Consider the following 288,358-nt stretch of genomic DNA (forward strand, 5'->3'; position numbering starts at 1 on the left):
TTTGTGAGCAGAGGGCTCTTCTGCTTTTGTGCAATGCTTGATGAAATGGTGCAATGGTTATCACAAAATGATAAAAAGCACTAGCCATTGTAGAGCCACAGACTCACTTAATAAATGGAACTGTGAATAATTAGAGCTTTATAAATGGTTTCTCAAAAAAAACAATTGTCAGAAGAATAAATGCAGGGAATTGCAGCAGAATATTCAAGCGCGCATTTTTAATTTCTTTAGAAGTTATGATTAATAGAGTCAGTCCACAGAATCCTTTATATCTGTTCCTGACCTGCAGAAAGCACAAGGCACCAGCATTGTCTGAAGCCATTTGAATTATGAGAACTGAACCTTACTTTTTAAACTGCTTTCAGTCTGAACTTGTGTTTGTATTTAACCACTGACTGCAGTGTCAGGGAAACAGGATATAAAGTTTGCTTCTAGAGTGATACAATGAATTTAGCAGAATTAGGTAGAAATTTGATTTGGTACTTCAGTATTTATCACAACCTTGCACCTCCCAGTGGTTTTCTCCACTTTTCTCCCCTTGTTTTGGAAGTCTGAGCAGTTCCCATTGATAGAAATTTGAGTTTCAAATGCTTTTTTTTTTCTTTTCATAATGTTTTGCTGTTGATAGATAAAAATGAAAGAACCATTTCCTAAAATATTTTTTTCATTTCTCTTACTGAAAGGCTGAAGGGATTTGATTTAAGCTCAAAAAATTAAAAAGGGACATTAGACTAAAATCTTCCCTTTTCAACCATGAGGTGTAGTTTAGAGAAGGGTAATGTACAGTATAAACTTATACAAGCTGAGAAGGAGCTTATTTATTTCTCTTCACTAAAATCAAGAAGATACTTTGTTTATAGTCATACACTTGATTCAGAGACTCAACTTCCTTCCTGATTAAATCACTGGGATTTGGCAAGTATTGGCAATTTCTTATCCAGCAGGTCTGTAATATTCAGAGCTGTACCAAAGTAATTAAAAATATAAATGTGTCTGAGGCTTAAGTGCTGCTGTGCATACCTGAGTGCACGCACACTCACAAAGTGAAAAACGGGTCATGAAAAACATCCTTTACACAAAACTTTTGGTTATCTTGTACCAGTGTCAGTTTAGTACATCTTGTTATTTCTATAACTTCAATGAGAATGTGGAGCATTCTACTATCAGAACATATTTATCACTTACTCTGTTCCTCATCACTCAAAAGAAGAACAATCTTAATAACTGGTAGCCTGTTATTCTAAAATATTGTAAGGTGGGTACTTGATTGATTTCACTCTATAGTTTGCTGATCTTTCTAAAATAAATGTGCACATTGGGAAATGTGCTGGCTGTTTAATGCATTTGGAAATGATTATGAATTGCAGCTTATTTTCCTAAACAAAACAAGATTGTGTAATTCAAATTTGAGGGGTCTTACACCCAGTAGTTTCCAGTTAAGGGGTTTACAGAAATCTTTTCTCAGTTTTGGTTTCCAAACATTTCCTCTGTTTATCCTTCCCTCAGAGCTTATGTGAGTTATGAATTCTGAAAAGAAAAAACGTTATCAGAAACGGGTAAAAAGCATAATTCCCTCTTCCAACTGGATAACTTCTGCTCTTCCCCATCTTCCTCCAGGATCAATTCTCTCATGCACCTGATTTTCTGGTCTGATTTTGGCTGACTTATTCCTTGTGTTCTTGGTTCATGTGAGCAAACAAACCCCCAAATATTGCCCAGCTCTAGCAAAAATGCTGGTCCTGGTTGCCTCAGAGGTCAGCTTTTCTCCTTAGTCAACAGACAGCCCACAAGGCTAAGCAGGTGAGTTCTGTGTCTGTATTAACAGGGACAGGAAAGGCCTGTGAAAGTCCAGGGACTCCATTGAGAACACCGAGCTCTGTCCTCTTCTACATCCACCAAAAGCAGAACAGTCCCTGTCTTTGGCACTGCCCTGCTGGCCACAGCACTTGCTCCTTTCCCCTAGGATTTCACACAATTTCCTGAAGTCCACATCTTGGTTAGCGTGTCTCCTGCAGTATTTAGTCAGGACATCAGTGTTTTTAGCACAGTAGCATCAAAACCAGGAGGAATTTCTGGCTACCACAATGCACAATTCCTCCCCTGAACTGGAGAATCCCTAAGAAACCAGCAGCAGGGAACAGAAGTCAGCAGCTCCTGGCTCAGGGAGAGAAGCACAGTGGAGAAACTGCACCCTCCTCACCCTGCAGTGCCCTGCCCTAACCCGGGGAGCTGAGTCACTGCTTTCACTTGTTCCTGCTTTTTATTCTATTGCCTTCCTTTGTAATGCTGCTTCAATTCCTCTCTCTTAGATGAGTTTTGACACAGTTTGGAAAGCCCTGCTTTCCCAGCTGTTTGGAACAGTGGGAGCAGAACTTTCTGCCCTGGGGCTGGCTCTGTTCATCTGTCACAGATCCCTGAGACTCTGAAACTGAAAATTTCCTTTTGAACAGACTCTGTATGGGGAAAGCCCACATCAAGAACAAGACAGAAATCTGGAGAAAAAAAAATAGCCTAATATTTGCTGTTTATGTGAAAGATCAATATTTGTTAAAGGCACAAGCTCACAAATGTCTGGTGAATGCCAAAAACTTCTTATATTTAGGCCATTTCTACTTTTCTTGTCCCTTCCCACAACCATAGATTTTCTAAACCCTTGTCTCTTCTTACTTATATCTGTGAATAAAATGAAATTTCTTTCAGTTCCAAGGTCTCCAGGCATTCTCAGGGCTGTGTTTAGACAGATGCATTATACAGAAATGGAATGAATACAGATGCATGAAATACTTCCTGTAGTACAGGATCCCCTTATGCCAAACCAATACTCCTCTAAAACTCTGAAATACCCAGTTAAATAGCCTAATTCTATCTAGTTTCTGTCTCAGCCTCAGGTCAAAACAGAAATGTCACTGGACTGGCTTTTCGCAAGATATTTGACACTCCAGCTTCTTGGATTCACGAAGCTTGATCCTGGGTATCCAAAGTAAACGTCAATTCACTCTACCTTTAAGTTAAAGAAAACAGTTCTGAAAATTTTTTGTAAAACTTGTTTTGGTTTGTTTTTCCATTATTCAAGAAATCTATCTTCCCCTCTCCTCTAGAAAAGATTAATTTAAAGAGAAATATTTCTCTTTTTTTTGGTATATTTCTCCACATTTTTATCATACATGCAAAGCTGAAAAAATTGTATGAAAGAATCCTCTAGTAAAGAATATCTAATATTTTTCTGGTTGACTAAAATATATTAATCTGTGAGCTGTTTATTAGTGTTTAGTGTATATTTAATGTGTGCCCAATAGGCTCTTTTTTTTTTCAGTGTCCTGCTTTTTGGAGCAGATGGCACTGTCTTCATTACCTCTGTAAAACAAACTTTCTTATAACACATTTATATAAATCATCCTGTAATGCATATTTTAAGTTTTTTCTTACATAGCTTTAATACAAATCAGACAGGGATAAGATAGCAGCAGAATAATTTTCTTTAAAAAAAACCTTAGCATTTCTGTACTTCATAGTTTTTTGGTTTGGAGAAAATTAGAGCAACTGATTCTTTTCTTGATATATGTGAAGCAAACATTGATTTTGCAGGGAGCTCTCTTAAGGTAGCAGTACTGTGTTGCCCCATCTCTTGAAAATGCTGAAGGTGTTCTGGTGAATTCTACTCTATCAAGGGGAAAATTAAATGCATTTACCCCCTTTGAGGCTTAAGAAATACAAAGTATTATTTAGTTCAGTGTTCTCAGTTGCTTATATATTTAAGGACAGTACCTAAAACAAGTGCATTTTGAAAAAAAGAAATCTATGACTTTATCAAGAGCTGGATAAAACTCCTCTGGAGTCAACAAAATTCTTCTATATGGGACAGCGAGGTCAGACCTTCACAGAACCATTTAAATTTCTTGTGTGCCTGGAAAATCTCGGAGGGGCCTTGTTAGGACTCAGTTAGGCTTAATGGGGGATGACTAACTCTCTTGTTTTGCAGCCAGATGTTTGCAAAGTATTACAAAATGTTGTGTTGTAGTAGGTTGTGGAAGTTTCTGTGGAGCCCATGGTGCATCCCAGGACATTGGTGCTTCCCATAATATGCACAGATATAATTGATGCTCTTTCTTCTCTTGATCTTGTACTTCTGGCGTTGCAAGGGAGAGACTGAGAGTGTCTTTACTTCTGACCTTGCAGAATATGGCCATGACAAAAAGAGGGAAATGGCAGGGTCAGAGCCCTGGGGAGTGCTCTGTGGAAGAGTTGCTGAGGCGCTGTTTTCTCAGCAAAGTGAGAGAAGGCAATGGAGCAGCAAGGGCTAGAAGCAAGACAAAAGTGCTGGAGACCGTAGGATTGAAATCCTTTATTGCCTGACAGCATCTGTCCAGACCTAATACTCAGGACAGAAAGTACTTTCAAGGACAATTCCCTTAGAAAAGGTTTGTAGGAGAAGGGAACACAGGTGACCCCACCCCTGATCAGTAACAGCTGTGTTAATTACCCAATACAGCCTGGCCCCTGATGAGTCACAGCTGTATCCAATAAAGATGAGTGTGATAAAAGGGAGTGGGTGAGGTGGGGAGGGGAATCATGAAGGAGGAGGAACCTTGAGGAGCACGAATGTGAGGACCATGAAGAAGAAGGATCCTGGGCAGAGAGAGTCCCTGCAGTGAGGTCAGTGTGGGTGTGCAGTCAGAGCCTGTTGCTGGAACCTGCAGTCACAGTCTGGCTGGGTAAAGCCTGCACTCAGAGTCTGCACACTGATCCCTGCAGTCAGAGTTCAGCAGGAAATCAGCAGCAGTCAGAGGCTGCAAGGGAAACCTCCAGGAGGAGCTTGCTGCAGGCAGAGTCAGTGAAGGGTTGGAGTCAGGATGGCTGAGGTGTAAAGAGGAATAAACCAGGACCATTTTCATGCTGAGATAAACAAGTCTGTGTCTGGGGTCATTTCTACCCTCTAACAAGAGGGCTGCTGCAACATGATATCACTATGGATAACTTCTACTGAGCTCAGCTCTGACATGAATTGGTGTAACTTTTCTTTCTTCATACAAGCAGGTGGTTGTTTGGGTTGGTTTTTTTTCCCCTACTTTTTAAGAGCAAAATGCTGCTTTGGAGGATTCAGTTAATGCTGGCAGTAAGAGCTCACCATATGGCAGTTCCATCGCAGTTTACATTCCCTCCTACAGCACTCTCAGAAGAGGTATTTTAAAAATTCAGTATTATGCTGTTATTCATCCCAAGCAGCATTTTATTGTATTTTCATGATAGTTTAAACGAAGATATGTGCTGCCTTATAATTAATGAAAAATCAAATTAATTTTTTAGCAGCACATCAGTAAGAATCTTTCCACAGACTGCCAAGTACTCTCAAGCAATTCCTCATTTCAGTACTAGTTAATGGTACTGGTTTTGCCATACTAAACCAAATTAGCAATAAGCAGCAGAGAATTGAAATTTTTATAAAGAAGTAAACCTTTACCATCTGGTTCCTCAGCTTGGGAGGAAATGAGCATACAGGACTCCTGAAAATTCCTTATCTACAGAGCACAGGAAAGCAGGGACTTTTCACATTCTAGAGGCATGAAAGACAGTTCAGAGGTTTCATAATGAAAAAATCTTTCAAATAATTACAGGTTCTGTGTATGCTAAATTATTCCAAAATGTTTTATACATAAATAAATATCTTGTGGATGCACTGCTTATGACAAATCTCCTTGATGGAAATATTGATATCTTGAGGCCTAAATGTCCACTGTTGTGCTGCAGCCGTGTCATTCACAGGGAGGTCTAATGTAACCAAACCCAGACCTCTTAAAGAATCCACCACACAGTTAACATAAGGCAGCAGACAGAACAACCTTTACGCTGTAGAGAAATTTGCTCTTCATATGTCATATGCAAGAAATTTGTTTCATTAATTTAACACAATAGTTTTCAAAAAACATGAGCTTATAGTAATTTACTGACCAAAAGGCTTGGCGCCTATAGCTTAAAAGGGTAAATCTATGATTTATTTTATCTCACTTGGTTTTCATTGATTCTAAAGTACATGGTTCTTTTGTGGGGTTTTTTTTCTTGAACATCACTATTGGATATGATACACAAGCAAAAGCTGTCTAAATTAAAGCTGAATGTGTTCTGAGATACGTATGGCTTCATGCAATCCTCTGAAATCAGGAATATACACTTAGAAACTCTGTGCTAAGCTTTAAATTAAATATAAATGCTTTAGAGGAACTGGGAATAGCTGCTTTATGTAAAAATGAGAAAGTCCATGCTGTAGTTTGTGTGGTTACAGAGCATACCAGGACATGTCAAGTGTGTCTGTAAATCAAAGGAAAAAAATCAGTAAAGCACATATATGGACAGAACTTAAATTGTAGGGAGTAATCATATTTAGAAAGTTGTTTTCTCTCATTTTTGTGTTCTCTATACTTTGTTGTTAGCAAAAAACCCTCCAAAACTCTCTCTTTGTTCAAATATTTTTACTGAAAACTATTTCTGTAAAGTCTTGACCAGTGCTAATGGATGAGTTACGTAAATTGGCTAGGGAGGAAAGGGGGGATTGGGAATTTATTTGCTTTAAATGTGTTCAGGATTGAGACCTAGACTGGTGATGCTACGATCTTGATTTATATCAAGATGCATATATCTTTGCACATGTATCAGTGACCAGAACCAAAACACAACTTTAGAGTAAACTGCACTTTACAAAGCATTACACTCTTTAGAGAAAGGCCAAAGCATGACCTGCTGCTATTCCATGTTTTTCAATTAGAATTCTGCCTACAGGGTTAATTAATCATTGCCCACTGATTTCCTAATTTTAGAATGATGGGGGGAGAGGGAGGCAGAATTGGATGTTAAACAGAACTGCGGGTATTTTTTTTGACAGCTGAGTACTTTCATCTTGAAGCCTTTTCAAATGATCTTTCAGTTCTTCTGCCTCTGATCCTGAATTTAAATCTGAGTATTAGAGTATTAATACATAACATTTGTGATAGTTATGTTCAAACTTTTGCATCAAATGAATTTCCCTTTAATATGGTTCATTTATATATCTACCCTTCAGGCTATAAGTCAGTGAAGCACTTCTCAAAGTATTTTTCAGATTAATGTTGAAATCAATTAGCAATTAATAATGAGATCTCATTTCCAAGACTTCAAACAGCAGAAAAGAAAGAAAACACAGAATAGAGGAAAGATTCAGAATATTATAAACACAGAAACCTCTTTATTTCCACAGTGACATGGCAGTAGTTAGAGTACAGTCATCTAATAATTAAGGACTGCTAGATTAAAAGAAACAAATGAAACTGGAAAAAATCCACACAATATAAAAGTAGTAGTCAAATAATTATGTAGCATCTTAGTGTAACTTCATCCCACAGGAGTCCAAAATTCAGTAATGTAATAGGTGCTTAAACAAGAAAAAAATCAAACAACAGAATAATAAATAAACCAATGCACTGATTCATGTTATGCTTGTAAGCAGTAATTAAATTTGTATGAACAGCTTACTTGGGTATCATTATGTAATAAATAATGAATTTATTTTCTTGGAATAACACAATATTTCTAGATACAACAGAATCCCCCTGCCTTGTGTTCAGGGAAAATAAAATCCTTAAGGAGCCTCAGATCCAAACCATCCCAATCCACCATTTTTAATTGGTTCAATCTGAAACCAGTTAGGAATGATAGACATAACTGAATAATTAAAGGTTTGCCTGGAAGTGTAAGGGTAGAATTAATAAAAACAAAGTTCATTCCTTTGTTTTAGAAGTGACTTGGGTGGGAATGGTGTAAAATAAGTAATATATAAAGGAGTGGGTTGAGTTGTATTTGAAATAACCAACAAATTTCAGTACAGCCTTCAGAGAATTACAACAACATTTTAGATTAGCAGAAGTTGTCTTAACATTGAAAACAACACTGGGTTTTAAATTCTCCCTCTAAAGCACAGGGTTTATGCATCATCAAGAGGATAACCAACCAATCAAACAACCAAACACCCCCCCCAACTAAAATTAAAATTAATATTCTAAATCTGGAAATAAGGCTCAAAGTATGCCTCAAAAATGTAAAATTTTTCAGTCAACCTTTATTTTGTAAACTAAAATCAACAAAGATGTAGTTAGATATCCTTTAAATATAAGGATTCTAGAGGAAAAAACCTCCAAAATAGAATTTTATTCTTTTTAAATAGAACAGAGTAATGTAAGCTTGTTTGAGGGGTATGACATTCATTAATCACTAAAATACTTCTGGGAAGGGAAGTTTTACTGACCAATTTAACAGAAGGAAAATAAAATCCTGTAGGGTCAGAGTGCACTAATCCTTTCTTCAAGCACAATTTCCAAACCCACAAGAACAATTCTTTTCAGTAGGTACCAAAACTTGGAGTCCTAATGTCCTTGTATGGTCTGTGCTTACTACTCATGGTCTGTGCTATGTGAGCCATAAATGCATCCCTTTTATCTCCATGCTGGTGTTGCTCCTTAGCACATCCTGCAAGTAAACAGAACTGCCAGTATGCTCCAAATGGAATTTAAGCCTAAATCTTTATTGGCATTTTTCTGTCCTGCATTTAATCAGCATAAATCCTAGAGAAGCTTTAGAGTGGAGATGTTTAAATTGAAGACAGGCATTTTCCTATGAAATGGTGTGTGTTAATGCTGCTGCCCTCTTGATTAGGCACAATTTCAGAAAGATGAAAAAACTTCCCAAAATATCTGATAAGAGTATTTCAGTAGCACTGTTGCCAAAAACCGACACTAAGGCTATCAAGTGTGAAATGAAAATTGGAAAGTCATTGGACATTGATTTGAATTAACTCATAATGACCTGGTTTATGTTTTTGGCCTCTGGAAAGATGATTAGAACATAAAAACAACTTTCTGTGAAGGGCATAGGAATATTAATGAACTAGTCATCCAAATATGAGCAGGAAATTTCTGTTAAGGTCCTCACAAAACAATCACCTTGCTAAATAGTTGAAGTAGATATTGGAATGGGATGGAAAGACCAGAAGAGTCTAAAAGGGAAATGCTTGAATTTTAGAAGCAGGAATTTCAGAAGCAGTGGCATATCAAAAGCTTTTCCAGCTTTCAGAAGTGTAACTTAATCATAAAATAAGAGAGAAAGCAGTATATAGTATTGTGGTTTATATGATGTTGGTGCCTCTGCAAACTGACTGAAGGTCAGACTGTAGGAGAGAGGCAATGAAATTCGGTGTTATTCCATTTTAAGACTCTTGGGTGCCCCATATAAACAGTTGTGTTGTCAATGGAGCTGTAATAGCTGGTATGGACTGAAAATCTGTTATGTCCTTGTGGTTGAGAAAAGGTGATTCCTTGGATACACTTCACTACTGGAATTAAAACCTGAAGATTATGTTCTCCTGGAGATATACTCAAGAATTAAAGAGGAATTTGGTGGTTTTTTATGGGCTGCACCATTGCAGTTCTTCAGTTTCACTGTCTTTGCATTTGCTAGTGGAAAAATAACCACCCTGAATGTAACGATAACCTAATTCCAAGGGGAAAGTGTCTAAACTGGATTTCTTTTCTCCATAGTATTCTAGCTTTGGGATGATAATGCTCTCAAGAAAGGAAGAAACAATAGAGAATTCAAATGTTGAAATAAACATATAATTCTGATTATTTAAGGGATGTCAAGCTTAGTTCCTTAAAAGCACCATCAGTTGTATTCATAGTTTCTTATTGGAGGGATGTTACCCTATTCATTCTTCAAAAGAGTCCATGAAATCAGATTTTATAGAGACCATATGCAGGCATTCTAGAATTCCATAGCTATGAATGCTTCTGGGTTCTGGGTTTACGATGGATTTTAATGTCATTTTTATGGGATTTTTAAATAAAACCTATGTATTTCAAGAAAAAAAATTAAAATGTTAAAATTAATTTAAAATATCTATAATATTGTGAAGAAAAGATTTTATTGTATGTGAGCTGCACTGTATTTTAAAGGAAAAAACAGCTTTGAATAAGCAAGGCAATCTTTACAACATTTTTCTATTTAGATATTTGGCATTGAATGTGGTGTCACTAGGAGGGTTTTTATTTGAGAGAACAAATGTTTGAAACTGATAGCTAAAATCTCTCTAATTGACCTCTGGTAATTATTATATTGATTGGACATGTTAGTCATTCTGCTTTTGTTTTATTCATGACTTTTATGGTGAAAACAAGTGTTCAGTGCAAATTTCCCTTAACTGACAGCCCTCAGTGTTGAAGGCTTTATATCTTATTAAAAGAATATCTTTTCAGTACTTGGAATGGATAAAACCCCTTAGTTTGCAACACCAGCTGGAGATTGAATTCTTGTGCTCTATAACCCTACAGACCTTCTGAAACATTTCCTCTAGGTCACAATTCCCAGCCAGCCCACCAGTGAGAGAGCTGGAAAAACAGGGCTGCTGCTGAAGCTTCATTCTGTAGTGAGCTGTTAGATCAGCCCCTCCTGTGAGTGTGGTGTCTTCAATGGACTAAAAAATGTTTTAGGATTTAGTTGTTAGGAAATGTACCTGGTTTAAAATGAGAAGAACTTCTGATAATGGGGAAGTTCTTACGTGCAACTTAATGTGGTGTGTGCCTTTAGCTCCTGGGGGTAGAATGGAGGGGAACAGGTGATTTGTGAAAGAAAGGGTGACTATGCAAACATTCAAAATCTGGATTTAGAATGTTTCTATCTTGTGCTTTTCTTCTCTGGGTTCAGAATCTCTAGCAGAAGCTGACAAACTCATTTTCCAGGCGGTAAATGTGGCTTAGTTGTACGTAAGGTCAGTTAGCCTAAGTCAAACTGCTGATGTGCATTAAAGGAACTAATCAGCAGGATTTGGCATTGTTGTGGTGATCTTGTGTTCTCCACTGCAAGTCTCCCCTGTGGATGCTGTCAGATTGATGAGCAAGTAAATCATGAGCCAAGTAAGTTCTAATTTTTCTACCTAAATACTTCATAAAGCATCCATAAATGCTAAGATATTTAAAACTACTTTGGGAATATCTGTTCTAACAAACAAACATCTTTTGAAGTGGAACTTCAGGCTTTAAAATTTGTTTCTTTTGTGCAAGCTTCCTGGAAAAGAACATTCCTCTCCAAATAATCAGAAAAATATAAATGAAATATACATTATGAATATTAGAAAATATGTGGAAATATACACATACAAAATATTGTATGTGTGTGTCATGGGTTGGCACTGGCCAGATGTTAGTGCACCCATGAATATATGTTTTTTCTCTAACAACTCCTGTGGGATGTGATCAGGAACAGAGCAGAGCAGGCTTAAATCTTGAAAACAAAAAAAACCTACCAAAACTTTATTAATTACATAAGAACAGGGACAGAAATACTCTTAAACACACACAGAGACAGAAATAAAAACTTCTTAGAACATTTCTTCTCCCAGTTTCTACTTCCCCACCCATCACTTTTCACAGACCAACCTTTGGGTTTTAGATCAAACAATCACCACTCAAAAAAACCTAATCTTTAATTCAGCAAGGGAGAGAGGAGTCTCTCTGGCACCACAGACTGTTCTCCAGAACACACAGGTCCACTCCTTATGTGTTCCCATGTCACCCGTGGCACCGCCTGGAGAAGTCTGCTAAGGTGACACTCTCTTTTTCCTATGTCCAGCGCTCTCACCGCTGTCCACAGGCTGAAAACTGCATACAGGGCTTTTTAAGGATGCTGCATGCCGAGCTCTCCCCTTTTTACCCAGGGGCCGGGGTTCCAGGAGCAGGTCTGCCCTGAGGGCAGAGGGCGCCACCTCACCCTCCCCCTCTCTTCTCTGCTCGCTCTACTCTTCAAGTGCCAGTCACTGTAGCAAAAGCAGGGGCAGCTGTATCCACCCAAAAATGCAGTTTATGTTCAAAAGAGACTCAAGTTCAGTCCATGGCTGACATTATGCAAGAGAAGTCCAGCTCAGAAGGCTACTCCTCTCATTTTTCTATCGGGTTCTTTCCAATCATGCTTTATCATCTCGGTCCCAGGCCGCTTCCCTCTCTCCGAAACCACCAGTCATGAGAATCAATGTCTAAGAAACGTTTCTTTCTGTCAAGCAAGGGTTAACAGTTTCTTCTCGGCAGGGTGCAGGCTCAGGCACTCCCAGGCTCAGCAACCCCCACGTGGCTGGGCACCTTCTCCCGGAGTTTGGGGGGGAGGAGGGGGTGAGCACACACAGCAGGCACTTCCACAGTTTTCCACCCCTCCATCCTGGACGGGGTAGCTCAGTTCCAGTCTTGTCCTCTCTCTTCTCCCCCCCGGGGGCTCCGGCTTACCTGAGCCGACCACGTGTTTCCCCCTCCCCCACCCAGCCTCGTGGCCAGGCAGGGGAAGGAGGCTGGAGACGTCTCTGCTGAAACCGGGATCTGAAAAGAGGCTGAACCCCCTAGACTCCTGCTTTTAACTCTTTGTGTCCTCAGAGGCGTGTCCAAACCTCCGAGTGACCAATCCAGGTGCCAGCAGAAAAGCTGATCACTGATTGGACTGCCCACATCTCCCTGGAAAAAAATTCACCTCCCTTGCAACCACGACAGTGTGTGTGTGTGCCAGCACATGGAGGATACTGTAATGTGATGGGGCATGTATTTCTCAGTGTGCCATTGTAAAATTAATTTTTCCAGAAGGGCCATTGGAAAAAACTATTGTCAACCCCCCAAAATCTTATTACAGACTGCACAGATATTTCCATATATAAACATTACTGCAGAGTCTATCTAATCTGAGGCTCAGTGTGCAGTATTTTATTAAATTTCTTTTAGTGGGTAAGATCTTTAAAATGAAATCTTATTTCAAGAGCAGCCAAGGGTGCAATTGTTTTTGATAAATAGGAGACCAGACTCTTTCTAGCACAATTTCTATACATGTTGTGGCTGAAGTTAGCAGGTGAGTTGCAAAGGTGGGCTGGACAGGTGTGAGGTCCTTCAGAGCTCTGAGGCAGGCAGAAGGGCTGCCAGGGTTGCAGGCATTTTGTCTGGTTGATGTCTCTTTATTAATAATGCCCAAAAGCTTAGGGAGATTCTGATTTATCAAAGGGAAAATTTGCAACAGCCTAGAAATCTCTGCTGTATAACTCCCCTCTTCTCTTTTTGGTGATCCTTTTCTCTCTTTAAACACAGTATAATAATAGCAAGCTGCTCTCTCTTTTTAGTTAGTTTTAATTTGGGGTGTTCCTGTAACACTGCAAGATTGTAAGCTCTAAGAAACAAAGGCGACTGTAGGTACATCTTTGGGGGTTTATTTAATCTGATTTTCCACAGTATTAATTCCTTAGTAAAGGCATTTCACCCTAACAGTGTACCTCGATGAGAAGTTTTTCAGCAAGGCATAATCTGAAAAGCAGTTTTCTCTATTAGGACAGTGACAAGAAGGGAGAAGGCAGTTTTGTACTTTGGTTTGAGACCAGTAGAACTTACAATTCCTAGAGGGTTGTTGTTCAACGTGATGGACCTTTAAAGAAATTAATGGAATTCTCCTGTATTTACTCATATGGTATTTACTTAGGAAATTTCCTTTGATATTTATTTAGGCATTTTCCTTTCCTATTTATTTTAAAAATGTATGGGCAATGTTTTGTCTAGTGGAACAGAATTGCATGTAAATCACAAGCATAATGTTAAAAATGGCAACGGACAAAAAACCTGAACAACCTTTTCCCCTGCTGGGCTGGTCAAGGTTTTTTACTCTATAAAACTGAAATAAATACTGAAGATCTGCTATGAAATGAGGTCTAGGACCTAAGAGTGCTTGCAGTAAAATCTAAATTCAGTACAATCTAAATTATGGTCACAAGACCTTCTTTTACTCCAGATCTTCTCGCAGTGAAATATCTTGTGCACCGTAGCTGAATTTCTCTTGGGAACTTAATCAAGCAAAAACTCCCCAAAAGACCATTGGTTCAAACTGAAATGGTCCCTACTGTGCAGAAGCTGCTGCTGATTCAATTTTAAGACAAACTGACTGTTACATTTAAATATCTGAGGCATATCTGGAGGAAGCAAAATACAGGATTTCAGCCAGAAAGAACAGCTGGCTGCAGCATCAGGTGCATGACGGTTCAGAGTTCTTGGCCCTGCGTAGGAAGGGCAGAGGCAGGACTCCAGTGTGAAATAACAAAGGTGGAGCTTTGAGGATGTGGCTTTGGAGAGTGGTTTATGACTGAGAAGACTCCTAACCTAGTCAGAGGACTCTTCCACTGTAGGTCATGGCAAAAAAAAAAAAAAAAAAGGGATTTTCTCATTTCACATGGAATTGATGCTGTTTGTACTCCTTCATGGACACCAGAAGTATACAGCTCCCACACAGAGATTGTTCTCTGCAAGAGAATTTTCTATTTAATATAAAATACAGCAATTCCAATGGAATATTTGGAAAACTCTTTTTGTTAGATGGTACTGTTCACTGCCTTTATCCTGATGCAGGGAAAAAGAGGAGCTGTTTAATGTGAAGATACTATTTGAGCTGGCATAGTTGGGAAAAGAAAGATGTAAAATCATCCATCCTTATCTATTGATAAATTCCTGTCTTTGAAAGTTGATTTCTTTTCAGAAGTCGTAGTAATATTACAGCAACTCCAATCTGAATAGTGTTTTGCTGCAAAGTGAAAAATTTAAGGGAAATCATGTTTGCAAAAATGGAAATCATTATTTACCAAAAGAATCATGTCTGCAAAAATGGAAAACATTATTTACCAAAAGAATTTTCATTACTGAACCTTCCAAATATAGCCCAGAATTGTTAACTCACTGCTGGATGTTTTATTCCTCTGTAATCTTTAAAAAAATATGTATTGTCTGAGTTATGGTAATTTTTTATGTGATAGATGATATTGAGGTAACATTCTTTTATTTTTTGTTTGGTTATTTTTTCAGGGAATAGACTTTACATATTTCTACTTTTCCTCTTTTAAAATTATTCAGTTGTCCAGTCAAGAAACTTAGAGGGATTTTGCAACTGCTACAAGTGACTCATGGCAAATATTTGTGGTGGGAGCATAGCACTGAAAATAACACATTTAGTATTGTATTCCAAAAGGGAGTGGGAAGGCAGTGAAGGGAAGGGAACTTTGCCTGAATGGAACTTTCCCTGAGGGGCAAAGTGCAATGATAAATGGAAGAATTACTGTCTCAGAAAGGATATAAGGAAAATTACAAACAGCCCACAGAGAAAGATGTATCCCATAGAGAGCTAGATCTTAAAGGTGAGGGGCTATCAGATTTAAGCAATAATTGTCAAGAGAAAAACACAATTATATTTTAGGAGGGAAATTAAAACTGACGAAATTATATTTTAGTCATAAGATAAAACGGTGAGTCCATGTTTGGACAATAAGGGTGAGATTGGAGCTGATCAAGATATTGTGCCTGAACTAAAGGAATACATAACTCAGTTTCCAGCAAGGGTGATAACATGGCTGAAATGAAAATAAGCATATCTGGAAAAAACGGAAATTAATTGTCATAATAAAGATGAAGGGGAGATAGACAATTTCCCTTCCAGAATACTGAAACTGCAATGAAACTGCTCTTAGAAAAAAAAAATAAATCTATCAAACTGGATATAGTATTAGATAACAGGTAGCTAACAAAGATACTGAGGTAGGAAGTTATTGGTCTGGTTTATTGAAACCTCTAATACTATAACAAATACTCCAAGAAAGAAAACTTAAAGACTGAGGTAAAGGATGAAAAGAGAATTACTGGAAGCTGATGATACAAGACTGCATGGATTATAGATTGGACAGAAAATTTAAAAGTATGAATCTCATGCCAAAATACTTGACCTGCATTTTTCAGCTGAGATTGAATCTACTGTCTAATATCATCAGCATACAAATCTGTAGAAAGGAATTCATGACCTAAATAATGTATTATTTCATGTATACCTTCTCTCTCTCTGTCTTTTAAACTATCTTAGGCTAAAAAAGAAATAGGGGCTTAATATAGTTACATTTATGACTTGTTCTTATGGCTTGCAACTGTAGAACATAACTTAGTTCTATATTTTACCATTGTAATTCTTTAGTTATTAAAATTATTTTAATTTTTCCAGCCCATACTCATATCTTTTTCTTTAGCACAGAGGGAGTTGTAGTTCTCAGAGCTGTGCTTGTGTGGAACTATCTGCAATTATTAATTGCTGCATTAATTACATTTTTTTTTTGGATCCTCATGTCAGTTTAATAAGTAACAAAAATAAAAATAGTTTGCTGGTGACTTGTAGAACAACTGTAGTACAAAACATGCAAAAGCTGTTTTACTTTTTTTGTCAAAAAAGGTGGTTCCTCTCCAAAGGGAACCATTAACACACTTGTGGAACAGGGTCAAGAGCAAGTCAGGCTTTTCAAACTGAACACAGCTGACTGCTGTACTTACTGTAGTAAGTATTTTTTAATTTTTCCCCTTATATTATGATTAAATCTCACTTTTTTTGTAGGAAGCTTTACCTTCCTTCAGAAAGGGGAAACAGAGGGAATCTATTTTCTTGAATATATATCTTCGTTTTTACACTTGATCTTACAAATGTTGATTTTAACCAGTTTTGCTTTACAGCTTTTCTATTTTAAACAGACCTGTGGAATTTGTTTCTCTCCGAAATTTAGATTTTACTGGTTAGAACTAATCAAAAGGGGTTTCAGCTGTCTGATAGTACACAATTCTCTGCCTAGAGATTTTGTGGCACTCAAGTGCCCTGCCTTGCTGGTGTCTTGGCATGTTGTACTTGGCATCCATGGTATGAAACTCATGGAGAGTGCTGTGTCTCCAGCACGTGACTGCTCCACTCGGGCTCTGGCGTGGCTCTCATTCCAGAGCTGGTCATTCAACCTTTCCATTTGCTTTGAGCTGCTGCTTGTTTGTCTGACAGGCTTTAAGCATGAGCCGCTGCAGTGAAACATTTTTAGTTGACCTTAAACCACATCACTCCTCATACTCTGTTTTTCTAAGTATGTGGTATTTTATTTGTAATTGGGCTCAGTGGTAGCAGTGCTCAAAGAGAGCCCAACTCTGCAATCCACAAGACTCCTGCAAACGTTCTGCTGCGCAGGGCAAAGCTCTGCTCGTGCTGGGGCCACCACCACCGTGGCAATTAATGGCCCCGTGGTGTTGCCTCAGAACTGTCAGTTTGCTGAAAGCTCACAGGGGCCCAGGACTGAGATTTGGCACAGTTAAATATTTAATTCTGCTGAATAGTTTATGCCTGCTGCAGAGCAATGTTTGTCAAGCAGACTCACTGCTGGACGCTTCCAGTATATTCCTGGCGTTTGTATTCATTTAAGCTCTCTGCACAATTTTTATTACATTGTCACCTGCTGTTTTTCAAATGACAATTTATTAGTAAGAAATTCATGTCCTGCTAAGCACCATCTCTCTCTCTCTCTTCCTCCTCCTTCACACTTGCACAACTTCTCATTTTTTTTAATGTATCTTTTGATGTAATTTACAAGTTACATGTACATGTTGGGGAGAGCCAAACTGAAGTGGCTACAAAGCAGCAGCTGTGGCTGCAGCTGTTTCTTTCCTTGTTTACTGTTGATTTTTAATCTAGTGAAGTTTAAGTCAAAAAAAAAAAAGACAAATTAAATTAAATTTCCATTAATGAGTGCTGTGTACTCACTTTCTAGTTACGAGAGGTATGTAAATATTGAAGCACATATTTTAAATTACTACCATGCAGTACTTTTTAATTAATGACTCTGCAGCTATTTATATTTGAAACATCAGGCTCATGGTTGTTTGATAGAAGAGCACTAGCTTCAAGAGAAAGATCAATACATAAACAAGATTACCCTAACCAGTACACCAGCCTGCTGATGAAACCACAGTGGCAGCTGGTAGCTGTGTTGATTAGCAGTGCTCACAAACCGTGACTGCAGAATGAAGGATGAAGAAACCATTGCAGGGCAGATGACCAAACAAAAAAAACAGGTTGTGTTTTTTCTTTCCCTCTGGAAGAAACCCAGATGAACATTGAATTGATATCTCTTCAATAGAACGGGGGGAAAATGGGAAACAGGAGTTTCTTTTGTTTTACACCATGTGTGTAGAGAGGCACAGATGACCAGCTACAAAAGGTGCTCATAGGATCTCTGTGTAAAGTCATCTCTCAAGTCACTTTTTAACTCAGTCCTTTATGCAGGATTACTATTTCCAGTGTCTGAACAGTGAGAGGTTATCAAGGAAACTTCTAAGTAAAATACAGACAACTTACAAATGGTCAAGTTGGAGGTGGCATTATCCATTTAGAAAAATTCTAGGAAAAGTTTTGTTTTGTGTTTTCCTAATTCCACTGGCCACCCAAACATTAGTCTTGTGCTGCTCTCAAGTACAATTCCACAATTCTTAGACTCATATGAAAGGTTGCAACATTCCTTGTGCCAGCCTAGTTTTTTAGTGCAAACTGTACCTAAATAAATATATAATTTTTCTATAAACATGAGAAGCAGGAAAAATCATTAAATCTATAAATGTACACACGTAGTATTGCTATTCTTCCTGAATAGGATACCATGAAAACTGAACAAATCCTGAAACCGCAGCTGCCTGTTCAACCACCATGAAAACTTGTGTCAAGTGAAGAGACTTTGCTCTCATGGTCACGAGCTATTAGCCTAGCAGAGAGTCTAGGGCACCTGCCTAATCTGTGACACCTCTGGTTTTCCAAACAATATTCTGAACAGATAAAGATTTACATTCATGCTATAAAGAAGAAGATGGCCCAAGTGTTCTCGTGGTATTTATTTTGCTTGCTGCCTGTATTCCAGTTAATACAAAAAAGGAGCTATGCTGACAAGAGGAATGGGTTGTAGATTCCTGGGATCCAACACACATCTTTGTCCATGCCATGGAGAGCATGAGGCTGTGCATAGGCTGAAGCTTTTGGTTTGTGGCTTTTACAAATTAAAATCCATTCCATTTTCTAGTGCTGCTTAGACACAGCTCTCTAAGCTGCATTCAGTCTATAATACAAGGTTCTAAAGAGTCTGAGTAAATGTGCATTGAAGTAGGAGAATTTGAGTTTGGTTTATTACAAAATATTAGTGAAAACCAGCTCATTTAAGGATTTGCATATCATTAGCCTAGCATCTTCCTCTAGGCAACAGCCTGATTTTGCCAGGGATTAATAGCACAGGAAGCCTTTGCTGGTTTATGCATGTTCCAAGCATCACAGGTTAGATGAAATACTGGTCATATGAGGAATTACAAATCAGTACCCAAACATCTTCCATTTAAAAAGCCTAAGTTACCTTCAATCTTAATTAATACACTATTCTTTTAAGAGTTAGAATCTGAAAAGGGAAATTACATGTCCAACAATGTACTGTGCATCCCAAGAGGAATTGCACAAAAATTTAGGTTGTCGGTAAAGCCAATGTGATGAATTGTTTAGGTGCCTCTGTTCCATCTCTCTGCAGCTGTGTGGGTTAGATGGGAATTTCTGTCTTCTGATTCAGCTGCTGATTCCTGCAGCTTAAAGTGTGAATTTAGCTACAGTTTCTCTCATGTGGATCAGCATGAATCATCAGCATGAGTAAATTAATACTTTCAGCAGAAATACCCCAATTATCTACTGTGTGAGCTAAATATTTAATAATATCACCTGTCAGTAAAGGAATGCTATATCCTCACTGTGAATTAGCTGAGAAAAATTAATATATAGGATGTTGATTTACTGAGTAAATTCACAGATAGAACTTTGTTTTATAGCATCATATCGGAGCACAAAGGAAAAACAATTACTTCTTAAGAAAGTGAAATTAAACTGGTAAATCTACAGACTATGTATTGCAGACACCGGGTATATGGATTTGCTGGAATAAATATCAATATGTTTATCCCCTTCTCTGTACCAAAGTTATCAGTAACATCTTAATGTCCCTTGAAAGAAACAGAGAGAACAGGAAACTGATAATTCTTTTCCTAGATAAAGTAGATAAGAATTTTCCTAGGTTATATTTAGTGAGATTTAGTGATCTGATTCATTTGTCCTGTGCTTACACCAATCACAGTGAAAATGTCATGTGTTTCAGAACTGAAAATCAGTCTGAAAGCCTTAAGCCTTAGACCCTGGGAATAGTTTGTTTCAGAAGTATTATTTGTGCTCTATGTGTAAGAAACAATCCTTAGAACCATAAGGTGGGAATGGTTATATGAAAGGCTATGTCTTAAATGTAACAGGACAAAGTTTAAAATTACTTTATTTGACTTAATTGATCACTATTAAGATGTCAATAGAATTTTTGTTACCTTGTCATGGAGAGATAAAATGTGCCTATTAATACATGAAAAATCACTTTGATCTGGTCTGGTAATAAATGTTATAGTTTTACTGTTTTCTTGGTGCAGCTCAGCTATAAAAGCTTTCAGTCTACCTTGAGCTATTAAAAAAATAGTCTCAGGTTGGCAATAAACCCTGAGACTTCCTGCAGCTTTGGAACAAAGTGTTCCATCTCCACACAGAGTGGAGATTTGATCACATCAAAAAAAAAAAACACAAAAAACCTGGGGTTTGCCACTTCTCCAGGTATTGCAACAGAATGGACACAGGCAGTAAGACCACGGAGAAAGGGAATCCTGGGTGCCTTTCAGGGAAGAAATATTTTTGGTTTGTTTATTGTGGTGGGATATCTGCCACAGTGTCCCATAGCTGCTGTGCTCCCTTGATCTGCAGCTCAAGGTCAGCCCGAGATCCGAACTCTGCACAAAGTGGCTCTCTTGGTTCCACACTGCGCTTGCAGCAGCCCCAGCTTCCTCTGGCGTGCTGAATTCATCAGACTGCTGCAGCAGAGGGTGCCCATAACATAGCTGAATTAATTGGAAAATTTGGATGATTAGTTCTGTTTACAGCACAGCAGAACTGTGCAGAAAAAAAGCAGAGTCTTGCCCTTGGTGTGACACTGAGTTCCCAGTAAAGATTGATGATTTTGTAGAAAGGCTGAAAGTCTCAGCAAAAGGGGTAGCCTGTATAGACCATCTTTTAAAGGAATATCTCTTCTGCAGTCCAAAGTACATATCTGGATCCTTTCACACACAAGAATTATTAGCTTGTTCCTGGAGTGTAGCTATTTTTTTGGAATGTGACTGCACATACATTAAATATGACACCTGCCAGTTTCAGGTCACTGCTGGATTTTCACAGCCCTCAGAGATTTGGAGTTATGGCACAGATACTGAAGTGAGAGCTGTGTATTATTTCATCATGAGACTCTTCTGATTCAGTGTGATGACAGGAACATTAAATTAAATTCTCCTCTCACTTTCAGTTTTCTGAGCTGTTTGAGAAACCTCAGTTATTGTTCAGAAAATTGGGGCTCAGCAGACAAGGAGTGAGTACAACAGAGGAACATGCCACTGGGTCATTCAAAAAGAAGGTTGTGATGGAGGATTTTACTATTATAAAGTACTTGCCTCAGAGATTTTTCTCAGCTCTCAAAGTTGCAGAAAAAGGGATTTATGTTTGAGTTCATCCAAGGTAAAAAAGGACAGTTTTATACTCTTTATTTGCAAATAGTCTCATTTTCCAGCCTGAAATTTGGTCAATAATTCCATTAATTTTTTATTGTGCCCACTTTATACTTTTACTCATACCTTCTGTTTGAAGTGCTATGTGGAAAGACTGTTATTTATTTGGAAAACTGCATGGAATAGAAGTGTGGTATTCCAAAATCAAAGGTTATTTTTAAACTAATAAATACATGTATTTTCAAATGGTTGGTTTCACAATAGCTGGCACAGTTACACACAGAATTTCCAAGAAGCAAGTTGTGCTGGTGTCACAAACTGTAGCTGTATGAGGAAACTGAAAATTTCCAAAACACAAAAACTCTTCTGTAAACTTATGCTCTATAGCAAAAACATTTTACCGCCATCATGAGAATATGACTTGTGGAAAAATCTGCTAACACGTATCTGGAAGAAAAATTTACTCTTTAAGACTGAAGAAAAAAAAATATTGTTAAAGGATTTTGAAAGCTTAAGTGCAGCAATACATCTTCTAATTTGCCTGCATAGTCTTATTTAGCGAGGGAAGTGAGAAAAAAATAGATCAATATAAACAGAAGGTTGAGAATTCTCACTTATTTCATGCAGAAAGTTTGTAGAATCATTCCCAAAAACATGGTGGGCATAATGCTGTCTGTCTTTTGTGATCAAAAAATGTAGGCACTTCAGTGAGAGATTTGCTGGCTCACAGCACTGGGCTGAATCTGCAACCATACAGTTTCAATTTAGAAAGCAGATATTTTAATCTTTGTATATGAATGGTTCAAGTTTTTTTCAGAACCAAGACAAAATGTGTCATTTTCCCAAATAACATGAAGGATCAACAATTAAAACAATCATAGAGCTTATGAGAGGAAAAAAGGGTTGTCTCACAGGGCGTTTTGGGGACTGGGAGGGTCATACCAGCAGAGATTCTGGCATTTCCTTTGATATGTATGTTTTGTTTGCATTTAAATACATTTAAAACAACCTATTTCTCTTATATACAACTACTTTTTTCAGTTTGGGCACTGGGAGGTGAATTACAGGCTGGAATTTAGCAGGTTTTCTTTCCTAAGCTATCTTTTTTGAATCATAAATTGCCTTTTTGTATCACAGCAGTTTTATGTACTTCAAATAGTTTGTTTTCTGTGCATGGCTGTTTGCACGTGTTTTGTAAGTCAAAAAATTCAAATTATTTGTATTTTTTAAAATTTTCTGGGTTTGAATTCATGTGCAAGCCCTAATCTTCTGTGTTGTTCTGTGTTCTTTGGAGAGACTTGGATGTATGCTCTCCACTAACTCCATGGGAAAAGTTCAGCTTGAAAAGTGAGAGCTGGCCACACATCAAGCTTTGCCCTTCAGACAGGCAGTGTGAACACAGCCTTTTGCAGCCTCCTGAAAAGGCTGTTTTCACAATCACAGGAAGGAATAAAACCAGCACATTGGAGAATTTTTGTTATATTTTACTTTTCCAACTTCCACGTTAGCCAAAAGAAATTCTCCCCTGTGAATTTGATGGATTTTTTTGTTTCCTTCTGGACTGATTTTCTCTTGTTAACCATGTGTGAATACTGTTCTCTGACTCTTGACTTGAAAGGTGCTACATTTCTTATTCAAGCTGTGGTACTATTTTCAGAGAATAAATGGAATAAATGCTGTGCCTGCTTACGTACTTGTTTGAACTCATTTAAGACTATCCCAGGCTGATACATTTTCAGAAACAATTGCAGTCTATTTGGAAAGCAGTTGCTGTTTTGGTACAGGGGCAAATTGGTTGTGTTTTTATTCTAGCCACCAATCTGCTTTGTTTTACAGAAGCCTAGAATGACTTGGCTTGGAAAGGACCCTAAAGCTCACCCAGTTCCAACCCCCTGCCATGGGCAGGGACACCTTCTGCTACCCCAGGTGCTTCCAAGCCTGCCCAACCTGGCCTGGAACACTGCCAGGATGGGGCAGCCACAGCTTCTCTGGGCAACAAGTTTAGTGACTATTTCTCAAGAGTCTGATTTACTTCTCTTCTTGAAGAGGTTTTTTGCATGTTTAGTGTGTTCTGTCAGCAGTTCAGATTGATGCAATCTCTCTCTGTACTGTAAGGTGTTAATATTTTTAAGGTTTTGCAGCTTTTAAAGCAAAGTAGGAACGAGTCTCCTCTGAAATGGCACAGACTGCAGTATAACTAGGCAAACTCATACAGTAAACTTCTGCTGCCTGAAAATAAACCAAGCTGTAAAACATGATGAGGAGCCAGTTGAGTGCAGTATTTCAGTACTTGTGTGCTGCAGATGAACTTGGTGACTTAAAGTTCTTCTCAGGCTTGCAGCTCCTTAGTTCTATACAACTTTCCCAATAGCCCAAGACAATACGGGTAGTTTGCACAAACTAATCCTTATAAATACTGCTCTAAAATGCTTCTCTGTGCCCCCCCAAATGGGACAGTTATTTGACTGGCACTTAGACATGTGCACCAGAATCTGGCCCTAGATTAGCTCAGCTGATGCTGTTGATGCTATTGACACCAGGTTTGTAGGTTTGATCCCTGTTATGAGCCATTCACTTAAGGGTTGGACTTGATGGTCCTTGGGCACTCTTCCAACTCAGAGCATTCTGTGGTTCTCTTCTGTACCAGCTGTGTGTTTTTCTGGGTTTCAGCTGGAACAGCAGCTCCTGAAATCCCTCCTAGTGCTAGGGAAAACCATGACACAGAGTGCTCTATTTGCAGGGCCAGAATTTAATTTTCAGGGTCTCTCAGCAATATTGTTCAGTCTCACTGTACACTGTACATGGTCCTTTGAGAAACAAGCTGTAAATGCTTCACTGCAGATTCTCATCCTCTAGTGTGAAAGCTGGTCTTTCAGGGTTTTGATTATGTTACTTCTATGTCCTTCACTGAAGTTGAGTGATTGCTAGAATTGATTTTTATGAAATCTTGTGGTTTTCTCTAGAGCCAGATCCCTGAATTTTCCTGCCTGACCTCTTTGTAGGTTGTTATCTGGAACATATAATAGCAGTCAATGTTTTTTTCCATAGTTTTTACAAGTGAGTACTTTATCCAGCTTCATTCAGCTTCCCATTTGTTTCAGTTTACAGAAAATCAATTTTTATCCTTGCTCAACTTTAAATTAGGACTAATCTTAACTTGTAAGAGCAACTACTTATAGGTAAACTCAGGTTTCTGGATTTATTCACCATATTTTGCCTGCATCCTTGTTTGCTCTACAGAGACCCTTGTAGTGTTGGTAAACACTATATTTTCTTTTCTCAGTATGTTTTGATGCCAAGTCCAATGCCAGAGCTGAGTTCTGAGGATGGACAATGAAATATCGATGTCTCTTCAACCTTTTTTACATTTTATTTGTGTCTCTTTACTTTAAAGTCTGAACCAAAGTTAGAGTCAAAACAAAAATATGCTGCCTTGGTGTCTGACTTCCTTTAATAGTCTGGGAAGTTCTGTGCTACATTTGCACTTAGTCTGTTTTTAGTGCAGGAAATGCAGCCAGGATTCAGGGTCAATAACATTATTTAAAATCAGAGACCTTAGAAAACGCTAAAGAAATAAAGTGAAATATAATTACTGAGCATCTAATGAGTTGTGCAATTCTGTATACACTGTACCAAACCAACCAATTGAATTAGTATCCCTCTACCTGTGGAACACATTCTGCAGGTGCTTGCAAATCATCCCATGCATTAGCACCTAAAATTAGCAAAACCAGAAAGATTCCAAGAGGTGGAGGTATCAACCCACAAGTAAAATGCATAATTTAATGTAGTACAAATATATACCAGTAATTATCCTGATATTAATATTTTAATCATTTTTTGATAAAATTATTTGGGTTTGTCCTAATAATTATTTTTAATTAACCATCTGGTGCTTGGCCTGTGATCTCTCCTGATGGTATTCTGTTTCTGTTTTTAGTTTTTCTGCTTATAGTAACTGGGTCTGGGTGTGTGTGAAAGAGTTAGTCCAGGAGAATTGCTTTTTGTGGCACAAATAAATCACAAGTTGACAGGGATGGCTCTATTGCTTCTCCACAGAATATGATGTTGATGTAAAAGAAAAGATTCTTGAATTTTAATAATTTTTAGAAATTTTGTAACTTATTTTAAGAGGTCAGCACTAACTCGTAGAGTTGGAATTAGTCTGTGGAGACCATGGAGATCTAGATTTCTTATCCCTTTCATACAGATTATTGCCTCATTAGAACCTTTGTAGTTCAGTGCTCTCAAGAAATAGATGTAGATTAAAAAAATCAATGTACATACCTTAATGAATTGTTCAACTGTGTTTTAAAATTTATTTCAGTTTCTGTTTTTAAAAACATCTGTGTGATCTGAAACAAGAATATGTGGAGATAAATGAAATCAGTACATGAAAGACTTTTATGACAAAGCTTTCAAAGTCCACTTGGCTGAAGTAGGACAGAACTCCCTCTTGGGAGAGACTGAGTTATTTCACAAGGTCCATGCTGACTGCAGCTCTGCTTCTTTATGAGCCAGCCCTCGTCAATCATATTTATTGTTAGCAATCCAAGCTGTGTGTATAGTAAATTAACCTCTTTTCAATCCTCTTTGGCTGATCTTTTAGGACACTATCTCAATGTATAAACTGGGTATTAAGTAATACATTTTTTAACTCCCAGGCTGAATCCTTACAAGATGCTGATGTCTTAAATCTTACTTCTAACACCATGCAGGAAAATATGTGATTTTTGAAAAGTAGCAGAAAACAATTGTTCCAATTTCTCCTTCCATATCACAGGAAGAGACAGTGATCATCTCTCTGGAGAGCACTCTCTGATTGCATTGGCTGCTGAGCACACCAGATGTCCTTTTGGATACTCAGTGGCAATAAAAATTAGTTATTCACCTGCTTGAGAGAGAAGTAAAAATTGTGCTCTCAAGTAGTGAGCTTCAAAATATTTTGAAAATATTTTTGCATATCACAGACCTCTTACTGTTTTCTCCAAGTCCAAGACCCCCTGGGGTGGGTATTCCTCCAGATCCCTACCACCCCTCCTATCAGTGGAATAAGATTTATGATCAAGATAAATTATTACAATAACACTTGAAACCAAGTCAGTTCTCTCTCTCATTGAAAGCTTTCCCATTCAACGAGTGTGCAGCAACACCATTCTGTGTGCCAGCAACAGCTTTAGTGGAGTTTACCTGCCTAGAATGAGACAAAACTCTAAGTGATTCAAAAATGTATCTAAACCTTATTCACACCTTGAAAAGGCAGAGCTGTTGATAGGTCTGAGCCATCCATATCTTCAAATGGTTCTTGAAGCTGCCTTTTTACTTTGGCTCTGTGGCTAAAAATGGGCCAGTAACTTTAATAGGGGATTACTTTTAGCTCCCTCTTTCTTGCTGTGTGATTCAGATTTTTCCTCTCTGGCCAATGCAAGTAACAGAGAATCTCTAACAAAAAGATTGAAAAGAAAGAGAAACCTTTCTTTTTATTCTAGTAAGTTTGCCAAAAATCATCTTCTACCCTACAAAAAGCAGCTGAGATTACCTGGGGGAGCTTTACCTTTCCTTGACACAGCACAGCTCTTGGGAGCTGCTGAAGGAAATGGCACTCCTTGCAAACTGCAAACCTTTTTCTCATTATCACAGGCAGTGAGACCTGGCTTCCAGAAATGAGCTGTGACAGGAGGTAACCTTACCAATGAAGTACTGCAACTTTTCCTCATCTGTGAATTTCTCAGAGTGTCCTTCTATGTATTTCATCATCAAGGCCAGACCGGTAGGAGGATGAATAAGTGGAAATAGTGTGGAACAGCACCCATAGGTCTAAACTAAAATTTAAATTAATTTTAATTAAGTCTGGATAGCATATCAATATCATATTTTTTAGCTATAGAAGGATGGGCTAGTGAAATGGAAACACCTCTTTCCTTTCAGATGCAAAATACCCCAAGACACATTATGAAACCAGCCAATGGGAGATCCAAACAAATGGAGTCTGGTGGTCTTTAACAGCACAGATCTTTACCTGGGGAGGTTCATCTGGTTTGAGAGCTGATGTTGAGCTAGCAGGCTTCCTAATTTAGTACGCCTGTTCTCTGTGAGAGTTAACACTGACTTTTAAAGAAAATTCCATTATTAATTATAAGTCCTTTAGAAGCCCAAACCCCAATATCTAAGGCATACTTTCTTCCTATTTTTGTTTTGAAAATATAATTATAGATGATATTGATCAATCCCAGTCTCTCAGTAAATGATATTTAATTTCTTTTGTGTCTTTTGCAAAAGCATCAATAGAGCATTCAGCTCTGAGAAATGTACCCCTTCAGATGGAGACTGTTCTGCAGTTTTGAGCTATATGAGGTATTTTAGACAGCTTGATTTTTAATAAGCACATTTTGCTCAGATGTGGATGAGTGAAAGGGCTGTAAAGAAAGACACTTTAGAATGCATGGGAGAATCATATTTTCATTAATTTGATAAGTTCTTTGAAGGGGGGAAAGATATTCTGTGACTTTTGTATTTTAATTGAAATAACGAGAGACCAATGTCTGTCCTCCCCCTTGAGCCTTCTGTCAGCTCCCAGGTTTCATGAGACCAGTGTAGTTAACCCTTTCCCAAGGAGTCAATGACAGCATCTTGAGGGTGTCTGTATGCAATCCCCTGAGTTCCTGACAGCTGGGGGCAGTAACTCAAAATTTGCTTGAACTGCAGAGCTTGCATCTCGCATAGGAGCTTTTCTGTAAGTGTGCCTGAAGTGTTTGAAAAGAGTTCAAAGTAGTGAGGCATAAATGCTCACAAAATGCCTCTGCCTCAGCAGTACTCAAACATTCAGGATTACTGCCCAGAAAGGCTCTGCCTGGCCCCACACAGATGGGCTGTGCAGCAGCACTGCCACTGCCAGACACAGGTGAACACTAGGAAAAATGCCTGATACAGGGCATGGAATTAAAGTCTGAAGGCCTAGGTGTATTCATAGAAGGAAAACATGCATCAAAGAATGCCACCTTACAAGGACACTGTCTCTGGCTGAGAATGATTGAGCTAAAGTTTGTCCAAGGCAGGAAATGTATCATACCGTATCAAAAATGTCATCTATTGAACATCAAATCCCAGGTGAATACTGTTGAAAACAGTGCACTGCATACATTACTGAATTAGGACAGATCTTGTTTTTCACCTTCCTACTTTTCATCACAAATGAAGAAAATTACAAGACAAGTTTTTATATGGCATTATCATGCCCAAGGCAGGCAGTGATCTCACTGTCATGGGTCACCACCCAATGCAATAGGAACACCATTCTTCACCAGTGCAATCCAACTTGTGTGCTGCAGTGAGTTCATGCTCACTTTCTCTGCTATATATACACTTTATGTGCATAAATCAGAGAGTTTCATCATCTCCATGGTGGGGAGCTTCATGTCACCACTTTTTCTAAAAGCTGGTAAGTTGTAGAGATGCAGTTTTTATCTCTGCTTATGTCAGTGAAGAGTATTTCATCTGACAAATCAGCTTCAAACAGAGTGAGACCTCTGTTATTTCCTAGTGCAGTGTTCCATGCATACAATCACTTTAACATGTTTTTCTGTTTGATTCATTAGCTATTAAATATACCTGAATAAATGCACTAATTTTTTCCAAAGCTTGAATCACATCAAAAATCTGCAGTTTTCCATAAACAGTTAGGTGAATTTGCAAGAAGTCCTTACAATAAAGCTTTGCACAGCACTGGTGGCTGATAGCTGCAGCACAGAGGAGTAATTTTAGTCAAAAGTTGTGATCAGTGCTTTCTGTTTCATAGGTTCTAACAAAAACAAGATTATATGATCAAACAGAGGAGGGAACTGTGTGTCTAATTCAAGTATAGGAGATTTTATGTCCTTATTTATGGAAAGCCACTGTAAAGCAGACAAAAGCAAATTCAAAAGGGATCAAGCAAATCCTAGAAATAGAGGTTGTTTTGCAGTATGAGTGTGTGATTTTAAAGTTGAATGTAAACTTCCAAGTCTTTTATTAGTTGCATATGCAATCCTAAAGCAATAAAAAATTGTTCCCAAGTCCAGACCTAAATGTAATTTTGATGTATAAATCTCACTCCTGGGGAAATTGTATGTTTTAATTGTTGTTACGCTTGCTTTGGATGAACAGTGGGCAATTGATGCAGAGTTTTATCTTCATATGACACCAATTAAAAGGAAATGGTTTTGATGACCTAACCAGAATTACTCCCCTGAGTCAATACATACATTTGTTTATGCTGATTGGGGGGGGGGGGGGGGGAAGTATTTTAATATAATAAACAGAATTTCTGTTGTTCGTTCTCTTCATTACTAGAAGATACAATGGTGAGAGAGACAATTACTTGTAATGTAATTACTTGCAGACTCTGCTTTTGCAGCGTCCTTAACGCTAGAACATCTGATAACACACGATTTAGTGGATATGAAGTGAAGTCAGCTGAGTGGTACTTGGGTAAAAACAGCCTCTTGAAAAGCCATAGTACACTCTAAAAGCAGTAGAGTCAAGGGACACCTAACCACAAGCAAAGCTGTAACAAGTGGTGGTAAATTTTAGGCTGCCAAAAAAAGGCTTTCATCATCTACAGGACTTCCTACAGGAGTTCAAGCACAAGAAAAGACCATAAAATGCACAGGAGCAGAGACTTGCCTGTACTATGACATCAGACTCTTTCCAAGAGTCACCCAACATTCCACACTCAAGCCCTTGACTAAAACAAGACAGTTGTCACCCCACAGGACCAGTGTCTTTCACAGGCACTGTCACATCAAAGCCACTGTTGAAGCAGCCAAAATAAATCTGCTGTGTGTAGTTGAAATCCTTCACAAGAAGTGATCTGGAGATGCCCCTCTCTGGGAAAATTGTCTTTCAGGAAGTTTTTAGTGTGTGAATTCATGTGCTTACAGTATTTTCATGATTCTCATTATGGTTTAATTTTACTCTCCAGAAAAACAAAGAGAGATCAGTGTGAACTTCTGGCTTTTTCTTCAGTTACTGGGATTTTGCTTGATCTTCATGTGAAATGATAGCTCTGATATTCGATGCCATTGATGCCATTGATGTAAGATTTTAAATCACTTGGATTCAAATGTGCCTACTTTTATTTTCTGTGTGATTCTAGGCAAGCTTTTTGACTCTGTATCTCAACTATGAGTCATAGTGCTGGCTGACTCACCTCTGAGGAGTTTTCAAGCAGAATCAGATCCTCAGCTGGTTGTCTTTAAAGCAGTTTCACTGGAGTAAGAACAGTCTTTATCACATGAGGATATGGTTCTGCTATAGTTATTAATCCTGTGCTGGGACAGTGAATAAGATGCCTTGCTTTGAAGTGGCAGTAAGATATCAACCAGCAACATAGAAATCTAAAACTTTTCTAAGCATGATCATGATCCTAACGCATCTAAAATGATACTAAGTGCATTCACCTTTCCTTTTCCTTTTTTATTCTTTGCATCTGGGAATGTGCTGATGAGATACTATCCATTAAAGTGGCTCTGTACTATTTGACAGTAGAGTTCCACTTTTTTTAAAAGCTTTCCTAAATGGAAGAGCTGGCATTTTTCTGATAGCTCTGGTGAATTGGAGCTGTTGTCTGCTCTCTCTCATCCCCTCAGTGTTCTAGTTATACAAGAGCTAATTTGTGTGGAAATGCGAGAACTGATAGTCTAGCCAGCTCATTAGGTGCAATTAAAAGAAAACCATCCCTCAGGGTCAATGAAAATCACTACCAGAGAAATAATTGTTCCTGTTAGAGAGCTGTCTTCCCTTAAGCACAATAATATTGTATTGGTGTGTATTTTTCATGCACCTCTTATGGCTCTACATGAAATAACACTCACTTTCTTGAAAGGGTGGTTTAAAGTTGGCTCTCTGTCTTTTCTTTTAGGTAGAACTTAGCTGCCACAGATTAGCAAACTACATTTAGAAAGCTGATTTTCCAGTGTCACTCATGTAGTTTGGTAACTCGAGGTTTCTGTGAAACTTTTCTTTTTAATGAAAATTTCTCCTAAAGAAAATAGAACATTAAAGAGTACAGTACAATAGTTTGGTGATGTTAATGACTGTGCATACTTACTGAAAGATAAAATTTTGCAGTATAGATTGTATTACAAAACATCCCAATGTAATGATTGTTGAGATCATTCATCTGAAATGATTCCTCAAAACAAAATTATGGAAACTACACTGAGATCAATTATATTGAGACTTTATTGTCTTCCAGCACAGGAGCATTTTGGAGCAGTGAATATTTCTGGATCAATCTGCTGCATCCATCCTTGAAACTCTGATGTGTGCTACAAGTAGCTCCTTATTTCTCCATTTTCTCAGATATTTCAAAACACAACACTCATGCATTTTCATCATTACATTCAATATTGATTTGTTTCTCTATGAGGTGCTACCAAGTGTTGATATTCTATCAGTTTCTATTGAATGGGCTGCAGCCTTTTCTTCAGGGAGACCCTTTAGAATTTAGCAGATCTCAGTATTAGTAAAACATTTCTAATGTTTGTCTTAAATGTCTCGTTTGTTCTCTTTCACACTGCTGCATCAAAATAGCCTTCTTAGACCTCTGTAAGGGATGTCCAAAGATCTTTGGAACTTTTTCTTTTGTCTTCTTTTTTTTAAATCACAAAAGATGATACTATTCTTTTATGATTAAAGATAATAACAAAGCATGATTCTAATTTCAAATTCCCCCCTCTTTCATGTCGTAATGCAGTATTTCACAGAAAAAAAATGATAGGTAACTTTGAAGAACTGAAAATAAGTCTGTGATACATTAACTACTTCAGTATAATTACTATCTGAAAGCTACAGGCAAACCTAATTAATCAGTTTCTTCTTTGCAATAAAAGAATGACACTTTCCAGAACATCAGGATGACTTAATTTGGTGTATAATAAAGAAAAACATTTTAAAATGACAGATTTAATTTTTTTCCTATTGATCAAAGTTGCAATTACCAGAGCAATTAACTTTTTGATCTCCATTAGGGTGCAAGTGAAATCTAAAAAAGTTTAAAATGACAGGGAGTTATTTTTTTGCAATAAAATGGATCAGCAGTAGTTGTCAGAAAGTTTAGCAGTGAATCATTTTCTGATACACAGGCAGAAATCATTCTGTCCTTCCAAAATGTATGGGTGCCAAGTACAGGAAATAGTATCTCGAAACATTATGTTACCATTTTTTGTTTTTCTATTAAAACTCAACCAATTGTTCTTCAGGTTCTTAACTTTTTATTCAGGTAAACCAGTTAACAAAATTTTACACAGCTGCTGTATGGTGTGACCTTGGTTTGCATAGCTCAGTATCACTGTGCAAAAGCAAAATTCTGTGATTAATATTTCATAAGGCCAAATGTGTATTACACACAGGTGCTACATAAGTTTACAAAAAAGTAGCTTTAAAGGAACAATGTAATGACAAATAGAATGCTTTGCTTTGTGTGTTGTTTAAGGTAAAGCAATTTGAATTTAATATTCTACTTTTGCTTGTGAGCATGAGGCTCATGAGGTTCCACTGGCTCTGGTTATCATGGAAACATTGAAAGTAAAAAATGAGGAAAAAAAACCCATCTAAAATAAACATGAATTAACCAAGAATGTCCATTACCATCATTATCTTAAGTAGCTCTAAATCAGTGATTTTCAGAATGCCTCATCCTGCTACTTTAGACTGTAATTATGGATTAAGAGTAACAGTGTTACCCACCTTTCCTCATGCCATGATGCCCAGAGGACTGTCCATTATTGCTAACCTATGTTTTAAAACAATAAACATTAAGCTAAGGGGTGGGGGAAGAAAGAAAACTAACTACACAAATTCTTTTTGAAGACCCACGGGAAAAAAATGACCTAAGCATGATAAAAATCATATGGATCTTATATGACCTTATGACTGACACAACCTTATTACCTCCCAGCACCCAAGGGGATTTTCTGGTGAGAATTCCTGAAAAATAAGGATGTCTGTCTGATTATCTTATACTATCTTATAACTTACTTGGAAATATAATGGTGGCAATTTTTCTGATACCTTGATCAATTTTTTATACCTTATCTACATCTCAGATGAAACTCATGCTGAAACTGACAAAATTTAACACTTCTTGATGAGGTTATTTAGAAGTTTGAGATAGAAAATAAAGAAAATAATTATTCTAATTCAAGTATAGAATGTATCTAGAAAGGCAAAATAGTTTTTGAGACTGAATGTGGTATTTTATGCTGTGTCAGTGAACTGATTTGGTTTTTGAAATGTTTCTTTAAATTCAGGTTTTTTATTTGTAACCAAATTTGGTTCATGTCATAGATACAAACCCAATATTTTGGCACAAGAATAATTTGGTAGGGAGATAAATGAGAGGGAAATTTGAAATCCATTTAAATTATTTTCTTTCTCTAAAAATTATTACAGTACTAAAGTGTAACTGGAAGCTTTATAGATTCGAGAACTCAGGCTACATCCCATTAAGAGTCCTTGTAGTCTTAAATAAATAAGAATGAGAAAGAAGAGAAAAAGATGGGTAAACAGCAGCAGTTGAAGCAATTAAACTACAATAATTCATTAAATTAGTGGCAAAATGGGAGAATCAGATCTCAAAATTGCTAATGAGCTATTCATTAAACCAAACTGTAGTTTGGTTTTTATTTTTAAGTAAAACTTGGACCTGAGCTATTTGTTGCACTCAATCCTATGCCTGTGTTCATTTTCGGGATTATTTTGGTTGAGCTGCCTCAGCTTTATCCCTAAGTATTTTCTGAAATAAATGCTATTCTTCACAAATAGAGATACTGAAAGAAATGAAAAGACACATTTTTTGAGCTGCTGGGGCTGGTAGACAATGGAATGGGAGGGGAGAAGTATATAATGCACAAGGTCTTTGAGTTGAAATGACTCCCCAGTTGCTTAAATCTTTCTAGAAACAGTCCCATGTATGAAAGAGATCAGTTATAACCTAAATGCTAAGGAATGGTTTTTATACACAAAAAAATATTTTTTCTTTAGTGACTAGGATACTAAAGAGTAAAAATCCTTAGTATTTACAGGTTAGCTCCTTTGTCTTCTATGTAACTGTTTCTGTACTGCTAAGCTCTGCATATTTTAGTGAGGTTATAATGAGAAACAAACAGTACCATAATAGTATTAAGAACATTTTGTATTTCTATGATATTCTGTATATTTTCTTTCTATGGTATTTTGTATTTGGGCTCAAACTGCAACAAAGCATTATCAGAACTACCATTATTTAAATGTTTTCAAATCTTCAGCCCCCAAGAGATGAATGAACCAGTTTCAGGAAAATGCTGAAACAAAGCAAGGAAAACTGATACAGAAAGTAGTGCTGGAGGCTCAGCATATATCTTTGACAAAGGGTGTTTTGATTTGGTACAGTGTGCTACCTCTACTTAGAGAAATTTATTGCTCTCAGGTAATGAGAGCTCCTTGGGGGCACAAGTTTAGTAATTGAGCCATAAAAGATTAAAGCATGAAAAACCTCAAACCCTGTTACATTTTGTTTTCTTTGTGACTTCCAGGTGACTGCCTCTGTAGTAACTGCGTTCTCCTTCCCTAATCTGAAATAGTTTCTCAAAGATAAATCATACTAATCATCACATAACCATTCCCTGCATCCACTTCAAAAACAGCAAAGATGCTTTGATCACATCCATGCTCGATTAAGGTTTTTGCATAACAATGAATGATATGAAATCTTTGGGGATGTGGAGAGACTGGAGTCACAGGTGAAGCAGAGAGCTGAGGCTTTTGGGCCTGTTGCCAAAAAAAGCCTGGTATTTGCCTATCTGGGGAATCATCTTGTATTGGATATATGCAGTCAGAGGGTAAATGGTGGTCTATAAATGGAATTTTCCAGTTTCAGCATAATAAAGGTAAAAGACTGAGTGGCTTGAGGGAGGAGCTGTTGGTGCATAATCCGTTTTCAACTATGTGGTTATCATCAAGATACTGAAATGTTTGTCCTACAGATGCTCATTAAGTGCTTTAGAAGAATTCATTTTGGACCAAAATTTTCAAAAATGTGGATACTTGAGAAGAAACTCTTTTAAAAGGGAAAGAAGTTGTTTGTTTTATTGTTGTATTCTCATCTGATAGTATCAGACATGTCTTGTTGAAACAGAGTCTGAGTGGAAACAAATATTTGGTAAGTTCTAGGTTTTTTTCCTGACATTGATCTAAAAAAATTTTTGTAATTTTTATTCTAACTGGCTATTTCTTCACTTTATGAAGTAGAGGATCACTTTACTTTTGAATCTGTTCATGGGGGGTGAATCTGCTTCTGGTGCTTATCCCAGAAGAAAAAAATTCTGAAGTTGTTCTCTTCTATTCATTATGGATAACAAATTAAGAAAAAATTACATATTCATTATAATTACAATGAATATTTTTGTACCAGGGTTTCCCTGTGTAGGACATAATCCTCCTTTGTTTGTTTCCTGCCCTTCATTCGTTGTCTTATTATCCAAACAGTTCAACTGAAAGTGGAGAAGTGTCCCAGAAATTCCAAGCTCTGTTGAAGAGAACTTGCTGTGCTTTAATATAAGTAATAACAAGCAGTTCTTGACCTGTTTGTACATAGCCCAAGCTGGGGCAACAAAGTGGTAGCAAGAACCACAAATTATTAAGCTTTTTCCTGTTCCTTTTTCTTTTCTTTTTATTAATGCTTTGATCTCCACACAGGGAGATACTGCTGTTCTGTTACTGCTGTATTGAAGGCAAATTACTTGAAGAAGTGAAACTCTCTAGTTTGAGTCAGTGTTTTCCTTTTTTCTGTTTTTAGTCATTGCCAACAAAGATAGTGGTGGTAGCAGGTGGTTATGGCAATGGAAACCACTACGACTTCTATTGTTCCTTTGTCCCTAAACCAGGATCAATGACTGCTGCTACTATCAAGAAATCCATAGAAATATTTGCTCTGGAAGAGGTTAACAGTGAGAAAATATTAAGGTGAACTTTAAGCAGTGAAGAAGCAACCGAAAACCCTAAAACTAGCTGTAGTAGAGCTGGAGACATTTTATGACTTAGTCTGTTTCTGCAACTTATTTCCATAAAATTTTATCTAATAACACTCTTTACTTCTCTTCCCTCACCCCTATTTGAGTTCTGTTATAGAACACAGATGCATGCTCTAGTAAATAGACAAAATTGATGCACAGATATATTTCCTTTCTTATGTAACCTGGCTCTCATGTCATACTTCTTATCACTAAGCTGTTTTTTTTACTCCACCCAATTTTTGTTCCACATCACTGTGTTTACTTCTAGTCATATATAAACTGGACAGAATTTAAAACACAATAAATTATTTTGTGTTTATCACAAGTATTTCAACCAATACACAATCAAATGAAATTTTCAAGGTTAGGAGCAGAGAGCAAAAAGTCCTTTATGCTACTCACTGGACTAGGAGTAGGAAGTGCCCTTGAGAATTTACAGTATGATTTCATGGAAGATTAGGAAAAAGCTCTCACTTAGGGTAGCCATGGTATCTGAATATATCTTCTATAAATTGAATGCAGATATAACAGTCTCTATCCTATTACTATCATTTTCCTTAATAGAGTATTTAATTTAGTTATCCAAATAATACAGTACAAAATTAGGAAGCTTAAATTATCTTCACTGAGTCAAAAAGAAACCAAAATGCAGAGTGTCTGTCTTAACCTACACAAAGTAGTTGTGATCTCCGTTAATAAATCTGTGATGTCATCCTGAGTACCACAATAAGGATTTACTCACTGCATTGTCTATCCTCTTGAAACAGAATATAATAATTCATTTTCTTGGCTTTGAAGTAAACAGTTTTCCATTACAACAAAAGAGGAACTTTCCATTGATCATGAATTATGATCATTGGAGGGGGCTCTAAAAGATTATTCTTATCTGCTAATTGTGGACAGTGAGATGGCTACTGCTGTTTTCATGCAGCATTTATACAGGTTTACTTCAGTCTGGGAAGAATTCAGGGTTATACCAGCTAAACAATTTTGAAAAAATTCAGCTACTCATTTGTCCTAGTTTCAAATTATTTACTTCAAATAGTTATTTAGTAACTGATAATCACTTTAGAAAATGAAGTTTTCACACAATGTTTTTTCCCACCAAATAAACTCAAAGGCATATCAATTTGTACTCATTATGCTACACTTCTCTGCTACTGTCAGTTATACCAGCATTATGGTATTTAAAAAGTTGTTCAAAAGAGGTACCCTAATAGATTGTCATTCAAACTTTGATTAAAACTCTACAGAAGATATTTTTTCATGAGCTTACCAAAGCATAACAAACTTTTAATGCAAACTTTCCTCAGGTCTGTCACTGTCAGCTGCTCCCAGTCCCACATGATCTGAAAGGTGTTTATATGGAACCAAAAAACTCCTCAAAATCAGCAGTTACAGGGCCTCCTCTGGGGGTTGTTTCAGAAAAAGCCAGTGAAGAAAGAGATCTGGTCAGCTGCTGGGATGAGCCCTTAGGAAGTGGCCTCCTTCAATCTGAGTATGGAAATGGAAGGGTAAAAAAACCCTGACCAATTAATGAAGCGATTGCTATTAAAAAAAAATTCTGGGGAGGTGACTTAGTGAATAATTCTGCAACAGCTGTAATTTCATCCTTCCTAGAGATAGTCTAATTATACAGGAGAATAATAACAATTAAAGGATTATCAATAGTTCCTATGAAATGAATTGGACAAAAATGAGGAGTACTGTGCAAACAGGTGGGTTCTCCCCCTCCGTCATCTTCACAGACAGAGGAACTTCTATTCCTTAAAACTGCAAATCTAGCATCTTTTACTACTGTTTTCATTGCTGTTTCAAAACATGATATGAATATAGACAGTTTAATCTCTTCCCTCTTGTAGATTGTATTTATCACAAAATTAGATGGTCTTGTCTTTATAGCACATGCCAAGTAATTTTATAACATTAACTCATCTGTCTCCCAGTGAATTATATGAGTGGCTCAAGCATTCTCTTCAAAGAGATTACATTCTCAGAGTAAAAGCAGTAATATTCAAACATGCTGAGAAGGAATATGAAAGAGATCATTTGTATTTATTGTTATTTGTGTGAAATTAAAATGAGCAAACACAGCAAAAGCAGCCAGCTCAATGAGAGTGTCAAGTAATTAGGAAATACTTGGTGAATGAATAAAGATACAAACAAATTTATTTCCATTATACTCTGATCAAAGTGTTCTGATGGTGAGCTCTGCACATATAGAAGAGGATAAATACATTAAAAAAGTGTTTTATCCTCAGTCTTTTCCAAGTGACGTTGTTAGTATTTTATTAGTAAATAGCCCTTACATTTTAGTACCAATCTGGGTCCCATTGTAGCATTCTTTTACCTTTATTTCCACAGTAATATTTCTACAAATGTATCAGCATTAAGACACATTTCATTACCATGAAGCTACATAGATTTTTCAGATTTGGGATAATGTGTGTGCTGATTGAGTTTAGTGGCTTTTTAACAATTTGGTTCTGTGATATGTCTTCCATCTAATAGAAAGAAAATGATTGTTATGCTCCAGCTCAAAATGCTGAAGGCTGATAATGGTTGCATTATCATTTAGGGATTCATTAGATACCTCTCAAGATACCTACCAGTTTTTAAGAAGCAGAATGTTAAGACTGTGGAATCAAACTCGCAATTTGATTTGAAGAAAAGAAAGTGTTGGCAACTCCCTTGCTACTGCAGATATCATTACTAGTCTTCTCTGCATTTCTTTGTACGTATTTAAAAAACACAGGAAAAATACCCTCAAATCAAACAGGAGGATTACACTGGGTGTAAACCCAGGTTGGTAACATAATTTTCAGTAAACTGCTGGCCAGACTGAAAATAATTACATTATGCCACTGGTTTCCATCAGGAAAACAGAGTGAGCACACATTGAGTAAGATTTTATAAAGAAAATAAATTAATAAAGCTCTTAGGACTCTGTTACTTTGCATGTACAAAACCAACCTGAATTTTTCTTTGCTTTGTTTATTCATATGTTCATACATTATTTAATGCTGGGACTAACAAGAATTGATGAATCTTGTCATGCTTTTCAGAGTCTGAGTTATGGGAAGTGACACGACTGAGAGTTGCACTTGTTTTATGTGGCCTACAGGCTTTATGAAGAATGCCATAATATATTTTACTCACATTTCTATAATACGACTGTAAACAAATACTAGTTACGAATGTGGTCACTGTGAGGAGAATTTGTATGGAGTATGTGCATGAAGCATTATTGATTCCTGCTGGAGCTGAAAGGGAGTAGCAAGTATGGTAAATAAATTAGGAATCCATTATACCAGTGCATTACTGCCAGAAACACTTGCTTGAATTTTTTTGGTTTTTTGAACATCTGGTTATTACCATCAAGATATTTCTCTTATTGCTTATACAGCGTTTTCCGCTCCTTCTCCCTTGGGAGCAGCTGCAGAGTCCTCAGGGCAGGGCTTCAACTTCTGACCAGGAACAAAGCAGAGAACAGAGGTCCATGACTCTGAGCAAATTTTCTAGGTCTGGGGACGTGATGGTACCAGAAGGATAAATAGGAATGAATTTCTTCCATCTTTCCAGAGTCTTCTTTCTGTCCTGTTCATTAAAGCAGGCAAAACCAAGGTACAAAAAGGAGGCATCTCTGACCCTGTCAATAAAGCTGTCCACACTACTCTGTCCTTCAAAGGGCTCCTCAGGTCCTGAGAACCGACTTCCTTTCTACTTTTTTGCTCTGTTTTCTTAAAAATTTTCTCTCAGTCTCAGTCTTATATTTGTTCTGTGCTGTAAGGATACAAAATAATAAAAAGGTTTAAGTTGGGAGCTTAAGACTTGCTTTCTCAATTTTTTAGGGATTATTGCTTTTCTAAGTGTAATTCAAAACTCTTGTTCCCAGGTGGTCTTGAAAAGTCTGTGAAGATTCTTTTCTTTCCTTGATGAAATGCTTTTTTTTCTAACCTGCCTCAAACCATGAGGTATAGCTCTTGACTCAGCTCTAGTGAATTTTGCTTAGCACCACTGTCAGCAGTGGTCAAGAAAGCTGCTTTGGCATTTCCTACTGGGACCTTCATCCTGTCTCCTGCTTCATACACTTACCAGCTTAGAGCTACCCCCTCACACACTAACCTTCATCCTTTTTCAACTTTTCACTAAATATTTTTCTTAGTTTTTTGCTCCTCCACATACTGCTCTTCCTTCAAGGGCTCTCTGTTTCATGCTACTCCTTTACCCAATGGATTAGTTGAATTTCTCACCTGATTCTTCAGCCCTTTTTGCCCAGTGAATCAGGTGGCATACTCTTTATGTCTGTTATGTACCAGCTATCACCCAAATGCTTTTGTGAATAACTCAGTGTTTCCTGCCCAAACACAGTGGTACCACCTCAGTTCCTCCTGCTCAGGCCATTCTCTTGCTGCGAACTCTTCTGGACTCTGCTGGGGAAACCCAAACCCTTCAGCTCTTCTCACTGCTGTACCTCAGTGCCTTACCCAAACTCTGCTTCTGGAGGTAAAGCACAGCTTCCCACCAAAATCTTCTCAACAATCTGAAAATATTCCTATTTGTGAATATGGAAATTGTTCAAGACCAAGTAAGCCGTGAGTGTTATCTTTTCTGCAGACTAGACAAGAGGATGTAGGGTAAAACTGAGGAGTGAGCAAGGCAGTTTTCTCCTTCATGTCATCTCCAATATTTTGGGAATCATCCTGCGTAGGCAGGAAAAATAATCAAGCCCAGGGGCACTGTTAAGGATGGAGGCAGCAATAAGTGCTAAAGGGATTTTAAACATGTAGTTGAGGAACTGGATGAAATTAATTCTACTGAATCGTATTTAACTACCTCTGGAATAATCCCCCACCAGTCTGGCCTGGCCTGAATCAGGATGTGCTTGAACACCATGAACAACCAGAGCACGTTGTGAGAAATCCACCTCCATAGTGGAGCTGAACTGACTGCAGCTATGACCATGATGAGTGTTATTAGAGCCCTAAGGAATGCATGAAAGCCAACCATGGGAGCACTTGTGTCATGAACCCGAGCTGCTCATCGGGCAGGGCCCTGTGCTCAGGGTGTCACCTGAGGTGTGTGTGCCTGTGCTGTGGCACGGGCAGGGCCCTGTGCTAAGGGTGTCACCTGCGGTGTGTGTGCCTGTGCTCAGGGTGTCACTTGCAGTGTGTGTGCCTGTGCTCAGGGTGTCACCTGCGGTGTGTGTGCCTGTGCTCAGGGTGTCACCTGCGGTGTGTGTGCCTGTGCTCAGGGTGTCACCTGCGGTGTGTGTGCCTGTGCTCAGGGTGTCACCCGAGGTGTGTGTGCCTGTGCTCAGGGTGTCACCTGCGGTGTGTGTGCCTGTGCTCAGGGTGTCACCCGAGGTGTGTGTGCCTGTGCTCAGGGTGTCACCTGCGGTGTGTGTGCCTGTGCTCAGGGTGTCACTTGCAGTGTGTGTGCCTGTGCTCAGGGTGTCACCTGCGGTGTGTGTGCCTGTGCTCAGGGTGTCACCTGTGGTGTGTGTGCCTGTGCTCAGGGTGTCACCTGCGGTGTGTGTGCCTGTGCTGTGGCACGGGCAGGGCCCTGTGCTAAGGGTGTCACTTGCGGTGTGTGTGCCTGTGCTCAGGGTGTCACCTGAGGTGTGTGTGCCTGTGCTAAGGGTGTCACCTGAGGTGTGTGTGCCTGTGCTCAGGGTGTCACCCGAGGTGTGTGTGCCTGTGCTAAGGGTGTCACCCGAGGTGTGTGTGCCTGTGCTAAGGGTGTCACCTGAGGTGTGTGTGCCTGTGCTCAGGGTGTCACCTGCGGTGTGTGTGCCTGTGCTCAGGGTGTCACCTGCGGTGTGTGTGCCTGTGCTCAGGGTGTCACCCGAGGTGTGTGTGCCTGTGCTCAGGGTGTCACCTGCGGTGTGTGTGCCTGTGCTGTGGCACGGGCAGGGCTGTCAGACCGGGGTGCTGGCATCTCATCAGGTGGTGAGCGGATTATGGCTCAGACACTCAGGTGAGAGCAGTGACATCAGGAGAAGTCACACTGAGCCGCATCGAGTGACTGCAACTGGAGTCTTTCTTCCTTATCCTGTATAAAACCTCTTTTCCTTCGGTTTCAAAACAGTTTTATGCCGATATTTGAAACCTTGATTCTTCGAAAAGTAACTCCTAATCCCTTGAGAAAGAGGCCTCTGCCTTGGTTTTTTTGTTTGGGTTTTTTTTGTGGTTTTTTTGTTTGTTTGTTTTTTAATTTTTTTTTATATTATTATTATTTTAAATTTTTTTTTCTCCCTGCGATTTGAGGCCCTACGGGCAAGGCAGCGCCGCTGTGACCGGGGGTGGGGGCTATGGAGCCGCAGCCGCTCCTGGCTCCCTCAGGGACGGGATCTGCCCCATCCCTCGTCTCTAAAGAAAGCCGAGCGGAGCCGGGGATGCTCTCCCGCCCGTGCTAACTGCAGTCATTAATTGCAGTAATTAATTGCAGGTGAGAGTCGCGGGGTGTTTGAGGCAGGAGGGGCCGGGGCGCTCCCCTCAGTCCCACAGCCGGCTCCAGACAGGAGCTCTGTGGGAGCTGCTGCGCTTAACTCCCAATGAAAAGGTTTGGTTTGCGTTCTAACTCCCGATATAAAGGTTTGCACTGTGTTCCTTGTGTGGGCTTGGCTATTTTGGTGGTTTGTTGGGGTTGGTTTTTCTTAGTTTAAGTTAAGAACGAGGGTGGCTCGAAGTCCAGCAGTCTCCGTTCTAGGTGAATGCAGTCCTGTGGAAGGAGCAGGGCCAAAGAGTGATTTACCAATATCACCATCAACTTTTCACCAAGCAGGTGGAAAAATGAATAATTTACTGGCGTGTTTGAGTGTGTCTTTGTTTGTTGTCTTTGCCCCGTGCTGCTCATCGCTCTACTCGTGCTGCTGGAGGAGCTGCTGGAACAGCCACAGCCGATGGGAAAAGCCCATGGAGACCACAGAACCGGGTGTGCTGTGCCCCTTTTCCGGGCAGGTTTGCATGGAAATAAGGCTTTCTGAAATACTGCAGATGCTGGGTGCAACTTACACTGCCCTTTTTTCACTGTGACAGACCTTGCTAACTGTGTTCAGTGGCTCAGCTGATGAGGATAGCAACTCATCAAAATCTTGAATAATTTGGAGTTGTAGCGTCTGCTGCATTGTGATAGGAGAGAAAGCAAAACGGTGAGTGGTTGGGAATAAGTTATTAATGAAGTGATTACAGAAAGAATGTTTTTGTTCTGCTTTGTACCTCATGAAAGCTGTTAGCTTCACTGAGGCAGGAGGAGGAGGAAAGAGATGTTTTCATTAGTAGCTGCCAGCATCCCGAAGTGCTCCTTGAGTATTGCAAAGCAGAACAGTATGAATTGCAGCAGAGATAAGGGATGGTAGAAGCCCCATAAGTCTGCTCTGTGCTTCTCTAGATACCATCACAATGTGTTATGAATAAATTAGGGTAGCAGCATCTGTTTGCCATGTATGTAAACTCCTTGAAGATAAGAAAAATGCTTCTGTTTTGAGTATAAGAATACCTTTTTGTCTGAGTGTCGATATAATAAAGAAAAAAGAGAAAAATAAACAATAATCCACATGAATATCTGAACAGTTTACCAGCTTTAAATAGCCTTTGGGGATAATTTCTAGTAAATAAAGTAACTTTTGTGTTCATGAACACAGTGCTACAACAGTCTGACTTCAGCCTGAGTTAATGGGAAAGGATAGAATGAATGAAAATGTCAGTTATACCACCAGATGCAATTTAAGGGGCAGTTTTATTCCCTACCTAGTCCTGGGAGACTAGATGTGAATACTGAATGTGTTTAGCAGAACTGTGCATTGCATGCAGTTAATCATTTGGATAGAGTGAAGCATTTATAATTTTCCAAGAGTGGAAGTAAAACCATTATTAGAATATTGATGAGCCAGTGTTTTAAGGTTCAGGATTTTCCTTCCTGTCCCTTTCATGGACTTCGAAGGCAGTCCATGAAACTCCCATTCCCTCCTGTCTGGCCTGTGAAAGTCACTGCTGCTTAAACTTTCTCTTGTTCTCTGTAGTTACTGAAGATCAAGTGATTACACAATGACAGATTATCTTAGCAGAGTTCTCATGAATTGTGCTGGACAAAGTTGTTGAAGGGTAAGTATTGCCTAGTGGTTGTGCCTTTGTCTTTACCTATTTTTCCCCTGCTATAAAACACACAAATTGATAAACGTGGACTTAATCACCTGCGACCAACCCTGAGCTCTGAGTATATGGTCTGATCCTTTCTTTTGCTTTCCCTTGATGGAGTCTTACTTAGTTAGGATCTAGTGCTTTGCAGAATTAGGCACCAATGTTGGCCAGACTGACTAAAATGTGGATTTATAGAGTAGGAAGAAAAAAAAAGAACATGTTTTCTTAGCAGCTATCATCTGGCTACGTTTTTTGTCTTTTTTAGATTTGGCATTCTTTTTGTGACAACCTTTTCAAGGCTTTTCAGAGAAAGGGCACATGAGCATTGGAAAGAGTTATTTGTTCACCAGCAGTATGAGCAGTAACATTACTCAAGAGAAATAGGTATGCTACAGCTGGAGAGCAGAATTTTATATGTATTTTAAGGCATTGCCATGATAATTAATATGACCAATTTCAATTTTAGCCTTTCTTCTCCTTTTGTGCTGTGCTGCTTTGCCATTAATAGGCATGATTGTGGCCAGTAAGTTTGTTTCAGAAGAGAGTTCAAACTTCAGTCTGAGATTAACACATTGGATAGGAGTAAAATCTTTCTGGGTTGTAACTTAATGAATAAATTCAATTTTTAAATTTGGTAAAATTGCTCTGTAGTGAACAGTACCTATTTTGTTCTTTAATGACTTAGTAGAATGGTTTAAGAGGACTCACTGTCAAGCAGTCTCTCCTAGAAATGTGGCCTGTTTTTCTTGCAGTTTGGTGTTCCCCTACCTGAGTAATGAGAGTTCAACTCCCATGCAATGAATAACATCATGAGCCACTGTGAACTTGGGGGAAAAAATAGCACATTTATATCTCTTAGTTAATATTGGGGGTTTTTTTAATAAATACATGGTGGTTGTGTCATGTTTAGAGAGCTGTTTGTAGCAGCTGATAGAGATTCCATGATTGAACAGCTGATGTCTATAAACAGAATATGTGTAGGTAGGGTAGCAGGAGGGCTGGTGGGAGGAGTAGGACTTCTTATTTTCAGTCTTTATTGCTGATCGTAGTCATGTAGTGACTCTGGAGCACGGGGGTGTGCAGAAAAGGTAGATGAGAGTTCCATGATATTTCTGAAAGCAGTAAGGGGGAAAAAACCTCCAAAAACCACTGGGATAGTTACCATGCAAGAGGTAACAAGAAGGTGAGAAAGGCATGTTTGCTGGTCACTTTTTATGTTTGTTTTTAAAAATTTTATAGTGGCAGATGAGGGCTTGCAAATTTGAGGATTAGGTGTTAACTAAAGGTAAATGGAGAATGTAGGTGTGCTGTGAAATAAGGAAATTGAAAGTGATGCTGCTGGAGCCGAGCCAGTGCAGCAACTCGCTGTCAGCAAAAGGAGAGAGTCCCTACTCCTTCTTCCCCTCACACATCCACTGGCTACGTGATCCCCTCCCTTTGTCTGAGCAAGGTCGTTGATTATCTCTACTGAGCATCAGGGAGTTGAGTGAGAAGGACAGCAGGGTGCCTGTGATTGCTGGAAAGAGGAGGAAGCAGGATGTAGGAGGATGTCTACCTTTGGAGGCAGAGAGTTTTTAGACTGTGATAAGCATCTGAGCCGTGAAATGCAGCATCCCCTCGAGGAAGTATGTATTGCACTGTTAGGAGGAGGAAAAGGCAGGTTGTTCCCCAAGGGAAGGGAAACCAGGCACAGTAAAACAGGCAAGGGAAGTGACAGTCCCACATTATGAGGGGAAGACAGACGGAATAATAACTTACCTCAATTCCTGCCACTAGCAAGCAGGTTCAGAGGACATTGGAAAAGAAAGTAGTGGATGAAATATCCTGTGTGAGCTGTCTGCAGGGAGAATTTGACAAACGAGATCACTGGTCCTTTTAGAACATGAGAAACAACAAGGGTGTAGATAAAGTTTCAACTTCAGTGCTGATGGCTCAAATCTGGTTGCAGTTACTGTCTTGTTCCCCCTCAGCTTCTCAGATTAATGGCTACATATGTGCCAGATGTTTTGTTTTTCCACCCTAAATGTATCTGGAAGTACAAAATGTAGTCTTCTGTCAGAGACAAGGTATACAGAATGGGCCAAATGAAGAGTTTTGGCATTTCACCTTTTAGTGTGGATTTGGAATGTAGCTGCCAGCTCAGAGTTGGCTTATTACTAACCTGATAAAACACTTTATGGAGCCAGGTTTCCAGCCTGGCATGGGACCGTGTGGGTTGGAAGAGAAAGATCATCTAGTGGTCACTGCCCTGCCAGGAGGATCTTTTACCCTACGTGGGCAGGTATGACCCCACCACTCACCAGGGCATTGTGATTAGTTTGCTAAAACTGCAAGTGGAACAACCTTGAAATATGCCTGTTGTAAAGTGAACCTGTCGAGTTCACCTGCAACTCTGAGTCAGTAGGGTTTTAAATTTACTTTTTTTTTGATAATTTTGCCTTCGATTTTCTGATTCTAGAGACAATATTGAGCTGCAATCTCAATACAAATACATTATTACAAATGCCTGCACTTGGGTGCTTTGCTGTCTGCCAATGGAATGATTGATCTGTGTCATAGCATTCAGTAGCACTATACTTGTGCTCCCTAAGTTTTGAAGTCTTTTCCCTAACAGCTTGAATTAATCAAAATGTTGCTCTCTTATCTAATCTAATGACTTGTTCATGGTAGCTTAAATGCTCCCTATGTAATCAAACTACTCAGTAGAGATATAATTAAGTATAATTTTAAACATTAACCACAATGTCTGATTTACACTGTCTACCTTTTGCTGGAAGAGATTAAAACTATTTTTATTCCAAGGAATTCCACTGTCTTGCAGCTTCTTTAAGCAACTTAAATCAGTTTTAGACTTACTTCTACGTATATAGAAGTTTGCCAAAGATCAGAAAATAGATGGCAAACATTGCTTCTCTTGGTTTTCTCTACTACTTTGTTTGTAATCCAGTTTTTCCTACTAAAATATGTGACCCAAGTTCAGGAAGACATTCGGAAGCAAAATTGAAGACTACCAATGCCCTATAATTCAGAAATAGCTCTGAGGAGAGGTGGACAAATATAAGTCAGGATTTTCCAAAGGAAATAATTGAGTTGTTCTTTTCAGTGAGATGACCTAGCCAAAATTGATATTTGTTTATATTTTCATTTCAAAACTAGGCCTGAAGATAATATCCTTGTATGTCTAGAGCAAGAGTCTGCCTTAGCTGTGAAGCAGCAGCACAGACTCTGTGGATTTCATATCCTATTTTCAACCTGTCTGTATGTGCTGCACTGCTTTACTGCACCTTAGTCATCTACACTGGGTTTAAACTTCCAAATTAGCTACAAGGAAGCTGGAAAGCCTGGATGATGGTGGGGGGAAAAATAAAACATGGATTATATCATTACCAAAAGAACATGCTGAGTGAAAGGATGATGTACATCTTGTAGTAATGTACACCTCTACTTCCCATGCAAGTTTTCTTGTTTGTTTTCTGAAAGTAGCTTGAATTTGCAACTAAAGTAATGCAGGAATAAATGAATATCAAAATTCATACCGTTTTTAGAAATGTTTCCATTCTTTTAGGAACTTAATGTATAGGTCTCCTTTTTTCCTCTTGTTGAGAGAAAAATTGAGGGGATAGGACTGAGGGATGAGAGTAGCTTTCTGTGTTTTGTGGGTTTTATAATGAACTGAGGAAAAACACTTCTGTGACTTGCAGTTTATGGTGCAAGATGAAAGAGAGGCAGTTTGGTGTTCTGCATGTTTTGACTTTTAAAACGGACAGAGATGTATTCAGGGACAAAGTCATCTCTTAACTTTCATGTTTTATGTCATTCTCTTGTTTTGTGTGATGTGCATGAACCTTTATTCAAAACCTTTGTACGCTTTTAATTGTTTATACAAAATTTTTATAGTACTTTTTTTTACTGAGTGCTATTTATATTTTAAAAATTATAGAGATATTAAATTTATTTCATTCTGTAACTTGTTTCCTCAAGGTTCATCTTTTACAAGGCTACATAGAATTTGGAAATTGTGGAGTGTTAACATTACAGGAAGCAGTTCAAGCTATGCCTTTTACCATAAGCTATGTTTGTAACTGTTAGCACTTCAGTTTCTCTATAAAATTATTATGTATTTTTTGAAATCAGAAAGTATGGATTCATCTGGTGCTGATTATCATATTACCACATATTATTATGCCTGGAAATTTTCTTTTCCTTTTCCATTACATGTTTGTGGAGAAGCCAGTTAGTTCTGCTTCATTTCAGCAAACTGGGCTGATGCCCAGACAATTATTAGTAGCTTTATTGTCATTATTTATGCTGAACAGCAAAATTGATGATTATCAGGGTGAACTGTGCAACCTGAGAGGGAAATTCTTGGTGAAACATGTTTATGTTTCTTTTGCTTTGTAGTTATGCCATGTTCACGACATTTTGCTTTGTAGTTATGCCATGTTCATGACTGCGTTTTCTCAGGCCCTGTTGTTTTTATTGGGTATTTCCAACAATTAAAAAACAGCCTCGTATTTTGCAACTCCAGCCTTGGCTGTAAGGCATCAGGATGACCACGTGAGGGAAATCTGTTCTGATAAGTACCTGAGGAAAACACTTATGCACTCAAACTGTGATTCAGCTGTGTTTCCCTGAGGTAAATCTCCACAACGAGGAGTAAAACCCATCTTAGTGGGTAGCTGTGCTACAGTTACTTTGTGATTGCTGGTTTTTTAAGAAACAGTTGTATTTCAGCACCACCTATAGGTATTTAAAGGAAATCTATTTAGATCCATGACAGGATTCACAAATGGATTCTGTATTTATCACAAGTGAGACTATTTGTGGCAATTGCATAGCTACTGTTAGAAACATTTTTCATCTTTAATCTTGGTTCAAAAATGTAGTAACATGGTATGTAATATGTATATATGAAATATGGTATAACATTAAAATTGTTGTACTGAAGAAATATTTATTATGAAACCACATGATCAGAGAACATGACAGGAAGCCTCATGAGATGCAGTTTTCACAGATAGGGCAAGTTTTGGAGGTTTTGCTTCTTACTCTAAGTAAAGGACTAGGAGAAAAATAGAAGAGTTTTAATGTTGTCAGATTGTCCCTGGATTTGCAGGTGGGTTTTCCATACTTTAGGAAGTGGTTTTACTGATTAAAACCACAGAATCTCTCTTCACCCTTAAGCTTACTCAATCATGGCTGAGATTTATAAGTACCTGGTACATTTTTTGATCCAGTGTCTCCTTTATGTGGAGTGATTCATGGTTTTGAACTGGCCAAGAGTGGCAAAATTATTGGTCTTTTGAAAGAGAGAAGATACAAGAACTCGGGTTTCCTGGTTTTCCCAGAGAAAATATCTTAGAAGTCACAAATGCACGAGATCTCTGAATGCAAAGTGTCCTATTATGCCAGTGCCCACTGAATTTCATTTGAATATTTTGTGCAGTACCTTTAATTTACATATAGAATAAACAAGGAGCTTTTGTTAGGATGGGGGGGGGGGGGGTGTTGGGGTTGGGTTTTTTGGTGTTTTTTTGGTTTGGGGGTTTTTTGGGGGGTTTTTTTGTTGGTTTTTTTTTGTTGTTGTTGTTGTTGTTTTTTGGTTTTTTTGTGGGTTTTTTTTGGTTTTGGGAGTGGGTTTTTTTTTAACTGTAAACCAGAATGTCTCAGGTAAGCCATACAAAATATATGCCCAAATATAAAATATGTTGCTAGGCCTAAGGTGAAAACTGTTCAACAAGAACGAATGTTGTATAGTCTTGGAAGGGACAATATCTGATTGGAGGAAAAAGTTACAACGTTTTACTTTGCTTCAGTGACTCCTTAGAAATCATTCTGTGCTGCAGTTTTAATATTGCTACAAAAATTCAATAACAGAGTATATACCATCTGAGCTTTCTCTTCACAGTTGTTGACCTTGCACTGGATTTACTCAAGAGGGAGAAATGTGTTAAGGGCTCTTCTGGGACTGCCTGGGCTAGGAATACTGGTGGATTTACATTCATCCAGTAATCATTGCTGCACTGCCAGAGTTTAAACACACCCTGAATATGTGAGAGATAGAATGGATGGCAAAAATAGCTCAGCAATGGCTGCTGCACAGCATTTGAAGTCCTGTACTCCAGCCCATTGAAGGCAGTTCCCTGTCTCTCCTGTTATTTATGTTTACATGGAGTAAGTACTGCCACATGGGGCCAGATGGAAGAAACTGTCAATCCCTTTGTGGACAGGAGGCTGAAAAGGGTGGTGTTTTTCCCATTATTTTGTCAACGGTGTGAGAAAATAAGTGAAGGGCAAGTAGTTCTGCCTAAATGGAGAGTATTTGCTGGTTGAGCTGTAATTTTCTCTTTTGTTTGACAGAGGGTGTTTGTTGTGTCTGTACATTTTTCGTGCATAACTGGCTAATAACAGTTGCAGGTGCAATTCAGTTTATAGAGTGAAGGCCTGTGCCTTTGGATTTACTGATAAATGCAGCAGGGATGGCCTCTGAGTTTACTTTGGGCTTTCCAGCTTGTATTCCTGAAGATGGAATTTTTGTTGACCAAATTTTCCTACCAATCTGCACAATGAATATAGACTGAGCCACCTCCTTGTCATCTCCAGCCTCTTCTGTCAGTTCATTTTTGGTTTGATCACACACTAATAATCAAGGAATTTCTTTTTATTTTTGACCCACTCTGGACAGATGTTAGTAGTAGCACTAGTCACCTTAATATTAAGAAAAACAAGGAAACAAACAAAAACAAAATCCCCCCAAAATCAAACACAACTCTTACAACAATAAGCTCCATCCAGCCTTTTTTTGTTTGTTTTGTTTTAAACTGAAAAAGCTAAAGGTGAAATTATGTTCACCTCATGGAAATTACTTTTTACACAGAAAAAGTCATGAGGCTGCCAAGCTCTGGTAATATATTTCTCCTTTCACTCAGAAAGATCCAGTGCAACAAGCTGTGTGATTTAAATGAGTAAGGGATTTAAACAAATACCTCAAGACAGTGAGGTAATTCAGGTGAGAGGGACACTGTTTATACTAAGTCAACCAGTCAAAAAGAAGAAGTTTGATATGAAGGTGATGGGAATAAAGAAGGATGAACAGAATTCTGGGTGATCACAATTGGACATGTATTGCATGTCATATGCTACTCTGTAAGCTGGATATTATCCCATTCAAGGACACTACTCAGCACACAAACAAAAAAGCAGCTGTTGGATCACTGATACATTTTCATTTTGGTCTTTGGTAGTAGGGCAAATTGGATTTTATTGAAATTGAAACAACTTTATGGGAAAGGCACTGCAGGTTGTTTTGCAGTGCCAGCTATTACAAACAGGACTCATTTATTCACAGGGAAATAGAGCAGCAGACCTCATACCCAGCTCTTTGAGGAAATGAACCTTCCTGATAGTCTGCTTTTCATGCAGCACATTTCACTATCCAAAATATAAGCAGAAATCATATCAGGTTTTTGAATTGGCACATATAAATACCTTCATGAACCTTGACAAAGTCTACTTGCTTTGCTACTTTTATTTGTGCTGTTTATTGGTTTGAAATAATTTGTTTTCCTGTGGAGCAGATTTGAGCATAAACAAAACTGCTTCTAAAATGAGAGGAGGCTTGGGTAGCTGTGAAACAGCAGCATTTCCCTTATGAGCAGGTGAAACTATTCATAACTCTACAAAAAAGCAAAGCCCGACTGCAGTGACTTCTTTCTGTGCAATATAGTTCCAAGTTTGGTGGAAAGGTTTCTAAAGTCAGGCACTTCCTTCATCTGTCTTTTTATTTTATGTGTGATGGGTATACCCTTGTTCTAAAAGTCTGTCAGACTTTATAGAAAAGCAGCTTTGCAGGAGTCAAGAGAGAAAATGGAATGAGCCTGTGTTCTGCAAATGAACTCCACAAAGAGAGAAGGTTGCAAAGGAATTTAAAAGATAGGAGGGGTATTAGGTCTCCTTTATGCCAAGTGCATGGATTGGTTTCTTCTGTCCAATGTCTGAATGTTTTAATCCTCCTTTGACTGCATCAGGTAAAGAAAAGTATAAAACTAAGTAAATTGTCAGATTCTGTCAGTGCAAGGGTTGGTAGAGGACAGACAGGTTTCTCTTGGAATAACTTTCAATTACTGTCCAGTTACATTAGTGAATGTTTTTAAGTGAGCAACAGGTTGGTTTTTTTGTTGTTTTTTTTGTTTGTTTGCTTGCTTGTTTGTTTGTTTTTGATACTGCAATCATTGCTGATTTTTAATAATTCCTATTGCTTCTGCCTAAGAAAGTCAATAGGTCACTTCTTCATTTATAAATTGCGATGCTATATTATAATTGATTTATTTTTTCTACATTATGTGCTTTGAAGATGCTTCATATGTAATTGAGGTTACAAAATCTGTAAAAAATTTTGGAATTGTTTTTCTTGATAAAACAATTTTTTGCCGTGAAGTCTAAAGTGTTCCCTCAAGCCTTCAGGAAAGAACACATAATAAATATATTAATATTTTAATTAAGGTTTCAAATAGTGTTAGTCAAGTAATCCCAAGGTTTCTTTGTGTGAAAATAAGGTAGAAGGAAACAGTAGTTGTTGTATAATATTGTTGTGATGTTCTAAGAGGCAGCTATCAAGAAAATAAGATGACCAGACACAATTATTTTATATTGCAATGATGAAAGAATGTAATGAAATTAAGTTACAAGGTCTGCATTGTACTTTCATTAAAGGCAACCATTTCCTTAAATACGGTGCCCAGTTTTTTTTACTGTCAATCAGATAGGGTACAAGAGGAAAATCAATAGGATTAAAGAAGAAAAGATTCCCCTAAAAAAGGATCAGAAAGATAAGTTCATTCAGTTTAGACAGAGATTACAAAGAGCAGAGTAAAAGCATATTGAATGAGTGTGATTTAGAGAGAATCACTAGAGGATTTTCCTTTGCTGTTTCATGTCAGAGAAGCCTGTAAATACACCCTCAGAGATAAAAGGATGACAAACAAATTTTGTTTCCAAGTAAAACAAGGTTATAAAAGTTACTAAGGTCATTAAGAGAAAACACTTTTTTTTTTTTTTTTTTTCCAAAAAGGCAGAGAAGTGTATGGACCACAATGCACTCTGTATGTGGTTAAGGCATTACCTGTCAGACTGCAGGCAGAGGTGCTGCTGACAGGGCAGCAATTTTGGTTCTCCTGATCAATGTGTGTATCAGAAAGGGAAGGTCTGCACAGCTGGCTTCAAACTGAGCAGAAGCAATAGCTGGATCAGTTTTAGAAACATTCTAAACATTGTCTTGTCCAGCAGGAGAAACTCAGATCATGGGAGTTGTAGAGACTGTGTTAAGAGTAAGGACACAAAAACTTAGCAGGCAAATGTCAAATGCTGTGGCAGGAACTGCCAGCTTGAGCTGAAGTGAAGGAAATCGATGCTGTGAGCCAGCATTCAGCTGTCCCAGGTTTTTGTGTCCCCATTCCATAGTCGCACTAACTCCGCTGCGATCCTGACAACAGTTGACTGTCCATGTCAGACACCTGCCCAAAGGGGACAGGAGTTGGCTGCACTGCATTTTCTGTGGCAATTCCCATTCTTTTCCATCTTAGAATGACTTTTTTTTCTTTTTCTCACTCTAGCCTTAGGCCAAGCGGGCAAGAGATGAAAGGACAGTGTTGTTGCAATGTGATTATTAACTCTTTAGACATGCATTCATTCAGCTTCCATTTCAGTTTAGGGGTCTTGATAATTTTTTGCTATTAGAAATCTCATCATCTTTGTTATATGGTGTGAATCTGTTGTTTTTAATTGATGCCAGTCTATCACCAAAAGATGATCAAGAGATCTTTGTCCTGCTGACTTCATCTGCTTTGAGGATTTCTGTTTTTATCTCTATAGTCATACCTGGATTTTATAGTCATACCAAGCAGAGAGGGAGACAAAAGAGCACCTGATTTTCAGTAGCTTTGTTGCAACTCCCAGTGACTTCTGAAGCCTGTTCATCATCTAATGGTAGAAATCTAAATATTAAAAAGCCCCAAATATGGAAAATATCTCATATGGAAAATATCTCACATGGTTTTAGTAATATCACATAATGCTGAAGAAAGAGGAAGCCTCAGGTACTTGATACGCTTTCTCTCCTGTTGCAGCTTTATGTAAAATAAGTATGGCCCATGCCAGAGAGCAATGATAGTCTGTTGCTGTAGACAAATCATCCTTTGAAATAATGAACTACCTAACTGGAAAAAACCCTTGGGACTTTGGATAAGTTATAATTTTCTGGAGCTGAAGTACGAGTCCACAAGAAGGAAAGGAGGAAAAAATCTTCTGTGTTGTATAAGCAATAACAGCTTGCATATTTTTATCTAATTTCTGAGATGAGCTTTGTATTTAATGATTTTTCATTTTTTTAAGTGGTTTCAGAATTTTATTCTGCTGTGGCAGATGAGAGCCCAGACTTCCCATGTTGCCACTAACGTTATTTTTATAAGGCACCCAATAAAAAGGGTAAAATGAAAGGAGACTAGCAAGAAAAGTACTTGCCTGAGACCATTTTCTCTTTTAAGTAACTAGCCCTATATGATACTGGGACTTCTGACTTATGTCTTCAGGTTCTGGCTTTCTACATAGATTTGATTGTAGCTTTCCACTGGTATATCCCAAAGGAAAATTAAGTTTATTTGGGTTGACATTTTGTGATTGAAAGCTGTTTCATGATAAATCATCACTATTTATACAGCTTACCATTTGAAGGATGTCTTAGTTCCCAAATCCATATACAACAGTTTAGGTGGTTGTTAATCTGTATATAGACGATTTAATAGCCTTGCAGAGAGAATTTTGAGCAAGATTCTATTTTTTATAAAGAAAACCACTGATAAGATTACAGTGCAGAGCAGCTATACAAAGCCTTCATGTTGATGCATAAAGAAGTTCCTCTTTCATATTTCTTCTTCTAAATTCTTTTAAAGGCTTTATTTCTTTTTGCAGTAAGCCCTTTAACTTTACTTTCATTAAGACATACTGCAGTAGCTGAAATCAAAGTAGGAATGTTTATAGAATATGACACCTTATCATATAACAGTTTTATTGTTACAAAACTTCAGATTTGTACTGGCAAATCTGTAGTCACCATGGAGTTTTAATCTTTATAGATACTTTTTTGTGTTTCTATGAAATCTGCACCAAAATGAAAGGTGCAAAAGACATTAATACATTTCTGTCTTCCTTTTGCTGAACTGCTTAATAACTCTATATACTGCATTCCAGTCCAGGTGAAATATCTGACAGTAAGTTAGTCTGTTTGATTGTGTGGGATATCAGCTGCATTTTGCCAGTTAACCATGGGGAAAAATTCACTCCATCACAGAGTAGCCATTCAGGGGCATTATTTAGGACCATATTAAATGGAATTAGTCCAAAATCCCTAGTTCAAGCTGTGCTGCTGGTTGAGCAGCTAGCCTTTGAGGTATTTTTACTTCAGCACGTAGAGAAAATGCAGCAAAATGGCCTGGTTATGGTGTTTTGGAGTTAGCACACTTGTCTGGCTCTGTGATGTATATTTGGTAGATTGATTTGGAAAATTATTAGGCTTTAGACAGTGGTCCTCACATCACCTCTGGCAAAGTTAATGAGTTACTGGACATTGTCTGGGGAGGAAATGAGTGAATAATACGGGAAATGAAATTATTTTAATTCTAAATCAAAATTTTGTTTTCTTTGTGCTCCTCCAATAGCTTGGGAATAAATTGATGATAGTTGAATTTATAATAAGGCAGCTCTTTTTGGGGATCAAGAGCAGCATATTCTTTTTAAGAATAAGGTGCATGTGGTGAGGATAATCAGGTTTCAGGTGTACTTGTGAAAGTGTATTGGGCTATCTTTGTTATCTCAAGTATTTAAATCAAAAGATTTTGCTCAACAGTAGAGAATTCTAAGAAGAAGTCATCTCCTTTAATGTGCAGACTTCAGTGCTCTTCCCCTGTCCCACTTGCAGTTGCTTCCTGGGCTTAGGACTGTCCTTCATTCCTTCCAGGCTGGAAGTGGTGGGTGAGGCACAAAATGTGTTCTCAGGGCACTGAGCAACTCAGCTGGACCTTCTCATCTCAGGGGTTAGAATTATTATTTTTGTTTTCAAAATCTAATTTTTCCTTTCCATGCTTAGGTCACTTTGTACCATTGCCAAATCATGAGAGGTATTTGAATGAAGTATGACCTTCCTGCTAACTTGTCTGAGCAAAAATGGAAAAAGTAACTCAAATACCTTTTAAAGGAATAACTTCCAAGAGTTTTTAGTTGAAAATAAAAGCTTCATTTTCTTCTCTGGAGTTAAAGTCCTAGTTCCAATGACAGTGTAGGTAAATACTGAAGTTACCAGCATGGGTCACATTTTAGTATGAAAATTACATTGCAGACACATAAACTGAAACTTTAGAGGTTAAAATATTTCAACAGGGAAATTTTCAGCTGAACCCTTTAAAATAAAAAAAGACAAAAAGCAAACTATCCAAATAGTTCAAATAGTTCATTGCACCAATGTGAGGTGGAAGATAATTTCTTGATTTCTGACAGGCTTTGCATTTCCTGAAGGACTACCTTAATTCCAGTTCCAAATGTTCCAGGTTAATTTACAGACTTGGATTTTTTTCTCTCTAAGATGTAAATTCTGTATTTGCTTAGATTTTGAGAGCTTTAATTTTTGTGATTTTGGCAGTCTAATAGAAAACTACTGGCTCAACAGTCAGAATTATCATGGTCTAATGCAAAATGCTCCCACTGTCCTCAAAAAATCCCAGCTACAGTTGCCCAAGTGTTTTCTCATCCCTTTGGCTTACTGTTAACTTTTAAGCTATAGTTAAACAATAGTGCAACTCTGCCCTCTCACAGAGAGTGTTGGTGTTAGTTGCTGATGAGCTTCAGTCAAACCAGTTCAATGTACTGCATGATCTATGCTGAAATTAAAGCTGTAACAGGGATTGACTTCCCACTGGCACCAGGTCAAGCATGTGGCATATTTAAGTGTAGTATGCATTTTATTAGAAACAGTGGGGAAGATTGACTAAGCAGACTTTTAAATTCTCTGTCTCTAGTGGTTGCAAAGAAGAGGACAGAAGGGTTTGCTCTTCCTAGTCAAGCACTACAGTCAGTAGAAAGGGAAAGTGTCAAGACCATAGAAGGAAATGTCCCTTTTATGACAGTGAACAAGACTGGTGTCAGATGATATGAGGAAACATCCCTGGCAGAACTTTGTGTTTTGTAGTAAGCGATATTTAGTTATAATAGCTGTTCCTGCAGCTTTCCATAACAGACATACTATTTGTTTCTGCAGATATCTTTATGATTGTACAGATACTGTTTTTGTATTGTGCTTTGTGTTTGCCTTTGGACAAAAAAATTCTGCTGTAAATGTCGTCAAGTGATCTTTTGGATTGGAAAGGTATTGAAGAGACAATGGAGAAAGGAAGAAACATAAAAACATGAAAAATCTAAAAGAGGAATTAGCAGCCCTTGCTTGTTGTGGCTTTATTTATTTTTAATAGATAAATACAATGACAATTTGAAGTTAAGTGATCTCTCCAGCACTGAGAACAGTTTAAAAATATGTTATTCTCCAGAAAGCCTGTGACACTTTTGCAACCCAAACCAGAAGTACTCCTTTTCCTCAAACTCTCTAGTGCCTAGTTATGAGCAGATGTTGCTGTGGGTAGAGTAGGAAGGGTCCCAGTGAGGAGCTCGTGCAGGATGAGACCTAGGTTATAAACCTTGGATGCCTTCCAAGACTGAGGAAGAGGAACGTTGGAGCCTTGGGCAGGAAGTATTCGGTTCTACTCCTGGTTTAATGCCTTGGCATGAGTAAAGCTTGAAAAATGATATTTCTGTTATGGAGCTCCTCATGGCTGTGGTGCTTCAGGAGCCATAAATTGTCTAAGACACCACACTCTCTGTTGGTGAGCTTGAACACTATTTCAGCAGGGTTTGTCAGTGTCTGCCCTTTCCTCAGATCATGGCAAGCAGGGGTGTTTCTCCAATAACTCTTTGAGGGCCATTGGGGCTTTTTATTTATAATGACATGCCTAACTATTAAAACATACACAGTTTTAACATCAGAGAGAAGTAAGTTGGTTTTCAGCCAACAAAGCTGCTGCAACTCTGATTAGAGGAGTTTGCTCTCATTCATGGTGACAAGCAAGAACCGAGAGACTTTGCTTCATAAATGTAATATCTACTGAAGTTTCCAGCTTTTTTCCTTCATTATGTGAAAGATACAGTAAAGAGCTAAAGAAATTACTTTTTAGCATGGCTGTGTGTAAAGAATGGGTTCTTGACAAACAGCCAGCAATGTGAGCACGTTGTTCAAAACATGCTTTGTTAGAAAAGCAGGTTGGGGAAAGTGGTCCTGCTTCTCTGTTTCTGAAATAGAATGTGTGTTTTATAACCTTGGGGAGCTTGTGGAAATGAGTAACATACTGGTCCAATAAAAAATAAAATTTCCTGAAGCTCTGCTGCAGCTCTCCAGAACTTTATCATTGTGAGCCTCCTTCTTCCTTGGTTTGAGAGCTCTGGGGCTCAAAGTGACTTCACTCTTTGGCCATCAAATCAGTGTTTCTAATCAAGGATGCTGAAAGCAGTACAAGGGCTCACCCTCTGCACAGCAACAGAGTTGAGTTTCCTTAAGCTTTAGGCTTGCTTTAGGCTTAGCTCCATTTAAATCACATTCTGTCTACGAATAAAATTGCTTAATGATGACTTCAATTTGCATATTTCATGCTGATTGAGAGCCAGTAGTACAATTCTTACTTTCAAATCCTGTTCATGTGAAACAGGTCTGTTCTGTACTTGCATGGCAGCAGATATTGCTCGAAGGGTTAACTTCTTAATTCCCCAGAGGCTATAATTTCTACTTGCCCTCTTATCAATGGTTATTTTCTTATTTTCTCTCTGATTTATTTAATCTTATAAAACTTTATATTGTATTAACAGATAGGATAACTTGTTCTATAGCTTGTTAAATAACTGCTTTGCAGAAGTTAATCTTAATTAGGTCTGGTATTCAAAATTCCTAAATTAATACATAGCTTCTGAAATCTCTTGCATTATCCCTGGAAGCATGAAGTGCTTAAACAGCTCATTTTGAAAATAAGAAACATTAAGAAATGAAAATGGATTCTAATTAAATGATGCACTTAATTTGCTGCTTCTTAAAATAGACTACTGCAGAACTGTATTTTTCAGCTACAGTATTTCTTTTTGCTAAGATTGTCTGCAGAGATTTGTCTTTTCTGGAAGTTTACTCTGTGTATAACCTGATTTACCTCCAGACAAAGAGCTTTTATGGCTATAACTCAGACTTAGAAACTTCAACAAGCAAACAAAAAGCTAGTCAAAAATTACAGTGGCTGGGCAGGAAGAGGTTGAGCACTTAGCAACTAGGAAAACTTATTCCTTGAACCCCTCTTCTTATGTTTCTGTAGTGAGTTGGCAGTAGCACAAATTCAAGCCACTATTGATCTGCTTTTGTAGCAAATAGCTAAAAGATAAAATCTTTTAGCTCTTTCTTATCCTAAGAAAATAAGTTATGCCATACATGTGCACACACATTTTGGGGCAGGTTTTCTGCTTTTAATCCAGGAGCCGTGGATGAGCAGAGCACCTCATAGAAAATTAAAAAGATTCCTTCATTTAGTTATTTATTTCTTCATGTCCTTTAGATCCAAAACTATGGGTAAGAATAATTAGATAAAGGTCGCTCTACCAAGACTTTGCTCTCTTTAATTGACACAATAAAGCTTTTGTTAGCTACCAGATGTGCAGGCGAATTGAGAGGTGACCTGTGGATTGATCCTGCAGACAAGAAGGGGTTGTATCTCCATTAGCTGCACCATTCATTTAGAATTTTCTTTCTGTTGTCTTGGACTTAAATCACCGTTTTGGAACAGCAATTTGACTAAAAATATGCTGGAAAAAAACCCCTCTTTTATTCTGTACAGTAGGATTCACTACTGTTAGACTAATAAATGATTTTCTTCTTTTGAAGAGATTTTAGTGATTGAACAGACCTAGTGGATGTTCTGTATGTGGGGGCTTTGTGTGTTTGTGTGTGCTTTAAAGAGCTATAAATTATAATTTGGCATAGTTTTGTAATTAGTCATGACATGCTATATGTTCTCTTGTGTCAGATTCCAAAGATGAAGTCTTTATAATCAGAGGCATTTGTTCAGATAGGAAACTGTTCTGGGTAGAAAGCATTAACTGTATTGCAATGATTTTAATAACAAATAATAGCAACAACAATAATGTAGAGACAAATTTACAACTGAGAGATAAATTTTTATATCATTTTCTGGTGATATTGACCAAAGGAGTAACCATTAGATTTCCAAAGAGATACAGAAGTTCCCCATGGAAGCTTTTTAAAGCAGTCCATACATTTTTGAGTGCTCCAGAACTCCAAGCAGAGCAATTCTGAGTTCTTTACTACTGAGGTCTGCTAAGATACCCAGTTGTCAGGTTCTGGATTTTGTGTCAAGGCCTTAAAGCTTATCCTAACAGCAATAAGTAAAGCATAGTTTCTTATCAGGTTGTGTTATTTGTGTCATTCCAGAAAAAAAAAAAAAAAAAGAAAGAAAAAAAAAGAAAAAAAAAGAAAAAGAAAAAAAAGAAAAGAAAAAATGTTCTAAATCCTGGCTAGAGCTTTTGCTTACTTTAGGCTTTGAGATTAATAGGAACTCCTTGTCTAAAGAGAAGTTGAATGTCATGGTTTCTGTATGGTCCAGCTTACTGAAACCCCCCTGTAATTTAATTAATGTGTAATTCCAAGCAGGTATAGAATATGCAAATGAGAAAATGGAAATTAATGAGCACGTGCTACAAAACTGTAATGCAGTGACACAGCTGAACCCTTGGGGATGCTTCCTCCCCCTCTGGTGGTTAAACTGCTTTTCTGAGCCGTTGACTTCCAAAATCTGCCAGAGCCAAACACTTGCAGATGTGCCAGAGGACGTTGGAGTATCTCCAACTGTGAGGTGGTAAGTATTCAACTTTCCACTTTAAATAAAGTCTGCTTATTTTGGAGGAGAAGATACGTTCTCACAAGTAGCCACTGTAAAACCAGAGAATTGGTGTGGTTCTTTACTATACAAAAATATCCTCAGTGGAAGATTGACTTTTTCCCCACAGTAATTGCTTGGTACAATACAGAGAATATTTGCTGTATCACCTGTAAGTGGCAAAAACAGTCAGCAGTTGGTGTTCTGGAGTTTTTATTTCTTGAGGGGTGTTTTTGTGGGTTTGGTTTGTTTGTTTGAATCATCATATTTTAGAAAATCCAAGCAATGTGAACAAAAAATCTTCATATATCATACAGTGAGTAAACAAATCCCAAATCCTCTTTTCCCCAGGAGCATACTGTACTGTTTAACCTCAGATGTGCAGATTGCACTGGGGCTGATAAAGCCACACTGAGCAGGCTATCTGCTTCCAAGGCTGCTTTGAAATTAAAAGTAAATGGGTTCTTTGCAGACACGTTGCAGGTACTGGCATAAAGCATAAAGGTCCATCTGTGAGCTGGGGGGAGAGCTCCAGGCTCGGTGTGCTCTGCACAGCCCTGCTGGTTATTGCAGAGCTGGAGGCACTTGGACTTCACAGGCACAAGGAGTAGTTGGCAACAACAAAGGAAGAAATGCCATCTTCCCTCTTTAATAGTAGTAAAAACTGCACCTAAGGCACTAAAGGTCCTGAAAAATCAGTAGCAAGTAATCAAGTGGAATATTGTTACGTTTAATCCTTGTCACAAAAGAGCAGTAACAAATCACCAAGAAACTCTTTTCATGTTTGATGTTTTAAGCACCTGAGCTGTGATATGCCTTATGGCCATGCCAGGTCTTGACAATAGATTACTTACTTGATTAATCAGCACTCCTTAATTTCATAAGCAGAAAGAACTGATAGCTCATTATTCACACAGATATTTGGGTTAAAAAATTTCTGCTGCGTCTTTTTGAGAAAAGCACTGATAGTTGAGAAGGATAAAATGAGTATTCTCTCTAAAAATCAAAGGACCTTCTTTCAATAATGTGAATCATCTATGTTCAGCAAAAAGCATTTTAGTTTCAGAAAAAGTGCTCTTTACTGAGGGAAGACCTATTTTCGCATGTTTTTTTTCCCCCAGAAATATTTACAAAACCTCCACAGGGATTCATCTTTAAATAAATGTCTCGTGTTTTGAGCAATTAAAACTTCTTTCTGTTCTTTTATTTTCCTTCTGCTTTCCAGCTGGCCTGTCCACCTGCTTACAGTTTGTGTCCAAAAAGCAAAGTTTAGAAACCCGTAAGATCTTTCTGTTTTAAATGGAACAAAACAGTTTTAATGCCTGTGTTCTTCATTTATTTCCAAAGTGTTGATATAATATGAAAAAAGCAAACTAAACCATACAAACCCAAGCAAAACAGCCCAAATTTGTATCCTGATCGATAGCACTAATTTAACCAATGGTCACTGTGTAAGAAAGAAAACTGTATAGGAGAGATGTCTATGTTGAAAATGGTTAATTATAATAGTGTATGTTCTTGTGAATAATTAATTTTATTTTCTCACGAGCAACTGATAACTAAAAAACATTCAACTTTGCTTTCTTGTTATGCTTGACCCCATCTTCTGTTCCATGCATTACAGTAATAGAAATGAAGAAACATCCTGAAATTTAAAAATACTTTTGCCTGTACAAATATCACTTTATATTCAGTGGAACAAGTCCTGAAAAACTTCACTTTCTTCTTGCATTTTGGTGTATGAACAATTTCAACCCTAGTCTGTGTCTGTAATCTGTTCAAACCTCTCTTGCTTACAAAGCTTCCATACTTCTATTTTTGTCAATTCAGTAATAAGGAAACAAAATTATGAGAGAAGTTTGCCATTTGTCGCACTTTTGAAATGATTTACTCTCAAAACTTGGCATCTTCTCTCCTGACCAAGTAGGAAATACTCTGCATGCTATTAAAGCTGCTTGTAAGATAAAACTGGAAAGAACAACTGAATGAACAGAGCCTTCTTACAGGAAGCTGGTAATCCCAGTCTGTCTTTCTGCATTTATAGCTCTTCTCCTAGTTTTCATTCCTGGCTGGAATCTGTGCCAGTGTATTCCAGAACTGCAGGGTGGGAGGGGAAGGGTGGACCTAGCTATTGTAGCTGTCCCTCAAAATATTTTAAATTGGAAATATTTAAATCAATCTATTAGCTACATGCTTTCTTTTGCATCTAGCATCAAAGTAAGGTGTCGCTTCTATTTATTATTGTTGTTGTGGTGGTGTTGTTATTATTATTACAAAGCATTTAAAGGAAAAATTAATTTGGTCAAATCATATGCAAAGATCTTGATAGGATGAGAAGCTCCCATGAACATATCTTGTATCTGTATCTTGTGTCTGTATAGCAGCTATTTCTCCAACAAGCAACAAGTTTTAAAATAGAATTGGAGGAATGAAATGTCTTGGGGGAGTATTTAAACATCTTTAATTAAATGTGGTCCAGTGCAGAACTCAGATCATAAAAAAATCTGTGTTCAGCTTGTATTTAGCTATTGAGAAGAAACTGTTTCTGTGTTTGATTTACTGCAAGTAGCTTGTATTAAAAGCTTCTTTGAAGCATAAGTGCCAGCAATTGTAACTTGTTTTTGTGAGGGTTATTCTATCAAAGAAATTTATATGTGTCTGTTAGAAGAGTTATCCATGCATTAGAGCAGGGTGTGTGTATCACAGTGTCTTAGCTCTGGGCAAACTTCGTTACCCCGTGGTGTAACTAAGAAAAAAACATCACCCCAGCTATCTCCCAGGCTGGAAAGAAATCAAATAAGCTGACAGGCTTCTGCCAGAATCTGGTGGAGATTTGTATTGTGCTAGAAAGAGATTGCAGAGGATCAAAGAAAAGTATAGAGTAATTCTTAATCTTCTGTTACCAACAGCACACAGCCTTTATGAAAAATCCTCCTGTTTTCTTATTAAATTAGGCTAATTCAGGAAAGGGGATGAGAATATTGCAGTGAGAGATTCTTGCCAGTTAAAAATTTGCCATTCAGCAAACTAGGGTTTTAATAATGGTTTGGATTTTTCTACAAGAGACACACAGTTTTCCATATGTTGTAAATACAGCTTTTGTAAGTATTCTGAACAGTCCTGTTACACTCTGCCTTACCAAGGATGTACTTAGCACCCAGGAAACACCTTTAAATACTGGGCTTCCTTCTGATGAGCAAAACAGGATCATTGCATTGCTCTCAGTCCTCCACAGACTTCTCAGATTCCTTTCTGACTTGTCCTCTGGTAGCACTCTGAGTAAACCTTGCATGTGAGCCATCATTAACTCATTTCTGTTAAAGAACTGCTGTGGGTACAGTTTAAATTGCTTTGTTCATCCAGTTGCTGAGCAGACCAGCGTGTCTGAACATGAGAGGAGAATGCAGCATCAGGAAATTTCTCTGCAGTAACCTGTGGTGTTCTTCTCCTTTTAAAAGCACTGCCTTATTCCAGAGTTATCACTTTTAGGCACACATTTGAGAGACTTTGGCTGGTCTGCATTCCAGATGTTTACTCTTGGTTTTGAAATAACTGAGCCGAAATGGAATACTCTTGTCGGAGGCATTATGTTCCATTTTCAGTCTCCTGGGAGAGGTGACCTTGCCAAGGATCTGTTTTGGTTTGTTGTTGTTTTGTGTGTTTGCCATGAAACAGTTGCACAGAAGAGATGATTTGAATTCAGCATCCTCCTTGCTGTAATTTTGGTTCTGAAGAAAGGAGCAAGTGATTTTGCCACTGACTAATTTGATGGATATCAGTCATCTAAGGTGGCTCTTGCCTAATGAGTTGGAAAGGGCTTTCCCACCTGGAGCAGTCTGATGGGACCTGTGACACACAACTTCTATCATGTCATGAGTTTCAATTTTACAGTGTTCAAAGTATTCCATGTTTGGCACAGTCTTCTCTTGATTGATTAGTTTTGAAACAGACTGGTGCTAGACTTTAAACAAGATTTTTTTCATTCGCTTCTAATCCAGTACTTCTCCCTATTTTGAAGCGCAATCTGGTGTTTAGACTTCTTCCACATGTCTAATCTCATTATTTATTACGTATTTTCTGTTACCAGAAAAGTAATACTAAATACTAAAAGAATAAAAATCTTTTTCTCGCTGCTAGGCAACGTAAGCTTTGTTGAAGATGGATTAGTGCCCTGTCATCTGTGAAACACAAATTGCTTCCAGTTTCTTGGAGGGCAGGAACTTGGAAAAGGGCAGACAATTGTTGAGGGAGTTGTAAGGGCTGTGTAAATAACTATCCCCTGTTCCCTGGTGAGCATGTGCACTGCAGGAAGTGTCCCAGCAGCAGCTGCTGGGTTTAGCTGTCTAATGACTTCTTCAGAGCACACTTGAAATGTTTGTTTTGCTTAGAGATGCTGTCTTAGATACCGGACAGCAACTGATAAGAGCCAAAGTTTAGGTGGTGTTTCCTAAATGACTTTTGCTGCCTCTGTGATTCCTAGAGAAGCCTTTTCCTCTCCAAATGTCCTCCTGGAAGACTGTGAGTCAGTGAGCTGGGGAGGAAGCAGCCAGCCCCAGGAAGTGCAGGTCTTTATCAGAGTAGTCCTTGGTAGTGCTTTATTTTGGTTCCTAGCAGATTGGAAAACAGGTTTCCTGCTCATGTGCCTGGCTTGCCTTCCTGTGTCTGGTGTAGATGTGAGGAGCCAGGAGGTGATGGAGCAGAAATGACACATGGGGCAGGGATGCTGGGAAGCACTCCTGGCACAAGGGTACCCACGGTGGGGCTGGGGGCAGCAGAAGGCAGCAGGTCTGACCCTGGGGCAGCTGGGGCTGGGTCCAGCTCTGTCTGCCAGGAAATGCCTCTCTCAGGCTGCTCGGGCTCCCCAGAACAGGCAGCACATGGTGCTGTCCTCAGTTGCCACCCTTAAAATCCTTTCCTGGAAGTGAACTGTGGGATTCCCGCTGCTGCTCCTTATGGCACGGCTCGTGCATCTCCTGTACCTGATTTATTCACCAGCCACTCCACAGAGGAAGGCTCAGCCTGGGAGAAACTGGCATATTGAAAAATCCAAAACGACACAGAAAGTGGCCTGGGTGCAGTCTGGAGGAGCAACTGTGACTAGTGCTTCCCAGTCACATTCTCTGAAAAGAAAGTAACTTTCACTTCTATTCATCCTATGCAAAGGTAAAGAAAATACAGGTGTGCTCACAGCTTTCTGAGAAATCAGTAGAAAGTCCAATGAATGAGAATTTCCATACTCCACTTAATTTCAATTTGTTTCACTTAAACCAAGAGTTAGAAACAGCTAAATAATACTGTCAGAGTATGCTTCTAATTGATGATTTTGGTGCTGCTAGAATACGTTTCAAGGTGGATTGGAAAAATCCATGTAGTTTCTGACAATGTAAGCTACTTATATGCATGGCTAAATTAGTCAATTTTCAACATTCTGAACGTGTAGAGTTGTGTTTCTTGCACTACTTAGCCTTGTCTCATTTTGTTAAAGCAAGGTGTCGTTATTTTAGATATTACAATAGTCAATCATCTAAATTTACATCTTACATGAACCTACCAGAAATTATTTTGTAATGATTAAGAAATATTATATCAATTTCATATGTATATATGTATTCATAAGTATTATTCTGGTGTGATGTGTGTATATATCTGTGTGTATATATGTAATGGCAGTAATACATATACTGTGCATACATAAAAAAATATTCAGAAATAAATCTCGTATCAGAGCAGTGGAAATACAAAAAAAGGCACACTTTTAAATTAAAAAGGAATGAGGTTTTAAAGTTTAATGGAATATTTTCCCCTGAAAGCAGAAATTACCCTCAGGCTTGAATACTTCTAAATATTTAACTTATGATAAAACTCACAGTGACTACAGCCTGAGCAGGAATGCAAACCAATAATAATAATAATGAAGGAATAAAAACTACGCTACAAGTGTAATTGCTGGCTGTTTCCACACAAAACACCAAAGCTCTCAGTGCTGCAACAGTGACCTCCAGTGACTGAGGCAGCTAGTCCTGGGCTCAGTCTGCTTTTGGAATGAGCACTAAAGGGCATGGATGGAAAGGGACGTTTGTTTACTAAGACAAACAACACTGGGCTCATTAAGAGGATAATTAGAAATGCCACAGGAGAATGAACACCATGACAAATAGGTAATCAAGAAAAATTATGTATTGAATTTAACAATACAATTTTGAAGGTGACAAAATGCTTACTGTCCGTGCAACAGTCCTTTTTCTGTTTTGACTGAAAGTATTGTGAGTTTTTAAATTAAATTCACACTTCAGAAAGCTGCTGGCTTTAAAAATTAGTGGTATGTGATTCTGACCTGACCCCCTACTTCTTTAGTTATCCAATTTTTTTTTAATTGGATATGAGTCTTAAAATCTCCATATTATTCCAAATGCCACATGCTATGTCCTTTACTTTGATTCCTGTAATTATACTACAGAAGTAGCTTATCTCTGGACTTTTAAAAAAGGTAGTAATGGTAACTAATTTCTTAGGATTTCAACCTTAAAGCATGCTCCAAGCTGCCCATGTTTTACTCTATGAAATTTATGAGTTAAAAAGTATGAGTTATGTAAGGTCATAAGCAAAAAGAAATGCACAAAAAAATGAATTAAAATATTTACAAGGAAAACAACTGCCCAGATGGAAACAAGAAATGTGAAAGTTTGTCACATCTGTCCTTTGGCAAGAGGCAGTAGTTTGATTGTGATACAGGAAAAGAAAAATGAAATCTTTAGCACCAGCTTCTCCCTGCTGGTGCTAAACAATAGTCAGATTATTAAATATGCCAGGTATTTAACCCCTGGTATCAACACAGGGAATGTTTTATTTTGGTGAAATGCTAATAGTGGGTTTCTATAGGATAGAAGATGACAAAGTCTTCTGCCTAATAAAACATGAGAGCCTTTTGGGTTTTTTGTTTGTTTGTTTGTTTTGTTTTGTTTTTTAAGTCCTGGACTTGATAGTGTGAAAATTTTAAAAGCTCAGCTTCTTTCAGGAAAAATAACTACAGCACCAGCTGACTGCAGAACCTCTGTACTTCTACTGGGCAAAGCAGAAGTTTAATTTCAAGAGAACTGATTGCTCACCAACTGGGCTTGGAAATCAGAAAGGCAGATGCTGAATGTATTCCTTGCTGCTGCTCAAACAGGCTGGGTAGTTCAGCTTGGGAAGATTTTCAGCTGGTAAGAAATGGATCTGATAATCACTTTGCTCTCATCCTTAATTCAGTTCCTCCCCTCTTCTCCCCCTGAAGAAAAAAACACCAAAAAAAGTCTCTTACCCAACCTACCTTTGATAGCCCTATTAAAGGTTTGATTTCAAAGCACAAAACTCCAAGCCAAAATCCCAGAAAACCAAATTTGGGTGTTAACTGTTGAAGATTCCCCCTTTTAAAGATGTTCTTACATTTCCATTCGTAATATTATACCTTAATGTGTTACTTAGTTATTACTACTTTGGAGTGAGGACAGAAACAAAGCCAACAAATTTTTGGAATTGCCTCATTGTACTATCTCAATGTTCTGCTTTCAGAAAAAATAGCTTCTGTGTTGATTTCAGTTTCAATCTTTAGAAAACCCTTGAGATAGCCATGGTTTTAAATAAGATCAGAAAGTTACAGGAAAGAAACAGTAAGAGGGACAGAGGAGCAGATCAGAGAGACAGCTTTTCAAATGACAGCTGCTGGATTCTGAGCTTGCTTTCACTAAGGAAGATCTTTCGTTTTCACTTCCATTCACATGTTTTTAGTTGTGATTGAAATATTAAATAGCACAGAGACCACAATAAAAATAATGGAACAAGTACAAACCAGTAACAGAGCCATTTGTAAAAATCATACTAAAAGGAAATTAAGCTATGTTCCTCTTTTAGAACCTAGTTAGGGTTTTGTGTGTCATGGACATGTAGGTGACCTTAGCTGGAAAAGGCATACGTCTCAATGGCCTCACAAGTGCTGCTGATAGTGGAATGTGAATGTTCCCTCTGTCAGTGTTTGCTGTGGTGCTCGCTGTACAGGGAGGGAAAACAGCGACCGTCAGCGCTTCCAGAAACCCTCCAAGGGCCCCAGCCCTGCCCTGGAAGGTGATGAGTGTGTGTGCTGAGGGAAGGGCCCAAGGAGCCAGTGCACACCGGTGACAGTGACTGCCACATCTTAGCTCTGCCTCTCCGCTCACTGGGCTGAGCCGGCTCTGCTGCTGGTGGTTTTCCTGGCAGCTTGATCCCGCGTTCCTTACTCCTTACGGGGATTCAGAAATACCCATGCTCTCCCGTCTTGTTCAGGCACCAGAGCAAGCATTAGGTTGTGATTCAGTTTGTTGAAGGCAGGAGGCAGACAGCTCTCAGCTCTGAGGAGATTTTTGAACACCTAAGCAGTGGAAAAACTAAGTGGCATCGCTAGAGGGCAACAAGGCATCACAGGCTCCGTGTTGGTAAAGCTCGAGCAGTGTCGCATCCTCACTGAGAGGCACGCGTGAGGAACAGCTTGTGTAAGCCTCTGTGTTTTCCTAACTCTGTGACATAGTGAATCTTGCTTCAGAAACGACAGGGCTCAGAATATTCATTATATTATATATGCACAAACGGAACTTATATTATAATTTTGTGTTGCTTTGTCTCTGGTTCAGTAAAATAATTGCAAGATTGGGTATTTGTGCATCATTTTCTATGCATTTTCTGTGCATAATATCTGAATGGCATATACTTAGGGCTATGGTGAACTATAACATTCTCCTAAAAATCTATGTACTAAAAACGTACAGGTTAGGGAAATCTGAATTTGTAGTTCACTGTCTTTTCCTCCATCTCTTTCAGCATGAGCACCAACACAGACATTGCAGAGGACTGATAAATAAATCCTCCTTTAATTCCCTTAAGGGTCTAAGCTAGCTCAGGCCTTCTCAGGCCTTGGAGGAATATATCAAGAGACAGGAAAAAGGATTCAAAAGAGGCTCTCACCCTTAGCTGCAGTAAGATGTTTATTTCCAGGTGGTGTCCAGGGGAAAGAGGACGTCCCCAGGGGAACAGGGTCTTTTCTCAGGACTTCTGAGGGTGGGGCAAGCTGGCACACAGCCAATGGGGTCAGAAAGGGAAGGAAGGGTCAGACTACATGACACGAGCTCTAGGGCCCCTGAGGGGGGAGAAACCCTTCCCACAGGGGAATGTAACAGAGGACAGTGACCCTGCCCCAGTCTTCTGAAGCTTTTAGGGGTAGTTATTAGCACCTAACCTTCCATTTCCTGGTGTCCTACTGGTCCTAACAGTGTTGTCAGTGTTGGCAGCTTGCCACACTGTGGTAGAAATGTAGGCTGTGCAGCAGTGACATGGTGGAGAGAAGGGCGGAGTACCTGCCTGAGGCCACTGCTGTGTCTCAAGGAGGAGTTAGATGTTTTTAACCCATGTGTTGAAAGCATTTGGCACATGCAAAGACTTTTACCATTAGCATTGTTATCCTTGCCTACCTTCTGCAGGCCAGTAGTCAAAAGAGAGAGCTCCAGGCTAGGAGGTTTCCTGGGATTGCACACTGTCACCTGTTTTGACTCTTGGAAAAAGTGGAGCTGTCACCAGAAGCAGTTTCATGGTGAGAGCTCCCAGCTGCCAACATGGAGTAAAGGGATTTCTTCTGTGGTCAGAGGGTAGCTGGCAGTGTGCCTTTTCAAGCACTGTCTGTTTGTTCATCAGGCTTGTAATGATGCTGACCTCTTACATAGAGGTTGCTTCTTTTTTTTTTTTTTTTTTCTTTTTTTTTTTTTTTTTTTTCCAATTCCCTGATCTCCCAATATATTAGGAATAATTCTCTGCACTGTCAGCAGACTAAATTCTAATCACCTCAGCTTTGGACTCCTCAGAGCCAAGTAGTTTTAATTTACTCTAGCTGTACTATTGTATGTATTTGCTAATTGATACCTCCCCAGGTAGGGACATTTTCCATTGTGGACAGACAAGAGTTATCAGCAGGCTTCAGGGTGGGCCAGAGATTAGGGTGATTGTCTAGGCCAGGTCATAACTGAATGGAACTCTCTGATCACACTAAAGGTTCAAATCAGGGTTTTTTTCATCTTCAAAGTCTGATTCCAGTTTTGACTGAAGCCTTCTATGTTGTAGTTATAATGCAAACTAAATTAGGAGGACAACTAAATTAATTAATTAATGAAAGTTCTTTTTTGAGTGTGTTCATTAAAAAAAAAATCATAAAAACAGCAACAAAAAATCCACTTGAAATTATGGCCAGGCCCAGTCCCTAAATTTGCATGGACTTGTATTTTCAGATCATTCAGCATCCAGTACAACTAAAACCAAAGCAACTTATTTGTAAATTGCTTGTAGAGTAGAGCAGGTTTGACACTATCTGCACAGACTCTTGTTCATCCATATAGGTGCATTATCAGAGTGCAGAATTATGTACATTTTTGACATCTATTGAGTTTTGTTTCTATTGTAAATGTACAGACATTTCTTTAAGTCATGATGTGCATTTGCTTTTTCTTTCTTGTGACCCTCAAATGGGTTTATGGATAGCACTGACAGATACTAATTCTTAACACAGCGTTTCCATTTGCTGGAGTGTGACACAAATGACAGACGGACCTACCCCTTCTCACTGACCTCTGCAGCTGGTTTGCCTCTGGCTTTATCTGAGCTGGTAATTAGTAACTGCACAGTAGAACCTCTTTCCCAGCATTTGAACTGTCCCTTTGCTTTGGGAGTGCTTCTCGTCCATTTCAGGACAGTTAATCCATTTGGTTGTTGACCCAGTTAACAGTAAGTAGACTCAGCTGACTGCTGACTTTGTTCTGAAAGGTATTACAGACATTTTTACAGTCAGGAACAACAGCCAGGAGGCCTAAGGAGCCACCAGGAGCCCTTCTGTTTGTGTCACAGATAGTTAATCCATTAACTGACCAGTCTGTTTCAGGATGGTGATGAACATAACCTTCAGTGGAAGTGATTCAGCTACGTGTTTGTCTTTGCCTAGAAATAATTACAATGAGTTACAGCTACTGACTGTGTAAGTTATTGTACTTCAGCTGTTATTTCTGTCTCTCTTAGTGTTTAATTCTTTACCTGGGAAATGCCCATCCCATGTGTCCAAGACTGAGAATCTGGACATGTGTCTCTACACGCACGAGTTACAAGGTCTCTGAGGGTCGCCATCCCTACCATGCTGCTCTTAACGACCCTGAGCCCGAGTTTTAGCACGGACTGGTGTGATGTTTAAATAGATGGCATGTTGTAGCTGCAGGCAGAACAGCCTCGGTGAGCAGCTCCACACAGCCGGGTGAGCAGCGCGGCTTCGTTTGAAACCCAAAACACAGCAGTCCATCACACCACATCTCTTAAATTTGCAAGGAGCGGGGCATCCTCACGAGCCGTATCAGAGCCTGCCACGCACAATGAACAAATTATCCTACGGCCTGTCAGTCCTTAAAGGTGCATTTCATTTTAGCTCGAGCTGTTCGGAAAACAGTTGCTGCAAACTGCAGGCAGAGGAGAACCTCACACAGGAAGCATTCCCGCCGCCGCGGATCTCCCACGCTACCCAGAGCGAGCCCTGTGCTCTGCACAACGCCCGAGCAGCGGCGGCTCAGTAACCCCGGGCACGATCCGCTCCAGCAAGATCAGATTGCAGCCCTGCCTTTGGAGCTTTACACCACACCCCTTCAACGTGAGTTAATAGGGGAGGATCATATCCAGCTCTGATTCAGGAATTCCCTCTTTCTTCCAGAACTGTTGCTAGGAGCTTGGTGAGTACTTTGCATCAGACTTTCGGTTTTAACCGAGTAACTCTTTTTCCTTTAGCTGCCGAAAGCAGTATCGACTGGTGGCTTTTCTTTAGATGCAGTAGCCAGATGTTTAGATTCAAAGTCCAGCAAAGAGTGCCGCAAAAAGGGAGACCTCTTTTCCTCTGCAAATTTGAAACAGAAGGACAAAGAATATACTTGTACGATTAATACAACTAATATTTGGCTGCCATAATCTCAGTCTGAGGTACTATAAGCTCCAAGATAGTTCTTGAAAAGGAAGAAAGGAAGACGTCCTAAAGGTGACTGAGTTAATTCTGATCAATAGCTCGAGTTTGAAGAAAAGCTCTTGCTTTTTGAAGCAATTTCTCCACTGCAGTAGATCCAGGAGAGGCTTGATTTGAGCAGAGTGGTCTGCCAGGCTGTTTCAAATCAGTCTGAGGCAACTAACATCTGAAGTAATTCATATTTTGAGAAGTACGGGAAGATTTTAGGAGGATCAAATTAAGCTGATAAGATATAAGCCAATTTCACTCACAGTATATTTTAAATTTACAAGAAACCCTTAATGAGGGTAGTGAACGAGGCATCCAACCCTATCAGTGTAACAAATGCACACTGCCCCTCAAAAGACCAGAATATTTTTGGTAACTTTTGTAATATTTTACTTAGAATAATTGATGTAAACTTCAGTTTTAGTAACTGTGTAAAACGAAGCAGTGATACTAGCCTGTATTTTAAAGTATTGCTAGAATTGGCTAATATGTTAAAAATTGCAGTTTAAATGAGGAAAAGGCCCATAAAAATGGGAAACTAGGAGTAGGGAGAAAAATAGCAATTTGGATTGCAGGGGGGAGTGTGTGGATGGTCAGTCTGACTCAGTGCTCCAGGAATTAGCCATGAAAGTTTCATGGGAAACATCTAAATATATAACCCTTCCTTCCTGAGTGTCTTATGGACAGAAGCAGAGACAGGAAGTGCAGCTGTCAGTGCAGATAGGGGCAGCAAGGACGTGCTGGAGGAATTGCTAGGCACCTACTGGGGCAAAGCTGTCAGCCTTTGGAACCTTCTGCCCATTGTTTAATTTCACTAGGAGACATTTATTACTGTCTGTGGAGGCAGCCAGTATCTGTATCCATAGCAGTTCTCTCTGCATTAATGTTTAAGCTGAATTTGAGAATTATAATCAAGTTTACTTTGAGTGTAGTGTACACAGAACAATGCTGAGGAGTAAAGGTGATTAAAGCACATCCTGCTCTGGACTCTTCTCCCATCAAATAATTCCCCATGTGAAATGGTTCATTAAAAAGCAGCCATGGGGCCAATTGCTTGATTAATCCATTTATTTAAAAACTGTATGACTTTTATGTCACAGAGTCAGCAAGTGCCCTTTAAATTGCCTTTCAGTAATCTGTATGTTTGTCCTGACATTGTGCATTGCATAGTTTGTGATTTTGAGTTCTAAAGTGTTTCAGCTCTCTGGTGTAGCTATGTGACGTTTAAGGTACATTTAGCTTTTTTAGTGCTGTGCCCACATTTACCAATATTGGTTATGAAATCTTAATTGTTAGTCATCTAGTAATATTCTAAATGTAGAATTAGAGTTTTATGTTTCTGACTCAGGACAGATAGAAATTTAATGCTGTTGAGTTTATCTATCCCTAATCTCATTGGAGAGTAATTTTGAAAGATCAGTGGTAAAAATTTGACTCATTGTCTGTTTAACATCTAAAGGGAAGTGAGGGACAGCATTCAAAAATGAGGTAGATTTTCTGGGAAGAGAAAATTTTAAGAAATTGGAGGAAAAGTGATCTTGGAAACAAAGCAAGGATGTAAAAGAAGTAGCATCCTAGCAGACTCTCAGAGCATGTCCAGATCCACAGTTAGAGAAGGAGAATTACTCAGCTCCAGTTCTACCTGCAAGGACTGTTTCCCAAATAACCCTTCCAAGTGCATAAGCAGAAGCTGACACTGGTACCCAAGTGCTCTCCAGCACAGGGGCACTGATATTCTTTATCCTATTCTGATTCTGTGCATGTTGGATTACTTTTAGGGCACAGAACACAGACTTTTCTCACTGATATATCAGTGAGATTAGGATTATTTCCAGAAAAAAAGAAAATTGAATTTCCTCTAGAAAAAAAAAAGGCCATTGCACAGTCTCTCACATTCTGGAAAGTTGCTTTAGTATCTACATTTACTTTAAAAAGGTGATTCTGGCAGTAATTTTAGCTTGCATTGTAAAATAAGGTGGTTTCTGCTTTAAGTGCTTTTTTACTGTCATGAGTTTGTTCGTGTGGATTCAGTTCATTCTGAGAATGTCTGCTAGAAGGACTCAGAGCATGTGTATAGGAAGAAGAAAATAAATTTTAAAATTAAAAAAAAAGAGTATCAGGAGAACTTAGTAGCATTGAGGCTTACATGACTGTCATATCTCAATTTTGGAACAAAGTGTTTAAAATCTGTCAAATTCCAGTAGTTCCTAGTGTTGTTTGTTTGGGCTGCATTCTGGAGTCACGTTCTCTCTCTAGAGTCTCAGGAATTGCTGATGAGGTCTTTCTTTCTGAAGTTGCTCTTCACAGTGAAACCAGAGAGGGAAAACTGTCTTAAAAACCAGGGACAAATTACCCACTTCTGTATGTTTCTCTTATGAAACCATTTTAACCTTACAATGGGGACAAAGTACCCCTGGGGACAGAATGAAGCAAAACCATATGGGGAATTGTATAATTCCTTTCCCCTCATAGTTACTTCACAGCAAAATAGACTTATTTTAATCCTTTTCATTTTCTCTCACAACTCTTTGTTCGGTTTCTCAATTACTTCCTGTGCTGTTAATACAGCTGTTTATTTCCCATCTTTAATATTGCTCCCATCTTCCCTGATGAGTGCCTCTCATAACTGGAGCTCAGAAGTTAGCCAGGTAATTAGATTTACAATTTAGTGAGACATTAAAAGGCTCACTAGGCTTTTGACCCCCAGGGGTATAAATTGGACCACAAGAAAGTTCAACTTTCTTTCAGAAAGCTTAACCTTCCTTCAGAAAATAAAGCATTCCAAGAGAAGTAATTTTAACTTTATTACATTAAAAAGAGTAGCTGCAGCAACTAAGCTAGAAATACAAATTCTATGTAAAGAAAATACTCAGTTGATACCATTTTTATTATCTTCAAGAAAGGTCTCTCAAAATGTGTTGGCACTTGCTCTGTGTCCACAGGAGCTGGCACTGCCATCAGAATGAGAAGCAGGATCTATATGTGGTGGGAGATGAAGGGAATACACCCCTTCTTTTCAGTGGCATTGTTATTTTATTGGTTTGAGGTGGCTGTAGGGTGATAATCTGAGCCATTCTGGTCTGCCTTGGCTACCTGTATTCCAGCCTTGGCTACCTGTATTCCAGCCTGAGGAAAGCTATGGCACCCTGAACCCTGGGTGATTCCCACTGAAGGCAGTTCAGCATTTCTCACCTGGGTGATGATCACACATCCACTGCAGGAAAAGTGCCTGTGGGGTTTCAAACTGGGAGGATAGACCAGGTAAAGAGCTAAACTTGCCTGACAGAGCAAGGAAATTTGTATTTTGAACCTCTATGTGTGTGAAAATGTGACTGATATGATGATGAGGTTACCAAAGGTGAATGGGTATGATCAAAACCAGTCACAGGAGGCTTCACTGGGGCCGTAGTTTCCTCCTGTGTCTGCCTGTGGTATTTTCAGTGTCTGACAGCATCACAAGTGAGTAGTCATGCTTCCACAGCATGTGCAAATGGGAAATTACACACCTCTGGGTTATAGCTATATCATATAGTACTGAAATTACTCTCCCCACTAGAAAAGCAGGTTGTGCCAAGTTAACTGACATCTAAATACACTTCTGTTTATCGATAAGCACAGCTGAGAGTTGAACACATGGACTGGAGTTTTCCAATCCAAACTGCTAGGAAAAAAAAACAGATTAGACACTTTATAGTGCTTAGATGTAACTAATATTGCTGTTTGCTTGTTTTGCTAGTGGATTTTGTGCTCTGGAGTGTTTTTTATTAGGATACTGAAGGCATTCCCTGTTTGAAAATAAGATCAGATGGCCAATATTTTTGCTACCAACGTACCAACGTGTACTGCCTCTGTCTGAGCAGTACAAGCCTGAGTGTAGTGGATTTGTTTTGTTTATTAAGATTTACGAAATTATTTAAACAATTTATTTGCTTTAGTCCACATGTAAAAATATTTTGATAGGAGCAAAAGATGTCTTTTCCCTGTTGAAAGCTATATCAAAGTGGAAATGAGCTAGGTTATGTGATTTGCTGTAGACAAAACCAGTGGTCCTGTGAAAAGTGCAGTTATTTTATTAATTCAGTCTTAATTTCAGAAGTTATAATTGGCTTTGACTGTTGCATCAGGTGCTCTGCACTGCTTGGTCAGGGTGTTAGGAAAAATTGTTGCAGGCTTCTTTAGCCAAGGCTTATTGTCACTATAGCTCTGCCTACCTGATGATATCCAGTTCCCAGCTCTTGGATCATGGATATCATGGATGGGACACCTGGCTGAGCCAGGCAAGAAGGAGAATTCTGTGGGGGAGGAATTTAGAGTCTGGAGCTGTGTGACAAGAGAAGGTGAGTGGAGACACCATGGCAAAAGTTCCCAGTGCCAGATGTGAACAGACCAGGAGAACAGAAAAAATAGGTCCTGGACCTAAGTTGGGAAAACAGAAAACAGTTTTAAAGCAAGAGTGAAAGAAGTTAACAAGGAAAATGAAAAGGCAAGAGGTCTATAGGCATATAAAAAAAGAAGGGACTTCTTGTGCTGGGTTTATTATTTTTAAAAAAAAATTTATTAAAAAATATGACAAGGTTTTTCAGTTCTTTCATTAGGTGTGCTTGAAAAGCAGCATTTACAATCTTCATAAAAGCAGAAAGAAGGTGGGAGTTTAAGACATCTGGTTATACAGCTTTTCAGAATAAAAGCTAATAAAAACATTAGTTTTTCCACATTTTCTCTGTAGTTCCCAGTTTTCACTTTCTGATTTTCACTAGGTCATTTCAGAGACTGGAACAGTGCAGCAGCAAAGCATTGATGCTAAACGGTGACAGCTAAGTAACCAACCAGAATTCTCTTTTATGACAAGAAGGAATTTGAAGTTCTTGGAGGAAGCAGATGGAGTCCCTGGTCTCAGGACTGGCAAATTCTGAGAGCTGCTACAGCAGGGCACAGAAAAAAGGAGATCATTTGGGTTGGGGATGGAATTTCCATAGCTTTTGCTTTCAGTCAGTAATGTTTGCATGCTCATGATTGAATTCACTAAGTTGCTGTGAAGGCTCTGGTCAGACTCTGGTGGAAGTCAGTTTAATTGACAGCTCCTCACTGACTCAGGTGTCACCATGAGAACAGAGGAGATGGAATTCCTGCTCACTTCGTTCTTCATACTCACAGCCGAGGGAATGAGAAAACAGCTCCAAACAAGGACATGTAACAAAATAATTTTTAAGGGAACACTGACTGCCAGCTGGGAGACAATGCTGCAGATAAGAATAATGAGGCCTTTGTCACACAAGTCCTAGTAGATAGTGCAAGATATCATAGGGCAAAGACAATGCCTCTGCACTATAGTGAACTGAAAAAGGTCTTCTTTTACATCAGAAGTGTTATAATCCTGTCTAGTTAGACCTTTTAATCCTTCATTTTAGGCTGTGCTAAATTGGACCTCTGGCCATGCACATCCTACCTCCTGCTATTAATTGCTCTACTTAATTATATCCTCTGCCCTTTTTGTGTGTGTGTGTGTTTCTATTTCCTGGGCTGGCAGTGTGAATGAGTCACTTTTACAGGCATTGCAATGTCACTTTTTTCTAAGGATGTCTTTTTTTGGCTACTATGGGAAATGCTAGCTTTATTTTTCTTTTTCCAGTTAGCTTGTTAGAGATAAATGCCACGCTGAAAAAAAAAAAATGTTTGTGGCTAAACATTCAGGGAACTGTAGAAATTGGTGTTGAAGAGACTGCTAGGTAAAAAAAAAAGTATATACACACACACATAAAAGTCCTATCTCCAAAGTCTGCAAACTGCATGGAAAAAAACCTGAGTTTTATACTTTCCTGATTTTGGCAAAAAAAATCTTGATGTCTTCCTTTTGTTTTTGTTTTGGGTCTCAGGATAAAAAAGGCTTGGTTATAAGGCCAGGTAATAAGGATCTGGTACTGGGAGCTTCCCTGATTGTTTAAGGTCAGCCTTGGCTAGCTGTATTTCAGCCTGAGGAAAGCTAATGGCACTAAATGAGAGTGTTTAATTAGATCAGTAAATAAATCAGTGCAAATCATTACCCACAGACCTTTGATCTCCTTTGTCAAGTAAAATCCTTGTTGTCTGTTGTAAAATGTCTCCTGAAAAAGTGGGGAGTTTGGGAGCAGTAGAATGCCAGTTCCTAAGGAATAGTCTGTGTGAAATATACATTAATGACACGATGATGTAGAGTATTAATGCTGACTGTCCTAAGCTAGAATCCTTCTGAAGGAAAAGGCTTAATTTACTCTCAGAAATTTTCATAATGAGTCTGAAATAATCAGACAGTCAAACATGGCTTATTTAAAATTGAAACATCTCCTATTTTTCTCATGAGAGACAGCTTTTCACCAATGTGTGGATTTGACATTTTACTGAACCAAGTATTGTAGATAAAGTATTTTAAACTTTGCACTTACACACTCCATACAAATACAACAACAAAAAAAATCTGAATGCTTAAAAAAAGTATACCAGGATCATAAGAGACTTACAGCTTTAAAGTTCTGTTATTGGGCAGCTGAACACCCAGTCAGAAAAGCTGGACTTTAGAAAATTTCTAGAGAGTTTGTGTTTTAATTGAAATTCCCGTGCCGAGTACGCTTTGATCTGGGATTTCATTCCTCCTTTAGGAATAATAAGAAATAATTAAACTATGGAAGGATTTAAGCATTTTATTATGAAAACCTTCACCCCACTCATCCCACCTCCAGCCAAACCTGAGGCAGTGTTCTGGGACGGTGTGACCTGCTGGGAAGGTTAGCAGGAAGATAAAGGAGATTGTGTTTGGTCAGGAGACTTTACAGCAAGGCAGATATGCTGTGCACAGCCTACAGTGTTCCTGCTGGGAATTGGCCCAAGCTTCGAGACATCCAGCTTTTAAAACACTTCTGACCCTTCCTTTTAAGGGAAATGTGGGAGTTGAGTGGAAGAATAGAAATGCTGTACCCTAGTAAGGATTTTGTTCTCTGAACAGTTATTTGTCCTCATAATCACACGGTGACAATTCTGTATGGTAGCTCATGATATACAAAATTCTATTTCCAAATGAGAAAATATATACAAACTTATTAAGGATTTCCATTTCTGCCTGATTACCTCTCTTCTGCTTGGGAAAAAGCTTTTTAGAGTATGGGATAACTGACTGAAAAGTGATTACTAAATTTTGCAATCTAAATCTATACTCTGCAGATTCCTAGAAGAAGGAACGAAAGCCTCAATTTAAGTGATAGAAAACCAAATTCAAATAGAATTTTGCTGAACTAGTGAGAATTTTGATGGCAGGTTTGGAAAAACTCAAACATGGAAAATGAGGGCTCAGCGACAAACATGGAATTAATCCATGGGTTACTTGAGGTTGTGGATACTTAGCTAGTTCCTTTATAAAGAGCCACAATTGTGCCAATGGTTACTTCTAAGGAAAAAAATGTGCCAGAAATTTGCTCTTTCCCATGTAATTTCAAAAACTATAACTGAATTTTGTAATTTTTTTATTCCAGTGACCTCACTGGAGCCAGGCAGTTTGAAAGTTATTACTCTGTATCTAAGTATCAAATCTGAGTGTTTGATGGTATTTCTGCTTTAAGTGAACCTAGACAATGTCAAACCATCACCACCTTTGTTTATATTACAATGCTAAGTATCTCTGCAGTTCTTTGAACTTTTAACTTAATATTTCTCCCCATGCATTTTTATTAGTTGTGTATTTAATTTTTGTTGATATCAGACTGACATGATAAATCAGATGTCTCAAATCACAAAGACAGTCTTAGACAACTTCAGGTTACATTGTACAGAGTTACTTTCTATCGGGGCAAAATTAAAAAGATTTGTTGTAACTATTTTTTTTAACCTTTGGATGAAAATGCGTAATTCCTCCAAGGTTAGGTACTACAAAACTTTGTATATAAAGGATTGTAAAGCTAGAGTTCCAGTTAGAATTATGATAAAAGATGCTTCTTCTATTTGAAAAATACCTGAAAATGTGCAACTCTAGCTCTTGCTCTTTTCAGAATATTTACAGAATATTTCAGAACTTGTGCATTGGTTTCTAATCCAAGAGAGGTTATTCCATCTCTGCTAGACAACAATAATTTCTGAATTTGTTCAAGAATTAAAGAATAGTCTCTGAGCTAAGATTTTTATAGTCACTATTAAAAACACAAAATGAGATCTGTATTAGTTTGCAAAATGTTTTGTCAAACTATATGTGGATAAAGCCTTTTAGTTGTTCCTGTTAAGTTTAATAATTGAGTTTAGAAGGAGTCAAAGACATGCAGTTTTATATTTATTTTGGCAGGAACACAATATAATGTAGAATTTATCATGGTCATATTTTCAGACTAAAATAGAAATTCCTTTAAACCCAAAATTTTTGTTCCATTAATAAAAAATAGAAAAAAGGAAGAAGTCTCAGTGTTTTTCACTACATTATATACTGAAACCTTCTAGAGGGTATTGTCAAATTTAAAAAGTACTTGAGTAGTTAGTGCTGCTCATGAGTTCTCCAAGAGTTATTTTCAAGAATTCATTTCCTTTCTATTATATGCTGCAAGCTAGGAAAACACTAAGTATGCAAGAAGGAAAAATTGGTAAGTTTTCTAGAGAGAAATGAGAATTGTGGGATTTGGTGAAGATATGTTGTCTTCACAGGCCTGTAAACAAAAACACTAAAGAACAAAGATGTCTGAAGGTGAGGAACTTCCTAGCCCTTAGATTTTCAGGTTTGATTTACTTAATTAACATAGCAAAAGCATTTAGTGTTGTACTTAAAGTGAAGAGGGTAGGAAAGTAGGGATTATGAATAGGGAAGTGATCTGTTGGTAACAAAGAAAATATTGAAATATTAAAATCCAGAGATCCTTTAGGAAACTTTTAGTTAGTTGGAAAATATGTATTTCTAAAAAAGTTAAAGCAAAAGTTTTCTGGAGTTAATTTCATGTGTGCATGGTAATCTCATCTTTGGCAACCTGAACATGCCAGCTGCCATGGAATAAAAGTGTTTTCCTTCTGTCAATGATTGCACTAATTCAAAGTGAAAAATAATAGCTCTGTACTTAAGTGACATTCTCAGTATTAAAGAGATCTACAAAACACAAAATCCTGCTTACAGCAGTGGAGCCCATGTTGCAAAAAAATTACTGATTCCTCTGAAATTCAACTTACTCAAGAGTCTGGGGACTTGGCAACTATACGTTGATTAAATATTCATTAAAAATGTTGTGGCAATCCATTTAGGTTCTGCAGGTGGAGTAAAACTTACTTGGAATGATTTGACTTGGCAAGCAACACTACATTGTGTAATTAATGCCAGGACATTAAAAATACCAAGTGTTACCTTTCGTGTCATGATGAGTTCTGGGAGGTGATTTCAGTTGGGGCTTAGAATGAGAGCAATAGCAGTGCCTCTAACCTGTTCTGGAGATGGGATAGGAGATTTGCAATCTGCTGAGCACAGCTGCAATCCTTGTCTTGTTTTTCATCATGCTTACAACATGATTATACTAAAAAAGCTCACACTATCTCCAAAGCTCCCAGTTTGTGTGTCTCCCACAGGGCTGTGCACTGCCCTGCCATGCTCAAGGGACCTGACTGAATTTGTCAATTGTCATTTTTATGTTGTACAGGGAAGATGAAAGGAAGAAAAAAGGGACATTCCTTATCTTCACCCTTTATCTTGCTGTTCTTCTGTATCTCTGGGCACACAATTGCTGAGCTGGATGGCAGCAAAGAAGAGCTGGTTCTGGGTAAGAAATACTAGAAAACACCTAAAACTCAGCCAACAAAAAACAAACACTCAAACAACAAAGCACACTATGTTAAAATGCACTGCAGATGTAATTCTGTGCTTGATAACTTTTGTGGGAAACTTTTGAAGTTGGAACTAAGCTAAAAATTGTCTCTAACTAGGACAGAGATGTTTAGAATTATCTGTTAAGCTTTAGCAAAATTGCCTTCTGCTGAGGCTTCTGTTTCCCAAGCTTTTTGGAACATCTAATCCTAATCAAACACTGGGTTAGATATCAAGATGATTCCTTTAAAGCTCTACTTTAGGAGCATGGAAAAGTTCAATGTTCAGGCAAGGAAACATAGAACTGGCTAACTCCAGCTTTATTTCCTCACAGAAAAAGCAGAAATATGGTAAATACCATTGTAGATTGATGTTGCTCTGTTCCATGCACAGATCTCTTGAGTCACAGTTAATTTGCAAAGTTGGATTTAAAGATGATACAATTACTGTCCTGGTAGTTTTCCTGGGCCTTAAACAAAGGTCTTTATATTGCCCCAAATGATTTGATATCACTGGATAAATAAAGGAATTGGACTCAATCCTTCCAACTCAGGATACTCTTCAATTCCATGACTAAAAACCCACCAGCTGAAATTTTTTGTTAGAAAAACAGTGTGACTGTTAGAACTGGGGATGTTCTCGGATTTTCACCGTGGTAAGACCATTGTTTACTTCACTGAAATTAAGATGGATTAGAATTCTAGACTGGATATAGTTGTGAAGTGTATTCCAATTTCTTCCCAAACAATTCTGAGAAATTGTGCTGGGGCCACACTATAATATTCCTTTTCCCTTTGAGAAAATGACTTGAAACTGTGATCACTTCCCTAAGCTGCAGAGGACTATGAAGGGGATTGCTTTTGTTTGACATGTCTGATTTTGAAGTGCAAATGAAATTGCAGCTCAGGGGAACCTTTTTGGTCTGTTTTGTCCTATTTCCATCCAGATTATTTCTCTCTATCAGACTCTTGCAGCAGTGTTCTTTGAGACAGAAATAGTAATTGTGCACAGTCACGGCTATACTAAGATAGGACCATGTCACAATTAGTCACTACAGTTGAAGATATGGGCTGTTCCAGGTTAAGTGTATGCTTAGAATGGCTGTGTAGTAAAGTCTGCTTCGTGCAGAATGAATTTGTTTCTTTTTAACTCTTAAGTACAAAAATGCTCTTTTTCTTTGAGGGCAAAGTCACATTTATCTTTGCCCCACAGCTCTTAGTGCTGTATAAATTCTTAGCCAAGCTTGCAGGTCATGAAGGCCAAATCAGCTTGCACACTTTGTCACCAGAACAAGAAATCTGATGGCTTAATTTTTTTCCTCTATTTACTTTGTTTATAAAAGAAAGTAAGTAAATAATCTCAAGGAAATTAAATAGTCATTTTACTGGGGATTATTTTTTTACTGGTTATTTTGCAACCGGTTACTTAGGATTATGTGACCACTAACTGATTTAGTATGAGAAACAGTTCTGAACTTCTGGGCTTTAGTTCTACAGTAAAAAACCCATCATATGTGAGGCTTAGATATTAAACTAGGATCCTGTTTTTGTAACTACTGAAGACTCAGTTGCAGTGTTTACAATAAAAAAGCTTTTGCCATACTCTGGTTTCACAAAATATTTAGATTGTTGTTAATTAAAATTGTATTTGTGGTTTCTCAAGATTTAACTTCTGGACTCGGAGACTTGAAATGTCGAAATTTTGTGGGCTGCAATGTCATTGATAACATTTATTTTTGAAGTTAGATTATTATAAAGCAGTGACATATTTTACACCAATATTCTATAAATTTCAGTTGCTACAGGATAAAATTACTTGAGTGCATCCATTATTTTTAATGTCATGCTTTTGGATCACATTGAGTACAAGTGCTTTGTGAATTTAAGAGGTGGGTTTTTGTCTATTTTAATTGTAGTAATAATCAAGATAGCAGGGTCAAGTCCAATGGAATAAAAAAAGATTTTTAATTTGTTCTCTCCCAGCAAAACCTGTCATTTTTCCATCAACTGATAAGTGTAATAATAAAAATGAAAGGTATAAAAATATCCAGGTTATGTATATTGTTCATTAATCCCTTATGTGGTAGGCAGCACTTTAGTTGATGTTCCAAAGCCTGAAGAAAATGACTTACAAATTGAATGTGCTTTTTATTCATATGTGAAAGCATGCCAAGAATAATTTTCCCTGCCTAAAGAAAGTGTAGGAAACACAGGGTAGGAAGAGCACTGAACAGTGTGTGGGTGGGAAGCTGTCAAATTGACAAAGATGGAGAAAAAAACAGCTATTCATTAGTGACAAGGTGCTTAGTATTGATACCACTTATCAAAAGGAGACATTGCCAAGGAAGGCTAGAAAGATGACAGCATATCTTTATAATTAGGGATAACCATGGAATTCATATAAAGTTGAGAACACATAACCTAAGCAAACTAAAACAAAGTATTTTTACATAAAAATTCGGAAATATTTGTGATCTTTATTCTCTCAATTCATATCATTCTCTTCTGAAAAGCAACTCCTCCATAGTGCTCACATTTGATATTTATTGTGCTGCGGATGCAGTAAAGAAATCAGTTCATTTTCTAATTAACCTTTTAATTAGAATGATGAAGCAGCCCTACAGATTACCCGCAAGAGCCTGAAAGCCGAATTAGTCTTTTGTTATGCCTACATCCAGAGGAAAGGTATTGTTTTCACTTGTACTAACGTGAGAGGATTAGAGACGTTATTCACCACCTCTGCTTTTGTAAAATTACCCTGCTTTCTAGAGAAGTGATAACAGTGCCTTGCCTGCATCCCCGTGTGCTCAGGGCTGCATCAGGGCTGGCTGCAGCTCAGCAGAGCCGTCTCAGGGAGATGTCTGCACTGAAAATGAAAGGAGGAGTGCTGCTCGTGAGGTACACAGTCATCCTGAGCTGCAAGAGCTGCCCTGGCAGCGACAACAAACGCCAGAATGGCCGGGCTGGGTAGGAACAGTCCTGGCCCCTGCCCTGTTTGATGGCTGCAAAAAGCAGGAAGGCTGAAGGGCTGGAGTGACAAAAAATACCCGCAATGAGCTCATTGGGAACCATTTCAGGGGCATTGCTTGCTCTGTGGGTGTTTGAGGCTCATGGTGCTGATTTAAGCAAGGCATTACATGAAAAAGTTGGGGAGGGGGAAGATAAAGAGGACAGGAGAATTTTGCTGGGTTTTTTTTTCAGTTTTAGTATGGGGAGTAATAACTTCTGTGTGACAATGAACATCACCTGTAATCATTAGTTAATGTATTTATAACAAAATTGTCTTGGTCTAGTACAGTCCTACAATTATACAGGAATTCTTAATGTATTTGGACCAGATGTCTAAACTGGATGAGTAATAAATATCCAACAGATCCAGATCTAAACTGGGGGGTTGAACTATTTTTTTTTAATGACAAATGCAATGTGCTGTACTTAAGAAGGAGAATTAATGCAATCATACATACAAGATGGAAAATAAAGTTGAAGCACCTGTATAACAAAGTTCTATTTGCTGGAAAGTAAATAGAAGTTACAGAGCTTTACAAAAGTAATTCAATGTTGTTTTAAAAACAAAGGCAAGTGATTTTGTGTTGGATTAAGGAAAAAAAAAATTCCATTCTATTTTCCACTAGTGATATCTCAGGTAGGGGATTACATTCAGCACGTGTTACCGGGAATCCAGACCAATAGCAAACATCCAAATAAGAGTTATGAGAGGGTTAGAAAGCAAGGCCAATAAAAAGATGAGAAGAAAGGAGTTTATTTAGTATGGAGATAAATAAGAAGAGACAAAAGTCTTCCAATAAAAACAAAGCAGACAGAGGTTTGGGCTACTGAAGTGGTGTGATGAGTGCAGGGCAGCTGCTGCACCACCAAGGCTTCAAGAAGCCAGGGGAGCAGCTGAGCTTGGAGAGCCCAAAATCAAGATTGAGAGTGCAGGAATCAACTTTCTCTCCTGCAGCAGTCTTGAACTGCAACGCACGAATGGTAGATTGGAAAATCAGAACTGATTTACCATATGTGTATAAATGGTTTTGAATTATTTTGTCTATGCATGAAGTAAGTAAAAATTATTTAATATATAATGAAGAATATTCAGGCAGTATATTACCAAAAAAGGACTGTCCTACAAGAAGAGTGGTAAAATCCTAGAATTGACTGCTTCAGATTGCTTGGAATTTTACTTCATTTGGATGAGAAACTCCGTTAACATTCCTTCAAGCGTTACCTTCCTCTGTTTCTGTTCAAGAATTTTCACTGACCTTCCTGAAAGACAGCTTCAATAAATGTCATATCCTGTGCTTTTCACACAGCACCTAAAATGTAATAACCCTTTGTCCCAGTGTTCAAGAGCAGAGGATGAGGCCTTACACTAAGAATTAGTTTTGTCAAAGTATATTCCACAAATGAAATGAGTACAGGCAGATGTGTGTCTATGCAGATCTACTGGGCAAACACTCCTGCTTGTCTTCTCGACTGCTACTCTAATCTGAGAAAGAAAACTAATTTTATATCAGCTGCGTGAGTTAAGTGTTCCCAGGTGTAAAATAATGGGGAGGAATTCTTTCACTGTTTCCAGACAGAAGAATGATTCAGTTCCGATGAATCCCTCCGAGACCTTTCTTCAGAGTCACTTGGTTACTGTGTGGAGCTGGAGGGCTTGGCCCCTGGGGCTTTGACAGGGTACAGATTTTACTCAAGCTATGGCAACTTTCTAGCATTCCTAGGAAACGCGGTGATTGCCAAGAAGTGTGACACAGTTACTCATTATGTTTGCAGCAGATGTCGGGACATCTGACACTGGTTAACAGCATCCCTGCGACTGCAGGGGAAAGGCCTTAGGAGGTAACCAAAACAATGATTGTTCCCTGGGTCTGATGGGAAATGGGCTGGGAGTGGAGACCAGAAAGTTCCCAGGATGAACTCTGCTGAGCCATTTGTTCATCCTCTTTGTGTAGTTTTGCAACTATGCTTGCATATTATTTTTGTTTGGATAGCCCACAACGTTGGGGTGGTGCAATGCAGCAAGAAAATGAGCTGACATAACTCTATGTCTGAAATTTCAGTAGTTAAGGAACCTGGTAGGTTTTCACAACCTCTTGTAGACTGAACTGGGTCACTGGCAGAGGTCACAGAGGGGATCTCATTTCTCAGGTGCCAAGAAAATGACGTGTTTATAAACCAGCTGCCAGCCCTCACCCCGACCACATTTGAGTTGGATTGGTTTCTGTGGAGCTCTGAGTGTTTGGTTTCACCATTTCATGAGTGAGTTCATAACTTACTGAGAACTTTGATGTTTTGAAGGCATTTTTCCCTGGTACTGAGTGGGGGAAATCCAAAGTTTCATTTGCCATGCAGTATCCTCTCAACTATTTAGTTGAGCCTTTTAAAGTCCCTTCCAAAGGATTCTCAGGCCTTTTACAGAACTTTAGAACCTTTGAAGTCCAACTTGGCATTTATTGTGACTTCTAAATACTAGATCTTTGCAGACTTGGGAAGACCCAGCTATTGAAACTGGAAACAAAAAAAAATATCTGAGATTTTGTTTGGCAAGCTGAGCTTCATAGAAAGTTTACCAAATCTAACATCTCTTATAATTATTAATTTTATTTCATCAATTTTTCCTGCTGTAAGGTCTTCAATAATATTTTCAAATCTATATACCCAGCTTCAGAATCTGAAAATTTATTTTCACCAATATAGCATAAGTCACAAACTACTTTGGGTACTGAATATTTAAATAGAACTTTGAAATTAGTCCTTTTTACATATATTCTAACACCAAATGGTCTGCTTTTTGAAGATCTGATTGTGTGCTACAATTATTCTGTTGGTAGTAATTGTGTAATAGATGTTGTTAGTTTTTCAAGGACTTAATGTCTATTCTTTCATAGAGTTTAGTGCTGAAATTTGTTTCTTTTCTGTAATTTTAATAGTTATAGGTGGCTCAAATGGAATAAAACTAGTGAACTTCCATGGACCTCACTACTTATGAGGATTTATCTCAGCTCTTTGAATTTAATTCAAAGATTTTATAATAAGGTCAATTTTAGGTGCTAAAATTAGATATCCACAGAGCAGGTAGGTAGTGAGTACACGAGTTCCCTTTTAACCATGTCATAAAGCCTGATTTTTGTGGATTCTTTTAATTAAAACTGGAAATTTAACCAAGTAATAGTAGGAATCTGTAATGATTACATGATCATGTAAACTCTTCTCCTCGTCTTTTTTTTTTTTGTCTCCTTCCTGGGCCATTGCAAATAGCACAGAGAGATATGTTTGCAGGTATGTTCTGAGACATCAATGTTCTAATTAGCTGTAGGAGAATGAATGGAAAACTTTAGGTCTGTTCTTCTGGCTCCTATGGCAAGCACACAAGCTCTGTAGAGCTTTCAAAACCCTCTGGGGTAAAATGCTGCCTTGGAAAATCAAAACAGGAAAATATAGTAAACCATATATTTATAAGGGAGCAGTGTCAGGAACTGGATTGCTAGTCAGAATTTCCTCATAGTCATTGACAGGGTGAAACTTTGCTAGTGTTCTTCACAATGCATATGACAACTTATACACAACATTCCCTCACCTGACATATACTGAAAGATAGAAATTACACAGTTTGAAAACATTCAGCTTTGTTTTGCCTTGATGTTCTAGTTGTATGCTGTTGAAAGCTGCAATGCAAGAACGGTGAGATCAAAGGGAAAAGAGCCTGGTGCCTGTCAGTGGTCCGGCAGGGTTTGTGGCCCAGTGAAGTGCCGTCTGACAGGAGAGGGCTGCCCTCTGCAGGGCTCCGGCCATCCCACGCTGTTCCCTGCAGATCCTTCATGAGCCAACTCCACTGGGAGCAGTGCATGGAAGAGAGCCCAAGGAAACATTTCTGCCCTGGTGGTCATCGTGTCTTTTGGAGCCACCAGGACTTTATCAGTGTTTATGTTATTCAGCATTGCACCCCAGCTCGTGTGACTGAGCCACACTCCATAACTATTTAGAGGGTCGTGATGAGGAGTTGAAGTTTATACTGTGAGCTGTTTCAGTGGAAAATTGAAACTACACATTTGAATTGATCCAGTGGAATTTGTGTTCCAATGCACATGATGTTTTTCCTTTTACATCTGTTTAGTGTGTTCAGAGCCCTGCAGACAGATGTTGTGCAGTGCCTCTCTAGCAGAACACACAAGAATCTCATTTGGGAGTTACACTACGCAGTTCGCAGCACACTGAGTCAGTTATTCCATTTCTCTGTGTTGCAGGTGCTGCTTTGCCACCACTGAAGCTCGTGCACTCATTCTGTGCCATGAAAGCAGACGAAGGTCCATGCAAAGCCATCCACATCCGCTATTTCTTCAACATTAAAAGCCGCAAGTGTGAGGTGTTTGAATATGGTGGATGCCATGGCAACGAGAACAACTTCCTAACGCTGGAGGAATGCCAGGAGAAGTGTGTGGTAACAGGCCAGTACCCATTCTCTTACCCCCCTACCAATTCTTCGTTTGCATCTGTTATTTCTCATTCACAAACCACTTGAATTTGGGAAGCAGAAGATCTCTTCAGTTCCTATTAATACAGAAATATAATTCCCCGAATTATGTTCCCAGGTATTCCCAAGTAGGTTGTAGTCATCTGAATTATTTTACATGGTGTGAGCAGACATTAAGGATTTGGAAGGATAGGTGGGTTTTGTAGTGTACCTGAGGAATAGAGACACCAATGCAAGGAATCTTATTTCCTAGCCCCTGTTTTGGATGAGTTCCAGAGTAAAATTGATTTTGAGGCTGGGCTAAGCTGGTGGGTAGCAAAGATGTTCTCTATTGCTTCCAGAGCGTCTCACCCAGGTTTTTTGGTATTTTAGCAGTTGGTAAGGATAAAAGCTGTTTACAACACTATCCCTTCTCCAGAGTATATTATTTCTGTCTTTGATTCATAACACCCAAGTTTAAAAAAAAGAGTACAAAAGTAAGATAGAATTCGAGTCATTTGTTTTAAAATCTTCCTTACAGACTATTGTATGGGAGCAGATCTCATTTCTGGGCAGAAAATCAAACAAATAAGGAATTCATTACAGATGAATAATCTGTTTCTAGTTATGACTCCACCAAGTTTAAAAAGTACAATCTTTCAAGACAAAAAATTGAAAGTTATTGTTTCCTCAAATAGCATTCACTGTCAGAAAGACCTGGAGTCTAGGATGTGAGTTAGCTCTTTTTTGTTTTACACCAGGCTGGCTTTTGGTGATTTCCAGCTAGTATTTGGTCTGGGGCTTCAGCAGGACCCACAGCATCTTTACCATGCTTGCAGTGCAGTTATTTGCAAGACTGCACCTGCCAGTATCTCATCCAAAACTTGACATTTCCTGTCACAGGAGATTTGAAGTGTTTGTCCTCAATTTCAATTTAAGGGCTAAGAGGGATAAAAGAGAAAAGGCTGTGTTGATAGATGCAGAATTTGGAATGAAGTGTCCAAGAGTCATAATCAGGCGTCATGTGTGAAGATTTAACACATTATTTCTTCAATCTGATATTGCTGTTTTCACAGAATAAGCTGAGTTGGAAGGGACCCAGTGTTACTGTAATTCTAACACGCATGTTGGATCTGGAACAGATCTTCTAGACCAAATCCAGTACTGGCATATATTTGGCAGAACTCTATATTATAAAACTGAAAGTTATTTAAAATGAGAGTTGGCTTAATGTCTACATCTTGGTACTCAGCCCACAAACACTTTCCTGTGTACAGAATAACAGTGATCCACGAGCTCCAAGAGCTGGATCTGCTTGGAGGAAGAGGATAAACAAAGGCTCATGATCTCTGTGTTCTCTGAATGGATAACAGCAGATAAGATGGCTTGGTGTTATGTACAGTGGGCTGCACACTATCAGGCATAAAGCAAAGTAAACTCTTAAATTGATCCCTTTTAATAATTAAGCAAAACCTTGTATAATTTTGTGAATTTGTCTTAAGTCTAACTCCATCTTGTAGTATATAGTTGTATTCATCTTGCGTGTCCAGTATTTATTACTGCAGATCACTATTTAGTGACTGTAGAAATGAGTCTGAAAAGAGAGTAGGAGTGACACAAAAGTGCTTAAATATAAAGGAAAATCTGAAATAATAAATTGCCACTTTGAAGAATGTGAAGACCAATGTTGATAAAAATAAGCACAAGGGCAGCTATCTATGTAGAAATTCAGAAGAAATAATACGTTTGGTTAAAGCTTTTGATTGTCATTACTCAGCACAAATACAAGAATAAATGAGCCAGCATGAGTGAATTACCAGATCAGGACAACTTGTCCACAGTTTGGAATCAGTAAGCCACCAGACAGAACTGACTGGCACTACAAGAGAGTTCAGAGAGCCCAGCTGCAGGCTGGCCACTCTAAGGCTGTCCAAGACAAGTTTCAGATTCAAAATGATAACTTCTGAATCAAGCTTCCTAGAAATCAGCTGCATTTTTTGTTTCTTGTGCCCATACTCACAACTCCAGGGAATGAAAAAGTATTCCTTTCTAGGAGGACTTTGCCTGTAGGCTCCACTGTTCACTGGATATGAGTATAATCACAAATGTCATCACTACCACAGAGATCTTAATTTTCAAGGCAGTGAATATAAATTTTAGGCTACTTAAACTTGCTGCTGTGGGAGAATACCTGCTGATAAATGATCTTGGCCACGATGGCAATTCTATTATTTAGAGTGGATTTACAAAGAAATACACTTCATTTACAAAAAAGAAATCAACTCAGATGTGGATTTGGCTTTTTGACTGAAACCAGAAGCAAAAACACTGTTGACATGGCAGTAAGATTAAAAGATTCTAGGCCTGTATAAACTCACAATAAAATTTTCCTTTTCTCTGCCAGAAGAGTAGAGATCACACGTCAAAATATGATTGCTGATTTTGCCCTGAAGGGGACAGCTGAGTGAAATTAGTGCAATGGCCTGACGTGCATGTCCGTCGTTTAGGTCACGGGTTTAAATGCTGAGGACCAAGCCTCCTACTAATAGGAAAAACTGGAAATCTGTTCAAAGAAGTGCTATGTCACTCTGAAGTGCGTGCCATGTCTTTAATATTTTTTAAAGGGTAACAGCTGCATTGTCCCAGAGGTGGAAGGAAAGATGTGTCATGACAGAATTTCTATCCAATAGATCTGCGTTGAAAATATAACATCAGCAGGTTCCAGAGAAAACTGTAGTAGAATTATGATACAAAAGGGTAGTAAAGTACAAAACAAGAATTATGAAGCAATACAAATAAGGTAACTAAGGCAGAGTCCAGCAGCTGCTGGCCACGTTTCTCTCAGCTGTTGAAATATTGTCAGCCTTTCTCAGACATTGGATAATCTGCACTGCCCTTGGACCCCTTTTCAGTTTTATGATTAGACATACATCTCCTTCAAGGAGAAGGTGGCTTGTTTTCAATCTCTAAAAAGGAATTTGAATTAAGATATGCAGTTTCTTAAGCTGATACAATAAACCCCAGTCTCTTTCATTAAAAATTACATTAATAACTTCTTTGCTGCAGATTGTGCACGGGGAGAACCACGCAAAGTTTTCATCTACACCCCCTTGGATATCTGGAGATGCTTGGCCAAAGGGCCCTAATATCATTAACTGCATAAGGAAAGCTTAACTCCGGCTCTCCACGGCAGAGCAAAGGGAATTGGATGAGATGAGGGAACCTGTCTCCCTCAGTCAGATCCAAAGCTATGAGAAGTACTAGTAGCTACAGGTTGTTAGTCTGCTAATAACTCCTCTTTCAAGGAATAAGATTGCATGATGCAGGAACCTGGATCCAGTAGCAAGAGGAGCAATTTCCCTGTTCAATGCATTATCGGCATAATTTGACTTCAGTACTTCCTATATTGTCAAGTTTCCAATATAGGTCTTTCTATATGAAGGAAATGATGCTTCAGTTCTCCTCAATGAGCTTTTGTGCTGCTTCCCAAATAAAGAGGAAAAGGAAGAGATGCTGTATTCTTGCTTCTTAGTGCTCACTGTCACTGCTAAACACACTGGAATCACAGGTATGACTTAACATGTCTGCTTTTGCTAAATACTTTTATTTTTATTTATCTTGCAGACTTGTCTCCGAAGAGGACATTAGCAAAAATTAAGAAAGGTAATTACATTTACGTTGTAATCTAAGGTACTTCTACCACAATAAGGGATTTATTATCCTCTTTTGTTAGCTCGTAACAATACATAATTTAACTTCTAACAAAAGCAGCAATGTCTGATTAAAGGGAGTTCTTAGTCTGAATCTTCCTCTGTCTTCATCAAAGAATTTGAGGACAGTTGTGGTCACTGAAGATGGTAGCTGCAATGTCTTTTCCACAAAATAAATACATCACAATTCTTTTCTCTTTCTTCAGTAAAAAGAGGGACTCGACAGAGATTCAAGCATGGTATAATTAGCCATGACGGAGAACTCTTACTGTGTATTTTGAGAACAAGCTAAATGCTTTAAACTAAGGCCTTTTTACTTCTAGAAAAATAGGAAAAAATTGCTCTGCAATTTTAGAACTTTTAAAGCATTGTCTGTGGAGGAGCTACCAGAGGTTAGGGCAGATGCCCTAATTGCAAATCAAGCAAGGGAGCAAGTTTCCCATTCCTGAAGGGAGAGACTTCTAACAGAGCTTTAAATTCATAGCCAGTGCTAAAGTATTGGGAGTCCTTTACTGAAACACTGTTGGTCTGTTGACAAAACAGATGTTCCTAACGAGGATATTTCAGTTTGACACTCAGAGAAGAGCTTGTGAAGACTTACTCTACCCTGCCCCTTTGCACATTGGAGACTCACTGGATGGGACCCACTGTGGGCAGCCAGAGCTCCACAAACACAGACTTGAACACACTTTTTCACAAGTCAGCTCCTCTTTTTCTGCTTATTCTCCTTTATCCCTCCTTCCACTCAGGACCTCCTGAATGGGTGTGCATTTAGCAACTCGCAGAAATGCAAATACTTGCACATACATTTTGAAATAGACTACAATCGAATCGCCTAATTTTTCAGAATGGTATTTGGAATATTTTCATATGAGACGATGGTTTTATCTTCGTGTTCTCTACTGTCTTTTCTATTCTTAATGTGTTTAAAAAAGGGTGATTATACTGTGGAAGGTTGATTTTCCACAGATGCTGCGGATTTTGGCACTACTTTCCTTTAAAGGTTGACCCTAGTTCCCTGCTTTTTATGACAAACCAGAACACATCCTGTAAAATTTAGCTCGTGGCTATCATCACCATTATTGCACATGTGCTGTCATTTCCACTAACGTAGTCTTGAATATCGAGTCCTTGGCGAAAGGTGTGGCATGTAGAAGTACAGTACTGGTTTGTGTGGTTAGGATTGTATTGTCTTCATGAACTATCTCTTCAAAAGTGGCTATAAAAGTTAGCTGTGAGTTCAACTAATTTGGACCTAATTTCATTTGCAAGAACCTACAAGAACCATTTTAATGTAAGAATATTCTAAATTAAGGACATCTGTTTTTAATAATCAGTCATAATCCTGTAGCCTACTTTGCGTACCCTTATTTTTATCTGCCTTCCTTTTTCAGTTAATATCTATCTAATAATCTCTTTGTGTTATTTCACAGTATTGTGCAGTGTTTGATGAGAGAATTTTTTTCTGTAGCTTCTGTTGTCTGTGAGCTCCTAGCAGATGGAACAGGGGCTTCTGGTGGAGCCGTGCTGCTCCCTGTCTATGCACCTGTCTCACCTCTGTTTTCAGCTGCAAGCAAAACACATGCCATGCACATATTTCTCATATTTATTGCTCTATGTGAGCTCAGCTTTTTTAATCTGTGCACTTCAATAGGTGCTGCCTTTGCATAGTAAGAAAGGTGAAACTCCTGAACTGTGGATTACACTTACTGGCAGAGAATGGAATTTGTAATGAAGAATCAAAATAAAGCTATTCAGGAATGCTAAAACCAGTTGATTTGGTTGCTTTATTCAAGAATATTTTAGTGATTTAATTTTGCATGTGATCTCTGAAAATTAGTTTTTGCTGTTCATGAAGAATTATAAAAATTGAAAAGCAATATATTACAAATTAATTCTTAGAAAAACACTAGTTATGAGCTATTATAATATTTTATATAAATTCAACATCTGCATCTATTGCCTTTAATAATAATCTTGTTCTAGCAATGAATTTCAATATATACCTATCTAAAATAGCTGTAATAGGATTAATTTCTTTGCAAGCTGACAATCTACTTCTAAAATGTTAGGAACTTCAAAATAATTGTTCTATATCCATTTTTTTAAATGACAGCCTGCTCCACACTGTTTTAATCTCAATATTTTGTGATTTTTCACAGCTAAGCCAGGCCTTTATATGTTACACCTGATATAGGATTTTCCTATATAATGGTTAAATAGACTTTTCTTGGCAAGTCAGCTCAGACAAGAATCATATTTCAAAATATCTATTAGCAAAAACCTGATAATTCCTCCACTTATATTTCATTATTGTTACCATGATTTTAAGCATATTATTTGAAGAAAAAACTGAATGTGGTAAGGAGTTGACTTTTGGGGATTGTCATATGGCTCTGTGTTTTTCTTCCCTGCCAGAGGATGTGATATTCAGTCAAATTATGCAATATTCATCTGTTAACTTTTCCTTGGTTGATATTGTACTTAGTGATTGCAAACTCGGAACTGGGACTGAAATATTGTAGAACAGCTGCTCTGTCTCCCTGTTTCCAGTATCCTTTTAAAAGGATAAACTGAACTGCTACACTTTTTTTCTGTTCTATTTTAAAACTCCTTCCTTTTTATTTCTGTTTGAACATTGCTTGGTGTATAATGCACATTAACATTGACTGAAATATAAATAGCAAGGATGTGTACTTAGGTGCAAGTGATCCAGCTGAGGTTCAGGTCTTCTTTTAAATCAGAATAAAAACTAATTTTAAACATAGAGCATCAATGTTTTGGAACTTAAGAGGACTCATTAGTTGACATTTTTCAAGATGTAATTTAGTGGCTACTTGAACAGAGCAATAAATACTCCTATAAGGTTCCAGTGTAATAGTGCAGTGTTAAATATAGAACAAATGCAGCACAATAAAGCAGCAGTTATTTTATAGTTGGCCTTTAGCCCAAAGTCACAGGTTTATTTTGTAAACTTCCTCCAGTTCTGTTGTTGCCTTGGGATGCATTTTGGGTTTTTTTCTTCATGCACCCTTCATCATTTAGCATTGTTTCTAGGAAAGCCTGACTTCTGCTTCCATGCCCAAGAGCCGGGGGTCTGCCGAGGTTATTTTACCAGGTACTTCTACAACAAAGACACAAAACTGTGTGAAGCATTTAAGTATGGTGGGTGCCTAGGAAACCAGAACAACTTCAGGAGTTTGGAGGAGTGCCAGACTACCTGCCAAGACAACTGTAAGTTGATGTTTTTAACCACTCTTAGTCCTACTCTTATATAAAAAATGGTGTGTTTTGAAGGTGTTTTGCATGGAAAAAAAGGCAATTTAGGCTGTCCTGAGGTGGCAATAATTGACATATAAAATTTACAATAACTATGCATATTTAAATAAATATAAAGTATGAGGTAAAATTTTGGTTGGTACTATTAAAGGAGTATTACAGGACTCCTACATTTTTGACTTTTCTCATGACAGTGAACCTAAAATCTGCCATCTGTTTGGCTTTATAATACCATAAAACACCAGTGTATTTTTTTAACCCATAGGTCTGCATATACTCCTTTCAAACCAAGCCTGGTAATGACAAGAGGTGCCTATAGAGGAATTTTTAACTTACTGTGTATTGCTAGTTCCCCACCAAAGATTTATGGACCCACCTCTGTGTCCCTTGGGAATGATGTGGCTGTGAGCTTAGGCTGCAAAGGCCATTCAGACTGACCACAGACCAGCCATTTGCTTCTTTGTCCTGCTCCTTCCAATGAACTGTTCTACATCAGGGTACAGTAACCTTCAGAACTACTCTCCCTTCACCAAGTGCTTCATTTTATTCATAAGGCAAATACATTTTCCAATCAAGAGCCTCCAGACCTTTTTATCTTGCTTGTCTCTAGCGGGCCTTTTTCCAGCACTGTTTCATAAGCTGTCACTTTGGCAAGGGGAACTTGAACTTATTCACACTTAAAGGAGAAAAGACCCACTACGCTTCTTTTTAAAGATCTTTTTAAAAAACTTTAAATATTGAGCCATGTGCATTTTCCCTACTTTTGCTGAAGCATTTCTTCCTGGGCTGAAAGTGATTCCACTTTTACCTTCTGGACTAAAAGCTGCAGAGTATTCTTTTTCATGACTTTATTCTAAAATAACATCTTCATGTAAATTTGCATGAATACCCAAGAAGAGAGTGTTAGGGGATTGTTGCCATCGTCTAAATAGATCAAAGTTTTCAATTTTGAGATACTGAATCATTGATACCAATTTTTGTTTGGTTTTTTTTTTTAACAGTTTTCACCTCCCTTCTTTTTGTGTTTTGCCTTTTTTTTTAATATAGCAAATTTATTGCCAACTGTCACAGCAGAAGAGCATCCCAACACTGTGAACAGCAGTTCCCCAGCAGAGGAGCATCCCAACACCATGAACAGCAGTTCCCCAGCAGAGGAGCATCCCAACACTGTGAACAGCAGTTCCCCAGCAGAGGAGCATCCCAACACTGTGAACAGCAGTTCTCCTGCAGAAGAACCCAGCCAGTCTCCTGGGATTTTTGGTAAGAATTTGCTTTTGCTGTTTAACATCAACCTTTTGATGCTCCTTGGTTTGTCCACTGATTTTTCCCATTTATTTGAAGACATGTATGTCACTGGAAATACCTGAGCACAGGGGAGTCATTACCATTAAAAGTAGCTTCAGAGCTGCTTTCTTGCCAGCAATACATATTTTGAAAAAGGCTTACAATTGCAAAGGTTAGGATGTCTGCTGGTAGTACAAAAATAACCTTAACAAGCTGTGTACGATCTAAATTTTACATCAGTAAAATTAAGGAAGAAAAGGGAACCCATTGCAAAGTTATTTTTGCAGCCTGAGAAACGTTGCTTGGCAACTGGCTCCAGTAGTGGATTTGAGCAGGGCCAACAGGTACCAATCACAGCTGAGTTTCAGAGCTTGGATGTGTCTATATACCCCATGGTAGACTGCTTCATACCTAATCTCTCTATTTTTCTTTTAGTTAATTTGCTGCCAGCTGCTCCAAAAGAGAAGTCCAACACCTTGAACAGTAGTTCCCCAAAGGAGGACCCCAACCAGTTCCCCATTTTTTTTGGTAAGGATTAACTTTTGCAGTTCTTATCTCTCAGACTTTTATATGGATTGCTTTTCCATTTCAACCCATTTTCTGACATACTTGAAACCAAAGAATGGGCTTTCAACTTTGCCAAAGGATCTGATAAGCAAAGAAAGTCAAAGCAAAAGAATATGTCACAACTAACAGAACTTTCATAAACATCAGGAAGTGGAAGAACTGACCTCTCTCTTTAAAAAGTGTGCACTTCCTAAAGGCTTGATTAACACAAAGAGCAAAAGCAGTGATGCATTTTTCTTTCAGTCAAAATTGGTATTTTTGTGAGTATCTAATAGGCAAGTGATTTAAATTCCTTCTACCCATTAAAAAAGAACATTTGGGTTTCAGAATATAGAATAGTATAATATATTTAATACCATAATGTTTCTATTTTCACTGTGACCATATTAAACTCAGTTCTGGGTTGAGTATAATCACACTGAGTGTTTAATTTAATTAAATTTAATTAAAGTTCTGGGTTGAGTATAATCACACTGAGAATTAATTTAAAATGTTGCTCCAAGGTATTTTTGCATTACGTATTTTAATGCAGATGGGACTCTGGACCTTTACTGAGGTTTTAACAGAATCAGCAGCTGGACACTGTCCACTGTAGATGGCTGGTGCTTGCTCACATTGTACAGGGTGATTGAATTTGAGGCATGTCATTTTTATGATCCACAGTTGTGCAAGAGGAAGAAACAAACAGTTGGAAAGAGCCTGAGCATTCTCATCAAGTATTTATGTTGGTTTTTTGCATTTGCACTTGCTTGTGCTTTTGAGGACTGAATGGTGATGTAGAGACTCGCTAAGGTTTTTGCATTTTATATGTTCTGTAAGATAACAGGTGTGGGTGGCATTCCTGTGCCCTTTGCTTAGAATGGAGTGTCTAATAAAACATGAATGTGTGTTGTATTCTATTTTTTACCTGCACTGTAATCCACACGCACTGCTGGTTTTCTATACAATTTTGTTGTTTGTTTACCACATGCAAAGCATCAATGCACTCTGTATTTATATGAATGAATATAAAGCAGTAAAGCTTTTGGCAACCTATTTTACTGAAAACTGTTTGAATTATATCAGGTCTGGTAATAAGTCTAGGGGCATTAAGGGCATGCACATTCCCTGAAGGTTTTTAGTCATAGTATGAATGCCTGAATCCTCCAAACAGCTAACTTATACCAGGAAAGGAGCATGATTCACTATGTTTTCTCAGAGGAAGTGGAAGGGGTTTTGATTGTGTCAGCAGTGGGGAATTTTCCTGCACAGCAGTGAGAGGTGAGGGTAAGAGAAAGAGAATTGAAGACTAATGGAACAAAGAGTCAGTGCAGCAGAATGGGTTGGACAAGAAGCACAGCTGTAGAAGTACCAGTGAACTTCAGCAGAAAGTCTGAAGACCCAACAGGTTCTTCCTTCTTGCAGGACCTTTTCCCTGCACTTGTCTGCCTTGTGCAGCCTCCTGCTCCTGTTCCTCAGCTTGTACCCCTCATGTGCTGGAATGGGCTAAGTCATGTGCTTATGTGCAACCCCACTAGAGAGGAAGGCAGCGGTATGGCCAAAGCTGGCGGCTGATTTCCCCACAGAGACAGCTGATTTTCTCCACAGCAATGTCTCCATGGCTGCTGTTTCTAGAGGTACAGCTCTACAGTGAAGTTCCAAGGTAGAGACATGTCACACAAACGTGCAGGGTAACTGTCTCTCGCCTTCTGTGAGGGACAAGAATTTGACTTCACATATGAGGTGAGGATCAGGGCGAACTGTTTGGGATGGAGTGGTTGATGTCCATCTCCTCAAGCACAGGCAAGTATCTGATCTGCCATTGTAATATCTATTTTGTATGTATATTGGCCTGGCTATATATATTTTTCAAAGACTATCTAAAAAATTGAATATCATTTAGTTAATTTACATTAAAACATGAAAACAATTACAAGGAGTTGTCTCTTACAGAATACCTCACCTCACAATTGACATGCTATTTCATATTGATTTTAAGGAAAAAAAAAGTGGTTTTGGTATGTTTAAATATAACAATATCAGGTTATTAGATTTACAACATAGTTCTTGATCTTCAGAAGATTAAACTGTTCTATGACCAATTAAAGCAAACCATGGATACAGACATGAAGTTTGTAGCACTCTCAGAAATTAACTTTCTGCAGAGATTGAGGATTGTTCTGGTCTCACTCTGGTGAAACACCTATAATAACTTTTATTCTGTGCAAACTAAGAAAAAGTGAGGCTAAGAATCAAAGCTTTCATTTTATGTGATCTATGGTAGAGAATTGCAAGTGCTATACCCACGTTAGATTTGTGAGACTTAAGTAGGAGAAAGGATCAGAAGTCAATTTTCAGCTCTGCAAATTTGGAATAGCACACAAATGCAGGTCCTGTCAGTACAGAGTCAGGGTCATCTTTTGCTGATATAAATGGGCAAATTCTATTTGCTTCAGTGCATCTGCACCAATTTATGGACACCTATGGAGTACTGTCAAGTGCAGATGACTCATTATTTTTGTAATAGCCTGTCCACTTGAAGATTCTTTGATTTTTGCTTTGCTACAACCAGAAATGAGGAGCTTAAGTCTGCATGTATCAAAAATCTGTCAATAAACCTGAAGCTTCATGCACATCACACACTCATGTATAGCGAGAAATAGTGCTCACTGCATTCCCTTTCCTCCCAAGATAATTTAAAACTTGTTTTATAGTGTGATTAATTAGCAGTCCATTGTCACACAACCCCTGCAAAGCCTGAGGGATAAGGATTATTATTGCAATGCAGAGCTGGGGTTATTTCAGATAACTGTGAATCTGTATCTGGATGTGCATTTTTCACAGATTCTGAAGTTATGATCATACCTCGGGGGGGATGGGATTCAAGAAAGGGTTGCATTATAGGAATTGAACCTTAAACCATACAATGTGTACCTCTTGTTTTATGTGGTTTTGTGGCTTCTGGGACTTTTCCTTCTTTCATTTCCTTTTTTTTCTTCATAGAAAAAGCAAGAGAGAAAACTTTTCAACAACTCTCAGAAAAATGGGGTTGTAAAATGGAAACATTTGGGAGAGAAACTCAAGAATAGGAATAGTAGCTCAACTTTCTGTTTCCATCCCATCTATAAATGCAGCCCTAGGAACTGAAGCTGAACAGAGACAATTCACCTGCTGTGATGTTCTAGTGACATTATTTACACATTGCCTCACATGTTTCAGATTGTCCTGTCAATAGACATGCAGGGCATGACACAGGGAATATTTTATGCTCACCTGAAGTCAGGTCTTTTAGTGATCAGTGCTTTCAAATAAATTTGTAGTTTTTATGATCTTCAGCAGAGAGGAAATGATAAGTTATTTAGGTTTTATTTTAAAATACTGTTTTGTTGGGAAAAAAATGGCTCTAGGTGGCAAAATTAAAAGGTTTTCTTCATGGGCTGGTTGCTTCTGTGAGTGAAGAACATGGAGATATTTTGAAGATAAACAAGGAACAGTGTTTTGTATTTGGGGCATTTTCTAACAATGATATAGGCAAGGAATAACGTAATTTTTTGGGAAGGATACAAGAGGGATTCTGAACGGCACCTGGCTTACCCTCTGGTGCACTGCACAGACACAGGCAGTCCTGGTTTACCTCATCGCTGGCTCCATGGTTCCCCCAACTCTTGCAGTCATTGTGAGAACTCCTTCATGAGGGGACTGTGGGCTGACTGGAGAATTCTACAGGAGAGATAAGTAATTTGCATCACAAAGTGTATATTTGAATTCTCTGATATAAGTAACAATCCTGTGCTCTTTGGCCCTTTCCTCACTGGCAAGCCTTTCTGCTGTTCTTCATAGGTTCAGAAATTAGCAGACTAGAACAGGTAAGATATGCTGAACATATGCTTTGAAAACTTACATCCTCTTCAGCTAGAGAGTGATGAAATTAGTTCCAGGCTCAAGATTTCTCAGAGCAATACCAAAAGCATTGCCTTAGTTAATTTAATTACCATCTTCATTATAAAAAAAACCCCAGTAGGTTTAGTATAGATTTTATCACATTGTGGACTTCTGCTCTGGACCAGAGTGAAACTGGGTCTTCCAATAATACCACAATTAGGAAAAGAAGTTAAGAGGTTCTCATTTTATAACTTGAAACTAACTTAGTCTGTCTCAAAAAAGCAACTCATTACTCAGTTTTTGAATTTCAGGATTTTTTAAATAGTATGATGTTGCTAATACACCATTCTGTTTCTTTCCCAGCACTATTTCATACTTTTTCACCACACCAGTTCAGCTATTATACATTTCAGATGAACCTTTTTTTAGCAGCTGTACCATGTGTAAGACACCCAAGATGTAGCACACACTTTTTGGATATTTTGTCAGTCTCCTGAATAGCCCAGGATAATGCATAACTTCTTGCTTTCAGCAACTTATCTGCTTCCCACTTTTGTGACCACTTCAGCTTTGCCCAAATGATTTCCTCAAATTTTTACTTTGTTTTTCCACTGAACCCCTGGTGTGTGGCTTTGTATCTTCAAGAGTTCCATCTGACTGGCTTCACATTTGCATTTGTGCACCCAGCTCCTTCAGTTCTGCTCCTGCCTGAGGAAAAATGGGGCTCTTTTGGTCCCACATGACTGATGATATTATGGCTCCCATTTGGCTTCTTGCAGCCTGTGCAGCAATTTTATCAGTTCCCTTTTTGTATACTAGTCACTTTGGGGTGATAGATGATGGAGTTCTTCCAGGTCTGGGAATCCTGGCGTGGATTTGCTTCTTGAACTGGTTCCAGTGCTCAGATCCTTTGGCTACTTCAGGTACATTCTCCTGTGTTTCAGTTCACTCTTGCAGCGATCCTGAAGGAACAAACCTGTCCTTGGAACGGTAAAATCCTGCCAGCAGCACTGACACACCAGCATCTCCATTAATTTGTGCACTCATTCTTCACACTCAGTACTTTTTTATTCTGCAAGTTACAAGCTATTGTTTTATAACTGCTCAATGGCTGCTGACAGACCCTTTACTTAGTTTTCTGTAGTCATTCAACAAACTCAGCACTGAGGTATTGAATCCTACTTGGAAATGCTGGGTACTTTCACCTTCACCTTGATCCCAGAATGTCTAGCAGAGATTTGCTCCATTAATTATTAGAAATATTTACTGTATTTTTAAAGCTGTCCATGTTTAATTTATTTTACCTTTCTACAAATGCTTCACTTGAAATGCCTCAAAGTGAATTTGTGTGCTCTCTCCTGTGGCAGAAATGGCAATTTTATCACTAACAACACAGGTAAAGGTATAGCTTTCAGGTAAGCTTTTGCTGGCAATCCAAAGACAGAATCACTTTTTACCGTGGTTTTTGTTGTTGCTGTTTTTTTGGTTTTTGTAATCATAAAAAGATGCTATGTCAAATACCTTGGATTTTCAGGAGAGTAGAATTAAATTTGCCAGCAAAAATGTCAAATAATATTGACATAAAACTGAAAACGCTGCAGTGTTTTCTCACCTTGTTTTTCTTGGTATTGCCAGGACCTTCTATCCCTTCTTTGTGCATGACCCCTATGGACAGAGGACTTTGCAGAGCCAAGGAGTTGAGATTTTTCTACAATTACTCGACTGGAAGGTGTCGCCCATTCAGCTACAGCGGTTGTGGTGGGAATGAGAATAATTTCATCTCCAGAAAGTCGTGTTTGAGGATCTGCAAGAAAGGTATGGGAAGTGATACTGCCCCCGGCTATCACGAAGAGGTAAATATTGTGCAGGTCAAAACATTGTCTTGCCACTTCTGGTAGTAAGGATTGGCCTGATCAAATGTAATAGTTGCAAGTCTCAGAAAAGTGAAAATGGAAATCAGGAGAGATACAGAGCTAGAGAGAGAAGGAGGGACAGTAAGTGCAGTGTAAAAGAACAGCAATAAGACAACTTGGCATTGGTCAGGCACATGAAGACTTTAGGTAAGACAATGTTGGGGTTTTTTTCTTCTTTTCTTAAATAGTTATTGAAACAAGCCTTGTCTCTGATTTTTGATAATCTTGGATGTCTTCTAATCTTACTTTGTTAATTTTGCCTTCAGGATTCAATAAGAAAAAAGGTGAAAGAAGATTAATAAAAATCAAGAAAAAAAGAAAGAAACAGCCAGTAAAGGCTCTGAGCGTGGAAATCATCCCTGAAAGAATGCAACTTTGATTTTTATGGAAATGTGAAGTAAACTGCTCTTCACCTGTGAATGAAAACCTTCAGTGTACACCATTAAAATATATTTACTGTACTGATTATTTTGATTATACATTACTAAGCTGCTTATATTTTTATTATGTATTCCTCAATCATGTTAATAAACATTACCTTTTACTTTGTTAAAGGCTATTAAATTGCAGTTTGGTTGTATATAATTGTCAGAGCTGCAGCAGGAAAACAAACGCTGTGAGTGAATGGTTAAAAGGCAGAGAAGATTCAAACTGAATTTCTTACCCCAATATTCTTTTTGAATTCTACTTTTCTACTAAAGATAGCATAATACTTGTGAAAGAATAATCAATAGTCAAGCATGATTGTTTCAATTCTTGATTAAAAGATAGGTGTATAGCAATATAAAAGGAAATAGACACTGGGTTTGTTTTAATAAGATTTATTTTAGGTAATGCAGGCCTAGACTTAACTCCTTTGAAGTGCATATAATTACAGTACTGTAAAATGAATATGAGATCTGAATTAACCCACCGAAATCCATACAGGGAGTGTGTAAACTCTGAAGGTATGAAGCAATGTGGCAAATTTTTGGAGAGATTTAAAAACGTATATGTTGGCACCACTGACTTTTATCCTTGTTACTGATCCAGACTCATGGCTAAGCTTTACTGCTGAAAATGCAAAAAAATATGCATTCTAAATACCAGAATGAGGGGATAAGTAAAATCAGTATTTTTTATACTGAAACTTTATCTGACTCTCTTCTGGTGCTTAAGTCCTTTCACATCTCTTTCAATCTAGGATGCATTAAGTCTGATTTGAAAGCTTCTCAAGGAACTGGAGTGTATACCAGAGAGCACTTGAGTAGAGCCTTGTCATGTAAAATGTATGAGCACCACAGACTACCACTGCAAAAACCACATAAATCAGACCAGTGCACTTCTGCCACAAAACCTATAAACTCCACAGGCTGCTGTGCACAGAATTAATGTGTCTCCTGGTTTCAGTTTCAATTTGATATCTTCCTGTCCTGGTTCATCATTTCCCCTTTCTCTCCAGGTTTTCCTGTGCTTCATGCACCACGAGTGGAGTCTGTAGGTGTGGGTTGCACAGCACAGGAGCAGAGCAGTAGGGTAAAATACTTGGGCCAGCTGGAATCTGTCATTGCAGACAAGTGGAGAACCCATGGCTTAAACTGCTCCCAGACCTTTCCACCTGTCCCGTGGTGTCTGCCTGAGCACAGCAGCTGGTGTGGCCCCTCCAAGGCCAGTGGCTTTAGGCACGCTTGGGGTGGGAGGATCAGGATTTGCACTTGTCCCCTGGTTACCCTGCTTCCACTGACACTGCTTGTGTCTGCCTGGCTAGGGATGCAGGTGAGGGCACAAACATCTGCACCTCCCCTTGTCTGCATTTTATGGTCAAGCCAGTAAAAATATCTGATCTTCCATTCTTAGTCGTAAAAAATTCCCATGGGCCGCTGGTATTAAAACTTATTTAATTGCTAGATTAGACGATGTACCTCAAAGGGAGACAGAGCTGAAGTGACTGCATTAATGCAAAATATCTAGGGCTTTCATGTAAAAGACAATGAAACTCATTAAGCTGTCCTACCAAGAACATTGAAAAGGATTTGTAAGCTTTGTAAGATTGATTAGATTACAAACTAGAATGATGAACTTTCTAAAACAGAATGTTTTGAAATGAGACAATAGATATAGAAGGAAAGAAAAGATGAATTTGTATTGAGATTGTCTTGTGATTGCTGTCCATTTCATGACAGTGTCTCTCCTTCAGGCTCCTTCTTGTTCCAGCAACTTGTCCCTGGCTGCCTGGATTCCACACGTACAAAATCCACATGGGAAAAAAATCTACAAAAAAAAAAAGCAAAAATCATCCTTTCTGTCCCAGCAGAACCTGGGCTGTGTTGCTGCTCTCCATTCTTATAAGCTTCCTTCTTGCTGAGCTCTACTGAAAACTGAGACTCTCCTCGCTGAGAGGGATCCCAGAGTTGCTCCCAGGACTGTGCAGGCTCCTCCAGGACTGCTGTAGCTAGGATAGGACTGACAGGTACTCTCCCATCCTCTCCTACCCCACTTAGATTGTACTGAAGAAACTTCTTGTGCTGCTCTAGTACATTTTGTAATAACGGTAGTTAAGTGATCCAGTGAGGGCTCTCTTGTGTCATTGTAGAGACAGAAGAGAATTTGTACTTCTAGCATCTCAAGAGTACCTCTGTTTCAATTGACTAAGAAAACATTTTATAGTGATTCATCTGCCAGGCTTGTTAGTGCAGTGAGAATTGAGACTGCAATGTCACAGACTGTAAAAACCTGATTATAATCAAGATTTGATCTGACAGTGCAGGCTCCTCTCAGCTGTGTGTGCACTCAGCTTGGCCACCACACCAGCTATCCAGCTGTTTTTGGTTTTGTTTAGCTCTTCAGTACACAGAGCTATTTTTTCCCATAAAAAGTCCAAACTGCAATGTGATATGATCTTCAACATAACAAGAAGTTTCTTTTGTGCCCTTCTGCTTCATTCACTTCTTTTTGCTCCTGTACCTCCCGCAGCTGCAGAACAATCAAATCCAAGAATAAGAAAGAAGATCTATGCATTTCCCAAAGACAGCTAAAGGATGAAGGTAGCAGGGGGATAATTGAGGTGCAACGCAGGAAAAGGATGGTGAAGCAGTCAGAGCATGAAGCTGTGCTAAGGTGTTACAGTGACTGTACAGTTCCACTTGACTGGAGTCCAGCCAGCCCTTTCATTCCAGAATTTGCTCCAGTTGCTTTGGAGGGGAAGAGCAGGGTGCTGTGAAATTTCTCCCATGCTGTATGATAATAGCCAACAAGCTGAAGCAGTTTTACAGAGGTTTGATGAGTTTCCATATATCATCAGACCTGCAATGACTTGGTATGTGCCCTTAATCCACGCAAATGATGAAACAAAATGTTTTTGAGAAATAATTTCTTTTGTTCATTTTTCTCCTCACATTTTTACTGGTATGCCCTCCTTTTTCTCCTTTTTATTTTCTACCCCCTGCTTCAGTTTTATTTCTGGTTCACTTGAGCTAGCATTTCTCACTGCATCTCCAATCCATTTACTCTGCCAAAACTGATAGTTCTTTTATTTACATTTTGAGCAAGTCTTCATCTTTCTAGCTGCTCACACGTAATGAACGGGACCAAAGGGTTACGTTTCCTACACGGTTGTTTTCAGTGGTGTCTCCAAAAAAAAGAGCGAGGTCAGGTAAAGCAGAGCTGTGCGCGTGTGGTTTAGGGGGGTGTTCACACGCGGTAATTAATTCCTGAATTAATTAAGGGGATAATTCCTGAATTAATTAAGGGGGTAAATCCTTGTGCGCAGCTTCCGCGCCACCGTTTATGCCCCGGGCGGCCGCCGGAGGGCGCCAGCGGCGCGGCGAGCGCCGGGCGGGCTGGCTCTGCTGGAAAAGGGGAATTCACGGAATTTACCCTCTTTTCTCTCTTTTTAGCCGCCTTTGGTCCCAGCGCAGGTAGGTTTGCACATTTACGTCCCCTTGAAATGCTTACCTTAGGAGTAAGTAAATTTTAATGTTAAATAAATCAGTTGAATATAAAACTTTGTAAAAATAAACTCCAAAGTCCCCCAGAGCAACCAACGAAGTGAATAAAAAACCCCCCACAAACAAACAAACAAACAACCCACAAAACTCCTCTGACTATGACAAGCCAAATCAAGCATGGCCTGTGTAATGCCTGTCTTGGAGATGTGTGCTTGGCTGGGATACATGGATTATTCTCTAAATTTGAGTGTGTAATGTGCCCTGTTGCAATCTACAACCTAGACCTAATTGGTCTGAAGCAATGCGAGCAGCTCACTCCTGATGAAATTCCTGTACCTGAGATGACACCATTTCTTTTAGAGAAGTTAATTTCCATTACTGTTCAGAATTAGAGCTAATCCTCAGTTTATATCTGTTTACATTGCCTAGAGGTTTAGAGTGCCAGTCCTTAGTTCTTCACTGATTATAAAAGTCAAACATTCTCCTGTTGATGTGAGATCCTAGAAGCACCAACTTTCACATGTGCTAAATGAGTATCCAAGCCTGCTTTTTTGGTAATCCTGGAATGGGATTTCACAAACTGTATTGTCTAGGGGCCATTTGGATTTAAAGTATTCTTGGTCCTCTTTTCCTTCTTCCAATTTTTCCTGACCATGGATTGGGGTGAGGTTTTCTTTGAAGTTTTTTGTTTCTTTTATGGGGCTTTCCCCCCCCTTAGCTTTGTGTTTCTTGCTGTTTTCCTTCTTGAGGAAAATGTTCTCAGTGCCCACATGAATTCCTTCATCCAGTTCACAGCATGTTCCACAAATGACTCTGGCAAAAAAAAAAAAAAAAAAAAAAAAAAAAAAAAAAAAAAAAAAAAAAAAAAAAGTGGTACGTGACAGCAAGAAATGAGCAGAATATTTTATGTTTTATGAGCAAATTCCGTGGTATAATTTTGATAGATCCTTACTACAGTGTGGCTTTTGGGAGTTCTTATGGTGTTCCCAAAGGAGTACTGGTGTTATAGGCGTTCCTATAATTTGAGTTTGATGCTCCATGAAGTCCCCATTTGTTCAGCATAGTGTTGTCCTTTGCATGCAGTAACTGGTTATTGATTTAGAGGTCACAAATTCTGCCCATAGTACAGGGAATTGATTGTATAAAAACAAGTGACAAATGGCTTCAAATAAACATTTTTAGTTTCTGGTACAATGTTCTTTGAAGCTAGTAGAAAGACTGCTCTGCTATTAATTTTGTTTTGTCCTCAGTCATGGCAGTTTTCAAACCATTCATACTTGTGCTTTCAAATCAATAATGTTTATAAAAGTATAGCACAGAGATCAGCAACGATAATGTTCCTGTTGCTTTTTTTTTTCTGCTCTTGATACTTCAAAGACCTACTTCTTTAAATACGATTTTTTTCTTGGGTACAAAACAAAGTGGCACTGTAAATGGTGCACCTGCTTGGAATTGAAAATTTGAATCTGACCTTCGCAGCTGCTTTACGTCTGAGGAATAAAGGTATTTCTGTGTAGAGCTTTTCAGCCCTTACGGTGTGGGGTGTCATGCAGCCCCTGCAGTCGCTGGCAGAGCTGGCTCAGGTCAGTCACACTGAGGAGGGATGCAGCTCTCGTGTGCTCTTTGTCTCTGAGCAAAGGTCCAAACGAGCCTGTTTCTACGGGTCTAGTTAGAAGAGGAGGATGAATCACACTGGCTCGATGCGTGAAAGGACAGGTCCCCTGGTCTCCTCAGCAGCAGCAGTGAGTATTCTGCGAGCGGTTTAGAGCCGTGAGTTGGGGCGGGCCCTGGGCAGAGGCTGCTCTGGCCGGGAGCAGATGGCAGCGCCGGGGCTCGGCCGGCTCCCCGCTCCGGTGCCGCGGGAGCCTCGCTTCCCCGGGACATGCCATTCGGGAGAGAAAAGCAACTTAACGCCGGCCGCAGGCGGGGTCGGTGATGTAACAGGAAGCTCTGATGTTTCGCTGCTGCCGCCGCTCCGCGCTGCCATCGGACACGCTCCCGGCGCTCCCGCAGCAGCGCTGCCCCGCCGGGAGAGCCGCCAGCCGCGGGCTCTGGATTACACCCAGCCGGGCACCGCGCTCTCGCCGCTGGCCGCGGAGGGGCTCAGCGAGACAGCTCCCCACAGCTCTGTCTGAACGCGTTCTCGTAGCAGCTCAGCGCGGTGAGTGCCGCTTTCATTGTTTCACCCGCGGGCAGCGGGTCTGTGCCACCCGATCGCCGCGGTGGGAACGCGTGTGTGCCTGCTCCGGCACTAACCTCGGCGTGGGACACGGAATCCGCCGACACAGGCTGCCAGGAAAACCTTCGTTTGTTGCTAGTGAGCGAGGTGTTGAGCTGATTTTATAATTGGTGCTGTTATCGTCTGTGCTTGGTGGGATAAATAGAGTTGGAGATAAAATGCCCAAATCAACGCTCTAAGGATTCTGCCTGAAACCTCTAATATTAACTAACCAAATTTCTGTCTTTGCATCTGGAGAGAATTAGAGGCTCATTGCCTTGAAGAGGGTCCTTAAGACTAATTCAATACAACTGCAGCTCTTTCAATAGAGGCTGCATTGGATGATAAAGTAGTGTAGGTTTGCTTACTGAGTACTTCTCTAAACTTATTGTACCAGAAGGAGGTCATACTTGAGTTGTTTCATAATTAGGTTTTGTGTTGTAATTACACAACTTGAAAGGTAAAGTTACTGTTGTGTTTGGGCTTTCTGTTTGCTTGAGGAAAAGTTGGGTTGGTTTGCAGCCTGTACGCGTGCCGGCGTGTTACTGTTTGAGGTTTGTAACCGCAGGCACCGAGCTGATTTATTGACAGCTAATTGCCCACTTTTCCTTTCCTCGAGAAACTGTTGAGCGGTGGCAAGTGTGCGATTCCGTGCCTTCAGGACCAGCTGATAGGCTTGCCACTCCTGAAGCTTTCCGAAACAGATGTCATACCTTCTGGTTTTGCAAATGCGCTTGCAGTGCAGAGATTGCTAATTCTAGTCATTTGCTCGTGTGTGTAAGCAGTAGAGTCACAGAACTAGGAAAATAAATCTTGTTAGGCTATTAATCGCACTTGGATTTGATCTACAATGAATCCTTTAGTTATCCATGCAGTTTACAAGGGAAGAGAATGAAATAATTATAAAGATAACTGAGGTTTTTTTCTCTTTGCCTTAATAAACTTATACCAGCTGCCTTGGGGATAGAGTTTGCTGCTCTCACAATTGCGCCAGTGCAATATTCCCAGTCTTGCTGTGCCTACCGGGGATCTTGTCATTTTCTTGCACCAATAATACGTCAAACAGCTGAAACCTGTTCAGGGATGTGCTGAATCTGAGGTCCTCTCGGTGCACTGGGAGGAGACACTCTAGGTCTAGATCAGTGTAAGACCACACCTGAAAACAGATGGGTTTTCATTTAAAGTACACATGCTGTGGTACTGTCTGAAATTCTTGATTAAAAATAACGATCTGTATTTGCACAGTATTTTCTTCTCTAGTTTGCTTAAACTCTCATCTATTTCACTGCATATAAGAGCAATCCCAAAGTCTTCATCCAGCTTTGGAAATCTTCCACACAAAAGGCACTTGGTAACACTAAATCAATAGAGATGGCACTTCACATAAAAGGTGCTTATGTTATTTTAATGATCAGTGCAGTGGGGACAACTGTCTTTAGAAATATATCAGCTAAATTATTTAGATTCTTATTCTTTTGTTCTTCACAAGCAACTTGTGTAGGTTGAAGTGTGTCTGCCCCCAGAGGATGTGCCAGGCATGTGTGTGTTTGCAGGCTGGATGTCAGAATCCACGCTGTTTGCAGGTTAAGCAAAGGCAGGCAGGGTATTGGTACAGAACGGTGACTGCACTTTTTACAGGACAAAACTAAGGACCTGGATATCTAAAATACATTGCATTATGTGTATCCTTTCAACTTGAAATGTTGCTGCACCCTGAATTTCTGATCAGTTGAAGACTTCCTCTGCGTTAAGAGATGTAGTATTTGTCCCTTTGAATAAGCTTTTCTTGATACAACACAGCTGTTGAAATCCTGGCCCACCGAGAGCCAGTGGGAATTTTTCCACCTACTGTCAAAGGGCAAGACATTCCTAAATGTGGGTATTTTCTGAGGAAGGAATTACACATGGATCACCCATCCAGGCACTTATATTCTGCTCTCTGTTGGCAGCTGTTTTTTTGGTAATTTCTGTAATTTCTGAGCACTCCACTTGGAAAACACAGATCTGCATGTGTCTCACGAGGTGACCAATGCCTTACCTGGGTCAGGGAAAGGACTTAACTCCGGGAATACAGGAGTGTTCCATGGGCTGTCTGGCTGTTACAGTTCAGATTTTAGACCAGGATACAATTCAGAACAAAACTGAGGAAAGAAGGCACACTAACAAATTTCCTTTGACACCCGTATAATAATTAACTCGCTCCTATATTGCATACATTTGAGGTAATCATCTTTCCCCAGTGGCATTCCTGGCAGGAATCGTGCAGGAACCCGGTAGGATTGGACGCACAGAAGTCCATGAAGTCATGCAGTCATGAAATTCAAACTGGGCCATGGTCATTTGGAAGAAACTATCACTATTGGTATGTTTTTAATGATAACACATGTACAGTGATATTTAAAAGAGATATATCTAGTTGTTGCTCTTGTAAATGTTGAACATAAGCTGTCTATTACAGCCCTTGAGGAAATTTCTCCCATCAGAAGTTCAAGTCTACAGCTAGGAAAACAAAGCAGGATTTCTCCTTAAGGAGTTGTTCCCATCTGTTGCCAATGTGTTTACAATGTTCTTGATTTGGTACCAAAATCTCTTCAGTGCTTCTGACCAGCTGCCACTCCTGTGGCACTCACACAATATTTGCCTTACCTCGGTGCCCTGGCCACCTCTGCTCTGCAAGCCTGGGTGGCTCTGCCATTGAGTTTCATGTGCAGCACTTTCCTCAGCCAGGCTTTGCACTTATTGAAAACAGTCTTTATTTGCTCATGGAACTCCTCTGTCCCTGGGAAGTATTTTAAGTGTTTGGTGTAGCTGATTGTCAGAGCTCTGGAATTAACTATATCCTTGGTACTGCTGTGTTGAGGAAGGAATGAGTATTACTGCTATCCAAACAGATGTGAGTTGGCAAACAAGTAACTTCTAGGCAGTAAAATAAGTGTGTTTTTATATGTGTTTATGTGTACTATAGGTATAATAACATATTTAGTATATTATTTCTGCATACAACATAGGCAGGTCCATTTCATGCTGACTTCCATTATTGCAAATGTAGCAACTAAGAGAGAACATAGGTTTATAAAGAAACTTTCAAAGTAAATTAGCCCTAGATAACAAAGTGATGCTTTGTTTGGAAAACTGGGAATCACACATGCTAATATTCTGAATTGAATACATCTGAATGCTGCATCTTTCTAATGTTTAAAGCAAAACAGAGAAAACTTTCTGTATGTAGACACAACCCATTATTTTTACTTTTTGTCTTCATGTTGGCAGTTCTGCTGTGTTCAGGATAAAAAGCTTGCATAAAGAGCAGCAGAAAATAGCCTATTTCTTACCTGTTACCTTAAAGGAGACTTCCACAGCCAGTGTGGTACAGTAGAAGATCTTATGAAATTGGGTTCCATTAGATTATTTCTCTTTAGCAACACTTTTTGTTCTATTTTAGTATGTGGGCAGAACTGAAAGGCTAAACTTTCACATTTTCAAAGTTTTGTTTTAACAGTTGTCTCTCATGCTTCAGTCTCCCAAGTTTGTTTATACTGTTTACATTTTCCCAGCAAAGCCATCCTTTTTTTCTGCCCTAGCTCTGTGCAAACACTTTCAATCATTTCTGCAGTATATGCTGTCCAAAAGTGATTTATTTTGAGTTGCTTTTCTTTAGAAACATGCATTTGAAATGCACTTAACTCCTTGTAATGCATCAAAAAAGACTTTCCATGAGAGAAGCCAGGTTCTCCCTTCAAAAAAAGAAATCAGACTCTTATGGTAAAGTTTGTATGCATGTCTGAGGCTGTTACCTCTTAATATATACTAGGTGTCACTCCAGCCTTTTCTGGCAGTTTTGGCCATTTTTAAATGGTAGCTGACCATTCTAACTGGATTTTAGAAAATAAAACAGTGTTGTATTTCTGGATTTATGTCTGGGTCATGCAGGCTGCATTTGAAAAAATATTCCCCCCAAATTAGTGATGATTTTATTTAATGAAGTCCATACTAGTCTGACCTCCCATGTAATACCATGAACACGGAGCCACACAAAGAAATCAGTAAATTCTCTCTTTTGATTACCATGTTGAAAGCACCTATACCTACCTCATACACTGTTGTTTGCCATCAGCTGTGTTTAGGTTGAATGTCTTATGTTCCTAAATCTGCATCATCTTTTCCAACTTTTCTTTGATATTCTCAGCTTGAAAACTGCACAGTCTTGAACGGTTATATGGGCATAAAGCATCACTCTTTGAATTACCATTTAAATTTTCTCCTTACATTTTTCCTCCCCCATTACAGCAGTAAAATCTTGCCAATTAATTTTCATAAATTTTTTGTTATCCAAATACTGACAGTTCTGGTAGAGTTTTAAAGTTTCATTAAAGTAAAACAAAGGCTGTACTGAGAACATTTTTGTGGTATACAAACTCATTTCTCTTAGGATTTAAAAGTATTTTTTCCATATTAGTATTTTCAGAAATTAATATAATTTGTCACCAAATATCGTGTCCTATAATCCTTCCTGGATAGAAATTTTAAATTTACTTTTCAGAAATGAGTAAGACCTTTAGACATTATACTTTGTGTCATTGCATCTGCATGTTTATTTAATACCCTAAATGGAGGGAAAACATTATACTCCAGAGCCTTTTATTAGTAAAATGGCACATTTTTGCAATTATTATCCTGAAATATTCTGTATAATGGCAATATCTGCCCTTTGGCTTCAGTTAGTGAAATCCAGCCAGTGTCACTCTGGGGATTAAATAAGAAATGTTACACAAACAGAGATAAGCTTTTTTTTAGGAGAAATTAGAAGTATTTATTCTAATATATTTTTCCGGAATCATTTTTTGACCAGGTATGCCTGTTTAAGTCTGAAATTTGTTTTTTTTTAGTTATATGATTTATGTGTGTATTCATCTTTCTGTGTGTCCCCTTGAACAGCAAAAAGGACAGTCATTGGTATGGGATTATACAGTCAGAAATTGTACTCACAGGTGACATGACTGAAACATGAAGAGCTGTGACTCAGTTCAATATTACCTTTATGATTTTTTTTTTTTATCATCTTCTTTGGGGACCAAAATTGTTCTTTTTGGTGGACATTGTCTTGCACAAGTCATGTGTTTTCAGTTGTGATGAAGTCAACGAGATCCTTCTGCAAGTGGCTTACACATTGAGACAGTCTGCATACTGTTTGCGTTTGACTTACCTGAAATTGATATGTGAGGTGACTGATCATCCAAACCTTCACAGTAAAAACTTTGGAGAAGAGAAACTTTGTCGTGTGTCACGGAGTTTCAAGTAAAAGTCAATGATGAATTTTTTGGTGTGGAAAAAAAAAAGTGTCTAGTTTATTGCTTAGTGTTTCTTTAGAGAATGATGTACTAGTGTTGCATTGTGGTGGATTTTTACAGGAGTGTGGCGCTCCATATTCTGAGACTTTCATACTGAGCAGAACAGGAATGCGATCGTTAAAAATTTGTGGGTTTCTAGAAAGAATTGTTGTTTTTTTCTCAGACCAGGTTAATGCCACCTGAAACAGAAACAAATACCTCAGCAGGCAGCTTTGGAAGGCAATCCACAAATACAAGTCTCTCTTTAAATGGAAAGAAGCATTTTTTAATAAAAACATGCATGTGTTCATGTATTTTTATATATGCGTATATATTTTTACAGATATGTATTTTATATGTTTATTTTAAAAATAATCTCATTCTAGAACTTGTAACCTCAGCCCACTTTAAACAATCCAGTTTCCTTTCTCTCACTTCTTTCTCCTGTTTAAGCCCCCATCCTGTTCCGTTTTTGATTCTATTCAGCTTCCTTTCCTGTGATGACTCTGAGTGAGTCACTTTGCCAGGCATTAAGAATGAGGCTTGACAGTATTTCCAAAAGCTTATCCTATACTGGCTCATGCAGATGAAATTAACCTCTGCCTTATCCTTCCTCTCAAAGAAATGTCTGTCTTCACACGTCCAGTTTCTTGGAAGGGGAAGGTGGGGTGGGAGCCCTTTCCATAAATGACCGCGTTGAACTTCAGAGCCATCTTCCTCGCAGAGCGTGTGTACCGTAACAAAGCATCGGGAACCTCTTTAACATTGATTTAGTGTGTACTGGGGAAAAAGTTAGCTTCAACAAGTTCAGGAAAGCCAAATAAAGGCTCTTTCCTGAGTGCTATTCAAGTACTCTCTGCGTGGCTACCACTGCGCGTTCTTCATTCTTTATTGCATTAAAATGCGTGGAAGGCCACCAGGGCTGCGCTGGGTTTGTGTGTGGCTGGCAGCAGTGGGGAAAAGAAGCACATGCTAAGTAGGCACTTAAACACTGAACCGAGTTGCAGCCTTTCTTGTGGGTTTATGTTCGTGCCAGCATAGTGTGGGGCTTGAGGGGGAGGGTTTGTTTTTTTCCTTTGCTTTGGGGTTTGTGGTTTTTTTCTTTTCTCTCCAGTTTTAGAAGGAGTAAAGGGGGATTTTTAAAAAAATGTTTATCATCTGTTAATTGTGTATGTGCATCAGGAAATGAAAGCCTTTCTGCTGAAAATAATCAGGAAAATTATAGTCCTAGAAAAGAAGAATTTTAGAAACCAATATGCAAATAAAAGTAAGAATTCCTATCAAGTGAAACTCTGCTATGGCAGGCTTCTCCTTGTCCTGCAGAACCAGGGTATCTCACCCTCCATTGTTTTTCCCTAGGGGAGACATGAAAGATTGTATCAGATGTAATTTTCTGTGTGTTATGTCCTAAGTGCAATTAGCATTGCCACAGATTACACTGCAGTAAAAATAGATTTTTGTTCCATATCTATTTGCTATCACAGCGTGGGTTTTATCTAAAACAGGAGTAATGGTTATAATTGGAAGCTCAAACAATTCTGTCTGGAGTACAGTTGTATTCATTTGAAATTATTTTTAGCTTCTCATTCTGGAAATTCTTAATTTCTGACTAAAGGAGGTGATCTTGGTCCATCTTCAACTCTTTAAAGTATCATTATTGAGTTGATAATGGAAGTCACAACACGATTCTTTAAGAGCCTTTTGTTCCCCCAACCCTGCTGTATGTGCTGTATCAGCATTTTGAGCGTCCCTAGGAAAATCACTCAGATGTTTTTAACCTTTCAGCATGATCTACTGGGATAGCTGCTGGGCCTACGCTTTCTTTTCCTTTTTCTCTCTCAATTATTTCAGAAGAGCTTGCACAAGTAGAGCTTTTTCTCCACAGAAGATCCCTCTTCTGAAAATTGTGCGTGCAATCCAAGGGAAGAATTCAGACAATGTAGTTTAACTGGACACTTTTTATTTAGGGCTGCAGGGATAAAATAGTCTGCTGACATGCTAAGCTTTTCCTAGAGTCACATTACAGACCAGTGAAGGACATGGCAGTAATTCAGGGTTTGTTGGAAGGCTGGCAAAGTGCTTGTGCTGTCTTTGTGGGGGCACTGGGGCACCAGAGCATGGCAGTGGCTGCTGCCACCTCCAGGGCACACAGCCGTGGTGTGGCAGCACCCAAAGGCTTCAAAGCACATTTTAGGGACCAACAGCCTTTCTAAGTCAATATAGGCAAGGGGAGAGAAGTTTCTGTGGAAATTTATGGTGTCAAATGAAGACAGACTGGCATGACGGAGTTATTGGTGATAACTCAGCTTCCTCAGGGAATGCACGTATGCCAAACCAAAGTGTGCAAAAATAGTGTTATACCATACAGGAATGTGGAAATTGTTAAGCCAGAGGTTTGGTTTGTTTTATTTTATTTTTACAATTTCTTTATCCCTTGTGTTTCGTAGAATTCTGAGCTTTTATATTTTTAAACATTTACAGATTTTAAGCAAGACATTGTCCAACTCCTCCTTCCTTGAGTACTAATTAAAAATAAAACAATGAAGCCTGGTAGCTTCATTGGAAGGAAGACAAAATGATGGATGGAATAACAAATGCAAAAGGAAAAAAAAAAAAATCTGAACCTTAAATTGTTGTTCCCTTAAAATAGGAAAGTGAACTGAACAATTGAGTAAATGGAATGATGTTGGGTTTAGCATGACTCTTATTGCAGAGACGAAGCTCCATCAGGTGTCATGTGCTCAGTCAGGCCTCAGTAAACAAAGATTCCTTTAACTGGTGAGAAACCACTACTTGCAGTTGTGTCTGTGACATGAATTCCCAGTATGGTTATGAAATTAGTTGTCTGTGCAGTATTTTGGTTAGATAGCAAACCAGACACTGGGTTTCAGTCCCTGGTCTAGTTAAGGTGTCAGTAACTGCAGGGCTAAGTTAGCTCATCTTTCCCCATACAAAGAGCAGGTGAAATACACCTGCTTTTTTCAGCTGTTACACATGGGGCATCTTGATTGCCACCCATCCTCTTCATCTACAGAACAGGATACTTCCTGGTTTGTTCTACCATGTAGACTCCACGAGCTCTCAGAATTTAAGCCAATGATTTTTCCATTATTCATTCCTGTTCCTGTAATTTGCCCTTTACAGGTAAAAGGACCCTGCTCACCTCTCAGTTTACAAATCATTAAGGCACTTACAACTAAATATTTTCATCTCATTCAGTTTCTGAGAGAGGTGGGGTTGTTGTGCAGATGTGCACATCCAGGAGTGCCATCTCCTCACTCCAGGATGGGGCAGGATTTGTGCACGTGCACTCCCACGTTGCGCTGGTTCTTCTGCCGCCACACATCCGCTATTAAAAAAAATTGCTGAATGACAGTAATAGTGAGGAACAATGGGCTATTACAGGATGTTCAGACAGGGTCATTACAGTATATTTTCTTGTGCAATCTTGTTATGAACAAGATTCATATTTACCAGCTTGTTTTATTTGTCAGCACCCTATTATTAATTGGTGTTGTAAGGCTACGCACTGCTCATTTTCTAGCAAAGGTGAACTTGATGAAATGAAGGGATTTTTTTTTTCTAATAGCTCTGTGGAAAGATTCTTTTCAATATTTATAATAAATTGATGGGTTTTATTAGTATTGGGTATTTATTTTTCATAATTAGTAATGACACAAAAAAAACTCAGGATTTTTCTTCACCATTAAACTGCAGATTAGCCTTAATGTACTTAGCAAAATGAAATCACAGAATCTTGTGATGGGGCTGTTGTATTGGAATATTTAGGTAATCATTTAAAAGAAAAGTATGTTGCTTTCAGATTTTTAAAAAGAAAGCTTATTTTCAGTGTTGCTTTTTGACATATAGGGTATTTTCCATGTTTTCCAACACTTGGAATCCAAATGTTCAGCTTGATTTAAAAGGCAAAGATGAAAAATAGCATTTTGTTTGAAGCAACTGTGTACTGTTTTTGTGTGTGGTGAAATTAACTCCCTCCCTGAAGGACAGCTGGTAATGAGCACAGTTGCAAACATTTGAGAGGGTTTCCAGCTAATGTGAAATAAAGAGTTCAAGCGAGAGAGGATTCAATCAAATTTGGGAAGACATGAATTTGGCATTGCGATACAGGAATTAGTAGAATAGACTAGAAACCAGTCCACAGGGATTTCAGATGCTGTTGAAAACTGCATATGTTTTTGGCATTGAATGAAAATGTTTCAATTTTTTATCAAGACACGCCATTTTCTCAGATGTGAAAACGGTTGTCTTTGTGTTCTTGGAATAAACACAGCCCAATTTGGAATCCTGGGCTATATTTGTGTAAGAGAGTCTAAGGAATGGAAAACTAAGGGTACTGTAGGTCAGGGCTGAGGTTAGCAGGGCTGTGAGGGGAAGTCTGGCAGCCGAGGGTCCCTCGCGTGTCTGCGGCTGCCTCCTTTGCACGGGAGGGCGGGGAGGTGGCCACGGCAGGGATGCTCGGAGTGTGAGACTCACAGAGTGAGGGACACGTCCACGGACACCAGGGGATACTGGGTGAGACTGGAATTAATGCTGCTCCTGGAAAGCTTTTGTGAGCTGTATAGGTGTTGTCCAGGTTGACAAATGGCTCATTAGAGACCAATCGTTTTTCCTCAGCTCTCTGACTCCTTTTGGCTTTCCAGTCTTCAGTCCTACAAAATCCTTGAAGTTACATAGAGCACGCTTACAAAATCCACATATTTAGTGAGACTGTATGGATGATGCTCAGAGCACGAAGCAAGGTCAAAGGTTTGCAAATCTAGCAACAACTTAAAAGCACTTAAAACTGAGGGGGCAAAAAGCTAGGGATGAGCAGGAAATATTGAAGAGTAGGTATGTGATGCTGAAAATGTCTTGTACCCTGGGTCAACAGCACTCCTACTTTTGAAAGGTGATACAGAGGGTGCTCAGTAGTTCAGCAGTACTTCTGTCTCAATTAACTGCAGCACAATATTTAAGGTATTCCTCTTAAAACACCACATCATCTTATGTAGATGAATGCAAGCAGTTTTATTGAACTTAAAAAGCTCCAAGAAATATATGTGGATTTCCAGAATCCATTTGTAGCTTTTTTAAGCAAACATTTAAATACTCAGAGCATTGAGCATGACAAAAGGATTACAGGTGATGATTTTTTACATCAGCTGGGTTTTCCTAGAGGGTGACCATGTCAAAGGGCACTAGTTTTTTGGGTGAATATCGTTCCAGTATGGGGACCACAAAGCAGGTTAAAACCAATTTCTTTTGGGTTTCCAGAGGAGTAACCTGCAAGTGACTGCTGAAAATGCTTCTTTTCATAAGAGAGAAAGATTGTAAGCATACTTTGATAGAAAATAAATTAGTTCCAGTCCTACAGAGAGGAAAGAACTCAGTTTGTCACAGACAGATAGTTGTTTCCTGACACTGGGCATTTGGTTAACAACTTCCAGTGTTTGATGATGTCATGGGTCATATGGATTCTGTGTGTTTGGGGCCCTTTGGGCTTAACAGGAAGGTCACCAAGTTATCAAGCAACTTCTCTGTTTGAAGAGATTCAGTTGCCCTTCCTGCCCCACTTTGCAGAACCTGAGCTTTCAAAGACAAATCAGTGCTGCTCCTGGGAATTTGCCAGTATCTAGACCTTTTTTCCCAGCTGAAAAGGTAAATACCCCAAGAGATGGAAGTAATTGTTTCCATTCTGCTTTGTGTTCCTCAGATCCTATTGACTCTTCCTCTACCAGAATCTCTGTGTAATAACCAAACGTGTCTTCATTCCTTTTCCTATGCTGCAAGAGTCTTGGACTTTCCAAAGGTGCATTTCCAAAGCTGTCTGTATCCACAAATGTCTAGATAAAGGATTTACACTTTTCTGCAACCCTCTGGATGAGCTCACTGTTCTCTGCCCATATGCTGTAATAAAACAAAGCATAGAAGCAAACCTATGTCAATAACACAAAAGGTGATTTAGCCAGGAACCTCCTCCCCCACAAGACCTTTTAACTTATTTTGTCTTGACTGCATGAGAGCGTGGTTTTCAGAACACCTGTTTCTAAGTTGCATCTCCTGCAAAAAAGTGCAAGATATATCTGTGGAAGTTGTGGTTATGTTATTGTTTTCAGGAATGGAACTGCCTCTAGTTTTGTTGCCAGCATTAAGTAGTAACAGATCAGTTGTTACATTGGCTTTTTTTTCCTCTTCCAAAATGTAGTGAGCATGTTATTGTTGTTGCTGATGGAAGGTCCCTTTTCCCAGTCTCCCAACAACCTCAATATTTTCCTTGTTTTGTGTAAGGAAGGTAACTTTTGTAACATCCTGTTTTATTTACCAGCTATATCTGTAAGCTGCAAGAATCCTTCCTGTTCAGCTCACAACACAGTGCTCAAGACTATCAGAAATCCTTGATCCTCATTAGAAAACCATTTGGTAGCCATCTGAATAGTGCTGTGACTCCTGTCAGGAGTTTGTTTTAAACAGCACCAATTCATACTTTTTTCAAAACCAGAAAAGGCTGAAGTGAGTCCAATGAAATCAGAGTTCTCTTGCGTCTTCCCCAAAATTCAGGCTGTACCATACTGTGCACCAGTCAGGAATGGGGAAAGTTTTGTGACTGATCCTCCTCTGAGCTTACACATCTCTGCAGTCCCTCCTCTTTTGCTGGAGTTGGAACCCAAGTACAAAACTACTGTGGAAAAAGGCTGCTCCTGCATTTTTTCTAGCAGACTTACATAACCTGGGAGTATCTAAAATATCATCAGAAAGCCTGTTCTCATGAGAGTCCTGTCCAGATTGCCAACAAATCTGGAACATTATCCAAGGAAGTGTAGAAACCTACACAATCACACAGTTACAGCAGAGCTTGTGGTTGAGTTTCTTTGATGTGGTGTGGCTTTGTTGGGTGTGTGGTTTTGCTGGCTTTCTTTTTTGGGTTTCAGATTGAGTTTTGTTTTTTGGTTGCTATTCTTCCTTTGTCACTTTGTATAAGAGGACTTTTGTGTAAGTTTAGCTTGTTTCTTTGTCCTCTTCCCTTGTTAATTTTTTTTTTTAATTCAGATTGATCATTTTCCATTCTCTAAGAAATAAGTGTCATCCTTTTATGAACAAGAGTCTGTTTTAATGGAGGGAGAAGAGAGTTTTGCATAATGAATTATAGAACTAGTTCATACTAATTTTCTAATTAGAACTGGATCCCTAATGAAGATTCACTCAAATTAGTGGGTGGATATTAAATAAAATGGGTTTTATTGCTTCAGGTTATAGTTTTGCTTCAGGTTTTATAGTTTCAGGTAGATTTGATACAGATTTTTATGCTAGTGGTGTATCAAATTGTCCTTGTCCACAAATCTTTTCTGGATTTTCATATTTCATAGTTTGACATGGTCCACTCCTTAATTCCCAAATTGCTCGAGATGTGAGGTGCATGCAGAACTAATTCTGGAGAAGCTCTGCATGGAGGCAGGGAGCACCATGAGCAAAACAGGCTGTTTGCTAGGCAAGGTGAAGTGCTGTGGCTGTGCTTGTACTCACCAGTAATTAATTCCGTGGCCTGAGCAAGAGCGCTCCGAGACCATGTTATCATTCCAGCACAGTCCTGCCAAGCAGCTGGTGCTGCTCCTTGTTTTTGTTTTTTTTCTCAGGGAAGTAGGATTGAGCTCACTGGGAATGTTTCTTATCCTTCACTGATACAAATCAGTAAACACAGTCATTCAAAGAAAAACACATTTGCCATACATTATCTGTGTGGACAAATATATGTTTTCCAGTGGTGACTCCTGTTTATGGATCCTGCGTTCTGTAATAGGTAAACTAATAAAATATGTGTGGTTTAAAATTTATTTATTTATTAGCATCTGTATTCTCCTTAAATAAAGTTTGATAATCTGATAAGTTTAAATTAATTAGCCTTTTAGCAGGAAAGTCTTTATCTAATGTGATGAATGTGAGGAGGAAAAGCATTGGTCAACAAAACTTGTGGCTAAGAATGGTTTAGGGTGCTCTTTTAGAATTTATAATTATTTCCTTACAGGTGTTTTGCTGGGGAAAAAAAGTACTTTTCTAGCACCTACATACTGTTGCAGTGGCTCATGAAGAAATGTTACTACGATTCCTGCACTGGGTGAGAGACAGGAAAATATATTCACTTCTGAGCAGGAAAATCCAGCTCTTGGTAAACAGTTAAGTGTTTTTGCACTGAGACCTGTACTAGCATCTTCTTACAAGCCTTAACTCAGCAAACATTAGTAATCTTAGCTTCAAATTGCTGTTATTAGATAAATTATTGTGCCTCTGTGCACTCTGTTCATAATGTGAAGGGGCTTGGAAGAACATGAAATATACAGCAGGCTACTTGGCTTATCCAACTGTGCAGCTTCTTATTTGAGGAACTGAATTTGTTCATCAATTTCCAGTCTTTGGGCATCAGCCTTTGTGCCATCTCACCCCACCCACTATAAATTTGTACAGAATTTTTATGTCCTAATGTGCAGATCTGCAACAGTAGAAACAACATATGGAAACCACGGGTCTCCAAAATAAGTCAGGCCAGAGCGGACTTGCTGCTAATAATAATCTGGTCTCAAGTCAAAGATGGTCGTATTTGCTGATAAACTTGATTTTGTTTGCCTTTGCTCCTCATTTGTGAGTTGGCTCCTGGCTATTGCACCTAACTGAGCAAGTAGTTTGGCTTTTACAAATTTCAATCAGTTTTTCAATCAGGTAACTTTTATAACATAAGGACCAGAAATTTTTAGGCTTAAACAGTTCCAAAGGGTCTGTATATGATCATACTCTGTGTTCATACCGTGTCCTGTACATATTTGTACCTTGCAGCTGTAGCTTGAGAATGTTGTAAAACTAACAAATGTGCCAGGTCTCCAACGAAGTAAAAAAATGTGCAAGTTTATTTCCAGATACTAAGATTGAGCTCTTTTCCCCACTGTTACCTTCTGTCCCATCTTGATGATTTTTTTTCCCTTAAGTTTTTAAAAGTTTGTCTCCACAACAAATTGCTCTTAAGAGAATTCATGTTGTGGAAACAGATGTTTTTGATTTGTTAGCAGTGACATGTTTTTTTCAGGGATCAGAATATTTCAGGGGTCAGGATATTACATTTTTGTAATGGTTTTGATTTATTTTAGAATACTTAATGTTCTTTCTCAGGTGTAATTGAATTGGAACCTTTAAGTTCAGGACATAGGATTTCCCATCTTGAATCAGATATAGGCCAGTGAGCTTTAGTACCCTCCTTTTGATTCCTGTATATACCCTGTGCATGGCGCTTCCTGAAAAAATAGTATATGTCACCTTAATGTCACCTTAAGAAACGGAATTTATTTTTTCAATGACTTGTGTACAGAAAAAGTAATTTCTCCTTGAGGGTCTTGGGAACTACTTAGTACTCTGAGACTCACATATCTCTAACCTAACTACACATGTAGCTGACAGAGGTAGTATATAATATTATCCAGACTTGACTGAAAGGAGTTGAGTGAAACAACTTTAGTGTTTACGAAAGCTGTATGCTGCACTATATAAAGTAACACAGTATTTTTATAATTATCAGCCATTAATTGTTTTGACTTCCTTCTCCTCCTAGAATTAGCACAGAAAGGAAGGCTTATGTTTTGTTTGAAGCCTTGATCAATAACTCCCTAACTTTCTTTTTAGCTTTACTAAACTTGTGGCTCAAACAGAGTCAGATTTTGTCAAAGTGACAAAATTTTGTCAGAGTGACAAAATTCTCCTTTGCCCGCTAAGCATTTGCTAAGAGTACTACTTCACTTTTCCAGGAATGGTGAGGAACTGTGCACAGAGACCATTTGAACATCTGGATTATTGAGGGCAGGATCAATACTCACTACTTACTCAAACCTTGCTTCTTCCTTCATCAAGAAGAAATTGAATTAATAATGTGAGCATCAAGCATTTTTCATTTTAATAATTTTTGATGCCCTCAATAAGTTAGTTACATTTCAGTGACTGTGTTTTGCTTCATGATAGTGCAAGGGCCAATGAAGTAAGGAAAGAATAAATGAAATATAATCACAGTTTTTGTAGTGAAGAAGCTTCTTGGGTATGAGCCACGATCACACCCAGGTTTCTTCTAGGCTGGGAGGGCTGACAAGCCACAAGGCACTTAAGGGGAGTAACCCTCCAGAAATGACATGGAGCAGTCAGCTCCCAATGTGCCATCAAGCTGTGAGAAATAGCACAGGGAGAATGATAAATTATGTGAAGACTCACATTTATAGTTGTCTCAACAAGTCTGTCTCTGCAGTTAAATTAACATACCTTCATTCAAATTAACTGTCAGGTGTACCAAAAAATGAGAGAACTTAGAGTTTTTCAGTTTTAAACAGTTTGTAGCTCTTTAACTGTTGCATAGGACATAAATTTCTCTTAAGAGTGTAAAGATTTGCCTTCAGAAATTTTAGTTTTATAATTTAGGCAGTTCTGCTTTCCTACTTTTATTAGCTTCAGTACAAATAGGAAGTAATGTGCAATAACGCAAAAGTTACTGAAGCATTTAATCCCTTGGCCATAAATTCTGAAATCCACAGCTCAGATGCTGGCTTTCTGCAGTAATCCCTCAGTTGTCCCTCTAGGGTGTAGATCCAGCTAGGACAAGGAATGCTAACAAACCTTAGGATGTGGCAGCAAGTAACGTCATAACCGCTTTAGCCATGAAACGAATCCAGTCCCACAGTGATCATCTCCACCTATGCCACAGTCCTGCAGGAGGGAGGATGTTGCTGAGAGAAGGGCATTTGAGCTCTTTCATGGTAGGAAACAGCAGATGCATAGGTTTTTCAATGAGAATTTAATACAAACTGAGGGGGGGTTATGGCTTGTTTTGTTTGAATTTTGGTTTGGGTTTGGAATTTTTAAATTTTTTTTGCCTTGAAGCTTAGAACAAATTGTCATAAAGAAAATTTCAAGTTACACTGGTCAGAGGTCAAATACAAATGAAGGTGAAGTTAGAAATAGACTTTCCACAGGCTAAATTGTGCAAATTATGAAAATTATTTTTCCCAATAAATACATTACTATTACACAGTGTACCTTTCAAAGCTCACTACCTGAACATATTGAGAAATAGAAAGTAATTAAAAGTCATAGTTTGATCTTTATACAGTAGGAACCTATTGCCTAAAGTGTAGTATCTTTCATAAATAGAACACTTTAATAGCTAAAGTGGAATTATAAGAAGACGCCATGAGCACACAGGGCGGTAGTGAGTGATGTTCCTAACACAATCCACATGGTCCTGGCTGCTGGAAGCTGCATTGTTAGGCTGCTGGCTGGGACTCAGGATATCCCTTTCTGCTTTCACAAAAATCTCTTGGGCCCTTAATTTCCAGCTGAACAGTCACCAAAGGTCTATGGAAGAGACCTTGAGCAAAACTTAGACCTCACAGAACAATGCGGATGCACTTTATTTATTTATTTGTGTTTAGTGCGTGTTCTGTTTGGTCTTTTCAGATCTTACAGATGTGGTGAAAATACTTGAGAGGGCTTAGCAATTAATTGTTCAAGGGGCTATCTAGATTCACAACCTGGTCTTTAGTGCAGAATAGCATTTCTCCGTGAGTATATAAATCTCTTTGTCAAATATTGTCTCTACAAAGATACATTTCTTTTGAGCTCCTCTGGGAAGTAGAGAAGGGTGCTCATGTAGAGCTTTTGTAAGGTTGTACCTTCAGAGCTGCCATTTTTAGGGCTGTTTGGCAAAGCTCATCAGTGTCAATTACAGCCTCAGAAACAGGAGTCTAAGGTCATCAGAGAATGGTATTTAAGTAAAAATGATCTTTGATGGGAAAGAATACCACCCTTTCCTCCACCTCCTCTCTGTACTTGAAGATCACTTGACTCTTTTGGTCCCTTAAACTCTGGGAGGAGCCGTTTCCTGCAAAAAGGGCTGTGTAAACAGGACGAATTAAGGGCAGCCCACAGTGCTCATCTGTCCTGTGGCTGGGACACTGCAGTCACTGGAAACTGCTCGGGTCGTGTTTGCCAGGTTCTGGATGCTGACAGCCCTGCTGAGGCGAGCTTTCAGCTCTGTCTTGGGATCTCACCAGAAATGTTCATCGTGCTCTCCTTGCTCTTGTTGGGGTTTCTCTAAAGTTGTATTTAGCAATGTGCCCTTTATTTGCAGTCCTTGGAGGTGGCCCAGTGTGTCACCCCCTTTTCTCAGGACCTTTGTTTCTGAGCTGTTTGATTCTGCTCTGGGCATGTTACGACTCCAGTGAAGCTGAATAGAACTCAAACATGCTATGTGGTTATTTATTCTTCATCAAATTTTAATTTTGATCTTTTTTTTTTTGTATGGGTTTGGTTTGGAGCAACTCTTTTTGTATTTTTTAGTATTATTATTCCTGTTCCTTCAGCTTAGCTCTTTATAGGGATGTGACTGATAGGGGAAGGGTTTGTAGTGTTCCACGTTTGGGGTGGGATGGCATGACCCAGCATTCAGGCACCTGCTGCTTCCTGAGAAGCCCACAAGGCCTGGCTCAGTCCATCAGGATACAGCAGATCCTTGAGGGCCAGGTTTGGCAAGTGTCTCTTACACCCTCAGGGCAGCTCAGAGGGCACGGGGAGCTCTGTGAGAGGGAGGGAATTTAGCCTTTGGTCTTGATCCATCTCCGGAGCCACACAGGTGAAGAGCAGCATTGGCAGGATGTGTGCAGTTACAGCTGAGTGTAACCGTGGTGTAAATGGAGGCTGCACTAGACTGATTACCCCTCTAGCAGTTTGGAGAAAGCAAAATGAGAGATGTTAATTTCTAATGTTTTGTGGTTTCTGCAATATTTGTATCCGTTGTTCACCTTTTGCTATTGTAAAAGGTCAAAAATAAAAAGGATGATCCAGATTAGCTGGGCAGGTCCACTTCCACTGCACCAGCATGTGTTGTGGGTGTCCCTGGGGTGGTTTTGGAGAGCAAAATAGTTGATGGTGCTGGTACTTAAAAAGCTCAAGTTAGCTTCTGAAGTTAACATCCATTCAGTTCCTTTGTTTTGTTTGGAGTGCAGAGATTTGAGAATTCCTTGGTGTACTTCCACCACTGCGAATAAATTTTCCCAACTAAAATGATTGTAGAGTTGTTGAAAATCACTTTTAGTTTGAGTGTTTCAAAATCTAAATGAACACTTGACTCTTATGTCTGCAGATTTTTCAATTGATCCTCAGAAATGACAATTATCACATACTGGATTTTGAATGTGCTGTGATGTTAAATGGATACCTAGTGCTAACATATTACATGTGCTATTTTAATTTAAGTTGTATTCTATTTTACATTCTATTTTACAATATTTTCACATTTTAGTCTAGGAATACATTCTCTGACAAGTAATTTTCAATTCCTATCCTTCCTTAACATTCTTGCCCTCTGTCAGGATGGCTTGCTTAAGAGCTGTGATTGCTTTGTGATTATGTGTAAAAGAGATTTCCAGTTCCTCTTAGGTCTTTATGGGAGTAATGAAGGAATCAGGAAAATCAAATGTGACTGATTAGCAAATCGCCAGAATCAGACATTTCAGTCACATTTATAATCCCCTGTCTATTGCCGGGGACTTTCCTTAGTGGGATGTGGCGCTCCAGTTTCATTACACCAAGTGGATAATCTGCAGTTTCCAGTTGGGAATTGCAGGCAGAACATGTGAACATACATACAGCTGTATCAGTTTGGTTATTGGGGCAGAGCGTGTAAATCATTATTGAGGTGGCCAAGAAAACCGTCACCCACATGCTGCTAAATGCAATTCAGTCTGTGGGGTGGGTGCTTGAAATGGGTAGCAAGAGATTAGATAGAGCTGGAGGCAGGAGGTCACCTTAGGTAATGGTTCCTTCTCAGCTTGGGAAGAGTCTCCTTCATGTTTCTTAGGAGCACAGAGAATGTTCAGGTAGATTGTCTAGCTTGAGTAATACTTAACTCTGGGAATTCCTTGTGGGAGGTGAAAAAATGGTGTAGATGATAAACGACTGATAATTTATTAGCAGAAATACTGGTTTATAGTTCCCTGACTTTTCATTTCTCTGGGTATTCTCTTAACCCAAGGAATTTTACTTTCTATTTGAAGTACTTCTGATGACAATCCCAACAGAAATGAATGACAAATCCATTGCTCATTCTTGAACACATATTTAAACCTCAGTTGTGACACAACATGCGAAGTGGTGGTGGGCCAATCGCTTAAATCCCTTCATTTTTCTCCAGCACGTGAAGGGTTTTATTTTTTATGGCCTTCAAAAACTGTCAGTTTTTGTATGCTTCTCAAAAACTGTAAATCCAAGTGGACTGATCCTAAACACTGCACTTTCTCACTGGTATTCGCTCCTACAGAGAAGGAAACTTATATCTGTATTGGGAGCTGAAATTTATTTATATTCCACAGACTGTCTGTCAGACATGAAGCTGGTTAAAATACCTCCCACAATAGATATGTCTGCAAGAGCCACACACGGCTTAAGAATTCTTTCACAAAGCCCTCACTGAATATATCAGCTGACTCCCAACTCTGATTTAGGATCTTCTTTTTTTTTAATTCTCTTGCTCTTGTCTTCCCTTTATAGTCTTTTTTTTTTGGTGCTTCTTTACTACCTTGCAGGTGAAACTTCATCAAAGGGCTATTTTTTATGATTTTCTTGTTAGAACTGAAACCATTTTCTTCACAGGGCAATGATTCCACATTTGGTAGCATTATATATTTTCAGTAGCTGATTTGGCTCCCACATTTGGATTCGACTGAACTTCCCATCAGTTTGGTAGTCTGATTTCCAACAGATGCTTTTGGGTCATACTTCATGTAATGTCTAGCCCTCAGAAATCACCAGCCAAGCGGGGTTCAGAGTTCAGGTCTCTGGGTGATGGCCACTTCAGATTTAAAGTCCTTTGTTCCTTAAAACCACTCATCAAAAGTCTCTGTTCTCCAGAGCTTTGTAAAGTGGTGTAATGAAGCAGCCTGAGGATGAATAATGACTTTAAAGACAGAAGTCTGGTGGCAATGACATGAGAGTGGATTAACTTACTCTAGTGGTTGCAAATTATTTTTTCTGGTATCTCAACATCTAATTGAATTAATATTTGGGAAATCATGTCTTTTAGAGTAGAAAACTGAAATACATGTAAAGTTGTCAGTATCCTTCTTGATAAGGGTCTGTATCTAATCCATTCCATGCTTGGCTTAGACAAAGCTAAAAGTACTTTGCTTCCTGGTCTATAAAACATTTATATGATACCTGGAATAACTAATGCCATCAGTAAAATGCCACTAGCTTTGGAATGATGTACAGGAAGTGTTTAGCACTGCACAGTCAGTAAAGGCTTGGGATATCACAAGGGAACACCAAGAATAAAAATAGTTGTGTGATTTCTGTGCACTATAGTCATCACTGAGTGGTAATAAAAGAGACTTGTGCAGTACTTGTTTTCTAATACTCTCTTGAGAAAGGGAAATATATGTACTAGTTGGGGAAGAAACCAATCAGGCTTTATTCCTGCAAATTTGTATTTCTTTTGGAATTCTGGAGAAGTTACGGCAATGCAAAGTTACCTCATGGAATGTTACCTGTTCTTTGGGTGCTGTAGGCCTGTATCAATTGCCAGGTATTTTTTCTTCCATAAAATCACTGACAGGGTCAGTAAAACACAAACCTGTTATGGAATTCACCTGCCAGCAAAACTTCCACCCAGTTAGAATTTAGTACAGAAATCCTATGTCTGTTACCTTAATATAGCTCCTTTGGAAAAACACAGCCAGTTGTTCTTAGAGCTTCAGAAGAGATCACAACTCTTTCTCCAGCATATATGCTGATTAATTCAGAATATGTCATTCATTACCTGCTTGTTTCAGCAAATATCCTGCTCTATCAACAGCAGGAGGAAGCCAATGCAGGAGAAATCTGGATTTCACCAAAGGAAGCTTGGCATAAACTACCCCGACAGAAATAAATGCAGGAGGGGTTTTTTTGGTGTCTGAATGGTTCCCTCACATGGAGTCACTTGGGTGATGTTGTTTCCGTTTGCTCCAGCAATGTCAAGGCCATTGATGATGAAAGTTCTGTACTGTTTTTCCCCATTGCTTGGAAAATTGTCTCTCCCTCCCTTCCCTCCCCAACCAAATCTCTGCCAAGCAAGCAGCTGTGAACAGAATTTCTCAGCAAGATGAATCTGAATTTTCACATGTTCTGTGGAACAGGGTACACAAACACAGCCTTGAGAGCGTCACAGTTGTGGGGTGCAAGTCTAGAATCTCTGCAGGTGCCTGAAATGGATGAGCCTTTTGATGTGCCTTATTAAGTTAAAGAGTACAAGAAAAAATTTAAAATGCATGCCAAATGCATTTCTTAGTGAGTTTTGGTACCTCAGTCTGAGGGAAGTAATGCCTGCAAGTTTGATGTCCAAGCTAGGTATCAAAGCTAAACTAATGCCTCCGAGTTCTGCACTGGTGTCTGAGACAGTGACTGAGCAATGGCAGGATCTGCTCTATATAAATACAATCTCAAATGATTCTTTTTTAAATTAATTTGGATAGACATCCTTATAAAAGCTTCCTGTCGAATTCCATCATTTTATTTCTGCCAAGGACTTTTTTCTGGAGTGTGAAATCAGTCTGAGACTTCTGTGAGGTTTATTTTTCTCAAGGAAAATAAATGCAGGATGTAAGTATGCAGAAAATATGGGCACCTATATTAAAGCCATATACTATTTTCCATGCTTGCAGTGGAAATTTTCATTTGCTGCAATTTTGATGAGCTTTAAACTGAGATTTTCCACTGCATTTCCTGCCATTATATTATTATTAATATTGCATCTGGAGAGAGAAAATGTGCTTAAATGTATAAATTATGTGGAAATAAAATTTGGCCGGCAATTTATGACCAAAATAGCTGTGCCTCATGCACATTCCTCTGCTGTAGCTATAGCGCTTGTAATGTTTTATTAACGTTGATTTGCAATATTTCATTTTCATTAAGTATCTTGTCCAAGTGAGGCTCCCGTTTATCAAGGCAGAGATTTTTGTGTGCAATTCATGTAATATTTTTAAGGTCCATAGTATTTTATGTTGGTTTTCATTCAGGTAGGAGAGAGCGGAATACTGCAAAAGGATGTGGAAAAAGTCTGTTTGCAATTAAAGGAACACTAATTGGACTTCAGGGACTGTGTGTAAGATACACTGGTCTTTCCCACGGCCACACCCCGAGCATATGATCTTCAGCTGAATTCATGGAAACATTCGCAGTGCTTCCTACAGATTGCAGCTGGCAGTGTCAGTGACATCGCTGCCCCGCAGGGCGCGGGGTTTGTGCGGCGCTGGGTTCCATTCTGAGCTCCATGGGACAGGAGCGTCCTGAGGGGAGCGGAACCCGCGGTGCGGGGCTGCTTCCATCCCGCAGCTCCGCGGGGCAGGAGGGTCTGAGGCAGGGGTGTCCTGAGGGGAGCCGAACCCGCGGTGCGGGGCTGCTTCCATCCCGCAGCTCCGCGGGGCAGGAGGGTGCGGAGGCAGGGGTGTCCTGAGGGGAGCGGAACCCGCGGTGCGGCGGGCAGAGCGCCGGGGTTTGTGCGGCGCTGGGTTCCGTTCTGGAGCTCCATGGGACGGGAGGGTCCTGAGGAGGGCGGGCAGAGCGCCGGGGTTTGTGCGGCGCTGCCACCGCGGGGATGGCACCGGGCCCTGCTGACCCGCACATGGGCCTGTGGCTTCCAGACTGCGTGCCGGCCAAATTGTCGGCTCCCCCACCAACTGCTCCTGCTATGTCAAACTTCTCACGTCTTTCACAGCAGCAGCAGCTCTGCAAGCAGGATTTTTTCAGTGGCACAGAATCGATTCTGTGTTAACCGCATGAAAGCGTAACAGGGTGTCAACTGAGGTATAAGGCCAGCTAGACTTGTGCCTGTCCACTTTTCAGCGTTGTTACTCTCTAGGATTTCAAAATGTAATTTTGATGCAATTGCTAGACAAATTTGAAAATTAAAACAGGCATAGCTTCTTACTTTCAGGTAAAAAATATATACAATTTCAGGTGGAAGAAATTTTGCCTAAGTGGTATTTCAGAAAAGATACAGAAATGTATTTTTTTCAATTAGTGCTAAAGATTTCTACTTAGATACTCTTAGTCAGACTAAAAGACTGAGGTCATGTAAAAAAGAAATTATTCTTTTAAAAGTAAGTTCTCACTGACAATGATAGTTCATAAAGATCAACGCTCAAATATGTTCTAGGTGGTTGAAAATGGCATTGCCTGTCCAAACAGTCATAAGTGCTCTTTGGGGGATTGTATGTAACAAAACAAGTTGAGACTCTCAGGTTTATATTGGTGCAAGTTAATTTTTGCCCTCTGTGTCTAGATCAGGATGAGAGAGGCAAATACTGAGAGAGGTTACTGCAGCCACTGGATAGCAGTTTGCCTCTGTTCCAAGGATGTCATTTTGTTAAGCCGATTAGATAATTGCTTTGATCCTGTAATTGACTTTTAAACTGACATCTCTAGCAAAGTGTTTCTTTCTCCTGGATGTTTCTGCCCATGTCAGAGTTTTGCCTATGTCCATGTTCCTGTGGGTGTGGTAGGGTGTGGGTGAAGCTGAAGGTAATTCCCATTTAGAAGACTTAGAAACAACCATGGGTAATGCCTTCCTCCGTGTGGCAAAACTGTTGTTAACTCAGATTGACAGAAAATAATGTTAATGCAAAATACCATTGTCTTTAGCAATATCTTGGTACATACCATCTGAAGGAAATGTGGGCAGAGGATGGGAAAACTTCTGTCACTGCCGCCTTTCTGGCTGCCTCAAGATGATTTCTGCAGCTAATCTGTGAGGAGAAAGAGATCTCCCTGTATGCATGATTAAAAGGAAGGCTCTGTTTATAAATGTAAAGAGAAAAGCTTTGATGTTGTTGTGCTCTTAGTCTGCCCTTCAAGTATGTGCCTCCATGGTTTTCTTCCGTGAGGGGTCATTCCTGAGCCTTGCTCTCCTCCCCAGCTCCAACAGGTCCTGTGTCTGTGTGGGCCTCCACAGGTGCATATTCCAATATGCAGGTACAGACTTGAAAAAGATACAGAAGGTAATTTCCTTCCATACTGTTGAGATTTACTACCTCTGGTTTAACTTTCTTGAGTCGTTACAGCCAGCATGGCCTGCGTAAGCCCAGCTTAAACCATTTGCTGTTAAAGGGCCTTTTCAGTAATGCTGCAGATGCAAAAATATAGGTGAGATGGGGATTATCTGTAGCTCATTAAAGCAAAGGAGAGACAAGCTGCAGACCACTAGAATTAAAAAGGTTGGGTTTGGCTGCTGCTTGTTCTTGGCTTTTCTACAGGATGGATTAGTAGCTGATAATTCAGCACAGTATAACGTGAAATGTCTAATATTCAAAGGGTGAAATATTCCAGAGCTTGCACTTTTGACTTCTGGCATGTGAAATTTTAAATTTAAGAGGAAATGTTCTGAACTGTGGTGACTTAGGTTGACCTGGTAAAGGCTTTGAAGTAGCTGGTGGTTTATTTTGTTTTAAATAAGTATACCAAGCTGAATTTATCTAAAGCTGCTTTAAATTTACCCTAAGTGTTTTGGACTAGTAAGTGCATCAGAAGTATCTCATGAGAGAAAGTGTTACTATTTGGCATGAACTTTCCATATGAAATTTCATCCTTAGCCAGTGAAAGCTGCCTTGGGGATAATTTAGTTCTTGTTTGGGGGTTTCGTTTGGTTGTTGTTGTTTGGGGTGCTTTTTAAGTAAAAAAAAAAAAAGAAATGCAACACAAACTCAGAAGATTATAGTGCTTCTGACATTTCCATGGAGAGTTTATACTTTGTTCATCAGTTCTGGTCGAGTCATTGACCACAGGTGAACCCAAAGCTGGGACACCAGTTCTGATGCTGTGGCTGCACCAGCACTTTGTTTATCCTGGCACAAGCAGTTCCCCTTCCTGGCCACCTGCTCCCTTTCCATCCTGCTCTGAGCTGCTGCTGTGCCATGGTCCACCTGAAAATTAACAACTTCATTTTAAAATCGTATTTTGAAACTTTATTGCTTTATTTATAACTGACTGAGAATATATTTGTGCGTAAATATTCACACTTCTAAATGTGAATCTAAGGAAACTCGTGTAAAGCCTGTAAGTTTCATAGGATATGCTCAGCTGCCAAATTGGGCTGGGGCCAGTGAGAAAAAGCCTAAGTGGTAAATGCTGAAAAAAACAAAAGTCCTGGTACATTTTGCTTAACCCATTTTCCCATTACCTTGTTCTGACCTTGAGAAAAGTCTTTGAACTGTGGAAATACTGTTCTTGTAAAATTAGCATGTGTCAATGAAGAAATAACAAAAAAACTTCTAAAACTCAGCCAGTTGAGAAAATGACTTCATGCCGTAAACATTTTCACAAGGAAACCTTTGGATCTCTTTTGGGTCATTACTTGGTAAACAGCATCAAATGGAGTCATTCATATTAAAAACACTGCAACAGTAGGGCACACAGGGCAACAGTACACTCTGCAGCTTTTAAACAACAGAGGCTGGGAAAAAGATCCCCTTCAGCATCCCAACAAGGGGCGTTACACAAGTCCTAAGGTCTGTTTGATGAATTCATAAATTCATACTGTCTTTGCTTTAATTCAAAACAGAAATAATTTTGCTTGAAGGTGGAGAAATTTTCTTTGGAGGATTATACTGTGTTTTTCATATATATCATAGGATCTCTGAAGTTGTAAGAGACCATGAGGCTCATTGAATGTATCTCTCTGCTCCTGGCAGGACTACCTAAAATGAAATCCTATGGCTAAGAGTATCATGCATATATATAAATGTATCTAGGCAACTACAGTTACATACCTGGTAACAATGTGGGAGTTCTTGGACTTGTTAATAGCATGAAATCCATGGAAAAGAATGAATGTCATGAGCTATTCCCTATTATTTAAAATAGCATGTTAATTGGAACATCCTTGCCACATCACAGCAGTTGTTTTGCAAGAAGTAAAATTTCAGGGAAGTTTACTGGGTGTATTTCAACCCATTTTGAAAATTACTATTACAAGAATATAGTACCATAAAAAAAAATAAAGGGAAGTACCAAAACGAAATCATCTTGATCCATCAGCTATCAGAATTTATTCATTCACTAGTCTGCCCTCGTCTTCCTTTCTGGTAATAGTTGTCTCTAGGATGCTTGCTAGTGGATTTTCACAGATAACTTCATTCAGCAGAGCCTCCTCCCTTCCAAGTGGCTTTGTGCTTGAGTGATGGCTCTGGAATTTCAGAGCCATGCCTTGCAGAACTTTGAACTGAGCGTGGTGAGTTATGCCTGGCAGCATATGTCACTATGCTGATGGATTTTAGGCATGAAGACACAGCTGGATTAGGGCAATGGGGTGAAAAGGGTTAAGCTTATAAAATAAGCTTTTTTTGTTTGGTTTGGATTTTTACTGGACCTCCTCAGAATAATTTGCAATGTCATCCATATACCTATGAACTGATCAGAAGTGTTAGAAAATAGAGGAAAACTACCACTACTATCACTGTCATAGGTTCATATAACTTTAGGTGTTATTAGAACTGGCAATGACCGTTGCCAATTACTGCTAGTAATTTCTGTTGGGTGCAGGTGACAAAACTTTTCTGAATGGTTGCCAAAGCTATTCATGGGAAGAAGCACCCAGGAGTAATTTAATCTGTGTAATCTCATACGCACATGGTTCTGCAATCTCTGCGAGGCCTCTGACATGCAGCCAGAGTGATGCAAAACCAAAAGCAAAAAGTGTGCTAATAAGGAGAATGCAAGATGTGAAACATCTTAGTGAGCCAGTCCTAATTTCCACCTTGCACAGACCTGTACCATGAGACCAGCACAGCACATGGCCCAGGAATTAAACAGTGAGGACTTTCTCTTACTGAGCTGAGCTACCACCTGCAAAAGGAAGCTGCTGTACAATAACTCAGGGATAAACTGAGATATGCCACTGTGTTTCTTTATTTCTTTCAGTCCTCAAGAAGACAGTAAATGCCATTGAGTCACAACTTCTTCCTAGGAGAAACTCCTGTAGAGAAAGGTAGAGAGAGAATGTTTGTGTGGCGATATTTTATTTACCTTTACTTTCAAGCTCCGTGATTATTAGGAGGATGGAGTAACTCCCACACAAACAGCTGTGAGTTGTTTACTATGGGATACCACTGAGCAGTTTGTTCAAATCCTGGCAGAAGTGAGTCCCTCAGAAAAAACAAAAAGGCAGATTACCCAAACAGGCAGATTTCCAAACTGCCTTGTGTTGTTCTTGAATATAAATGTGGAGACTTTGCAGTCTATGTGCAGGACTCAGTGAATCTGCTGTGCATTATTGTTTGGCTGGTGCTGCCCACTTGCAAAGGCCTTTTAGTCAGAGAAGTATTTCCCAGAAAGTTTATGTTAGTGAAGATGCAAGTGGAGGCTCTATCTGTAATTCCATTTGAGGCTACTGGTTTTGTTGGTTTGGGGGAGTTTTTTATTAACAGTGCAATTTGAACAGCAATTCAAATTAGGGACACTTTGAAAAGTATTGGGCATTTTCCAACTTGTTTTTGCCTTTATCTTGGGCTGAAACAACCAAACGTTGCCTGAGGTTTTAAATACTTCAAGTTGTATGCCTCCCTCCAAAAAGAACCAGAAGTAACAAAGTGTCAAGAAAATACCCATTCTTATGCCATTTTCAGGTGAAGGTTATATATCTGTATACAAACATATTTTATAACAACAAGTGTTCAGTGTTACAAGGTTACAGAACGCTGCAAGGTATATCATTTATACTGCACAAGATTTGTGGCTTTCTCTTTGCTGTAATTGGGAATGGTTGTTTTGTTGGCTTCTGGGCAAATCAGAGATCACCAATTAGTGAAAAGTGTCTGGGCATTTATGGATGGGCCTGCAGTGCTGTCCTGTGCTGCTCCCACAGAGCTGCATTCTCACTTGAAGTCAGATTTGAGAACTTCTTGAGGTGGAAGCTGCCTGTGTTTTTTGTTTTGTACTAAATGTGGTTTTCAAGTTCAAAAAATTTTTTTTTCTTTTTAATGACTGCTTTTTTTAACCCTGTTACTGTATGGTTGAAATGGGAAGTGTCGGGTGCTCAGCAAGGGTGCCACTCACTTCTGGGAGGATGGAGAAAAGTTAAAAGTAGAAGGAGCTGATGAGGCAGGATGGCTCTGTAGAGAAAGCGGGAGGAAGAGAAATGGGAACATCTGTTAAAGCTATACTAGTGACTATTTTAGCTAAGTCCAGCTTGCAGTTCCTTTTTAATTCCTCATTCTTCAGTAGGTGTCACTGCTAGCAGTGACAAACACAACGTAGGCCTTGGGGTATCGTTAATGGCAGCACCTTTTTTGTTGTTATTTTGTTTTGTTTAAGTTATCCCACTCTTCACTAAATGCACAACCGTGCAGCATAAATAAAATGGCATTTCAAAGGTCTGGAAGATCTGATTTACTGTTACAGTTCCCCATTCTTTTCTCACTGATGTTCCCTTTAGTGGGCACATGCTTCAGCCAGAGGACTGCCAGTAGCTGTAGTGTTGTCTACACCACCTCAGTTTCAGCCAATACCTGCCATGTAAATGTAAATCCCAGCCTGCTGACTCTTGTGCAGATTCCCACTGCCACAGAGTGGAGTCAGGGGATTCCTTCAAGACACTCAGATTAATCCCAATCCTATACAGTTCTTTTCTCTGCCCCACAGTGGATTTGTCAGACTTAGAATTGCAGAACAACTTGGGAAGCATCAATATTGAAGGAAACCCAAGAATGGTCTCTTTTCACTATTAATTTCTTGTGTGCCATAATACCTCCCAGCTTTGAGAGGGAAAGAACTTTCAGAGAATTTGGTTTGGTTTGTAGCTCATCAGAGCAGATGATTAATAAATGCAGCCTGACTTTCTTGGCAGTACTGGCTAGCTGCCTCAGTCAGTGGAATATATTGCTGTCCATCCCTAAGAAAATCCTTCATTTTCCTGGGAAAGGTCTTGTCCAGACTAACTGGAATAAATATTGAGTGAATGAATCCATGTAGTGACGCAAGAAATGTTTTCCTACAGTCCAAGCAGGCATCTGAATGACCTTCCATCCTGCATTTTGTAATTAAGTCCATAAGTAGTGATGTTTAGAAAAACGTGGTGGTTGGGGTTTTATTCTCTCTATATGTTAGCAACTGAGAGAAATGAGTGGAAAGCATAGTGTGCATTATAGGCTTGACTTAACATTTTATCTCCTGGGAAGACTTAATAATTTAGCAGCTGATACTGGAGCAGTGGATAGGAAATGTCTACAAAACCACTCGGTTTGAAAAGACTTGGACCCTTAAAGGAACTGAGCTAAGGGATGACTCTTGATATTGTGAAACAGGAATAAACTTGGACTCTGAATCAAAGCAGATAATTTCTGCCTTTGTTTATGTGATGTTGTATCTTTTAGATAAAATAAGCAAGGCAAAGTGAGAGCAGTATAAAACCATGCATTTTAAATTTTTCATCCAACATTTGTTTTAGCATAAGGATTTTTGGAACTATTGTAGGGAAAATTATTTTGAGCTCTTGTATACGTGTATAGAAACACATACACTAAATTCAGGTGGCTGTTTTCTACTTGGTTCATCTCTTGGCTTGTCCTGTGCACATCATTTGTGGATTTTAACCCTGCACAGATGTGCTTTGTCATACTTGGGAGAGAAAATATTATTGACTGACTTTACAGTAAGTTATTAATTTCAGCTTCCTTAGAAGGTATGAAGTTTTTGCCCTGGGAAAACAGACACATCTGTAAATGAATTAAATATGTGATAGGTTTCAATTAATCACACTTGACCCCAGTTGTCATGTAGAATTGAGCTCTATTGAGAATATTGCCCTTCTGTTAATTTAGATCTATTTTAGATATCTGGTTTTAGTCAAGCCTTAATCACTGCACAAAGATATTTAGGTTTTTATTTAGCTAACAGATCTTTTAAGTTGATTCGCTTTAGTTCTTATCATGTGGATTTTTCCAGGGAATTAGTAGCTCGAACCAAGGATATATTTCATGTATGCTAATTGGTCTTTCTCTAAGTGTTTTCAGATTTGAATTTGAGCCTCACCTGCGCAATTTGCAGCAATCAGTGTTCCAGGATTGCATGCCACTGGTCAAAACAGAAGGAGGATTATGGATACAATTTTAGTCTGCGTTAACAGGCACATTTAAATCACACACAGCTGATTTTACAACACGTTTCTTGTCTTTGCATCAGGCTGTGCAATAAACAGCAGTGATTTCATATTTAGTAGTTATTATGTCCTACAAGATGCTGTTTATTGTACTAGGGTTGTGTTAGGAGGATCCAGTCCCAGCAGAAAAGTAGCAATGTTGAGTGTTTGCTTTTTGTGGCTGAGACAGGGGTGTTTGTATAAAACGAGCATTTTGTGCCATTATCTCTGCTGGCCAATGTGCAGCCAGTTATTTGTCATACCCCCATTCTCTCATAGCACATCACTGCTGGGTAAGGAAAACTTCCGAAGACGAGAGCAGGTGTGATGTGAGGGGGAATGGGGCTTGGGTCAGGACACAGGTTTGTGTGTGGTACAGCACCCACAGCCCTCTGGATTCTCTGGCAGTGGGGTCTCTGAGCTGGATGAGCTGTGTGAGGGACGTGGGGTATGCAAGGATTGTGTCCTAAATCACAGAGTGAGAGTTGGAGTGAATTCATCTGTACCAGGCAGCTAAACTCATGCACATGTTGTGGCTTTTATTTTAGCTGAGAATAGCTTCATTAATGCTGCTGCAGGGAGATACTTGGATTTTTGACATGTGGTTTAGATGCAATAACTAAAGTGAGTATGCAGAAGTCTCTTTTTCCATGATGCAGATGAAAAGCTCTTATCTCAGTTCCAGGTTCAACTTTGTGTTCTTCTCAGAATACTTCAGGACACTAAAATATTAAAAGACAAAACTCTTTGACATTTCCCTTCCTTTGGAGGCAGTTGTCACAGCAGGTTTCCATTAGATTGATGGTCTACTTGCTTCATAAATAATTGTGTGTATTTTATGCTTTGGGTGAATTTTTCACTTCAAGAATCAATTCCAAAAAGAGTCTGCAGTGTAAGGTCGTCATAGCCGGCTTGGATATTTGTGTTTTCTTCAAATGACAGATAAAGAAACTACAGATACAAAAGTACTGCAGATACAGAAACCATTTAACAGCTCAAGAATTCTTGCATTGCTACTATCATCCTTGCAAAGCTGGAAGTTCAGGATGAAGGGGCTTCTCACTAGATCAGTCATCCGAGAAACAGCAAAATGAAATGTCAGGAGCTATGAAATAAATGTGTGTGTTTGGAAGTCTGAGTGTACTTGAGGGAACAGACCTGCAGGTTGCTGAGATGACCCTGAGGGCAGTTCGTGTCTCGGGGCTGTTTTTTTGGGGTTGGTAGCAGGCACCTGCCTGGATCAAACCCTCTGGAGGTGCTGGTTGAGGCAGGGAGGCAGCAGTGCTGAGAACCCTGCTGGAGTCCAGTGCTGAGGAACAGAGTGCCTTGCTTTGACACCAGCTTGTGCATCCCTGTGTATTTCACATGGCATCACTGTGCGTGAGTAGAAACAGAGAGGAACTCCGTCAACTTGTTTTAGTTCAGAAATAAAATATGAAAGTCTTCTATCAGTCTTGCCTTTCATTAATTGCTAAATTCCTTTTTTTTTTTTTGTCTTTTTCTATTGCAGTTTGAGTTCATTCAGCTACAACATGAGATTGATTGCACCAGATATGAAAATGACAAAAATCTGGATCACATTTTTGCTGTTCTTCTTATTGGTTACTATGGTGAGTCCTATGAATTTTTAAAATCACTTCCAATTTTAACTATGCTGTACAGAGTACCATAGAAATTATTAATATGGAAGCTCAGAAAGAGCTAATCTTGTATTCAAATGTAGCTTCTGCACAACAGGATCTTTATCTACCTTCTGTTGTCCATTAAATTCCTTTGGCAAAGGAACAGAAATAGTATTTATCTCTGCTGAATTCAGCATATTCTCTGCTGGCTCAGAACAGTAGCAGTGGACAAGTGACACAGAGGCAGTACCCTGCTGACCCCAAGAAGAGGAGGAGACTAACTGAGATTCAGAAACATCCTCAAAAGTTTTAATTTTATCCCCTGTACAACAGTGGTACAGTATTTCAATCTGCAGCTTTGTTTTTCTGTGAAGTTTAGTGACTTCCCATAAAATATTTAATTACTATTAAAAATGCACTTAAAAAAATCAGGTTTTGGTCAAGATAACTTTCCTAAGATATTTTAATTTTTAATTTTAATAGCTATCAAAGTAGTTGTCTGGTCTTTTGAATAACATTATCTATTCTGAGGGTTGACTTTATGGTTCACTAGACTACAGAGAAACCAAATGGCTCTGGACAAGCTAAATGCTTCAGTGCATAAAATGTATGGAAGGTCTTTTTTTGTAAAGGATCATTTTGGGCCTGACTGAAATGTCTTTAGTCTAAACTTTGATATGTTTCACTGGGTTTTAAAAAAGCTGTTCATATGCTTCTAACTGTGTCAGTGCTTTCTATGCATGTTGCCATTCTTATTTACAAATCTTGTCAATTGTTCCTACCCCATGCTCATTCAGGAGACATTTATCAAGATTCAATAGTAAGAATTGCTAAATTAACTAGAAAAACATGAAATCATATTGTCAGTAATAAGATTTGAAGATCACTCCCTTTCAGTAAAATAATATTTCAAGTACAATATTTGAAAAGATTGATGTTGAAAACATTTGTGTTGGAGCTTGTACGTGGTTTGCTAAAAGAAGTGCTTCTCTTCTTAGTTCTTTGCCTCTGCCACTCCAGCTGAGGGACATCAGAACACCACAATGGACTTTGCCCAGCTGAGCGTTACACGGAATAAAATCATGACGGCGCAGTACGAATGCTACCAGAAGATTATGCAAGATCCCATACACAAGAAAGAAGGTAGAGATTGTTTTCTCATGAGGTTTTACCAATGCAAGTGGTCAACAGATATTATTACAGTAATTCGGGGTCCTTTAGTTATATTAATTTCTTATCTTGCTAGCAATTGCTTATCAGATTGTAACAATATTTTCCCGATTTTTTATAAGCATCACTTTGGGATGCGTGAAGTAATGTGTTATACTATGCCCCATAGCACCACTTCTGATGTAACACAAAGCTTTTTCTTTCTGATGAAATAAGAAAATGTTAATTTTAATAGATAGCTAGATTAAAAAATCATGACTAATTAATCTTGCCACCTTATTTGATTTCATGCTCTTATTATTCCTCTGTCTGCCTGGTCACATCTGCCTTTAAAAATTGTAAGTGTCTTAATCCACACAGCTTCCCTGCTCTGAGGGTTGTGCTGGTGTCATTATTGCTTTTCCTGATAAGTCACTCAGAGCTGACCTCAGCAACTCTACCTGTTGCTGTATCCACTTGGTAGCTTCTGGAAATATTGAGTGGCCTTTGAGACAAGGAAAGGTGATTGTGTTCTTTTACAGAGATTTCTCTCCTCTGAAATGATTCTGTGGAGGAACTGAGTGCCTAGAGATCAGATATGGATACCAATGTGGCAGTGTAAGCTTATGCCCACGGCATGAGGGGGCCTCACAGGTCCAGAGGGATCTGCACAGATTGGAAAAATCTTCAGTTGAGAAGGAATTACACGACATTTGGGAACTGCAGCCTTTGAGATGGGGACATTATTAAGTCTTTACAAGAAAACTGAAGTGAGATAATGAAAACATCTCAAAATTTGTAGAGGCACACAGTCATTCTGTGTGCCTTCTGGGAAAGAAGCTGTTTATAAAACACCAGCTCATTCTGAATGGAGATTTCTTTTAGATGTTGAAATGTGTGTGAGCAGTGAGGCATTGGAACAGGCTGTTGAGGGACACTGGATTCCCTGCTCCTGGGGCACTTAGGCAAGTGTTTGTCCACGGTGACTGCTGCAGGCCCAGCCCAGCCTGAGGCACAGCAGCTGTGGCTGCCTCCCAGCCAGGCTTTCTCCTGGCTTCTGGGATACCACTGTGTTTCTGTGAATGAGCAAACATATGTGCAGGCTTGGTATGCATCCAAAATAGAAAAAAAATCAGTCAGACCATCTTTGAAAGAGTGAGGCTCTTTGCTAAGGTGCATTATTGAGTATGAATCGATTTAGGGGGTTTTGCCCACCATGTTCTAGATCTGATGTTTGCATATTGTAGATGTAGGGCATTTGAGTGAGGACAGGTGAATGAGAAAAGATTTTAAAATGTGTTCAAATAAATGTATGTATAAGGAGCTATCTCCGTTAAGTGAAGTTTTAATCAAACACTGCTAAAACTTTCTTCTTTTTTTCTCCATGTTGCAAACTTACCTTACCCAGTCCTACATCCTACCTTTGAAAGACTGTTCTGAAGCAAGGGTTACTTTACTCCCAGGTCTCCATCTGTTTGCAGGTCCCTACTGCAACAGGACCTGGGATGGCTGGTTGTGCTGGAGTGATGTGGCTGCCGGAACCGTGTCGGTGCAGCGGTGTCCTGACTACTTTCAGGATTTCAACCCATCAGGTATGAGTGTATTGACTTCTACAGCAATGTATTTCTCGCTGAAATGAGAGTCTGGGGGCTTGATGTCTCTTGTTTGCCTCACTCAAGTCATTAATGCTCCAGGATTTCAGAAACTCAAGACCCATTTTTTGCATTTTTCTTTTGTGACATAGAAAACTGACACGTTACTTATTTTCTCTTCTGAAGTGTGTCCCTGAGGGATTCTGTGGATTAGGGAGTAGGAATTGAAGTTAGATCACACTTTTTTCCTCTTAGAGATATGCTTTTCTAACAGACAAGCAGAAATATTACTTAGTCCTTTACCTCAGTTTCACAATTGAAGTTGACAAAGAGTTTCTCCCACTTTGAATCACTTCCTGTTTCTGTGGGCTAAACTTTGTAAGCATGTGGAAAATGTCATGGATTTCTTTGTATTTACCAGGGTCTTTTCATGCCTTTATTTGATGGTAGAAATCATTATGTTTCAATTTTCCAGTCTGGTTCTTGAACAGTTTTGCTATTTATATTTTCCTGCCTGTCCAATACTAATTTATAGTGGTAGGATGTTAAACTTCAGTTTCCATCTTGGATGTTAAGCAAACCATTTAAATATCCTTGTCACTTCATCTGGTAGTTCTCTAACAGCTAGTTCAATGTATTTTGATACTTAATGGATTGGAGAGGGAACATCTATTTGTTTTCTTAAGGAAAATCACATCATTGGTTGCCCTTGCCAAGCAAAAGCAACGGCCTCAAGTTTCTCAGAATTCATAGTAACAAGCAAAGTCTCTCTAGTCATATTAATAAAGCTGTCATTTGTTTGCCAATATTTATTAAATACTTGGAATCAGGAAAGAGAACTTCAGTGCTGACTGTTGTGTATTTCTTTCACTTTTCTTCTTTTGTTTTTCATTCTGTCAACTTTGATTGCAGAAAAAGTTACGAAGATCTGTGATCCAAATGGGAATTGGTTTAGACACCCAGAAAGCAACAGGACGTGGACAAACTACACCCAGTGCAATATCTATACACATGAAAAAGTGAAGGTAGGGGAGGAATGAGTGTGTGGTACCTGTGTCAAGAAACTGAACAGAATCTTTTCAAGTTTCCAGACTCAAAAGGCAGCAGAGTTGACGCAGCAATGCTTTGAGCAGTATTCTATATGTCAAAGTAGGCTCTGTTTTTGTGTGGGTCTATGTATAGATGCTTTTTTTATAGACTTCAGTTTATTTTGAACATGCCCATCCATTAAAAGATGAAGAAAAAGAAAAACAAAATGTCTGAATGACCTTTTAGAGTTATTTTGTGATATGTGAGGATACAATGGACAAAACTGCATATTTTGTCCCGTTCTCCAACTGTATGTCCACTAATACTCCTTATGTTTATGAAACGTTCAGTCATGGGAAGCAGTAAATTGAAACTATAAATTCCCAAGAACCAGGAATACAAACCATAGACCAGGACAGGCTGTAAATTAATTTGGATCTCATGTTAAAGGTAGTAGCAGACTGTCAAGAAATCTGACCTGTAATAGAGTTTTTATCTGCCTGCACCATTGCTGTTGAATGCCTTAGGGTACTTACCTAACAACCATATTGGGCAAAAGATGGTTGCAGATGATAAGGTACTTTATTATTGCTTTTTCTCAAATCATGAGGCTTAGATTTTGCTAATGGCAGTTTAATTCTGTTAGCAGAATTGCCATAATTCATTGGTCCTTCCTAATATTTGGCTGGGAATGGAGGCTATTATTCAGAAAGGAGCAGATCGATGACGATCCCTCTTTATGAATAGTGAGGTAGTTTCCCTCAGGCTGTTTTGCCAGCATATTTCAACTCTGTCACAAACCTGAAGCCGTAGTGTGGAATGACAGCTCCAAGGAGAGCCTTGCTGCTGGCTGCAGTTGTGTTGTTTTGCTCAGCAGCACCATCTCCTCAGTGTGCCTGGAAGGTGGGTGAGGCACTGCACGGTGACTGTGCCTGTTGTGCCTTGTTAATTCTCGTTGTTTGTGCCCTCAGCAGTGCCTCCTGCTGCACCACTCTGCCCGTTCTGAATTGTGGGGCGATGCCTAAATCCTTACCATGCACCTCTGCCTAGGCTGCTCCCTGGATGAGGGGGTGGTACAGGATAGGGACCTGGCACAGAATGGCTCTTGTCATTTATACATCTCAAATTTTAGCGTTCTGGGGTAACGCTTGATTCTTCTCACTCACAAATCTTTCACTTTCCAAGTTTCACAATAAGTTCTGCATATACCTATTGCATTGCTGTTTGAGTTATTTTAAATTAAGTAATTTTAAAAAATAATTCTTATTTGAAAATTTCTAGCACACATCAAGAGTTATCCTTGTGTCAACTTACAACCTACTTAAAGCTTTACCTATTACCTTTTTATATTCTCTCAAAAGTCAGTATATATAACAAGCTGCAATTACTCTGTCCTAACTTGGAATGGTAAGTTCAGGGTGTACACAGATTTTGCAGTATGTGAGCATTTGGATGTGTGCTCTCTGTCTCCCCATAGAGCCCAAATAGTTGTGCTTTATTGCAGAGTATAAGGTTCAACCTGAAAATGTTTATTTCCTTATGTGCAAAATGATAACCTTAGATTTAATGCAGCAAGGGTTGCAAGACATGTTCCATGACTGAATGCAAAGGTTTGTTACTTTCTGGTAAAAATATTTAGTTAATTAATATATTAGCTACAGGAATTAATGATAACATGAACATATTCCAAATATTATATCATCAGTTCCTATTTTTTGCCTTTTCTATCTACACAGATTTTCATAATTCCATTATTGGCAGTAGGCTTATTTAGCATAATATTGAAACATAATTATGCCGATTTAACATAATAGTCTTCACTATTTTTGAGTCATTGTTAATTTTTTTCATGCCCTTCCTGAAATGCTCAATAAAAACTGAATTTCCAGTACCATAATCATAGCTCACATTGAAAGAAGTATTTTTAAATGCTGAGAAAAAATCTGTGGGGAAAAAATTACATTAATTCATACAGGAAGCATGTACTTTACTTAGGAGTTGTGTTAAGAGAGGAATCAAGCCTCAGACACCCATGCACCCAGTACAGGAACTTAAATTGCCAGATTTGTATAAATGCTCAGAAACAAACCATAGCACCATATATTGTGTTTTAATACTTGGTGTTTTAACTGGTAAGAGGTAAATTTTAGTGATTACTTCAGTTAATCTGCTGTGTTCCCTATGGAGAGAGATTTTAGTAGGATGATTTTTGGCAGGATTCTGAACTTGTTCCATCATGACCTGAAATGGTTTTGTTTTTTTTTTTTTTACTTACTAGTATTCTAGTTCCTTTAACTGCAAGAAGAGACATAAATATGTGCTTTATCAGCAGTAGCTCTGTCTGAATCACTTGGCTTTGTTTTTGTGTTGCAGACTGCTCTGAACTTGTATTACTTGGCCATCATCGGACACGGTCTTTCAATTGCATCACTTCTGATTTCTCTTGGCATATTCTTTTATTTTAAGTAAGTATATTTAAATCCTTCATCAAATCCCAGTGGTTGTCACAATCCTGGTTTCAGTGCTTTGGAACACCAGCCATCCAAATGAATTTAGAGGGAGCAGGAAGGTGAAGAAAGCCACCATATGGGTTTGCCATTGGACTTTAGGTTGTAACAAAAATGGAGGTTTCTTCTCTCAGAAACATGAAATAAAAAACTGTAGAATATATTGAAAAAGAGATGGGAAAATGTTTGTTCATTTTGGGTTTGTGATGTCCAGATTTTTTTAGTGATAAATTACAGTCTGGATACTAGGAATTGGACTCAGTGATCCTTGTGGATCTCTTCCAAGTCCGGATGTTCTGTGTTATGCCAAGCATCAAGTGAACTAAAGAGCAAGTGGAAACCAAAATAGTGATGACATTTGATAGGTACAGTAACCTTCCAACGTGGTACTCACAAAATACGACAACTGTAAGGGAAGTAAGGCTAAGGGCTATAGTAGAAATGTAAATAATAAAAATAATCCCATTTTTTGATTCACAGTATTGTGAATGCCAGGCTTGTCATCTGCTGACTAACAGTTACTGTGTCACCTCTTGACAGGAAGTTTGACCAGTGTATCACCACTGTCCCAACAGCTCAAAATATAGTGCAGAGGCATTTTAAAATTAGTCTTATTACTTCATATTTGGTGACCCTTCTTTCCTTCCCTGTGAAAGACTCCTTTTCTTTTGCTTTTCCTTTAAAAAGCGCAGAGGCCTGGTGGAAAGGTGAACCCAGGAGTGTTGCCACATGAGCAGAGCTGAGAAAGACAAGTTGTTCCCTGTGCCAGCTGCTGCTGTGCCCAGAGTGGGCTGCCCTCGCCAGCCTGGCTTTATCATTCCATAAACACCTTCTCCTTGGCAAGGCACATCTGCTCCTCACACTCACCTACTCCTGCCCCTGTACCCTGCTGCCTCCCTCCAGCTTCCATTTCCTCCTGACATTTAAGTAGGAGTAGCAGATACACTGCCAGGGGATGCTGCTTTTCGCATGCTGTGGGCATTGATTAGGTGGAGGCAGCTGATAGCTGAAAAAAAAAGGTTCTTTTTAGTCCCATCTGGCTGAAAGCTGCGCTTTCACTTTAGCTGTGCACTATTTCCCCAGGCTTCCACAGCATTTCTGCAAATCCCCGGCAAACAGGAGTGTTTCAACTTTGTAGCCTTTCTTTTGAAATCTAGTATTCAAGAGGACATTTCAGCCTTTTCTGATCTTGTTTCATGAGGAAAATGCATATGATTGTTTTCAATCAATTTATTTTTGTATGATCTGTACAAACAATGCTTCTCCTTTCCAAATTCACTTTCCTTCCACAAACTCAATGTGTGAAATGGCTCTCAGTCCTTGTAAGAACTTTGATTTTGCATAAAAAAGGTTGGTACTGTTGCAATAAATGTCACAAAGTGTAGCAGGCTAAATATGTAATGTGACAGGAAAAATGCTTTAACACAGGTGAAGAGAAAAAGATTTGGAGTAGGATATGGTTTTATAAGTATACAGAGAGTCAAGCATGATTTCTCTGTGCCATAATATGAAAACCAACGTAATTTCATCTTTGCTTGTGGCCCTTACTGCAAAAGCAGGGGGTCTGTTGTGCTGCCATCCGGTGTCAGGTTTGTCCAACCATCCAGGGATTTTCTCCTCTGGGACCAGGATCATCCTCCCTTGGAGAACCGCGTGGAATGAATCCAGACCCACAAACCACATTTTCTAGACTGTGGTTATGTTGGGATACAAACGGAAATTACAAAATACAAAGGAAGCTAAAGAAAGTCCTCTGCAAGCTGTTCTCTTGGGATGTACAGTTCCTCTAAAGTATTTTTAGTAGCAGGAGGGTATTTAAGGACCTAGATTAATACCAGGATGTATTATGTATCGGGTAAGGCTTGGATAATTATTCATAGCTTTAACAGGTGGACTTTTTTTTTTTCCTATTGTGGGGGGTGTCTTTGAATTTTTCACTTCCAAAACATTTATTCTGTAAGTCAACTGACAGTTTCCAGACAACATTTGCTGGATTTCTTATCATTAGGATCTTTAGATTTGACTAGAAATTTGGAACTTTTCCCCAAAGGAAATATCAACTGTTTGGGATTTGAATTATTTTGTAGGACTAGAATTTTTCTGCATTTTATGTTTGCATTTTAAATTTTGTTTCTTCTTCAGAAAATTTTCTCCTTGGAAATACTTGTCCATCTTGTGACTTGTGTTCCCCAAGTGCATTGGAATTCTTGGTTTAACAGAATGAAGAGGGTCATAAACTTGGAACTCTGAACATCTCTGAAAACTCATCTGAGACATAAAACTGACTTCTTGCAGTGCCTCTGCTTTCTCATTCTGTTACATACTCGATCATGCACATGTTGCAAATGTTAAAATAACTGTATGGTTTTCATAACCAATGAAAAACAAGGCAAGAGAATCCTGTAAGAAGCAGTGATTTAGAATAAAGGGAAGCTACAGTTTCAAAGGTGCCCCCACGGCTCCCAACCAAAAAAAACCCAAAAAACCCCCACCACCCCACCTGAAATAAAGGAGTTGTTGATGAAGTGTCCTGTCAAATCCCGTGAGAGCCTTCTCAGAGGAGAGCAGCACTGTGTTGAAGACAGAGTGGGCAAAGCACTGATTATTGGATTGTTACGGAGACAGGAGCTGCCTAAGTCACTCAGTTAATGTCATCTGAACAGATAATTCCCCTTAGGTCCACATGTGGATCTCACTGGTTGAGTTTTGCAGTACTGAAATACTTTAAAAACGTAGATCTCAAACCCACTTGGGGGCTTTTGAAAAAGTCACCCTTTTTCTTTTGGAGAAATATTAGAGAAATTAATTTTTCCTAATTCCCAAGATACACAGGAGTTGAAAAAAGAAGAGAAGCAGGTAATTTAGTAGGAAGTCTGTTTTTATTTTACTACTCATGGTTTAATTGAGGAGTTGGTCATTCAAGTGTACTTAGATCACAAATATGAGAATTAAGTGATAAAGGCTATTATGTCATTAAGAAAAACAGTCAGAAAAAAGGACTATAGGAAGGAAAACAGAAGAGGGAGGGTGGGGAAACTTGGGAAAGATCTTTTTATTAGGAAAAACAGTCTTAGTTTTTAAATGTCATTGGGCTTGCCTTCTGTTTCTTGTCCGGTGATCCTTTCAATCCTTTCATGCATGGGTGGAGGTGGGTGTGGATGGGTGTGTTTGAATATTCAACAGGAACAGCTGCGGGATGACCCGGGGAGATGGCCCCATTAGCTGTACGTGCTCTTCCTTGCCTGAGCCTTGAGTCTTAACAATAAGCAGACAGAATTCCAGAGTTTTTCAGGACTTGTTTACACAAAGCCCTCCGCTGGAATCTAGTATTGTCTCTATTTTCATATATAAATCATACAGGGAAAAAAACATTAAAAATACATTTTCAAAGAACATAAGACCCTGCATGTTATAATAATTAAAGTTTATCTGTTTGGGACATTAAAGCAAGACCCAAATAGAATCTTCAAGAGCTTAATGAAATAGATTTTTTCCTCAAATTCATACACAACCCTGTTTTCCATATTTTGGAGACTTTTTCTTTTTGTATTTTCTTCAGCCAAATGACAAATTCCTGTAGGTCCCTGTTAAATGGCAGCACTGGTTTCTAGAGGGGTTTCCTTCCTATTTTTAGTGCCATGGGCTCAGACTGTCTCAGGGCTTGCACAGTGTGTACTGTGAGCTCAGTCCAGGGGTCTGGGGGTGCTTTGTACACTGCCCTTGTGAGAGCTGCAAAGGATGCAGCCAAGATCTGCCCTGTAGCCATGCTTATGGGGCTGTCCTTTTTTTCCTTTGGGTCACCTTGATTGTCGTTTCATCCATCAGCCGTTTTCAATATACTCCTCCAGCATTTGTGAAGATTCCATCTCTGCATTTCTCTGAAAAAATGTAAAGGTCTCTCTTCTATCCTCTCACATTAAAAATGAATCACCGATGCCCCTCCTTTATCTTTTCTTCCAGGCATGCTATTTGAAGAGGCCAGGAAACTCGATTTTTTTTTCTTTTTCCCCCTTGGGTGACAGTTTAGACATGTCCCCTGGTGGGCTTTTGAATGTGTTTCTGATTTCTCTCAGTGGCATGTGTGTAAGTGGTCGTTTTCTGCCCCAGCTGGTTATTCCAAAGTGTCAATGAGCTGCTCCCCATCTCTCTGGCCATTAACTGGAGACAGGCAGGTGTGGGTGTAGAGCACAGACTCTGCAGCAGAGGCTTCAGTCGGTGCTGTCTCTGAAGCAACTCAGGAGTTCACTGGAAAAACTTGAATGAGAAGCAGTCCCTCTTCTTGGAATATACTAAGTTATTCCTGTTTCCTGTAGAATGGCAGAAAAACAGAAAGTTGCTGCACCTAAGTTCAACATTGTTTGATATAATTGAATCTCTGTTGCTTTTTAAAGACTTTCCGAAGATATTCTCTCTTTAATTTTAAAAGCAAACCTTAGAAATTAACACAATAAATGCAGTTCTTTAGTGATTTTATAATTATGTCCCAGAAATTGTTTATGACTTAGTTATACACAAAAGTCAGGGGGAGATTTCCATTATTTTTCTTATTTAGACATTTCTCTAGCTTTAGGCTGAAGGAAGAAAAATGGCAAGGATATGAGTAACAGGAATTACCCTCAAAAGATCTGAACAGATTTGGGTAAATGGAAACAGGGTAAGACAGCTCCACCGAGCACAGGTGTGATAGGTAATTGGGAAATTCTTCATGTACTAACCAAAAATTGTAAAATCTTCTGAAAATTGTTATCAGCATTTAAATAATTTTCAGCTGGCCACTACAAAGGAGATGCTTTTGATAAGCTTATATGCTTTAGATCCAATATGCTTATAAATGTACTAAATGTAAATCTAAATCTAAATGTATCTAATGGATCTAAATGTACTTGCTTTCTTCCGTTTGGTGTATTAAATTTCCTCTGGACCTGGAGAAAGGGTTGATGTAAGACTTGTTAGTAAAATCAAGAGCTCTAGCATTTCCAAATGTCAGAGTTGTCCCCACGTACACATAGTTGTTCTCCCATGTACTCATTTATTCTTGTTTCTCTTTTCTAGGAGCTTGAGTTGCCAAAGGATTACCCTGCATAAAAATCTGTTTTTCTCTTTCGTTTGCAACTCTGTTGTAACAATAATTTCACTGACAGCCATTGCCAACAACCAGGAATTAGTTGCAACCAACCCAGTAAGTGGCAGTGTGCTCGGCAGCCGTGTTTGTTTGCGGGTGACTGGTGGAGCTGCAGGGCTGATGAGCGCTGTGAGCAGCGGCTCCAGCCGTGCCCGCCCGGCGGAGCACAGCACGGGAACCACGGGGCCGGGACACGGCACAGCCGAGGCTGTGAGACACTGCAAGTGCTCAGAGGGGCTGGGCTTGCTGACCGCCCCTTCCCAGCTCCACAGGGAGGCTTTTGCCCCGGAACAACTGCAGGAAAGCCTCTTCTAGATGGTGTCAGCTGAATTCACAAAGGAAGGGCAGGAAAAAAGGTTTCGCAAGGTGTTTTGGGTCTGTCTGCTAGTTTCTTATGGCTTTAACTTGGCCATCTTCAGTTAAAACGAGAACTCTTTTTCTTTGCAGCACAAGAGTCTAAAGATGAAGTACATTAAAAAAATCCTTAGTTCTGGCTTTATTGTTATTTAGGCATGGAAGATAAACCTTAATTTTCTGGAAGTTAGGGTACAACTCCAGAAGCTGAATCAAGTAAAAAGATAATTTGCTTTTCTCCTGTAGAAGCAGTCATCAATGTGCTGGAAAACATACCTGAGCTGCTAATAATCATCATCAAGTGAATTAGGTAGCAGATAATGGTAAAAGAATATTGAGTTTTGCTTTGTTTTAAGCCAAGTGGCAGAAATAGAGCACTCAAACAGGCAGCAATATTGGAAGGAGGGAAAAAAATGATTTAACGTGACCAAACCAAAGTTACCTGTTGCTCCTTGTTCACAACCTCACATTTTAGACTTCCCAGTAAATTGTATTCTAGCATTTGAACTGTAGGATATATTATGAATGAAGCTAAATACAAATAAATGCCAGGCTCCTCCAAAACCTACTGCAAGCTCTCGGTCCCTAGGTGCAGTTTTGAGTAGGTTAAGACTGGAAGTATTGTAACCATTTTGAAAACATGAATTGTTCTCTGGGGTAGTTATATGTTGTGGTGGGTAAAACTGAGAGTTGATTACCAACGTCAGAGTGTATTTCTTGTGGGGTTACTATCAGATGATTTAAGGATTTGGAATGGTTAAATGTGGCAAGGTTTGCAATAAGACAACACGCTTGAGGATCTCAGGGTCCTCATGTATGAATAATCAAAATCCAGACTCAGTCCTTCAGTTTCATGTCCCCATAAAGTATGAGATTGTAATGACATAAAAATTCTATTTTTAAAAGTAAATACATGTGTAATTCTAGTGGAAAACAGAATAAACATTACCTTGAGTGGTATTTTTTTCCACTTTCCAAAAAAACGCTCTGAGGTTTCTGCAGATTAAAATTTTAAATTTTACTCTTTTTTTTTTTTTTTTTCCCTGCAGGTTAGCTGCAAAGTGTCACAGTTCATCTACTTGTACCTGATGGGTTGCAACTACTTTTGGATGCTGTGTGAAGGCATTTACCTGCACACCCTGATTGTGGTGGCTGTTTTTGCTGAGAAGCAGCACTTGATGTGGTATTACCTTCTTGGCTGGGGTATGTGATTTCACCTCGTGTATTTTCTGTTCAGTGCAGCCTCTTCCTCCTTCAGACATCTCTACCTTTGCCTCTCTGAGCTGTAGCTTTGAGTCATGATGGCACACCCCAACTTTTTGTCTGTAGTGTTTTAACAAGCTTAGAAAGATTCATGTAGGAAGTTGTGTGTACCTCTGCCGAAAGAGAGATTATGCATTTCTGGAGTCAGGAAGTGACTCCTCCTGTGTATAGAGAGAATAGTCTCCTATTATAAAAAAGACCTTAAGAAGTAATTATTCATTGTTCCACACCTTGAAGATGTTTATTCAGGAATGAAGTTTGTTTTCAGAGAAGTCTCGCCACCCCCGGAGGGTCAGAACTGAGTTAGAGATGGCCGAGGATTTATTTTTCCAGCAGTTCCATTTGACCTGTATTGTTCACTAGGCAAACACAGAACAGCTGTAACTGAAGGTCTCAAGTAGTATCGGTATCAAAACTAACAAGGCAAGCCTGCTCTCTTCAGATAATGCACAAGGGCTTATTCCCAAAGTGAAAGTGAGGGCTCTGGCAGCCTCCCTGTATTGGCACACTCAGCTCCAGTGTGTTGGTACTGGGTCACTGTCCCACTGCAGGCACAGCTGAGGCGTGGCTGGAAGGTCACAGGTGCTCAGCAGCTCCTGAAGATCAGGTGCCACCAAAGTATCAAGGGCCCCAGATGACTAATTTCCTTTTTCTTTTTTATTTTTTTTCATTTGGCTTGGTTTTCTGAGTCTAATTTCAAAGCTGCTTTCTAAAACGGCAAGGTATTGATACTTTGTACTCATACCAGTGAGAACATGCTCACCCCTGGTCATAGAGCTTTAACAAAGCTGTGCTCAGCTATGCAATCACCATTTTAATATTATCTTCCTATTTGGTGTTACTGCAGATTGCAGCCTGAAAAGCATGTGTGTTATAAAGATCACTTGTGTTCTAAAAAGTGAAAAGTTGATTTGCCTTTCCTGTGTATTGGAAAGTGGATTTCTTGGCAAGTCAGTGGGAATAGGGTTTCACACAGCCCTCAGACAGAAATCTAAGAAAAGAAACTTTAAATTGGTCTGTTTTAGTTTATTTTCTCTATAGGTATATAGTTTGGGTGAGGTGAAAATACAGAAGAATCCTACAAAATATGCAAGTTTAGTTATTAGTATATACTTAGTAAATATACAATAGTAAATACTATATACTATAGTAAATACTTAGTTATTAATTAGGTTTTACTAATGATAGTAAAATATAATTATATAAAATATTGTATAAATATATAGAATATTTATAAATATATAATATTTATATAATATATAAATATATAAAAATACTTGTTTTTTCTCCACAGGTTTTCCACTGATCCCTGCCTGCATACATGCCGTTGCAAGAAGTTTATATTATAATGACAAGTAAGTAGCTTGAGCTTGCAAAACTTTTATCTTTTCTTTAAGATAAAAAATAAAGCTAATAAATGCTTTTTTTTTCTTTTCCTGTTTGTTTTCTGTAGCTGTTGGATCAGCTCTGATACTCATCTGCTTTACATCATCCATGGCCCTATTTGTGCTGCTCTCTTGGTAAGATTTCTTCAAATAATGTTTTGTTTTCTTGTTTAATTTCTGGCTGCTCTTGGTGGGTTTACAATGGTAAGAGCCTTAATGTAACATTTAGAGGTCACTGTCACTTGTGAGTCTGCTGCTTAACCCAGCAGGTGCCTCAGACACACCAGATACAAGAAGTCTTGGCCTTATTAAGGATCTGTGCCTCTGGTCCTTAGACAAACTCTGGCTTTCAGTGCTGACTGTCATTCCACTCGAATGCTGGTGACAAGGGAGACTGAACCTTACCTGGAGTACTGGAGGGGAATCTAAATCCTTCCTTTAGCTGACAATGCCTCTCATGCCCAGACCAATTGCCAGGTGGGCCCTGCCAGAAGCCTCATTGTGTCACTGTGCTGTGGCCAAACAGCCACCAGACAGTGTGAGATTCAGGGAGAGGGGTCTGCATGCCAGCACTGTGGCTGGGAATATGGCATGGAGAGAAACTAGAGCAGGCCCTTTGTGAGAGAACCAGTGCAAATGGTTCTGCCAGTACCGGTCACTGCCCCTGTTCTGATACTGATTTAGCACTGGCTGCTTTGGCCACTGGGGTGTTGCAGCTCCTCTGTTTCTGGAGTGCTCATGAAATCTCAGAGCACAGTATTCTGTCTGACACCTCAAGTTAATGCCAGCTCTATTCTGTGTTCACTAATAAATGAAATTCTAGGTGAGTAACTGAGGACATTACTGCATAAAAATCAATCTTGTACATCCTTTGCACTAGGACTGGGTTTACCCTATGAAATTCAGTCAGTAGATTGTTGCTAAATACAAATAGGGGTGTACTTAAACAACATAATGAATATAATTAGCATAGAGGCATTCCATGTGTAACTAGCCCCTGACTGTGTATGACAGTCATTTGTTTTATTGTAACAGAAACCTCCATCTGATCTGGCGAACGGCTGGGTGAACTGGCTGCTGGCTTTTCTCCCCGCTTTTCAGTTCACAAAAGGAAGTTGATTAAGAATGAAAACCTTAAGTAACTTTATGGAAATAATTTCAGTTTCTGACATACAATTTCCACTTCTGTTATCTTGTTAATAAATACCTGTGAAGGGCATCCATGCATACAGTATTCTTTCAGAAGACCATTGTATAAATCCTGGGATTCTTGTGACTCCCTTTTTCGTTCACAGTGACATGAACTTGTGAATTTTGAGGACTGCAATGGTACCATGACACACCTGAGCTCCTCTGTGTGGGCAGCCAGAGCAATGCCCATGGGGTGGGGTTTATTGCTGGGGTGTGAATTATTGCTGGTAATCTCTTGTCCTGTTAGTCAGGTCTGCTGTATCTGTTCATGTAGGGATCTGCAGTACTCTGTAAACTTAAACCCAGTTCTAAATCCTTTCAATTTTTATTCTCTCTGCTTTACACAGAGATAAACCCTGTTATCTTTACAGAAGATAAAACCCTGTTTTCACAGAAAAGTATAGGGGGTTTTTTTTGTGGGTTGTTACTTCCATTGTTCTGATACCTCTTCACAGATACGTCACTTAAGTAAAGCTCTTTCAAGCTGAACAATAATTTGAATTAGAATTTCCTTTAAATAGCAATATAAAAATTGTGTAAAAGCTGTAAGGCTGTACTTTCTTCCATGAAGTGACTTCATTTTAGGATGTAGGCTCATTTTTTTTCCTTCTAAGCAGTGGCCCCCACGAAGTCACACTGCAAGTGGCCAGACTCCTGTGGGATTCGAATGCACTGGATCTGTCCCAAATGATCAGGTCTTGTTTCTATTCAAGGCCACATTCAGAATGTCCTTTGATTTTACTGGAGGCATAATAATCATCTCTGTGGGGTTGTTCTGGGCAGTCTTTGTCCATCCTCTTTTCAATTTACAACTTTGTTCACCTTTGATATTCCTGTATTTTTTATGACCCAACTGAAAATGTTTCTCTTGTATTTTTCTTGCCTCAGTACAGTAAGTAAATTTATTTGAAAATCATGCAGGAATAACAGATTAAACTGCACATCTTGCCTGTGATGTGAAAGTACTTTAAAGGAGTTGCCTTCCTTTCTGGAAGCAAAAAAAAAAATTTTTTTCAATTCAGAAAAGACAAGGCAGGGCTAAAGATGTTAGATCAAATGCATGTGTTTAGGCTTTGTGAACAGAACCCTCATTTGCTTAAGCAGCTTGCTTGCCAGATACAATTTCCACACTTTACTAAGCATGACCTGCTTTAGTAGACATTTAAGCAGCAACATTAAACTGCAAATTAGATAACAAGGGGGAAGACACTGTTTCTATTTGCAGGAGCATATCTCAAAGAATGTGAAGGGGACTCGTCAAGTGGGTGCCAGGGAGAATTGGCAGAAACCAATGGGAATTTAACTCTTGTACATCACTGAAAATCCTACAATTACATAAAGTTAAAAACAACGCTGCTTTTATGGTCTGTGTTGTTACATAACTGTGGTCAGTTCTTCTGCCAAAGAAACAGGAGCAGACATAGGTTGCACTTTGATTGGAATTGTCTTCAATTGACCATTAAATTACAACTGTCGGCCTAAGAATCACAATTAAAGAAACAGAGTAGGAATGTGACAGTGGACAGCGATGTTAGTTTTTATGCTAGACAAATAATTGATCAAAATTGAGGGGGGAAGGGAAAAGGAATTGGTTTGCACTTTAGTAAAAGCAGTAGTGATTTCCTTGTAGACTTCAGATGAGCCAGTGCTCTCGTGGTTTTGTTTGTTTGGGTGCCACTGGATTATTTAGCAATGCCATTGTTTATATAAATATTGTTACAGGGCTGTTCCTTTCTCCTGTAATAATTCTATGTATTGGTGTTGCAGTCTAACAGACCATTACAGATGCAAGTTCTGAGTGAAGATATGCTAGAAGGAAGTTCAGGTGCTCCCTGCTTTGTCTTTCATATCCTTGTGTTTTAATGACTTTAAGCTGAACTTGGTGCCAGGCTTAGGAGTTTAAAAGTTGAATGCTCAGTTGTGTCCAAGCAGGCAAAGATCTGGAGCTGCACAACTGCATTCAAAGCCAAGCAATGGCTACCAACTCATATCTAAGAATATCTGAGTGCCTGGAGTAAGAATGGTCTGTTTATATCGTCCTAAGGAGGAACTGAAACAGAATTTAAACATACAAGGATTACTGTACTACTTAGTGTGAACTCAGCATGGAAAAAAGTGGAAATGTCAGGGACATGAGGAGAGTTTCATTCAAAAACTGCAGCCACTATTGACTTAGGAACTCAGCTTCAGTTCACTGCCACTCTCAAGCTAGAACCTAAATGCCTCTGAGTTTCCAGTACAGGCACCAACACATTTTTTTTTGTCTAGGATTGCCTTCTCTGCATTTGTTTCTATTTTTGATCAGTTGCCCTGTTCAGTTTTCAGGTCACTGTGGGGCTGAAAACTCTGTGTTCATTGTGCAGATAGCACAACAGAGCTCCTTTGGGCTTTTCCAAGTCAATTTGATGATAATGTGCATGTGAGGAGTTCCACTGCCCTACTTTTGCTTAAATGTAAAAATCTACTCAGCACCTTGCTTAAAACCAGGACTTGTGTTCGTCACTTTAATTAAAAATTCAGTTCCTTCCGATCTCGCTCTTATTTTCTGACAGAAGAGATATTCATCAAAAATTGGTGCTGCATACTTGTACTGACACTCATCCTGTTCTACTCAACTCTGCCCTCTGCTTTCCCTCCTCCAGTTTTCTATTTGCCCTTTTAGCTATTTGCAAGCTCTTCACATGCTTAGTTTTGTGTATTTTGGTTTTGGTGGGTGAAGCAAATAGGAAAAACTCTGTGCATATTGTAAAAGAAGCAGCTCATTGAATACTGCTGTTTATGCCTGGCTGCTGCAACTTTCATCTTCAATTAGCACTTAAGGACAGTGTTATAGGAATTGGCCATACTACCAAAACATGAGAGGGCAGAAAACTCAGTGTTTGAGACATGTTAGTGTTGAACAAGTAGATTTGAGAAGGATTAAATTTAGAAATGGAGGAAAGACTCATTGTCTGCACGTACTATAGGAAGTTGGATAGGGATCTTGGGCTACATAAAATCTAAATAAATCTCTTGAGAAAGAATCAGAAGACCTTGGCTGTTTAAACAAAGCTTAAAGGTAGCTGGAGGCTTCCAGGAGAAATTGATGCAGTAGTTTCCTATGTAAAACAACTTCCTGTTAGAATAGTTTAAATAGCATGTAAGTAGAATATAAATAATATCCCATATCTGTAAAGGGCCATGCAGCTATAACAGCACACAGCTAATTGTTCTGAAAGCCCGAACTGACAGCAAGAATTCTGCGGGGCTGTGGGTGCAGCGTGACACCCATGGTCTGAAATGCCTTCCCTGCTTGCACTTGTGCCACAGCAAGACAGAGCCTCCTCCTAGACCAAGACTTCTGAGGCCTGTTAGAAGGGAGTTGTCTGTCTGTCTGCCAGCTTCTTCCCCCACCCCCTTTTGTCTCTAGTTGTTGGCAAGGGCAGACAGTCCTCTGGAAGCTGGGACAGGAGCAGAGCCTGTGTCTCTCCCTTCCGTAGCAGCTCCCCAGAGCACCTCTGTCCTGTCTCTGTGCCTTGGATAAGGGGAGGGCCTGGCTGACCTCTCAGGGTCTCATCTACCTGCAGCTCCCCCCAGGGGCTGCACAGGAAATGTGTGTGGGGTGGGATCCCTGAGGCTGCTGTTGCACTGGTTACTCATCCTTAGGGGATGTGTGTGTGTGTATCCATGCACGTGTATCCATGCACATACCTCTGTGTGTGTGTATCCATGCACATCTCTGTGTGTGTATCCATGCACATACCTCTGTGTGTGTATCCATGCACATATCTGTGTGTGTATCCATGCACACATCTCTGTGTGTGTGTATCCATGCACATACCTCTGTGTGTGTGTATCCATGCACACATCTCTGTGTGTGTATCCATGCACATACCTCTGTGTGTGTATCCATGCACATATCTGTGTGTGTATCCATGCACACATCTGTGTGTGTGTATCCATGCACATACCTCTGTGTGTGTATCCATGCACATGTCTGTGTGTGTATCCATGCACATGTCTGTGTGTGTATCCATGCACATATCTGTGTGTGTATCCATGCACATACCTCTGTGTGTGTATCCATGCACACATCTCTGTGTGTGTATCCATGCACACATCTCTGTGTGTGTGTATCCATGCACATCTCTGTGTGTGTATCCATGCACACATCTCTGTGTGTGTATCCATGCACATACCTCTGTGTGTGTATCCATGCACACATCTCTGTGTGTGTATCCATGCACACATCTCTGTGTGTGTGTATCCATGCACACATCTCTGTGTGTGTATCCATGCACATACCTCTGTGTGTGTATCCATGCACATGTCTGTGTGTGTATCCATGCACACATCTCTGTGTGTGTGTATCCATGCACATACCTCTGTGTGTGTATCCATGCACATGTCTGTGTGTGTATCCATGCACACATCTCTGTGTGTGTATCCATGCACATACCTCTGTGTGTGTATCCATGCACACATCTCTGTGTGTGTATCCATGCACACATCCCTGTGTGTGTGTATCCATGCACATCTCTGTGTGTGTGTATCCATGCACATCTCTGTGTGTGTGTATCCATGCACATACCTCTGTGTGTGTATCCATGCACATGTCTGTGTGTGTATCCATGCACATCTCTGTGTGTGTATCCATGCACATATCTGTGTGTGTGTATCCATGCACACATCTCTGTGTGTGTATCCATGCACACATCTCTGTGTGTATCCATGCACACATCTCTGTGTGTGTATCCATGCACATATCTGTGTGTGTGTATCCATGCACACACCTCTGTGTGTGTATCCATGCACATACCTCTGTGTGTGTATCCATGCACATGTCTGTGTGTGTATCCATGCACACATCTCTGTGTGTGTGTATCCATGCACATACCTCTGTGTGTGTATCCATGCACATGTCTGTGTGTGTATCCATGCACACATCTCTGTGTGTGTATCCATGCACATACCTCTGTGTGTGTATCCATGCACACATCTCTGTGTGTGTATCCATGCACACATCCCTGTGTGTGTGTATCCATGCACATCTCTGTGTGTGTGTATCCATGCACATCTCTGTGTGTGTGTATCCATGCACATCTCTGTGTGTGTGTATCCATGCACATACCTCTGTGTGTGTATCCATGCACATGTCTGTGTGTGTATCCATGCACATCTCTGTGTGTGTATCCATGCACACATCTCTGTGTGTGTATCCATGCACACATCTCTGTGTGTGTATCCATGCACACATCTCTGTGTGTGTATCCATGCACATATCTGTGTGTGTGTATCCATGCACATCTGTGTGTGTGTATCCATGCACATGTCTGTGTGTGTATCCATGCAGATACCTCTGTGTGTGTATCCATGCACACATCTCTGTGTGTATCCATGCACACATCTCTGTGTGTGTATCCATGCACACATCTGTGTGTGTGTATCCATGCACATACCTCTGTGTGTGTGTATCCATGCACATCTCTGTGTGTGTATCCATGCAGATACCTCTGTGTGTGTATCCATGCACACATCTCTGTGTGTATCCATGCAGATACCTCTGTGTGTGTATCCATGCACACATCCCTGTGTGTGTATCCATGCACACATCCCTGTGTGTGTATCCATGCACACATCCCTGTGTGTGTATCCATGCACACATCCCTGTGTGTGTATCCATGCACACATCCCTGTGTGTGTGTATCCATGCACATCTCTGTGTGTGTATCCATGCACATATCTGTGTGTGTATCCATGCACACATCCCTGTGTGTGTATCCATGCACATCTCTGTGTGTGTATCCATGCACACATCTCTGTGTGTGTATCTATGCACATATCTGTGTGTGTGTATCCATGCACACATCTGTGTGTGTGTGTATCCATGCACACATCTGTGTGTGTGTGTATCCATGCACACATGTCTGTGTGTGTGTCCATGCACACATCTGTGTGTGTGTGTATCCATGCACACATCTCTGTGTGTGTGTATCCATGCACATCTCTGTGTGTGTATCCATGCACACACCTCTGTGTGTGTATCCATGCACACGTCTGTGTGTGTATCCATGCACATCTCTGTGTGTGTATCCATGCACATCTCTGTGTGTGTATCCATGCACATCTGTGTGTGTGTATCCATGCACATCTCTGTGTGTGTATCCATGCACATCTCTGTGTGTGTATCCATGCACATATCTGTGTGTGTGCATCAGTTTTGTGCTTGCTCACAGTGACAGTTTGGGATTTTTTTTTCTGCTCAGACTGAAGGGACAGAGTTCATTTCTAACAAAAAAAAAGCCTTAGTAACTGTGGAAATAAACAAGTTCAGTAATTATTCAGTCTGGAACAACTTGTAGACAAGTTCAGTCACAAGCAAGGGGATGACATAGAACATCATCTCAGTGCTTGCCCCATTGGAAGTTTTGCTGAAAGAAGAAAAGATCCAGCCATTGAGAATACCAAATCCACTGTTTGTCCAGCAAAATATACAGTTCCTCGTAGCAGCATTTTGCCTTTTTTTATTATTCTGATTTTCTCTTCTCTATAAGTTTATGGAATTTATGTTGAAAAAATAAAAAGTAGCTATTTGAAGAAGCATAAATACAAGGAGCAAAAAGCATCATCCTCTCTCTTGACCAGCCTGAAAAGAATCAGTCCTTCACCCATGCACTGTTACTGACAGCAGAGAGAAAGGTGTGTGGGTTGTTACCACTTGCTCAGAGAGTTCGAGGAATGGGTGTGGATACTGGAAGTTAGAGCCACATCTCAGTTCTTCAGGGTGTTTCCAGAGCTGTTTATCTGACATCTCTTGTACAATCACAGTGCTAGCCTAGCAGAGTGAGTTTCTGCTGTCTGGTTTCCACTCTCACAGATCAGCATGTGGGATTTCAGACTCCGTCCTCCGTTTTCTTTCCCGACAGGTGAACCTTTTCTTCCTGCTGAACATCGTCCGTGTTCTCATAACCAAGCTGAAAGACACGCACAGGGCTGAGTCCAACCTGTACATGAAAGCAGTGAGAGCCACCCTGATTCTTGTCCCGCTCCTCGGCATCGAGTTTGTGCTGTTCCCGTGGCGACCCGAGGGCCGGATCGCGGAGGAGGTGTACGACTACGTCATGCACATCCTCATGCACTACCAGGTGGGGAGCAGCACGCAGCCCTTGCTCACCTGGGCTCAGAGCACCTGGCATGGCAAGCCAAGAAAAGAGAAATGATTGTGTTATTTCAGTTTTTAAAGATCTTCATCCAGTAGGCTTTGACTTCTCAATATGCTGACTTCTCATTTAATTATTGCCTTCCAATTTTCAAAGGAAAGAAACATCATGACAGAAAGCTGGCCCCGTATTTTTAGTGATCTGTTTTTAGAAATAATTGATCATGTTTAGATTTGTCCTGCATTTTCTCTGCTATCTATATCTGAATTTTATCAAAAACCTTTAATTATCTCACACCTGAAATAGCCCATATGCATATGAATTAAAGCACAATCTTTGTTTTTGTTTTACAGGGTCTACTGGTGGCTACAATTTTCTGCTTCTTTAATGGCGAGGTAGAGTAACAGCTTTTACCATATCTATAATAATTTTTCTTTTTATATGTTTTGTTTCAGCAGTTAAGGAGTTGATTTTTTTTTTTAATTATGTCTAAATTTATCTAAATTAAAAGAAGAAAACAAAGTATCAGGATGCCGAGAGCAGGGCTTGGAAAGGACTATGCCATCCATCATGGCACCAGTAAGTGTGTTAGGACTGATTCTTGGGTGCTACGCTTAATCACATTTGTTGTGATTAAGATATTGAAGAGAGTTGTCACTTTGCTATAAAGTCCATATAAACATCATAACACTGAAAAGCAGTTCAGCACTCAGAAGGTTTATTTGGCTGTGTTGGAAGCTGTACAGGATGTTATCCTGGAGTCACTGCTTGGTCCTTCTGTGGCAGGAACAGGGCACACTGCACACGTGTTGCTGGGCTGGGGTATGGCTGTACCCCAGGGCAGGGGGCTGGAATCACATGGTCACTAAGGTCTCTTCCAAACAAACTCCTTCTATGAGTCTGGGATTGTTTTGTGACCCTGTCTGGGAAAATTTTAGGCTGAGGTTTGGAAAAGTGTTTTTTTAGCACAAGTGAAAAGCACCATTCTGACAGTCAGACTTTAATGGCTTGGTGCACTTAGGGCAGGAGTTTGTGGGGGTTAGAAGTGCATGTTTAAGGTACCATGATCAGCCAATTCCAAGGACAAACCTTATTCTGACATTGGAGGATCGTGCCAGGTTTCAGTAACAGGATGGTATTGATCCTGTTGAAGCTAACAAGCTTTGCTGTTATCTTGGATAGGTCAAGGTCCCTGGAGTGCACAGGGTGACTTCATGTAGAAACCCTTAGCCCTGGCTGCAGAGAGTACACCTCCAGAGGCTGAGTGTCAGAGATCAAAGTAGTAGGAAGGCTAAAAAAATATATATCTAAAATTGTTAAGGTTGCTCTTACTTGCAAAAAAAAAAAAATCCCAGCAACCCCAAAACAAATAATCCAAACTACCCCCAGCAAAAAAACTAACTGGTAATTTGCCAACACTTTTGGCAGAGGAACAATTACAATGCTATGCTTATTCCTACACATCTGTTCGCTCATTTGTTCTACATTTAGTGTGGTTACAGTATAGGCTGTAAGTAGAAATGTGGGAGTTACCAGATGTTTTCCTAAGACTGAACCCTTAGGGTTTTTTAATCAGATGTTCTAAAATTGTGTCAGTGTGTTTCTATAGTGTTGTTGGGCAGTAATTTTTACTCACAGGTAAATATTTGACTGATGTTAGAACTGATTCATGTAGATTGCCCTTCCTTCTCTCCCCAAGTCCAGAGCTGACAGAATTGCAGTCAAACTACCATGAGCTTTGCAGGTTTATTTGTGTGTTTTCGTTGCGTGTCCCCCCACCCAAATGCATGAGTCTCACTGATTTTTTTGCCGAGGAGCCAGAAAAGATGAAGACAGGCTTTCTCTGAGTTCAGTGGGCCTGGGGCAGGGGCCTTGATCTGATTTTAGAGTAGATGCAGGTTCAAATCCCTGCTCATACATTTGCTTCAAAGCAAGAACATCCCTAAGTGTTCTGAGTCGGATCTGATCACTCACCCTCGCTCTGCATTGACATTTCACACACTCTTTCCCTTCTGCAGTGCTGAAAGCTCAGGATGCCTCCAGAATGCCATAGTATAGTTCCGAATGCCTTCTAAAAACAGGTATTCGGAAAAATCAATTTGTTCTGCTCCAGTGGAAAATTAGAGAGGAGGGGTGGAAAACCTTGAAATTTCTGCAGTTTTTATCAAACAACATTGTCTGCTGCTCAGTTCTGTCTTCATCCTTGTGCCTCTTCCAAGGCTGTTTTTAATTTTAAATTATGATTGATTTTGAACTCTATTCCTGTATCTGTTAATATTTCATTATTACAAACTCCTATTTTTTAACATATCATCTTCTGCTGAGTAAGAAAAACCAAACCTGATTCATCCCTTAAATTCACCATGGGCTCATCAGTGGTAAAAGATGAGTTCTTCCACAACTCCTACAAATGCTAATAGATGAATCACTGCTTGAATATCTACTGGCAGAATAATGTTTAAAGGAAGACTTAGGTATTTTAACATTTATTAATTTAGGAATTCAATCTTTAGACCATAGACCATGACTTAGTTAAACATACATGTCTGTATTTGCTCTCTAGAGAGTGGAAATTTATGCTTTTTAAACCACTTTTGGGTTCAGTGCTTCAGTGACCACTATTTGCTTTTTTCTAATGATTTTCATTACCCTTTCTTCAAGAAGGGACTTAGTGCTTTATCACTGTATCAGTAAGGAAAGCCAAGGGGAGAATGTAGGTAGGGAAAAATGTCAGCACAGAAAAAATGTGTTTCCTTTGTCTCCTAAAAGGTTCTGGCCCCGGCAAGTGGGGCTGCAGGCACTCATCTGCTCCCCTGTAGTCACAGCAGGGCCTGAAACCTGCAGCTGCAGCTTGGCTGGGCTGCACAGGGGCTGCTGCTCATCCCCTTCACAGCAACACTTCCTGAGGGGTTACAGAGGGCACAGCACCAGGCACTGCTGGCAGCACTTGGCTGCAGTGGGTCTGTGTTTCAAAGGTGATGCTGACATTGGAATTGACACTTGGAGTGACAGTGGGGCAGAGATTTCCAGTGGGGTATTTGCAATTTAAAAAGCTAAAAAGCACTGATTTCTCTCTAAGTCTTAGCCTTTCCCAGCTGTTACTGGGAAAGGCTAATTCATTTTAGTGTATTCTGCACCAAATACCAAGAGCCAAATCCTGTTCAAGCAAGACACTTCTGGCCAAAATGTGAACAAAAGTGATCTGCTAGGATAGAACTTCAGTGAAGATAAATTAAGAAATGTAAGAAAAATAGTTGGTATGTGGTGCTGACTGTAGCCAAGGAACATCTCCAGTTCACTGAGCAGAGCAGCCAGGGATGGCCTGTCAAATCCAGTTCTTACAGGCACTGCAGCTGTTGGTCACAAACCTCCAGACAGGGTGGATGTGCAAGCCCTGCAGCTTGGATCTGCTGTGGCAGGGCTTCCCCAGGGACACTCACATTCTGCTCATGGGCCAGCAGCCCACAGGGTAAGAAGCTCTCAACACATCATATTTTCCAGCTTCAGATAGCTTAGCATGGCTTTTGGGGTCATACAGGCTGTGGTCAGAGGAGAAGCTTGTCCCAGATCTCTGACAAATCAGCAGATTCCTGTTGAAATTTTAATAACAGGTGCTATAATGATCTACATGATCTGTGTAAGGCTTTGGGGGGTTTGTTTGCATTTTTCCTTTAATTTCATTGCTCCATAGAAATGTTGTCATGAAGATCATAGTCTTAGGATTGCAAGGTTATATCATCTGTTGTACAATAGGTGAGACAGATGAGGCTGTGTTGTGGTTTGGTTTGGTTTGGTTTGATTGGATTTGGTTGTTTTTCTCCTGGGTGGCTGCTGAGCTGTTTAATTTGTCTGATACTCAACATCAAGCTACCAGTATTAAAGGGCTGACTGGAAAGAGTCCTTCATGCAAACTCATCAAATCCAGCCATTATTAAGTTATAAGGTGAGAAAGAAAGAAACTCTTCCAGCTGGAACCAGCATCTCTGTTAGTGACTGAGAAACACAGTTATATTATGACAATATTTTTCATTCAATGCTTTCCTTAATATCCTTTCTTGTAACAAAGTTACAAAGTTCTGCCCCTCCTGAGCTGAATTGACAGTTCTGTGCCACACCTCAAAGCTGAGGAGAAAGTGGTAAAAGTTCCATTCTCACCTTGTGGGCAGACACACACATTGTTAAACACAGTGTAATTGAATTTTCCCATCTTCCTTTATAAATGATTGGGAGGTTAAAGACTGAAAGACATTCACCATAGATGAAAGGATACAAGACCCCCAAGAACAGCAGGCACACACACAGGACAGAGGTGCAGGCTGGTCCAGCAGTAACGGAGGGGCTTTGGGAAGAGTGCCAGGAATACCGGGCTCAGTTCGAAATGCACGGAGAGAGCATGATGGGCGCTGGGGCAGGCAGGCAGGAAATGCTGTTTGTCCCTACAGGAAATCCTGTTTATAGCTCTCTGTCCCTGGCATGGAGCAGGACTGCTTTTCCCTGGCAGCAGCCCCAAGATGTTTGTCTTGCAGGGATGCTGGTGGCTCTTAGGAGCTATGGAATCCTTTGGGTATCCTTTAGGACTGGTTAAAAAATGTTATTAAGCAAAAGTAAGATGAGCAATTGTTACTGAAGGAACCAGGAGAAGTGTGGGAGAGGACTGGAGTGTGTAATTTGGCAAGCCTAGTTTATCTCCCTGCTCTGCCAAGAGAATTCTTTGACCTTGTTAAGCCATTTAGTTCCAATTGCTGGCATTTTCCCCACCTCCAGCCTGTCTTGTCTAAAGTGAAAATTGCTCAATGTGTAATTTTTTGCATGTGTGTCTATGTTCAAACTCTGAGGTTATTGAAGTAACTGACTGTGAGAGGAGAACGAATAGAACATAGCTTAGTGATGAACACAGATTGATTGAGTCCAAACTAAATTGCACGTTTCCCTCTTGGAAAAGTTGGAATTTTGAAAATGCTTCTTGTCTTGGCTTTATGATAGATCACAGGAGATCAATTCAACCTGTGCAGACTTAAGGTTCTGTATTGGCTCTATTCTACGGTTCTATGTGATGCATGTATTAATTAATTAATCAAAAACTTCCCATGCTCAAACAAGAACTCTGCCTTTAGATTCTGAAGAAATTCAGGATTTTGATATGAAAAGCAATAAGATCTGAAACTCAAAAGTGTTAAGATAGTTGATTTCTCATGTTTGAAGATCTGTGTTTAGATGTTTAGAGTAGATTAGAAAGTTTTTATGAACCCTAAGAGAGCACTCCCTTTGCCCCAAAATGCAAATTTGTTATGTTAATTGGTTGATACTTCTTTCCTTTCTCTCTGAAATTTCCTTGTAAAGGATTTGAGAAATATGAAGTTCTCCTTTAAACAGAGGTTTCTGATACCAGACTGCAGGAAGTCTAAAAACTACATCCCTTTTCTTGTATTTATTTTTATTTTTCATGATTAAAGCCAGAGTAAAATTAGACAAAAGGAGCCATTGTGTGAGGGAAATGGAAAGCAAACACAAGAAGACGACTTATGGAAAATCCTAAAAATATTTACCCACAATATAAACAATTAACGGGGCAGTCACTGTGCACTGGTTAGCAGTTAGAACTGCTTTCTGTACAAAGTTGGGCTGAAAAGGAAATTAAATATTCATGACCTGTAGGCAGTTTTTTAACATAGAAAAATGTTTGAAAAATAACATCAGGAGCTATTAGCATTGTTAGCACTCCCAGTTGGCAGCTTCCCTGAAAGACTAATTCCCTGTGAATTTCATGAATGTGATACTTCATCACTCCACAGGTGTTTAACCATATTGGAGGGGAGGAAGGCCATGACAAACACCACATCCTTTCAGTGGAGACATGGAAACCAAGGGGGCCTTCAGCTATTTTATCAGCTTTATTTTTAACTCTGGTAGAAATGTGGAGTTCACTTGTCCTTCTAGTCATTTGCTTAAGGTATGGTCAGAAATTGGGAAAGACTGACTTGTGCCAAAATCATAGCAAATGTAAATTATGGTTTATTGAGAGTAAATGAATTTATAGGTGCTGGGGATGTGGCCTTTTGAAAATAAGGATGAACAGATATTACCTTTTTCACGTCTGCTTCTGATCTGTCTGCACTGGACTGCAGTTCACAGAGGAGGACAAAGAAAATTGTGTGGCTGCCATTCCTCCTGTAACCTGGGCTTTTTCTGAGCAGCTGGTACACTACTATTGTCAAATGCCATTACTTCACACCAAATTTGCTGAAAACCAGTGCGTACCTAAGTGGTGAATAATTCAGAAGGGCTCAGGTGCTGAGTGGCACGTGGGTAGGTGCCCTTGTGCAGCAGTGCTGAGCTCTCGTTCGCTGTGTCCCGTTCCCCTGTCCCTCGTGCACCTCAGAGCCGTGCCCCGGTGGCTCACAGCCCTTTGCTTGTGTGCACAGGTGCAGGCCGTGCTGAGGAGGCACTGGAACCAGTACAAGATCCAGTTTGAGCACAGCTTCAGCCACTCGGACGCCATGCGCACGGCCTCCTACACCGTGTCCACCATCAGCGACGTGCAGGGCTACGGCTACGGCCACGACTGCGGCAGCGAGCACCTCAACGGCAAGGGCTACCACGACATGGACAGCGTGGCGCTCAAGACCGACAAGCTCTACGGCTGAGGGCCCCGGCGGCGCTCACTGACACGGGCCAGGCATCTCACCTGCCCGGGGACGTGGTGTCCTCCTCAACGGCGCAAACCAAGGCAACGTGTTCATCGTACACGCGCGCGGGTATAGGTATGTCTGTGTTTCTGTGTATCTGTACAGTATGGACATCTGTACATATATATCTATATATGTATGTGCGTTTATATAAGGATTCAAACTTTGCCTCTTCAGTTTCTACTGTGTAGACAAAGTTGGCAAATTTTTGTACAAAGGGAATCAATGAAGGATTTCATATTTTCTTGGAAGTTTGTATAAGACTGTGCTGTGTTGAAGCCACTTCATTTGCCTATAGAATCTTAGAGTAAATACCATACTCTGTTGTCTTAATTCAACCTAAAATAGAGCAAAGCAAAATGGTTTAAGTAGGTGCAATAATAGCAAGAAGTTTTCCAGGTTCTTTTTTTGGTCCAGCACTTGTTTGGCCATCAAAAAAGCCTGACAGGTAGTCTGAGGTAACAGACTCAAAGATAGATACTGCTGTTTTGGTTAAAGAGATTGATGTTTTGCTTTGGTTTGGCCAGTTTATTTTCTTCCCACTGTTGTACACCAAGCACAGAGACACCACTTCCAGTGTGAGCCTTGATGTACTGCAGTGTAATATCTTCTGTACTTCTGTACTGCAATGCAATATCTTGCACCAAGATTTGAGCAATTTTATTTAAGCTGTTTCAGGATATTTAGAAGTATCTCCTTCTGAATTGTATGGAAGTTTCTTCTGGGTTTAACAAAGACAAGACTGATGAGGCCTCACTGCCAGAGAGCAAAGGAGTGACCTGAGTCACTGTAAGTCCCTCCAGACACTCACAGTGACTGCAGCTGGGGGAACTTCACCGTGTGCTTAAGGAATTTACTCAGCTGGAGAAGATCATGTACAGAATTTGTTGTAGCATTGTTCTGATTTTACTTTTACATATTGCCCTCGCCGTATGCTTGATAACTTATTCCAGGGCAAAGATTTGGTTAATTTTGTGGCTGTTTTTGTTGTCTGAGATGAGCGTGCAAGACTGAACACAGTGCACATGATACCTTTAAAGCCAGTATATGAGACTCAGATTAATCAAGCAGACTAATGTTAGTAACTCTCATTATTTGGAAAATCTGGTATAAAGTTTGTATTATAAAGGTTCAAATCTTTATGGATTGAGAATTTCAATATTATTTTGGATTGGTTGATTCCGAATCTCTCTCTCAATTAATTCATTAAGAACAACACTTTATATGTTGTTTCTTTGGTTCTTCTGGTGCATAAAGATCTCACTGAAAACTCGGAGGTTGTCAGGAAGGTCTTGAGAAAATGTCTTTATAGAAATTTATATTTTTGTTAAATCTCTACGTTTTAAAGAAATAGTACTTTTGTTACGTGAAATGACAAAAATGCTCAAGAATGAGGGCATGAAACGAGGTGAGTTCACTGAAAATTAAAAATGTAAGAAAAAGTTTTATACATTTCATTTGCAGATAAGTCTACTTGAAGTGGGGAAAACCCAAAATTAGGCAGAAGAAAAAGTAGATGCTGGAACTGTAACAGATTGTTTGGCTAATGAACATATTTCTGGTGCATGGAGTCCAGTCAAAAAAATTGGAAGACAGTTCCAATAATTGTGGAAATAATTGTGCATACAAAATTATTGCATACAAAACACCTTGACTTTGACATTTAAACATTTTTATCAGTAGCTTTTCTCTATGCTTCATCAGTGTCTAGATAATTTTCAGTGTTTATTACTTTGTGACTTCATAAGGAGTTAAATGCTTTGTACTTAGAAAACATTAGGAGGATGTGGCAAGTTAATGCCACTTGCACCTTTCTTTAGTTTTTTTTACAGTTCTTATGTCTGGAGTTTGAATATAGAAAGTGTTTTATTAATGATTTAGTTTCACAATATAGAATCTCAGCTAGGACGCACAAATAAAGATTTCTCCTCTTCTGCAGGGCCGTCTGGTCAGTTGATGGGAGTGATTTGAAGAGTCTGTTGGATTGTGTAGTGTAGAGTGCACTGTCTTGTGAGATCTGGCAATCACATGTCACAGTCTCTTAAATTGAGATTACTTACAGCTCTGTTTGCTGATCTTTGCAGTGTTACTTAAAACCTGTTCTGAAGTTAATGAGTTAATGAAGATTGTCCCTGCTCCAGTGTAGCAGCTTTACATTTGTGGGACCAGATCATCAGCTGGTGTAGATCTGTTCTGAGTTCCCTTTGCAGAATCTGCGGGTACCCCTGAGACTCAAAGCCCACACAGGTGTCTGTCCATTTTAATGTGCTGGAAGCCATTTATGGCATGTTACCAGACAATTATTTCATGGTACCTGGTGGATGGTTGTTGTAATTAACACATAGGTGTTGGTTTAGAGTGCCATACAGTATTAGATTTTAACTGGACTTCATTTTCAGAGAGGTAGTTCAAATTTAACAGACTACAGATTTTGTCATTTAATACATATTTCTAATTGCTCTCTGTCCTCTATTAGAGAAACTTGTCATGGTAAATTGGGAGGGAAATTTGTTTTTATACAGAATTATCCTACTTCTAGGTGGACAATCACAGCTTCCTTCTAGGCACACAACTCCCATCTTCACTTTGGAAAAGAACCACATCCAGCTTGATGTGCAAGAAAACCTTTCTGGCTGTGAAAGGCCACATGGTATAGCAGAGCTGTATTTCCCCTCTCCTGCTGAGCTTAGATAATCTGTTTTCTAATTTGCATTGGAAAATACCAATTCCTTATTTTGTCTTCCTACCTCACCTTTTTTCAATTTCTAGATAGCTAAGAGAAGGGTTTGTGTCTCAAAATGTTTTTCTGTCACCATAAGTTAAAATCAAATCCTTATGCTGATTTCTCATGGCTCTCTTCTGCTTTACAGAGTATTGGAGTCCATAGCTGTATTCTCTGGGATGGAAGTAAACTCTCTTTTGGTGGGGCTGTGAGATTCCTTTGAACATGCAGATTATTATTTGTTTATTACCTACTACTATTTGCTGTTTCTTCTTCTTTTTTTTTTTTTTTTCTTTTTTTTTTTAAATTTAGTCAGGATTTATTGTATCAATCTACAGGGGCTACAGCAATAGCTGTCATATTTGTTATCTGTAACACCAGCATGTTATGATTCAGTGAGACAAAATATCTATTTTTAATGCTACTGTCTTCAGTTACGAAATGGCTGCATTGCAGGGTCCCTCAGTTGGCAATTTCATGTTGGCATTTATGTTATGCAGTTTTTCGTGGTGGTGATCTACAGGAGTATGTGGCTGTAGGAATGCTGCAACATGTACTCCTTTTGATGTCAAGAAACATTTGGGCTGGAAACCAGGCAACATTCATTTATTGTACTATGTAAATAAGATTAATAGAAGCTACGGCATTGTATTTATTGCTTACACTAAGAACAAAATGGAAAAAATGTGAAGTTATTTTTTTAGTTGTTCATTTTCACCATGTTCATATGAATCATGCATTTTAATTGCTGAGAGAAGTATTGCTTCTGATCAATAAAATATTACTCCATGTATTCATCTGTCTTGTGCTGTAATATAACAAAGCTGATGTAAATTTGCTTTAACAGATGTCTTAACTCTGTGCTAGTTAAATATTAAGCCAGGGAGAAAGTAATTACATAGAGTTACTAACAATTAATCTGGTTTTAAGTGTTTTTCAATACTTATATTTAATACTAGAGTGCTGAATTTCTGGAGGAAGTTTGTACAGATAATATAAGATGACTGGACATGAAATTATTTACCTGGAAGTTTCATATTCCTATTTCTTGTCTTCTGAATCCAGCTTTTAATAAAAAAAGTTATTAATACTTACATTAAGCCAAAATGTCTGTTTCATCAGGAACTGACAGCAGAGTAGAGACTAAATCAAGTGTATCTCTCTTCTTCATCCCATCAGTCAGGGTGGAGGTAGATAAGCAAACCTGAGCTCAAATAAAAAAAAAACAAGCAATATTTACCCACACCAGGGGATCTTAATACTGGGTGTTAATACTCCTGCCTGCCTGTTACCCCTATTGAAATTGTGCTAATATCCATCCAAAAATGCACACTCTCCTGCCTCTCCTGACTTCTAAGCAGGAGCCTGTGACTCCAGGTGGGTTTTTTGATCTTCAGTTCCTAGGACCAAATGTCAGGCAGTGGAAATTGTTCCAGGCTCCACTCACACTAGGCTAGGTCTATTCCTTCAGTTCTCTACCAGTACTCCCCCCTACTGATTGTCTGTATGCACAGAGTTAAACTGATCCATTTAACACGTACTCTATACTGCTGTACAAGTAAATACAGAGAAGTAAATCCAATCCCTCAAATCCAAAATCTCCTTCCAACGTTTTATTGTAACTGACACCCAGCAGCAGCAAAGGAACACAAATGATAACTACAGTAACATTTTCCAACTTAGTTTATGTGCCCAAGAGCAATGAAACACCAAAATGTAACACAGCATCCTGACCTCCTCAGACTAAACAGTGATCCTTACACTTTCTACATAATTTTAAAAGAGGAAAGGTTCTTATGGCACAAGAATTGTGCTCTACACCCTCACAATAATTGAAACAAACTTACCAATCTCCCATCAGTGCTGACACAGAATCCCATTCCACTCTCTGCAAGATCCAAGGGTAACTGCCTTTGGAAGGATTCCAATTACTCCAATCACCATTGCACGTTCCTGTCATGGCAGCCACCATTGAAATTAAAGTTCTAAACCAGAGTTTTAGATTTTGGTACTGATTTCACTCTAAACACCCAAATGACAACAAAGTACAAAATTCATTTTGAAGTGGACGAAATCCATTCCAAAGTGAGTCTGACTGCAAGTGCAGAGGTGACAGACCCCTGTTTATAATTACAATTATCTATCAATTATCCTACAGCTGCAGCTCTTTAGAACCTTTTAAACCATTCTCCCTAAATGAACAATTCCAATTCATCCACATGGAATTCAAGCTTCATTTGAGGCAAATGACATACAAGATCCTTTTAAAATTAAACTCAGTTTTTTCACTGCCCCCTAAATTTTAAAGATATTTTCAACTACTACTTCTAATGACTACTTCAAAGTTTTCTTCCCCTCAACAAGATTCACCACTCTAAGTGAAAACTCTGAGAAAGGGAAAATATCATATGATTATTGCTAATTCCTTTGAAGCTTAATACTTACGTGAATTGAACAAAATACAAATACAACAAATTCAAAGCCTGTTTTCTGCAAAGTGCTTACACACTATTGTTAATTCCTGACTTAAGATGAACAAGCTTTCCTGGAAATTCAGATTTCACAATCAGTATCAAAATGAAAAATTGCCACAAAGACAAAAGTGCCCAGAGGTGCTGGGCTCTGTGCTGCTGTGTGGTGATTCCAAGTTTTGTTGCTGGATGCAGGCAGTCTAAACCGAGTTCTTCCCTGTGAAGGAGCAGGAGCAAAGCTGTCTGTGCAGAGAAATGGTTTGGGCCAGTGTTTGGGGCAGAGTCCAGCAAGGAATCCCAAAGTTGTACAGCAAATACATAATCATACGCCACGCACAAATTAGCAAAGGAGAAAACAGGCTTGAACACAAGTATTCATGTGTTTGCTTAGTTCCTTACCTCAGTATTTGCAAATGAAAGGTGACAAATGTCTGCCTGGAGCAGAGAAACTCCTTCCAAAGGCTCTCCATGCATTGCACAGGGATCACAGTAAAGTGGTGGTGTCTGACACAGGGAACTCCTCAGGCATCTTGTTCCCTACTGTGACAGTCCACTGCATCTCCAGTAGCTTTGGAGATAAATAGTTAAGAAAACAAAGTAATGAATTAGCAGGGAACAACAATACTTAGATGCTATAAAAAGTAGATTGCACTAAACAGAAATCACTATCAGAGAGTTAACACAATAAACATGAGGAAAAAATTGTTGGATATGAGAGAATTAGAGCAAACGGGATAAAAAGTAGAATAAACTGTCCTGTGCCTATTTATTTTTTAAATGTGCTATAAAAAGTTTTCAAATCAGGATATTGCTATCTTTCAAACCACATATTTATGAACTTGGAGAAATTATAATGACTTTGTCTCTTATGCTCCCCTGCATGTAGACCTGAAACATCAGAGAAGAGCTAGGAACACAAATACTCACATTTTCCTTAGCTAACCTTGAATAGGAGCCAAATACGTGCATTTAGTGGAGAGCTCCAGAGTGTGTTTGGCCGGGGTTCCTGCAGGGATCTGCAGCCATGAATTCCACAGAGCAGTGTCCATACCCCACTTGTTCCTGTTACTCACAAGGAGCTCCCATCCTGTGATGCCAAAGGACTCCAGCAGTCATGCTCAAGCCCTGCTTTGGGCAGATGATGACAGCAGGGCTTTCCTTACTCCAGGGTTTGCTTCCAGAGCCTGTGGGCATTCAGCAGCCAGAGACCCTTCAGAATCTGCAGCAAGAACCAAATTCACAGCAAGAGCTCTCGGTGTCACTTGAAGATTCCTAAAGTTTATTACTATTCCATGGGTTATAGCACAGTGCAGTGGCAGGGCCTTGTTTTTCATATTCCCAACTCTCTTGCAAAAAGCATGTCCATTTAACAGAACTGGGATAATCTTTATCCAGATGATGCAATGGACTTGCTACAAGAATTTAGAAAGTTAGAATATCAGTGCCTTCAAAACCTTCAAGTAGCAAGTACCTGTGGTAAAACTAGTTAAATTTCAGATAATTCCAAGATATGGACTCAGAGGCAAACTGTCCTTTCCAGTCCACGTCTCTATTTGCTATGAGGTGTAGAAATTGTTTTCCTTTCCTTTTGTCAGGGAAAAATGACAGCACCTATTTTTCATTTAAAGCTAATTACCTCTTATTTTTCTCCACATGGACTCATTTCTAGCAGTCAGGAGTGCTCTAAATAGCCCTCTCTGGCTGTAATTAAAAACCTAATTAGAATGATATGTAATGCATGTGTAAAAAATACTTAGAGAAGAGGGTTCAATCAGGAAGCTTTCACAGAAATAATGAAAATATTGAAAGCAAAAATAGAAACATGCTAGTAGCAAAACTCTCTAAATGTGTTTTTGTTGCAGACAACCACAGCACTACTTATATTTTCATTATATAACGGAAAAAGGTTTTTCTCTTTTAAGCCATGTAAAGTGAGGGGTTTTTAGAAGTACAAGGACTTGAAGTGGTAAAATATACTTTTTGTTTAAGTTTCAGCAAAATATTTTGAGTTTCACACCTTACTGTCTGTCCCACCACCTCAGATCTCAGTATTTTTTCATCACTGGCATGATTTTTATTATTTCCAAAGAAATCTTCCTCCCATTTCTTAATAGTCACCAAAGGCCAGGCCCCAGCAGTTTTCTGTGTTCTGCAAGATGCTTTCCTTCCCACCAGCTATCTCCAAAGGCCTTGGAAACTGGAGGTGATGCTACTCTTTTCCCAGCCGTGCCAGGAGCAGTGCAGGGGGCAGTCACCAGCCCTCCCTGAGTTTCATGGCACAGGGATGAAGGACGTGCAGCCTCAGAGAGCCTTTAGCTCACTCATTTCCTGGGCAGAGTTGCTCTGGCACTGGGAATGACTGGCATTGCTCCTTCCTGCAAGGAAGGATGCACAGAGCTGGGTTCTGGCTGGAGTCTCTTTGCTGAGCTGTGGAATCTCTGACTTTCTCCTCAATGACTCCTTGTTTACACCTTTTAGTGCTCTTGAAACACCTGATGGGGAGCAGGAATCCCCATCAGTTCTGCATGCAGTGGTGGCTGCAAATTGACAAATCTAAGAATTCATCCTATTCCCAATCCAGCAGAAGCATAAAATAAATAAAGCACAGAATTAATGAACACGCAGAGACAGCAAGAGCACACTGCCAGCAAATAACACTGAGGTCATGGTTCAGTCCCTGGACAGGCCATTCCCTTTGGAGTTGGACCCAATGGTCCTTGTGGGTCCCTTCCAGCTCAGGACATTCTGTGATTATGAGCAGAGACAACATTGGCATGCAAAGCGTATGGAGCTGTGGTACAAAAACAAAAACCAAACAAACCAAAAAGAAGGAAAAAAAAAAAAGCAAAATTATGAGAAACTGAATAAAAAATATTCTTTTACAGATATGGATTGTCTCTGATTTAAGAATTCCAAAAACAGTCTCTCTTCTGTCCTTGCAAAAGAATTGTACTTTAGAATAAAAAAAATTGCACATCCATCTATTTGCAGACATTCCCCATTCTGGTTTTCCAGACATGCTGATGAGAAGAAAAATTAAGAGGGGACCTGGGGCTTCCTCCTTTAGCATCAGTGGGTATGGCCCACAGGCTTAGCAGAAAGGAAGGGGCAGCAACTGCCCACATTCCTTCTGCCTTTTCTTTCCTTAATTGCCCTTAATTAAAAATTCCTTAATTCACAACATAATATCACTGGCCACATCTACAGTGATTCTGCATGATGAATTCCTCAGCCATCCAGCCCAGTTCCCAGCAATAAGTGCCAAGACACAGAAATCATTCTTATTTCTGTGAAGAGTTCTTATTTACTGTCTTATTTACATTCTTATTTACTGTCAAAGGTACTTACTGCAGAATTAAATCCTATGTCCTTGGTCTAGGCTAGACAGGAAAGATCCCACGGGCTTCAGTGATGCAGTTTGGGTAAGACATCCAGACTATCCTAACAGTATTGAAGTGAGCATGACCTTTTTAAAGGTTGAAAATACCTTCTTTCTTAATAATGTCTTCCTTGCTTACATCTGAAAGCAACAATCTATAGAATGGTTAGCCTTTAGTGGTCCTTCTGAACTGTAACTAACAACTGTAAAGGACTGGTGTGAGTTTGGGTTAAATACAGGTGGAAGTGCACCATTAAATACATAAAACTTAAGAAGCGAGTTTGCCCTGCTTGCTTCCACCTTCTCCTTGAACTAGCATTGTTATCATATTCACAAACCAGCAGCATCCATGCAGTCTGCCCGTGGAACACATTTTTGGCATGTTCCATTCATCAACTTCTTAACAATCACTAGGAGAACACAGATTCCAACTCATTTTGCATTTGACCAGCTGACTCTGTGTTCATTGACTCTCCTATATGGGCTCTGCGCTGTCTTTGCTGAAAGATGTCTTATACATCTTTCATACGTACAAATATCCTATAAATATTTTTTTACAGCACTTACTTGAAGCAGGCTCTGAAAGTGCATTATCAAATACAGGCAGGAAAACATAAGGTTGTAAAACTCTTGATAGGGGTGTCTAATCAAGGCCAAGGTAGCTGTGCATTCTGATGGACATGCTGTGTTTAGCAAGGTACACTTACAGAATCAAAATTTTCTTCAAGTCACAAATAACTGGCGTTTACTGGAGAATGTGAGATACCACAAAGGGAGAAAATACGCTCTGAAGTACATTAAAATACACAATGAAAAGGTCAAGTTAATGGTGCCTTCAGAAAAAAGACACTGAAAATATTACCTTTTCCTCGTATTTTGTGTTATGTTTTCAGGGCACAATAGGAAAGAACAGAGGGTTACCTGGCAAAAATGGTTCCCTTGTTGCTGAGATTAGTGGTTTTTTATCACTGCTGCCTCATTGCCATCATCATCAGGGTATTGCAGTGAATCTCCTTTTCAGACCCAGTGTGATTTTGACCAGTGCAGATAATGCACTGGCTTGATAATTACAGGTCCAAAATTACACTTCCTTTCTTAAGAGAGATGTTTAAATGTAAAGGAGGATGCTGGCAGGTATTTCTGTATCACCATTTTCATACTCCATTTTTCAAACAATGTAGCTCAAGGGACATACTAAAGATACATGAAATATGATCTACTCTGTTCTTTTGAATGCAGAGAAAGGCCCAACAGACTTTTCCTCATGTGAAGTGTAAATAACTGTTTAAAAATTGAGAACAGGAGATCCTCTCACTAACAAACACATGGTGAGAGCAACATGTTCTCATTTTAGCGATGACAGAAAATTCAGCAAAAATAATTTTCTTCTCCCCATTTGCTTTGAACTTGTCACTGTGTTTTTGCAAGCTCCCTTCCTCATCTGTAAATACTCAGTATGGTCAAATGATAGGAAATTACAATATTTTAGCCTCTCCAACTGTGTGTCATTGAAATCATTGCACTCTGCTTTGAGGCTCAAAGTTAATTCATCTGCAGATGAGTCTGAGTGCCTCTGAAGGCTGCAGTCCCCAGGAGCTGAGCCCCAGAGCTACCCAGCCCTGCAGAGGCGCATCTGCCCTGCCAGAGCGCAGAGAGCCGCGGGCAGCACCTGAACAGACATGACCAGACATGACCAGACATGACCAGACATGACCAGACATGACCAGACATGACAGGAGCTGCTTTCACCTGTCAGTTCAGTGAAGGGCTCTGAGCACCCAGCCCTCCTGGGAGTAACCTTGTTCAGGATCTTTCTTAGCTGGCCCTGCCTGACACTGCATTCTGCTCTTCTTTCCTGTAAGCCGTGCAGGAACATCTGCAAGAGAAAAGCTCCTTGAGACCTTCACCTCTCCTGTGAATTTGAACAGGGCTGAACAAATTCTGATCTTTTATTGTTTAAATATTTATTTAGCTATCTTGCCTCCTTTGAGTCTATCTTGGCTCTAAGAGCCAAGATGTCCTTTTCAACAGCTGATATAATTTTTAATGTTTTGGGGTTTGTTTTTTTTAAATCTGTTGCAGTACCCATCAGCGAGTGCTCCCTTCGTACACTGGCAGTTTGCCACAATAGCTATTCCAGAACTCCCATTATGAACACTATTCCTCCAGAATAAAAACAGGTTTGTGGAGCTTTTTACTTGAATAGCTTTATTTATGTTGGAAGAAAACACTTCAAACCATGAAGTATTTTTTCTGGAATATCTACTCTGACAGCTGTCCAAGCACAGTTGTCCCCTCAGTAGCAAATGGGGAAGTAAAACAAAGTTCTCCAGCAGTTCAGGGCATGTTCTGAACCTGTGCATCTTCTAGTCTTAGGTCCTTGTTTAATAATTTTGTGGTAAAAATTACTGTTCTTTTCCACTTGCCATGTGCCTCCATATCTGGTATGGCCCACCATTCAACAAAGAGCCACAAATATAATTTTTCTAGGCAAAGAAAGTGAAGGTATCTGGGTTGCTTGAAAGAATAGTAAAGAAAAAGTGCTACAGAAAGCTTATAAGCCTTCAAGAACTGTGTCACTTGAAATCTGTGTGTGGGTGAAAGTACAAATGCACAAAAGCACAGACATTGGCAATAAAACAAATGTTACAGACTAAACTCCATTTCCACCATGAAAGACGGTAACTAAATTCACCTCTAAGAAAATCAAACAACTACTTTTTTTAAAGTTATTGACTGAATTATAGTTTCCAAATATTAAGGAAATAGTGAAAGAAACAATTGTTTACTTTTAGAACAAGTTGATGGTATTCATTAAAAAAATACTTTGTAAAGAAAAAATTCATTATTTTGAAAAGGTTATGATAAGATACAGGACCAAAAATCAAAATATTTTATACATCAAAAATACAGAATATTAAAAGCAAAACTTTGCTAAAATTTATCATATTCTTTTCTCTCTGGTCTTTTGCCATTTAGACCAATATCCCTTGGGTTTATTCATCCTAATTCATCCTTTTGCCAAGACAGGACAGGACATCTTTTCAAACACAGTGGATTAAATCTATTCTCATCACCAGTTTCCGGTGCTGATCCCAGCTTTTCCATCTCTGCCTTGCAGTGCAGGTCCCCCTCATAACCAGCACGGTCCTCTCTCGCACTCAGACTGCTCTGAACACAACTCCAGCTGCCTCCTCCAGCTTCCAGAGGCTCTGCCTGGAGCTGTTTCCTGGACTCCCTTCCACCTGTCTGAGCTTTATGAGCAGCCTGGAGCAGCAGTGCTGGCTCAGCTGAAGAGCTGTGCTTCAGTAGCTGCTGCACTGTCCAAAAGGACGGGGCAGCCACGGCTTCTCTGGGCAGCCTCTGTTCCTGTGCCCCAGCACCCACAGGGGGAAGTGCAGGATTTCTTCCTCATAGCTCATCTAAACTTGCCCTCTCTCAGTTTAATACCCTTCAAGAGATAACAGCACGGTGCCTTAATGTCTTTAATGTTATTTTGTATCTTCTTACCTTGAACAATAATCCTAGATTTTTAAAAAATTCATGATTATGGCATTCATACTTGGTGCAAAATAAGAAAGCTGTAGGTTTCTTTCACGTTTTCTGATGTCACTCAAAGCAAAGAGATGCTTTGGGCTTTGTCCTTTTAGCCAGTACATTCAAATCCTTAAAACATTCCAGGTTTGTATTCAATTTGTGAGTCATGCTTTATATCTAAAACACTCATCTGTCTACTCTTGGAAATGAGAAGAATTTGCCAAGATAATTGTTGTAAAAGATTTTTTTTCTTTCAGACAGTTTCAAACAATGTTGCGTGTCCATGACTCCAGACTTTCTCTCCCCAGCCCAACCCAATTAGATGACAAATATTTTTCTTCATCTGATCAAAACAGCACTAGGATTTGCTGGTGTCTGTGATGCACAAGCTGCACGAGCCCGGGTTTGCTCACAGCTGGCCTGTGCCGGCATTCTCCTTGGACAGGTCTCGGCAGAGCTGAGGTTTACCCCCGTTGTCCCAGTAACAAAAGCACTCAGGCTGCTGGCCACGAGCTGGGCCCAGCTCTCCTGGCTCGCAGAGCAGCAGTGGCAGATTGCTGATTCCTGCGGCTCCCTCATGAGCGGCTCCACGAGGAGCCCTTCCAGGGGAACGGCTACAGCTGAGGCAGCGGACGCTGGGACCCGCTCGGAAATCCGCACGCTCGCCTCCTCCCAAGATCCTCGTATTCACCGTCACCAGTCACACTGTCCTTTAGCTGGGCTGCCATTCCTGCTTCTTTCCAATGTTCCTGAACCTCTGCCATGATCTGTTTCCTCTCTGAGGTTCCTAAATAAATTCCTACACTCTCAGAGTGCTGAACGCAGGTGAGAATTTGGCAAATCACAGCCTGCTGCGAGGGAGAGCCCAGAAGGCCACAAGCTGGTATTCTGCCTGTTTCTGTAAATTAGTACAGAAAAACACCAACTGTTGGAGTGATACCTGACATAGCATCTTTCAAATTGTGTTTTTAAATAAGTAAAAATATTCCCTTTCTTACTTATTTAATTGAGTCTGTTCATAGAACACAGCCCTTTGGATGAATTTGTTCTCTTCTGCAGCTACGTGCCTGTTCTTGTTTCCTTGTGTTTCTCCCCAGAATGATAAATGTCCAGTGTGGACACAGGAGTTCTAGGCTCAGCTTACAGCTTTCTTCATGTTACCTGCAGCATGGCTGCTTCATAGATCTTGCTGGTCCATGGCTGATCATGCATGAAAAGCACACTGGAGAGGTTATTATTCCTACTCACAAAAACCACTAGAGGATCCCTCTACAACAAGATGATATTAAAAAAGTAAGAAGTTCTTTCCAAATTCCACAAACCATATGGTGAGCTTCCATCAGGTAGCTGCATGTTGAAGCCATACATAACACTCAGAGCAGAGTGAGGATGTCTTGTCTTTGTAATAAAAATACAGCTGAATTTGACACTGGTCTTTTCCAACCCAGAGTATGGATAGTTATTTTTTGTGAATTTATGTGTGAAATAAAGACAGTAAAAGTCATCAAAAAAATTACTCACAGACATCTGAAGTTTTCTCCAAAGCTAGGTTTTCCTTTAGGAGTGATAATTCTGTTTTCTGTCATGAAATGTTGTGAATTTACTCTTATTTTTTTCCTTCTCACTGAGAGCAAGAGAGTGTGAACGTTGACCCGTGACTGTGAAACGCTCTGATCACTCTCCAATCCTTATCATTATTTCAGCTCCTTAAAATGTATTAACAATAATATTCAGAAGAAACATTACAATTTCAGCAACCCAATTTCAGTTTTTCACAAAGAGCAGGAGCTGCCCTGGGGGCAGGATGGTTCCCAAGCTGGAGATTTTCTAATTGCTTGTCTCAAGGTGATCAGGAAGAAAACAAGGCCCAGGGGCTGCAGGAATTTCCTCCAAACATAACTGAGCTGTTTCTCCTGTATCACTGCCCACAAGGCAATGATACATTTTAGGTGGTGTTAGAATTTTTCATTCTCCTCCTCCCACCCTCCATGACAGATAAGCATTCTGGGGTGAATCATGCTGCATGTAACATAAGGAGTTATCAAAGACAAGAAGCTGCAAATAAAGGTTTTTCTTACATTGAGTTCATATGCATTTTCTTGGAAGGGTAAGAGAAGGAGTGCTTGATAATTCAATCACTGTGCTTCCTTACTGAAGTCACTTCCTGATAAGCAGCCTAACTAATTGGCTAAAACAAATGAGAGATCTTGAATAACCCAGTCATGGCCAGTCACAACTGGTGCAGTATTATAATAAGACAACTTATGTTATTTACTTCTAAACAATGTGTTCCAGCCCAATAACACCATTATGAATTTCTTGTAGCTTTCAATTTTCTAGATTCAAAAAGGTAAAGCCATTTCCAAGAAACCACTGTCAAAGATCATAACACTTTCTTCAACCTCAGCATTTGTTTTTATTTACTTTCCCAAAATCAAGGGCTCACATGAGCAGCTTTTACACTCTATTTTCATAAAATATGTTTTAAAACACATGTACATATAAGAAAACCCCAAGAAACACAAACTGAAACTCACAATGAAATAAGCATAAGATTATTGCTCAGAAATTAAGAGTTCTGTATGATGCTATCTATAGACTATAAGGCTAAGTAGTACTGAATAAATTCGCAGAACTTTTTAATATACCTTAAATTGAAAGAACATGCAAATTCCAAATATCTCAAAAAGCTTTTTTGAAACCTCTATTAAAGTCATTCCAGCTGTGTTATTGAAAGTAGTGCCAATCCTCAGTGCAGTTCTTTCATGTTCTGCCGTCATGTCAATGACCCTTTGTAATCAATGGTTTGTCTGCTATAAGAAACCAAGCCAGAGAAAGTAGCTTTCTTTTTTCCACTTTTCTAGTAACTACTTTTTCAATGTTATGACCTTAATTCAGAACATTCAGTTGCATTTTTAAAACTTTCATTTAATTTAGAGCAAGAAGTTTGAAAACTTTCTCAAAAGTTCTGCTGACTAGAAATTGTTTTGTTTCTGCCTGTTAGACTTCTTAGCTACACAATTAGGACTGATAATTAATCTAATACTTAAAAGTTATCAATCCTTTATTGGGAACACCCTTGAATAAACAGCTTCTGTGCTACTGGAATTTATGAATTCTAGAGTGAAAGTAATAAGATATACAAATGTTCTTTACCAAACCTCCCACCCTCTTGGCCCTCTCCTGCTGAAAAGACATAATGGCCTTTCTGCGCTTACCTGAGTCACTTTGGCACAAAGTCTGAGCCTGGTTACACAAATTAAACTTCTTCAAACTTAGTAGAACAAGTGACCAGACTTTGTCCTGGAGTTCTTGAGGAGGGTATCCACATGAGCAGAATGCTCTGCAACAGCAGCAAGCGTGTGTTTGAGGCAGTGCAGCAGCGTGTGTGTGCTCAACACATTTCATTCTTGTTGCAATCTGCAGTGTTGGAAATCTTCACAGTGTAAATGTAGGGCTTTGTTAATGAAAGCACAAACACAAGAGGGGCCTCTCCGGCACCAGGCACAGTGACCAGGCTGCAGTGAAAACAGCTAAGGGTCACTGGTCACCAAAGCCCTAAAGTTATTATGACTTAACAGTTTTTATACAAGTTATTCCCAACTAAACAAGTGTTTTCCTAAACTAAAAAACTGATACTCCATGAAGGAGCTGGTTTCACTAACATAAAAAATTTCAGGCATAAAACTCTTTTAAAACCTAGAATAGTCATGCTATATGGTATAGTGGACCTGATATAAGAACAGTGCATGGAAACAAACACAGGCATCAATTTTGATACTGGAAACTGAACTATGAAAGAGTATCCAAAGCAGTATCCAAAGTCAAGTTAGTTAAACTTTATCTTAAAATATCACTTACTTTTGGTGATTACTTTTTAAGATGGAAAGGCTGTTTCCAGCTTCTTCGTGGGCTGTACCTTGGACCTGAGCAGCCTTGTACTGGAGGCAGGAGGTTTTGAATGCAGCACATCTCTGCCTTTAGCACTAATTTCAGGTCATTCCCAGCTGACTTGCTCTGGCTGTGTCTCAGGGGTAATGGTGAAAGCCTGTGGGCACTTTGTAATGTTTGGGGGAACGGTGTCAGTGGAGTTTTAGAGAGAGGATGACCCTGGTAGGATGCTGCAAAGTAATAAAGCATGTTTCAGAGAACATAAGGGAATGAACAAACCCCCCAATAGATTGCATGTACGAACCTCTGTAGAAAGTATTTCCTTCCTAACCACATGTGGAAGTGTTAGTGATTTCACTGTGTATGAAATGGTGGGATCTTGCCAGTTATGAAACAGGATATAAAAAAAATCTATCAGTGAAGACCAACATCCTGCATTAATGGCAGCCAAACTGCACAGGGAATTCTAAACTATCAAAAGTTAAATATTCTGCAACCAAGTTCATGCTATAAAGTAGATGATCACTTAACATCACTGCACGGAAAAGTGATTACCCTTACATTCATTACCTTCTCATCTAAATTTTAGACCACTCTAAGACACTTTCACAAACCCTATGAATTTAATTTGTTAAGACTTCAAAGTAGATTTTAACATATAGGAAGTGCAAATCCTTTATGGCAAATTTTAAATGATTTTTCCATTCAGTTGAAAGTACAGGGTGTAAACTTCTGTTTATAGAATGCAATTTGATCTATGACATAATTAATAGTCTAGTGACCACTCTGTCACACTGTGTACTGTGACTAAGAAAAAGGAACCAACCCAAAAATGATACAAACATCCAGTGGCAATGTTCAAAATTACACCTACATGTTGTATCTTAATCACTCTGAGACTGTTTCGATGAATATTGTACACATATGCCTAAGCAAAACAATAATTGCAAGGTAATACTGTGCAATAAGTAATAATCACTAAGCATTTCCTGTACTTTCTCCTCTTTCCTTTGCCCTCTTTCTTCCTAGGGCAAAAGTTCACAAACACAGGACTGTCCCATCTGTTTGCAAGATGACTGTTACCACTTACACTCTCAGCAACTTCAGTTTACAAATATTTGGCTGCAGTAAGAGATGATGTGCTTTTCATTGTTCCATCTTTTTTCACCCAGGCTGAACTCTCACACAAAACTCCACCTTCAGAGTGATAATCGGCGCTTAAATAAGGAGATTATTTAATATAATGATTTGCTTTTATTTTACAATGTTCAAAACTCCATAAAGGATCAGGACTAACTGCTGGAGCAATCTGGAGAGGGACTGCTGCTACACTGGAGGGTTTACACTTTCAAAACAAACTTCTCCCAAACACTACCCTCTAAAAAAAAAAAAAGAAAATAAAGAAAATAAAAACCAAACCAAAACTAAATCAAGCAAACACCAAAAAAACCCCAAACAAATGGAAAAATACTAAATCTGAAAAATTCTATCTGATAATAATATAACTGGTTTTGTTACCCTAGTCAAGCTAATGGTAATTAGCTGATATCTTGCCCTTGGGGAAAGCCTGTAGGTGTGTAGCCAAATACACTGAAAAGCAGGGTAATTGAGAGATTAGAAGGAAAGGAGGATCCTGTCTGCCTGATGGGCACAGTAAATGTTACCAGCACCACTGTGCCCTCCTGGAGCCGGGGTGGGCAGGGCAGGCAGGACAATCTGTCCCGGGTTTGTGCAGCCAGCACAATGCAGAGCCTTGGAGCCCCACAGCAGCACAAAGCAACAGCACTGAGTGCAGGGGAGATGCTCCAGCTGGAGAGGGAGAAAAGACTCCTCTCTGTGAGGATGCTCAACACTCAGCCATTGGATCTCATGATGGAACACTCCAAATGAGGATGTATAAGAGCAGAAATTACACATTTCTTTCAGTTAGGCAGAAGTTATCACAGTGTGTATAAACACTAGGATATGAAACACACCAAAATACCTTCTTCAGTACAGGATGTCAGTGCAGAGCCAGGTTGCTTTGGAAGGCACAGGAAAGTGCCTTTAAGAGGTTTGGGTCCAAGGCACTGATCAGTGGATCTCACCAACCAACATGGGAAAGGCCAGCATCAGTGCCTTTACATTAACCCTGTTATATTTACAGGGGGATTCCAAAAGATTTAATCTTTTAATCTTTTAATCAGGTAGAGGTCCTTATGTCATGAGACCCAAAATAAGCATGAACTCTTTCTGACCAAGAATGGCCAAGAATGCACACTGAACTCTGAGCATCGTTTGAAAACTCTGTCCCTTGCTGCAACCTTGTGGATGAACCTATGGAACATTCACAGGCTCTCAGTGACTGTGGCAAACTCACCAAGTTATCCCATGGAAAAATAGGGCTTCGTGTGCCAGACAAAGCTGGCAGCCCATTTTTTGACAAAAGGCAGTAGGGTTTGCTAGACAGACTTTTTAGCAACTGAATCATGGATTTTTAAAGACCAAGTACTTTAGGTGAATTTTTCCCTAGCTATAGCTCTAACCGAATAAAAGTCAAGGTGAATTTTCATTTGCTATCCTAATTAAAGAGGAAAATGTAATTTTATGTGATCAAGACTGATCTTCCATCATCTGACAATTCCCAAGTCTTTCTTCAAAATTCATTTAGAAGTATGCTTGATGTGAAATACTAAACCAACTGGAAGCCTGCTGTACAGAAAAAGGGAAGCCAGGAATGCTGTGAAAAACAACAACAAAAATGGTTTCTAAACTCCAATTTCACCACTTGCTTTCACAGCAGAATTGTTATTTTTAAAATATGCACTTCTCATATTATTGCAATTATAAATATTGCAATTTAACTTTGGAACTCATTTCTCTTTGTCAAAAGTATTTTTATTTTGTCCAAACTTTGCCTGCTTGATGAAGAAGAAATTTGCAAGGCTTCAAGATTTTTTCCAGGAGCCAGATGATACTTATGTTTTTGGAAATTCAAAACTGTCCAACATAGAATTCTCAGGAAAAAAAAAAACCTTTTCACTGATTCTCCTGAGTATTTATTAAGCAACAAATTCCACAGATCATTTTTCCTGATAACAATCAAAAAAGAATTTATAATCTTATTTGATCCAATTAATAAAAAGTCAGGGAAAGAAGAAGCAAGGTACAACAAAGGAATTACAGGATTTCATGCACTGTTACCAAGGCAGGCAATCCATTAGTATCTGTGTTAATTTACTGTTTAAATAGTTACTATAGATGTAGGGAGACTAAAACTCAGATGAGCAACTCAGATGAGTGTTGGAGTAGCTGATGGAAGGGGCATCAAATGCTGGAAGAAAAGACAAGGCTTGTTTAGAAAAACCCCCAGTGGAAAATAAGAGATTTTTGACAGTTGGTCAGGAGTTGCGCTCTCAGATACACCCAAAAGAACAGGGGGTTATTTCTTGTATTGCTGTTCCTGTTCACATTGTCAGACCTTTTGTCACACCAGAAGGAGAAAATTTCCAACAATATTATATCCAAAAATCTGAGAATCAATCACGGTTGTTTTGAATTATAAGCACAATGATTTCCTTTGAATCATTCATCAAAAACTCTGGGAATTCTATGCCTGTTGTGATTTCTTCAGTTTTTTTAACGTTTACAGCAGCAGCTCAATGTCCCACTGCATGAGTTGTGTATATCCAGGAGACTTTTCAAATAATCTCCAAGAAAAGGTAAAATTATAAAATTTATCAGAATTTATATGCTTCTGAAAACAAGAGAATTGTTTGAAAATAAAAACAGAAGAAAAGAAAAAAATTCACAGGTGACTCCTCGTGTTAGGATGGCATATAGATATAGATGACGAAATAGATGACAATGAGAGATAGAGATGAGAGAGAGAGAGAGATGAGATAGATATGAGAGATTAATGTAACTTCGAACAGCAGACTTGAACCCTGATGTTTTATTTTTGTAATTTTTATAATTTTCAAGTCATATAAATCAACATAAGTTTTTAGTGAATAATCCTAAATAATGAAAACATATAGACTTAAATAACAGAGAAATTTTCTTTGAGAAGGAGCTGATGGAAGGGAGGAGAAATTGAACATAAGCAACTTCATCAAAATTCAGCTGCTGCAAATAGATTCCTACTATGGTTTAATTTCTACACAATGGGCATGCAGGAGGGAGGGCCCCAGCACCCTTGCTAAAGTGAGCCCCCTGCCAGTGCCCCGGCTAAAACCAGAGAGAGTGGTTTCCAAAATAAGCTTTACATCTGTTTTTCAAAGAGGTATGACACATCTTCCCTCTTCAGTGCATGGGGACAAACCAGCCAGCACATCAAGGACTCAGCTTTAACCCCTGATTGTCTTGTCCCTCCTTACCCGGCTGAGAACCTTGCTCCACATCTCCTTTGCTCATTGCTTCCACAACCAAGTCTCCTCCTAAGCACTGTGTGGAACTCCAGCTGCTACAGGAGGGCTTCTCCTCTCTCAGTGCCAGGCAGCACCATGAGGGATGGCCAGGAGGATGTTTGAGGTAGATTGTCTCGTGGCACTAACATTAAACAGCACAGAAAATATCTCTCTCCTATTCCTTACCCTCGGTGTAAGCAAACCTTTCGAGCTTAAATGGACAGAGGAGCACCCACAATGTGCACTCAGCAGTGCCTGGCTGAGAGCAGCTGAGGAACCAGACTCCTACAGAAAAACAGAACATTCCAAAACAGCTTTAGGTACAGATGGCTGGGATGAGAGCTGCCTTACATATCCCAGTACATTCAAATACCAGTTTACTATCCATAGGCTTGTTACACTTAGATATTAAACTAATGATACTAAGTCTGATTTTTGCATTGCTTTGGTTTTTTTCATTTGGGATTTTTTCTTAGACACAAAGAACTATGCAATTAAGAAGGTAGTTCCAGTACAATATTAAATTTTGAATTATTTGTATTAGACAAATATGGTCATACAAAGCCAGGCTAGAAGCCAGATTTGCTGAAATTCAATTGTTTTACATCATATATGATTTATATTGAACTCTTTTTCCTGGTTTACTAAAAAAACCTCCAAACTATAGAAATATGGGGCTTTTTCTTGTTTTAAAACCAAAGAAAATCCAGAGTTGTTCTAATTTGAAACATTTTTAAAGAAGTCACTACACCGTTGATTTTGATGCACAGAGGAAGAAGTCCATTATCAGATTTTACATGTTCATTTATTATAAGGCCTCCTTCTGCTAAAATATTTCAAAATGAGGAATACAATCATTTCTCTACAAGACTGAGATAAAATGCCACAAAAGCAAATCCAGCTAAATTCAGCTTTCACAGAGCTAGAAGTTCTACTCTTCCATTCATAATGCTTTGGAGCAAACCTCAGTAAGGAAGCAGAAAGGTTTTATGGTTTTGTATTGAAGCCTCTGAACTTCCCTACATCTAAAAGATTTTATACAGAAAAATATTTCAACATGAGCTGCTTTACAATGCTGGGTCACTCTCACATATCTGCTAAAATGGAAATTAGACATAACTTGAGCAAACTCGACTGAATCCAGGGGAAACTATCCAAATGAATGAGAAAAGAAGTAACCCTCTGCACGAAGCTAAGTTTTGAATGGTAGGTGTCCTAGCAACAAGTACAGAAAGTTCCTGAATTCACCAGCAGAATAAACAAGGAATTTTTCTCCTTTGCTATAATGTCCTTGAAATGATTTATGACCTACATTCATGTTAGAGTCTCCCCAGTATTCATCCTAGTGAATTACTGTGGTCCCCCAATTTATTGCTCCAGAACTTTGTTATCCTTAGTGCTGTGCAAAGACAAAGCAAAAGGAGATTTCCTGCCCCAGAAGCTTTAATTATCATGAAGATGAAGCTTCTGCTGGAAGACAGTAGGTGTTAGGAAAATAAATTTATAGTCCTTTAAACCCACAGTCACTTTCCTACTTTAAAGGGCAGTGAGCATTTCTCTATTCCCCTACCCCCCTTCTCCAGTGCTGTTAAATACACTCTGAAAACTCATATCTCTGTCCTGAATTTAAGGATTTATAGCTCTGCTACTTCATGTGGAAGAACCAGAGAGCCTGCTTCTAAATTAAGAACTTCTTCAATTATCTTATTGCTAGCTGCATGTTAGCAGCATTTAAATTAATGAGAGGAGCATTCATTAAAGATAGCTTAGGGACATGTCTGGGAATACAAAATGTGGAGCTCCAGCGTTTGTCACAGTTCCTGTACTAAGCAAAGAAAGTTCCACTCTAACCCCCATTTCTACAGATTGCACCACTCACCCTTCTATACACCTTCTATGGAGTTAAGCAATGTATTCCTTTTCTTTTGTGACTTCTAGTTTGCTCCAAACATTGGTTAGTTTAATTTTAGGTAATTTGCTTTTACCGAGTCGTGTATCTCTCTTTATTGGCTAAAGTCTACCCAGTTCAGCCTCCAGCAGGACTGGGATCCTAATTTACAAATGAAAAATGTATTTCATAGAGGTAAGCTGTAAGAACATGTCTTTAGGACATGTACTGTTAGATCACTGTGGTTGGTTTTAAAGCAGTTTTCTGTAGTACACACTAGATAATACTAAGTCCAAAAGAACAGACTTTTGCATATACATTTAAAACTATTTTCGAGGCAACAGATTTATTTTTGTTCCTTCAGACTGAGACCATGTGTTTCAGGGTTAAATGTTAACAAGGGCTGCTTAGAAAGAACAGGAATCCTGTGCAGCATTTTCTGGTGCTTATTCCCTGAAAGATAAACACCAGTGTCTTCTGGCATGATACAGTCACTTTGATTAGAAAGAAGTGTAACTACGGTAGTGACACACTGAACCTATGAATAATTTATAATTTTTCACTATAGATTCTTCTAGAAAATACCATCATTGTGATAAAAGACAATTCACTAAATGAAATATACAGTGTATATTTCATCAAATCCAAGCCATTAAACAGGTAGCCCTCACTTATTTCTCAAGGAGGAGAGAAAGGCAATCTGTTTAATGCTCTGCCTGGGGAGTCAGGCAGTCTGGATTCTGTTCCCAGCTCAGACCTACACCATTAGTCAAGTCACATCATTGCTCTGTTCTTCATCCCACATTCTTAAATGAGATAATAACATTTCTCTTATGATTTGGTCCCTTCCAAGTATAAGTTCTCCATGACAGAAGCCCATTCTTACTATATATGTCTAACTCCCCTGTGCCTTGGATTTTGTTTGGGTTTTCTACATGAGTCCTTGTTTTACTAATGACAATGGAATTCATTGCAGTATTCATTTTTAAGGCTAAAAGGCACAATAAAATCCCTAAAGCTGCCTAAATAAGAAAGAGGTAAACACCCATAAGAAATAGATAAAGAAAAATAAGAGAATTCAAACTCAGAGGAAAATTATCTCCTCAGCAAAATTATTTACTTGCTGTTGCAATTTGGTAGTCAAAAACATCTAAGAGAAGGACAGTAAATCAGTGCAATTATGCTCTGGTTCGTCAGAACAATGAGAAAATGTTTACTTTCAAAATGTAAAATGTTTAAATAAACTTTTTTTTTCTTTTTCTGCACCTGCTTACCCTTTGTTTCTTAGTTTGTTTTGGTTCTTTAGTTGTTTTTTCCTATTCTGCAGTGAGTTTTGCTTTTGCTAACAATAGCTCTCATTCAGCCCCCTTTTTTTTATCCCTTCACAGTTACACATATTACAAACAAACACAAAGTTATAGTCACTCAAGAACACATTCTCAGAATTGTCTTCATCATCTGGTTTTCTTCAGAGCATGCCTACTTTTGCTTCATGTGAACCCCAGTAAGGCCTTCCTGCCTCCACTGAGAGCCTGTAAAGAACTGAGGTCCCCTCAGGACACATGGTGACAATCCTAATTCTGCTTGCTGATAGTGGATCTCCATTCTGGATCCTGTCAGCAGCCTCAAGGAGCATCAGGCTGAGCACACAAAACATCCTGGTGTCTTCATGGGCTAACACTCCCAATGAGAAATCTCAGGAAATTAAGTGGAAGCCCCAATTAACATATTTCATTAGACCCTTGTTCAGGGGATTAGTAGAGGAGTGTACCTCAGCTCTTTTTACAGCTGACACACTGATCACAACCAGAGCCAGAGCAGTGCAGTGGCACCTAATCTGTATTCTGGGCCAGATATTCTCATTAAAGCTGAGCCCTGCACGGCTGCAGCACAGAGCTGCTCACTCAGATTGTGCTTTCAGCAGGAGAAGGGGTCACGTTGGTCCCTCTGTGCTGAGAATATTCACTCCGTTTCTCAGACTGCACAAGCACATAGGCAAGAGTGTTACTTTAGAAGAGGAAAATCGGGTCAGTCCACTTCACAACTGGGATTCTCAGGCTGCACTTGGACTGACTTTAGCAGATATTTTCCTGCTTTCTCTGCCGTCCCCCTGAGCCAGCAGCTTTCTTACCTGCAGCTCTGTGACTGAACGAGGCTCCTGCTCACAGGGCACAAACTCCCTGTCTTTGGGGACTACATCTTGGAACAGGGAAGATTTGACTTTTGCCCTCTTGTGCCAATTTAAGTACTGCCAATGAGACTTCACTGCCACGCTGTCGTGGTTGCCGGGGAGGTGAATTTTTCCAGGGGGATGTAGGCAGTCCAATCAATAATCAGCTTTTCTGCTGGCACCTGGATTGGTCACTCGGAGGTTTGGACACGCCTCTGAGGACACAAAGAGTTAAAAGCAGGAGTCTGGGGGGCTCGGCCTCCTTTGGGTTTCGGTTTCAGCAGTGGAAACATCTCTTCTCCTCTGCTCAGCTCTGGGCTGAGTGGGGGAAGGGGAAGCCACGTGGCCAGGCTCAGGACAACCACGCGGTGGAACTAAAGTAAGCTGGGGCCCGGGGGGGGGAGAAGAGAGTGGACAGGACTGGAACTGAGCTGCCCCGTCCAGGATGGAGGGGTGGAAAACTGTGGAAGTGCCTGCTGTGTGTGCTCACCCCCCTCCTCCCCCCCAAACTCCGGGAGAAGGTGCTCAGCCACGTGGGGGTTGCCCAGCTTGGGAGTGCCTGAGCCTGCACCCTGCTGGGAGATAGAAGCTGTTAACCCTTGCTTGGCAGAAAGAAACTTTTCTTAGACATTGATTCTCATGACTGGTGATTTTGGAAAAAAGAGAAGGAAGCGGCCTGAGACCGAGGTGATAAAGCATGATTGGAAGGAACCTGATGGGCAAAGAATGAGAGGAGTAGCCTTTGGAGCTGGACTTCTCTTGCATAATGTCAGCCATGGACTGAACTTAAGTCTCTTTTGAACATAAACTGCATTTTTGGGTGGATGCAGCTGCCCCTTGCTTTTGCTACAGTGACTGGCACTTGAAGAGTGGAGCGAGCAGAGAAGAGAGGGGGAGGGTGAGGTGGCGCCCTCTGCCCTCAGGGCAGACCTGCTCCTGGAACCCTGGCCCCTGGGTAAAAAGGGGAGAGCTCGGCATGCAAGTATCCTTAAAAAGCCCTGTATGCAGTTTTCAGCCTGTGGACAGCGGTGAGAGCGCTGGACATAAGAAAAAGAGAGTGTCACCTGGCAGACTTCTCCGGGCGGTGCCACGGGTGACATGGGAACACATAAGGGGTGGACCCGTGTTTTCTGAGGAACAGTCTGTGGTGCCAGAGAGACTCCTCTCTCCCTTGCTGAATTGAAGATTAGTTTTTTTGAGTGGTGATTGTTTGATCTAAAACCCAAAGGTTGGTCTGTGAAGAGTGATGGGTGGGGAGGTAGAAACTGGGAGAAGAAATGTTCTAAGAAGTTTTTATTTCTGTCTCTATGTGTGTTTAAGAGTATTTCTGTCCCTGTTCTTATGTAATTAATAAAGTTTTGGTGGGTTTTTTTTTGTTTTCAAGATTTAAGCCTGCTCTGCTCTGTTCCTGATCACATCCCACAGGAGTTGTTAGAGAAAAAACATATATTCATGGGTGCATTAACATCTGGCCAGTGCTAACCCATGACACACGCATAAAACATCAAATAGAAATCGAGATGAGATCAGCACATAAAATGACAAGACAAAGCCCAGCACAGGAACAAGTGAACTGGCCTGCTAGACGCTGGTTTTAAATATAAGCACAACAAATTTTCTTTGTCCGATAGCAGTCTAGGAGAAGGAGGTTTTGGTGTACTAAGCACTGTTTCCTAACAGGATACTCTGTTTATCCCTTATTACCCTGCCTTTCCCTGGGATTTGCAGTTATAGCTTACTGTATACTGTGTGCCCCACACTGTGAAAATTCAACGAGAAAGGGAAAAAATGACAAAAGCTAAAATCAGCCACAAATCCAGAAACAATGGTTGCAGAAAAATTGTTGAAATTTGTTTTCTGTAACAATAAAATCCTTAGTTCCTCTTCCAAAACCTAGAATAAAAACCAAAACCCACAAAAAACAGAGTGCAATAAACACTAGAGAAGAAAAGTCTAATTCTGGGGAAAAAGAATTCGTTCTACCTAATGCAGTGAAGAATTTGAGAACAGTACATTTTCTAATTAACAGCTGTACCTCAGAATAACTTGGGTGAACTCTAGTAGAGATTCCAAATTTAGTGTCATTTTTAGCTATGACTGGTCTGATCTAGTGTGCCTCCAGAGTGAGGAAACAGAGCATGAAAAGTGGAATTGTTCCTTACACAGCTTCAGTTCTGTGTCTACAACTAGAAAGAAGATTTACCTCTCTCCCCAGCTTCTGCATTGCCTTTTCACCTGCCCTACAATTAGATAAAAATAAATAAAGATAAAATAAATGCCACAATATTTTAAAAAATTAAAGAAACAAAAGATATTCGTAAAATTTGATCAGTTCTACTTAGGAAGTTTCAGGTAATATGTACAGATTGGTTTAATGTGCAGCATCACTCACTTCTGAAAATTAACTTCTCTCTGCAATTACAGTTGAATACGTAAATTCGTATCCATCATAAGAAAGTTGACAATATTATTTGAATTTAGATTATAAATTCTAATTAATTTGCTCAACCTTCCTACTGAAGGGAAAGGTGTCATTTTCTCTGTAAATGATACTTCAGTAGAAAAGTACACTATCTTAATATTAATCATGCTGTGTTATTTTTAAGACTGTAGAAAATGTAAAATATTTACTTCACTCACAGTAGCCTACTGTAATAAGAAATTCTGAACGAAAAATATTTCCCTTTATTTGAGTCATAAGTCAGACTAAACCTGCATCCTCTGGAAGTTGTATTTACTTTGAATAAATTCATTAATTTCAGGAAATTTTTGCTCAAATAGTAGGATTTACACAATAGCAAAAGTAAAGGCAAATGTTTCTATATTTTCACATATTTAGTTGGACATGCATTTTTCCTAATCTTTAATGTGAGAAATGCCATTAACATCAAAATTATTTAAAACTGAAATTATGCAAACAGTCAAATGAACTTCTAATAAGCCTAGATAAATTACAATGCTAATATATACCTTAGAACAGTGGAAAGAAAGATTTCCTGAAACAAGAGTTCAAATTCTCTAGAGATCAACAGAATTTCACAGAGGAAATATTTCTTCCCTTGTTTTTGGCACAAGATCTATACCTACTTTGGGCAATCTCAAAAACTGTCCTGACAATAATTCATGCTAGAAGCACAAGTGGTAAGGGAAACTATCCTCTTTTTCTGTATGAAGTACAGAAATTATAAAAAGCAGTTTAAGAAGGGCAAATCATATATGGGTGTATGTTGCAGAAAGATAGAGAGCCTGGAGCTGCATGCAGAAGAACTTTCCTAGAGAAATAACTTGGAAAACAAGTTTTGATTAGATTGATCCTCTTGGTATATTTAAAACTTAGTATACTTAAAACTCATGTTTGTCCTCAATCAATTGCAGTTGAGGTTAACATGAATTCCTGATGTAGTAAGAAACAGGAATACAAAATCCCAGAAAGTGTCTGAAAAATCCTAATTGTGTGCAAGCCAGTAAAGGCAGGGGATTGTTAATACCACTGCAAGAGGACTGTACAACTGAAATTGCAGGAAAGGCATTGGCAGAAGAGGAAAATAAATCAAAGGCTAAACAAAACCTTTACACAGAAGAAAAAAAAAGAAATTAATCTAGAAGCTCTCAAGGAACTTGGAGAATGTAATGTACTGAATGAGGCAATGCCACAAGGAAACAAATGTGGAAAGAGATAAGAAAAGTGATGAGAATGCAATAGGAAAAGCGTCAATGAGTGACATAACTAATGAAGTAAAACAAGAGAACATGGGCAATAGGATGGGACATATGTCAGTTGTGAGATCATCACTGAATGCTGCAGATCCTTTTCATATCAAGAAGGAACCTGCCCCAAAAGAAAAGATTTCCACTGCTTCTCATCCAAGTGTTAGTCACATACATTGTATGTGTTTGTCAAAATACCTGAGAAGTGGTACTCTTCAATTACAGGGCAATTGTAACACCTTCATGGAAGTCTCTGCATTCTGAATCAGTGATTAGTTATTTAGAATCAGAAATACCATCAGGGAGGAAAAGTTTAGGGTCTGGTTTGAGATGAAGAGCTGTTACTGATGTTTTTAAAGCCAGAACAAACTGAATAACTTCACGAACATGACAGTTTCTATGTTATTTAAAAACAGCTCTGTGAACCTTGTGGAAGAACTGTATGGAGTCAAGTCATTTGTATTGCAGGCTGATGGAGGAAATGTTCACTTTTGCTGCTGAAACCAGAGGGGTTTGTACATTGACACAAGTGACAGGTTTCTGTACCCAGTTCCAGAACACCCACAGTTCAGAGCAGCTTCCATTTCAATGTAGTGTTCACCTAATGAAAATTAGGAATCAGAAATTAAATGTTTGTTCTCTAACTTCTGACATTTGGCTTTCATCCGTCATTTCTTCAAGGTGTTTGTATTTTGTGGTAAGTTCTCCTTAAGGCTAGAGTCTACTTTGAGAACTTGATTCTCTGGCAGAAGTAGTGCCAGGATCACTTCAGCCCTTACAAATGTAAGCTAGTAGTAAAAACAAGTCTCAATCTTTTTACTTTCTCAGAAATATCATCGTAATTTTTTTACTTTGAGCTAAAAGGCTAAATTAGAGATGTGAAGAATTATTTCTGCTTGTTTTATTTCCAGTGAGATTAACTCTGATGTCCATATGCATCCCCATAATCCTTTGGAACTGAGCTCAAGATTAGTCCTGAAGTTTTGTTAATACATGTAATTTGTCATACAATAAATACAATGGTGTTTTGGAAGGAGAAAGGCTACTGCTTGGCTTTGTTTAAAAGTCAGAAGTAATACCAGACAATTGCAATTGTCTTTAAAGCAAGCAGAGTTCCTTCAGACAAGAGCTATGAATAGTAGATAAAAAAGACTGTGGAACTGGAAGTCAGAAAAAAGGCAGAGCAATGAAAAACATATTTAATTTGAAGAACAGCAAATTATTTCAAGTCACAGAAATCTTTTTTTTTTATAATTAGTATTTGATACATTAAATATGTATAAAAATAGTACCATTCATTAAAATGGTTGGCTGAATTGAATTTAATAAAGTATTGTATTTTTTTTCTTTTAGTATGTGGAACTATGCCTTGACATTGTCTTGACAACATGTGCAAATGATGTGTATGTTCAGATTGTCTGGTTTACTGATGAAAACAACACAGCCCATGACTCCCAACTCTGCAAGCACCCCGAGAGCTGAAAGTCCAGCTTTGTGCAGTCTCACGGCTTTCAGCACTAGGAGAGGTGCTGAAGACAAGGATGTTTTTCACAGAAATATGCCCAGATATCCCCAGTGTGTTCTGATGGGCTGTCACTTGCTAACACTGCAGATTCCAATAAAAAGAACAAAATCTGAAGAACTATCAGCTGAAATCTGGCACTAGAGTGAGATACACTGGAACAAACTTCGCATTTGCTCCACCCTGCACTACCTTGGATACACAAGACACACATTGATCTGTGTAACAGAATTATTTTCACAGGCCTACAGTGGAGAAGAGATAATGGCTAAATTTGAAGGCCTGAGATGGGAAGTCAATTCTTTTAAGACTATAATTATTCTCTGGTCTCTGATAGGTATAGGAGCTCCCAGTATTAGACAGACATTAAGGCACTGGCCTAAAATTAAGTGTCATAAAAATGCTTTTATTTGAAAGACATACTCTAAATATGCGTCCTTTAAATAGACTATAGCTTTACCATTAAAAGAAAAAAATCAAGTATTTTACTGCACTTATCATCATTTATGCTAGAGAACAAATACTTATACCAAAGCATGTGATGAAAAAAAGTTAAAGCTGGAAAATCTTAGTAAAGATTCTTAGCAAAGGTATGTTTAAAGAAAAAAAGGATTAAAAGACCTTGCATTCAGAGACTCGTTAAAGAGCCAGAGCAATTTTCACCAAGTTAAATGCAAAATTTAACGTACAAAATCATTATGATGGGAAAGGTACTGAAAAAGAGTACATATAAAAAATGAAATAATATTCTCATAGCCTTCCCACACACTTACATGGGAAGCTGAACTGAAATTTCCAATAAAACCCCCATGTAATATTTGCAAACTGAATCATAAAGACTTAATTGTATTACAATGGGAATGATAAATAAAATCCACATATTATCTAATTTCCTAATAAGCTTCAGTGTGCAATAATGAAATAAAATGCTAAGACAACCAAAGGAATCTGTAAGAACTCCAATTCCACGATTCCCATTACCAATTGGAGGGCCTTTAGCAGTTTATTGTCTCAGCAAGAACTCTTCCTGTTCTAACAGTAGCTGTACTGGGTAGATTACAAAGCATGTCTCCCTACATGCCTTTTCCCTCCTCAGAGTCTCACACGCTCAAAATTGGGTTTTTAAACAGTCAAATCATCACTTGCAAACTTAAGGGCATGAAGAGAGCATCTGATCACTGTATATTAAGGACTGCATCTTTCCTTTACATGGCGTAGATCCCAGAATCACACCAGAATCACCCAAGTCTGGAAGAGGCCTTCGATATCACCCAGTCCCAACCATCAGCCCAACCCAGCCCACAACAGTCACCCCTGAGCCACATCCCCAAGGGCTCCATGCAGATGGCTCCTGAGCACTTCCAGAGTGACTCCAACACCACCCCCAGCAACTTATTCCAGCTCCTGGCCACTTGTCCTGGGGTGATGCTTTGATGCTTGTATCCCCAGTTGTGTGTTCTGTTATGCTCTATGCTCAGTTCTGTATCCCCTATTGTGTTCTGTTCTGCTGTATGCTCAGTTCTGTATCCCCAGCTGTGTGTTCTGTTATGCTGTATGCTCAGTTCTGTATCCCCAGCTGTGTGTTCTGCTCTATGCTCAGTTCTGTATCCCCAGCTGTGTGTTCTGTTATGCTCTATGCTCAGTTCTGTATCCCCAGCTGTGTGTTCTGTTATGCTGTATGCTCAGTTCTGTATCCCCAGTTGTGTGTTCTGCTGTATGCTCAGTTCTGTATCCCCAGTTGTGTGTTATGTTTTGCTGTATGCTCAGTTCTGTATCCCCAGGTGTGTGTTATGTTTTGCTCTATGCTCAGTTCTGTACCTTCAGCACTAAGTAACCCCTGGAAGTCACAGCTCTGTTAATTAACAATGCAGCCTTGCCCCTGATGAGTCACAGCTCTATCCAATAAGGATGAGGGAGATAAGAGAGGGGGTGAGCGGGTCAGGGGAGCATCATCATGGAGGAGGAGGAACCTTGAGGAGGATGAAGGAGAGAATCATGAAGCAGGATCCTTGAGAGAAAGAATCACTGCTGTGAGACTGGTTCTGAGAGTGAAGGGGGAGAAAGAAGACACACAGAGTTTGTTTTGAAAACAGCACTTGCTCCTCTGCATTCCTGCTCCTGGACTGTGCTCCTCTGAGGCACAGACAAGCAGTGGCACAGAGACCTGTTTGCTCTTAGTTTGAGCTAGCTGAGGCAGAGAAATTCTCTGGGCTGTTCTTTTCTTTTTCTCAGGACTGTTTAGACCTGTCCTGGGCTGAAAAACCCAGAGAGACCCCCAGATCTCACATCTGTGCCCACGGGGGCCCAGGATGGCATTTTTCCAGCACTGCAGGAACTGATGAGAGACTGAGTGAGCTGAGACACCCACAGCAAGGACTTTCTGAATTTACCATCCCCCTTCAGAGCAATAACAGGTTTTATTGTTTCATATTATTCATTCTTTATGCTTGTGGGCACTTTGTTTGTTAAATAAATAGTTTTTTCCACTTTTCTCTGAGGAAGATCTTTTCCCAGACTAGTTGTGGGGAGGGGCTGTTTGGGTTTGCTTTCCAGAGAGACCCCATTCAGGGGTTCTCTCACAAATTGCCCTAAAGCAGGACAAATTTCTAGTGAAAATGGCTGTCTGATATGTAATCAGAACCCCTGCTGGCAAACCTTTAGGCCATTTTTTCTGGAACCAACTAATCATGGCATATTGTGACCAGAGGCAAAGCAAATTTGAACAAGGAATTATTAAAAAAAAAAAAATTGTACTCTCTACAAGAAACTTGGGGACTTATTTTTCTGTAATGCATAACATTATAGGTTGCCCTGACTTAAGTTGAACAATTACTTTTGATTTCAAAGGGCATTCAAATCCTCTCTACATTTTCTAGGAAACAAACAAATTTCAAATATTTGGTCAGTTTTCCTCATTAAGACTGCATTGCAGTTACTATCAGAGAATTTTTTATTTTCTCTACACATGAATTTCTAAAGGTGGTTTCCATCAATAAACAGGTTTCCTAATAATTGTATTATGTCAGCCACTTCAGTGATTCTAAGATTAGGACAAAGCTATTAGCAGCTCTGAGTTTTAGGCCATATGATACTAGCTTTTTCAGCAGAAATATAATTTAGTCATCTAGCTGGAAAGAAATATGGCTGTATCTTCTGAATGGGATCTGGTTACAGACAAAATTTGTGATTTCATCTTCACTTTAAAAAAATAAATACACTATAACATTTCCTAGGTGTGTCCCACAGGGAAACAGAGCAATAAAATACATTCTTTTCTTGTCCTTAGATTTACATCTGAAAAAATAAAAATGCTCTTGTATTCATTGTCCCATTGTTTCTCTGCTCGATCAGATAAAGGAGGTATGTTCTCTCTTCCTTTGAAGTTCTACCACTCATCTCAGTGACAGAGGGATTTGAGCTGTGTATTTAGACAGCATCTAAACAAAAAGCTTGAAAGGCATTGTATGTAGTTTATGCTGTAATACCCACCCTTCATTTATAAGTACAAGATATCTTGTTCTGTTATGAAAGTACATGAATTATTTGAATGATCACTGAAAAGCTCACAATCATAAGATCTTTACCATTAGACTGCATTGTTTCTTATCAGTAGTTTTTTTCCTGTCCCATGGGAACACTGTTTAAATTTAAACAACTAGCCATTGAATAACCATGGCAGAGGTTTTTAAGATATGTTAGAAATCCTATTCTTCCTAAAGGCATTAAAATTTTGCTGAGACACAGCATTCTGGGAAAAAAAATCAGATTTATTTTATTAAAGAAAAGGCAAAGTGGGTCAGTAAGATATCTAAGTCTGGTATCAACTGATCCTCAAGGGTACTTAAAATGTAACACCAGTCTGGCCAAAATGAATGTGTGGGAACTCACTCCTTTAACAAATATAAGGAAATGAACCACTTTGCTGTACACTTCCTACAGTTCCCCCTTTCTTTCTACGTCCCATTTGAGTCTCCACTTTCTGCACCACTGCCTAAAGTAACTTTCCTATCTCTGCACACACATTCTCTTGAAAATCCAGTGATGGAAAATTGCAGGCCTCACCCACCAGGTGTTGATGCTGTCAGGATGTGGAAAAAAAATTATTGCACAACTCGGTGAAGAAAAGCGGTGGAAATGTTCCTTGGCTAAAGCAAATTCAAATGTTCTATCAAATCTACTTTTGAACAGCATGAAGAGTCTTTGTGTAACTCACAAAATGCTCACCAAACTCCAATTTTATTAAATAAAAAATTAGGTGAAAGTCCTGAGTATTTGGAATGTTCCTGTTGTCTAAATTACACTCCAGGATTTGTTGTATTTTAGATGAATTTGTACACACCAATGGGAAGTTTAAAAACTGGAAAGAAATTTATCAGTATAACTGCATATATACTCCCTCCTGATGCGAAGTATGTTAGGGATTATTAAGTTTCTTCTCTTTAATAACCTTTATTACTCTAACTTGAAATACGTTTGGGCTCCTAAAGCACTGGAAATGCTGAACTTTGATTATCTGAGTACCTTCCAAATATAACTCTCAATTGTTCTTGAAGGAGGGAAGAAGGCAAAGGAAATCTCCTCTGACAATTATAACATTAACCAATTAAAAATTTCAAAGAAATAGTAAATTGTGACAGACTTCAAAATGCTCAGGCATCCACAAAAGAAAAGAAAAAATCTTTATAGAGTTTGAGATAATATGAAATAGCACCAGTTCCCAATTTTATTTACCTGTAATTATTGACACCAGAAGGATGGCTATGCTCATTAGAAGGAAACTAAAGCTGCCTCTCTGGGCTTGGTCCTCTTCTCACTTGGACTTGTGTGAGCAGAAATAAATGCAGTACAGCCCACCTATTCCAGAATCATCAAGTCTCTAAATCATGTGTTCACCATACCCTGGACTAAAGATTCTATTTCAATGAAAAACAAGACTTCTCTTGGTTAGTAATTACATAGATATCTCAGGAAAGGGAGTGTTGGGGGGAAATCAGTTTTTCCTCCCTTTTCCTTTGATATATTGGAAAATAATGGTATAAGTAGAGTGAAATATACATGATTTGTTATCAAGGACTCTCCTTTTGTCTCTATTAGTAAAGCAATTTACAGTAATAAATGAGCAACTGTAGACTGCAACATGAAAGAAGGAAACTCAGAGACACATTTTAGCAACCTGATATCGTGTAACACATTTTGTAACCTAATTTTATCCTGTGTGAATGTGTGGCTGAGACCATTCAAGAGGCTTTTGCTTTGAGGTATTAACAAGCTGTTCTCAAACACGTCTCTAAAGGCACCACCCTGCAGCAAACACAGATCCTGGTTCCACCAGTGCACTGCTAAACCCAAAGGCACCGTGCAGTTCTGGGTTTGTGTCTCTGAGCTGTGCCTGTCACCAGGACAGATGTGGTGGCCCCTTTGTGTCACTGCACAGCCCCAGTGACTGGGGGCAGCTCTGCACAATACACTGCCGGTGTTATTTGGATTTCTTTTCACCTTTCACAGTTTTACGTGGAATACAAGCATAATGACCTCCTCCACCCGAGCCAGGTATTTCCTGGTAATTAATTAACGGCAGTTAAGGGATTTCAGATTTTCTGTTGGCACTCAGCTTAATGAATTATCCACCAACAGGAAATACCCTCCCTGCTTGTCCCATCTGCCAAATCACTAATTAAGCATCTAATGCTGAAAAGCAAACAGCATTTTTATGTTGTTAGTTTCATGCGTTTCAATTAAATTAATCAATTAAATCTTGTAGTGCCTAAAATCTGAACAATAGACAATTTGCATTGTGTAGCAGTGACCAATTTTGTTGGTGGAAACAGACTATAAAGTACCATAAAGAAAAATATAAATTAAGTAATAAAAGAGAACGGCAACTCTGCCTGCAATGCCTGTCTTAATTAAATTAACTATTCACTATAGGGGTGTATAATAGACCTATAAATATTACTTATATCCAGCTTCTCATAATCATTTTTACAGCTGAGTAAAACTGCTAAAAAGCAAAAAATTTAACTGAAAATATTCATGCTTGATTTTTATTAGCCGACTATGGAGAAAGATGTAAAGAAGATGAGAAAGAAGAAAGAAAGGAGGGAAGAAAGGAGAGGAAGAATGTCGGGACAGTGTTGAAATGTGTCTCATTTTGAGGAACTAAATTCACAAAACTATTTTAAAAAATTAAAGCAAAATATTTCTGTTCACCTTGCACATTAAAATTCAGAGACCAATGTCACAGCCAGGATGTTTGGGACTTCAGGTCAGTGCCTCTCAGCACATGAATCAGAACAAATATTTCAACAAAATAATCCTCTTGAGCTGTTGGGTCTCCAACAGGAGATTCTTATACTCTACAGTACACACTAAAAGAAGCAATCCCTCCTGCTGAAATTATTCTATTTAAGATTAAATTCAAATACATTAATAAAATTCAAATACATTACAGAAACTAGAACAAAATATTAACATTTTATGGGAAATAAATTTGTTTCTTTTTGTTAGATATTAAAATAAATGGCTTTAATACAAACAAAATCTGTTTATGTAGGAGTAAGTCATATTTCTACAGCCCACTCACTTAAAGGAAATCACTCTCAGGTCTCCCTGTTGTAAATGTCCAGTCCACTTTACCTAGGCTCTGTATTTATGTCTTCTGCAGAGCTCAAACCTAGACTTAATTCTGATTGCCCAAGAGATGTGCTCAGCCATGCTGGGGACTGGGTCAGAAAATGCTCAAAACTTCTCTTGCTTTTCTTATGACCTTTCAGTCTCTTTCACAAATTTGTGACTCTTGAAAATGTTTAGCACGACGAGCATTGGTGCCAATTATTACCTTACATCAGCAGCAGCAGCCAGAGCAAGAACAATGGGAGCAGTTTCCGGGAATGATGAGGAAGCCTTTGTTTGGATTATCCCTTGGTGCAGCGACTGCCTTTGTGCATCATCTGAAGCAGCAGGTAATTACTCATTTTTAGCCTCTGTTTCTACAGTGTCATTGCAACAAATGAAGCTTTCATAGCCTTAAAACAGACACCATCTCTTGCTTCAACACAAATTTGGCTTTCGCCAGCTCAAGTGTTATAAGATGTTTGATGTAATTCTTTCAAAGTTTTGCAAAAATGGAAAAGAATTAGATTTATCAAACATTACTCATTTTCCTTAGTTATCCAACATTTCAAAAAGTGAGATCTCCTGGTAGAAAAATCACACTTTTTTATAAGATTGCCTTAATTAATTGTAAATATATTTTCTAAGCACAAATCACCTGTTCTTTAAATGCTTAGTTAGTAGGAGCTTGTAACAGTGCCTAGGTAGTCAAAGACCTTGAACTGAAAGCATTTAATGAACCTATTTTTTTCCTATTTTTCATAAGTTTAATAGGTTTTTCAAGTTGCAATGGAAAAAATGAAAGGTTGACAACATAAAATTCCATTTCTTTTAAATAATTTTCTTTTCATCTTTACAGAGAGATTCTCAAAAGCTGTTGACAAGACACTTTTTACATTTCAGCTGAAATAAAGACAAATTTCCTTTTGGCTTTAGTAGCAGTACATTTTTATTAACCCTAAATTCTCTTCAATATTCTGCGTGTAATTTTATATTTGTGCCTTAGCTACAGGTCAAGCAATGTTTTGCAGCTGCAGTAACAAAACCTCTCAGTCAGTGGAATTGAATCTTTTGGGGCCAGCAAGTACTTAACACATGTACTGTAATGAGAGCCAATATTAGGTTAAGAAACAAAGTTGATATATAGGATATACTAATATTTAACAATTTTGCACTATAAAGGCTAATAGGCATAAATGTAAGGTTGGACTGCAATTACTTATCCTGTTAAAATGAAATCCCATTTTTCATTCTGGAGTAACTGAACCACAGAAAATGCCTCTCTCAGAACTTATTTTAGTGTCAAAAGTCTGCATCCATCTACTTTTTTTTTAAGAAAAAGAAGAACCTTGTCCTTCTACATAACAAGTTTCATCTTTAAAACCACCACATGAAAGTCAAGCTACAATTAACAGAAGCCAAGTTTTAAATTATGCTAGAACTCTACATGCTTCTCAATGAAAGTTCTTAATTTCAAATTTATTGGAATTTATTTGTGGGAAATTTTTTATGCACTCATAGCAGCAAGGTTTTATTTAAGGCATTTTTACTATTAGGGACTCTACAACTCACGTTATTATGATTCAAAGTATTGTCATTATGACTAGAAAGTGGAGCCACACACAGAATAAAACAAATGTCTGCATCACTATTTCACGTGACCATTGGCCTTCTACTTCAATCCCAAGAGCACTCTGATTTAGAGCAGCAGCCAATGGCTCCAAAAAACTGAAACTGCAGGAAAAGGGGATGAAACATCTTGGCCACTTTCCTTCTGATGATTAGCAAGGCAATCAAGAGAATATAGGGAAAGGGGCACCATTGGGGAGGTACAAACAAATGCAACTTGTCTCTGAGGCATGGATACAAAAAAAGAAGAAATTTAGCTCCAGAAAACCCGCATTTACATCAAGGGTGCATCTGCCTCTGCATCTAGTACAGGAGTTTATACTACATCAACTCCAGAACTGACAGATTTGAATTCCTATGTTAAACCAACTTCTGTCCAAGTGTAGGCGTGTGAATGAATCCAGATTTTGTTTTTCCTTTCCCAGGTTTAAAGAGAGCTGTCAGGACCTAGTGCATGCAAGCAGCACATACCTAAAGGTATCTCACACTGGGGGCCAACATTAAATACCTACAGACGAGGCTTCGATGGGGCTTGCACCGCCTGTGCACTGCACACCCCAAGCTCAGCCTCTCCTTGCAGGGAGCATTAAGTGCAGGTTGCCAGGACTGTTTGGGTGATTGTGCCCACTGCACCCAGGGGCTCTGGGAGGGCTCCCATGGGAAGCAGCATGCCCTGGGTGCTGAGGGGCTCGGTGCCACACAGATGAGGTTACACAACTCCTGCCAGAAGTGACTCCCATCTGGCCTGCTGAGCACACGGGGGGGCACGGATCTATAACAATTTGTTCTTGTACTCTCACACAGGTAGGCTGTTTCATGTTTTCTAAAACACTGCATGTAACTTCCATATCTCTTCAGGCTCTGAACCTGATAGGAATATGATTTTAGGCAGGGAGGAGGTATTTTTAATGAGCAATAATCCACTTTGTCACCAATAAGAGATCACAACACTTGTTCAGCTACTTGAGTATCCACTGAAAGTTTGCAAAGGAAACCTGTGAATCAAATATGAAACAAACCCAACAATCAAAATGAAATATCTATTCAAAGGCATCTAAATGTGGTAAAGCCCATCAAAATTCATACCCATATATTTTCAATTCAGTTAATTGCCCATAGCATAAGTTCAACATATGATCTATTGTGAGTGCAATAAACAGGTGTGAGTTCTAAGCCACTACAATTACATGATTTTTGGATGGGCAGAAACACACAAAGTCAATATAGAAATAAGCAGGAAAGCAGTGGGACAGAAAATCTGTGAAATAAAGACAGATATTCCCACAATATTAGTTGATTATTCACTTTTTTTATAAACATATACCGAATATAAGACATTTGTAAACAAGAATCATTCAACACCAGAATTCATGAAGGTGCTAGTGGGCTGCAAAACCAGCCTACAGCACTGAGCCAAACAATACATGATAAAATAGTAAAAAAACCCACAAGTGTACACATACACACAAACTTCTTCACTGAAAAATATCCTCATGTTTCCAGCCTTTCCAGAAGGTAACTTAAAAACACAGTCCCAGATCTTTTGGATTGGCCGGTAGGACTTCAAGGTCAGAGAAACAAGCTGCAATTGGAAAGGGTGTAATGAGGTAAGGTCATGAAAAATGAATAGGGGCATGACCCAGCCCCACAGAGCAGTGAGGTACAAAAACAAGCGGGGTGGGAAGGCGCCAGCCAGCATGCTTTCCTATCTAATCAGCTGTGGCTCTGATAAAGGAGGAAGTAAGTTAAGGGAGGGAGTCTTCAGCACTTAAACAATCCCCAAGATTCCATTTCTGCACTGGCAATATAGTGTCTTTAGGATGCAGGCCAAAAGCATAACTAAAAGGAAGCTTAGTAATCACAAATTGTCAGCTACATATTTGTTCATGGATAATAATGACCTGTTTGAACCAGGACAGCAGATATGGCTTTTCCCAAGTTGCTCAGCGCTGCCAACACAGTGCTGCAGTCTCTGAAGCCTCACAAAACAACATGACACCCATCTCTACCCCGGCAGGGCTGTGCAGGTGCATCAGAGCACCCACTCCTGTGCTGACTTTCACGCTTCAGTTCTCCTTAAACATCCAAGGACATTTCAACCACTCTGTTCTCATTTGTCACTTTTGGTAACATTCACTGGGTCACTCTGTTCTAGGAGAAACAGGTAAGAGGGAAGAGGTAATGTTTTTTCAGATTTCTCCAAACGCTGTGAAGAGACCTCAGATTTAATTGAGGTGATGAAGCCAGCTTACTGCAGCTGTGCAGGTTAACTGAGACCTGCCATCCACCCTGCACGAGGATGCACAGGCAACAGAGGCCTACAAGACCCAGATAGACCTCTGCTATTCTCTGTGGGCTAGCATTGAAGGCAAACTGATCAGTAACATATTTCCATGGCTCACTACCTGTAGTTTTACTTTTGAAGCAAGAAAAAGTGAGTTCCAACAGAAAAAAAATCCCATCGAATCTTGAACTGTAGAGACAAGTGAATGGAGAAATCATTACTTATATCATAAGCTATTCCATTGTTCCTTGCTGTTCCTAATTTCTGTTTCATTTTGCTATTATTTCTTCCCTTGTCAGGTACCAGATGTCGTGTTTTGTTACACTTATCTCTTATTTTAGCATCTTTACCATCCTGTGTTCCAGACAATCCCTGATGTTATTACTTACATACTGAAACCCAGGATAGTTACTGTTGCCTTCACTGGGCTGTCAGCAGTAAACATATATTATATTCAAATTACGGCAAACGTCTTCAAGATCATTTTTGATCTTGACAATTTTGTCACAAAAGGTACAATCTACATAAGCCTGCCTATATGTAACTGAAAAGAAGTGTTTCTAGACTGCTACTAACAAAAAGGGAGTAATGAACGACAGAAAAAAATTGGGTATTTCACAGACCAAATCCTCCTTGCTTGTGAACATTCTAGCTTTTTCTATATAAGGCTTACTTTAAGATTCATTATCTCTTTCAATATTGCGTATAAATCTTGAAATGTATGAGTTAATTGTATGTCCTGGTTTTGGGTGTCAGTTTCTGAACCAGCTTTGGGAGAGGTTGATTTCTGTTGTCAGGAAGCAAATTGTTTTGTTGTATGGAGAGGCACAGTTTTCTATTGCTGTACAAATTAAACAGAGCAGTGGAAAAGAGCAGTCCATCTGTGTCCTCAGCCTTCTCTTCCTGCCATTTTAAAGATATCCCTTTGCGAGGATCCTGTGCCTATAACCCGGCTGGTTTTGTAGAGGAACGACAGCCAATTGCTTTCCTTCCCTCACAGTGATGTTCTCCTGCCGAATTGTCTGCATCCAAAACCTCAGGTAATTTGACCTGAAGAGTTGCAGTTTGCTCTGCATCTCATCCAAGGAGACAGAAGTATTATCTGGAGTAGGCAGCAGGAAGCTTTCTCACTGCATGGCCCTCCAGGATCTCTGCCTCAAGAAATCAAAGGTGAGCAGCTAAGGAAGAAGGGAACTTGCAAACAAATGCAGAACTTCTGTCCAAATGTCCTTATGCCTATTAGGATTCTCCGGGCAGGCTCCACATTTTTTTTGAGAATTCATTGGTAAGTGTATTTCAGTGCTCTGCTGCATTGATTCTGAGCAGCACTCCAGAGCAGAACTGCAACATATTTGAAACAATTGCTTTGGCTTTGATTCAGTAATTACTTTAATGAGAAAAGTGAGCTGTTTATATTAAGATATCTTGCTTACACAAGACAAGCTGCTTCACCACAGCCAGAACTCATTAGTCATTATTAAAGCTACAGAAAATTACAGGCTCCAGCTTCCCAGGATTAGGTATTTTTTAAAGGCTTTAAAACAAAGTAGTTCATTCATTTCCATGCAGAGCAAACAACATGTACATGACCATTGATTTGAAAAACACTAATGTATTTGTCTCTTCACATCTAAAAGAAAGTAACTAAAAAAAGCTATTTGAGTATTTCAAAGTTAATGAGAAAGGTGGTTCAACTGAATATTCCACTAAATTCTAGATGATGCTCACATCCTAATAATTGTCTTCTGTTGTAGCCTGGATAAAAAACATTCTGAGATGTGTTCTGTGGTTTGCTTAGTTCCAGGTGATCCATTATTATCATTTTATACTGAAGAGTAAAACAATCTTTTGGAAAACAATCAACCTGACAGTATTCCACACTTCAAAATTATTTAAAACATACTAGAACAACAACAAAACTAAATTCCAGACAAGAAATAAACATTCAAAAGTTTATAAAAACAGTGGGAAAAGAGCTAAATAAATTATTTTATTTCTAAGTCTCAGTATGAGTTTTAAGGAGACTTGTTGTAAATGTTTACTGAAAGTGTAAAGGCAATATTCATAAATTATTAGGCTGCATGTGAGGCTGCTCAGCCTGGCATTTCTTTTTTCAGTAAATGAGCCTCTCCTTTCACAGAGAGGATTATGAACTGGGAATTATCTTGGGAAAGGCTTGCTCATATGTTTTTGTTTGTTGCTACAGTCATTTTATTTACTTTTCTTTGCCTTCCCAGCCAAGTAAATGACTGTCTATGTTCTCTGGATCATTTCATGACTTGAACATCTCAAAATATTTCGACAGCAACAATATTTTTTTCTTTCTTCTTATTATAGGGAAAGGAGGAGCCCCAATATCCCTTAGGAACAAAAGAGAAATTTCATAAACTGGAAGAGGAAATTTCAGACTGTCATGACATATCTATATAAAGGATGTTTTGAACCAGATAAAAGTCTCTACTGTTCACATTCTGATGCCCTTATTATTTCAAACTCGGATGGAAAACTCACAAGATATAACAGCTTCTTTCTCTGAAAGGAGATTCCTGGAAAGTAAAAATCAGGCAGTGAAGAACGACAGCTATAATTTCCAAACTTCAAACACATGGCATAGATCAGCTGACGTGCTGGAAAGCCAAGCTCTCCACTCTGGGCAAGGACAGGGCCAGGCAGCAAAATAAAAATCAGTCACAATCCAGGAAACAAACTTGCTTTCTGCCTCTTGCTGGATCACAGGATGGGATTAATTGTCATCAGAAAATGTGGGACTGTGAGGCACTTCCTCACGTTTACGAAAGGGTCAAATCAGTTGACCAAAGAGGGAAGTAAAAGGGTTAAGTTGCTTTCATAGCTGCTGGCTTCTAGCACGTGTGAAAAAGAAGCCAGCCCAAAAGAACAGAGTAGGCTGGATTACTGGGGCACTGATGCTGGAGAAGCCTTTTCACTCTGTCTCGTATTCACTAGAGTACCTATTTTGCAGTTCCTGCTTCCCCAGAAACTGCAGGGAGACACTGTAAAGTATTCTGGCAAAAATCACTACAAGCTTGTTATTTTAAACCACATTAATTCATATTTACCAATCGACTATTCTTTAAATAATGGCTTGCCCCAAACAAACTGGTGTGATTCTACAGTCTGCTTCTCAACACCTTCCTTGATGAACTCCTCCTGGTTTAAAACCTTTCACCACCACAAGAACTGATATATTTATTCCAAATGGCAGAAATAATGGCAGCTCTTGGGATTATAATCTTCAAAAAACTGTGCTCAGTAACTGAGGTTTTAATGCTTGCAACCAATGCGTAACTATGCCAGCATTTCCAATGAGATGCCATTTATGTAATTTTTGGAAAAGAAATAGAAACTACTGTCACTTGATTTACTGCTTTCTTTTATAATCCCTTGTCTATGCAATTAATCAGTCATGACATACAACCACAAGCTACAAAAATGTGATGCAGACACTTCTCCAAGCATATAAGTCACTTTTCTAACAGTAAAATGTTGCTTGGTATGAGGTTTTGGGGCTTTTCTGAATTAAGATAAAGAAAAAATAGGCACGACCTGCCAGCCAAGAGGCCATGAAACCCTTGATTAAACAAGCAAAGCTGCAGCTGGTCAATTTGCTCTTCATATATTTCAAAACAAATTAGTCAAAGAATTTATTAAATAACAATTGTTTTGTGAGTCTTTTCTACATTATTTTTTCCACATGTGCCTTAGCTGTGGTTCCAAAAGGAGACTTTTTTCTCAGCAAGAGCACATCTGCTCCAGGGGCCTATTTCTCAAGTAACATAACAGCCCACTATAAGCAGTATCAAAATTAATTACTATGTAAATTATTCTGTTTTGACAAATATGATTTAATGAGGGGAATAAGTAGTTCTCTAGAACTAATTGCTTCTTTGTAAACAGACACAACTTTCATTCAAACCAAACATAAAAAGAAGGATTAAATCTGAATACCTAATTTTGATTTCTCATCTAACGTTTGTGCTTGTAATTTAGCTATTCTCCATCTGACTTATATCCTTCAGGGATAAGGCACAGAGAAGCCCTCCCAAATTAAAATGATGTCTAGATGGGTTTTCAAAGCTTTTTTAAAAGCTCCAACAGTTATTTTACACATTTGGATCACTAAATATTGAAAGTGTGCATTGGTAATTACTAGCACATCAGAATGGGGATATTTTAGAAATTCAGAGGTTTGCTTACATATAATAAATTAAAGTGAAATGTTAATGGGCGAAGGTTTTAAATCCGCTTCCTCCATTACAAGACTTTTTTTTTAATTAGGTATTAAATTATTTTAATATTTTAAAATATTTTTATTTTAATATTTAATTTTTAAAAAAATATAAACAAGGAGACTTTTACTTTTTCCTTCTCTTTTCATCTGTATAATTATCACAAATTTAGTCAGAGTTGGATTTTCAACAGGCATATTCCATTTAAAGTAAAACCGAAATACAGGTCCAAAGCTTTCCTAAATATATAGAGACCCAAAAATAAAGTTTCAGGTCAGAACAGCAAACACCTTTTCCCAAATATGCAGCATTTTATATTACTGATCAATCTGGAGACAAAGTCAATTATTCCACTGGGACCCTCCTTGTGGCATTACACACAGTGTGGTGATCTGTGATTATAAAACTACAATGCCAAGGGTGAGATCCTGGTTGAATGTTCTTGAACCATCATAACAGAGAGGCCATTGAGGCCTCACAGTCCTGAGGGTCTGAACTGTCCCTTATTCTGCCCATGAGTTCTTTAAATACACTTTTTTGTCCTTCTCATATGTAATTATATACTGTAGGCTGACATCATACACAACCATGTCATGAGCCTTATTGCCTATTACCACTAAGGGATTTTCCTCAGAGAAAGATGAGGCCAATTGCTCATATATGAGATTTCTGGAATTTCTCCTCTACCAGGATGACACACACAGCTGGAAAATCCTAGCTTGACCTTACAACCTTAGCAACACATTTGTAACCACAAAATACAACAGATATTTTTCATTGTTTCACTTAACTCCCTTAAAACCAATAGTCGCACATCTATTACCTGTAGCTAGAAGGCACTTGAATTTTATCTCCCAATTTGCTGTGACTAATTTATTTTGCAGGTGCCTTTTTCAAAATCATTTACCTTGAAAAAAACCAAACCAACCGAACAACAAACCCTCTCAGCCACTGGTTTTTATATTTGCAAATGTGGGGGTTTGCAAACCTGATCTCATAGTGGCATAATTATAATATTGGTTTCATGACTCATTCAGTGATTACATGCTAAATGCTAACTGGCCACTCCTTGTCACTCACTATTTGCCAACACAGTGTTTATCTAAACCAGAGTGTGCTGACCAAAAAGCACATGCTGTTAAAAATGCACTTAAATTAAATCATGACGTTGCTCTTTTTATTTATTTATTTTTAATATCCCTGTGTAATTTTTGCATGCGTAACACAAACGCTGAAGTTGTGTATCCTTTCCATTGTAGAATAAAAACAGGATTTAGTTCTGTTTCCATTCTTTTCCATTGCATTTACAGCCAGACCGAAGAGCCAACCATAAAAAAGACTCAGTGCCTTCAGATCTGCACTGACTTTGGAACAATAATATCTCCCTAAGCCCATCCCTCAAGTGTGTTATCACAAGACTGACAACAAAGAGTGAGTTGCTCCCTAGAACTGACACAAAGCTCTACACACTTCACATTTTTCTGCTGAAGAAGGGGGGAATGAGAGGAGGGCAAGTAGGAGAGTGCTGGGGCCTGTATCAAATCACAGCCCCCTTGCTGTGCCACTATTTGCCTGCTGTGTGTGGGGAAGTGGCTTTTCTTCACTGCTACCTGTTTTCCCTCAGGTTGTGCCAGGTGAACTCAAATGCACAGCAACAACTCAGTGCTGTGCTTTCACCAGCGTGGAGATTACTCAACCTCCTCCTGAACAGAGTCACACGAAGCTGTCCCAGGCCAAGGCCCTCCCCTGGGACGTTTATCCTTCCCTCTGTGTGAGGCCACACAAGCGACCCCGCAGCATTCGCACATTACCAACTTCTAATGTCCTATCGTATCAGGCTGAAAGTAACAAAGCTTAACAACACCACTTCTCATGTTTATAGTACAACTCTGTAATCTCAAGATACTTGGAAAGTTCAGATAATGACAAAGTACAAATAAACAGCAAAATTGGGTGCTTTGGGGAAATTAAATTCAACTTCCTGTAATTAATAAAGCAAGGCCAAGCTGGAGTGGGAAAAAAATTAAAACACCACAAATATTGTTCAAACAATATTTAAATACTTAACTTACCATTGATGAGAGTGGTACAAATAGCTGCTTGTAAAACCATTTAACTTAAGCCAATCTACTACTTGCATATTGTTGCCATACACAGTTTGATCTAATAACCGTACTGTTAACCGCAAAACTAACAGAGCTTTAAAAATATATGCTAGAAATACATGCTGAGAGCTGCAGAATCCATAATATTTGTCAAGAGGTTCCCACATGATAAAGAAGCTTCCAGTATTTCATTCAAGTTTAGTTCCCTCTTTTCAGCCACCTGAACACTGGAACAGGTTGCTCAGAGAGTTTGTAGTCTCCATCCTTGGACACAGTCAGAGTGGAGCTGGCCCTGCACAATCTGCTCTAGTTGATGATGCTCTGAACAATAGCTTTCCCTGGCCTTAAAAATTTGAGAGTCAGACACAATTAAGGGATAAGGATTTTTACCTTGGTATTTAATAAGGATCCTCAAAGTGGTGCACCACTTTGCCAAGATGGAATGTGCCACAATGCACACACACAATAGATCACAGATACAATTGATAGACCTTACAAATTAGCATATCTAACAAGGGTGCCCCAATGGGAGGCCTGGATGAATGGTGTGATATTCCCCCATCCGAGGAATTCCCCCCTGGATGGGCCATGTCTCTAGTCTACAGGATATGTTCTAGAGACGACCCTGCTTTCCCAAGATAGTGTAGGGTGTTACGGCCTCCTACTACGAGGCTGTTGTCAAGATTTCATCACATCTTCATCGAAGACAAGAAGCTGGGTAGTTGTAAAAGTCCTTTATTGCCCATGAAAGCAGAGTTATTACAGTTTGTGCCATTATGCAGAAAGCCTTCTAGCCTGAAGTCCTGTTTTGCATCCCAACATGAGGCATTTAGGATGTTTGGTCTCCTGGCCTGACAGAATACCAGGATTACACGAAGTTATCAGACTTAAGGAATTACAGGTATGTGTGCTAAGAATACTGAGGATACACAAAAGTTATATAAAAGGTATATAAAAGAAAAGGCAAAAAATCATCTTTGCATGATGAGTGGGGACATTTAACTAAGTTATCTCAACAGGTGCCAACCTCAACCACTCTGTAATTCTAAAGCAAGGGCTCTCAGATATCAAATCCAGAACAGTAGAGACTTCTATGTTTTCCCATTTCTCTTTGCTTCTTTTCAAACTAGAACTTCTAGACACAAGTACGGATGCTGAAAACTTGATCAGAGAGAGAAATGAGGCAGCAGCAGAGTTTGTGAGAAATTGAGGCACATAACTTTCTCACATTGGCCTGAGAAATTGTGAGGAGGAATCAAAAGCAATCCTTAGAAGGTGAAAAACTGTTAAGGTGGAAAACCATTAAGGTAGAAAACCCTTAGCACCTGGTGCTTTTTCTCACTTGTTATTTAGAAAAAACAGTCAAAGGGTGCTGTTTTGAGCGTCCAGTAGTATTTCTTTCTCGGAAATGTCTATAAAAGAATGGTAAAAAAATAAAGACTACTCTCTTTGCTGTCTGAGAATGGAGAGTCCCTGTCATTGTATTTCTGCTGTCCCTACTCCTACAATGACACACAAGTATAACAACCCTAGTAAGACCAACCTTTATATTTGAGATGCCTACTACAATGAGAGTTTTTCATTTATGACCTTAAAATGACCCTCACTTGCATTACAGTATATTTGAAAATATATTTTTCTAAAAAGCTCCATGTTGGAAAAAACCCTCCCAAACTAAACAAAAAACATGAGGGAAATGGTTCCTCTTACATTTCCCTTTTTAGCACTAAGATCGACATGACCTTGAATTGCCCATGTTATAATCAAACATAAATAAGCATATTTACTGATGAGATTTTTTTTACTTATTATTGGGGAGGACAACTCATGTACCTTTGTAGTCTGATTTTACTCTTACCATGTTCCAGATGCACTTTAAAAAAAAACAAACTTCAAAACTGATGTATTACACACACACACAAATACCCCACACTCTAGAGTATTCTCTATGTATATATTCAGTTGCCTCTATGCATATATTCAGCCTGGGTTATATCTAGGATATTGAGATTAATTTTTGTAAAAAATACATTCTAGATGGAATATTAACCTAAAGAAGACCCATGATATGACAGTGCTCCAGGTGGATTGATTGTCACACTGACAGAAATATTTCAGAGCATATATAACCTCTGATTTTATTTTTTTCTTTGGTACATGTCAGGAAGACAATGAAACAAGCATTCTTCTCAATAACAAGGTTTTCTCATGCTGAAGGAGTGAGCATTATTATGGCTTAAGAGTGTTTATTATTCAAGAAAATTAAATCAAAAGAAACATTTCCATGTGATACAGTATGCACAGCAAAATAAGTTTTCTGTAGATACTTGTAAAGTTCTGGTGTTGTTCCATGAATATTTTTAATTTCACCACAAACTGATAGTTGAGCTGAAGAGTAAGACATAAGTTCCTTATGGTTCAGTTCAGCTGAACCAGGAGTTTCTTAGCTTTTTATGTAAATAACCAATACAAGGTAAGGACTTAAATGTTCAAATATGTATAGAACTCCCCTGATTCTTCTCCATTGTGAATATCACTCAAGTATGACTCAGCTTTATAAGTCATTAACTTTTGATCTCATTTTAAAATGTCTTTTAGAAGTCCACAGAAAGCTCTATTGTCCATCCCTGTTCACCAATAAGCAAAGGTCATTGTACCCAAGGGCAGCCAGTCATCCAAAAGTCAAAAGCAATGCCAAGTAGTTACAGCAGTAAGAAGCATTTAGTGATTCTCTTAAAATACTTTTACACTCAAGGGTCTTGAATGGAAGAGGCTCATGGATCAGCAGTTCAGAACTCAGTTTAGTAGCTGATAGCCTGCTTTTATTTATATAACCATAACACTTCTGACACACTAATAGCAAACAACCTACAGCTTTCTGCCTCTGGCTTGGTGTGTTCAGCTTTAGATATTTGAAGGATTCAAGCTGGGTTCTTTGTAAGAGTGGCTAATTTTGGTTCTTAGGAAGAGTGGCTGATTTTGCAAACTAAAAACTTTTAACTAACTTAAAAGACTCAAAGCAGAAAACCAATACATACAACTAGGTATAAATCATTACCACCCTGTATAAGACAGTACTTTTTGAAGTTACTTTTTCAGACATTCTTACTGCCCAGTTACTCAGTAAACCATGGTGTGCTATCAAATTAGCACAACCCAAGTTATAGGCCCACTGGTCTTACAGTCTATCACAGAGCAAATGAGATAGGTAATAAAAATATTCTATTCATGGAGGCTGTCTCTATGCAGGAAACTTATTCATCTACATTCAGAACAAAACACTTCTGACATTATCAAAAACAGGATGCTGGGAGAATAGAATGTAATATCTTGGACATGTGTCTAGGGATATTCACTTTCATTTGAACAACTTCCACGGAAGCAGAAAGTTTGAGATTGTTTATAGAATACCTGTGTCTGAGGCTCAAGTTTTGACACAGGTTGCAAGAGTTATGCCACAGCATCAACAAATCAGCCATGCCTCACCTAACCAAGGCTGCTTACAACTCCTACATGCTCCCTTATCAGGCACCAGAGTAAAGGCAGTCCATCCCATCACCACGAGCAATCACCATCAGGGGTGTTGATATAACTCAGAGAACTCAGCTCCATGAGCCCCATCAGTGACCAGAGCATCACCTGCATCTGAGGATTTTACTGCAGTTCAAGGTCAGAAGCTATTCAAAGATCACTTCTGGAATTAACCATGAGAGAGTTTAGCACCAGCATAAGTGACAATGACTTCATACACAACAAATAAATAATAAAACATGATTAACAAAATACAGAGATTCAACCATTCAGTTATACTTGGAAAACATCTGGATACTAGATTCGTTAAGCCTGCATAATTAAAAGATGCAGAGAAATCTGATCAAAAGGACTGGTTCTCTCACACACCTCATCTTGGTCCAACTGACCATTTTTAACTGCTAGTTTCACCTTGAAATTTAGGTGGTTTATATTCCTCAAGGTGTATTTCCACTCTTTAGATCTGTTCTACAGACACTGGATAAATTGCACAATTCCTTCCTTCCTTGATTGTCCACATTCTCTAATATACTAGAAAAAGGGAATGCCTTAAGTGCATTTGAAAACAGACATATCTAGAAATCAGCAAAAATGCTTGCTCTCTTAAGCAACACAAGGCTAGCAAAGTGAAGCCTCAACTGCCTGTTAATTGCTATTTCACAGTTTTTGTCAGGTTTCAACAGTTGGTACCAAACCCAGAGGAGCCCTGCCCAGCTGGCTGTGTATTTCCCTGTAACTCCTTCCCTCCCGGTATTCTCATTTGCCTTGTTATACTCATTTTGGGTAAGGGTACCAAGAAGATGCACTCAGTGCTCCAGGCTCTGCTGGGGGAGTGTGATTTGTAAGATGTTATTGTCAGAGCTGTTGCAGGAATAGCTTGCACTATTCCCCACTCTCCTTAACTTTTGCCTCCTACCCCTCTGCTGTTGCTGGCATCAGCCAACATTTCCCTGAGCAAAGCCTCAGGCACTCTCTGGCAGAACTTCTTGGGCAAAGGTCTGAGCTTAATCTGTTGCAACAGGCTGAAAATTCTGTAGTAACTTTATTTAAATATATCCCCACATTTCACAGTATAATAAGTTATCATAACAGAAATATAGCAGACATTCCAGAAACCACTGAAAAAGACAAGAAAGGCACCTGTTCCCAGTGTCTGTATTTCAGCTTTTTAGAATTTTCTCATTCCAGATAGAAGAGACAGTTCTAAGCCCTGTTCCACACTGGCCAGTCCATGGTTGTAGAAACTGAAGCTTAGCTCAGAAACACCATCTTTATCTAAGAATCAGTGCAAACCCCCATGCTTTATGTGCAAACTTCTCATGCAAAGCCCAACCGAGAAACCCACACAAGACCCAGAAGAAAGATGGTTACATTAAGCATTAATCCTGAAAGTCCAGGATTAAAAACAAATTCAAAATACTTCTGAATAGTCTCTCTTATCTCATGATTTCTGGCATTGCTCCCATTTTACCCACAGTCTGATACTAAAAATAAGAGCTTGGAATGGGGAACTTCTAGAAAAATACAATTTAAAAACCCCAAACACCATCAAATATGTTTCTTATTTCAGTGACACTTCTAGAAGTGGAATGATGAAAATTAATATTTAGCTGAAACTAAAGTCAGGCACGTATTGTTTAAAAAAAATAAATATTCCAATTTTTCTTAAAGTATACTGGGTTTCGAAATACTGGAACCCAACCTGAGAAACTGTTTAAAATTGTAACTTTTTAAAATTCTTGAAAGAAAAAAACACTGTCAGAACTATCATCCTCTTTACCCAAATTTACCAGATACAGTCCAACTCTTACTTTTAATGAGCTCTTTTAACAAGAGCTAAAGTAAACTTCAGCTAAAGAGCTCATTTAAATACATGCAAAAAAAGGTGTGAAGAATATCCCAAGATTAAAATTACACCAATGGGCCAAAAGACTTACATTATGAAGGAATACTAAAATGTTTGTGATTAGTGACTAGCAAGAATCTGTCATTTCCCTCTTATAATAACATTTATGCAGGTCACAGAGTTTCCACTGAGACATCCAAGTCACAACATAACTTGTCAAATTTGTAATAAGAGAATTCTTAAAAAAATAGACTAACATCAAGATCTCACATCAAAAACATTATATTCAGACAACTTACATGCTTAGGTTCTATTCCATAAATCACATGCATCAACCATTTTCATTCTATTCCACCTGGATTTAGTATTAAATAATGAACAAAATTACAGCAATTCTTACAATTAGCAAATAACACCCTTTATTAGCACACTTTTGCTTTCCAAAGCATTACTGAAAGACACGTCCATTATTGCAATTTCCAAGGTAATTTCTACAGGCTCTCCTAAGCGTGGCTTTTTCGTACAATGGTAATTCACTAATTATGCTAATTATTTAGAGCAGTATTTTAGGTTCAAGGCTGAGCATGTTAAAATAGAGTGTATGAAAATAAGTGTTGGCTTCATGCAAGTATTAAGGGCCCTCTGAGAGGATAACATCACCTGAAAGACCCTGGAAATTGAAGCCCTGTAAAGGTAAAGAAGTTGGACAGTAAAATGTAACCATATTTTATTAATGATCTTTTTACTTACTTCTCCATCTTCATCACATTTCTTTCATGCATAACACAAGATGCACAGTGCAAGGATCACATGTAATTTCACATACTCTTCTGGAGGAAAAAATAATAATTCAATTATACAGAAAAAAAAATCACAGATGCACAGAATGGTTGAGGTGGGAAGGGACTTCTGAAGATCATTCAGTTGAATTGTCCTGTAAAAGCAGCAGCAACACAGTAGGCTGTCCAAGCCCTTGTCTGGCTGGGGTTTGCCCATCTCCAAGGCTGCACAATCCACAGATTCAAGGTTTTGTTCTACTCAGCTAAACCCACCTTCACTTGGCACAAATTTAGATTTGAGATGCCTATATGTATTTTGCTCCACTAAGTTCAAAGTTTTGACAATGGCACAGCATTACAACCATGGCCTGAGGAGTAAGTACTTCAGAGGAAAAGGAAATTTCTCTTACTGTGGCTACTAAATCCATCAGTTAAAGCAGGAATTATGTGAGTTTATAGGTCCAACTTTTTTTGCTGTGAGGGCTCAGTCTGAGACAAGAGCATTTGCACAGGTTATCAAATAAGTTAAAATCTTCAAGTGGCTTAGAGGTTATCAAGCAATCAAATGCTCTGAACAAACTCAAGTGATTTAAAAACAGTCATAAATAATTCTTTGATATTTGGGCAGTGTGTGGGGAGTTAGCTTTTTGTTTTCTGAAAATGAACATTACATGTGGGATTAAGATCAGCTCATAGCAACAGTTCCCACAAATACAGAAAGTAGTTGTGTCATCCCTAGTGTTCTGTCCCTACACATTGGGTGGAAAATTTGGAAAAGAAATCCCTTGAACCTGAATAATCAGTGCATTGGGTGGAGAACTCACTTGCAGCACTGAATATTCACCTCTGGAACTGAGTTCAAATCCAAGTCAAACTGATGTAACAGAAAATTGTCCAAACAGAGCATTAATAACAAAACATCTTGTCAGAAATCAGCTTCAGAAAGATAATGCCTACCGCAGTTTCTTTTTTTTTTTTTTTATTAGCTGTTGAACCTCGTGGTCAGGGTATTATAGAGCTGTGGTCTGAAAGATAAATCCTTAATACTTTTTTGTGCCTTTGAAGATTGCAACTGCTAAATTAGTTACTAAGTTTGTTGAAACTCTAGGTTTTTGTTTAGATCTCTGAAGGATTTATCAACTGCAAATTCAATTTCACAGGGAAAATTACCAAGCCAAGTGGCCTAAGAATAAATATTCAAGCCAAATTCCAAAAGACTAGGCTTTGGGGCACAGAAAAATACACCTGTCTCTCATCCTTTTCTGATCATAATCATTTCCCTTATCTGGAGCAATTGGTCCTGTGTGAGCCAGACAGAGGAATTCCAGAAGGCAGGAAGGTACAGAAGTGCTGCTGAATGACCTGTACTTGTCACATTTGCTTGATCCAAAAGTATCAGCAATGCAATGTCTTGAGAGAGGTGGTGTTCTGTGTATGCTTGATTTTGGCAGAAAAAAATTTCTAGAAATCCTGCTGAATTCCCAACCACAACCACAAGCTCTTAACAGGTAGTTATCTTCTTGAATGTTAACCTGTGATTAAATATGCCTTTTTTATTCATCCAACTTCACAGTAGAAAAATGTTTGGCTTGCTTTTGCTGATAACAATAATGCAGAAGTCATCATGAGACTGCTTCAGAGGACACTCAAGTGCAGATGTATTCTGAACAACAGGGCAGGCACAGGGGACATCCCTGGCTACTTGAAGTCTACTGGTCACTACAGAAACACACATTGAGACAGATAGCAGACAAGGATGCAACATTTAGTCTCTAACTACAGCCTTGAATAAAGCTTTAGGCCAGCACGCTGGCACCTATGAGACAGTACAAAGTGAGCCATTGACTTCAGTGAAACAGGGGACACAGAGATGTATTTCCAAACCCCCAAGCACAATGGGTATGAAACAAGATGCCTTAACTTCCAAAATTCACATGTTAGAGGAATTTCATCCAAACTACAGTGTCCCCTCAGTGATATTTGGAGGCCCTCTTCTGAAATTTAAAGATAAAAAAGCTCTGCTGTAAAACAGTAGTACTATCAAAAAAGACTTGTGGCACCACTGTTCATCTTTGGCTTATAGGATGAAGAAATGAAGTATTAATTTGCACCACATATAGAGCAATGCTCTAGGAAAAAAGCAGATGAAAGAACCCAGCTTCTCCCTACTGTCTACTATAAGGATTTCCATTAAAATAACTAAGAGGAAATGGTTTAAAAAACTTTTGCCCATTTCATTCATCTCATGAAGGTTTTTTGTTTTCATTTGAAACAGGAAAGAAAAACTGTAAGTGAATATTTTTTGACACACCTTTGTGATAAAATCAAGCATAAGGCAAAGTATTGCTGTAGACCTGGCACAAAATGAGCCCATGTGTCCCAGCTGAGTTCACAGAAGTATGCTTTCCTTCTGATTAATATTCAAATCTGGCTCTAAGGAAAAGTACTTACCTGACCAATTGATTTTCTATGAGAGGGAGCAGTGAAACTTGGGAAGGAAATGTTTAAATTTCAGAATAAATATTTTCAAAGAAGTATTTTAGAAATATATGTATTTTATTAGGAACAGAAAATTTCAGCTCAGAGCCTGAATGAAAAGGCAGAGAGTTCAACAATAAGCCTCAGGCTTATTCCACCAGCAAAGCTTTACATTTCCCATTCCTTACTTTGACATTTTCTTACTAGCTGACCTCTGAGATAATAAAGCAGCAGGTCACAGTCTGATGATTTCAATTCTGTGGATTTGGATCAGATGCTTCCTCTTAGATGCACCATTTCATATTTATATTACAGTGGGAGGCATTAGAGTACGCAGCAGAATCAGGCTTTTTTTTTTTTTTAAGGCATTTTCCAACAAATGTGCTAATGAATGAAATAATTAATTTTAAGGCTCATTTCAATAACCTCTGTTCTGAAAAAGTCTTTCATATCCTTTCACGATACATTCCACTCCTGCCTAGGAGGACAGTAACAAATTACAGAATCCTCAGATGCTGCAGAAACAGGTTTTGAAAATGTATTAATATCCACATTTTTTTCCAGACCTGTTACTGGTAAGTTACACTGGCAGTGGGGTTATTCTGTTAGTGTCAGGGTTTTGATGCTTGACAAGAAGAGATGCAGAATGTGTAAACATGTGAAATTATACCTGACATTTTCAAGTTATGGAGGATCCCTAGGTTACCATTTTATTTTTCTTAGTTTTATTTGAAATATGCATTTTGGAACTAGTGCCTGTCAAGACATTGTAAGATTCACAGTGTTCTCAGAAAGTGTTCTTTTGCCCTGTGAAGAGACCTTTCTTAATAAATACTTTCCAATTATTTAAACTGCTTAGTACAGCACAGAGAGCAGACAGTCTGACAGTCCCTGAAATCGCTGTCAGGAACAGAGTTCAACTGTTTAAAGCTCTGGGAATTATATTCTAATGGCCTGAATCCCTCTGCCTCTTTCTTTTTGTCAATACTTACTCTCAATGAATCTACAAATACATCATGAAATTCATCCAAGTGTGAAGTCACAGATTAAAGCACATTCCTCTTTATGGAAAACAACTTGTCTTCTTAGGCTACAATAATATCCCTAAATCCACTGTGGAAACAAACTGAGAAAAACTTGAGATCAACAGGAATTGCTGTTATCTCAATGAAAACAGGATAAAATCCTACAGAATATTTGCTTGCTCTGATCAGTGAGATATCCAAAGAGTACGACAAACCAAGGTGTTATAAAGGGCATTTTTTATGTCCAGCAAAATTTATTCTGAACTAAGTATGTTCCAAGTTCTTCCATCTTTCTGACTCAATTATTCTGGATGTTATTGCTTACTCATTTGCATTGGTTCAACACTTTGTGCATTTGCTAATTAATGAATTATAATAATTAAATACATAATATTTGTTAAATGTGTGCTGGGAAATGCAAACATACAACTGAGAAGAGAATTTGTCACAGTTAAAAACACATCAGCGAAGATTTCCAATGTCAATCACATCTATTAATAATTGAAAAACTTTAAAACACTTCAGTACTACTTTTACTATTTGTATCTCACTAAAATAGCAGCGAGGACTCTGTACGATTCAGGCTTATTTCAAAAGAAATGCAGCACGAAAAATAGCTGGACTGATAGGAACTTTGATCCAAAAATATGATCAACAGTGAGGCTTTATGTTTCTGATTTCTACAATCCCCTCTCAAAATAATCCAATACTAAATGAACAAATAACAAACTTCATTTGTACAATGAAAATACCTGCCAAGAATCCTTGTTACCTAAGGTTTAATCATGGTGGGCAAATTTTAAAAGTCATCTAACAAAGAAATGAAAGTTTTAAACTTGAAATTACATCTGCATAACTTTGTAATTAAAAGATATTGCACAGCAAAAAAAATCTACATTTCAAAATAGACAGAAGCGGTGGTAAGAGTTTAAAAAAATATAATCAGAGTATTTTATTACAAAATTAACCAAGACTAGGTTGCTCCAAGCTCAGTACTGAAGCATCAATAATTACAAAATTCAAATACCACACAAACTGGATGGAGAGGAAGAAACTAAATATGTTGTGTGACTTCCAGAAAAACTAAAACCCTCAGAGCACAGCTCTCACTGCACTTTCATAAGCAACAGATTTTAGCACAGCCATTGATTTACAAAAAAATTTCCCTAGTAAGGCAAAACATCTAGCTAGTGATTTATGACAATGGCAGGAAGTGCAGTTGGAGCTGGGGCTGCTCCCAGAACTTTCTACAACTTTCTGCAAGTGTAGCACAAAAAGTCTCTTCAATACAATTGACTTGTATGGGTGAGTATATCATAAACACAGCATTCTGTGGCTCTGTGAAATGAGAACAAAGAGCTGACTGAAATGATTTTAAAACTTTTGGAAAGATTCATTTATACCTTAAAATATACAAAATTGCTTACAAGAGCAGTTAACATTTCTACCAGAAACTAAGCTATTTCTCACAGCCATCAGGTTCTGCCAGGGATTCTTCTCTTCGATTATGATTTACTATCTGGTTTTCATTTTTCATGCTTTCCGTGGTAAATGTAATTAGCTTATCTCTATGACTAAAGAGTATTTTCCTCTTTATATTATTTGTAATTTATATTCCTTGTAATCATACCAAGCTTGTCTTTGTTTTTGGAAACCATGAGAAGAAACATTCTTACACATAAAGCTGGCAGCTTTGATAAATAACATTCAGCTGATATGCAGATCTTCCTCATTTCTCTTACAATTGTTCCCAAGACTACTACATCCAACATTTCTTAGGATCAGAGCCCTAGTGACTGCACAGTGACTAAAATCCATTTGCTCATATTAAAATCAAGCATTCAGGTATGAAACAGCAATTAAATAGAAATAATACCACAAATAATGCCTATTCAGTTTCCCAATACTTGAAGTCCACACACAAGGCACTACAGATAAGGTCTAGGAAGAATTATTGGGAATAAAGGCCATCCTTTCATTCTGTGATTACACTGACTGATCAAAGTGAATATGTAGCACCTACTCCCCAACACTGATGTTGTGCCAATAAAGCAAAAAAAAATGAAGTAATGGCAATGCAAGTTTAAACAGAGTACTTTTGAAAGGTTCCTGTGGACAACTCATTACAAAGGATCCTGCAGCAAGGACAGAATCTGTAAGGACAGTAGGATTTGTAAGGTATTTTAAAATACCCCCTTTTAACTTTGGTATTTATCAGAACACTTGTGTAGTTTGTGGTTGACCATAAGGATTTCTCCCCCGAGATTCAGAGTGATTTCATCACTTATCAGCCAAAAGAGGCATCAGAACTGTTTTAATGAAATTAACTTTCTCCAAGACAGATGTTTAAAACTGAAAGAGGCAGTTCACAATTCACTTTCAGGAAAGAAGAAACAGTAATACCATTAAACTAATTTAATTTTGATATCAAGTTGTAGAAAACTTATAATGAAATAATACAGAAGAAATTTACTGTTGGAACTAACAGAAGACATTACTTGACAGATTATACAGGATTTATAGAAACATGACAGAAATTTGACATTATGCTTTTTCATGAATGGTCCCAACACAAATTAGGTAATTAAATGCAGAAAGCACAGACAACAAGAAAGTCCCATATAAATTCTGTTAATGACACTGATGTCTTCAAGAAATCCACTGGTATGTTTATTGTTCTAAATCCAAAATGATGTTTCAAAGCAATTACAGTAGAGTATTTTTTATTTTTCTGTTGCACATTAGTTCAAAGCAATGTGCTAAAAGTCAGCCAGCAGCATCATAAATGTCTTCATGCTATTGTCAGTAGCCAAAAGGCAACGTGTGGCAGCCACCATAAACAGTTAAATCCCGAGCTCTTCAGCAGCAGTGAAGAGGAAAACTTTGAGGTCTTTTGCCTCACAAAGGCTATTTCAGCAGAACACAGATTTACCCCCAGGACCTGAGTGCACAGATAGCAGGAGAACCACAGAGAAGCTGTTGTTTGCGACGCACGGTTCAGTGGGCTCTGGATAAAAGCCCCCCAAGGAGCCAAGTGAGCACAGGGGGCACAGAAAGCACAGCTCTCCCAAGCACTGGGCAGTGCCCTGCCCGTGGCTTGGCCACAGGACTGGAGACACTAACACAACTGGACAGCCCCAGATCCAAAGCTCAGAACAAACTATTAAGCAACAAAGCACAGCAGACTTCAGGTCTCTGTGAAACACTCACTAAAAGACATCCAAACTTTTACTTACATATCTAAGTGTTCACACTCTGGCTCTTGGAAGACCATGTGAGGTAGAGCAAAGGTAAGGAAGCACTGTCCAACACTTGGTTTCTCTGACATTTTGTTTGACAACTGAGTCACAAAGATGCCTTATGCTTTCAAAACTGCTGTTTTAGCACATTAGAGCAAAAATGAAAAGAGAAAAGGCAAAATAAAAGTCAAATGTTTTCCAAATATTTTTTAATCATTCTGTAATTATTCCTTTCCTTCTGAGCTAAAACACTTAGGTCAGGAAAGGATTGTTTGGAGGTGTTAGAGCCTGATGCCAGCAGGGCTGCCTCTTTAGCACAGAATATCCTCGACAAGGGACTGGTGCCATGCTGTGTGTGTGGATCTACACAGAGAAACAATTCAGATTGGGGTCACACAGGCTTCTTTGAGCCATATTTATAATTATGTGGGCAAAGGAGAAATAGTGCTACTACTAGGAGTATGTACTGCTAAAAGTGTTTCATATTTCCTTAACAAAATCCTATCTACAAAAGTTGTTTCCCTGAAAATAAACAACAGAAGATATTTGTTACTCAATGTTCACACCACATTTTCAGTCTTTGAATTACCTGAAAAGCTGCCAGCTTTTCCACGAAAACAGAGCATAGTGTCTCTGTGCTATTTTCTTTGAATATGCTCTTGGTTTATTCAGTAAAAAAACACATACCTCTCCAGCAAAATATTCTGAGCCATTTGTTGCAACTTCAGCTGTAGCTTTGGCAGACTTCCAGGGTTATCCACTCAGCACGTTTCAAAGCAACCCAGAATCAGCAAGCAAGTTGAAAAGTTCTCAGCCCCTCCTTGGGTTCACACATTGGCCTCAAAATGGTTATACAAATGTAAACACAATAGTAATTTTTTCCAGTGTGTTCTGGAGCACGTTTTCCTTTTTTTTTTTTTTTTTTTTTTGTTAGGCACTGGTTGCTCTGCAATATGAACCATTGCACAGTAAGGGTGAACATGAGAAATTCACATTCCTGATCTAAAGCAAAGACTTGGTGAAGTCGCACTCTCTTTTTATGTTATAACAGAGACTTGAACAGTTGAACCAAGTTTTCCTGTTAGAGCTGAGAGTATACCTGGTTATTTCCTTGAATATTTAGCAAAAGTGAAAATCACCTAAGGTATGGGCTGTTGCTCAGTCCTCAGACCAGCCAGCCAGCCAGTCTGAACCCTTTTCTGGTGATAGTACTTCAGAGAAAACTGCAAGACTGTCACCTGCTGAAGTCTGGGATACCTGGCTGCAGAAAGGGAACAGAGCATGGTAGTAACTATAACTAAAAGATATTATGTAAACATAGAGATATAGGCAGAGATAGGACTTTGCCTATCTTTCCACAACAAACTTTCCCCTTGTTTTATTTGAAGTACTACATTTTCTCCACTTTCCTGAGGGCAGATTTTATATCTCAGGAACTAAGAAACTCCAATCAACTGATCAAAACACCAAGATTATATTTTTACAATGGATTAAATGATGAGCTATTTTTACAAGAAGCATCAAAACAAGAAGCTGAATAGCAGCAAATTATGCCTCTTCTGGTATTTCAAAGACCTGGAGATATTTATCAGTAAATATCAGTTTTAGGGCTGTTCTGTCTGACTAATTAGCAATGAAACTGCATAGATGCACTTTATGTTTAGCAAGACTTATGTAGATTTTATATCATTGAATCAAAGATTACATGGTTTATTCTCCAGTCTTTTAAATGGGGATAAATTGGTAAGAAATCTTACTCCTTAAAAACACAATTTTAATAGACCTTCAGGACATTTACAACACTGCTTATATTAAAATTTTGTACTTTACATTCTTGTTAAATGTACTGAATTTGTGAATTACTGTCATTGTATTTACTATGGTCAGGATAGAAATCCTTTTTCAGTGTGAAGAAAACAATCTGACACCTAAGGAAATATGCATTCATGTTAAAGTTAAGAACTCCCAAACACAAACATTCAAATCCTATCATCACCTCCAACTGTACTGTGTTTTCATGTCCTGGGAAAGCTTCCTCTATTTCTGTCAGCATATACCAACATTTGTTTTTCTGCAGTGCAGCCTCTTTGTATTGTTTATCTTCTGCAAAATGAAGTTATTATTTTTTCCTGGACAAGGAGTTTCTCTGCAATCTTAACGAATAGATTAATCAATCCATTTTCTAATATATTCAAATATATTCATCTCTGTTTCTCACAACCATACAAGTTGTAGCTAATTTCATAGTTAATGCAATAAATTAAAACTTGGTAAGCAAAAGGTTGTGTCCTGACTGAAAAGACTTTTTGGATTACTTTGACAGTGTTCATACTTTTCCCAAAGGCTTTTCATCACGTGTTTCACATGCTGAGACTTTTTATTCTTACTAGTTAAATTTGTTCCAAATATCTCAGTTCACAAAAGACTGTAGCCAGTCTTGCAAGACTGAGGAATACAGACGAGGTTTCTAGAATAGAGCAGGTCATATGAAGCAGAACTCCTGGTTTTGTGATTGTCTCCAGGCACAAAAGCACACATTTAATGAACAGATGCTGAATTGCCCAACCACCCTTTGTCTGCAAGAACAAACACAGATTCATATTCTTTTTTACTGGTGCAGTACTATGAGCTTCAGCCAAATGAAAATTCAGCTTTTATGATCTTTAACACAAAACAAGGTCCTTCTAATATTGTTGTGCCTATCATAAGCTTAAAAATCAACATAACTGATTATCATCCACAAAATTAATGTTTCTTGATGCTCTTCATAAACCCAAATGTTATATCAGTGTCTCTTTTAAGTGCTCTACCATGAATATTTCTGGTGGCTTGGAAATTCCATATTTCAAAACTTCCAATTTTATTCTGAAAATTAATCCAACGAAATTTGTTTGGCTTTCTGTTGTAAATGTATTGCTTTTCTATAAAAAGATATTCTATTTGCAGTGCGTTTTAACCTCTAAACAAAATGTAAGCTCTGCCATGCAAATATTCTAGATGTAAAAGCTAACTAGAACAATCCAGTTTATTTATTTATCTGGCCTTTAAAATTCAGGCTGTTAAAAACTTTATATTTCGTGCAGAAATTTTCAGTTCTTTTCAAATGACATAAACCAGTCTTTTTGCATAATTATCAATCACAACAGCAGTTTTTGAAACCCAAGAGACACTCAAATCTGCTTTCACCATTTTGGTCCAAGGTTTATTTTACTCTAAACTCTAAGTAAATAAAAGATAAATACTTGGAGAACACATGCACGGGACACACACACATGCGTTGAATTTCATCTGAACTTCTTAGGAAAACTTGTAATGAAACATAATAACAGTGACAAAGGCAATAATGATGATATATATATAGATTTGCTTTTTCTCCCTGAAAACAGAGATTGTGTCTTGATGCCTTGGCCCTGCTACAAGTGCCACTCCCCATCTCAGCTTATGCAATAAGTGAGTGAAGGTTATGAAAGCTTCGCCCATGTCAGGCTGTGAGCCTGAGCTCATACTGCTACTCTGAATCCACAGATTTCCCTTTAAAACCCCCTGCAAGCAAGGAGAACACACTGACCATTAACCACTGACTCCCTCCACACAGCACAGCTAAAATGTGAAGGTGAATGAATGGTTTGTGGCCTTTAACAGGTTTTTTTTAAAACAGAAATTTCTGTGAATCACAGTCACATGAAGATTATTTTAGGGAAAGCACCATATCTGGCACAGGCAGCTTCCCAAACAACAATAGTTTAGTTTCAGCTTTTTTGGCTTTTGCGTGAGTCTCTCAGAACAGTGCTGAACTAAACAGCACAAGCAAAAAGAGTGAAACTAAACTGTAGAAAAAAGTGTTTCATATCTGGGCCTGTGATGATACCCAACCCTTGTCTGGACTCTATAGCCAATGCAAAATGTTGACAAAAGAGCTTGAAATTTTCCTAGCTGTTAATGCAGAATTCTAAAAAACTGCTAAACAAAGAAGTTCCACATCTTCTCACATATTTTCCCTTTTTTTAGTATTGTTAATTTGGTTTTTTCTGGGTGAAAAGTTATTTTTCTCTTTTCTGTCTGTCCCAAATGAATTACAGTAACTAAGTAAAATCTTAAAACCATCTTGCTCACCACACACATCCATCAAAGAAAGATCTGAATGTGAATTAATCCCAGGCCAGATTAGGAGAAAAACAATCACAGATGTTCTTAGGACACACGATACAGTGAGAAATATGCCTGAATACCTGTCTAGTATCAAATATATTCAGAAATATTCTGGAACAAAAGTGAACACAGTGCTGAGCTCATGAGGTTTCACCAAGGAAGCAGAATTAATTCACAGCAACCTGCGACATGTTCTTTTAAAGACTCCAAGTGCCCCCATGGAGTATTTATTGAGATGCACAACATTTCCTAGACTTTCTTTAATGGCAATTTATCATGGAACTGTTCAAACTGCTGTAGCTACAGATTTCAACCAAATAAAACAACAATTAAAAAAACAGAGCCTCGAATAAACAGTTTAATCTAGATAATGAAATTTTTATAGCTTGTGTCTCTAAAATCATAGTCTATGGCTATTTCTTTTTAACTTCAGCTTTCCTAAAGAACAAATTTCATAATAAAAATTATCCTATTGGTGTAATGATTTGAAATCTAACTGGAAGTACAACTATAATGGTTAAGAGGTGGGGGGGGAAGTTCTCCAGAAGTAGGAAATGCTTGACTAGGGAGTAGAAGTAACAATTTGTGAAACACAATCAATTTTAAAAATAATTTTGTCTTTTCCATCCATTGTGCAGTTGAAAATTCTTATTTCTGATGTTATAAGGCTATAAATCAAACAAAATAGGAAGTGTCTCCTCAAGCCCTCAGCAAACAGAGTACCAGCTGCAATAATAGTATTGTAGAATGAAATCTTTGCTATATTCAATTAAAAAAAAAAAGCTTGAAACATTAACAGCCATTATTCTAATTGTGTTTTATTGTGCAATAATAAAGTACTGTTCTACTTGGCAGCTCCCAAGTTTAAGTAGAGAATTATTCAATATATTTTAGCTTTGTTTACATTTAATTTTGGACTAGCCAAGATTGGTTGTGTGACCCTAGTCCCAGGTCAAATAACAGACCTTCTACCATATTATGTGATTTAAAGCAAAGTCCCATCTGAGCTAAAATAAGGAAGCTGCAGAGGAAAGAGGAAGCAAGTTCAGGCACCCTCCAACACGCCTGATTGTAATAAATCAGCTGAACAGAAAAGTGAAAAAATATTCTTCCTAAGATACAGGCAGGATGTTTGTCCAGCTTCACAAAACCATGCTGGGTTACTGCATTAGCAGTTTTACCCTTGTGCATGTTAATTCTTACTTTTAATGGATTTATACTTAGAAAAAAAGATTAGACAATTATATCTTTTCCATCTGGTCTTGAAACTAAAGATCAAAAAGCAATGACATGCTTCTGTCTTTTGAAACTTATCCCAGGAATCGTCAGTGCTCAGCTGCCACACAAGGAGAACAAAGTCCCATCCCAAAAGCCAAGCTAAGATTTCCTAGTGAATTAACTGGGGAGAGAATGAACAGTTACTTCCACAGAGATTTCACCTGGAATGGGGAAAAAACAAATGAGAAACATTTAAGAGAAGAGAGAAGAGAGAAGAAAGAGACAGATGGCAGTTACAGTATAACTCTTATGGCCAAGTCTTTAAGAACCTCATTAAAAGTAAGGCCTCTGGGCATGTTACTTGGAAGCCATTTTCCTTTTTTTTTTTTTTAACTTTAAAGTTTGTTTGTAATTTGTCACTGAAAATGTCTCTATGCAAGAAAAGCTTCTTTCTACTTATGGTGACAAAGTCCATAAACCTAAAATCTAGAAACAGATTTCAAGTCCTCTAATCCAAATTCTACTTTTTCCCCCCCTCAAAATTAGCCAAAGAACTTGGATACAAGCCCATTTTCAACATCAGGCTGTCCAATATCATGCTATTTTCATAAGATTCCTGAAATATCCTTTAGGAGCAATACAAAATAACACAACTTTTCAACATGACATACAACTCCAGACTGAACAAGTTGGTCCATTCTGTGCTGAAACAACTTACTAAAAACTGAGATACCAAATATGTTGTGTCATGAAGCATGAAAACTAATTAACATCTTCTTTCTCTGACACTTTAATGACTATTCTTGTCTACATCCCTCAGAAATGATTGTATCAAGAAAATAAGTGTGTGAATAAAATATCCTGACAGACACACATTGCTTCAAAGTACAGTGTAGGCTTTTACTACTTTTACTTTTTCTCTAGAGAATTCCAAATGTTCTGAAAAGCATCAATCTTGTGTAAGTTATTGTCTAGGAAACAGCTGCCAGATGGGTGGTAAATATGCCTTTTGACATTTATATTTCACATGCCATAGCCATCTTTGATTTAGAAATGCTGTAAACCTGTACAAAGTAGGTGCACTTTTATGCTCAGAAGATTGCCACCCCCAGCTAGATATCCAAAGTAAATGCACATAGTGTTCCATATGTGTATAAATGATTGGAATGATGGAATTGAAAGTACACTCTCCCAGTCTGGGAGTTACACCGAGCTAGAAGGAGAGGTAGATACAGCAGAGACAAGAGCGTCCTTAGCAAGAGAAAGCAGAGCAGGCTGGAGGATGGGTTAACAGGAAAAGTATGAGCTTTAGCAAAAGAGCAAAGCCTTGCAAGTGGGATGAAACAAACCCAAGCAGGGACTGAGGCTGGGCTCTCCCTCAGGTGTGGCTTTGGAAGAGCTGGTGGACAGAAGGCTGAACACAAGTCAGCAGTTGTCCCACAGAAACCACGAGGGCAAACCCTGTCCTGGGCTGCAGCAGCAAAGGCGTGTTCAGCACATCAAGGGATGTCACGATTTCACTCTGCCACACCCAGAACACTGGGTCTCCTTGGAATTACCCACCTCTGAGAGGCACTGGAAACCTGCAGAGGGCCAGGAGGGCCACCAAGCCAAAGAGGTGGATGGAGAACTAAAAGATGAATGGATGGAGGCACGAGGAGAGGCTGAAGGAAAGGGGTTTGCTTAGCCAAAGGAAATGAAGGTTTGGAGGCTCTGATCAAACTTGTGATATTTCAAAGGTAGTTATGGAGAAGGCAGAGATGCTCTCTTCACAAGGATGAACAGTGACAGGACAAGAGGAAACAGACACAAGTACCTGCAGGAAGAAATTCATACAGGCATAAGAAAAAAATTCCTCATCATGAGAAGAATTCAACATTGCAACAGATTGCACAGAAAAGTGGGAAAATCCGAAAATCTCTGCAATTCAAGCTACACCCTATAGAAAACATTTATCTTGTTCCAATACCCATTCTTGGCAACATTCTAAATGGTTTTTAAAAAATAAAGCTACCAGAATTTCTAAATATTAATTTAATTTTTTTTTTTGCTATCTAGACTTTTGGTAAGACTGGTGGACTTTTAGTTAATTCTAGTGGACAGTTAGTTAATTCTCTGTTTATGTGTTTAAAGTCTAACCTTCTTCCTTCACATAAACTACTATAAAGTTTGTTTCCATTAATTCCATGGAGATTTAAACTGCAACTGAAATGTAACATTCAAGAAAAATACAAAAAATAAACTTTCCCAAGTGGTTTCTAGATTAAATAGTCATGTTAAAGTCAATCAATAGAGTTCAATCTTCAAACTAAATTTTTTCTCCCAACACACACTCCCAGGCTTTTCAGATGTTTACAAGCTATCAATGGGGTTTTTTGTTAATGAACACTTATTTATGTGCTGGCAAAACTGAGGTATTTAAGCAGCCTTGCTCCAAAACTGAACTTCATGTCATGAAGCCCATCTCTTTTTATCAGCATCCATTAAAACAACATTTATTTAAATCATATAGCAGTGGCTTAACAAGCTGAAATAAATTAATGTCAAATCAAAGCCAAACTCTGCTGGAAGTGTTCCAAACACACTGTTTGGCCATCCATATAAAGCGTCCCATTTGTACTGTGCACTGGGGGAATCCACTGGCCTGACCTACAGCTTAGATAAATCTGTAGAAAAAATTTAACTGGCCTGTTGGGCTCTGGATTAGCCCCATGTGTATTTGTTTACTTTAATAAACGCTCCAGTTCCTCCCATGTTAAAAAGCATCTGGTAGTTTCTCAAGGAAATTAAACTCAATATAAAGAAATACTCTGCAACATTTTCAAATGTTATCAAACCTAAGCAAGACTTTGCCTTTTTATGGAAACCACTCCTCTAGCATAATCTTTTACTGTATTATAAACAACTTCAAGGTTCAGGAAATAGATATTCACCTAGTGAATACTTCAGTGTTCTAGTTAGTTTTATATTAATTAATGGTTTAATGCTGGATTTTATACGTGCCTTTGAGAATTATCACACTGTATTCCTGATTTTGTCTCTAATTTCCATAACAACTTCATTACTGGAGGCTGAGATTCTTCAAATTTCATTTAACCAGACTTTGAACTTGCAGTGACACCAGGCAAAAGTTTTTCAATTCTTTAATTAGGTTTTCCAGAAACTACTTTTGGACTGTCAGAGTCATGCTACATCAGATTTAGTTTCTATCCAATACAAAGACAATGACAGAGATACAAACAGAAAACAAAGCTGGAAAAGATCCTTTCCAGTGACTGCCCATGCCAACACACCATTGATTTAAATTGATACAGCCTATCCATCTGCAATCATGAATCTAATATTACTGATAAGAAGTCTGAAAGATCAAAGTTAAAGCTCTGCAGTTAGCAAGAGAGAGAAGGGAGTAAAAGAGATTCATGAAGTCACCAAGCCTTGTCTTGTGTAAACAGTCCTGAATATGTCCCTGTTCACAAATTATTTGTAATGCATCTTAAGTAAGTTGGGAGATTCTCTCTCCACTATTTAGATAATGGTTAGAAACCAGATAATTTAGAGCTGAAATTTGTTAATGGACAGTACATGTATCTGACCATTACCAACATGTAGTTTAGTTTAGATGATACTACTCTCAACAGCTATATGAAGGCAGGGAGATTTAGAGTAACAGGAAAAGAGAGACCCCTGCATGTAATTTTTCAGGTTAAGCTTTGATAGGCTAAAAAATAGCAGACACCATAAAACTGAACCCTGAAATAAATTTATCAAACCCATTTAAAAGTTAGTCATGGCATTGCATGGTTTGAAAATACAAAATATATGACCTATAATCCTGACTAACAATCAAAAGGTTGGGAAACCCAAAATCTGTAGGAGCAAAATGCAGCTCATGGAGGAAGGGCTTTCTCCAGTAAGTGAAGAAGACTGATTTCTCTGATGACAGAAGCAATTCCAGTTCTGAAAAACATATTTACCAACAGAATATACATCCCGGATATTTTACCCCAGTAGAATTCCAAGACTCCTATTTTACAATACAAGGCCTTCAAGCCTGGGTTTACTGAGCTTGACAACACACGGGGAACCAATACTCCAGGCTATCAGTCAGGCAATTTGGGATCAATGAGGGTAGTGGGTAAGGTGACTTCTGTATCAAACATATCCTAAGCAGCATGCAGAGGTACAACCAAAATTCACTTACACTCTTAAAACTAACTAAAATAATATCCTGCAAGTGCTACACATTAAATAGTTGTGAATCTTTGGCTTGATGTAATCTCAGAAAGCCTGGTCTAAGGTCTCAGCAAGGCAATGCCCTTCATCTTAAAACCTTCTGTAAACATAAGGAAACTACATAGACCCATAGAGATTAATGCCATTAGTAATATCCTATCATTCTCAAGAAATTTATTTAAAGCTGCTTTTCATTTTGATGGTGAATATTTCTCGGTAGCCTTTTCCCTGCCCTTGTGTATTAAATCCTACAATGTGTCCACAAGCAAACAAAAATATATTAAGGAGGTTTAAAATGTTAGTATTAAGCTCTGTGGGATGTCACATGAAATAGATATTTTTGTCTCATCTGGGGGCAGTGTCAACACAATGATTTGTAGTTAAGCTGCAAAATTAGCTCAGAGCTTTATTGGTGAAACTGCTGGACATCAAGCCTGTCTTTGAACATAGCACAAAACACTTTCCTCCCTCACCACTCCCTTCTCCCAAAACAGAGAAGCAACAGCAAAATCTACCTGATATATTATTATTACCTTATTATTATACCTTATTATATTAGACCCCTTCTTAGGAACACAACGGCTCAACTGAAGTAGGAGCTTTCTGAACTGAAATATTGCTTTCACTGCCTTTGCAAATGGGAAAACTGGACTGCCACAGCCAATGAGCTGAACCATTCTGATCCACTGTACACTGCATCATGTACCTGTCAGCAGAAATTGGGTGGGACTCCGCATGTCAGCAGTTCCAACAGATTTAGCGATATTTTAAAAGGTTTATTCTGTCTCACATCTGTCAGATTAAATCACATTCCTTTCATAAACGTTAATCTTTCCTTATGCTTTTACTTCAGATTTTTCCTGTGCCTTGCTTCCATGTCCAAATACACCTCTTTTCAAACCATACCACTGAGATTTCAGGTTATGTTCTCTCCTCTCAGTACGAGCAGTAGAATAGGATTGAATTCCTAAGAAATCAGTAAAGACCTCCAAGAGCAAGCGATGCTAAACAACACAGTGTTTCTGCTTCTTGCCAAACAATCACTGCATATTAATTTCTTGATGTCCCTGTCAACTATGTACATGCATTACTATCACACTAGAAAATATATGGCTTCAATCCTAAAGGCCTTGCATGTGACATCTTTAAAACCTGATCACTGATGAAGGCATAGCAATAGCATTAAAAAATGATTTGAACATGATTTTTTTATTCAGAGGTGTATAGCCACAATTCTGCATCTGAAAAATTCACCACCAAATATTTTGCCACAGAAGAATTGCAGGAATATAGCTAAATATATAATTAGTCATGAAGCACAAACCAGCCTTATTTTGGCTGTTCACTAACCAGGGTTAAAAATCTCCTCAAAGTTTATATTCCTCGAGAAAAAAAGGCACTTTCACTCAAGGAGCTCCTTGTGCCTGTACATAATTGCAGAGCTTCAGTGGGCCTCCCATTCAGGCACAATCAGCTCTGCCAGCTAAAACAAGACCTGTGTGCTCCCTTCCTTTTGAAACAAAGCTCACTGCATTTCTTTTCTGTTTTCACTTGTACCTAAATAAAATTTAAAGGAACACACTGATGTTTTGTATCATCTGGGATATCAAATTATTCTCTTTAGGATTCTGGATTATGTCTCTTTGTCACTACAGTGGTGAATAGGTTACTTGAAAGAGCAACAGTCCAGGTTTTTCTGAGATTAACTAGGGGTCAACTGAATTTACACTGGCTATACAGACACCAGGCTGGTAGGGCAAAGACCTTCCCTGCTTCTGAGTAGAGCCAAAGACATTTTAAAAAAAAATTGTTACAATATTAGGTCTAGATTTTCCCTTGCATGGGCAAATAACACAACTACTCCAGGTACAGAAATCTGATTTTGTAATAGAAGTATTTATCACATTTTTTCATTACTTAAAATATCACTTGTAACTTTATTTATACCACTTTAAATAAAAATCTGTTATGCTTCATCTGATTTTTATAGCTCATAATATACCACTAACATGCTTTAATTCTACAATTACTTATGCACTTTAATTTTTGTTCTTTCAGTTTAAGAACTATTATTATATTCTGGAAACCCAGACAACCATTTAAATGATACAAATAAGCTTAATTTCCATTAAATTTGGAAATGCTGTTTTTCGTTACATTTAAATGCAATTTCAGACAACAGAATGAGGAGTGAATAAATCTTTCAGAAAATGGCAATGGCTTTTTTTATTTTAAAAACCTCCTTCTTTTGGGTGGACATCTGGCACACACTTCTGTTTAAACTGTCTTTCAAAGCAATAATAACAATAATGCATCTGTGTTTGCTAATAGGAATCTTATAATTCCTTCCTGCTATTGTAAGATGTTTCTGTCAATTTTTCTCTACAAGAGCTCTACTGACATTTCAAAGGTCCCAGCATAGTCTGTGAGCAAAAATCAGGCCTAAGATCAGCCATGAACTTATCGGGGCCCATTTTCATTTTACTGTGAAACAAATCTATCCCATTTATCCAGAGAATCAAGAAAAGACAAAACTGAGGCACACTTTCAAGCAGTGGAATGGAGTGATTCCAGAATGACGTGGTCTGACACATCATTCACAATCAGTTTCAGGCTACCAAGCAATCAGCCCAATGTATGAGACTGTGCTGTTCCTAGTGGAAATCTGTACCCTTCTCACTCTGGTGATCCCTTTCCAATGCCCTTCATTTATTCCTCCACTGTTTCACTTCACAGTAATATCCCTCTGAGGTTACACAGAGACTCACTTCTGCTCTGCAAGTGAAAACCATATCCATTTGCCCATACTTACTCACTTGTCCAACTCCTCTACAATTTTCAATCCCAGCAGTTCTGTCAGCTCACCCATCATCACCATGACTTATTTGCAAGCTGTTGCTTCTGCTGTATCTTACCTTGGCAAGAACCTCTTAACGTAGCTAATTGCCTCCACACACACTCTGATATTTTCATGATCCAAATTAGTAATCGTATCATCAAGAAGCTCTAGATTTCCAATTAATATACTAGATATCCACTTTTACCACAATCAGCTGGGAAGCAGCATTGAGATGAGTTTAATCTGTAATTAAATCTCTGGAGCTAAATGTGGAATTACCATTTCAGTTAGCATATGGTACATGCAATGCAATTACCAAGAATGGTGCCAAATTAGGAAGGTATCCTTTAGGACAAGTGGTAAAGGTCAGCTATCTGGTACCAAGAAAGCTATCAGTCAGAAAGTTATAATATCAAATGGCAAAAAGGAAATATCATCATACTTAAGCATTTCAAGATTTCATTCTACTGACAAACTGTGGAAAAGAGACTACATCCTTGCAAATCAGAGGACAAAGCCTTGGCTTTTATTTGAATGAAAACACAAAATACCGAGTTTGGGCATTATTAATATGAAAAGTTTGCTCTGTATTTTGACATCTGCAGAGGGATTAATATGAAAAGGGTGCTGCTTTTATTAACTGATATTTATAAGGATTACTTGGTTTTGAAACAGTAGAAGAAACAGTATTTAAGTAGCAAGGTCAGGATCTAACCAGCACTATCAAATCCAAAATAGAGGCTCTGTTTTGTTGTTACAGGGCAGAGTCAACAATCAAAAGACAGGAAGGTAATTAAAGATTTGGCTTTAGACCAGGCCTACAGCAGTTTTAGGAACCTGGAGTATTGTTTTCTAAGACACTATGAAATAAATGTAAGGCTACATGCACACAACCAAGGATCTCCAAACTCAGGCAAATCATTTCTCAATCCTGCTCTAGTGTCTTGACATCATAGCCCTTCTGCTTCTGTGGAAGAGACATCCAACACATCTCTTAGGAAAGATATCCAAGAAAAGAAGCTGCAGTGTCATTGCTTTTCCCCAGCTCCCTGGGAACCAGCTGAAATTCAACTGGAAGAGTTCACCAAGGTCTTCCTTCAGTGTTTATTCTGGACTCAGGGAGGCAGTTGGTTCCTGTACCAATAGTTCTGCACTGCAGCTGATCAAGTGGCTATTCAGGAGAATGTTTTATCAGGATTTCATTTGGCCTTAGCCAGTGCTAGTGCCAGCTCAGCTCCTCCCTGTCTGCTGCTTTACAGGCAGCGATCTCACCAGCAAGGCAGAAATGCTGGTAAGGCAGGAAAAGGTAAAGGGGGGAGCACAAAAGCAAAATGAAAATAGCACTAGAAAATTCCCTTTCCCACAGATTCTTAGAATTTTCCATCAGCAACTCTTTTCCTACTTCCCCTGATTGCCACCTTCTTGAACAAAGAAGCCAAAAAAACCTCTTGTGCCTTTGGGACAGTTACCTGCAGTTTTAGGAAGTTTAAAGAATTGCCTTTGCTCCCCACTCTAACTTCTTCACAGAAAGGAGTAATCAAACACGGGATTTGAGAGTTGTCATTAAAATAAGTGAATAGGACATTTAGCATTGACTGGCAAGGGGTGGGGAAGGTGGAATGGCAGGCAAAAAGAGAATACTGACAAAGGTAAAACAGGAATACAAGAGATGAGAGTGAAAATAAACAAGCTAAGAGAAGTGTAAGCCAAGACAAATAGAGAGTGATCAAGAAAGAAAAGGATATGAAAGAACCACAGACAAATAGGAAGAGAGAGACAAAAGGATGCAGGAGTACTAAATGAAGCAGCACAGGTAGATGGAGGGAGAGGGATATCCCTTCCGTGCTCATCAGTTTCAAACTAAGTAAAACAAGCAGTCTAAAGATCTAAATTCAAACCTGCAACTTCACATCCTTCAAACCCAGCTACTTTAATGCAGAAAAATGGTTATTTTCATGCAAAACTGGATTAAAGGTTCTTTAATTATTGCATTGTCCCTATGTAGCCTTATCATGCACTTATTTTTCAAGCAAATATAAAGAAATACTTTCTCACTGATATGCTACAATATCATAGAGCTTCAAAATTGACATCACAAAATGACTAAGATTACCTAGCATTGAAAAAGTTAAGGTAGCATATACAAAAGTGTTGTCAGAGACAAAGAGTAAAAAACTGGGAGTGAGGAGCTTCAGTTTTCTCTAACCATTAAAGTATTGTTACATGTTAAAGTAGTAAGTTAATGCAATATCAGGGGGAGAAAATACATAACCTCAAATTTTCATTCCATTAATACTGGTGAAGGAATCAATTTACTAAGAGAAAAAGAAGAAAAAAACCCAAACTCAAGTTAAAATATGAACTTATTTTGTTTGTAAACTCTGCTTCCAAATTAATTTCTTCTCTCCACTGTCCTACTTAAACAAGGATTAAATTCTTGTCTATTTATTAATCCTTTAACAAGAATTAAAAAGAGAAACGTGCTTCAGATCTCACAGAAATCACCAGCAGCAGCTTTGCATTTATGCTTCATTCCTACAAGTGTCTACACGTATGAGTGTTTTAATCAAGGAATCCCTCGAGATCACACTTCATAATTAACATCATAAAGCACTCACTTCCCACAGGTAGCTGTGTAGGAGCAAACTTAATAACAAAGAGTAATGCCACGTCAACTTCTCAAAAAACTTGTTATGTTTTGAATCTCCACCTGTTCTGCTGATGTGCCAAGATGGAATCTGGTTCTCATAATGAAAATTTATTTGTGAGGATATCTGCTTCCAAGTGCTTACAGTCCCACAAACAGAAAGGGAGCTACAGTGCACCCAGCAAATTCTGAGAATATAAAACTAATGCCAAGAAAGATACTGCTCCCTACTGGCTCATCTAGATAAGAACAGAGAGTAATTCCCTAACATATTTATCAAAGTTAAAAAATAGTAGTCCACAGAAAAACCATGGTTTTGAACTAGAAAACAAACATTCCTTAAAATAGTCACTAGATGTTAATTTTAAAACTTGATTAGATGAAGCACACAGATTGGTTTCCAAAAGAAAACAAAGTGAGCAGAATGCCTAAAACCTCCAAAGTAATTCTTTATTATCTCTAAGCTTTATAAAGGGAGAATTAAAAAAAAAAAAATCCACCAAACACTAAAAAATTAACAAACTTGCTAGGATACAATAATGATTTCTGTCCCAGAGTAAGGATAACTAAATCCTTAGCAACATTTACAGTTACATTACTTATTTTTAGCTTTGTCTACATGTAATTTTTCCCTACCCTCCCTAACTTTGAGTGAGATGTGAAAGCAGAAACCTGGAATACTGCCACTGCAGATTAGCGCTGATTTCATGCATTTCAAAGACTTTGCACAGAAAAACACCAGCAACAATTTCATGGACTTGACAGTTTGCAAAACCTAGCGAGATCCATACCTTGATTCCCACACATCAAAACAATCTCATTTAAGGGCTTGCCTAGCCAGAGAAAAAACAAGCTGGAATGTCAATCTAAAGCTAAGAGCTCTTCTCTACTGACATCCCTCAGGGTCACTCACTGAGAGGTAAACGGGTCATTCTGGGATTTCAACCCTTTCCAAAGGCACTGGCATTCAACCACATGAAAATGCTTGTATTTCATCACTGCTAAGAAGCTTGGAAGAGCTGTCAGTTTTTCATTAAGAAAATTGTGTCATTTTCTTTTGCAGACTCTTCATTGACTTAAATTTGGAGGGGAGACCCCCAAAAAACAAACAGAACTTCTGAGCATTTACCCAAAGCAGGCTTGAGATATTTTAGTTGTCTAGCTTAGATAGCCCTCTGGTACTCTAAGAAAGGCCCGGTTTTTTGCAGTCTGCACAGACAGGAGAGGGGATTTTTTCCTGTTTCTGACCTGCTTCTGACTGTAGACCTTTTGGGGTTTTTCCCAAAAATTTTGGTCTGTGAACTCTGGGCTAAATTTGGAACTGCAGTCCAGAAATTGTGTTTATTTTTCTGCCTTCAATTCAACACAATCAAATAACTCTAATCCCTATAAATATGCTCACTCAATTCCAAACAGTATTTTACACTAACAGAATAGTTACCTCGAGATACTTTCTTCAAAGGTGAAATAGATTTGTTCTCTGTTTGCTGTTTTCAATGGTGTGCAGCTGAAAGGATTTGAGCTGTATTTTATCCGTGCAGTAAGATAACAGATATCCCTCTTTGCCACACTGTGCTTTGGACACACACAGGAGCCACCAACAGTTCAGCAGTGTTTTGAAGTTGCTAAGCAAAAGCAGGCTAAGGAATGGCTGACATTAGACACCCATCTGATAAATTTTAATCCTACTGTGCAACTGTCAAAAAGAACAGAATGGGTTTGCAGGAGAATGGACATAAAATTCAGCTTTCTATGAAAGGAGAGATACTTAAATTCTTGCTGCCCAGTTGGCTGTCCTGTATCATATAATGTTGTAAAATTCCATTATCAATGAAGATGTCATAGCTAATCATATTCCCCCTCCCTCTGGCAACAAATCAGGTAACAAAGGCAATTAAGAGTTTCAGGATCCTGCCTTTTCTCAGCTGTGCACATATCTTCTTCAGCTTAAGGTAGAACAATTGCAGGAAATGGTGGAATTGGAACTTTTTTTCCCCCTAGAAGGCGACTTTGAAACTTAGAAAAGAAACACCTATCAGTGCTCTACTTACACAACCATGAATTGGAGGAAACTGGTTGCATCAAGTGGATTTAAGCTGACTGACATGACAGAGAACTAGATTGTCACTTCCTAAAAGGGATGGGCAAACACCCTCCCCAGATGCACCTTCCTCTAACATTTCCTGTGTTTTTCCCTATTAACCCACTCGGGTGTTCCACAGAAACCTTACTATGTGAGCATGAAAAAAGGCACCCAAAAATCCTCCAAACACATTCAGTGGAACAGATAAGAGCTGTTGCATGGAAATGCTATAAATACAGGAAGAACAAACTTTGAAGGGAGATACATAAGACACCCACTATGGAAATCAACTGAACTAACAAATTCACTGCCTGAGGATACAAAACTATTCCTGAACACTCTAGTACAGGGCTAAATTCTTTGGGGTTAACACAAACCCTCAACTTCACAAGTTATTTATAATAGAAAGGTCAGTAAGTGCTAAAAACACGGGGATCAAATGCTGTATGTTATTGCAAGCCATTACTTCCTATGGAAAGTAATTATTAACAAGATCCGAAGACAGTTGAAACCTTAACAAGAAAACTTTCAGCTAAGGAATAGTGAGGGAAGGGTAAGGCATTGCCTGGGGATTAATGACTGTCTGGTGAGAGCTGATGGCACCTGGCTGAACTTCAGCTGATCCCAGCTGATCCCTGAGTCCCAGGAAATATCTTGAATCTCAATCATTATTCCTGTTATAATATGGCAACTAAAGATGAACACACATGCACACACACTGCAGTGTTCTAACACGGGACTTGCTGCTTCCTCTGGTATTCTCCAGGACATTGCTGCAGAATTAGAGCTCTGTAAATTAGCCAGCTTGAATCATTTCTCAACATGCCACTCATCTTATAATAGATTACATATGGTATTGCCATTTGTCAGGCTACTGCACAGACATTTTGCATCTATTTCTACATGTCTTCCTGTTTTAAATGTCTGCTCAGAGAAATAAAATCTCTGGTCAAAACTAGATTTCCTCCTTTAATCGCATTCAGCCAGACATACCAGTTCTGAATTTAGCCTGGAAGTTTAGCTGACTGTGCTTTACCTCTTAGACTGTTGTTTCCAATCCATGTATCTGCTCTCTTTCTAAACTTACCCTGGTCTAGAGTAATATTCTATGCTCCCAATATTATTATTTTGCCTTTATAAACTGCAGAGGCTGGCACTGCAATGCACAAATCCTATAATGCCCACAATAAGCAAGAGAGTACTTTGGATGTATATATCCTAAATGTGACTTTAACATCCTCTATTTTAAGGCACAATGACCTAATCTAAATCCAGGAGGAATAAAGCTAACTAGTTTTGTTCAGTTGTCCCAGGTTCAGCACTAAGGTGATTGACTTTTTCTACTAGAAACAACAACAGATACTCAAGATGGAATAGCAGACTTTCACCTCATCAATGAATTTAGGGAGTCAGCAGCAACACTTCTCCAAAGCTTTTATACAACCAGGCTGTTCGCAACACCAGAAGGACTACTAGGCATTCATATGCTGCAGGCATAACAGGTGAGCTCAATTTAGTTATCAATCATTAATAACTAAATAATAGCAAAAAATAATTAGGCATTAGCATACCTGGCATATTTATCAATAAAGTCACTTTGCATTTTAGCAGTAATTTTGCATTCCAGTCTCCAGATGCACTCTCATACCCAAAGAAAATCTAATTTTCATGCTCATCATAAAGAATTTGAGGCTGAAATGCAGACACACACAGAGGCGTGTCGTCATATAAGGCCACACACCTCTGGGAACAGAGGTCAACAATGATGATTTTCAGTCCCCTTTGAATAAATACACAGCTCCTGGAGAGCAGCTCATTCCACAGGAATTCTCACAACAGCAATCAGCCAGAAATTGCCTTGAAAATGAGGTTTGCAATCTACTGGTTCATTATTAATGTGTGAACAACATGGGATAGTAAAACAACCACAAAATGAAGATACTTTTGTGAGTTCATGGTTATGTTTCATGACAAGTGTTGCTCCCACACAGTTAAAACTAAAATGTATCATAATCTAATTACTTTTTCTTCTCCCTAATTTTGCAAGGACATGAAATACTCGTGAAAGGACCCTACTGAGGGACTCCTTACATTCATATTCCTGCATTGGGAGGAGGCAGCAGCTACATACACTCTTCTGAATGGGCAGCCCATTGCTGTCCCAGCCTGTTAGCAGTGATAGGGCACCTATGGAATGTGGCTACAGCTACATAGGATTGCTCAGAACTCAGGCTTTCCTTCCTCCAGTGGCTTGGGTGGAGTTTTCCCCCTCTTGGCTAAAGCTTAACCACCAAGCATAGTGTAACTCTCCCACCAGGTGTGGCCCTGAATACTGATAAACATCTGCAGACAAGATTTGTCTCCTTATGCCATGAGCAATGAAGTGAAATGTTGCTCTTATTTTTGCTCTCTGAGGAGAGCTCTGGGACTAATTCAATTGCAGATTTTTTCCTTTTTCTCTGCCTAACACAGACCCTGTTCTAATCTAATGACTAATGCTTGGGCCAGAAAAGGAACAAGTTTATCCCAGCAGGAACAAAACCTCAGGGTGAAATGAAGGAGCTATTTTGTACAAGACTATGCAACTAAGGAGTCAATTGAAAAAAGAAAAATCATGTTAGCATTGGCTGCTTCATATACAGTACAGTAGTACTGGTTTTTTACTGTCCTATCATACATAACAACATACACATAACAGTACAGTAGAACTGTTTGATCATACAATCATATTGTATGATTTTCTTACAAAGAGAATCTGAAGGGAAGATCCATATGAACGTTTTTTGCCGAACTTCTTATCTGATAATATCTCATAAACTATAAATGGCAGAAATCCTAAAACATGCTGTGCTAAAAAAAAAAAAAAAAAAAAAAAAAAAAAAAAAAAAAAAAAAGTGAAAACTGGAGGATATGAGAAACAAAATCATCTGGCATTCCACCATTTGTCTCCTCTTCACAACCAAGTGATCAAACCAAATCAAGGCTATTGGGTCTAGATTTGACCTATTCTCAGTGGTAAATCCAAACAGATCCAAACTAAAAAGCAACAAAGGATGGCAGAGTACTGTGGCTGCCAATGGATTTGTCAGTGGTGTTACCCCACCCTCTCAGTTTTGAGAGACAGAAGTGAAACCGTTTCACTGCCAGAAAAAGAAACTGCCAAACCAACAAGGATAATGAACTGCAAACTACAGAGAAGAGAATGGTTGTTGCCCAGTGTATGCTGAGACATCAGATACTACAAAACCAGAAAGAGAACTCCTGTGCAGACTTAGTGGTTAAGGATCCTCAGAGCTATTTGGGAAATGAGCTGGGTATTAGAACACATTTGTTTTCTGCTGCAGCAGTAAGTCTTTGCACAATCACGACTACCTGTCCATTCTTGGAATAAAGTTTTCAATACCACAGCCCCATGCTCTCCGTAAACACTAGAACTGTATATCCAAATATTCCGGCTAAGAGGAGCAACTAAATTGCTGTCAATAGAGAGCAGTTTATCCAGAAACTTCTGCAGATACAGACATCTACCACCTGGGTGGTAAATACAAGGCTCTACATGTCAACTATCAGCATGAACATCTCTGAAACAACTGAAGGTAATTTTGTACACAGTAGCATTCAAGAAGTTTCTGAGTTCCCAGGATTTCTATTTAAGGATTCATTGAGTACTATATAGCCTTCCCAATTATCCAGAAAAAAAACAATAAATAACAAAGTAGGTTGCTCTCTTGTGTACTTTTTACATTGTAACCACATCCTTTGGCATTTTTAAGCAACAGTATAATGCTCCAGTTTGTTTTCATATAGCTCTTCCAAAGTACCAGATAATACATTTTTTGAGTCAGATAAATCTCACTTCAGAGTTGAGTTATTCAATTGAATCATACACTGAAGGAGAAGGTTAATCCATTTTATGGCAGATGCAAGCAGCTGTTGAACGAAGCCTCCAATAACTACCTTTTATGAAGGGATATAAATAAACAGAGTGGCTTCTATTTATAAGCTTTTAGTTCTGAGCCAATGAGTTCTTTCAATTCCACTGCCAGGCTCAGAAAGGAGACACAAGAATTGAACTGACAAGAGACAAAAGTTGACCTTCAGTGGTTGGGGGAAGTTGGGATGCAGGTCTAAATTTGAATGCCAGAGCTTTGGGGATTGTTTTTATCTGATTCACATCTTGAGATCACTTCTCAGAATAACAAAGACCTTCAGGTAACAACTCATAACAGAGCTATGTATTTTTGAATACTAACTGAGATCTCTGAATATTCACCCACATTTATATCAAAAGATGGCAAGCACATGATGATTCTGTGAATATACTCAAGATCCTTTTCTGAAATCCAACACTGAGACAATATTTCTCCATGCAACTGCATTGGTTTCAGTGTAAACTGGGGTATTAAGTCAAAACAGAAACCATCAGAATCAGTTCTACAACTGACTTCTTGACACTGCATATTTAGAAAAATATTTTTTTAAAAAATTTGTTTTTCTGATCAGTCCATTCCTCATGTGAGGAACATCAAGGGGAAAAAAACAAACCCCCAAAACTGTAAACCATACATCAACAAGAGTCACAGACTAAGAAACTGTCATGTTCTAAAGAAACATATATTTACTTAAAATTTACTATGCTCCATATGAGGTTGTTATAAAAACCAGGTTGTGTACCTTTACTAAAGAATCAGAGGACAGATAAAATATAAAAGTCATGGATTGTAAAATAACTGAAAAAAAGGCAAACTGGACTAGACAGAAGGGAAAAAATTACACCCTATCTATCATTAAAATATTTATGCAAGAACAGCAGGCTGTATGACTTATTTTTAATTCTGTGAAAAATTAAGAAATAAACTCTAATGAGAAGCAGATAACCTGACTCTTTATCACAAGCCCAAATGTCTGAAGAAACAGACTCTCTTGATACTTTTCTCTATTTATTATTAACTGCAGTGTTCTGAACAGCTGATGTTTTTTGAATCCAAAAGTCAGACACGTCAGCAGATGAACTACAGTACACCCAGTTATGTCAGTATTTTGCATGGCCTTTATCACTGGGCGTGAACAGTCACTTCCAGGCGTGTGAAACTCAGAATTACATGCAGTTCTCAGACAATCATAGCAATAAAAAATCCTCCTACTTAAAAAGTAACTTATACACGGGAAATTATTGCCTTGTTGTTTTTTGTTGTTTGTATTTTTTTGTTTGTTTAAGGAAACACTGTGTATAAAATTAACCACCTTTTCAAAAGAATTGTTTTGATGCTCCCTTGCTAAAACCAGAATTGTTTTACCATGTTGCTCATTGTGTGTTCAGGAAATTCTGCATAATGGTGCTCCCTTGGTTGTTTTCCTTTGTAATTCTAAAGACATGCTACAGTCCAATGAAAAAATACTTTCAAATGATACGTTTCTGTGGTCATTCATGCTGCTACTAGAAATAAAAATTATAAATTTTGAATAACAGATAGCCAGCCATGTTTCAATATTATCATTTCATTTTTCATAAAATTAGTATCCAAGTGAGAAGACTTATATGTTTAAGTAGGAACAGGCTCTGTAGTATGCACATAACTCATCTAGGCTGTCCTTGTGCAACCTTAGATATTCTAAGGATTTGAATTACAATCTGTGTCAATGATTCCCAGATTTCTTTCTTCCTCACTCACTTCCCTTTTGTTCACACTTGTAATTCAAACTGCTCCTACAGAATATTCTCCAGATGTCCTCTTGCCAAATGAAAATCAATGTGTCAAAACCATCTCTTCTCTCCTCTCAGCTCCTTCCCTCCTGCTCTGCTGTAACTGTCAACAATTCCACCATCCCCCTATTCCACAAGCCTTTTAATACTGGTATCATTTTCAGCTCTTCTCCACTTGCAAAGCTCCACACATCCAAGCACATGCTTAATGTTAACCCTACTGCCTGCCCTAAAATCTCTCTGCAGCAAAGCTTCAAAATAGACATCAAATAAACATCAAGAGCCACAGACTGTCTGAATGAAATGAGGATTTACCAGCCACGGAACGCATTGCCTAAATCAGACAGATGAGAAAAATGAAAATCCTTAGCCCTGCAAAACAGGTTGTATTTGCTTGCTCATACCAATTACTGATCTACTGGTTTTCTACACACAGGTAGAGAAAAATAGGAAAGCTACACAATGCAAGATAATCATTAGCAAGACAATAATTTAGGCACTTACTAAAAAAGAAAATGCCATCTGTCTTAAGAAGCCTGCCTCCTGTGAAAGTCTTAACACAATATCTTACACAACTCCTATTTCAAAGTTTGAAGACAGTTATGTCTTTATAATAGAACATGTAACTAAACTAGCTCTCATTACTGGACTTGTTTATTCACTTATCTTAGTTCTCTTTATTATTCACACAACTTTACTTGGCACATGGGCACAAGCCCTTCGATTACAACCTTTAGATTAAACCTTAGAACATAAGTAAGATGAAAGTCTCTCTTTCAGATGTGATTTCAAGGTCATTTTATCTTTTGAATGAGAGAAAAAAAAACACAACAGAAACTCAATTGTATTTTTACTCCATTTCAGAGTCCCTGGATTTCACTTCAATGGCATCTCCTTGAAGCAAATATTTTCCTAGGCAAGAATAACATGCACTTGTACATAGGGTTAAAAAATTACATTGTATGCAGAGTGAAAGATAAGAGATTTGATCTTTGTTTCCTTTGGTCCATCTTAATTCAATATAAACGTGTGAAAGATACTTCGCCCTTTGGAGGTAACAAGGGGATTCACTGTGATCTTTATGATTTACAAAATTCTCAAAAATAAGAAATTATAATGTACATTGTGCATTGTGAAATGTTAAAGTTGAAAGAGCCTAGTTTTCACAGAGAGCTAACATTTTCAAATTCAAGAAACAATCTTCTATGTATATTTTTAATTAACAAAAAAAACACCATTGCCTCAAGCATCTTATGCAAGTTGCCAGAAATAAGATGACCAAGGCTTAACACTCAGTAAAATTCTCACTTTTTAAAGTCAGAATTTGCTCTCATCTTCTAATCTGGCTACTGCATTTTTTCATGCAGCTGGACTGAACGCAGCAGTGCACTCCAGAACCATAGAATGAGACAGAGAGGGGTTTTATGAAGTTAACTAAACAAAAAATGTGAAGAAATTCAAACCCATTCTTCAGGAAACTGACAAAGACAAAGAAAAGAAACAAAACCCACCCAGACAGTGGTAACTCATTTTATTTCAGATAAGCACCATCAAGTTTATACCAAATGTCTAAGTTGTTTTTATATAGAACTATATGTTATTCAGTAACTGTCAAGAAAGCTGAGATATGTTATAGATATTTAACACTTATCTAGTATCAAGGGGAAAATCTTGCCTAATCTCAGTATTTCTCAACCATTAAGCAATATAATTCCCTCAGCACTGATTACAAAAAAAAAAAATCCATGAAAATATTTTCAACTTACAGGATATGATCACTCCTGAGTGGTGCACTTGACTGATGATTTTTGACTGAGAAAATAGTTTCCAGAAGGAGATGATTCATGTAAACCCAAAATTTCATGGAATATAGCACAGGGTTTTTTTGAGGTGGAGGGAAATCACATTCTCAAGAGATTAAATGTTGTTTCCACTGTCTTTGAACTTATCATTTCCCTAGTTAAAGGATGTTTTCATTGTCTGCTGCTCACATCTTTATAAGGACCATCTGAGAGTGTCCTTTTGCAGGCTATCTTCCCCTCCGTGACTCAGTGAGTTGTCTGTCACTTCAGCTCATAAATAGGGCAAACAAGAACAGAGCCATATGGGAATATAAGTACAACTAATTACTGACTTGTTTTAGTTTCAGCCAAACCTGGACTTAATCCTAGTATTTTCTTCACATAAGCCATCATGTCACATGTTCAAGCAAAGTAAGGAACATTTAGTTTCTAAACATTAAAAGGGGCTAATAATGACTTAGCTGTCCAACTTCCCAGTTTTCACTGCTGATATTTACATCCACATTTCCTACCAGGGAACCCATTTGAATCAAGCTTGATTATTTGTGGCATGAAGAGCTGGGGGGAGAGTCAGTCCCAGCCCCAGTCTGTACACAGACTCAATTTTTTAGGAAACAGGCAATGGTTTGGAAGACACTGCACTCACTCCGTGTCAGCACAGCGCTGAAACACAGGTCAGACACGAATCCCTCCTCAGCTGAGAAAAGCCTTCCATCGTGCACAATTGCTCAGGCAGCAGCTTCACCCATAGACTTTGCAGCAGAGAAGATACAAGTGACAAAATACTAACTCACCCTGGCCAGAGGATGTGCTGGAAAACCGCAACAGCAGCCACCATGAGCAAAGTCCTCACTAGTACAGTTTTAAAAACCCTTTGTATGCTGTTTGCTGGTTGATCTTGAAGATTCAAAAGCTACTTTTTTATTTATTTAGGGTTATGGAGTGGGCTTGCTGTTTCTTTCCTGTTTTGGTGCTCCTTTGGAAAACAGCCCTTTCTTTTGCTTTGCTTGCAGGTGGTTGGTACAGAACTTAAACAAAAGCTTTTTAGAACCCTCATATATTTAAAGATCATTCAAAGAAAATCCAAAGACACAACTGTGAAGAATATGAAGGCAGTGCACTGAAAAAACCCAAAATCTCTGGGGCAGCAGCAGACAAGCTAAAGACAGTAAGAATACCAGAGAGAAAAATACAAGTGGAAATTTTTATATTTGCAAAAAGACATGACAAAATGAAGAGTCACATGGAGTAATTATTCTTGTACTACTTGGTTCCATTGTGAAGAGAATTTTATATTTAAGTGAAGCTGACTTGTGCTTGGTTTTGGTTGTTGAATTTTGGTTGCTTCTGCAGGACATTCATATGCTGAAAAAATTTTAGTGCCTTAATTTAAATAATGGTCTTGTCATTCAAATGCATTTTAATTTAGTATATGAAGCATAAAAATACAATAACAACCCTCACAACAATTTCATCGTTTCATTAATTGAGGCACAGAGCTTGTTTTGGAAGAGTACAATGGCTAGACAAGTTAGAAAGAAGTATTATCCTAAATTTCTTTTCATTGTCAGCACAAAGAAACAGCCCATCTTTTTCAACATCGATCATCTGGACAAGCTCATGATTTTGCTCAGCACAATAGTATCCACATTAATAAAAAAAAATCAAATCCCTTCAAACTAAGTACATTACAAAATCAAGGAAGAGAACAGAATTTGTGTAGAAACAAACAATTGAACAGAATACTTGGCTTTTTTCCCCTTGCTAGATTTATTGAGAAGGTAGAAGCCAAAATTATTTTCTTTTTGCTGTCGTTGTTTTTTGTTTTGTTTTAATTTAATACCAATATCCAGAAATAAAATCTGGTTATTCTACAAAATATTAAACCTAAAATTTCCAGAGAACAGAACATCTATCATAAAGGGTACAGAAATGCACCTCTTAACTTTCTCAGGTTTTATTTTCAGAATTATTTGGGCTGATGGCTGCTTTCTGTAATGTCTTTCCATAGAGAGGCAATTCTTGTACAGGAATCAGTCTTGGATCCAAATCACCTACTCTTACCACCCACTCAGAGACACCAAATTTTTTTTGAGGGACAAAATTACAGTTAATTTACCCAGACTGGAAGAGAATAATTTAAATATCCAGGCTTTGAGAAACACTCAGATCTGAAAGGTGTTTTGGAGTATGCTTTCTTGGTGGTATGTTGTAATACATATGTCATGGCACAAGAACAAAAAATGAAAAAAAAGCCAAACCAACCAGAATTCTCCATCCTGGCTTTTCCCATAGGATGCAGGCAGCATCAGGATCAGTGTAGATTTTAAACAGCAATTGAATTCATCTGGATCATCATGTAAGATTGTTGTGTAACTCAATGCTTACATGATTTTATTATAAATTATGACAAATAACTAATGATTTAATCTCAATCACATTACAAAGTAAAGCTCAAAATTCCATATGCATTAAAAAAATTACATACATGAATATATTTTTGTTATGTCAACATAGATTACAGATTGCAGCTGCTAAAACATGTAAATTGCAGCACAATTTTGAGGATTAGTATCAGACCAAAAAGAAAAAAAAAAGAAAAAAAAAAAAAAAAAAAAAAAAAAAAAAAAAAAAAAGAAAAGAGGGAAGATGTCTAGAGATCACATTTATTTTAGCCTTTTTTTCTAAAACATTCTGGGGTGTATTATATTAAACAATTTTATTAATATTTTATTATTTTTCCTCCTATTTAGCTCTCCATCAGAATGAATTAAAAAAAAAGAACATTAGCTTTAATAATTTTAGTGTAAGTTCCTTTGAATGTCTGAGAACCAGTAGTTTAATTCATGAGACCCATTCCCCAGCTGGTATTCATCATTAAAATACTACTGATTGCATTGGAGCAATGCCACTAACATCTAACAAGTCCTTGAACTAGGAAAATTCATAACAAATGAGAAAGCTACCACATTAACAAGCAGAGTACTTCAGTGAAATACTGAAGAAAATCTGTACAAATGGTCATGCTATATTTATTTGCAATTTGGCAAAAAAATCCTGAGAACTTAGAAATACGAGGAACATATTGCCCTAACAAGTAAATCCACTGTATTTTGTAAGAAGTTCTGCAGTGTTACAAGGGTAGCAAAAGCTTTTTGTCATTGTAAGCTGTTGCTCCAATGCAGCATCTGCTGCAAACATGCAAATAATCAGATGAGTATGGAACAGCAGCAAGGCAGCCCATTACACACAAAGCAGAAAACGAGAAAATTCAGTCACTACTGTGTCCAGCAGACAGTGTCTACACACCAAATGAATCCTTCTGAAGATTAATATCTCTTGACACAACTCATAAATAAAATAATTCTCACATCTGTTGTGCTTGTGGGTGTGGCGAAGTACGGGTTCAATTTTATTGCAACAATCCTTACATCTTGCAACCCAGTACTGTGTGTCCAGATGAAAACACAAAAGCAAATGCTTAAGGAGTTTAACTCTGTTTACCAGTAGGACTTGTAGTTAAGTGGGTTTCACATTTGCCCAATATTGTTTTGTTCTAATAGCTTCATATTTTTAAGAATTTGATTCTAAAATGACAAGCTGATAAATCAGAAAAGAGATAATTTGCTATTACGTGCCTACATAGAAACACTAACAAATAGGAGAGAGCAGACAATATATTAAACTTGGGTGTGACCCTAGAATACTACTTCACCTGAAATAAAAGAGGACAAGGGAAAAGGCATCACTGTCCTCAGAGCAGCCTCCATGGCTTGTCTGCCAGATCTCTGGTCTGGGAGGGTATGACAGGGGTCTCAGCTCACACTGACAATCAGGATGACTGTTCCACTCAATGGCCAAACTTCTTTTAGCTTTGACAGGCTAACTTTTCATCTCTTACCATACCTTGATACCTCTCATATTGTATATGACACCCATGTGATATGACTAATTATAAAGCACAGTTTAATGTAACTCAGCAGAAGTGTCTAAATGAAAAAGGTTTTATAAAAGGTACTTCCATCAAATGTTCTTTCACTTTATTCATTTGTGTACATCACTGCAAAATTTTTATTTGACTGAGGCTTGTTCCAAATGTGGCAGAAAATTTTATTTGCCATACCATGTTGTAACTGTCATTGCTTAACAAATTAATTCTAATGGAAAGGGGGAAAAAACCCTCTAAATATATCCTTCAGTAACCATATCCCACCTTAGTCAGAAATACTTTCAGGAATGCACACATTGTATACTTCAAATATTGCCTCTTCAGGGATTTTGCTTCTTGATTCACATCCATGTGCTCCCTCTTTTGACAAATACATCACAAACAAATCTTAGTTGTACAGACTAAACAGCAAGGGCATAAACAATTAAATTATGGCTCTGTAAGTGGATACATGAACATATATCTGCAATTTGCATAGGTCATGCTTTATGTTGTTAAGTTATTAAAGAAATTAAGCAGTCACAGGCCTGGAGTGGTCTTCTATAGTCTTTCCTAAAGGCATAAAACATATAGACTAAAGGACAATTCTCAAGACAGAAAAGGGTCAGGAATATCTACAACTGAGTGGGCAGGAGAAGGCATTTTTATCCATGACCTGGAGAAGGGAGGCTTTCCCAGTCTGTGGATACCATCATACTCTTGCACACAGTCAAATGCCATGCCCTGGCAAGTAGCTCAAGTCACCAAACTGTGAACTGGTAAAACACGGCAGAAAAACTTCCATGTAAATAAGTGGAAGAGAAACCTCCCACTCCACTGCAGGGATGGGAGTGGGAGACATGGATGGGGTGGAGGCAGAGACAATCTAAACCAAACCATGATGACAGCGAAATTGGGACTGGCAGTTACAGCTTCAGAAAAAGGACATTGGAATCATCACTGGCTCTTCTCTGAAATCAGTGACTCAGATAGTGACAGCCAAAAACGTTAACAGATCATCAGATGTCATTCAGGAAGGGTATGAAAAACAAGTTCTTCATTTTGTGACTGTGCTGTATCCACATCCTGAGTCTGGTCATCTTGGAGAAGAAGAACTAAGAAAAGGATGTAATCACCTTAGAAGAGGCCCATTAAAGGCAGCTGAAAATACCAAGTGGATGCAATAATTGCCTTATAAGGACAGACCTACACAGGCTGGGAAAATTTAGGGGGGAAAGGGAAGACTGGAAGGGTACAAATATAGTCAAGGTTCAGATAAACCTTCAACAAATTTATGATGTGCAACCCAGAAACAGAGAGGACAGAGTTGTACTCCCTAAGACGTCAAAACAACAGTTCTGAATGCTGAGGAAGGACATTCTGTCATGGGGGAAAAAAAAACCAAAAAAAACCACCAAAAGCACAGCAACAACAACACCCCAAACCACCACACCTCAGTTCTTAATCCACTTCTTTGGTGTGGGTTCCTCCATTGGCCACTGCCACTTTAGGTGTGGCACCTTCCTCCTATGCTTTCTCTGAAGTCCTGTTCAGAGAGGTTTTCGTTCCTGCCCCTGCTCAGACACCCCCTCCAGGCCTTGCATCTCTCCTCTTTCTCCTCCTTTCCTTGACATCTCTTGTTCTCTACTCCTCCTGCCCAGGTGTGCTTCTTGTTTCTCCTTTGCCCCTGCTCAGGAGTCTCTCCTGCCCTGGCATTCTCTCTTGCATCTCATGTTTCTGTTGCCAAGGGGATAGTGCCCTTTCTTCAAGAGATTTTGCAGAGGCATCACAGACTCCTGCCCGGGCTGGTTCTGGTGCACAGGGTGTCCACTGCAGAGCCAGGAGTGTCTGTGTCAGTCCCTGACCCACCTGCAGAGAGGTCTCCCTGCAGTGTCCCTGCTACCAAACCCCTGTCCCATACACAGAGAGCAGGAATTATCCAATCTGTGTTCATTCTCCCTGGCCTCTCCTCGACACTGTTGGAGGCACCCATGGGCTTTACAAATTAAGTAATTTTGGGGGTTTGACTATGCTGTCAGCCATGAAATATGTCAAGGCTCCTTTAAATCAAAACCACGGCCTGAGGCAAATATGAATATATGTATTTGTTCAGAGCTTTGATGGCATCTTGATTTCACTCATGAAGTTTCTGCAAAATCCATTTGTCTACATCTGCCTTACCTAAGTGTGTATGCTGACCCCTCAGGGATTTTAAACGGCTGGGGAAATTAGCCTTTTAAAAATCCAAAAGGAACAGTTATCCATTACAACAGAATTGTAATGTTCTTTCTTACCAAGTTTTGAACATCTTAATTACTATTCTCCAGAAGGAATTTTCAGTCCCCAGCCTTGTAATAGAATTTGAGTTTCCACCAGCACACAACCTCCATTTGCCCTCAAATTAAATAAAAAAATCTATTTGTAAAGTAATGTAGCTAAAACCATCTTATTTTTCTACCTTTTAACATAGTTTACCAAAATAACTTATTCCAATGTCTATTTTAAAGATTTACCAAAGCACTCATGATAGAAGTTCCCATAGCTATAAATTTCCTTAAGATACTATTTCAATAATTTTCTCATCTAAAAGACAACTTGCAGCTGTTGTGTTTTGAAAAATTTTGGCAGGGATGTATTTGTATGTTGTGAATGATGTCACCATCTTGTGACAAGCTACAGAATGCTTTTGGCTGGGTCAGACTTTGTCTAGGCCACAATTATCTACATTTATTTTAAACTTTTAAGTGAAATATGCCTTTGAAATGAATGTGCATGCAGACATGCAGCAATGAAAAGTGATCCCTTTTGCTTGCTGCATTTGAGTCATTAAATTCATGATACCAAACAATACCATATGTTTCTTCTCAATAGAAGCATTTAATTAACGCATGGGATCAGACAGATTTACATGGAAGCTGAGTTTTTGTCTTTACCTCCTGAGAAATATTTTCCCAGCACACATTGTGTCTTAAATAATTGCTTTCTGTAAGGAGAATTTTGTTCTAAACAGGGCTGATCCATAGTTGCGACAGTCTGCAAAGATATTTGCATGTGGTCTCAAATAGGACAGGAAAAATCACCATAAAAGCAGAGGTGGTGTGAGAAGCTCAGGGGAAAAAAGACCATGCAGCTGTCAGGCATGCCTCCAGAAGGGCTGGGCATAAGGAAGGAGAACTGGAGCACAGAGAAGGGGAGGCTGAAGATTGACCAGGCTGCCACCTCTGCAGAATTGAATTTTGCCATCTCCAGGCCTGAAGACTAAATAAGTTAATTCAATTTGTTTAATGAGTTGGAAAGCTTCTAACAAACCCTGCTTTTAAGTGTCTGGTCAGGAATACAAAAATCTTTCCAAAGCATTAAATCTACCACTTGGAGAGGAGAGGAAATGCTCCCTTGGGAAAACGATTAAGTGTGGCTAGGGACAGAAAAGGACACAGTCCTGTCAGGAACCTTAGCAAGGCAAAGGGTTTTTCATTGGAGCAGCCAGTCTTTTCAGAAACGTTAATTACCTTTCCTGTCTCCAGACACACTCTGCCCTATTTGGGAGCGATCCAGGTAGGAGGCTGGGAAACAAGTTTCCACTTACAAGGATGTTTACAAATTTTTTTTTACAAAAGTTTGATTTATTGTCTCAGAGAAGTAGATGAGGATTCTGCCCTCAGACCATTTTCCTCTTGAAGATAACCATGGAAGAAAAATGTAAATCAATCTGATGTTACTATGTACAAGGAATCCCTCAGTATTTTTCTCAAAGTTTGTTTCTGCCCCCAAAAATTTAGGTCTTTTTTACTTCAAAAGACATTTACAGTGGCTTTAAAACTAACTGAGGGCACTGAACGTGTATGCTGATCTTCAACTTTGAAGAGAAGTCTTGCTTCAACTCTATTCCAACTACTGTATGAATCTTTACAATACAATTTTTGAAACCATATAGAATTGATATTACACAGAATTGTAATAAAATGTTCTGTATCTTTTTTTTTTCTCTCCTGAAGCGAGTCACATTTAAACAGCTTATTTGACTCTCATGAATTTCAGCAAATTACAGTTCCCCAAACAGAATATTTGATTTCCATCTACCATATCATGCTCCTCTATGCAGATTATCTGTTGTCTTCTAAAACAACAAATATTCTTGAAGAATTTATTTTAAAATATATTTGACTATCCAAGTTACAGTTTTGTTTGTACTCTTTCAACTTGGACTCTTTCAGCTTGGCACAGTAACAGGGAAAAAAGCAGACCTCACTATATCATTCAAAATTAATTATCCATACAAAAGAAAAGTGGTAATACAGAACATATTTCATATTCCAACAAATACTCAATGTCCTTGAAACTGTTTTCCAAGAGAGTTAAAGCTATTGGTATGGGTCTGAGCAGTGCATACTGGCTAAAATAAAGCTGAAATACCTCTTTTCCCACCCCCAAAGAAACCATGTCACAAAGCAAGTTCTGTGCTGTAAACCAGCAGGTGCACTTCTAACAACCATATTCCCAAATGCTTTGAGTTTCTCCAGTGAAGAAGCTTCTCAAGTGAAAGAAGAAAAAAAAAAGGAACCAGCTTTCTCCTTTCTTTTACTTTTTATTTTTAAAATATGTTATTTGTGGTAATAATACACTTGATGTGAGGGAGAAAGAAAATCCAAGTCCCGTGGTTCTTAATAAAGAACCCCTAATGCAGAGTTTCTAGAATATCAAGATTATGGAAAGATCAGCCTTGCTAAATATTTACAGCTGATCAATAAGACAGAACATCATTTCTTTGTGCATTACATGTCGAGTCTGTGGTTCTGCAAATGTGCAAACCATTCAAAGCTGTCTGTCATTCCTTTTCAACACTACTAAGCCTCATTCCCTAAAACACTGTAACAGTGTAACTCTCAAGCCTTGCAAGCAGCATATAGGATCTTTTCCATAAATCAATTCTCACTTTCTGTGACATGACTTGCCTGGTAACACACTACACCCGGGAACTGGAACCCAGCAGGAATTACAACAAGACACTGCCCAATGCTTGTCAGCAAATAGTAAAACCCCAACTTGGTAAAATGGTTCCCTGGTTGCTGATACAACCCAAACTCCAAGACGAATAACAACAGAGCATAAAAAATGCTGCATGAACAGAACTTCTGTTAGGCATTTTACTGAAAATGAGTAACTGATCCTCTGCTGAAAGGACAAGTTGAAAATGTTCTATTTTAATTAAACTCTGATAGGTATGATAACAGTCCTGATAAACCTGCTGAAATGGTAACAGCCCTTTTTTTCCTGGCCAGTTGCAAGAGAAACCATTCTGCTTGCAGGCACAGAATGAGGTTACCAACTGCTTATCTGTTGGTGCTCTGATGTACCTGAATTACAAGAGCAATATTATCTGCTGTGGTAGGAGACAGGGAAGAAAACAACTGCATTAGAATTCTTTTGTAAGACATTTTAGCTGTCAATGCTATTACATTAGTAATCATGATCATTAAAATTTTGAACAGAGAAATACATCTTTATTAATCAGCTGAAGAGTTGCAATTGATGCTGTTTATGCTATTCTACTTTAAGATTTCAGATACAGAAATTTGATAAAGAAAATATAAAACACTGTCCTACATACTAACTTTATTTCCTATACTGCAATTTTTTCAAGTTTAATTCCACTCCATTTTCCTGTATGGACTAAAATGACTCCTTCTTTCAGTCGTTTCCAGCTTCGGTCTGATTGTGCCTGCTACAAGAACTAGAAGTAGTCAAAGTGCAACCCTCTTCATCACCTTCAATTCTTCCTCAAATTGTCCCATGGAGGTGATTTATTTGCTGCAGGGGTGTTGCTGGGAAGTATGGGATGCCTGTAACTTGACTATTCCTGCAGCATTATGAAGCATTTGTTGAAAATTGCTACATCAAGATATTTTTAAAATCTTTTCGAGAAAACAGAGCCTGAGAGAACCAATACAACATTCTAAATACCCAGAATATCTAGGTTTTCGAAAGTGAAAACACAATGAAGAAAAATGAAAGATTTATTTAAAGATTTTGCCCTTTGCAGCTTCTTATTCTTTTGAGACTTCACAGTTAAAACATCACTGCTTTCAGTGCATTCCACCTTTTTTATTCCTTTTGGATCTATTCATTTTTCTGATGCCATAGGAAACCCAGAACTGTAGTACCAGAAATTTGTGCTTATTTCTTATTGTAATACAGACAGAACAATGGCTACATTTCTCAAACACTTAAACCACTTCAGAGTGTTCTGATCCCTTATTACATGCAGTAACTAACCTTCCAGATATAATGGCATAAGCGAATATTTTTAAATTCCAGCCCCTTGTGGGATATTCAACATTGAATTGGGAAAGAAAAGGGCACAGGCAGGGCAACTCTAAGCACCAGGAAGTCTTCGAAGGGAGTCAATGCTCTATTACATAAACACAGAAAAGCTTCTTTCTGATAGAACAGCTCGGAAACTTTAATTTTCTTCTCTCTTTCCATGGCAGAAGCAAGGCCTAGATGAAAGCCTAGATGTGCTAATGCAGCCTGCTAGAACCGAGCTGCAGTGCTGTGACAGAAAAACAGGCTGTTCCTGAGAGCATCACTGAACTGCACTGGACATGAATACATTGCTGCATTTAAAACACAGCAAAGATCTACTCTTAGCTTCAATAAAAATCATGGAATTTTCATCTATCTGCTGCCCATCACACACTGCTGTGGCTCTTTGAAAACACAGAATGATAACTAAAAAAAGATGTTATTTTGAGGGAAAATGTTTGAAAAAGCCAGCTGTATGTTGTGTGAGTTGAAAACTTAGTGACCATAGTCACTTCGTTGATGGTCATCTCCTCTGAAATGTGGTGAAAAAAAAAACCAAACCCTAAAAATCATTTTAGCCCCACATCTTTCACCTGGTTTTCTTTAAACTTGAATGCATTTCCAAATATATAAAAAAAATTTACGTAATTATCACAAATCTGTTGTGGATCAGAACAATTACGGTCACATCTGTTAACATTTAGTTTTCCCCAACTCCTCATCCTGTCCCCCTAGATTATGGTTTCTTTGATATGAGACTAATTTGTTATGATGGGTTTTCTCTTTGCAGGTGTTCCTGTGATGCCCAACACCTTGTCCCAATTTTCTTAGAGCAGGCAGCCTTTTCGTCATGAGGAAAGTTGTGCTCATGATGATTACATGTGCAATGCAATAAATTGCTCAAGACAGCTTTGCTTGGAAATGCATGAAAAATCAGGTCTCACATGGGAGAAATGCCAAGAAAAACAATCTCAGCTTTCTGACTAAAGTGACACACATGAAATCCACAATGAGAATCAACAAACTTCTTAAAATAATGAAAATCACTAACCACTTAATCTCTCTATGCAGTTAATTTCGTCCATGTTCCCTACATCTCTAAATACATACCAGACTTTTCTTGTTTAAAAAATCCCCCAAACAAACCAAAATGTCCCACAAAAATACTCGAATTGGGAAACCAGTACGAATTCATCGATTGCCCCTAGAATTTTAGCCCCAATATGCAATGATTCAGGTAAGCATTAAGAAACCAACAGCTATTTTAATATAACTATATATTTTGACACATGAGTAAAAAATTTGGTGGGTTCTGTCACTGATTTCAATGGGAACAAAATATCCTGAAATAGGTATCATGATTGTTAATTAAATTCTTTGAGGGGAAGAAATTGTTCCATACTCATAAAAGAAACAAAACCAGTTATTAGCCAAGTCTAAGCTGGACAGCCGTAAGACAAGTCCAAACATCACATAAGAATAATTAGGTTAAACCAAAGATAAGTTGTTGAAAAAAATCTCTTGTTTATGAGGCCCAGTGCTTCCAGTCTGAGCAAATAACATGAACTACAGCTTGTAAAAGGTTCAGTGTCCATTTTTAGAAATGGACAGGCAAATATTGTGATGAACATTTTTTTTTTAAATGGATCTTATTTTGAAATCATAATGCAATCTTATAAGCATTTGTATGGTTTTCTCTCATGTGAAAAAATTAAATAGTCTGCTTTTGTTATCAGGTTACAGTTCATCATGAAAAGCAAAAAATATATTAATAATGACACAAGATAATTGGTTACAGGTCTTATCCTACAGTGAACTACAAAATCTTATGAAGAAATACATCCTAATAAAGTTAATATATAGTTGATAGCCATATAATGATTTTTTTACTTTTTCTGATCTAAGTCTGACACATAATTCAACCAATGCTAATCTAGAATCCATCCAGATTAAACGCAAGATTAACTTGGTGAATGTAGTTAGGGCAGAGGAACTGGCTTGAAAGAAATGTTTCTAATTTCCCTCAGTTTTTCACCCTGCAATCATCCTAATTCAAATGTCAGATACTGCCAAATTTTACAAAATATTTATCATATAAATGGTAAACACCTGGAGGTTTTGTTTGGTTCTTTATCTTTTGCATAATTTTTTTAATAAACACAACTAAATTTTCGTGGTTTTCCTATGGAACTGCTGATGAGAATCCCACTATCTATGATTTTTAACCTTGGTTGAGAACAGTGCTGCTCTTTATACCTAACAAGTTCAGCCAACACCGTAGCATCAGAGTGGCTTTCTGAAACTCATCACAGTTTATCCTCACAGCAGCCCAGCAAGGCCAGAATATACCATCCCTATTTTTAAAGTGGCACACTGGCATCCTGAGTAAACTGAATTTTTGGGACGACTAGAATCAAGTGTAACTGCTCTGACTTGTGCTGCTAAACTAGCAAAGGCAAACCTTTCTCAGCCTGGGTTGTCTTCCACCTTCTGCCCTCCTCCAACATGCTCCTTACACATTGGAGCCTTGATCACGAGGCACTGGCCATGTGCTTATTCTGCCAAGTGTACCAAGACCTGTCACTCTACTACACCATTCTTCTCATCCTTTAGAGTTTATTTTAGGAGCAATAGCAGGTATTGCTTAGCTCTAGTCTGTGCCTTCATTAAGCAAAGGCATAAAAAGAGTCATATGTTACTATATATATTACTTTTGTTTTTCTATACCCTCGTACCTCTCTAGTTTGGGACTTTTTGAGTCAGAACTGTGATGTACTATGGGAAAGGCTCAAACTTCCAGTAATTCTAGAAGCAGGAAATACCAATGAAAACCTCTTTCTCAGGGGACACCCAACCTAAATACATGGATCTGAAAAATTCAGATAGTCAGAAAAGAATCTATTGCTTGGGTGCTCAGCTATACTGGCATTTTGGAACACATTTTGTATCATATATTTGATATGTTGTTATGGTCAGGTCCAGAAGTTCAGAAATATACACCCTTCAGAATGTATATTAAAATATACAATACCTACATTACACTGAGGCTTTTATCCCAAGTAAGACATTATTTTATTTACCTCGGACTTTGCAAAATACTGAACTAACACCTTTAGTAGTTCAGGCTTCAGATCCCAGGAACAACTTCTTGACTCTTATTTCTCTAATAATTATTCTCCAGTAAGAAAAAAAATCATTTATTGTAGAAATGTAAAACAAAATTACTCCTGTGGTATCCAAGAATACTTTGTACTTCAGAGACGCCTTTTCCTACACGAGGCATTTTACTTTTCCACCCAACTCATCTAGTGTATCTTAATTATCATCCACCCATTTTCTCATTATATTCTCTTTACTGGCTAAAGGAGACCTATGATAGAAGCCTTAATTTTTAGTTGAACCTAGAAGCAGACACTCAGACTCTCCTGTGCAATAATGGAATTTCTAGATCATTACGATATTCATAACTTCCACAATATCACTAAAATTATATTGCCTACTTCTGAACAGCAAATATGTAAGTAGATTTTTCAGTGAAACACTGGAAATGTGACCAGAATGCATAACGTAACAGGAGATCAAAATAAGATGGTTCTGATTTGATTTCTCTTTTCAGTAAAACCACTTCAGGTCAGTCTATCATGGCATGCCTGGAAGTCAGGCATCCTTCAGTTTTTACAATTTACTTAATAGCAAAGGATTAACAACAAATATAATATATTTCAAGGTGTAATCAGCCTCAACTCCTCCCTCCAGAAATAACTCTTTTGACTATGGTGAACTGAATTCTGTGCATCAAAACAAGAAATTTGCAACACAATGACTATCAATTACCAGCTGCTTCCATGACTGACAACATGTTTTTCATTGGCTGGACATGCACACAGACAAGTCCTCTTCATTGTTCCCTTTCCACAAAAAAAACCCTCAAACCCAAACCAACCAAACAAAATATCCCACAACACATAAAAAGCTTTGATTTCTTTCACTGTGCATTGTTGAAACAAAGAATGTGTGTTTCTCCACTGATTCAATGCAGCATTTAAAGTCACACTGTATTTCAGAAGCACAAGGGTGAACAATACCTCATTCTGAAGGCATCCAAAGGAATCGCTAATAAAAACTCATTCAAGTGAAAAAAATGCTTACAATAACTATTTAAAATGCACTGAAATCATGTGCATTTTGCTTTATACTATTCAAATAGGTTTCAGGAACTCATGTTATAGCTTTGCACAGCAATTCTCTCTGAGATAACACCTAACTTGCCTCTCTATACTAAGTAATTTAGGCAACATCCTTTTTCATCAGACATTACAGGATTCGCTTTTTTTGACCAATATTTAACATTTATATAATTCCATCAATTCTACCTTTGAAGCCTTACCTTTAAAACTCCAGCATTTCTTTACAGTCAATTAGTCCCTTAACATCAACTTCTTATTAACCCATGATTAATAAATAATTCATATTTAGTATTTCAATAATTCATATTTAATATTTCAATAACTCATTTGGATCCAAATAAGAAGTAAAACCCTGTTGTCTTGAATCTGAGAGGGCAGTGTGTCATGGCCATGAGTACTTGGCCTACCAACTCCCAACAAGGGCAACCAAAAGCTAGATGGGAACAATTTTTTGTTGTTGTTGTTTCAACTTAAAATCAAATTCTGCCCACTCAGGGTGGGCAGTTATGAAGGAGATGGTCAATGACAAAGCATGAATAAAGCAACAATTTGCTAATATTAAACCTACAATTTTCCGCTTTGTTTTTGTGTGCCAAAAAAGTGCCAGAGTAGACATTACCTATCGATGCTGAAGAGCTTAAGACAAACTTTTGATGCTAACAAAAAGGCACTTATTCTCAAGATCTGATTAACCAGCAGTACATAATTTTAATGTTTCCATGGACCTTCTGCCATCACCAGTCTTTTCTTCTGCATGCTGTTAATGTCTATTCCCCATGGCACTGCAGCCCATTTGTTGCATTCAAGAGAAGCTCCCATTGATATTTACAGAGATCAACCCACTTTGGCAGTTCCTTGGCCATTAGTGCTGTTTCTTGAGATTACTACAGTTGAGGCACTGTTTCCTTTAAATTTTTTTGTACCACTTTTCAGACAAAAAAAATGTGAAAAGTAGTTCTATATTCAGGCCAAAGAATGAAAACTTAGTCTTTAGTCACCCATGTTTAGGCATAGAGAGATAAAAAGAGAAAATTTTTCAAAGGAAAAAACCCATGTAAAAGAGCTGAGGCTTCAAATGTAACACTCATTCAATTACCATTTGTTTCTCAGTAGGACTCCAATTGTTCTAAGAGTACAAATCAATTAGTTTCATGTTTTGCTTGAATTCATCATTGTTACTTCATATGACTGCTGAATAAAAGCACAATTAGGAAAAAAAAAAACACTTTTGACTGAGAAATAGGATTTCTCTCTAAAAGAAAGACACATCAGTAGCTAAGTTGCGACCTCATACGAAAAACTTAACATTCTGCTTCAAACTGTAAAAATCTTGTGTTTCTTAGAAGTTGTTGGCCTAAAATCTCATGTCATCCAAGTGTCAACAAGGCAGACAAGCAGAGTACAAGAAGCAAGGCAAAATCTGGGAGCCCCAAACAAATGAAGGATGAGACATGAACCTTTATTAAGAGCAAAAGGCAAGGCTTAGAGCTGGCTCATATCGCTAGATTGTCATAGTTGGCACAGGCAGGAAGGGATTTCACTTTTTATTGGGTAACAGCTTATATTACAGAGGCTTTATGGACTACTATCTATAGGAAGCTATGGCAGATTCCATCAGCAGAAGTTGACACAGAGCCAGCCTCCAATTTTACACTTTGCCAGAAGTCAAGAGACATCAGGCACCTACTGACAAACAGCAACTCTTTAGAAGCTTTAATACACTTAAACTTGCAAATGCTTCTGAGATGGTTTATCTCTTTTGGAAGTATAAGAGACATTTATGGCTCTTCAAGACAGTATTTTACAAATTCTAGCAATGCTACTTGCCCTTCGGTCCAGATTATTGTGTTTGTGCACAGAATACAAGCCGGTTATTTCTTCTATGTACTTGTTTCATTCAGATTCACAGAAATTCCTTGTTTGTTCATGTTTCAGAAAGTAATTAAGTATTGGACCTCATAATAACAGCAGAAAGAATGGGATTCTTTGCTCAAAGAGGACTTCCTGTCACCAGGAAATTAAATGTTTCTTCTGGCAGACAGTAAAGTACACACAGAAATAAAAATTAATCTGTAGGCTTACACTTACATGCTTTCTCAAAGTTAATTAAGAAGGAAGGTTACCCAAGGTTCAATGAATGAGGCAATGCCGATTTAGGAAGTGATCTCAATTTACAAGAGCAAAAAAACCTCCAAATTTCAATTGTTGAGCAGATATAACAGATTCTCGTATTCTCTGATTTCTTGAAACTGTGACTCTGAAATCCTGTATGAATGCAGGTGGGCTTTACATGGAGAAACCCACTCCCAAAAATGAATAACAGTGACAGATGACTAGATAATTAACACAGAACCAGGATAGATCCTGTCTCCTCATTAGCCTGACTTTTACAGAGATCAGGAACACACAGATGGAAAACCAGTTCCCAGTTCGTGTACAGGCAATTCAAGAACTGAAATTCCACAGGTGCAAAAATTCCCCAAGTTTTCATGTCAGTAAAAATAATAATTTAAAAAGATCATTGCTTTAACACTATCAGTGCTATAAAAAGGGGAAAAAATTAATACTATTTTTGGGATGACAGTAGTTTCTCAATCATCCTGTAATTAGTGACTTTGTCAAGGATTAACTTGTGGATGTGTTTTACCTTTTTACTTGTCATTTTTACCCCAAGATAGACCTCAGGAGTGACATACAAACCAAGTAGCAGATGTTACTTGATTCAAGGGAAGGGCAGGAGGGTAAAGACTTCAGATTTTTTTTTTGTTTTTCTGACAGTCATTATAACTGCCTGCACTACTGAGCTTTGATCTTCAAATGAAATCAAAAACAACGTATGTATCACCTCTCTTGAACCCCGTTTTTGCAGAAGGCACATTGATACTTGAATAAGTGAAGAACTCACTTCTCAGTGATGGCTTGAAATATGTATCTTAGAACTTGGTGGTACAGAAGCAACTTACCCTCTGGGAATAAATCTAATTAGGAAAACAGGACTAATATAACCCTACAGACTAAAAATACCTGGGATGCAGGATTTAGCTCTTCTAAGAACAGTGTGACAGGAGGCCAAGCAGGGGCATTCTGCTAGACTCAGTCATACAAATGTAGCCAGAATAAAAAATTCTGCAGTATAACATTTACAGTCCTGTTTCAGTTAAGGTGCTTTCTGAAACACACAATTACTCATTTTCAAATCTGTCTCTGTCACCATCCAAAACATTGGTCTAGGAAAAGCATTTTAAATACCTATACTAATTTCACTTAATTCCAGTAAGCAATGACCAGAAAAGAGGAGCTCATGTTTTCTGGAAAGTCTACATCAAAATTATCCTTCAATGCCATACATTCTTTAAAATCTAGGACAAAACATTGTAATAGATCACCAATGATACTTTAAGCATTTTTTGAATATTTTGGAAATGCTATAATTAAAGTACCATCCATGCAGAGAGACAGAGAAACAGTTCATTGCTTTCAAATATATTTAGGGCTCCAACCAGGCACTGAAATCTTTATATGCCCTGTTCATGCTCACAGCCCTGGGATCAGGACACAATTGTTAAGCAAACTTCTTCAAAACTTTACCAGCACCAATTCATGACAGAGCTGCACAACTCATTCCCAGATTCATTTTCTCTAATGTTTTTATATAATTCATGGGCTCTAAAAATACTCCACAAAAGCTGAAAAGCGTAAAGCTAGCTAATCTTTATGGCAGGACAAATTTTTTTTGTCATACACTAAGCAAAAGATTTATGCATGTGGTAGAAACATGAAATAGATTTGCTTTACTGTAATAGACTTTGTTGTTTTATTTTGACCTTTGAAAATGTTTAGATAAGGTCAGAGCAAAATTAACAGGCAATAATCACCCTCTCCAACAAAGTAAGTCTAAGTAAATCTATACTGCTTCTCCATTAAGAATTTCATAGGCCACTGCATACAAAGTTAGGAATTCCAGTGGGTCATCAAATGCTTTCTAGCTGCAAAAATCAGTTTGGAGCCTCTTTTATCAAATGCCAGGAATAAGGAGAAAAATCCTGCATGTTTACTCCATGCTGCTCTGGCAGGTAGCCAACAATAGCAAAGGAACTTGGAACTGCAGGACTAAATCCCTATTTGTCTCACCCTTGTAGTCATAAAACTCTTTATGCAGATAAAGGAACTGACAGTTGTATCAAGTGCTGTGCACTGAATTACTGAAAGCTTCCAAATACCCTTTTAAAAAGAAACTTATAGCCTTAATAAATCAGTTTCTTAACAGACAGCATGAGAATTTATGCCACAAGTAAAATATGTGGAAAATATGGTGAATTTGTTGTTCTGTGGCAGGGTATGATTCTGTCTTTGCACAAGAAATACAATCTCAAAGAGTTACCAGCCCTATATTGCACAAGGAAAAATATAATCCAGAAGATTTACAGTGTTTATACCAAGAAAAAAGAAACTATGTATGCCATGTAGAAGGGAAAAATAAAAACGACAGGTGGCAGACTCAAAATTGTTTTAACACAAGTTCTGTAGTTACAGCAAATATCAACTGCTGTGGAGAAGGCTAAAACAAGCGGAGAATAGAAATATGTTTTAATTCCTGCACAGCTTATTTTTGTAAGCAACGTGACAGTAGTCACATTTAAAACATCAGACTAAGTAAGAGCAAAAGGATTTAGAAAGCTGTTAGAAGAACTTCTGATTGATTCTTCACATTTCTCCTAAACATTTTCTTTTCACATCAGAAATATTAAGAATCTACAACTGGCCTCTGATATGGCCTTCTCATGCAGAGCATACAATAAGTGCTTCCATGATTAATTCGGTATATTCCAGACACATGGTTTCACATGAGGAAACAGTAGGAAGATCATCACAGGGTATTCCTGCTCTCCATGCAGCCTTGATCCCCTTAAGCCAGTTGATTTTGACAGAAGCATTGGCACACCATGTCACAGAGAAAGCAGTCAGGGCAGAGTTGGTAGATGGAAAGGGTACTTTAAAGTTCTACTAGCACTAAATGCTTCAAAATTAAGGACCCAGGCACTCAGCCAGTAGAAAATTGAAATGCCAGCTTCAGCAGCTTTCCCTGGTGCTCACAGCCTTCCCACATGCACTCCATTTTCTTACTGCCACTTATTCATGCCAGAATAACTCGTATAATTAAAAGCCTAAAACGTACAGGGTTAAAAAATGTAAAGCCGCCTTTCTTGATGGGAGAATTCACCCTGAATTAATTTAGACATTCAATTTACAAAGTTCTATGAAAGCACTTTCTCTGTCAGACCTGAAGCAAGGAGAGCTCCTGTCACAGCATTTTGCTACAAGAAAGGCGTCTCATGGAACTAAACAGAACACGAGGGAAAAACAAGTCCTGCATTACGGCTTTGTTACTCTGCACGGCCGGTGACATTTCCCACAGATGTCCCTACTAAATAGCCATAAAATGGAACAGCGCAGAATAAACAAGAGATAAATTACATAAGTCATTTGGCATGGGTCATACCTCAGGTGACAATGCTTCAAGTATCAGTGCAACAGGAAAATAATAGCAATTAACTTGGAGGAGATAAAGAAGAAAAGTCCAAGTCCCATGAACACATATAACAATCTACAGGATTTTGCAAAGGATTTTCAGCCTCCAGTAGTTCAAAGAAAAAAAAAAAAAGAGATTCTAAATATGGATTTAGAAACCTTACCAGAGAATGGAATAAGCAAATATATCAGCATGCAACAGCTCTTACAAGTTTAAAGACTGCAAAGCGTATGCAAAGGCCCTAGGAGGGTCCGTCCTGGAGGCTTGTCTGGGCTGGGGGCCAAGGCAGGGAGTGCAGCTGCAGCCTGTCCTGGCTGTCCCCCTCCCCTCCCTGCCTGCATGCCTGGGCCAAAGCCCCTTCCCCTGGGAGCTGCTTTTCAGCTGAGCCTCTGCCATCAGCCCGACCTGAGCTGCGCCTCCTGCTGCGGTGCAGCCCAGCCCCTGCCTCCTCCTGGGCCCTGCTTATGCAGCCCACCGTGCCCAACAGCCTGGCCTGCCCTCAGGGGCCCTGCCTGGCTGTCCCAAGGCTGTGCCTGCCCTCTGCTCCCCTCATTGGGTGCTGCATCTGCTTAATCACCCTCATCTCTTGACTCACCCTCTCTAGGGGCAGCCAACCCTCACTGCTCCATGTCTGTCTAACCTTCTTTTCCTCTAGTATTCACGAGAGAATATAAATGACAGGTCTTGATTTATACTGGTCTAATTACAACTGAAATAACTCTAACCCAGCGAGCTTGACAAAATGAAACTGAGAGCAAAATATAGAATAAAAACATTATTAAGTCTATCTGACATTTGTTGCAGGCAAATATTCCTTATGAAAATTAGACTCTGTGGTCACATGATTTCAAAATGAATATGGAAAAGATGGCGTCTGTCACTATTGACATGACATTAAACATGACAGGAAAACTTGAGCTTTGACTTGAAACTGAAATAACTGGCTAGCAATGCTTATATATGGTTAAACTCAGCTGTAATGAAACAAGAGGATATCAACCAAAACACTGAAGCTTAAAGGGAACAGATTTTTTTAACAAACTTTATAAATGTAACTTGAAAATTGCTAAGATTTAAAACTCTAGGATGAGTAGTAGACTAATCTGGACACTGTAGCAGGAGTGACTTGTAGAGCTATCCCAAACTGAGCCTCAGACTAGTCCTTAGACCTGGGCCTGCTAGGCCTCGGACGTTTGCCCTACATAGAAATAGATAAGCTTGTTTTGCACTGGGAATTGTGTTAAGGTATGGGTGTTAATAGCATAGAACAGTTACTGAGAATACATGGTGGCTGCCTTAAACTGCAATAGCTTACATCTTTCTTTACTCTCACTGCCTATCAGAATGTACCTGTTCTTGTAAACTATTCTGTCTGTATTTAACCCGCCATCTCAAGGAATAAAGTGGAGAACGTGTGATACAACCATGTTGGCTGGACCCTCGTTTCTCTAGTCCCTGATCTTTATCTGCCCCCATCTACAGGACACCCTTCAAGGGAAAGGTGGTGTTGTTTTGGTAGTTCTTACCTTAAATTGTTTAAACTCATTCAAGTCACATGAATCTTCCTCAAGATATTCTGCCAAGTGACAGGCCTGCACTCACTATCTCAAGTTCCCATTCTTTAGAATAGGACCCTTATATTACACTACCAGGTGCAGATTCATCTGTTAGAAATGAAAAATCAAGATATTCCATGGAATTATATTCCAGAGACTCTTTTTTCTGCTATCAGGTTATGTTTAACATAACATGTTAAACATGTTAACATGACATTTCTTAAAGTTGCTTGTCATCAGGGACATAGTCCATTTCACAATGTTCTCCAAATTGCAGTATCATTTTTTCCATCAATAGTTACCTGTGCTAGAAACAATCGACCTCTTTAACAAAGAGCTACTCAAAGATCAAACAAAATGCAAAGCAATGTAACAACCTGGTTCTTAGGCTGACATAATCCTTCCAAAAACAGCCACTGTTGCTGGAGTTAGGGAGAAGGAAAGAAAGCTGTGTTTACAATACATGAGAAATTAATTTTCCAATGAGTGTCATTTCATGCATATCCCTAATCTGGGAAAAGTCTGATCTCTCTTCATCACAGAAGGAATTACATATCCCCTAGGCCAGGCTATCTGCTAGATCTAATAATTACTGGGTAACCAGAGACAAGGGATTAGAACAGAACTGTTATAAACAACTTCTGTTGTGCCAGATTTCTGACAAAAGGCACTTTTCTTACAAATTACACTGGCCACTAGTGGTGCTGGATCCATATATCATCAGGAATCATAGGAAAGCAATGCCACAGCCATAACTTGTTCTTCCATGAAAACCAACAGGGACCATGGAAAGCTGATCCTGAGCTTTTGCAGTGAGTCACCACCACGTTTTCACATGGGCAGGCTTCTGATATACATAAGCATCCACACCAAGTTACAGCAGGAGAAAACAGAGCAGGGGGTAAAAAAAGGCAAAGAAATGCAACTCTTCTATGGACACTCAGTTCTGCAGTAAGACAGAAAAGAGATAAGTAACAAAATAGAGATAAAAATAAAGTGAAAAATAGAAGAGTAGGAATATTAAAGTGATTAGGAAAAAGAATGCAAAAGAAATAAACTATAAGAGAGATAAAAGAGGTTCATGGAACAAGAAGTAAATGGAACAAGCTGCATGTGCGTAAACATTATTTATGGAGAATTCGGATTCCTTCAGCTCCAGATTTTTGTTAACGATACCAGACTGATTCAGTTACAGATATTAAAAATTAATTTAGAACTCATAAACTCTGACAAAACGAACAAATTCCTGCCTATGACTGAACTGGGTTGAGAGTATAAATCTGGTAATCAGTTTGGCCCTGAAAACTTTCATGGCTAAGCACCGGCAAGAATGACTAACTTGACAGCTTAGGGGTATTCACAACCAGCTTGACTATCATTCTTCATTTAAACTGATTAACACAAGTGGATATGAAAATATCTGCAGCTTGACAAGTGGAACATGCTGTTTTACATAAAACTTTCAAGTGAATCATAAAGCATGTGTGTGTTGACAATAAAGCATATTTTCCATGTATGTCCTGTGGTGATGCTTTGACGCTTGTATCCCCAATTGTGTGTTCTGTTATGCTCTATGCTCAGTTCTGTATCCCCTATTGTGTTCTGTTATGCTGTATGCTCAGTTCTGTATCCCCAGTTGTGTGTTCTGTTATGCTGTATGCTCAGTTCTGTATCCCCAGTTGTGTGTTCTGCTGTATGCTCAGTTCTGTATCCCCTATTGTGTTCTGTTATGCTCTATGCTCAGTTCCGTATCCCCAGTTGTGTGTTCTGTTACACTGTATGCTCAGTTCTGTATCCCCAGCTGTGTGTTCTGTTATGCTGTATGCTCAGTTCTGTATCCCCAGTTGTGTGTTCTGTTCTGCTCTATGCTCAGTTCTGTATCCCCAGTTGTGTGTTATGTTTTGCTCTATGCTCAGTTCTGTACCTTCAGCACTAAGTAACCCCTGGAAGTCACAGCTCTGTTAATTAACAATGCAGCCTTGCCCCTGATGAGTCACAGCTCTATCCAATAAGGATGAGGGAGATAAGAGAGGGGGTGAGCGGGTCAGGGGAGCATCACCATGGAGGAGGAGGAACCTTGAGGAGGATGAAGGAGAGAATCATGAAGCAGGATCCTTGAGAGAAAGAATCACTGCTGTGAGACTGGTTCTGAGAGTGAAGGGGGAGAAAGAAGACACACAGAGTTTGTTTTGAAAACAGCACTTGCTCCTCTGCATTCCTGCTCCTGGACTGTGCTCCTCTGAGGCACAGACAAGCAGTGGCACAGAGACCTGTTTGCTCTTAGTTTGAGCTAGCTGAGGCAGAGAAATTCTCTGGGCTGTTTTTTTCTTTTTCTCAGGACTGTTTAGACCTGTCCTGGGCTGAAAAACCCAGAGAGACCCCCAGATCTCACATCTGTGCCCACTGGGGCCCAGGATGGCATTTTTCCAGCACTGCAGGAACTGATGAGAGACTGAGTGAGCTGAGACACCCACAGCAAGGACTTTCTGAATTTACCATCCCACTTCAGAGCAATAACAGGTTTTATTGTTTCATATTATTCATTCTTTATGCTTGTGGGCACTTTGTTTGTTAAATAAATAGTTTTTTCCTCTTTTCTCTGAGGAAGTTCTTTTCCCAGACTAGTTGTGGGGAGGGGCTGTTTGGGTTTGCTTTCCAGAGAGACCCCATTCAGGGGTTCTCTCACAAATTGCCCTAAAGTAGGACTTCTGTTTCCAGTCCTTTAAACCCACAGTAGAAATCATGTCAGGGTACACACAGCAAGATGTAGTTCAGCAGGCAATTTCTTAAACATGTAAAAAATAGAGTGAATCCAATTTCTGCCATCACAAACAGGATTTGTCTTTGGTTCTGCTTAGGAAAAAGAGTAAATGAAGCTTTTAGCCAAAGCTAGGCTGGGAAACTGTTACAAAGACAAAAAATAGAATAAGTAGTTGCCTCTTAATCCAATGTATTCAGCAGCACAAAGGGGAATGATTTGCAGTTAGGGGCCAGGTGCACAAGTTCTGGCAGCATCTATTTGCCACTCCTGGAGAGACTGCTGGCCAGACACAGGGTTTCTTAATACACCCTTAACGAGTCAGCTTTATTACCTACATGCAGAGACCAGAGAAATGAGCACCTGCACACCTCTCACTATCATACCCTCATCTTAGCACCCTACTCTTAAAATGCAGGGTAAACAGAATGTTCAGGAATAGTAGAGCTAGAGGTACTGCAGGGTGTGCTCTTATGACCATTTGTTTTATCTTTACTGCTTCCTAGTTGTCTAGGTTTGAGATAAGTTAGGAGGAAAGTTAGTCCATGCAGATTATTGGTGTTCCACAAAAAGCCTACCAGAAATATACTGCACAAATTCCCACACATGCCAGCAAACAAAAAATATGAAGAAATAGAGGTAACAAGGAAACTTCAAAGCTGAAACACATTTAATTTCGCTATAAATGTAAACCATTGTGGCAGACAACATGAGAGATTCTGATAATGTTTTTCAAAAAAAAAAAAAGAGGTATGTTGTTAGTCACATCTCCCAGGATCAGTGTATCTTCATACAAAAAGTATGACTTGAATATGTAGTTTCACAATACTTTGAGATTCAGCTGCCTGAAAAATGAGATCAATTTACTGTTTCTGAGCTCTTCATCTGTTAACCACTGTGCCTCAAGAATTTTATGACATACTAACCATAATAGCACACTTATGGACACATACATAGTCATTTAAACAGAAAAGCAAATATAGCTGCATTTTTATCTAAAATTTTGGGCCTGACCTTTAGACAGTTCATACTTCCTTCTTAAAAAAGAAGGCTTTCTTTCTAAGGGAAGGTGGGCAAAATTACACATCTAAATATTTCCAATGATTCAGCTTTGTCATTCTTGCTTCTGCAAAATTTGAAGGGGAAGAAAACATAAAGGAAAGAATTTTTCAAATTTTTATAACATAGGGAGCACTCACTGAAATCCTCCAACCTAAATTCTGAAAAATAAGTAAAATAATTACATCAGCTTTTCAAACAATGTTATTTTAGAATAATTCTATTTATACCCGTGCACACTCATAAAACAGACAAATATCTTTTTTTGTGAGATAGGAATACTTGAAAAAATGCTTTAGCATCCCATCCCAAGCATTTAGCTCAACTTTTAAATCTCCTTACCAGCAATATCAGCTGTAAAATACATTCACTTTTTTTTTTTCTGCCGTGCCCAGCCATTCCCCAGCTCCTTCTCCAAAGGCTGTGACTTCTCCTGTGTGAGTGGAACGAATGGTGTCCTCCCAGCAGGTAATTAATTGGCTGTGAGGGGTCATTTTTAGAGAGACTGAAAACACCTGAGTGGGAGGAACAGCTGTGGGGGGCAGAACAGACACTTGTGCTCTCACCCCACACAGTCAGGGTTTGAATGACAAAGGCCTAAGAGCTCGGCACTACCTTGGGAATTTAAAACTCTTATGTGAGGCACAACTAAATGTCTCTTGATGCTCTCTCACCTTGTTAGCAGGCAGCCTCTGAACTGAGGACTGCACGGTCTCTCTGCTGAAGGAGAGAGGGAAGAGCAAAGGTGGTCTCTGCAGGAGGACACCCCTGTGGCCAGCAGTCATGTGCCCTCTTCCACTTTCCTTCCCACTTGACTCTTTTGCAGTGTGATTTATCTCTTGGGTGAAAAAATGGTATTGAGGGAGTGAGGCAAACCATTTCACTGTGTTCAGGAGAAAACGGGAAACTTAAAACCTCAATTATAAGAAACGCGTTGGAAAATAAAACAGAAAAAAATTGGTCTCCATTTTGGAAAAAGGCACAGTGAACCTCTCCTGACCTCAATAGTGTAATATTACAGTCAATACTTGTGTCTCTGCTTTTTCAAATTTATTCAGTTTACTTTGGAATGTCCACAATAAAAATCACATTCAGTTCTCTTGCACGTGGCTCAGACAAAATATGCATTATTTCAACACAAGCACTACAGGAAACAGGGAAAATTTAAATAATCCTGATGATGAAGGAACTGATACTGACTCATGATGCTGATTAAAAAATTCTGATAACTTATTTCCATCCCCTCACAAATTAAAACTAGAAAACAATCTAAATACAATGCAAAAAAGTGTAATTAAATTACTTTAAAGTGCACAGATGTCTATATTTTACTTTAATGTATTAATAAAGACCACATTGTAGGTATTTTTCTGCATTCTTTTGTCATGTCAGTACCATGTTTTATAAATTTAAATTACCTGCAAAGATGAGGATAAAAATAAAAGCAATAGAATATTACTAGAAGCCAACACTAGCTGTCGATTCAATACTAAATATAATCTTAGCATGCCAGAAAGAATTTAATTTCTTGATACCGCATTTATTCCACCTGGAATTTTCACGGCTTGAAGCTAAATATGAATCTAAGAAACCTGCATTTCTGCCCAGCTTCAGTAAAAAGAATCAAAGGAATTCCATCATATTTTATGTCTATTCTATGTTAGAGTGCCATAAGTACTTTTATCTTCCTTGTGAAAAAAAGGAAATCAGATGTTCCAATTAACTATTCAATTTCTTAGTGCTCTTTATGTCTTTTCACTAATGATTTACATATAAAATATTCTTTTATTTCTGTGCTTTTAAGCTATGCAAGGTAAGGAGACTTGGAAAAACAGATCAGATTTAGCACTTGTAAATGATCAGTATATTCTCTTCCTTCTAGAAACTTGCATATGGACAAGAAACCAGCTCCCTGGCTATTTTAAAGTGAAACTGGTAATATTTAAAGACTTCCAGAGAAACAGATGGATAAAAGGTTTAGTGAGGAAATATTTAATCAGAAGAGATTTGGCAAATTAATCTGTAAATGAATCCTGGCATGCATGCTCTTTTCATTACAGAGAAGCAATATCCCTGCTGCCAATCATCTCCCAGCATTTTCTGTGCCAAAGTGCACCTTTACCCCACATTGCCCCATCAGACTTTACTGTTTCAGCAACAGCCTCCTATACTTTCAGGCCAGATAATACAACAACCAAAACAAAACCCAACCACCAAACTTCCCTTTTTGACTCCCCTGAGGATTCCTGGGAAAGATTCTACATCTGGAAGTTGTTGATTGGAGAAATTCAGAGGTTACCTAATATGGGAGTGAGAGTGTGACTTTGATGTTCCAGACATGAATCATTTGGGGGAATGTGTCTAATCTTACAATTCAGTGAAGTGAGCAAGAAAAAAGAATAAATTTCAGCTTTTGACTGGTTGTATTCTTTTCCAAAAAAATCTGACCAGATTTGCTTTTTCACACCAGTTCTATAATGGCCTAAATTCACATCATAGCGATACCTTACAAGCCTCACCATAATGTTAGCTTTTGAGTATTTATAGCTCCACTCTGTATCACAGGAAAAGTATGCAGGGTCTTATACTCTGGCCAGCAGAGATCACAGTGTCAGGAAACTCTATAGTCACTTTGCTATAGTCCAGGCACTTCAGCAAATAATAAAACACGAGCCTTAAAAAGGTAAAGCATCCAGTGTGTGAAACATCTTAATCTATTTCCGAAGAATTATTTAACCAAGAGGCAATGATTTCACATTGATGATTCTTTTTTCTCATCAGCTTCCAGGCATAGTCATAATTTATATGTAATTCTGAATAGAAATCTAGGCTGAAATGACTGCTTGAAACTCTAGACAACTTTTCTTTCCAGCTCTTCCTGAGCTTATAAAATGGAACAGGTGTTACAGTAACTGGACTTGTTCCTTTCCCCTTGAGGTAAGTCTGTGCCACAAAGAAATTGAGAAGCTTTTGCCTGCTTTTCTCCAAGCATATTAAAGAATGTTTTACTGTGAAAATATTTGACAGAAATAATAACACTAATTTACTGACATTTACCACAGCTGCCTTCCACCCACTTTGCACTGAAACATAACTATGTCTGTGACATCCCTTTAGGGAAACCTCCCTAACTCACCATACCTACAGCATTAAAGTAACAAATACATTTTGGGGAAGGTACAACATAACTATTCCAAGACAAGCAGGTGGTTTTTTGTCTAATTGCCCCACTGTGACAACTGCATTTCATCATTTGTGTGTACTCCTTTAAAAACAGATTTTTATATTAGAAATGTCGTTTAGAGAGATCTCTAAGGAGTTAAGTAAAAAAAATTATATCCTTTCTCAGACTTCCAAATCTTTAGGAAGGATGCTTTTTCTGTGCCCAAAGAATGAAATGTAATTATTTAAAATCCTGTTGGGATTTGTTTACACTACTATAAATATTGTCATTTTTTATACTCCAAGGCTGGTATGACTTTAAATAAATAGTACAGTCACTGTACTTCCCCACCCAAATATTGTCCCTTATCTCTGAAATAAATGTAAATACATATTAATGATGAAGAAGATCTACCATCTATGCATGTTCTTGGCACACAAAGACTACCAGAGACATTGTAATTTTGCTGCCAGTTTATCCTCATGCTCTTCAGAGAAAGGGAAATGTGCAGATCCTCAGCTGGTATGAATTGAATTTTTAAAGGTATAGGAGTGACTATTATAATTATTCATATCTGCCTCTATTCCTGTACCTTTAAAATTCTTAATACAGCTTTTTATTATAAAGTTACCAGTACTCTTTAAAGTTTAAGTATGTTCCATGAATAGTTATTATTATTATAAATATATCATACCTGCAACCCCCAGATTTAGTCCTTAAAATAAAAAAGCACAGCACAAAATAGACAATAAAATTAAGTTCTTCATCTTTCACAAAACAGCTCAATCTCATTTGCAGCATTCACTTTCTGGAATTATATGTTCTTAGTTCTTCTAGAGAATTCTCATTAGATGAAGCCAGAAAACTTTAGAGTCTTGGTATTTTACTTTAAAATCCAGGAGCCTGAGCAGCTCTGATGGAATTCCAGTTCTCCATCCTACAGCCAGCTATGGGCCAACCATTCATACATTAACCTCAGTTTGACTTGTTATGCTGACAGCAATGTGGAAATATGTGATTTATGGGGTAAAGCAAGTTTAATCCATTAGAAGAAAACTACTAAGTCAAGCACACCACATTGTGGACTAAGAGGTAAAAGGCTCATTCCCACTAGAGATTCATTCCTTTCTGGATCTAACCCTTCTTTGCCAGCAAGTGCCCACCCACATTGACTATAAAGGATTGTGTCAGCCTAAATCTTAATGTAACATTAAGAGAGAAAACTGGATGTTTTCTGCTGGCTTCTGCATAAGGGCAGTTTTCATCCAGAATGTAAATCAGATTTTTTATATGATTCTTTTGTTTCCGGGTATTACCTAATAATTTCTAGTGCTGTCAGAAAGATCATGGAACAAACAGATTTTGTCAGGGGGATAGCCTAAATGGTTTCTTGAGGCTTCTTCCAACCTTATTTTTCTACATTCCTGTAATTTTGGAAAGATGTTCAAATTTTCATACTGAAGCTGGAATTTGAACCAGATCATTGCTTCACTACCCTGAATGGCAAATGTGGAGCCTGAACACCAGACCCTCAAAGCTGAACATTAAACTCCATGACATCCAACAGAGGAAATGTTCCATCCAACTCCCCTGTGTCGTTGCCAGAATTCTTGAAAATCCTGGCATTGTTTCTCTTTTCAGACAATCCTGTTAACACTAGGAAAACACAAAATCCCAAAGAACCACACAGCAATATGATTAGTAATATACTCTGTACACTACATAGAGAGTAAGGAGCACAGAATGTAGTAAAAGCAGTGTTCTAGTATGTGTGTCCTTAGGGCTTGGACAGAGGAGAGGGAACTGAACTCCTAAAACTCCTGGGGTAATTTTGGACAAATTACTCAAGCTGAGTCTAAGGTGCCAATTTGTTATTTTGGAGTGGTTCTGTACTCTTAGTCAATTTACTTTCCTTCTCCATGTTCCAAACTCATCCCAAAGGAGAGTCCACACCCTCTATACCTTGATCTTCCACAGAACCAGAGCCACTAGGAGTATCCTCACTGCACATTCTTTCAGGACAGCACTGGGCTGAGCCCTTCAAACTCCAAACCTGAAGCTATAATAGATGTCTTCATTCGAGAAACAGTGCTAATGAGTCCTGCAGCAGGGCTATAACAAGACAACTGTATAATTCCAAGACCCCGGCTGGTATTTCTAATAGCTTTATTCTGCATATTTCCATAAGACAATTTAGTAGAGATATCTGAGGATCTCAGAACTGTTCTATACTCTGTAATGTAACCAGACCCATTACAGTCTAGTTCTCCATCTAACACAGGACTAGTATTTGCTTCTTTATAAAAGTATAACTGCAAGAAACATTCACAAGAAGTATTGTGACACCCAGGTATTAAATTATTGGGAGTGAGGAGAAATATGCTAGAATGAGACAACCGGAATATAGTAATTTAAAAATACCATGATTTTCAATGGGATAGATATGTGTCAACAAAACAAAACCACAGCAACTCCACAGCTCTAGATAAGAGAGAGAC

The 288,358-nt window shown here is 38.7% G+C and overlaps 2 protein-coding genes across 10 annotated transcripts; both read left to right on the top strand.

The window, feature by feature from the left end:
• The first annotated feature begins 73,102 nt into the window (after positions 1–73,102).
• Positions 73,103–106,118, top strand: TFPI (tissue factor pathway inhibitor). Of its 6 annotated transcripts, none has more exons than XM_063399931.1 (9): positions 73,103–73,420; positions 83,319–83,438; positions 90,735–90,935; positions 94,565–94,603; positions 97,696–97,884; positions 99,001–99,189; positions 99,649–99,741; positions 105,277–105,456; positions 105,821–106,118. In XM_063399931.1, exons 2-9 carry the CDS (start codon positions 83,324–83,326, stop codon positions 105,931–105,933), a joined length of 1,119 nt encoding a protein of 372 aa, XP_063256001.1. In that variant the 5' UTR covers positions 73,103–73,420; positions 83,319–83,323; the 3' UTR covers positions 105,934–106,118. The 6 variants fall into 6 exon arrangements, with proteins under 6 accessions (XP_063256001.1, XP_063256003.1, XP_063256002.1 ...); XM_063399933.1 differs by having other exon boundaries at positions 73,104–73,420; positions 99,040–99,189; XM_063399932.1 differs by having other exon boundaries at positions 73,109–73,420; positions 98,977–99,189; positions 105,277–105,494.
• Positions 106,119–108,611: 2,493 nt separating this feature from the next.
• On the top strand, positions 108,612–177,068 carry CALCRL (calcitonin receptor like receptor). Of its 4 annotated transcripts, none has more exons than XM_063399924.1 (13): positions 108,612–108,849; positions 143,722–143,821; positions 144,832–144,976; positions 146,464–146,574; positions 147,487–147,599; positions 149,977–150,068; positions 155,163–155,289; positions 156,636–156,789; positions 158,144–158,204; positions 158,303–158,369; positions 166,331–166,549; positions 166,918–166,959; positions 172,987–177,068. In XM_063399924.1, the coding sequence occupies exons 1-13, from the start codon at positions 108,764–108,766 to the stop codon at positions 173,206–173,208; spliced, it is 1,539 nt and encodes a 512-aa protein (XP_063255994.1). In that variant the 5' UTR covers positions 108,612–108,763; the 3' UTR covers positions 173,209–177,068. The 4 variants fall into 4 exon arrangements, with proteins under 4 accessions (XP_063255994.1, XP_063255996.1, XP_063255997.1 ...); XM_063399926.1 differs by lacking the exon at positions 108,612–108,849 and adding an exon at positions 111,251–111,641; XM_063399927.1 differs by lacking the exon at positions 108,612–108,849 and adding an exon at positions 111,788–111,806.
• The last annotated feature ends 111,290 nt before the right edge of the window (positions 177,069–288,358 follow it).

This window comes from Prinia subflava, chromosome 6 (genome assembly GCF_021018805.1).
Source record: "Prinia subflava isolate CZ2003 ecotype Zambia chromosome 6, Cam_Psub_1.2, whole genome shotgun sequence".
NCBI lineage: Eukaryota > Metazoa > Chordata > Aves > Passeriformes > Cisticolidae > Prinia > Prinia subflava.

Coding starts and splice junctions, on each gene's coding strand:
- CALCRL (XM_063399924.1), top strand. CDS start 108,764: ATGCTGTATGATAATAGCCAACAAGCTGAAGCAGTTTTACAGAGGTTT. Junction 144,977..146,463: donor TCCCATACACAAGAAAGAAG/GTAGAGATTGTT, acceptor ATCTGTTTGCAG/GTCCCTACTGCAACAGGACC. Junction 155,290..156,635: donor AATTAGTTGCAACCAACCCA/GTAAGTGGCAGT, acceptor TTTTCCCTGCAG/GTTAGCTGCAAAGTGTCACA.
- TFPI (XM_063399929.1), top strand. CDS start 83,324: ATGAAAGGAAGAAAAAAGGGACATTCCTTATCTTCACCCTTTATCTTG. Junction 83,439..90,734: donor CAAAGAAGAGCTGGTTCTGG/GTAAGAAATACT, acceptor TCTGTGTTGCAG/GTGCTGCTTTGCCACCACTG. Junction 99,742..105,276: donor CCAGTTCCCCATTTTTTTTG/GTAAGGATTAAC, acceptor TGGTATTGCCAG/GACCTTCTATCCCTTCTTTG.